Here is a 260,000-nt window from a genome sequence, read left to right on the forward strand (position 1 = left end):
GCATGGGGGGTGGGGGGTGGCATGGGCGTGGGGGTGGCATGGGGGGGGGTGACTGGACGGAGCTGATGAGAAGAACCCACACAGAACAAAAGGGTTGAGGATGGTGGAGGGGTCCCCATGGAATAGCGTGGGGAGGGGGAGACCTTCAGGGGGAGAGGAGGTGTGACAGTGGGGAAGACCATGCACGACTGGGAAGCAGGACAAAACAGATTGGACAAAACTGGGGGCTGGGGGGGGGGGGAGACAGGGTGCTGTTATTTATTTTTTTGGAGGGGGTGGGGAGCTCTAGGAACATCAGGAGACCGTTATTCCACCCCCGAAGGTGCAGGGGCTTCGGGTCTTGGCGGGTTCTTCTGAGTTGGGAGGTTGGGGAGGGCGCTCACCTGGGGGGCGCGCAGGCTGCTGGTGGGGGTCCCGAGGGGATCTGAGGTGCCCGGAGCGGCCTGTGCTTGCTGTCGGGTCCCGGAGCGGTCTGAGTCGGGTGGGGCCCCAGGGCGGGGAGGAGGGAAGGAGGGAAGGGAGGGGCGGGGGGGGGGGCGGGACGAGCCCCCCCCAACCAGCTCCGGCCTCTAGCGCCCCCTGGTGGGCAGCGAGAGCGCGCCGTCGCAGGCGGCGTCCAGCGGGGTCTGGAGGTGGAAGAGTGGGATCATCCTAGATTCATCCGCCCAGCCGCCGCACACCCCAAAGTCAAATTTTCTGGAGCATCAGGCCCTGTCTCGGTGTCTCCTAAGAACATGCAGTAATGGTAGCGGCCTGGGAGGTGGTGAAGTGGATAAAGCATTGGACTCTCAAGCATGAGGTCTTGAGTTCAACTCTGGTTCCTCCCTTCCTTTAAAAAAAGTGTGTAGGAGGTGTGTAGGGGTAGATAGCATAATGGTTCTGCAAACAGGCTTTCAGGCCTGAGGTTTCAAGGACCTAGATTCAATCCTTGCGCCACCATAAACCAGAGCTGAGCAGGGGCGGGGGGGGGGGGGGACGGCAAAACCTGCAGCCCAGGAGGTAGCATATAGCATTGATATCGCTTCCCCCCCAGCCTCCCAGCCCCCCCCCCCCCCGCCCCAACTCAGGCTGTTCTTATGGTGGTGGATGGGCATTGAACCTGGGACTTTGGAGCCTCCAGGCAGGAAAGTCTTTTGTACAAACATCATGCTATCTCCCCAGCCCTAAAGCATTCATCCCCTAAGTGTGAGATCCTGAGTTCCATCTCTGGCAGGGTATGTTCCCGAGTGATATTCTGGTTCTCTCTTTCTCCAAAATAAATTAATTAATCTTTAAAAATAAATAGTGGGGCAGAAGAAGTAGCATACGGTTCTGCAAAATGACTTTCATGCCTGAGGCTCCAAAGTCCTAGGTCCAGTCCCCTGCACCATCATAAGCCAGAGCTGAGCAGTCCTCTGCTTTCATTCTTTCTCCTCTTCTCCTCCTCTGTATCTCTCACATGAAAAAAAAATAAAATATGACAATAAAACAACAAGGGCAACAAAAGGGAATAAATAAATTAAACTTTTAAAAAAGAAATAAAACATATTTGAAATAGATCTTTAGAAAATACTGAGTAAATTAGGGCTGGGGATTGCATGTGGTACCATGTGCAAGGACACCAAGGTTCATCAAGCACGCAGTCCCCACCTGAAGTGGGGGAGCTTCACGGAGTTAAAGCCGTGCTTCAGGTGTTTCTCTCTACCTCCCCCTCTCCTCTCAACTTCTCTTAGTCTTTATCCAATAAAAATGTTTAATAAGTAAATTAGTATCTGCTACTTTATATATATGCATATATTTATGTGCAGCTTATAGATTTATATTGCATGAATAATATACATTATACATTATTATAGCATTGCTAAATTAATATATATTTTAATTTATTAAATATATCTATAGATTTCTTTTTTTTAATTTGTAAATGTATTCATTTTGAATTATTTATTTTTAGCAGAGCACCTGTTCAGCTCTGGCCTGTAGTGTGCTGGGGACTGAACCTGGGAACTCAGAGTCCCAGGCATGGTACTTTTTTTTTTTTCTTCCTTCAGAGTTATTGCTGGGGCTCAATGCACTACAAATCCACTACTTATGGTGGCCATTTCATCCATTTTATTGGCTAGGACAGAAAGAAAGGAGATAGAGAGGGAGCTAGACACCTGCAGACCTGTCTCAACGCTTCTGAAGCATCCCCCCTGTAGGTGGGGTGCCAGGGACTCAAACGTGGATCCTTGAGCAGGTGCTTAGTACTAAGCATAGTACTAAGCTTAGTACTATACTATGTGTGTTTAAACAGGTGCACCACCACTCGCCCCCCTGGTACTTGTTTGTATAACCACTATGCTGTCTCTCTAGCTTGGTCATTATTCTTTTATATTTATTTACTTGTGTGTGTTTATTTATTTATTTAGGAGAGATAAGGGAGAGAGGGAATGAGGAGAGAAGGGAGTGAGAGAACCAAAAAAAATCATTCTGCCATATGTGATACTGGGGCTCAAACTATTGAATTCAGTATTAGAATTCATATTCTAATAATATAGCATTATTAGAATATTATTAGTAGGGAATAAAACACTGGATTCTCCAGCATGAGGTCCTGAGTTCAGTCCCTGGCATTATATATGTGCCGGAGGAATGTTCTGGTTCTCTCTCTGTATATACATACATTTAAAATGGGAATGGGTCTGGGAGAGAGCTTGCCCACTAGAGCGTAGACTTTACCATGTGCAAGGGCCAAGGTTTAAGGCCCCAGCACCACCTAGGAGCACCCTGCAATGGGGAAGCTTCACAAGCAGTGATGCAGTGCTGGGGTGTCTCTCCCTTTCTCTGTCTCTCTCACCCTCTATGTGAAAAGTAAAATGTCCACTGGAAGGGGCAGAATGGTGCAGGTGTGAAGCCACACTGAAGCCCTGGTGGCAAGAAAGACACAAACATCTGCCCCCAGGGAGGTGAGTCGGCAGGCAGTACTCGTGGAGGCCCTGGGATTACACCCCAGCATTGCAACAAGCAAGAGTGCCTGGGAGATAGCTCAGCCAGTAGAGTACCTCCCCTGTTGTGTGGGAGTCCTAGCAAACCAGAGGAGCACCTGGAGAGAATCCAGGGACTGTTTTGCTGTCTTTTTTTTTTTTTTTTTAATATTTATTTATTCCCTTTTGGTGCCCTTGTAGTTATATTTATTTATTCCCTTTTGGTGCCCTTGTAGTTAATGTTGTTGGATAGGACAGAGAAAAATGGAGAGAGGAAGGGAAGACAGAGAGGGAGAGAGAAAGATAGACACCTACAGACCTGCTTCACCACTTGTGAAGCGATTCCCCTGCAGGTGGGGAGCCAGGGGCTCGAACAGGGATCCTTATGGCAGTCCTTGCACTTTGCGCCACATGTGCTTAAGCCGCTGTGCTACCGCCCGACTCCAGTGTTTTGCTGTCTTTTTCTTCCTGTCACCTCACCCTTGGGGGCAAAAAAAAATCATGACAAACAGGAGTGGGGAAATCTATTGACAAAACGACAGAGAAGGCACCTGTCGTCGGATGAATTTAGGGGCTCTGGTCCTGCTCGGTGTGCTGGTGATTGAGGGCCCTGCTCTGAGGCCCCTTCAATAGCTCAGCAGGGGAAGAAGGGACCTCACAGATGCCCACTCGGCTCCTTCTAGAATCTGGGCTTGGGCAACTCAAAAGTGGAATGGGAGACCCATGGAAGTCTGGGGGCTCCTCCTCCAGGGGCAAGGGAAGGGGAGGGGGCATGTCTCAGCTTCTGCAGGTGACTTGAAGTGCTGGAAATTGACACTCAGCCCCACCCCCTCCTCAAGCTGGGTGTCTGGAGCTGAAGGTCATAGGGGGGAAGTCAGCCACACACATCCCCTCCCCTGTGCAGTCCCCCCTCCATCACTTACATAGGTGAGGGCGGGCTTGCTTCCTTACTTGGAAGTTCATACAAGGGGAGGGGCTTTCTTGAGGGGGAGTGTTGGATCCAGATGAAAGGTTTGCACCCCAGGGTCCCAGCACAAGGGCTAAGCTCTGGCCACCACACACACACACACACACACACACACACACTCCCCAAGGGTGCGATAAGCCTTCACTAGACTCTAACTCCATACCCAGGCCCCACACCACAACTGCCAACAACTCATTCCACCCCCCCCAAAAAAAAAGTAAGGGGGTCGAGAAGGCACAGGTACAGTTTTAAAAAAAAGGATCGCCTTTTAATTTACAAGAGTTCTAAATGTACAGAATTCTCCGTTTCTTAAAAAAATCGTTATACACAATAAATACAGTACAAAAAATTTTTTATCTTACAGTACTAGTTTTGTCTCCAAGATTTCAAAATCTGGCGCGGGGTGGCTGGCGGTAGGAAGGAACTGGAGGGAAGACTGGCTTAGGGGTGCAGGGGGTGGGTGGGAGTAAGACCCCCGCCCCCAGGCCCTGGGTTGGAAGGATGCTGAGTTTCCTGTGGCAGGGTGGGAGGATCCGATTTTTTCTCTCTCTCTCTCTCTCTCTCTTGCTGGCTTGCTCGCTGGAGCAGGCACAAGGGGTCACAGGATACATACACAGGTGACGGGGCCCCCAGGTGGGGGACCCCACTTGGCCGCCTCCCTGCACTTCCTTTCACAGCCTATAGTGGGCGATGGTGGGGCGGCGGGCTCCAGGGGACCCTGGCAGCTCAGGTGATGCCACACAGACAGGACAACGGGTATCCCCAAACTCTGGCCGTCACACACTGGGGCCCCCCACGAGCAGAGGGGTGGTGTGTATGTGTGTGTGTGTGTGTACGGGGGGGGAGGCGAGGCAGGGAGCAGAAAGTAGTAGAAAATAACACACCAGGATGGATCCCCTCAACCCCAACTTGGGCAAGGGGTCATTTTACACGATAGTCACCCCCTTCACCAAATCCATGGCCCCTCACCCCCCACACTCCCTAACCAGTCGCCCCTTCCAAGAGGAAGAGGAGGAGGAGGAGGGGGAGGGGGATGAGGGGGGAGAAGGAGGGGGAGGGGGGAGGAGGAGGAGGGGGAGGAGGAGGAGGCGGAGGCCTTTGTGACTGAAATAACTTAGGCAAGAATTGTCAAGGGCTCCCCGGCTTGTGTCCCCCCAGGAGGCTGAGGCCCAGTGCACCCTGTGCCCCCCACCCCCCGAGTCTGCCCGGAGGAGGGGACCGGCCCGGTGTTATCTGTTCAACGTCCTGGTGCCCAGGCCTCCGTTGTGGCTGGAGCGGGGGAAAGCCTCGGGCCTGTGCAGGGGCGTCGGGGACGGGGGTCCGGGGGCGCTGTGGGGGTACGGGGGTGCCGGGGGCCGGCCGGGGGCCTGCTGCAGGTTCAGGATGCTGTCGATGGCACTCTGCAGGTGCTCGGTCAGCGCGTCGTCCTGCGGGCTGTCGCTGGAGAAGCTGGCCTGGTCCACGTCGGGGGAGTCGGACTTGCGGCGCTTGGGGGGAGGCAGCGGGGCCACCTCCCAGCTGGGGTCCCTGCTGCCCTGCCCCCCGCCGCCCGCCGCGGGGTCCGGGGGCGCCCCCTTGAGCATGCGCTGGTACAGCTCGTCCTCCACGGCAGCCAGCTCGCGGATGAGGCCGCTGGTGGCTTCGTCCACCTTGGTGGGCAGGGCCTGGGGGCTGGCGGCGCGGGTTCTGGGGGCGCCGTCGCCCCCCACGTTCTCGCGGTAGGTCTTGCGCAGCGGCAGGCGCGGGCAGTGCAGCGCGGGCGCCCCCTTGCGGTCGGCGGGCGGCGGGTGGTCCAGGGTGCCGTTCATCTGCGCGGGTGGGGGCGCGGGGGGCCTGGGCGGGGGCTCCGGGGACTTGTGGGCGGCGGGGGGCGGCGGCTGGTGCACGGGGTCCAGCGCCGTGTTGTGCACCACCTTGCTGAGCCCCGCCTCCTGCTTGATCTTCAGCTTCAGGCCGATGCGGCTGCGCGCCTCGTACGTCTTGATGGGCGGCCGGTTGCGGGAGGGCATCGGGCCATCCTCGTCGGCGTCCAGGGAGCAGGAGGAGGCGGCGGACGAGGTCGACGACGACAGGGACGAGGATGAGGACGACAGCGATGAGGACGCCCGGGCCCAGGTCACGGAGGGGGAGCCGCCCGCCCCGCCGTGTCGGATCACCAACTTGGTGGGCAGGTGCAGGGGCGGCTGGACGGGGGCCCCTGACGGCGTGGAGGACGGAGCTGGGCCCTGGAGCCGGTGGCCCTCGGAAGAGGTGGCAACAGGGAGGCCGAGAGAGCGCGAGGAAGACACATACTCATCTGCAGAATTGGGGGGGGGGGGGGGCGATGCGGGTAGGGGGTGAGTTGGGGGGGAAAAAGAGGCACTGGTCTGCTCTACAGCCTGCCCTGAGATTGTCACAGCCCTCCGTACACCCCCACTTAACAGATGCTCAGCACACACTGGGCCCTAGGGCCACCTGCGCCTCCCCAAGGTGCCCCCTCCTCCAGCGGGCAGAACTTTAAATAAGACAGGGCCCGCACGCCGCCTGGTGCCGGACTCAGATAAAGCATCGCCTCCCTTTGCATGACCCTGAGACCTGTCCCCCAAGTGGAATTGGGGGGTGGGGTGGCCACCCCTTACCGGGCTTCTCCTTGGCTAGCTGTTTGTCCAAGGCAAGGGTGGTCTTCTCCTCCTGGATGAACATTCGGTCGATCATAACCATCTCGGCAGAGGGGCTCACCCGCTGGTGGGGTGTGAGCGGTGGTGAGAGAAAAAAGGGACAAGTGAAGGGGTGGTGGTGGTGGGGTGTTCCCAGCCTCCCTCCTTGGCGGGACCCCCAGCCTCCCGAACTACCCAGGGCCCCTTCCTGGAGGCCCTACCCGGGACTCCTCCAGGAGCAAGAGGCGGGTACTTGTTGAGCATGGCCTGTGTGCGCTTCAGCAGGTGCGTGGATACCGTCTCGAACTCCTCATCCACTGCAGAGAAAGGGGACAGGGGCAGGAGACTGCTCAGGCACTGGGTCCCGGGCACTGACAGCGGCCGCCTCCCTCTACAATGATGGGCAGAGTCAGGCTATTTTTTTTCCCTTTTTTTTGGGGGGGGGGCTGGGGGAGTGCTGACCTTTGTGGTAGTCGTTGGGGGAGGGGAGGGCACCCTGGTAGACATGGTAGGGCAGAAGGCGGCATAAGGCGTCCTCAAAAGACGGGAAGGCTGTCTTGTAGTCGGGGTGCAGGACGGAGCCCTGATGTTTGTGCAAATGCTCCAGGAAACTGGGGGTGAGAGAAGAGATCATACATATGCAGTATAGACACACGTGCACACACACAGCCTGAGGGAGCCCCATCCTGGGCCCCTAACCATGGGACAGCCTGAAGGTGCTTGAGTGTGAATGCATCTCTCTGACTGCCTGGTCTCAACTGGAAGCAGGTGTCACCATTGTCCCTATGGCACAGATGAGGAGAACAAGGCTCAGAGGAGAGGGGAAGAGAGAGGAGGGGAAGGCCCCATCCAAGCAGAGATGGTACCTCCAGGCACTTCTCCCCTGCAGCTCCTCTCAAAAGGCAAACTTTACTGGGAAGGTCATTCAGCAATATCATACACGAGCAAAGTATAGGGTTTATTTCCTGGCACCATATTAAAAACAAAAAAACAGGGAGTCGGGTGGTAGTGCAGCGGGTTAAATGCACATAGTGTAAAGCACAAGGACCAGCATTAGGATCCCGGTTCAAGCCCCTGGCTCCCTGCCTGCAGGGGGGGGGGTTGCATCACAGGTGGTCCTTGCATCACAGGTCTGCAGGTGTCTTTCTCCCCCCATCTTCCCCTCCTCTCTCCATTTCATCTGTCCTACCCAACAATGATGACATCAATAACAACAATAATAATTACATCAACAATGAAAAACAAGGGCAACAAAAATGAAAAGTAAATAAGTATAAAAAAAAAGGGTTCAGGGAGGCAGAGCACATTTTTCACTGTGTGCCAGGACCTGAATTCGAGACCTACCACCACCACATGGGGAGTACCATACACAGGAGAAGCTTCATGCATAGTGGTGCAGTGCTGTGGTGTCTTTCCTGTCTATCTCTTACCCTCTCATTAAAACAAAAAAAACAGGGAGTCGGGAGGTAGCACAGCGGGTTAAGCGCACATGACGCAAAGCACAAGGACCGGTGTTAGGATCCTGGTTCGAGCCCCTGGCTCCCCACTTGCGGGTGTGTGGGGGGTCTGCTTCACAGGCAGTGAAGCAGGTCTCTCCCCCCCTCTGTCTTCCCCTCCTCTCTCCATTTCTCTCTGTCCTATCTAACAATAATAACAACAACCAGGGCAACAAAAGTGTTTTTTTTTTTTTCTTTTAAAAAGGCCTCTAGGAGCAGTGGATTCGTAGTGCAGACACCAAGCCCCAGTGATAACCCTGGTGGCAAAAAAGAAGAAAAAAAGAAAACAGTTCTCTGTGAGTGGAGGAGTCATACCGGCATATAGCCTGATGGAAGGGGAAAAAAAGGGGGTGATGTGTTGGGGGAATAGCATGATGGTTCTGCAAAGAAACCTTTCATGCCTGAGGCTCTGAGGTCCCAGGTTCAAACCCCAACACCATCATCATCCAGAGCTGAGCAGTGTTCTATCTTTCCATATCTCTCTCATTATTAAAGTAAAACACAGTGGTTTTTGTGGTGTTGTTTTTAAAGAAAACGAAAAAGCTAGGAAGAGACTGAGCTGGGAGCCTCCAGGCACTCATGTTCCTCGCAATACCACCTGCCGCCACTAGGGGTCAGCACAGCCCCACTCTGCACGCCGATGCCTCTCCCTCACCTACGAACACGCGGAGAGCCCTGCCACACACCTCTACCCACCCATCCTTTTCAAAGGCCTGGGGGTACAGTGGGGACCAGGCCCATGGGGGTTCTAATGGTTATGAGGAATCGCCTCCCCAAGCCCATCTTTCCACCACCAAACCATTTTTTCTTTCTTTCTTCCTTCCTTCCTTTTTTTTTTTAATTTTTTAATATTTATTTTATTTTTATTTATTCCCTTTTGTTGCCCTTGTTGTTTTATTGTTGTAGTTATTATTGTTGTTGTTGTTGGATAGGACAGAGAGAAATGGAGAGAGGGAGGGGAAGACAGAGAGGAGGAGAGAAAGATAGACACCTGCAGACCTGCTTCACCGCCTGTGAAGCGACTCCCCTGCAGGTGGGGAGCCGGGGTTCGAACCGGGATCCTTATGCCGGTCCTTGTGCTTTGCGCCACCTGCGCTTAGCCCGCTGCACTACAGCCCGACTCCCCCTTCCTTTCTTTTTTAAGATTACTTTATTTATTAGAAAGATAGGAGGAGAGAAAGAACCAGACATCACTCTGACACATGTGCTGCCGGGGACCAAACTCAGTACCTCATGCTCATGCTGAAAGTCTAAAGCCTTAGTCATCACACCCTCCCGGACCACAGCCACCCCATTTTCTAAGAGGGGAAAACCAAAGGTCCTTGGCATCACCCCAAACCACCCAGCTAGCAAGAAGTGAAACGCACCCCACTTTGGAAGGCTAGTTCCCATCGTCCACCCCCTGTCCCTGACCCCAGGGCTGGACTTACCAGGCCTCCTTGCTGGGCTGCAGGGAAAGCGGCTTCTTCAGGCTCCCCAGCCGGCTCTCGTACTGGGGGAGACAGTGGGGTGAGGGGGGCCCAGGCCCTACCTCCCCCAGTCTGGGAAGGAGGGGGCTCACCCTCCCCAGCTGGATGGAGCCCTGGCCTGCTCTGGCCCCTTCTCCAGAGGAGGTCTCAGACCTGGGCCCTCCTATATTCCCTCCTTGCACCCAGTCCCCCAGACCCACACGCCTCCATTCCCCTGTCCGGTCAGATTCCTTCACCTGATGGCCTTCTTGTCACCTGTTTCCCTGCCTCAGTTTCCCTTCTCCCCCTCCTGTCTCAGTATGCCTCATTCCCCCAAGATTCCTCATCTCCTCCTGGGTCTCTTGGAGACACACACACACTTTCTCTCATGTCTTTCGCCATCTCCTTCCATCTGTCCTGTGCTGAAGTCACAGTCCCTTCTGCCATCTTATTTGTTGTTATTTCATGCGACTCTGTATGTGATCTTAAAAACACTTTTACTTATTTATGATAGACAGAAATTGAGAGGGGAGGGGGAGAAAGAGGGACACAGACAACTGCACATCTGTGTCACCTCTCACCACTTGTGAAGCCCCCCCCCCCACATACACAGGTGGAAAGCAATGGATGGCTTGACCCCAGGCCCTCGCTCATGGTGATGTGTGTGCTCAACTGGGTGTGGTGTGCCAACTGCCTGGCTCTGGCTCTTACTTATTTATTTATTTTTTCTAGGTAGAGTGACAGAGAGGGAAAGAGAGAGGAGACACCCCAGCATGGCCCCACTGTTCGTGAAACTTTCCCTGTGCTCTGAAGTAGTGGCTGAGGGCTGGAACCAGACCCTAGTGCCTGGTAAACAGGGTACTCTACAAGGTGAGCTATTTCTCAGTCCCTTCCAGATAGGATAGAGGGTGAGGGACAGAGAGGGAAACAGAGGCAGAGAGATAAGGAAGAGAGACACCATACATAGCACGTGAAGCTTTCCCTGTGCAAAGTGCTCCCGTGTGGGCAAGGGCTAAAACCTGGATCATCTTCCAGCCAGTGATTTTTTTTTTTTTTTGCCTCCAGGGTTATTGCTGGAGCTCGGTACCTGCACCACAAATCCACTGCTCCTGGAGGCCATTTTTTCCCTTTTGTTACCCTGGCTATGTTTATCATTGTTGTGGTTATTATTATCATTGCTATTGATGGCACTGTTGTTGGATAGGACAGAGAGAAATGGAGAGAGGAGGGGAAGGGAGAGGGGAAAAGAAAGACAGACACCTGCAGACCTGCTTCACCGCTTGTGAAGCAACTAACTCCCTCTCCCCCCCCCCCCCCCCCCGTAGGTGAGGAGCCAGGGGCTCGAACTGGATCCTTACGCTGGTCTTTGAGCTTTGCGCCATGTGTGCTTAACCCGCTGCGCTACCGCCTGACAGCCCCCCCCTCCCAGCCAGTGATCTTAAGCTCTCATCCAACACAGTGGTTGTTTCTAGGTCCTGCCCAGGTCTGTCCTCATATGTCACCCTGTCACCTGGCAGCAACAGCCCTCCCCGACTACTGTACCCGCCCTTGGCTCTGTCACATCACACTCAACCCACGTCCTTCAAGCCCAGCCATGAGCAGGCCTCTTACCTGCATCCCCGAGGGCTTCCCGGGGGCGGAGGCCTTGGCCACACTCAGTGAGGGGAGGTTACCAGCAAAGGCTTTGCTCTCGGCAGGAAGTAGAGGTGGGAGGCCTGGAGGGTGGGGCAGATAGGTCTCCAGGATCACTGACCAGAAGACCTCCTCCAGGATGGCCCCCAGATCTGTACCCTACTCTCCGACGCCAAAGGTGAGGAGACCCCTCCCTCTGCCCCCACCACCCTATCCTTGAGGTGTTGACCCCCTTCACCCTGCCTCGGGTTCCCCCTTTCTGTGGGGGCTGCCTCCCCCTACCTGTGGAGGCCATGGGTGCTGGGGCAGGGGGGTGGCTGGGGTTGGCAGGGGTCCCAGCTGGGGGCTGCCCGCTGACCAACACTGAGGCTACAGGGGTGGCCAGGGAGCCCAGGCTGGCGGTCTGTGGGGCGGCGGGCCCCCCCCCGGCTTTGTTCTGGAGAACGATTCCCGTTGGCACCTGAGAAGGGAGGCGAGTGTTTGAGGAGTGTGGATGGCAGGTCCCCAGGCTGGAGAACCAGGGCTGAGGGCCAGGTGAATGGGGTGGGGGGGTGAGGCAGCTGGCTCCCCGTTACCTGGTGAAATCGGTCCAGAAGTGCCTTCTGCTGGGGCAGCGCTGGGAAGGGGGCAGCCACCATCTGGAAGCTCCGGGCAGGCAGTGAGGGTGCTGCTGTGGACTCGGGGACCAGGTGGAGGGTCGGAGGGGATGTGGGGGACTTGTGGGGCCCTTGGCCAGGCTGGAACTGGAGTTGGAAGTCAGCTGGTGTGGGGGCAGGCAGCCTGGTGGGCTGCTCGGAAGAGGTGGCGGAGGATGAAGAGGGGGTGGAAGTGGTGGCCACAGTGGAAGAAGTGGAGGCCGGGGGCAGTGGCCCCTCTGGGGGCTGGGAAGGGGGTCGAAGAGGAGGCTGAGGGGGGCCTGCAGTGGTGGAGACAGGCGTGCTGGCAGTGGGGGGCACTCCTAGCTGGTTCTGAATGACAAAGATGCCAGGCAGGGCTGGGGGTGCCTGGGGGGGCGGGCAGGGGTGCAAGGTGGGCTCCGAGGGTGGGCGGGACAGGCTCTGGGGCTGGGATGGGGGGCGTGAGTGGGGGCGCGAGGGGGGCCGGGAGGGGGGCCGGGCGGGGTGTGGGGAGGGCAGGTGGGGGCTGTCCCCCAGGGGGGCCTGGTGAGGTAGTGACGGGGATGAGGAGGGCCCAGGGCCTTTCAGCGGAGCTGTAGCTGGGATCTGCGTGGGAGGGTGGAGATGGGGGGGCAGGTGTCAGAATCCACCTGGAACTGCCATGGCCCCCCAGCACCCCCAGCCCTTCCGACCAGACACCCCTTATCCCAAGAGCAGGATTCCATCGCGGATATCCTCTCCTGCCTCCCTCCCACGCACGCCCTTCCCACTTCATCACCCCCTCCCCTCGTGCCCCAACCCGGGACCCCCAGATGGAGGCAAGTCTTGCAGGGTTTGGGGGGGGAGCAGCAGAGGAAGGCGGGAAGGGGTCACACCAGCTGCCCAGCAGGAAGCAGGGACACAATGGCAAAGGGGGAAGAGGAGGGCAGCAACCCAACACCAAGCCAGGGAATAGCGGTGGAAAGACACAGGCCTGTAGCTCAGAGGGCGACAAAAGGAGACTGAAGCTGAGGGGCAGGGCCAGCACTGCCCCCCCCCCCCAACTGTGGACCTGCTACTCAAATGAGTAGGGAGACTGGGGCTCAAGCAAGGGGACCTCGCCTCACACAAGAGACACCGTCCAGGTGCCAGGTGCTCACAGCGAGCATGGCGAGCGTGGCTTGGTGTTAAGTCTCCCAGCCTGTGGAAGCTTCCAGCACCCCTTCCCAGCTCAGCCCGTAACCACCCCAGAGCACACAGATAGCACTGGGGAATCCCCACAGACGGTGGAGCAGTGCTATGGTGTCTCTCTTCTTTCTCAAAAAGTTGAGAGTGGGGCTGGAGAGATAGCAAAATAGTTCTGCATAAAGACTTTCATGCCTGAGGCTCCTAGGTCCCAGGTTCAAATTCCAGCACCACCATAAGCCAGAGCTGAGCAGTGCTCTGGTGAAGAAAAAAAAAAAGTATTAATAAAAATGAAAATAATAATAATAAAGTTAAGAATGAAAACTCAGCAGTTGTGGTCGAGGAGGTAGTGTAGTAGATAAGGCATTAGATTCTCAAGCCTGAATCCTTGTGCTTAATCACCGGCACACATATGTCAGAGTGAGTCTCTCTCTCTCTCTCTCTCTCTCTCTCATAAGTAAATAAATTTAAAAGAAGAAAAAAATGGTATCAGATGGTGGTGCACTTGGTTGTGTGCACAAATTTCCATGCACAAGGACCAAGGTTTAAGCCCCTGGTCCCCAATATTTGAGAGGAAGCTTCACAAGCAGTGAAGCAGGGCTGCAAGTCTCTCCCTCTCTCTTTCTCCCTCCCCCTTTCCTCTTCATTTTTCTCCATCTCTATCCAAAATAAAAAAAAAAAAAAATTGTTGTCACAAAAGTCATGTGCACAGAAAAACCCATCATGACTTTTTCAGCATCTCAATAAAGAAATTTAAAAAAAATAACAAAACAAACTATTTATAAAAATGTATCTATAAGGTGTGTCTGGAGTGGCAGACGGCCCCCCACCTCCGACCTGGGCTCAGGGCCAGGCCCCGTGACCCACAGAATTAAGCTGACGTGAAGGTATCATTTCTGAGCTTGTGCTACAGAAAAGACTGCAGGGCTCCTTGCTGGGTGCCCTCGCCTGCCTTTTGGAGAAATGGGCAATCCCCCTCTCTCTGAGAAGAAGACACTATAGAGCTCGGTAGGAGCTATACTATGGGGAGACTCAGGTAGGGTGGGTGAGTGGTCCCCTGCCAACAGCCACTCCAGCATGCCACCCCAGAAGGTCATTCTCCCGCCCTGCCCAACCCCAGTAACGGCAGCCTCGCTGAACCCTCCCTCACGAGAGACCAGGAGCCACAGACTTCCAGCTTCCTGGTCTTTAGAGAGCATGGCTGTGTCTGTTAAGACACTAGGATTTGGGTAGAGGGATCTTTTTGTTCCATAGCTATAGCTACCTAACGCGTCTTGCGTAAGAGTAAAGAGCTCTCATAAGTTCACAGCCTGGGAGGTGGTGCTGTGGCCAGTGAGGCTCAGTTTCTCTCCCTCTTCTTCCTTCTTGTTCTCTTTAAGTATATCTTAGACATTACCATGGTTAAAGCTCCAGCTCCTCACCTGCAGGGGGAGTTTCACAATTGGTAAAGCTGGTCTGCATGTGTCTCTCTTTCTCTCACCCTCTCTATCTTCCTCTCCCCTCTCAATTTCTATCTGTCCTGTCTATTATAATGAAAGAAAGAAAGAGTGAAAGAAAGAAAGAAAGGAGGGGAGGAGAGGCGGAAGGAAGGAAGGATATAAGTAGCTGCCAGGAGGGGTGGATTCATCATACAGGCACTGAGCTCTCGTGATAGCCCTGGTGACAAGAAATACATAAAGTAAAATTTAAAGACAATAAGTGCATCTTAGGGAACTTTTATGAGCTCTTTGTTCTGTACAAAAATGCTATATGTCTGGAATGACTTCAAAGTGAGATTTTTAAAATAGCCCAGAACTGGGGGAGATTAACATAATGGCTCTGCAAAAAGATATTCCTGCTTGAGGGTCCAAGCCCCCAGGTTTAATTTCAGGCACTCTCATAAGCCAAAGCAGGGCATTGCTCTGGCAAAAAATAATGATAAATAAAAAGCAAATACAAGTGTGGAGGAGACAGCATAAAAGTTACACAAATAGACTCTCATGCCCGAGGCTCCAAGGTCTTAGGTTCAACCCCCCCCAGCACCACCATCAGCCAGAGCTGAGCAGTACTTTAAAAATATAAACCCTCCAATTAAACAAACAAAAACTGTCAATTCTCACTAATTATATAGATCCCAGCTCCAAAGGTTCAATCCCCAGCACAACCTTAAGTCAGAGCTGAGCAGGGCTCTGATAAAAATAAATTAAGTCATTTTAAAAATAAAAATACAGAGATCAAGGGGCCAGGCAGTGGCACATCTGCTTAAGTGCACATACCACAGTGCACAAGGACCTGGGTTCAAGCCCCCAGTCCCCAACTGCAGAGGGAAAGTTCTGTGAGTGGTGAAGCAGCGCTGCAGTGTCTCTCTCCTTCTCTTTCTCAATTTCCCCTGTCTCTATCCAATAATAAATAAATATATAAAATTTTTAAAATCTTTAAAAAATATAGAGATCAACAAAAATACACACAGAAGTCAAAGAACATAGTAGGGGGAATACATGTGACTTCCTAGCAGAATCTCTTTTTCATATACATATATATATGGAGAGGGAGAGAGAGGGAGAGAGAGAGAGAGAGAGCCTCTAGAAACCACTAATGACAACATCCAGTGAGAGGCAAAGGGAGGAAAAGAGTTTTAAAAGCTTCACAGTGGGAGTTGGGCGATAGCGCAGTGGGTTAAGTACATGTGGTGCAAAGCACAAGGACTGGTGTAAGGATCCCGGTTCGAGCCCCCCGGTTCCCCACCTGCAGGAGTGTCGCTTCACAGGCGGTGAAGCAGGTCTGTAGGTATCTATCTTTCTCTCCCCCTCTCTGTCTTCCTCTCCCCTCTCCATTTCTCTCTGTCCTATCTAACAACAGCATCAATAACAACAACCATAACTACAACAATAAAAAACAAGGGCAATAGAAGGGAAAATAAATTAAAAAAAAAAAAAAGCTTCAGTTTCTATAGCTCACATCCACTTACTGGACATGCAAATCAGAAGCAGCAAAAATCACTTCTCATGATAGTGGGAGCTTCTGATCCAACCCAAGATGGGTAGAGCAACACAGCTCACTATTCTTCAGTGTGTCCGCCCCCCACCGCAAAGGTTGGCCCTGGTCATAGGGGTCCACAGCTCTCAGGAGACCCTCAGGGGGGTGAAGAAAAGCCCTGGTTCCCAAGCCAGTGACACAGAGAGGCAGGAGGGCAGGCAGAGAGCAGGGAAGGCCAGCGGGGAAGGGACTGAGCTGGGAAGAGGACTGCTGGGCAGGTCTACCTGGGGGGCTGGTGCCGCGGGGGAGGCCTGGCCGTCGGGGACCTGGCCAGCTCCTTGGGCGACAGGGGTGGCCGGGGCTGGGTCTTGGGCGGGAGGTGGGGCGCTGACTATGACCGAGGCGGGCACGGAGATGTGGGCACCCTCTGCGGAGAGGGGCTGGCTCCTCTCCTGCAACAGGGCAGCCCGCACAGGGTCAGACGGCTGCCTCCCCACCCCACCTTTGAGACCCACCACCACCACCACCAGTGCTCCAGGGCTGGGCGTCCCCAAGGATGGGGGGGTGGACAGGCTGGGAGCTCAGAGGCCTGGAGTCCATAGCTGGGCAGCTGAAACCACCAGTCAGCCTCCAGCCCTTCTGGCCTAGCTGCCTGTCTGTCTGTCCCTGGCTCGGTGTCTCTGAGGTTCCTGTCAACCCACCCACAGAAGTGACAGTCCCTCAGTCAACTGCTTATTTCCTCGTTGGTCTGTCAGCTGGTGGGTCCTATGTCTGTCTGCCAGTGGGTCCCTCTCCTTTCATGTCCATCAGTCAGTCCCTCTTCTTGTGTATCAGTCTGTCCCTCTCCTTGTCTGTCAATGGGTTCACCTTGTCTGTCAGTGAGTCCCTCTCTTTTTGTGTTCAGCCTTCCCTCTCCTTGTCTGTCAGTCAGTCTGTCATTTGAGTTCTCCTTTTCTGTTTGTCTATCAGTGAGTCCCTCTCCTTGTCTAAGTCCTGTGTGCCAATGGGTCCTGCTCCGTCTATCTGAATGGGTCCGTGTATTTTATCTGTGCCCCATTACTGGGTCCCCAGCACCCGTGGGTGTCCTCTGGAGGGAGATGGAGTAGGATGTTACCTCTTGTGTGGACCTCCTCCAGCCCCCTCCCAGTGGCCATGAAAGCCACAATTCCCCCCTTACCTGGGGGAGGAAGAGCTGCAGTGAGTCCTGAGTGAGGATGGCTGTAGCGGCGGTGGGTGGCTGCCCCAGGACAATCTTCTCAGGGCTGGACGCCAGACCCGGGCTGGGCTGTGGGGTGCTGGCCTGGGGAGGGGCAGCAGCCTGCGGTGTGGGGGCCTGTGGTGGCGGCTGAAGGCCCACGGGAAGGGGCGTGCTGGCAGCAGGGGGTGCAGGGGGTACGGCCTGCACAGCCAGGACAGGTGCAGCATCCCCAGAAGTGGCTGCTGGCTGTACCAGCGTGTCGGGTGCGTTGAGCATGGCCACAGCACTGGGGGGCAGCGTGACACCCTGTAGGACGGTGCCGGCAGGCGTGGGCTGGCTCTGTGTGGGCAGGCTGCCGGCAGCCAGTGACACGGGCATCTGGAAGAGCGCCGGCTGACCCACCTGGATGGGGGCAGCCGACAGGATGTGGGCAGCGCCAGGGGCCCCTGAGTGGGGGGCCAGCACAGGGCCCAGGCTTAGTGAGCCTGCCAGGTTCTGGTTGGTGAGGATTGGGTTAGCAATGAGTTGTCCACCGGCATGGGGGGCTGCAGCAGCGGCCAGGATCTGCCCCCCAACGTTGGCCAGCGGCTGGGGCAGCTGCACGGCTGAGGCCCCAGGCAGCAGGAACTGGTTCTGACCGGGCAGCATGTGGGGGGCGGGGATGACGATGCTGCTGCCCTGGTTCAGCAGGTGGACGCTCATGGGCTTGCTCAGGGCCCCGGGAGGTTGGGGGGGCACTGCCCCTGGGGTGCTGGCTGGGGGTGGCTTGAACACGTTGGCCTGCAGGGCTGGTGCGGGGAAGCCGGACAGCACCACGTTCTGGCCGCCTTTGCCAGCTGCCATGAAAGTCAGGTTCTGGGGGGCCTTAGGCTGTGGGGGGAGGGCCCCCGCCTCGCCCTGGATGGTCAGTGTAGTCCCGGTGGCAGCCGTGGCCGCGGCTGCTGTAGGCGCAAAGGGCTTGGGCGTGAGCTGGTAGAGCTTGGAGGGAAGCACGCCGGCCGGCTTGGGCTGGATGGGAGTGGGCGTGCGATGCAGGATGACGTTGGGGGCCAGCGGCTGTCCTGGGGGCGCCCCGCCGCCACCAGCCACCGTGGCAGCTCCCCCGGCCCCTGCAAACACCGAGTTCCCATTGAGTGTGGTGGCCACGGCGGCTGCAGATGGCAGGTTCTTCTGGATAACCAGTCCGGCACCCTGGGGCGACACACCGGCTGAGGCCAAGGTCACGGGTTCTGAGGGGCCGGCTGCTGAGGCTAGGTAGCCGCTGACTGGCACCTGCTTGGCCAGGAGCTGTGAGGCAGGTGGGTTAAGTGCCATGACCGGCTGGCCCACCACCTGGATGGGTGCCAGGCCTAGCGTTGCTGCTGCTGGGCCCCCCGGACTGCCGTTGGGCAGGCCCTGTAGGCCGGGGATGGGCTGCAGGGTGACGTTGCCCAGGCCCACAGGCTGCAGGAAGGGCTGGACGCTCAGGGCCTTATTGACCACATCCTGGGGTGGCACCAGGGCCTGATGGGTCAGCACAGCGGATGAGGCCTGCAGCCCCAGCAGGTCGGCAGCACCCCCGGGAAACAGAGCCTGGGCCCCCGCGGCCACTCCCCCGGCCCCCGCTGGTCCCCCAGAGCCAGCTTCAGCAGGCTGCAGGGTGGGCAGCTGGAAGGGCCCCAGGTCCAGCTCAGCCTCAGCCTCCAGAGTCTGCTCTGTGATGTTGGCCTCTTGAAGGCTCTGCTGGAGGATGTCGCAGGGCTGCTCTGGGGGGCCCCCAGCCCCACTGCCACCCCCGCCACCACCCCCTGCTGCAGGGGAGCCCAGGATGTCATCTTCCAGGAAGTCAAGGTCCACGCTGGGGGCTGGCTGACTGGGCTCCGGGTTCAGGTGGTTGCCGGAGGCTTCCTGCACGTGGAGCTTGGGAAGGAGAGAGGTGATGTCAACAAGGGGTAGGGGGTCAGAGATCACCCATAAGGCACAGTCTGTAGGTGCAAGACTCACCAGCATGGAGTCTCCACTTAAGGTAGGAGAGAAAGTATAGTGATTATTAGGCAAAAGGCCTTCATACCAGAGGCTTCAAGGTCTCAGGTTCAATCCCCAGTACCACCCAGACCTCTGGTTAAAAAATAAGTGGAAAAAAAATAATAATAAGTGGTCCAGACAGTGGCACAGTGGCTAAACATTTGACTCTCAAGCACAAGGTCCTGAGTTCAATCCCTGGCAACACATGTACCAGAATGACATCTGGTTCTTTCTCCCTATCCTCCTATCTTTCTCATTAATAAATAAAATCTTTAAAATAATAATAATAATAATAGTAATGATGATGATGATGATGATGATGTCAGGCGGGGGCACACCTGGTTAAGGGCATACTACAGTGTTCAAGGTCCCAGATTCAAAATCCCGTCCTCATCTGCAGGGGAAAGCTTCACAAGTGGTGACTCAGGGTTGCAGGTGTCTCCGCCTCTCTCCTTCTCTATCTCCCACGCCCCTCTCAATTTCTGTTTCTAGTCAATAATAAATAAATAAAACTATATTAAATATATAATAATTAAATAAAATAAATAAATGCTTTTCAAAATGATAGTTATCTGGCTTAGGAGGTAGCTCAGTGTATAAACACTGGCCTCTCACACGTGAGGTCCTGAATTTGATCCCTGGCATTGCATGTGCCAAAGCGATGGTCCAGTCACTCACTCTTCCTTTGCTTTCTCATTAATACCAAAAAAAAAAAAAAAAAAAAAAGTGATAGCTAAGCTACAAATGATGATCACAAGATGGTAATACAGCCTCCTCCTAAAGAAACAGGCCCTCAGATGTGACATCCTGGAGCCGATACTTGTGTGTTGGGTACTGGAGCAAATAATTTAACCCCTACTCCCCCACCAAGGAGAGACCATTCGGAATGGGTTATTATCGCTGTAAGAATAAAATGAGGGGATCTGGGTTCAAGTCCCCGGCGACTACATGGGAGCATTGTGCAAAGGGGAAGAAGCTTCACAAGACAGAAGAACAAGGTTGTGGGTGTTTCTCCTCTCTCACCTGGGAGCAGTGGAATTGTGCAGGCATGAAATCCCAGTGGCAAAAGTAAATAAATCAACAAATAACTAAAACAAAATGAAGATTGCTCACAAAAGGTTGGCATGTGCTAAGTGTTCAAAAGTAACCATTACTGATGAAGGAGAGGGAGACAAGAGGAGTAGGAGGAGAGAGGAGATGGATAAGAAGGAGTGAAGCGTGACAGAGGGAGGAGGGACAGGGTCACCTCCCAGCTAGAGTAGGGGCATAGTAGCTGTTCAATAAAAGTCCCTGGCATTGCACACTGCCCACCTTCATTTCTTAAGTGGAGACCTGGGTCTCCAGTGAGGAGAGTGTCCCTGCTCACGCTGAGCTGGGACAGGAGCTCCCCTCAGGACTCTCCCAGGCAGGGAGGTTCCCACCAGTCCCATGGCTCACTGAGCCCATCTTCCTCTTGGCTAAGACTTGGGGGGACAGCAGAACCCCTTTCCTCTAGCCTTTGCGGGGTGGGGGAGAGTCTCCCTTTTCTTTGGCTGCCTCTTGGGGGCACAGGGGTAATGACAGAGGGCCACTTACCCCGGGCCCTTCGTAGAAGGCACTCTGGGGCTCCCCGGGGGTGTCCAGGAGGTCGTCACTGTCGAGCTGCAACAAGACCCGCCCCCGGGGTGGAAGGTCAGCTGGGTGGAGGGCAGTCCTCACTCAAGGACAAAAATCAAGGATGAGATGATGGGGAGGGAAGGTCACTGGCAATGCTACCAGAAAAATTAGTCCCCAAGGGTTGGAGAGATGGTGCATTGGAGAGGGAGGGAATGGGGCCCAGGTTCAAACCCCAGCACCACATGGGGGATGCCATGGCACTGGGCTGAACTCAAATGCTGTGCTTTCTTCTCTCATTCTTTCTCTCCCTCTCTTTATCTGGATGGGAAAGCTGCCCAGAGCAGTGACAACATATACACACAGAGGTCCAGCTCTGCAAAAATAAGAAGAAATTAAAGAAAAGATATGGCTTTGTGAGCCGGGGAGACAGCATGATGGTTCTGTAAAAGACTTTCATGTCTGGGGTTCTGAAGTCCCAGGTTCTATCTGTCCCCAGCACCACCACCACCATAAACCAGAGTTGAGCTGGTCTTTCTGTATCTCTCTAACATAAAATAGTAAAAGAAATGGCTTTGCAACTTGGCCCCTGGAGCCCCCTATGCTAAATCTATGCACCCCCAACACTCCTGCACCCCCCACCACGCCAGCCTTGAACGCTAGAATCCTGCTTGCTTCCCACCATCCATTCACCTGTAGTCCACCCCATACGCCACCTCCTCTGAACAACCACACTCTCCTCTTAAGATGTCACTTCCTTGTGCAGTCCAAGTACCCAGTTTCCCTCCATCTATGTGCTTAAGGCACTGTATCGTGCCTGCTGGGGGTGGGGGACATGACCCAGGAGCCCATCTGATCCCTAAGGGCCTTCCAGTAGCCAGGTAGGCACCCCACGAACACCCACCCACTCATAGTCAGCGACTCCCTAGCTCCTCTCTCTAGCTGGTTCCCTAGGTAGATCCCCTCATGGATTTATGGAATCTGCGGCCCTGCCCCATATTCCCAGTCGCAGAAAAAATGGCCCTGCGACATTCTCAGGTGGTCAGACTAAAAAAGCCCAGAAGGTACTTTTACTGTGCTTGAGGACCTGGGTTTGAGGCCCTGGCCAATGCCTAGGAGAACCACACAAAAGGGAAGCTTCACAAACGGTGAAGCAGTACTGTGGGGTCTCTCCTCTCTGTGTCTCTCACCCTTTATCTAAAAAAGGAGAGAGGAGTTCACAGGGGTAAGCAGGAGGGGGAAAAAACATACCAACCAGGAGGCCACTGAATGCTCTCTCCTTCAACATGGAACCCACTAGCTGATCTAGTTTACTCATGTCCCAGAAGTGGGTGTCTAGCACCTTCTGCATCCACCTGGCCACCGTCACCCATCTATCCATCCACACCATCTGCACTCCATCTCCACTCCAAATGCTACTTGAAAGCAACAAGGCTCCAAGGCTCCACTGCCTTCCACCTGCTGGCGCCAACTCACCAGATCACAAAAGGCCCTGACCTTCCTCCTGCACCCGTCTCCCTCTCCCTCTCCCTCTCCCTCTCTCTCACAGCTGCAACATACCAAGGACCCAGAAACATCCGGTGGAGAGACCCCCATGGCCAGATGCAGCAGCTTCTAGCCAAAAGGACAAGAATGAAACACTGTGGAAGTATGGCCTCGGCTCCAGACAATCCATCAGATGAGCCTGTAGCCCCGCCAGTCCTGACAATATGTCTGCAACAGAATCCCCCGGGCCGGCACTGCCCCGGAGACTGGGAGTGCCCTAACAGCGGCTCCAGGGAGTCACAAAGTGTTGAGATGATTTGTGACACAGCCCTGCTAATAGACACAGCTCCTCCTGGTTCCACAGACTACACCCAGGGTGCAAATCAAATATGAAGTTCTACCTGGGGAAAAATCTAGACTAAGTGACCAGGCCTTTCCGCTCCCTAGGACCTGGGCGTTTTTATCGATGCCAATCGCATCAACCACTGGTTTCCCCTATGTCCTGCCCTGCCAGTCTCTGTTCCTGAGTTCTCCAAGCTTCCTGGCCTCCATATCTGCCCTTCCTTCTGCCTGTGGGCACTCCCTCTGCCTGTGAGCACAGTGGGCATCTCCCTTAGGGCTGCATGTCTCACTTCCCATTCCGTCACCTCCTTATGGAATCACAGACCCACTCTCATTTATTGCCCCCCTCCCTTTTTTGAGATGCTACAGTTTTGCACAGACATGATGCCACAGCTCCTGGATCACTTTTTCACTCAAATTGAGAAGAGAGACGTCACCCCACTGGAGTTTCCCCTGGTGTAATAGTACCTCCTGTGTGGTACTTAGGCTTTAACCTGGGCTTTGCATGGTAAGGGCTGTGTCCTGCCCTGTAAGCTGCCTCTTCAACACCATTCATGATCATTTTTAAAATTAAAAAATATATATATTTTGGACTGCTACATCTTTGTGCCTGTACAATTCCACAGCTCCCAGCAGATTTATTTATTTATTTTCATTTCAGACAGAGACAGAAAAGCTGAGACACAAGACAACAAAATGATTACACAAAAAGACTTTCATGGCTGAGGTTCACATGCCCCAAGTTCAATTCCCAGCTCCACCATAAGCCAGAGCTAAGCAGTATTCTAATTAAAATGAAGCAAAAAAAAAGAAGAAGAAGAGAAGAGAGAAAAAGAAGAAAAGGAGAGATACCACAGCACCACTCCGCAGTTCATGGAGCTTGCCCCTGGTACGGTGTTGGTACTGCCATATAACGCCAGGGGCTGGAAGCCAGGGTCGTCACATCTGGTAACGTGTGTGCTCTAGCAGGTGAGTGTTTTTGTCTTTGAAACTTCTCTTGCTGCACAAATTATGTGACGCTCATTCTATCAGTGCCTGCAGTTGCTGGCTGCATGTTTACCGAGGAGTCTATGGTGTGAGGGTGCCCAGCTCAGAGGAGGCACAGGGTGGGGTGGCTGGCTATGGATTATGGGTGGAGTGTGGTACAGCCACTCCAGGGATGTCTGTTCAGAACACTGGCACTCACCTTCTCGGATCCATGTAAGAAGTCATTGAGGGCCTGAGGGTCACTGCAAAGAAAGGAGAGAGACACTGAGGAGGGGGCAGGGCAGGGCAGGGGACTGGGAGGGTACATGGGGGCGGGGGACAGCTATTACTCACCAAATCACGTCTAGTAAGCATCTCCCATCCTCATCATCCATCGCCACTGGACGGGGCAGGGCAGGAAGGGGGCAAGGGAGACAAGGTTAGAGTCCACAGCCTGCCAGGCCCCGCCCTCCAAGGACTGGCCCCTGGAGGGATCAGGGGCCCTGCTGCCTGGGGCCGATGGGCAGAGGTAGGGGTGGGAGGGGGGAGCACCAGGGGGCTACCCTCCCTGCAGAAACAAACAAGGCATGGACCCTCATCCCCTTCCTCTCCCCTGCTGTCTTACTCTCTCCCCAGCATCGGATGAATCAGTTAAGACTCACCCCCAATTCACACATCTTTCCTGCTTCCCCCACAAGGCAGGTGTTAAGTAAATGGGAGTGTGGCCAGGCCCTGAACTCCCAGCCCTTGACCTCACTGTGCATAGAATGTGGTTGTGATGGTAGGTCTTGTCTGCTAAGTGGACGGTGGGGGGCAGGAGGCAGGAACTAGCCAGCCCAACAGCTCTTCCTTTCTGCCTGCAAAGCCCTACCTAGCTGGACTCCAGTTCCGGCACCCCCGGGAGCACCATGGATGGTAGAGCCATGTTGTAGTGTCTCTCCCTTTGCTTTGAGTAAAAAGGAAGGAGTGGGAAGCTCGTGACGTGGAAAAGCCTTGTTTACCAGGTTCAATTCCGACACTAAGTACGCCAGGTAGGTAACTCTGGGTCCCTCATAAATCAATACACACTTTTAAAAAATAGATGATTTATTTATGAGAGAGAGAGAACCAGAGCATCTCTCTGGCACCTGTGATGCTGGAAATTGAACTCTGGACCTTGGATTTGCAAGCCTGGTGCTCTAGTCACTGTGACAATTTCTGGGCTGCTAAATCAGTAAATCTCTATTTCTAAAATTTATTTACTTAAATGAGAAAGAGAGAGACTAGAGAACTGCTCAATTCTGACTTGTGGTGGTACCAGGGGCTGATCTTGACACCTCTGAGCTTCAAGCATGAGTTTTGTGTATTGCCACTGTACAATGTCCCTGGCCCCTCATCCTCCACCCCCTTCAAGAAACTGAGTCATGATTTATTATTTATTTTTTAACTTTATCTTTATTTATTGGATAGACACAGGCAGAAATTGAGAAGGAAGGGGGAGACAGAGAGACACCTGAAGCCTTGCTTCACCACTTGCAAAGCTTTCCCCCTGCAGGTGGGGACTGAGGGCTTGAACCCAGGTCCTTACACACTGTGATTTATTTTTGAGAGGAAGTAAGGAAGAGAGAGAGAGATCAGACTAAGCTCTGTCTTATAGCCATACTGAAGCTGGGACCTCTAAGTCTCAAATCAATACATTTTTTTTTTTTTTAAAGAGGTTAAGCATACATTATACACCCAAGGACAGGGTTCAAGCCCACAGTCCCCACCTACAGAGGGGACAATTCAGGAATGGTGAAGCAAGTCTGCAAGTATCTTTCTCTCTCCCTCTCTCTCTCTCCCCTCCCTTCTCAATATCTTTCTGTCCTGTCCAGTAAAATAAGACTTGGGGTGGGGGTGGGAGGGTGGATTCATAGTGCTGCCACTGAGCCCCAGCAATAACCCTGGTCAACAAAAGAAAAAAAAAGTATATTAAAAATCAAGAAGAAAGGTGCCTAGAAGGTGGTGCACTGGATAAAGCATTGGAATCTCAAGCCTGAGGCCCTAAGTTTGATCCCTGGCACCTCATGTGCCAGAATGATGCTTTGGTTTGTTCTCTCTCTCTCTCTCCCTCTCCCTCTCTCCCCATCTCTGTCTCTTTCCACTTCTTTCTTTCTCATAAATAAATAAAACTTTAAAGGAAAAACAAAAGCCTGTACTAATGCATTATCCATACACTGAATTCACCCAAGTTGCCATAAAAAAATAAAATAAAAGGAACAGAGTGGGAAAGGGAGGGAGATCAGTGTGGGGGTCTCCCCTGAAGGTGTGCAGTGTAGATCTCAAGGGGGTACAGATGGATGGACAGACAGGGTAGGGGGCCATGGTGGCAGAGAGGGAGGACAAGGCAGGAGGGGCTGCTGCAGTGGCCGATGAGGATGAGGATGAGGACGGCTAACATTTGCCCAGTGCTGACCCTGTGCTCTGGGGTCTGAGCGAAGCACGAATGTTAGCGCGGCCGCCTCAGGAGAAGGAAGCTCCTCACACCTGCTGTCCACCCTGCACCCAGCCCATGCTCCCCATGCACAGCACCAGGCCCTCCTCAGCCCCATCAGCCCCACCTCCAGGCCACAGGGGTGGGGGGGAGGCTTGTTAGCTTTGGGGGAGACCCTAAAGCCTGCTGTGTATGTGACTATCACAGGATCCTCTCCCCCCGGAACACACACATCTAAAAGCTCACGCATACCCCAGGGGTACCCCCTGAATCCTACTACTGGCAGTCAACTCCCAGCACCACCAGTTGCTTTGTGAGCTGAAGAACTATGGTGGGTGGTGGAGACTGTTTTAAATTGGTTTGGTGTCTTAAATGGTGCACTGGCGTGGCAGATAGAAATGAAAGACCAGTTCAAGCTCCCCTGAAGCTTCACAAGTGGTGAAGCAGGTCTTCAGGTGTCTGTCTGTCTATCTATCTATACTAAAAAGTAAAAAAGATAAAGGGCAGGAAAGATAGCATAATGGTCATGCAAAGAGACTCTCATGCCCGAAGTTCTAAAGACTCAGGTTCATTTCCCACACCACCATGAGCCAGAGTTGAGCAGTGCTCTGATAAAAAAAAATCAATAAAAAAAAATAATAATTCAAAACATTAAAAAAATAAGCAGAAAAAAGAAAGAGATGAAAGGCTCAGGGTCAACACATCTGGTCGGTGTGTATGTGTGTGCATGACCCATATTTGAGCCCGGCTCCTGCCACAAGAGGAGAAGCTTCAAGCTGTGGTGTCTTTTCCTCTTTCCCCTTGTCTCTCTTTCTGGCCCAAACAGCCCTCAGCGATGACAATAAATAAGTAAATGAATAAGAATAGGGGTGGAATTGGTGTATCGCACCAAAGTAAAAGACTCTGGGATGGGTGGGTGGGGAGAATACAGATCCAAGAAGGATGACAGAGGACCTAGCGGGGGTTGTATTGTTATATGGAAAACTGGGAAATGTTATGCATGTACAAACTATTATATTTATTGTTGAATGTAAAACATTAATTACCCAATAAAGAAATAAAAATAAATAAGTAATAATAATAAAAAAGTAATGCAAAATAAAACCACACACACACAAAAAGAATGGGGTGGGAGGGCCAGGCAGTGGCGCGCCTGGTTAAGCACTCATACTACAGTGCGCAAGGACCAGGGTTCAAGCCCCTGGTCCCCATCTGCAGGGGGAAAGCATCACAAATGGTGAAACAGGGCTGCAGGTGTCTCTCTGTCTATCTCCATCTCTAGCTCCCCCCTCAATTTCTATCTCTCTACAATAATACATAAAATTAAAAATTAAAATATATATAAAAGAATAGGGGTGGGGAGACAGCTCAGGGGTTATGCAAATGACTTTCATACCAGAGGTCCTGAGGTTCCAGGTTTAAGCCCCTGCACCACCATAAGCCAGAGCTGAGCAGTGCTCTGGTAAATAAATAAAACAAAAGTAAAAGATCTAGGAAAGTGGCTCAGCTGAGAAGTATGCATCGTCCATGCTGATATATATATATATATATATATCTTACATATATATGTGTGATTGTATTATAACATATATACACAATGGAAAAAACTGGGCTGGGATGGACTCATTAGAGGAGCACATGCATGACGCCCTGGTTTCCCTTCCTGGCACACCATTAAATAATTAGATAAATAAACGAATCAATTAATACATAAGGCTGGGGACATGCAAAAAGACATTCAGGCTTGAGGCTCCAAAGTCCCAGGTTCAAGCCCTCACGCCAACATAAGCCAGAGCTGGTAAAAATAAAATAATAAGTTTAATTTAATTAATAAAAAACGAAAGAGTAGCTGAGGAGATATTTCAGCTAGTAGTAATGGACTTGGATGTCTGAGGCTCCAGGTTCAATCCAAGGCATAATATGTCCCTGAGTAGTGCTCTGACTTCTTTTTTTTTTTCTCTCTCTCAATCCCTCTCTCCTTCCTTTACTCCCTTCTTCTATTCTCTATCTTATGTGGAACTCTTTCTCTCATATGTAATAAATAAATATTGGGGGGGGGGAGTAAAAACAAACAAAAACTCCCGAAAGACTTCTTGCCAAAAACTCTAGTTGACAACAAGCCCCACACATGCTTGGAGCCTACCTGTGTCTAGAAGATGCACGATTCAGACAAAAACACACACCCTGGAGTGACAGCTTCCCTCAGCACTGGGCACAAGTGACAACGTGCCCCATGTCAAGCCCCTACCCTCCCCTAACAGCCTCCAGGGAGCAGAGCCTGGCCAAGGCTGGGTAGAGGCCAGGGATGGTCCAGGTGACCCAGGAGTCAGGAGAAGGGGCAGATGGGAAGAAGAGACAGGAAAGCCATGCTCTCCCCAGAAGGACTGTCACCCCTCCCCCTTCAACCCATGGGTCAAGAGGGGCCGGGACACTCCTGGTTACCTGCGCTACAAACGAATCATGAAGGGAAGGGGGGGGTGTCCACTCCAGGTCTACGCGAGGCCCCCAGCTGGGGACTGGGGCAGGGTCCTTTCAGGGGCCAGCTGTGAAGAGAGAATGGGAGAAAGGCTGTGAGTGAGAATGACAGCTACAAAGAAAGGGAGGGAGGGAAGGAAAGATGGAAGGTGGCGGGAAGAGTGAGAAGGATGGAGAAGACAGAGATGAAAGGAAAGTGAGAGTGTACTTGGGAGACAGCAGAATGGTTCTGCAAGAGATTTTCAAGCCTGAGTCTCTGAGGTCCCAAGTTCATCCCGGCATCACAATCAGCCAGAGCTGAGTTGTGCTCGGGTTAAAAATGTTAGGGGCAACAGTCTGAGAGGCGGCGCAGTGGAGGATACAGTGTTGAACTTTGAAGCATCAGGTCCTGGGTTTGACCCCTGGCATCACCATGTGCTAGAGGGATGCTCTGCTTCTCTCTCTCTCTCTTCTCTCTCTCTCCTCTATTAATAAAGAATAGGGACTGGAGGGCCAGAAGATAGCTCACCTGGGAGGGGGCCTTCTTTACCATGTGTACAACTCAGGTTAGAGCCACTGGCACACAGGTACTACAGCACAGTACACAGGGGTACTACAGCACAGTACATGGGGTACTATAGCACAGTACATGGGGTACTACAGCACTGAAGGAAACTTTAGTGCTGTGCTGTGTGTGTAGCTTTACAAGCAGTGGAACAGTGCTGTGGTTTCTCTTCTCTCTTTAATATTTTATTTCTTTTAGTAAAAGAGACACCAGAGCACAGCTCAGCTCTAGCTAATGGTGGTGCTGGGGATTGAACCTGGAACCTCAGAGCTTCAAGCAGGCATGAAGTATTTTGCAGAACCACTATGCTGTCTACCCTGCAATCTGCTTTTTTTTTTTTTTCCAATAAGAGTCTACTATGAGGGGTGTAATCATTTAGGTGCAAAAGCTGCAGTGAAAGCGCAATAAAATAAAATAATGTCTCTATATGTAGATAGAAATAAATGACTTAGGGAGGTCTTATCACACCCCCTCCCCCCAAAATGTACAATAGGTAACAGAACTAATGGGTCAAAAGACAGCAACTCAAGTTTGACAGGAGCCCCCAAAGCAGGTCCTGGAGTGAGGGCACTTTCCCCCCCAAAACTCAGCAATCCCAGTCCACGTCCCACAGCAGAGACATCTCAAGTGCTCACTGACTCAGAGGAGCTGGGGGTGAGTAGAATGCATCCCTCAAGTGTAGAAACTTTAAGAGGAAGAGGCAAGGCCACCCCTTGAGGGGCATCCCCCAGGCAAGCAGGGAGCCTACAGCCATCACAGCTGCTGAGGCTCAGTTGTCACTGTGACTCACTGAGCCTGTGCTGACTGATCCAGCCCCAGGGGTGGGGGTGGGGGGGTTCGGGGCTAGGGGGAGGGGGGCTGAGGCTCAGGCCTTGTGCTGACTGTGAATCCTGTCCACCAGCACAGGGGCAGCCTGGGGGGGGGGGTCTGGTCTCTCCCTCCAAACCACAGTCCATGGCCAATACTCACTCCTCTACCCCCACCCCCACCCATGTGCTATAAAAAGCAGGAGGCCAGGCCTGAGAACCACAAAGGATGGGTGTGATGCAACAGCGCCAGGGCGTCCTCCCTGGAGAGCCTGTGGGCTCCTCCCACACTTGGAATGTGCTGGGGGGAAGTTCTGGGGTGAGGATGCCAGGCTAGCCAGGGTTGGGGAGCATAGTGACAAGTCTCCCTTCTAACCCCCCCCCCCCCCAGCTCTGTTTGAATGCTCTGACTATAATTGCAGGTGATAAAGACAGCAGCCTGCAGAAGCAGCTCCTTGGGAAGAGTGGTGTGGCCAATTCTGGTTGTCAGCTGTCCACACACTACCTCCCCACCTTCCGCCCACTAGCATCACCTGCCAGCTCCCAGACGTGTACATACAGAGTCGGATCTGAATCAGGCTCTGTCAGGCTTGGGGGTCCCGCCTGGGAGGGTTGTGAAACCCAGTTAGCAGGTTGAGGGTAGGGTGGGTGTTTTGTCTTATTTGCCCCCTGTTAAATGCTACAAAGAAAGGAGCCCAGCAGCGGCACACCTGGTAAAGCATCCATGCTACAGCGCACAAGGACCTAGGTTCAAGACCGCCCCCCCCCCCCCCCCGTTTGCTACCTGCTACAGGAGCAGTGAAGCACTGCTGCGGGTGTCTCTCTTGTTCTCTCTCCTTCCCCCTCTCAGTTTCTTTATCCAAAACAAACAAACAAACAAATAAACAAATACAATAGAGCAGAAGGGCAGGTAGGATCTCAGATGCTGGTCAGGGGCCTCAGGTGTGAGAAGTGTTTGTAACTGGCCTCAGCAATGTGTGTCTGTTCGGGTTCACATGCCTCACTGTGGGTTGTGGTCAAAATAGCTTTGATGAGGGACAAGTGCACAAGTGAGAAGTCAGGTTCAAGCCCCCGCCAAGGGGAAGCTCAAACTATCAAATAAAGAGCCTGTAGCCTATAAGGAACAGTGGAACTGCATATACCCATCTGGATTAAGTCAGAGCTGCTTCCAGTCTTTCTTTTTTTAAACCACTTATTTATTTAGGGGCTGAGTGGTGGTACACCTGGTTGAGTACACATGTAACCATATGCAAGGGACCGGGTTCAAGCCCCCAGTCCCCACCTGCAGGGGGAAGCTTTATGAGTGGTGAAGCAGGGCTGCAGATGTCTCCCTCTCTACCTTCCCCTTCCTCTAGATTTCTGGCTGTCTCTATCCAATAAAGAAATAAAGATAATAAAAAAATACTTTAAAATTTTTTGAATTTATTTATTAGAGACTGAGAGAAAGAAAGGAATGGGAAAGGGGAGATAGAGAAGAAGAGATACCTATAGCACCTTGGGGATGGAAGACTTTGGGAAAGTTGTTCCTCCAGACTGTAAACACAGAATGTCTCTAGAGGGAAAGTCTTTGAGCATGCTCCCTACTTCCAGTTTTGAATATCGGTGAGAGGACAGGAGCTAGGGCAGTTCTTTTGCAACCATGAGGAATCCAACCTGGGATGCAACCTAACGTGATTAAGTTTACATTTTGAGATGTCTCCACAACCCACCCCAAGGATTCTCAGAGCAGTCAAGGACTGTATTCTGTCGAGCACTGGGTGAGAAGAGAGGTCTGGAAGAACAGGCGAGGTGAGTGACATCACCAGTGGTCCATTGCAAAAATGGTCAGAAATTCAACAGATGTAATGGAAGGAAGGACCCAGTAAAACACACATCAAATGGTGCCTGAGACCCTTGGTCAGAGTCCCAGCACCACAGGTCAGCGCCTTGGACAAATCCTGGGTGCTCCATGGCTGATGGAGCTGTGCTGTAATATCTCTCCCCTCTGTAGCTCCCTCCCCTTTTTCTAAGAATGGAAAAAAAAATGAATAAGGGCTGTGAGGGAGTAGAGAACTACTGTCAACTGTCAATGTCAAGTTCTTGATCAATGAAAAACTGACCCTGAGGTATTTTGCATAATGGTTCTGCAAAAGGCTTCTCTGCCTGAGGCTCTGAGTTCCCAGGTTCAATCCCCAGCCAGGACTGAGCAGTGCTGTGGTCTCCCTCTTGCATAATAAATTTATAAATCTTAGATGTTAATAACAGAGAGGGGATGGATGTTAGGTAACAGCCAGGCTTCTGCTTGGTGGAGAGCACCCCCCCCCGACACACACACACACACACACACAAACCATAGGAGTCAGACCTCCTCCTAGACACATCGGGGGACACTGGTGTCCACAGGGTGGGGTACACATGCCAGCAAAGAGGACAAAGATTCTCACTGACATGGCCACCTGGCTAGCTGCCCAGAGACCCCTGAGTCCAGCTCAACCTCCCTCTAGAATTTTTCTCTGGGGTATAGGAGACACACCCTAGCATGCACGAAGACCAAATTCAAGCCCCCAATACCACATGTGAGACCCAAGCCCAGCACCAAGGGAAGATCCCTGAATGATGGAACCTTGGTATCTCTTCTTCTTTCTTTCTGAAAAAAAGGAAAAAAAAGAACAGAGTTCACGAGGAGAGAGAGAAAGGCCTGGTATCAATAAAAACAAAAGTGAAAAAGCAGAACTAACTCCCCTCCCATCTTCAGCTTGGAGAAGTGTCTCACTTGTCAACTGTGCAAGAATGACTATCCTCAGTAGGTGGGTGGGTGGGGACACACTAATCCACTGGGAAGAAACAAGTCAAAACACGAATGGAGCTGGTGGTGACCCAGTGATAGAACCACAAGCCACTTTTTTTTTTCCACAAGCCACTCTGTATTCCCAGCATGCCTAGAACTTTCCATAGTGCAACCCCCCCCACTTTTGTTCCTTGTAATGATCTTATATTACTTTTTTTTTCATGTTCAGAGTCTGTTTTCTTTAACTACTTAAAATTTTATGTTTTAATTATCAATTATGAGGGAGGAAATATGGGAGACAAAGAGGACCAGAGCTCTGGCACAAAGTGGTGCTGGGGATTTCTTTAATTTTTTAAAAAAATATTTATTCATTCCCTTTTGTTGCACTTGTTTTATTGTTGTAGTTATTATTGTTGTTAGGTAGAACAGAGAGAAATGGAGAGAGGAGGGGAAGACAGAGGGGGGGAGAGAAAGATAGATACCTGCAGACCTGCTTCACCGCCTGTGAAGTGACTCCCCTGCAGGTGGGGAGCCGGTTCTTTAACTTTTTAAATTGAAACCACCACAAGCTCTCCCAGGCAGGACAGAGGCTCACTAGTTAGTGTACGTGCTCTGCCAGGCATAGTGTGAACACAGGCACCACAGGAAGAGCACCAGAGCACCAGGGGCAGCTCCAGGGTTGTGGTCTCTCTCTCTCTCTCCCTATTTGTCCCTCAGTGATAAAAATGGCTTGGAGTGTTGAACTGCACATGAACAAAGTAAAAAAAAATTAAAAAGTGTTTTAAATTACTAAATGATAAGGGGACCAGGCGATAGCATACCCGGCTGAGCACATTACAATGCGCAAGGACCCTGGTTCAGGCCTCTGCTCCCACTTGCAGGGGGGACGCTTCATGAGCGATGAAGCAGGTCTGCAGCTATCTCTTTCCCTCTCTACCTCTCCCTGCCTTCTCAATTTCTCTCTGTCCTACCCAATAAAATAGAAAGAAAAAAGATACGGGAGTGGTGGAGCTACTACAGTGCCAGCACCAAGCCCCAGCAATAACCCTGTTGGCAACAAAACAAACTGATGCAGTGTATTGCACCAGTGAAAGACTCTGGGGTGGGGGAGTGCTCAGGTCCCGGAACATGATGGTGGAGGACCTAGGTGGGCAGTTAGAGTGTTATGCAGAAAACTGAGAGATGTTACACATGTACCAACTACTGCATCTTATTGTTGACTGTAAATGATTAATCTCCCCAATAAAGAAAAAAAAAGATCCAAAAACAAACAACAACAAAATCACAGCCCATGCCCCTAACACACACCTGAGAAGGACGACTAATTGTCACAAAACAAACATGGCCACTGCTGCAGCAGGAGTAAGACTGGCTCTCAGAGAGAGGCTTCCAACCTACATCCTCCATCCTACAAAGTGACTGGCCCAGAAGTTTCCAAATGACCTGTGTCAAGAAGCACAAATAAATTGCTGAGCAAGCCTTCTGGAATGAGGAGGAAAAAAAGAGAGAAGCAGCGGAATATGAAGTAAGGTGCAGAAACAAGTTCTATTGGCGTGGGGGGGGGTTAAGGCTGGGGTGTCGAGCTATAAAAACATCATGGGAGGCAGGGAAAGCTGGGTGATGGTGCACCTGGTAGAGCGCACATGCTACCGTGTATGCTGACCAGGATTTGAGGCTCCTGCAACTACAGTGAAGCACTTCATGAACACTTCATCAACAGGGCTGTGGTCACTCTCCTTTTCTGTCTGTTTCTTCCTCTGATTTCACTCCTCGGCTTGGAGGAGTGAAATCACAGAAGTATGAGGCCCTGGCAGAATAAACAGAAAGTTATTTCCCCCCTTCCTTTCTTCCTCTTCTTCCTTTCTTTTACCAAATCACTATTCACCAAATCACTCTGGCTTATGGTGGTGTTGGGGATTGAACCTGGGACCTTTGGTGCCTTGGGCATGAAAGTATTTTTTTAAATATTTATTTATTTATTCCCTTATATTGCCCTTGTTGTTTTATTGTTGTAGTTCTTATTTTTGTTGCTGTTGTTGGATAGGACAGAGAGAAGTAGAGAGAGGAGGGGAAGACAGAGAGGGGGAGAGAAAGATAGATACCTGCAGACCTGCTTCACTGCTTGTGAAGAGACTCCCCTGCAGGTGGGGAGCCAGGGGCTCAAACTAGGATCCTTACGCCGGTCCTTGAGTTTAACCCGCTGTGTTACTGCCCGACTCCCATTAAAGTATTTTTGCATCACCTTTATACAGTCCCCTCAAGCTCAGAAAATTATTTCTTTATTACTAGTTTTAGTAAGCTTATTTACTTGTTTTGCTTTGCTTGTTTGTTTTGCCACTAGGGCTTCACAACTGCACTTCCACCGCCAGTGGCCAGGATGTAGCACAGTGGATGAAGCACTGGACACTTAAGCATGCAGTACTGAGTTTGATCCCTGGCATCTCATGTGTCAGAGTGATGCTCTGTTCCTCTCTCTCTCTCTCTCTTTCTCTCTCTGACTAATAAATAAATAAAACGAAAGGAAGGAAGGAAGGAAGGAAGGAAGGAAGGAAGGCAGAAAAAGGGTCCACTAGGAGCAGTAGATTCATAAAGGTACACAACCCTAGCACTGCAAAAAATAAGTAAATAAACAAATACTTTTTTAAAGTGGCAAATAAAGTCTGTTTCTTAAGTGTGGCCCTCTCCCCACACACCTCCCTGGGGGCTGGATTAGAAGGATCAGACTGTCCCTTCCCCAGAGAGGAGGCCAGGGCCTGGGCAGGGAGCCAGCACCACCCCACCCCCAGCCCCCTACACACATCCCCAAATCCCAAGGCTCCTGGAAATGACATCCAGACTCAGCTTCCAGGGCTGAGGCTGGGGGAGGGGAGGCGCCACACAGAGCAGAATGAGGGGGATGGGGGAGGAGGGAGCAGGACAAAGAGGAGAGGAGGAAGGGGAGGAGGGAGAGGAAGACAGGGAGGAGGTGATTGAGAAGGAGGGGAAGGAGGAGAAGGATAAGGATAAGGAGGAGGAGGACAGGAAGGAGGAGAGCCCAGGCAACAGGACACCAGCCTCCACCTGGGCTGCTGGAGAAGAAGCAAGTGGGTTTTTTTTCTTCATAATGGATAGAAAGCAGAAACAGGGAGCGGTGATGAACCACCCTCCTGAAATTCCACAGCACTGTAGACCAATGGTGAATCAGCACCACAGAATTCTGGACATTTCATCAAAACATTGGACACCCCCTCCCCCCCAAGCAAGAGGTACTGTTCTGTCCTGGGCGTCCCTTGTGCGAGGGTGATGCTCTGGTTAGCTCTCCTCTCTCATTAATAAATCTGGCTGATGGTGCTGGGGATTGAACCTGAGACCTCAAAGCCTCAGTGGCTGAAGGCTCTTTGCATAACCATTATGCTATCTCCCCAACCTAATACATCTTTTTCTTAATGTGGAGTGTGGGAGATAGCTCAACCAGTAGAGCACACACCTTACAAAGCACAAGGCTTTGAATTCTCTTTATATATATATATATATATATTTTTTTTTTTTGGCTTCCAGGGTTATTGTTGGGGCTTGGTGCCTGCACCACAAATCTACTGCTCCTGGAGGCTATTTTTTCCCTTTTGTTGCCCTTGTTGTTTTATTGTTGTTATGGTTATTATTAATGTTGTTATTGATGTTGTTGTTGGCTAGGACAGAGAGAAATGGAGAGAGGAGGGGAATATGGGGGTAGGGAAGATAGACACCTGCAGACCTGCTTCACTGCCTGTGAAGTGACTCCCCTGAAGGTGGGGAGCTGCGATCCTTACACTGGTCCTTGCACTTTGCGCCATGTACACTTAACCTGCTGTGCTACTGCCCAAGCCCTATATATATACTTTTTAAAAAATATATTTTATTTATTTATTAACGAGAAAGACAGGAGAGAGAGAGAAAGAACCAGACATCACTCTGGTACATGTGCTGCCGGGGACTGAACTCAGGACCTCATGCTTGAGAGTCTAGTGCCTTAGCCACTGCACCACCTCCTGGATCACCATATATATATATTTTTAAGTATATTTTTAATTTTATTTTTACCAGAGCAGTACTGAGGATTGAACCTAGAACATTTGCTGCTTCAAGCATGAAAGTATTTTTGCATAACCACTGTTTTCTCCTCAGCTGCAGTTCTCTCTCTCTCCTTAGTAAACAAACCAATAAAAAAAAAAAAACTGCATGGCTTGTTGGGAGATACCACAGTACTGCTCCACTGCTTGTGAAGCTTCCCTTTGCTATGCATCTGCCACAGGCTGTGGCTGGGGACTTGAGCCCAGGTCCTCTGAGTGTGGTAATGTGTGCACTCTACCAATGAGCCATCTCTGGGCCTCCGACTCTCTAGGCTTGAGATATTTGCTAGACAACAGAGCTCAGCAGACCCTAGCTGGGGTGGGGGACATGCAAATGGCCCTGGGGGACATCTCCCACCCACTCCTTCTGAGTTTCGAAATAGGTCTTTCCCCTGGTACTCATGACAGAGCAAAAGTGGCCTTCCTGCTTCTGCCTTTTGTTTTCCAGGCCCTCACCACTACAGTCTGGCTTCTCTTCAGAGACTGAAAGGAGAGACAGCACAGCTCAGAAGCTTCCCTCAGTGACAGGGGTGGGGGGGTGGGAAAGAAGGGGTGGAGGCAGGCTGGGACCTGGGTAGTGTACATCACAGAGCTGGGCCCAGGAAGCTTAGAGCAGCCTATCACCACACTCTCCTCTCCCATCTCTCACAGAACAGGCTTCCAGAAGCCACACTGTCCACTCGGCCGCCCACCCTACCTCACTCCACCTCACTCCCCCACCTGGCTATCAGATCTAACTACAGCCTGGAGCTGGTGCTCCCTCAGAGGCGTCCAGCAGGGAGTGGGCTTCCTGGGTACATGCAATAATGTGGGGTAATATGTGCAAGAAATGGGGGACAAGGCCGGGGAGGCAGAACAGCAATAGGCAGTACATGGGACTCGCATGCCAAGGGTCTAGGGTTTGATCCTAGCACCACCAGTGGTAAGAACTAAGTGGTGCTCTGGTCTAAATAAATAAAAGAGATGAAGAAAATTTAGAGCATCAAACTTGCATGTCTGAGGCCCCAGGAGTCCCAGGTTCAATCCCTGACATCACCATAAACCAGAGTTGAGTGACGCTCCAGTGTATACCAGAGCTAGACTTCAAGCAGAGGGAATGTTCCACAAATGGTGAAGCAGGTCAACAGATGTCTCTCTCCTTTATCTCCCCTCCCCTTTCAATTTCTGCCTCTATCCAATAAATAAAATTAAAGAGAAGAGGATTATAAAAAATAATTGTTGGGTGGGGGAGATAGGATAATTGCTATGCAAACAGACTCTCATGCCTCAGGCTCAGAGGCCCCAGGTTCAATCCCCTTCACCAACATCCGCCACAGCTGAACAGTGCACTGGAAAAACAAATAAATGTGATATAATATATATATATATATATATATACATATATATATATATATTTTTTTAAGTAGGGGGTGGAGGAAAAAAGAGAAAGGATGGTGGTCTACTGGGAGTGTAGGAGCCATGCTGGCGTGGAGTCCCAGAGATAACCCCCGTGGCAAAATAATGGTAATAATCACCACAGTTCTCCTTTAGCAAGACTCACTACGGTTCTCTGAGGGGTACTGAGCTCTGGGACACCATCGTCTCACACTCCCAGGAGGTAGCTTCTGCTGCAATTTATTCTTTTTGGTTATTCCTTTACTTTGTATGGACCAGAGCCCTGCTCAGCTCTGACTGATGGTGGTGCTGGGGACTGAACCTGGGATCCCAGAGCCTTAGGCAGGAGCCTTTTTCATAACCATCATTTTATTTCCTTGGCCTGCTTTAAAGGGTTATTTATCGGCACTCAGCATATGCTGTGCCGGGGATGGTACCTAAGACCTTGCCCCTGCAAGTCCTGTGCTCTGCCCACAGAGCCACCCTGCCTGCTGCTATTTCCTCTTTTAACAAAGGCCCAATTGTAGGGGAAGCAAGAAACTGAGAGGATCCCCCCCCCCCAAGCTAAATTCATGAGACACAAGGCTTCCATGATGTTCAGAATCAGGGTCAAGTTTGCTCCTGGAGCAAGTCCCCCTATTCCTGCCCCTGAACCCTTCCAAAAAGGTGCTATGACTTAATGCCCCAACTATACCCCAACATGGCCCTTTGTTTGTTTGTGGGGGCTTCCAGCCCAAAGCAGTTTCCAGTTCCCTTGCAAATCAGTTCTTCCTCATACTTCCAGGCAAACATGATTCTACCACTCCTGGGGCAAGAGTCTTGATCTTTCTATTTATTTTTTTTAAAGTATTTTATTTATTTTATTTTTGAGAGAGATACAGAGAGAGAAAGACAGAGAGAAACATCAGAGCCCTGTTCAGCTCTGGCTTATAGTGGTGCGGGGGGTGGGGAATTGAACCTGGGACATCAGAGCTTCTTTGCATAACCATTATGCTATCTACCCCTGCCTTCAATCTTTTTATTTCTGATATATGTGGTAGAGGGAGACCACAGCACTGCTCCAACATGCGTGGAGGCTTCCTATGAGCCTGCTCTGCTCCACTGCAGTACCAACACTTGAATCTGGGATCTCGGACATGGTAAGATGCACACAGTACCTAGTAAGCTGTCTCCCAGGCTCACCTTCCCTGGTTCTTGATGGCAAGAGTCTGACTTTGTTCCTTCCTCCCTTTCTCTCTTTGTTACTTTTTTCTCTCTTCTTTTTCTTTTGCCTCTGGGGTTATCGCTGGGGCTCGGTGCCTACACTACGAATCCACTGCTCCTGGAGGCCATCCATTTCTTTTTTCCATTTTGTTGCACTTGTTGTTAATGTTATTGTTGCCATTGATGTTGTTGGATAGAACAGAGGGAAATCGAGAGAGGAGGAGGAAGACAGAGAGAGGGAGACAAAGATAGACACCTGCAGACCTGCTTCACTGCCTGTGAAGTGACTTTCCTGCAGGTAGGAGGCCAGGGGCTCAAACCAGGATCTTTATGCCAGTCCTTGCACTTCGGGCCACACATGCTTAACCCGCTATGCTACCACCGAACCAGGGGCTCTTCTTCTTCCAGAGCACTTCTTGGCTCTGGCTTATGGTGGTGCTGAGGATTGAACCTAGGACCACAGAGCAGAGGCTCAGGAATGAGAGTTTGTTTGCATAACCACTATGCTATTTCCCTTGCCCATTGCTTTGTTTTTGCCACCAGGGCTTCACTGTGTGACTCTAACACTGGTGAACTCTTCCCTTTTCCCAGATAGAAGCTGAGAGGGAGACAGAGAGAGAGGGGAGACACCATAGCACTACTCCAATGCTCATGAAGCTTCCCTTTTGTGTGATGCTCCCATGTAGTATCTGGGTCCTCACACCTGGGTCCTCACACATGTCAAAATGTGCACTCTACTAGATAAACTCACTCCCGGTTCTCAGTTATTATTTTTTCCAACCCATTATTTATTAATGAGGGAGAGAACCAGAGCCTCACTCTGGCACATGGAATGCCAGGGATCAAACTCGAGACTTCACACTTGAGAGTCTATCTACTGTGTCACCTCCCAGGCTGTAGGTTATTATTATTTTATTTAACTTATTTGATAAGACCAAAAAAAAATTGCAAAGAGAAGGAGAGACAGAGAGGGAAAGAGAAAAACACCTGCTGCGCTTCTTCCCTGCAGGTAGGACCTGGGGGCTGGAACCCCAATCCTTGTGCATGGCAGCGTGTGCTCAACCAAGTGTGCCATCGCCCAACCCCTATTATTATTATTATTATTATTATTATTATTATTTAACATTTATTTAAATGAGAGAGAAAGACAAGCAGAGCACCACTTGGCTCTGACCACGGGAGCAGGGATCAGAGCTGAGCCTGGGGGGTGGGGGCAGGCTGTCCCAGTTAGGGTCAAAGTGACCTGAGCAGCAGGAAGGAGCTGGGCTGCTTCTTGCCAGCCCCTCTCTGAAACCAGAAGGCCACTGTCAATCCCGGCTGCACTCTGGTGGGACCCACCATAAACCAGAGCTTAGAGGGAGAGGAAAGAGTCACAGTGCCACTCCACCATCCACACTGCACCCTTGGTGCTGTCCACGGTGCAGAGAGGACGGACGGACGGACACACACACACACACACACACACACACACTCATTCTCTCTCTCTCTCTCACTTCTCCACCATCCATGGTGCATCATGCATGACAAGGTATGCACTCTACCGGCTAAGCCTCCTCTTGGCCCTCAGAACCCTCAGTTTAACAAGCTCCCAGGAGAATTCGTATGTACAGCAAGGCTGGAGAAACTGTGGCTCCCCAGCCCAGCCAACCCCTCTATGCCAGCAGGGACTGTCTAATGGCTGGCTTTCGACAATAATAGCCACAACAGCCTTTGTAACAGCAACTGCCACTTCCAGAGTGCTTATTAGGCACCAGTCACTGGAGAGGAGGCCACATTATCTCAATTAAACTCCACCGTGACCCTGTGAGGGAGGGGCTACCATCTAGGACACCAAAGCTGCAAGGCCAATCTCCCAAAAGCTCTATAGAGCACAATTTCTCCCACCCCATGTCACTCAGGGACAAAGTTGGCCTGCTTGGATCACCCTGGTGGATCCCTCTCTCTGGGTTAACAGTCTCATGCATTAGCAGCAGAAAGGGAACTCCGGTTGCAAGAGCCCAATGATAGTGCAATGGTCTGTGCAATAGACTTTCATGGCCGAGGTTTAGAAGATCCATGTTCTGGGAGTCAGGCGGTAGCACAGCAGGTTAAGCGCAGGTGGCACAAAGTGCAAGCACTGGCGTAAGGATCCTAGTTCCAGTCCCTGGTTCCCCACCTGCAGGGGAGTCACTTTACAGGCAGTGAAGCAGGTCTGCAGGTATCTATCTTTCTCTCCTCCTGTCTTCCCCTCCCCTCTCCATTTCTCTCTGTCCTATCCAACAACAACATCAATAACAACAACAATAATAACTACAACAATGAAACAACAAGGGCAACAAAAGGAAATAAATAAATATTGAAAAAAAAATCCATGTTCTAATTCCCCTGCACCACCATAAGCCAAAGCTGAGCAGTGTTCTGGTCTCTCTGTATATCCTTCACTCTATATTGAAAAGAGAGGTGGGGGGAGAAGGAGAGAGAGAGAGAGAATGAAAGGGGGGAGACAGAGAGAAAGGGAGAAAGAGAGAACAAGAAAGAAGGAGCCAGACAGTGGCGAACCTGGTTAAGTGCAAACATTACAGCGCTCAAGGACTGGGGTTCAAGCCCCTGGTCCCCACCTGCAGTGGGGAAGTTTCATGATCAGTGAAGCAGGGCTGCAGGTCTCTCTCTCTCTTTCTCTCCTTTCTCTCTCTCTCTCTGTCCCTCTCTCTCTCTCTCTCTCTGTCTCTCCTTCCCCTCTCAATTCCTCTGTCTCTATCCAATAAAAAATATTTTTAAAAAAAAGGAAGAAGAGAGAGAGAGAAATCTTCCTGACTAAACAGCCAGAATTCTGGAGGGGTCTGGCCACCAGGAAGAAGCAAAGGGAATTCCCACTCTGATACTTTTTTTGTAAATTGTCATTGTTGCAGCTTCTGGGCCAACATTTTTCCAAAAGAAAGAGAATAACAGAACCTGAGAGAGGTTACATGCACATGGAGCAAAGCACAAGGATGGGCGTAAGGATCCCGGTTCCTGCCCCCGGCTCCCCACCTGCAGGGTAGTCGCTTCACAGGAGGTGAAGCAGGTCTGCAGGTATCTATCTCCCCCCTCTGTCTTCCCCTCCTCTCTCCAACCTGTCCAACAAGGTAGACATCAGTAACAACCACAATAATAACTACAACAATAAAAGAACAGGGGCAACAAAAGGGAATAAATAAATAATAAAAAAAATTAAATAAGTAAAAAAAAAGAGAGAGAGAGAGGGAGAGACACCACAGCACTGAAGCTTCCTCCTGGTGCAGTGGGGGCCACCGGGCTTGAACCTGGGCCAAGTGCATGAGGAAGCGAGCGGGCGCACTGTCTAGGTTGAGCTATCCTGTGCTTGGACGTACTATTAGCGGCTCTGGGAGCTAAGGAGTCAGTTTTAAGAGTCTATCCCAGTGCCTGGGGCGCTGCTGGCTGTTGCTATGGTTACAATCTGTGTCAAGCTCTCAAGAGGATCCACAACCCCCCAGAAAGCCTTTCTCCCAAATCCACCCCATAGCCCCAGGCCTAGTGTATACTTCTCAGGAGAAGCAGTCTGAGCAGTTTCCTCAAAGGACAAGGAAAGAGACCTCACTGTCCCTAACTTGAGCCACCACAGGCCCTCAAGACCTTTGAGAGAGATAAAAGATAAGGAGTATTGTGAAAGCCCCCTCCCCCACCAGCTGGTGGCACGCATAGCTCCCAGCCTTCCCTCCCTCTCCCTCTCATCTCCAGAACTCAGGCCCAACTGCATCAATACTTTCTGCCTCCACAACCCCTCTTCCAGGCCTCCTGGTTCTGTGAGCCAAGCGGGTACCACCAGCCCCTCCCCTGCCCAATGCAGGTCTCTTCTAGAACATTCTCAAATCTTCTCAGTTTCTGACTTCGGGCAGGTCCTAAAAACATCAACCCAGTGTGCTTTCCTTTCCTCACACTCAGTGGAGAGGTGGTCTGGCCTTTCATTCCCAGAAACAATCCCCAGGATGAGTCAATCAATCAATCAATCTATCAATCAATCCCTGGGATAAATTCCAGATGGGAAACGCAAAGTGAAGTGAAGAAAGGGGGATAGGATAGTCAAAGGTTTCCCTGAGGAGGGAGCCTAGGGTGGAGAGCAGGTTTGCACTTGTGAGGGCCCAAGTTTAATGCCTAGCACTGTGTAAGCCAGAGCAGTGCTCTAGTTCTCTCTCTTTTTTTTTTTCTTTTCTTTTCTTTCTTTCTTTTTTTGTTTGCCACCAGGGTTATCACTGGGGCTCAGTGCTGGCACTATGAATCCCCTGCTCCCTGTGGCCATGTTTCTTCTTCCTTTTCTTCTCCCTTTCTTTTTATTAGATTATTATTAGTTATGTCAGAGAGAAATTGAAAGGGGTTGGGTGAGACACAGACACCTGCCAAAGGGACACCTGCAATACTTGTGAAGCTTCTCTATGGCTGGGGGCAGGGGGAGGAGCAGGGGCTCAGACCTTGGTCCCTGTCATGGTAATGAGTACACTACACCAGGTGCACCACAACCTGCCTCCCCCTCCCCACCCCACCCTCCTTGTTAATTAATTTATTTTCCCTTTTGTTGCCATTGTTTTTCATTGTTGTTGTAGTTATTGATGTCATCGTTGTTAGATAGGACAGAAAGAAATGGAGAGAGGAGGGGAAGACAAGGAGGGGGAGAGGGAGATAGACACCTGCAGACCTGCTTCACTACCTGTGAAGTAACACCCCTGCAGGTGGGGAGCCAGGGGCTCGAACCAGTATCCTTACACCAGTCCTTATGCTTAACCCACTGCGCTACCACCTGACACCCCCCACACACTTTTTTTTTTTATCAATACAGCTAAAAAAAAAATGCCAGGAGCATAGACAGGAGGCTGGAGAGTGGGAGTAACGTGGGGTGGTCACTAGAGGTAAAGGTCAGGGCAAAGGCAAAGGGATAAAGTCAGGGAGATAAGGGGGGGGGGCTGGAAGGGGGAGGAGAGAGTTACTCTTACGAGGGTACTATGTAGGCATAAGGGCAGATTTAAAAAAAAAAAACAGAACAAAACATCTCTAGCTGTCTCTACCTTGTTTGCCTGACTGCTTGCCTACCTGCCTGCCTGCCTTCCTCTTTCCCCCCAATTCATGAGCTCGCATCTGCTCCCCTCCCTCCTTCTATCCTTCAAGCCACCTCTCCCAAGGCCTCACCTAGTCCAGGCTAGTTCCCACCCCTAAGTATCCATCAAACCCACCCTTGTATCAACTCCCCAATGCTCATTTTTTGTTCCCACTTTCTCATTTCTGAAAAGAAGCTTTACCATCTTGGGGCCAGGAGATAACTCACCCAGTAGGGCGCACACTTCACCACATATATGAGGAATCTGGCTCAGCACCCCCCCCCCCATGGAGACCCATGCCTGGGAATAAGGGGAGCTTCATGAGTGGTGGAGCAATGCTGTGGCACTTCCCCCCTTCTCGGTCTTTACCTGATATTGAAAGAAAAAAGGAAAGAAAGAAAGGGAGGGAGGAGGAGAAATGGAGAGAAAGAGAGGGAAAAGAAACCAAGTCTGCCTGGAGCAATGAAATTGCACAAGCACAAAGGCCCTGACAGCCAAAAAAAAAAAAAAAAAAATCTATCACTTGAAAACATTTCTTACAATGACAGCCATGTAGGCCTGGCACAATACAGTATGTCTGTTCTTCCAAGAAGCACAGAAAGCCCCTCTCTCCAAAGGGCTTTCTGTGCTTCTTAAGGCACCCTTAAATGGTAAAGATCAAAGGTAAAGAGAGAATTCTGAAAGGCAGCCAGAGGAAAGTGAAGAGTCTCCCATAAGGGAGCACTCATAACCTATCAGAATTCAAAGTCTCCGATGGAGAAGGTCTCTACTCAAGAACACTCTATCCTTCTAGGTTATCAATCAGGTTTGAACGAGGGATGAAGAGTTTTTCAGACAAACAAGAACTAAGCCAGCCCTGCCAGAAATACTACAGGGACTCACAGATGAAATGCAGAATGATTTCACCCACGAGGAGAGAGGGGACAGGACGGGAGCAGGACACAAAGCAAGGGAAACAGCATGACTCTTCTTCCATTCTAACTAAACTCTGGGAAGAGGAGGCACCTGAACCCCACTGAGCCTCAGGTTTCCCACTAAGCAGACCTGCATGTCCATACAAACTCAAATTCATTAATTCACCCATTCTCTCTCTGAAGAGCACATGGGGTGTACAGACAGGGCACTGGGAAAATGCCAGAGCAAGAACAGGATGGGCAAGTCCACAGAGCAAGGGTCAAGTTCAAGGGTCAAGTGCAGTGGGAAGAGCCATTGCTATGATTGCTGGGCCAGGAGCCTAGAGACAGAGCATTCCTGCTATTGCTACTGCAGGAACTTTGGGGGTGAGCTCCCTGATATAAATGCTAGGGGTGAGCCCAAAGAAGCCAAGGTAGGGTGCTGAGCTCTTGTGGAGGCCTCTAGGGCCCCACTCCCCCGAGTTTCCAGATAATAAATTAGGGTCAGGCTCTGGGCTTGGCATTTTAAACAAGCACCTCTGGTGATCTGAAAGCTGATCTATCTCTATCTCCCTCTCCCTCTCCCTCTCTCTCCCTCCCTCTCCAGAGTATGGCTCAACCCTGGCTTATGGTGATGTCAGAATTCGAAATCGGGACTTCCAAGCCTCGGGCACAGAAAGGTTTGTTGCTTAAACAGCTGTGTCATCTCCCCCAGCCCAGATGGATCAGTCCTGCGGAACAGAAAAGAGGGGCACCAAGCCCAGGTTCTCTGTTCCCCTTTCTCCACCTTGTAACATGTCCCTCAGTAAATCAAGCATCAGCTGCTCCTCCAGAGCTGAGAACACGGGGTGTGTGGTGATTTCTTGCCATCTGCAGTTTAAAATTTGTTAAGAGAGTTGAACTGCAGCAGTGTAACCAACCCAAAGGGCTGCAGGTCTGGAGTCCTGGTCTGTGACATTCCCAAAGAGGCAACAGCTGAGCCCCAACTGAAGGCAGAATGGCATCTGGGAGGGACAGGAAATATCTACCCAGGGCATGAACCTTTCTGGACTACAAAAGGGAGTGTGGGCTTTACCCACCTTTGTCAAACCTCACATCACAGACACAGCTGAACTCTTCTTATTTGGCTGCATGTGGCTGCACTTCAGTGAAAAAGGGTCGGGGAGATGCTGCCACACAGAAACCTGCAGAGACCACTAGGCATGTTCTGGGGACAAGAGCCCCCTTGGGTGTGCAAAACCCACAGGAGTTGGTATTAGCGGCAGGGGTGGAGTAGGGTTTCAGCTCCCCCTCTTCCTCTCGCTGCTCCCAGGAAAGGCTGTGTTTGAGGACAGATGGCTGGGGCACCTTGTATGCCAGTCAAGGGCAACAGGGAGGTGACTGAGGCAGTCCAGTGGATGGTTACCACCCTCCTGGGAGGGGGGGTTGGGGGACAGCAGGAACTGTGGAGATCTGCCTGGCCAGTACCACAGAGTGGACAAAGCACCTCTGGAAAGGGGCTATAGGAACTTTCTCTGCAGGCGTCCAGGGGAGCAACCCATACTTTGTCCCCAGGCTATGGAGGTCACTAAGAGCTCCACCAGGGTCTCAGGGGTCACACAACAGACAGACAAGCAGGCAGACAGACAGACATCTTCCCTCCTTCTGCTCAGGAGACACAGGAGGCTGAGAGGAGTGGGGGTGGGGGTGCTCAAGCTGGCAGCTCCCCTCCAGCTACTCTAAGTACAACGCCCTCTTGAAGCGCAAGGGGAGAATGAGGGAGCAGAGGGACCCCAGACCCCCAAAAAGTCCACCCTGTCATGTGATCTTGTGCTCATGTGACCCTGGGATGGGATGACCAGAGACAAACAACAAGTCTGCTGACTGGAGCTTTTGCAAAGGAGAGTTCACAGGCCCAAACTGAACTTGGAAACAGAAGGGCAGCCTCTGGGGTCCCCCCTGCTTAGCCTACCCCCACCCCCCTTGCTGCAGGCCCTGCCCTCTTGAAATAATGAAGAAGAGATTTACAGAATGTGGGTTTTGTTCTGAAGGGAGGTTTGAGGAGCCAAGGTTCTGGGGAGAGGGGAGGTCTGGGAGGGGGGGCTCTGACCCCATCCCTCACTGCCCCCCCCACCAAGTCCAGCTGTTGACTCTCCAGCCCACCTCCACTTCGGCCTGCAGCAAAAACTAGTGCTCTTTGGGGGTTAGGGAAGGTTTGAGTTCAGACTCGGCAGCCTCTGAATGTGGGTCTAAAAAGCAATACAGCAATTTTCCATCCGTGCAAAAGCTGGTTTGACATTTTGGCTTTCTGGGGCTCTTGGCAGCAGAGGGGTACTTCAAGAGCATCTGGTGACACTCCCCCACCCCCACCCCCCCAGAAGTACACAGAGAAGTAACAGCTGATAGTGCTTCTGCAGAGCCAGGGAATGTGTCATTTTTCCACACAGGACCTTATGAGTTTACCTTTTTTTTTTTTTTTTTTTTTTTTTTTTGCAGTACCAGGGCATCACACAAGTGCAACTGTACTCCTCCCATGCTAACTTTTCCATTCTTATTTCAGATACAGAGATGGGGAGAGAGGACTGTGGAAATAGTATAATGGTGCAAAAAGGCCTTCATGTCCAAGGCTCTGAGGTCCCAGGTTCAATCCCCAGCACCAACATGACTCAGAACTAAGCAGTACTCTGCTCTCTTTCTCTCTCTTGTTAAAATAAATATTATAAAAAGGAGAGACAGAAGAGAAGACCCAGCACCATCCCCACCACCAGCAGAGCTACTCCTAGTTCGCATGTGGAATTGGGGCAGGAACCTGGGTCCTTGGGCATGTCATGTGCTCTACCAGATGAGCTATCTACCTTCTAAAGGTACTATCTCTACACAGGACATTAGAACCTGTACCTGCAGTGACTCCCTGAGGCTGAGGGTGACCAAGTCAGGGAACCCCACCCCCACCCCAGGTTCTGAGGAAGAGCCTACAGAGAAAATACAGCCTGACCCAAAGCCATTCACTGCTGCCTGTATTCAAATTGCCATGATTAAAAAAAAAAAAGGCTGGAACCTTCACTGTGTCTCCTTACTCCATCCCAAATCTTCATCTTTTTCAGCCAAGCAATAAGCCTGGGAGGGGAGGGAAGTCTGACACCTGGCTCAACTCAGAGGCACCTGCCAAAGTGGACCGGAACTCATGACTCCCATCCCATCTCAAGCGTAGGGGTAGGTAGGGAAGGGGCTTCAGTGCAGGCTCCCTCTTCTGTGGGACCTTGTCCTCTGTTAAAGAATGACAGCTATGGCTCACCTGGAATAGCACCCGCCTTGCTATGCCCAAGGCCCTGGCACCACCTGGGAGCACCATGGACACCATCAGGGGAGATGCCACAGATAGTGGACCAGTGATGTGATGCCTCTCCTCTGGCTCTGCCTCTCCCCATTCTCTTTCCCTCTCAAATCAATAAAAAATGGGGGGCTGGGGGGGTGCGGCAGTGGTGTACCTGGTTTAAGCACACTAAGTACTAAGCACAAGGACCTGATCAAGGACCCTGGTTCAAGCACAGGCTCCAGGTCTGCAGGTGCCTATCTTTCTCACTCCTTCTCTATCTCCCCCATCTCTTTCAATTTCTCTTTATCCTATCCAATAAAATGGAAAAGATGCTATGGTCTCGGAGGTGGTACAGCGGATAAAGCATTGGATTATCAAGCATGAAGTCCCAGAGTTCAATCCCCAGCAGCACATGTACCAGAGTGATATCTGGTTCCTTCTCTCTCTCCTCCTATTGTTTTCATTAATAAATAAATACTTGGGCGGGGGAGATAGCATAATGGTTATGCAAACAGACTCTCCTGCCTGTGGTTCCAAAGTCCCAGGTTCAATCCCCCCGCACCACCATAAGTCAGAGCTGAGCAGTGCTCTGTTGTTTAAAAAAAAAAATTAGCAACTTAAAAAAAAAAACCACAAAATAAATAAATACTTAAAAAAAAAGAAAGGAGAGAAAGAAAGAAAGAAAGAAAGGATGGCTGCCAGAAACAGGGGATTAGTAATGCCAGCACCGAGCACCAAAGATAACCCTGGAGGAAAAAAAAAAATAGGGAGGGTCTTGGAGATAACGTAATGATGAAGCAAAAAGACTTTCATGCCTGAAGCTTTGAGTTTCCAGCATCATCTCCCACAACACTATAGGCAGAGCTGAAGTAAAACCAAACATACATAAATAATATTTTTCAAAAAAAAAAAAGATAAGGGGATCAAGAGATAGCTCAGCCCGTATACTGCACACCTTTACCATGTTCAAGTCTCCAACCACCACAGCACTGGGGGAAGCTCCACTTATGGTGGAACTACTTTGTGACCTTTTAGTGTCTCTCTCCATCTGAAACATTTTAGCAGTCCAGGAGGTGGCACTGGATTCAAAGCATTGTACTATTCTCAAGCATGAGGTCCTGAGTTCAATCCCCAGCAGCACATGTACCAGTGATGTCTGGTTCCTCCTCTCTCCCTCTCCCTTTCTCCTCCTACCCCCTCATAAATAAATAAATATAAAGTACTAGACTTCAAGTCATGAACTCCCCGAGTTCAATCCCTGGCATCTTACATGCTACAGTGTGATGTTCAGTTCTTTCTCGTAAAAAAGAAATAAATCTCTGGCTGGGGAGACAGCGTGATATGTTACCTAAAAGACTTTCCGTCTGAGGCTCTGAGCTCCCAGGTTCAACCCCTGCACCACCATCAGCCAGAGCTGTCTCTGTCTCTCTTTTTCTGTATCTCTCTATTCAAATAAATTTTTAAAAAATTAAAGAAATCTGTAAACAAGTTTTTAACAAGAATGAAATAAAATGACAAAATAGATGGTCTAGACTTTGGAAGGGGGGGGGTGACAATAAGGACACGGAAGATCCTAGGGGAAGACTTTATCTCTTTACCTCCACCATCCTCAGTGTGAACCAAGACATCTGTGACCACACCCAACCCTCCCATAGAAGAAACTGAGGTCGAGAGCAGGGAAGCCCTGCCTGTTCCCAGGGCGGGTGGCAGTGCCCATGGCCAGAGCCGTCAGCTCCATGCCCTCCGCTGCTGGCAGCTCAGAATGCCAGCATTGTTCCCGTGTGCCTCTCAGGCAAACAATGGGGACCTTTCAGTGTGGCCGGGTGGCCCGGGTCCCCCCGGGAGAAGTGTAATCCTGGTGAAAATTGCACACCCTAGCCCCATAATTCCTGGGGAGCATGGGTGGTCTCACTGGGCCCCACAAGGAGCAACTGCAACCATTTTACAGATGAGGAAACTGAGACCCAGAGAAGGACTCAGCACCCAGGGTCCTGAGGCAACGCAGTTCAGGTCTCAGGACAGAGAAGTGCTGGTTTGGGGAGACAGCATAATAGTTTTGCAAAACAGGGCAGGGGTAGATAGCATAATGGTTATGCAAAGAGGCTCTCATGCCTGAGGCTCCAAAGTCCCAGGTTCAATCCCCCATACCACCATAAACCAGAGCTGAGCAGTGCTCTGGTCTCTCTGTGTCCTTCTCTCACTAAAACCACTAAAATAAGATAAAAGGAAAGAGAATTGCTGACAGATAATACACTGGAGTTAACCAGTACCCCCAGTCAGGGAGAAAGTGCCTGCCAGGATGGCACAAGGGTCACTGTCTCAGCCAACAGAAGCCAGGGCTCAGTAGCGCTCTGGCTTTTCTTTGTCTCTCATGGAAACAAATACAGCGGGAGCTGGGCGGTGGTTCCCCGGGTAAGCACAAATAGTACGAAGAGTAAGGATCCCAGTTCAAGCCCTGGCTCAGCACCTGCAGGGTAGTCATCTCATAAGCAGTGAAGCAGGTCTGCAGGTGTCTATCTTTCTCCCCTTCTCTCTCAATTTCTCTACTCCTATCCAAAAAAAAAAAAGGCCACAGGAGCAGTAGATTCTTAGTGCAGGCACTGAGCCTCAGCAATAGCCCTGGAGGCAAAAAGAAATAAAGCACCTCCCAACAAGCTCCCCAAAGGAGGCAGACCAGCCTGGGAGGTGGTACAGTAGAGAGACCACTGGACTTACAGATATGAGGTCCCAAGTTCGATCCCTGACATCACATGTGCTAGAGTGATGCTCTGGTTTTGTCTAATAATATCTATCTAATATCTAATAAATAAGTGCTGCCAGGGAGATGGAATAATGGTTCTGCAAAGGACTCTCATGCCTGAGGCTCTGAGGCCCCAACACCAACCATCAGCCAGAGTTGAGCATGGCTCTGGGAAAATAAATCAATGCATCAATAAACAGTGCCCTGGAAGTGGCACAGTGGATAGAGTTGGATTCTCGGGCATAAGATCCCAAAGTTTGATTCCTGGCACAGCATATACCCAAGTGATCTTCTGGTTTTCTCTCCACTAGCCAATAAATAAATGTTTAAAATAAGCAAACAAATCTTTAAACCAGAGAGAGAGAGAGAGAGAGAGCGAGAGAGGGAGAGAAGGGCCAGGGAAGTGGTTCAGCAGCAGAATACAGGACTAGTTTGTGTGAGGTCCTGGGTTCAATCTCCAATACCACACATGCCAGAGCTAAGAGCTCTCTGTTTTTCTTTCATTAAAATAGTTCTGTTTATTTTATTTTAATGAGAGACAGAGAGAGACACCAGAGCACTGCTTAGTGTTGCTGGGGATTAAACCTAGGACCTTGGAGTCTCAGGAATGAAAGTCTTTTTGTAGAAACACTATGCAAAAATCTTCCCAGTTCTCTAATAGCTCTTTCTTAAGTTGTTGTTGCTAAAGTAGGTGATAAAACAAATCCATTTATCAGAGGGGGAAAATGAGGCCCAGTCCAGGGAAGGGCCATGCAGGATTTCCATGTGTGAGGACCTGAATTTGAGATTCCCCAATACTGTACATGCCAGAGTGATGCTCTGGTTCTCTCTCTCCCTCTCTCTCTCATATGAAATAAAACAATCAACTACTTATAAAGCAGCAAAAACAAAACCCAGGCCCAGGGTGCGTAAGCAAGAGCTGGGCCTCAAACCAGCAGCCAATGCTCCTGACATCATGCCAGGGGTAGGCAGACCTGACAAGGCAACACAGAGACTAGAGAACAGGGTTGAGGGGCTGGGTGGATGGGGCAGGCTGGCCCAGGGCTTCCCTCAGGACACAGAAGCAGCTGAGAAGAGTTCATGTTAGGCCCTAGGTTCAAGTCCCAGCACCACATATGCCTCAACTGTGCTCTGTCATGAAACAAATCAATAAATCCTTAAAAATAAAGAAAGGGGACCTGGTGGTGGTGCACCTACTTAAGCACACGTTATAATGTACAAGGACCAGGGTTCAAGCCCCCAGTCCCCACCTGCAAGGAGAAAGCTTTGCAAGTGGTGAAGTGGTACTAGAGGTGTCTCTCCTCCTCTCTCCCTTCCCTTCTCAATTTCTTCACCCTTCCCTCTCAATTTTATGCTGTCTCTATCCAATAAATAAATAAAATTTAAGAATTTAATAAAAAATATAGACATGAGAGTAAAATAAAGACATAGTAGAGTGTGAGACTCATATGCCCCAAGGCTACTGTGCCTTCTCTCTCTCTCTCTCTCTCTCTCCTTCTCTCTCTGATGCATGTGAAAGTCTCTTACATACAATAAACAAAATAAATCTGGAGGGAAAGCAAACAAGGGAGGGAGGGAGGGGGAAAAGGGAGAGAAACCTGGGAGGTGGTACAGTGGATAAAACGTTGAATTCTCAAACAGGAAGTCTTCAGTTTGATCCCCAGCATCACATGTGCCAGAGTGATACTCTGGTGTGTGTATCCTCGTCCCATCCCCCGCCCCCCCCCCCCCCGCCTTATTAAAAAGTAAACAGATTTAAAAAGAAAAAAAAAAAGCAAGATACAGCCAGGAAAATAGCTTAGCTGGTAGAGTGCAGGAGCTGCTTGTCTGAGGCTCCTGGTTCAGTCCCCAATGCTGCATGTTCTGGAGTGATGCTCTGGCTTCTCTACCTCATATGAAATGAATAAAATAATAAGTCTTTGCTTTTTACTGTTTTTGAAACATGTATTGCATTTTTTTTTTTTTTACACATGAGAGAGACATATTCACACCAGAGAGAGAAAGTCAGAGAGTGAGAGTATACTCTGGTACCTGCAGCACCAGGCAATGAACCAGGAACCTTAGGCCTACAAGCCCCATGTTCTACCAGTTGAGCGATTTCCTCAGCCAATAACTTAAAAATGAAAGGAAGGGAGGGAGGGGAGGAGGAAGGGAGATAGATAGGTAGGCAGGCAGGCAGGCAGGCACAGTTGCAAAGTATCTCCCAATATCAACTGGGAAAAATCAACTACAAGTCCCTGAGCCCCCAATTCCCACTTTTATGAGTAGAGCGCACAGGTGGAATACCACACAGCCAGGAACAAAATGAGGAGAAAGTCCTGCAGTGAAGGACTTTGGATGAATCCTGGGAGAAAACAGGGAAAGGGAACAGAACAATGGGTACAGCATGTGGCCACCAGTGACAGATAACAATTTTCAAAGACATATACATGTACACAGACTCTCCAGGATTGAGGACCTGGGAGAATCAGGGATGTCTGAGAGTGGGGCTCCAGGTTTGATCTTTAGTTAGTTTGGAGTGTAGGATTTGTCATTTAGCAAAGAAAGGCAAAGAGGTGGGGAGAAAGAAGCCACTTCCTCCGGATGCCTTCCAGCACCCGGGAAGGCCCTCTCTCCAGCTTCAGTCAGAACTCTTGGGGCCCAGCCCGGTCCCCAACATCATCATCATCACAGGAGTCCCCAGGCCCTGGTCTGCAGAAGCAGTACAGGAAGTTGAACCGGGAACAATTAAAGGAACAAAGGCACCATCTCCTACCACCAGGAAGACACAGGAACTCACTCACAGGCACACAAATCTAACTGTCCCCCAACTCCACAGGCCTCAAAAGAGGCTCCCTGGTGGGGGGGGTCATGCATGTCACAGACAGCATGTCACAAAGGCAGCAGGATGGACGGATGAAGTCTGTCTCTCTCCTCCAGGAAGGGAGATGAGGGACGGCTCCAGGGACAGCATGGGGGGGGGGGTAAGGCTTGGGGACAATTCCAACATGTCCCATGTGTCTCTCTAATATGACAAGCCCTAGAGGTGCCCCCTCAGGCAGGTCCTCTGCCCCCCCAAACCCTGGGGAGAGGGAACAGACTCAGATGGATAGGGGGAAAGTGGAGGGAACTCATTCTGTTGCTTGGGGGGAGGGTGCAGTTTTCATCAGCACAAGTTAACTCCAGTAAGAAAGGGTGCCATGGGGGGGGGACCCTAAAAGTTAACCAGTGGCCCCCCTCCCAGCCCCAGAGGGGGGGGAAAGAACAAGAGCCCCTGGAGGCTGGAGAGGAATGCCATGTTTTCCTGTTTCCAATTAACTCCCCCACCAGCAGCCTTCTGCATTCTTGAGACCAGGAGTCAGGACAGCGGGATTGCTGGGAAGGCTGGCGGGAACTCCGCTGGTGGCTGGACCTGGGGCTCCCCGCCCCCCCCCTCCAACCTGGAGTGCAAGCCTGTGTGTGTGTGTGTGTGTGTGTGTGTGCAGGGAACAGACTCAAATCCTTGCCCCAGGGCACTTGTCCCCAAGGAGGCCAAACCCTTGGGCTGGAAGCTGACCCTTTGGCCTTGCCGGTGTGTTAGAGGAGAGGAGCTGACCCCCCACATCCTGAGAGGGAGCCCCCCTACCTCAGGGAAGGAAGTCTGGGCAGGGATGGAGGTGGGGCCTAGGCCCTACTTCTCCAGGCCCTTACTCACTGCTTCCCCCTTCAAACAAATCAGTTCTGACTTTCCGGGAAACTCTCAGTGAAGGAAAACTTGCATCTTCCCTATAGTTCTCAACCCCTGAACTTCCCTATGCCCCCCCTCAATAAAATAAAATAAAACAAAACAAAACAAGAGCTTAGGCGTTATTATCACTGAGACCCGTCATCTCAACACAGCTGTGTCAGACAACTATGGGGGGGTAGGAGAACAGGCGGGTAGATCATCCCTCAGAAAGCATTTGGCCCCCAAGTCTGTGGACAAACATACAAGAGCCCTCAGCCACAAGCTCCCTTTAATCCCACCCCCAGTCTTGGGGGCAGCCCCACCTCAGCCATGGCAGGGATCTTCCTGGCCTCAGTTTCTACCTTCTGTCAGATAGCAAGATAACCACCACCACCCCCAGGATCTCTCTGTTCTTTGGAGTGAACTGTTTGTTTACACTGGGACCCACCCCTGATTATGAGGGGTTCCCCACTGCTGGGTGAGCTGTGCTCCTCCCCTAGAAACACCCAGTTGCCCAGCACCCAGTATTCCTTCCCAGCCCTGACTGAGGAATCAAAAGAAGGCAACCACGAACCCATTTTGTGGATGATGAGACTGAGAGACCTCCACAAGTTGGGGTGGCAGGTGGACACCTCAGTGGGGGCGGGGGTAAGGGCTGAACAAGCAGGAAAGGTCTCCCCCAAAAGTAGGGTGTGAGAGGAGGGAGACACAATGTCAAGAATGACAAAATGCCCTACAGCTCAGCTTCTAAGTCGAGACAGCCCTCTACCTTCTCAGGTAGAGAAGGAAGAGGCTGACAGTGGGGCTGGCACCTAGGGCCCCCCCAACTCTCCACGCAGACATACCTGCCCTTAGCTCAGCTTCCAGGCCCAAGTGTGTGTGTGTGTGTGTGTGTGTGTGTGTGTGTGTATTTCTCCCACACACTATCTATTTGAATAAAGTCAAATAAAACGGCGTGCCAAAGAGTGGTACAGGAAAACCTAACCATTTTGAGCAAAACTGAAGAATTCAAAGTAGGTTCCCAAGCGGGGCTGTGTGACCTTGGGCAAGTCAATGAACCTCTCTGTGCCTCTGAGAACCTGTTCTGCACAACAACCAGCATGGCTGTGCAGGGACTTCCTCCCCAGCTGTGGCCGGTGGGTAGAGCTCCCCAGCCAGGCAGGGAGCTGCTACTTCCGGCTCCAGGAGTTGGGGAGTCAGGAGGCAGGGCGGGGAAGGTACACACATTCTCTGCAGTCCCACTGGCTGGCGGTGCAGTGAATGGGGGTGGCTCCTGGCTAAGCCTTGTCCATCTCCCTCCCACCCCCTTTTCCTCCAGCCCAGAAAGGTCAGAGTGGCCTAGGCACCCACAGGCACACATGTCCCCTACAAAGGGAGCGCTGCACAGCCTGTGTTAAACCTTAGGCCTGGGAGTTTGGGGATGTCCTATCCATATACAGGCAGCAGTGAGGAAAGGAGGTGTGAAAGGAGCATCCATCCATCCTGCCATCCTGGTTTTCCGGATGACAAAAGGGGCTGTTGACCCAGAAAGAAGCCCAAGCCCAGGGACACCCGAGGGCCTGGAGCTGTCACTGGGGTCTCCCCAGGGAAGAGCTGACACAGCGAGGGGTGACCCCACCTCCCAGGGAAGTTCGGCCGACTCAGAACCACAAAGCAAAACAAAGAGGCTCCCGGGAGGAAGGAGCCTGTGGGGTCCTCCCAGCATCCCCCCACCCCCCCCCCGGGCCTGGGTCGCCGGTGGGGGGGTGTCCCTGCACCGTGACAGCAGCCAGCCAGATGGCCCGGCCCCCGCGGCCTGGGCACCCGGCTCCGCTCAGCTCCGCCAGGGAAGGGCCTTTGTCTAAAGGTCACCACCGGGCGGGCGGCAGGCCTGCGGCCTCCCCTCCCCGGGCCCCGGGTGCCTGCGGGGGGCCTCCGGGACCGGGAGGTGACAGGACTCCGCCTGGGGCCCCCCTCGGGGCGGGGAGGGGGGGAACACGGCCGCCGGCGGGGGCGGAGCAGGGTGTAGGGGGGAGTCACCCCATTCTCTGCTGGGGGGGAGGCGGAGGAGATGCGGGAGATCCGAGTCAACTCCTTTCATTGTTTAGGGGCTGTGAGGAGGGGGCGCCCCAGTGGCCTCCTTCTGCATCCTGCCTCCTCAGCTCGGGGGTACGGGGGGGGGGGTTCCCGATTTTCTCCCCCACCCCCACCCAGCCGGGAGGGATTTGGGGAAGGGGGCGCAGCAGATGGGAGAGAGAGAGGCCGCCCACCCATCCCGGGAAATCACCGCCGGGCGCGGAGAAGGGAGGGACCCCCCCCGAGGCCGGGGCGGGGGTCCCGGTGCCCCTCCCCCCGCGGGGCGCCCCGTCTCCCTTCCCCGCCGCCCCCCCCCTTTGTATCCCCGGCGGCGGCAGGCGGGCCGGGGGCGCACAGGGCGCCGGGTCTGGGCAGGGGGAGCCCTGCGGGGGTGGGGGGTCCCCTCGAAAGCTCGGGGCGGCGGTGCTGGTGGGGAAAAGTCACGGGGGGTGGGGGGGTTCGACGGGACTGGGGTGGAGGGGGGGCGCCGAGCACAAAAATAAAAATGAAAAGAGGTAGAGAGAGGCAGCGAGCGCTGCGCCCCGGTTGGGGGGCTGAGTGCGAGTGTCGGTGTGGGGGGGGCTCGGCCCCCGCCGCGGCTCCCCCCGCACACACCCTCGCCGCCGAGCCCCCACTCCCCCCCTCGCTTTGGCGCCCTGTCACAGCCCCGACTCGCAGGTAGAGAGAGTTAAGAGATTTAAAGAGAAATTGCTACATTGTGAGAAAACTCACCCTGATGTTTGAGCAGCCGTCGGCGCGGGGTCTCCGGGACGGCCCCGCACGGGCTGCACGGGGAGGACCCAGAAGGGGCCGAGCGGCCGGGCCGGTCAGCGCACTGCCTGATCGCATGGCGCCCGCCGCGGCCTCCGCCGCCCCGCGCCGCCGCCCGGGCGCCCCGGACCCGCGCCCGCGCCGGGGGACGGCCCCTCGGGTCAACCAGGGGGTAAAAAAAAAAATTTTTTAATTAAATGCAAAAGGAAAAAAAAAACCTCCCAAGGTTTTGTGTTCCGCCCCCCTCCTCCTCCTCCTCCTCCTCCTCCTCCTCCTCCTCCCGCTTCCTCCCTCGCTCCCTCCGCCCTCGCCGGGGGACGGGCTTCGGGGACGCCCCGCCCCGCGCCCCGGGAGCCAGCCCGGGGCCGGGCGGCACCGAGCGGCGGGCGAATGGAGGCTGCGGGCGCCCCGGGTGCCCCCGCCCTGTGCCGCCCTCGGGGCGCGCCCGCCCCGGCTACGCGCTGGATGGAGACGCCGGCGAGCGGGAATCCGGGAAGCTGCGGGGCTCGGGGCGCACCCCCGCCGCGGGGGCCGCGGGGGTCTGGAGCAGGTAGCGGGAGGCGCGGGTGGAGAAGGCGGGGAGAGCCTGCCGGCTGCACCGGGCACCGCGGAGGATAGAGCCAAGAGTTTGGAAGGTGCAAGGCAGCGGAAAGGTGCAAGGTTTAGGGGAGACTGGGCTGCTCCCCACCACTACCGTCACCCCGGGTGTGGTGTGGTCTGGTCGTTCGGGCGAGCCGCCTCGGCTGAGCCGGGTGTAGAGCCAGTTTCCGTCCCGCCTGGCGGGTGGAGACGCTTAGATCCCCGAGCTCTTTCGGGAAATGCTTGGCCGGTGCTTACGGTGAGCCCTGCAGAAGGCCCAGGCCAGAGGAACGTCTGTCCTGGTTTGTCGGTCTCTCTCTCTCTCTCTCTCTCTCTCCCTTTATTCTAAGGAGAAAGACCAGAGCACCGCTTAGCTCTGGCTGATGACAGCACTGGGGAAATAGAACCTGAGACCTCAGAGCCTCAGGCATGAAAACCCTTTGCATAACCATTAGGTTGTCTCCCCAGTCCTATCGTGAATTCACTACTTTCTGTCAACCCCCCTCCCGGGGGGCCCTGTTAGAGCCCCATGCAAAACAGCAGGTGCTCAATAAATGTTGACTAAATGAGTGATTGTGACTATTATTATTATTATTTGCATCACACAAGAGAGATGGAACAGAAGAGAAACCAGAGCACCACTCAGGGCACTTGGAGCAATGGTGCTGGAATCCTGAGCTTCAGACCAGCAAATCTACCCCCCCACACACACACCGGCTGAACAATTCCCCTGACCGATTTATGAATTTATTTTTCTTTTTAACCTCCCCTCCCCACCATTTTGGGAGAAGACAGGTTCAGGACCCTGACTCAGAACAGGTAACCCGGCCACATCTTGCTGTGTGCCGTTGAACAAATTGATTCCTCTTTCTGTTTCCATTTCCCTCACCTCTGAGGAGCAGAGGAGCAGAGGTGAGGAATAGGCGTCATTAAATAGAAAGGAGTTGTCAAATCAGAGCAGACCAGCGGTGCCAGATCAGTAGTAACTGTTGCTATGATGCTATGATTGTAATTATTATTATTATTTTCTTTTTTAGAAAGAAAGCAGAGAAAGAAACCCTTCCAGAGCTTTCTTCCATAGTTATGGCCAGGATGGAACCTGAGTCGTACATATGTCGAAGCAGCCAAGTGAGCTATTTTGCTGGCCTGTAATCATAACTACTCTTTGAAAAGGAAACTTGATTAATTCCAGAATGTTGCGGGTTGCCCCAAAGATATTAATACTTTGGTAACTCTAGAACTCTTATGGTGACTAGAGCTCCTACACTTGTCTTCCCTACCCCAGCAGAGAACCTTGAGAGGACTGCAATATATACACTCAACATTTTATTTTTGTGTGGCGCGCTCTTTCATACTCTAGTGTTGAGTCCCACCTTGAGTGTACTCATCCACAGGGCAGGAGAAAGGACAATGATGGGAATCACCAGATCTGTCCTCCCCTCCCTCCAAAAGAAAAAAAGGCCTAGTCACCCACACCTAGAGATATCCACTTAACTTTCATTGCCAGTGTGCAAGATTCAGTTGCCCCACTAAGAGAAATTGTTTGGTGTAAGATCATATGGCCAGGAAATGAGACTTGATTTAAGTTCAGTGGCACTTGTGTCGCTATCATAGTTGGAGGATTTAGGGACCAACTGCCTCAGAGCTGACAGGCTCATTGCATTGGGGTGGGAGGATGACTGTCCCAAGTTGATTCATTCTGGCTGGAAATACTGGTTGGTTGAGTCTGTGGTGTATAGTCATGAAGGAGAGCCTCACACCACACCCCACTTGGCTCACCGACTGCTATGGGACAGAGATAAGCAAAGAAGTTAATGAGTCCTTCCCTAAGCCTTAGTACCCCCACCTCCCCCCACACACACACACAAGCACACCCCACACACAAGCACACCCCACGCACACGTACATCCCCAGTGTTGCTTGGCACTTAGCAAGAAAAATTTACTGGAAGAAGATAGCTAATAGGCATACCTGACACTTGGGGAGATGTTCTTGAGAACTTAGAATACGGCTGGCTTGATGTGAGAAACTGAACAAAAGCAGCCCAGGAAGTGGTGTAGTGGATGACATGTTTGTCTCCTTTAAGTGTGAGGTCCTGACTTCAATACCTTGCAGTACCTATGCTAGAGTGGTGCTCTCATTTTCTTTCTCTTCTCTTTCTCATTAATAAATAAATACATCTAGTAAATAAACCATTTTATGAGTTGGGCCTGGGTATATAGCTCTGTAGTAGATCAAGCACATGTTTCACAGGTACAGGTTTGATCTCATCCTAGCATCCAAAGAAATAAAAGTTGAAACCCAGTTAGGTTCTAAGACTTGCCACAGGGCAGGCTGGCCAGGGTGTGGTCTAAGCCAGCACACCCTTCCGTGCTGTCACCAAGGAGTCACCAGATGAACCTGGAGCAAGTCACTTGGTCAGCTCATTCATTTTTCTTTTCCTCTGCCCAGTGAGAGTGTATAGTCAGACACACAGGCACATGGTGAAAATGTACAAACAGAACAACCATCAAAATAATCTAACACACACATACCCACCACCTAGCACTGTTGTTGCTGTTGCCCATAGGGACAGAGACTGAAAGGCCACAACACTGAAGCTTCCTTCAATGCCATATGGCTAAGCATGGCACTATCCAAATGAGCTATTTTGCCGGTGGTCATCTACCACCTATCTTTGACTTACACCTCGAAATCCTGCAAGAAAGAGGTCCAGACCACCCCACAAACACACACACCCACGCGCACACACAAGTATATGCAGTCAGAGAGGTGGCACGGCTATGGACTCATACATAGGGCTTGCTTATGTGAGCTCATCCCTGCACGAATTAAGCCAGAGTGGATGCTCGTGTTTTCTGTTACTCATTTCTATTTTTTAAAAAGTTATTATACCCGTGCAGCTGGAAAGCAATGACAGGAACTCCTAACTGGTTCTGAAGGCTGTAGCGCCTTGGAAAACTAACCTGCTCTTTTTCCACCGACTTGAGGTCTTTTTCCACTAATAGCTCCAAATCCTTCTCCCAACCCTTAAGCCCTCCTCCCCAAGCAGCATTGACGGGCTCAGATCTACTCACACATTTCCCTCCAGCTCTCTTAACTAGACCCTAATCCCTGTGCAACGGAGTCCCTGCACCCTGTAGGTTCCAGACCAACTTCTAGTCAGATCGTCAACTCTCTTCGGAGGGGGACTGGTTTTTCTTCTAATAAGTGATTGTGTGTCTTTGAGTGGCAAAACAATGCACACAGCAGCTTGGGAGGAATTTTTTGTTGTTGTTTTTCCCCTTTTCCGTAGAGCATTCCCATCTTCTGATCAGTGCATTTGTCGGCGTACATATGTCAAATAAACAAGGGGATATATATATATCCTTGATCAATCCAATTCAACCCGGGTAAATTTCGTTCTACCAGGGGAAAGAGGAGAAAGTTTTTCAAAGACTGCAGAACCCGAGTGGTATCCCTAAGGGGAGATGATGTCAGATGGCTCTGGTTCCGCAGTGACCTCCGCCCTCTGACCGCGCCCTCTAAACGAGGCACGTCCGGCCGGGCGAGCGTGCAGCCCGGGCTCCCGGCCCAGCCATCGCGCCGCGAGCTCAAAGACCGTGAGCAGCCTCCAAATCAGGCAGCAGCGAGCCCAGCCCGACCTCGGGTCCTCAGAGCTGCAAGTGCGGGGGGCGGGGTCTGGACGCCCATTGGCTTAGGGATGTGGGCGGGGCCATGAATCATCTCCGCCCCCGAGCACCCTCTGAGTTAAATAGGCCTCCCGCCGACCAGGGGAATTATTCATCGGGGAGGCGGGGCTGCGGTTTGTTTATACGCTGCTATTGGCTGGATTTGAATCGGCCGGACTGCCGGCCGGCCGTGGGGCGGGGCTCCACAGGGCTTGAGCCCGCGCCTGACAGCTTCACCCCGGCTGGGCTGGGCGTGTTGGGGCGCCCGACCTGGGAGACCCAGGGGTACCCTTGGCGGATGCAGGGCGCGAGGGCGGAAGGGATGAGGTTTCCGCGGGTTTTAGCAAAACGCCGGCTCAAGAAGGGAAGGGGATGGCGAGTTTTGTTTTTGTTTTCGTAAAAATACGCACGAAAAAGCAAACCCGGAAGCAACCTGACTGCCAGTGCACAGCGGATCCTTTAAATGAAGTTGTGAGCTCTTTAAGAAATGCTGTGGTATCCACCACGGCGGGACACGAAGTAACCGTTAAGTAGGAAAATGAAGAAGCATTTCAAAAGCGACACGGACTCAGTTATGTGTCGAGCTGTAAAGAAGTAGTGTATCATCGTTTTTAATTTTTGTTTTTGTTTTGCCCAGATTACTGCTTAGCTCTAGTATGTGATGGTGCTGGGTATTGAACCGGAGATCCTTGGTGCCTCTGGCATGAAAGTCTTTTTGCATAATGATTATGTTATTTCCCCCAGCCCAAATTATTTTTCTTTGCCTTTTTTTTACCCTTTTTGTTGCCCTTGTTTTTATTGTTGTTGTTATTATTGTTGTTATTGGGTAGGACAGAGGGAAATGCAGAGAGGAGGGGAAGACAGAGAGTGGGTGAGAAAGATAGACACCTGCAGACCTGCTTCACCTTTGGTGAAGCGACTCCCCTGCAGGTGGGGAGCCAGGGGCTCGAACCGGGATCCTTATGCTGGTTCTTGCACTTTCTGCCATGTGCGCTTAACCTGCTGCGCTACTGCCCGACCCCTTCTTTTCCTTATTTTATTTTATTTTATTTATTTACTGAACAGAGACAGCCAGAAAAATCGAGAGGGCGGAGGAAGAAAGAGGAGGAGAAAGAGAGACACTGTAGTCTGGGAGGTAGATAAAGCATTAGATTCACAAGCATGAGGTCCTGAGTTCGATCCCCGGCAGCACATGTACCAGAGTAATGTCTGGTTCCTTCTCTACTCCTACGTTTCTAATAATCTTTTGAGAGAGGGAGAGAGAGTGAGAGTCCTGTAGCATTGCTGCAGTAATGCTCCACCACTCGCAAAGGTTTCCCCCAAGTGGGGACTGGGAGCTCAAACCCGAGTTTTTTTTTTTCTTTTTCTTTTTCTTTTTAATGTGAGGAGGGACAAAAGCGTTTTCTTGTTAAGTGAACAGAGTATCTTCAAAAAATCAAAAACATTGCTAAAAACTTGGCCTGGGAAGGGAAACTGGGAAAGCACAAAGGAGGTCTTTTTGTGCCTTCTTAAAAAGTTTGAATCTTTTATCATCCATTCAGAGGGGAAAATGAGCATTTTTTTAAAAAATTATTTTCTGGGAGCAGGCAGTGGTGCACTAGATAGAGCACACACATCAGAACTAAATCTCACAAGCAGTGGTACAGTGCTGCAGATGTCTATCTCCAGTGTGACCCAAATAAATAAATAAATATGTAATGATGCTCTGAGAACGCTTCCTTTGTATCCACACAACTCTGCCACTCGCACCTAGGAAAATTCCAGAATTAGATACAGAGGTCCTGGTTGCACTACTACCACCACATTGCATTCTACAATAACTTTGGGAGTTAGAATCACTGAGAATAAATTTCTTTTCCTAGAAAAGAAACATTTTTTTTCTTTGTTGCTTTTAGTGATTTCGCTTTTTTTTTTTTTTTTTTTTTTTTGCCAGAGCACTGCTCAGCTCTAGCTTATGGTGGTGCAGGGGATAGAACCTGGGACTTTGGAGAGCCTCTTTGCATAACCATTATGCTAGTTACCCTCTGTCCTCCATGATTTAGTAACCAGCACATAGGGACTGGGTGGTGACACTAGTTGAGGGCACATGCTACAATGTGAAAGGTTCCAGGGTCAAAACCCCTGGTTCCCACCTGCAGGGGGGAAGCTGTGCCACAAGTATCTCTCCCTACCTTCCCTTTCCTCTCAATTTTTCTCTGTTTATATCCAATAAATAATTTCTTTTACTAATGGTTGAATAATGAGTGACAAGATGGTTGGATAAGAGAGGTACAACTCCATACAATTTCCACCGCCAGAGCTTTGCATCCCATTCTCTCTATTGGAAGGTTCTCTATCCTTCATCCCACTGGGAGTATGGACCAAAATTCTTTATGGGGTGCAGAATAAAATATTTTTAAAAAGATTAAAAAAGGAAACAGTAATGATTAACATTCCCAATTGTAAGGGAAAGTCTAGTTGCTTCCTGGGCAAGTTTGGGGAGAGGAAGAGGAGAGAAGCAAGAGATGAAGAAAAGAAGGGGCTGAGCAAAAGAAACCACTACCCAAACCAAGAGACCCCTCACAGAATGGGAGAAGATCTTTACATGCCATACATCAGACAAGAGTTTAATAACCAACATATATAAAGAGCTTGCCAGACTCAACAACAAGACAACAAATAACCCCATCCAAAAATGGGGGGAGGACTTGGACAGAATATTCACCACAGAAGAGATCCAAAAGGCCGAGAAACACATGAAAAAATGCTCCAAGTCTCTGATTGTCAGAGAAATGCAAATCAAGACAACAATGAGATATCACTTCACTCCTGTGAGAATGTCATACATCAGCAAAGGTAACAGCAGCAAATGCTGGAGAGCGTGTGGGGTCAAAGGAACCCTCCTGCACTGCTGGTGGGAATGTCAATTGGTCCAACCTCTGTGGAGAACAGTCTGGAGAACTCTCAGAAGGCTAGAAATGGACCTACCCTATGACCCTGCAATTCCTCTCCTGGGGATATATCCTAAGGAACTCAACACATCCATCCAAAAAGATCTGTGTGACATATGTTCTTGGCAGCACAATTTGTAATAGCCAAAACCTGGAAGCAACGCAGGTGTCCAACAACAGATGAGTGGCTGAGCAAGTTGTGGTCTAGATACACAATGGAATACTACTCAGCTGTAAAAAATGGTGACTTCACCGTTTTCAGCCGATCTTGGATGGACCTTGAAAAAATCATGTTGAGTGAAATAAGTCAGAAACAGAAGGATGAATATGGGATGATCTCACTCTCAGGCAGAAGTTGAAAAACAAGATTAGAAAAGAAAACACAAGTAGAACCTGAAATGGAATTGGCATATTGCACCCAAGTAAAAGACTCTGGGGTGAGTGGGTGGGGAGAATACAGGTCCATGAAGGATGATAAATGACATAGTGGGGGTTGTATTGTTAAATGGGAAACTGGGGAATGTTATGCATGTACAAACTATTGTATTTACTGTTGAATGTAAAACATTAATTCCCCAATAAAGAAATAAATTAAAAAAAAAGAAGAAGGGGCTGAGGAGTCGGGTGATAGCACAGCGGGTTAAGTGCACGTGGTGCAAAGTACAAGGACCTGTGTAAGGATCCCGGTTCGAGCCCCTGGCTCCCCACCTGCAGGGGAGTCACTTCACAGGCAGTGAAGCAGGTCTGCAGGTGTCTATCTTTCTCATCCACTCTCTGTCTCCCCTCCTCTCGCGATTTCTCTCTGGCCTATCCAACGACTGCAACAACAATGATAAAACAACAAGGGCAACAAAAGGGGGAAAATGGTCTCCAGGAGCAGTGGGTTCGTGTGGTGCAGGCACTGAGCCCCGGCAATAACTCTGGAGGCAAAAAAAAAAAAAAGAAAGAAAAGAAAAGAAGAGGCTGGGTGCTGGTGCACCTGGTTGAGTGCACATGTTACAATGCACAAGGACCTGGGTTCAAGCCCCTGATTCCCACCTGCTGAGGGAAAGTTTCACAAATGTTGAAGCAGGGCTGCAGATCTCTGTTTCTCTTCCTCATTATCTTCCCTAGTTCTCTCGACTTCTCTCTCTCTATCTAATAGTAAATAAAATTGAGTAAATAAAGAGATAAAGAAAAGAGAAAGTCAACATTAGGAGAAAGGCTCTTTCTTTCTTTTCTTTTCAGAAGAAAAGGCTGCCTGTTTCAGGAAAACAACAGGAGGCTGGCAGAATGGATGGGCAGAGGGAAGCTTTGTCAGAGTTTTAACTTCTTGTGCTATTTCTTTTAGTTCCTGGAGATCTGGAGAAGATAAGTACTTCCTGCAGATAAAGAGCCTTGGCCTGTTTCTACTTTCCTTGTATAGACATCTACCTTATAAACTCCAGGATGTGTGAAACATTATTTATTTATTTATTTTGGTATACCATGTTGCATTTTTATTTTTACTTATTTATTTTTGGTAGACCATGTTTATTTTGTTTTTATGGGTTATACCGTGTGTGTGTGTGTGTGTGTGTGTGTGTGTGTGTGTGTGTGTATACACGTACATAACATGGTTTAAATGGTTATGAAGTTCATCCACGCCTGGAGTGAGAACTGTTGTCTAGTGGAGCTGTTCCTGTCTTCCCAGATACAAAAAGCAAACTCAGTGAGTACTCCAGGTGTTTAGCTGTAGCTGCTTCTAGTAACATCAAGTTACTAATTAAAGTTACTAAAACCGAGTCACATAGAGGTTACAGAGTTGCCAAAATTAGATGCCACCACAGGGATCCTTTTTTTTTTTTCTTTTAATTGCCACGAGGGTTATCACTGGGACTCAGTGCCCACATTATGAATCCACAGTTCCTGGCAGCCATTTTTTCCTCCCCCCCCTTCTATTTTATTTTGAAAGGACAGATAAATCAAGAGAGGAGGAGAATATAGAGAGGGAGAAAGAAAGATAGACACCTAAAGATCCACTTCAAGGCTTGTAAAACGTCCCCCCTGCAATTGAGAAGCAGGGCTCAAATTCTAGTCCTTGCACATGGTAATACGTGCACTCAATCTGATGCACCACTACCAGGTCCCCATCATAGCGATTCTAACCCAGGCAGTTCTGCTCCAAAGTAGGACAAAGTCCCTATCTATCTATCTATCTATCTATCTCCCTCTCCATCTCAATTTATCTGTCCTATCAAATAAAGTAAAAAATAAAGTTAAGGGGCAGAGTTGTGGCGCACCTGGTTGAGTGCACATGTTACAATGTGCAAGGACCCAGGTTTGAGCCCCCAGTCCCCACTTGAAGGGGGAAAGCTTCACAAGTGGTGAAGCAGTGCTGCAGGTGTCTCTCTGTCTCTCACTCTCTCTATCCCTCCCTTCCATCTCAATTTCTGACTGTCTCTATCCAGTAAATAAATAAATGTAATAAAAAATTAAAAAAATAAAGTTAAAATTAAAAATAAATAAAACAGTTTTAAAAACTATTAACAAGAAAGAGAACCCAACTATCAGTGCTGGGGATCAAACTCAGGACCTCAAACCCTGCTGTCTGCCATTGTTCCACCTCCTAGAGGGCTTAATGCAGAGTCCTTCTTTCTTAGAGTATGCTGAGAAATGTTGTCAAGGAATCGGGACAAGATGAATGAAGCTGGTGGTGATTATGCTTAGTGAAGGATGACCATGGGATGATTTCACTCATGTGGAATATAGAAAACTGAAACACATAAACTTGAAAAAAACATATCTATGACTTTGGGAGAACTATAGTGATTACTATTGGAGGGGGCACACACAGAACTTTAGTGGTGGGAGTGATATAGAATTATACCCCTCAGGGAGCCGGGCGGTAGTGCAGCAGGTTAAGCACATGTAGCCCAAAGTGTGAGGATCTGAGTAAGGATCCTGGTTCAAGCCCTGGTTCCCCACCTGCAGGGGAGTCACTTCACAAGCAGTAAATCAGGTCTGCGGTGTCTAACTTTCTCTCCCCTTCTCTGTCTTCCCCTCCACTCTCCATTTCTCTGTCCTATCCAACAACAACAACAACAATAATAACTACAACAATGAAACGACATGGGCAACAAAAGGGAATAAATAAACATTTTTAAAAAAGAGTTAACTATAGTTTCCGGAGGCGGAGCTACGAGCAGCAGATCACTTTCTCTCCTCTCCTCTCCTCTTCCGGATCAACTAGGAATACCAACGGAGACCACACGGACCGAAACAAGACAGGACTAGAATGACCACAGGAACCCAGTAAGTCACCCGTGAGTACAAACACGCGTGGCTGGTGACAGAGAGGAGAGAGGGGCCTAAGGAGAGATTAAGTGACTGCTAACAGTTCAACAGTTTATCAGTGGAGACACCACCTCCAGTCTGCTCCACAACAAGGGGACAGCTGAAGGGAGGAAAGGACTCCCCAGAGACTCACCAAGTGCAACTCTGAGTTTCCATTGCTACTACCCTCAGAATCTGGAGCAGCAACAGGGAGGGACACCAGGGGACAGAGATCTAACCGGGACACTCAGGAGAAGACCTATACCTCGGTGGCATAGCTGAGGGGCTGTGAAAGTCTCTTTGCATAACCACTGGATTATCTCTGCCACACTCTGCTTTATCTCTTGGTCAGGAGTCAGTGATTAAGCTAAGAAGCCTATTGATAGTTTAAAAGCCCTCAGGCTCCCATAGCCTACAGGGAAGAAAAAAAAAAGAGGCTTTTACACCACTGAGCTCCAACTCAGGGATTGAAAAAATTGTTAACTTCCACCACGGTAAACCCTTTAATTAAATTACTTAGACACAAGTCAATCCAGGCAATAGTAATCAATAATTTGAAAAGTACTGATAAAGGTAACTCATAACATAATATATAAAATGGTTAAAACAATAAGAAAAAATATTGGAGACTCAAACCAGGACAAGAGTCCAGCTAAAAGTCTTCCAGAGGGTGAAGCACAAAACAAGGAGTTCAACATCCAAACATTAGCTAAGGAAATAATAACAGGAGTGAGTAAATGATTTGAAAAAATTGTAATCAGAAATGCAGGAACAACAAATGAGAATATGGAAGAAAATTCTAATTATCTCATGGTTATTAAAGAGCTGAAAGCTGAAATCGCTGAGCTAAGAATGCAACTAGCTGAACAAGCTAAAACAGTATCAGAGCAGGGCAACAAAATAAATGAACTCCAGAAAGCAGTAGAGGGCAGAGAGAATAGAATCTATGAGGCTGAAAACAGAATTAGCAAGACTGAGGATGAATTAGAGACAACTAAAAAAGAAGTAAGAGATCTCAAAAGAGATTAAGAGATGCTGAAAACAACAACAGAGTCCTATGGGATGACTTCAAAAGAAACAATATACGCATTATTGGCTTACCAGAGGAAGAAAGAGAAGGAGAGGAAGAAAGCATTCTCCAGGCCATAATAGCTGAAAATTTCTCTAGTCTAGACAACACCAAAGACATAAAGATTCAAGAAGCCCAGAGGGTCCCAAACAGAATTAACCCAGACCTAAAGACACCAAGACATGTCATACTTAGAATGGAAAGGAATAAGGATAAAGAAAGGATCCTCAAGGCTGCAAGAGAAAAACAAAGAGTCACCTACAAAGGAAAACCCATAAGATTAGCAGCAGACTTCTCCATACAAACACTACAGGCCAGAAGAGAATGGCAAGATATCTATCAAGTGCTCAATGAGAAAGGCTTTCAGCCAAGAATACTATATCCTGCTAGACTGTCATTCAGACTAGATGGAAACATCAAAACCTTCTCAGACAAGCAACAGTTGAAGGAAGCAACCATCACCAAGCCTGCCCTGAAAGAAGTTCTGAAAGGTCTCCTATAAACAACCAGACCACCACAAATAGGACATATATCAAAACACTCTAAAACTCTACAAGAGTGGCGTTAAAATATCTTCAATCTTTGATATCAATAAATGTCAATGGCCTGAATTCACCTATTAAAAGACACAGAGTAGGAAGATGGATCAGAAAACACAACCCAACAATATGTTGTCTACAGGAAACTCACCAACAAGACAAACACAGACTTAAAGTGAAAGGATGGAAAACTATCATACAAGCCAATGGCCCACAAAAAAGGGCAGGAACAGCTATTCTCATATCTGACATGATAGACTTTAAAATAGGTAAGATTAAAAAAGATAGGAATGGACACTACTTAATGCTCAGAGGATCAGTCAATCAAGAGGACTTAACAATTATTAATATCTATGCACCCAATGAGAAGCCATCTAAATACATCAAACTTCTACTGAAAGAGCTACAGCAATATATTAACAGTAACACAATCATAGTAGGGGACTTCAACACCCCACTATCTCAACTTGACAGATCATCCAGGAAGAAAATCAGTAAAGACATAAGGGAGCTAAATTAAGAGATAGATAAACTAGAACTATTGGACATTTTCAGAGTCATTCATCCCAAGAAACTGGAATACACATTTTACTCAAATCCACATGGATCATTCTCAAGGATAGACCATATGTTAGGCCACAAAGACAGCATCAGCCAATTCAAGAGCACTGAAATCATCCCAAGCATCTTCTCAGACCACAGTGGAATTAAACTAACACTTAACAATCAACAAAAGATTAATAACAGTCCCAAAATGTGGAAGCTCAACAGTACACTTCTTAACAACTTCTGGGTCAAAGAGGAAATCAAGGAAGAAATCAAAATGTTTCGAGAGTTCAATGAAAATGAAGACACAAGCTATCAAAATATTTGGGACACAGCTAAAGCAGTCCTAAGAGGGAAGTTCATAGCTATACAAGCACACATTAGGAAACAAGAAAAGGCACAAATAAACAGCCTGATTGCACATCTTAAAGACCTAGAAGAAGAACAACAAAGGAATCCTAAAGCAACCAGAAGGACAGAAATCACTAAAGTTAGGGCAGAAATAAATAACATTGAGAATAGGAAAACCATACAAAAGATCAATGAAAGTAAATGTTGGTTCTTCGAAAGAGTAAACAAAATCGACAAACCTTTAGCCAGACTCACAAAACAAAAAAGGGAGAAGACCCAAATAAATCGGATAGTAAATGAAAGAGGAGATATCACAACAGACACTGCAGAAATTCAACATATCATGTGAGGCTTCTATGAACAACTATATGCCACCAAGCTAGAGAACCTGGAAGAAATGAATGATTTCCTAGATACCTACCAACTTCCAAAACTAAGTCAAGAGGAAGTGGATAACATGAACAGGCCCATCACAGCTAATGAAATTGAAACAGTTATCAAAAATCTTCCCAAAAATAAAAGCCCTGGACCAGATGGTTTTACAAATGAATTCTACAAAACTTTCAAAGAAGAACTAATACCTCTACTTTTAAAAGTCTTCCAGAAGATTGAAGACACTGGGATACTCCCTGCCAGCTTCTATGAAGCCAACATCACCCTGATACCAAAAGCAGACAGGGACACAACCAAAAAAGAAAACTACAGACCAATATCTCTGATGAACATAGATGCGAAAATATTGAACAAAATTCTAGCCAACTGGATACAGCAGTATATCAAAAAGATTGTTCATCATGACCAAGTGGGGTTTATCCCAGGCATGCAAGGTTGGTTTAATATACATAAATCAATCAGTGTGATCCACCACATCAACAAAAGCAAGACCAAAAATCACATGGTCATATCAATAGATGCAGAGAAAGCCTTTGACAAAATACAACATCCCTTTATGATCAAAACACTACAAAAAATGGGAATAGATGGAAAATTCCTGAAGATAGTGGAGTCTATATATAGCAAACCTACAGCCAACATCATACTCAATGGTGAAAAACTGGAAGCATTTCCTCTCAGATCAGGTACTAGACAGGGTTGCCCACTATCACCATTACTATTCAACATAGTGTTGGAAGTTCTTGCCATAGCAATCAGGCAGGAGCAAGGAATTAAAGGCATACAGATTGGAAGAGAAGAAGTCAAACTCTCCTTATTTGCAGATGACATGATAGTATACATGGAAAAACCTAAGGAATCCAGCAAGAAGCTTTTGGAAATCATCAGGCAATACAGTAATGTGTCAGGCTATAAAATTAACATTCTAAAGTCAGTGGCATTCCTCTATGCAAACACTAAGTTAGAAGAAATTGAAATCCAGAAATCATTTCCTTTTTCTATAGCAACAAAAACAATAAAATATCTAGGAGTAAACCTAACCAAAGAAGTGAAAGACTTGTATATTGAAAATTATGAGTCACTACTCAAAGAAATTGAAAAAGACACAAAGAAGTGGAAAGATATTCCATGTTCATGGGTTGGAAGAATTAACATCATCAAAATGAATATATTACCCAGAGCCATCTACAAATTTAATGCTATCCCCATCAAGATCCCAAGCACATTTTTTAGGAGAATAGAAAAAACGCTACCAATGTTTATCTGGAACCAGAAAAGACCTAGAATTGCCAAAACAATCTTGAGAAAAAAGAACAGAACCGGAGGCATCACACTCCCAGATCTCAAACTGTATTATAGGGCCATTGTCATCAAAACTGCTTGGTACTGGAACATGAACAGACACACTGACCAGTGTAATAGAATTGAGAGCCCAGAAATGAGGCCCCACACGTATGGACATCTAATCTTTGACAAAGGGGCCCAGACTATTACATGGGGAAAGCAGAGTCTCTTCAAAAAATGGTGTTGGAAACAATGGGCTGAAACATGCAGAAGAATGAAACTGAATTACTGTATTTCACCAAATACAAAAGTAAATTCCAAGTGGATCAAGGACTTGGATGTTAGACCAGAAACTATCAGATACTTAGAGGAAAATATTGGCAGAACTTTTTTCCGCATAAATTTTAAAGACATTTTCAATGAAACGAATCCAATTACAAGGAAGACTAAGGCAAGTATAAACTTATGGGACTACATCAAATTAAAAAGCTTCTTCATAGCAAAAGAAACCACTACCCAAGCCAAGAGACCCCTCACAGAATGGGAGAAGATCTTTACATGTCATACATCAGATAAGAGTTTAATAACCAACATTTATAAAGAGCTTGCCAGACTCAACAACAAGACAACAAATAATCCCATCCAAAAATGGGGGGAGGACTTGGACAGAATATTCACCACAGAAGAGATCCAAAAGGCCGAGAAACACATGAAAAAATGCTCCAAGTCTCTGATTGTCAGAGAGATGCAAATCAAGACAACAATGAGATATCACTTCACTCCTGTGAGAATGTCATACATCAGCAAAGGTAACAGCAGCAAATGCTGGAGAGGGTGTGGGGTCAACGGAACCCTCCTGCACTGCTGGTGGGAATGTCAATTGGTCCAACCTCTGTGGAGAACAGTCTGGAGAACTCTCAGAAGGCTAGAAATGGACCTACCCTATGACCCTGCAATTCCTCTCCTGGGGATATGTCCTAAGGAACTCAACACATCCATCCAAAAACATCTGTGTACACATATGTTCTTGGCAGCACAATTTGTAATAGCCAAAACCTGGAAGCAACCCAGGTGTCCAACAACAGATGAGTGGCTGAGCAAGTTGTGGTCTAGATACACAATGGAATACTACTCAGCTGTAAAAAATGGTGACTTCACCGTTTTCAGCCGATCTTGGATGGACCTTGAAAAAATCATGTTGAGTGAAATAAGTCAGAAACAGAAGGATGAATATGGGATGATCTCACTCTCAGGCCGAAGTTGAAAAACAAGATTAGAAAAGAAAACACAAGTCAAACCTGAAATGAAATTGGAGTATTACACCAAAGTAAAAGACTCTGGGGAGAATATAGGTCCATGAAAGATGATGAATGACATAGTGGGGGTTGTATTGTTAAATGGGAAACTGGGGAATGTTATGCATGTACAAACTATTGTATTTACTGTTGAATGTAAAGCATTAATTCCCCAATAAAGAAATAAATTATTTTTTTAAAAAAGAGTTAACTATAAAAAAGAATTATACCCCTTTAGGGGCCAGGTGGTGGCACACTTGGTTGAGTGCACATGTTACAATGTGCAAGCACCTGGGTTTGAGCCTCTGGTTCCCACCTGCAGGAGGAAAGCTTCACAAGTGGTGAAGCAGTGCTGCAAGTGTCTCTCTGTCTCTCTCCCTCTCTATCCCCCCTCCCCTCTTGATTTCTGGCTGTCTCTATCCAATAAATAAAGATAATTTTAAAAAAGAATTATACCCCTTTATCATATAATCATGTATATCACTATCAAATCACTAATAAAATTATGTACATATTTATATATATGAGAAAAGTAAATGGATACCATCTCACATGTCCCCAGAGTAGGTACCAACACAACTCACCTACCACCAACTTGTCTTGATGATGATGACGGTGGTGGTGGTGGTGGTGGTGATTTTACCAGATCACTGCTCAGCTCTGATTTAAGGTGGTATGGGAGCAGGGGGGTATGAGTCTCTTTGTCTAACTATTATGCTATTGACCCCCCACACACACTTCCTACCACCAAATTGTCACCTCCCTCTGCGATAGGGCACTGAAACTTCCTTCCCCATCCTCTTTTATTTTCTTTTGCCATCAAGGTTATCACTGGAGCTCCATGCCTGCGTGATGAATCCATTACTCCTGGTGGCTGTTTTTTCATTTCTTTCTTCGCTCTCTCTCTTACTATTTAATAGGACAGAGAGAAACTGAGAGGGGAGGGGGAGATAGAGAGGAAGAGAGAGAGACACCTGCAGCACTGCTTCACAGGTTGTGGGGAATGGGGCTTCAAACCCCAGCCCCTATGCATGGTAGTGTGTGAGCTTAACCAGATGCACTACTGCCTGGCCCCTTGAAACTTCTATCCTCTTTCAAGCCTTCCCACCCTTTTAAATCCTTAGATGGATTTCATATCAAGACATTTGTTTGCCATGATTTGGTTAGAGACCTAGGAGTACGGAATTGCCACTGTAGTTGTAATTTAGGGAGGAGACCTAGGAGCTCAGAGCCTCAGGCATGAGAGTCTTTTGCATAATCATTGTGCTGTCTCCGCCCCCCATCACACACACACACACACACACACACACACACACACACACACACACACACACACACACACACACACCTTGCTTTGTTCCTTAAATCACACCTGGGAGTGAGAGTGTAATGCAGATGCTGAAGCAAGGTGAACAGTGAGCAGGACTCTCCTACTCTTCTGGTGGATGGCATGGTACAACTGATATGGAAACCAGCTTTGGGTTTCCTCTGTAAGTTACAGCTACAGTGACAATCAGACCACTCCTAGGTCTCTGACCAAATCATTGCAAACAACTATCTTGTTAGGAAATCCTACACAGATTTTCATAGTAGCACTAGTCCCAACAGCCAGAAGGTGGAAACAACCCCAAATGGCCACCAGCTGAGGAATGGATTCAACAAAACATGGTCTGTACAACAATGTACTGTGTGATGACATCAAGTCGAGGACAGACAGATCATATAGAGGCTGGCATTCCCAGATTCCTATAGCCTAGTGATGTTACTGGGTCTCTTGATAGAATTATTTCTCCTTATGCTTGATTTCCTCTCATGTGCAAACTGAGAGAAACCCACTGCTGGATCGTGGAGATATTGCCATTTTAGCACAATAGAATTCATGCCTGAGGTTCCAGGTTCAATCCTAGGCACTGCCATAAGCCAAAACTGAACACTGCTCTGGTCAAACACAAATACTGGCAAGGTGGTGGGACACCCGGTTGGGTACATATGTTACCATGTGCAGGTTTCAAGCCCCCATGTCCCAACTGCAGGGGGGAGGGAAGCTTCATGAGTGGTGAAGCAGGGCTGGAGGTATATCTCTTTCTCTATCTCCATCAGCCCTCTCAGTCTCTCTGTCCTGTTAAAAATAAATACATGCATATTGAAAACAAACAACACACATCACTGATAATGTGGTGTTCATACAATGAAGTAGCCTAATGGCATATTCATTCACTTAATTTTATGAGAGAGAGTACATGCACACACAATGCTCAGCTCTGGTCTGGCCTATGGTGGTGTATGGGATCAAACCCAGGATCCCTGGGGTTTTAGGCAAGTCCTGTGTTCTAATCTGTGATATCTCCTTGGACCTCTTTTTAAAAAATATTTTAGGGAGTCAGGCTGTAGTGCAGCAGGCTAAGCGCAGGTGGCGCAAAGCACAAAGACCGGCAAAAGGATCCCGGTTCGAACCCCGGCTCCCCACCTGCAGGGGAGTCGCTTCACAGGCGGTGAAGCAGGTCTGCAGGTGTCTGTCTTTCTCTCCTCCTCTCTGTCTTCCCCTCCCTCTCTCCATTTCTCTCTGTCCTATCCAACAACGACAACAACAATAATAACTACAACAATAAAACAACAAGGGCAACAAAAGGGAATAAATAAATAAAATAAATATTAAAAAAATAAAATAATAAAAAAATATATTTTAGTTATTCTATTTTCATGAGAGGGAGAGAAAGAGGTAGGGGGAGGGAGAAAAAAGAGGAAGGGAGTGGGAGGGGGAGAGGGAGAGGGAGAGGGAGAGGGAGAGAGAGAGGGAGATGCCAGAGCACTGCTCAACTCTGGCTTATGGTGGTGCTAGGGACTGAACCAGGGACCGCAGAGCTTCAGGCATGGAAATATTTTGCAGAACCATTATACTGCCTCACCAACCCTCCTTGGACCTTTTATTTTTAATCGTGTGTGCTGTCAGAAATGAACCAAGAGTCTTGCACATGTACAATATCACTGCTGAACAGCCTCCCCAGACCAGTCTTCCTTCCTTCCTTTTAAAAAAATTTTTTATTATATTTATTTATTAATTGGATAGAGGCAGCCAGAAATAGAGAGGGGTGGGTGAGAGAGGAAGACAGACAGAGAAACACCTGCAGTCCTGCTTCACCACTTGCAAAGCATTCTTCCTGCAGATGGGGACCAGGGTCTCGAACCCGGATCCTTACACATTGTAACATGTGCACTCAATCAGGTGCACCACTACCCTTCCTTCCTTCCTTCCTTCCTTCCTTCCTTCCTTCCTTCCTTTTTTCTTTCTTTCATTTTTTTCCAGGGCTTCACCACTCTGGGATGACTTTTTCAGATAGAAAGAGCAAATCAGAGAGATATTGGGGAAAAGAAACTACACAGCACAGAAGCTTCCTTAGGGGCTGGGCCATGGCGCACCTGGTTAATTGCACATAGTACTAAGCACAAGGACACACACAAGGATCTGGGTTTGAGCCCCTGGCTCCCCACCTTTAGGAGGGACATTTCACAAATGGCAAAGCAGGTCTTCAGGTGTCTATCTTTCCTTCTCCCCCTCTGTCTCCTCTTTCTCTCTCAATTTCTCTCTGTCCTATCCAATAAAATGGGGGAAAAATGGCCTCAGGGAATGGTGGATTTGTAGTGCTGCACCAAGCCTAAGGGATACCCTGGAGATGGAGGAGGTGGAGGAGTAGCAGTAGTACAAGCTTCCTTCAATGCAGTGGTGGCCAGGTTCAAACATCGAACTGCACGTGGAAAATCAGTAAAACTATCCAAGTGAGCTATTTTGCTGGCCCTGTGCACCTGATGTTCATGCTTGAGGTCTCAGAGATCCCAAGTTCTATCCCCAGTGCTATAAGCCACAAAGGAGCAGTGCTCTGTTCTACACACGCTCTCTCTTTCTCTCCCTCTCTCTTTCATTAAAAAAATTTAATAAACAAAGTATAAAAATTGGACCAGGGATGTTGCTTGGCAGTATCCTGCAGGCACAAGGTCCTGAGTTCATTCTCATGCACTGGGGTGGGGGTGGGGGTGGGGAAGCAAACAATAATAGTAAAAACCCAGACCATTTAATTTATTTTTTAAAATGTCTTTATTATCTTTATTTATTGGATAGAGACAGTCAGAAATCAAGAGAGCAGAGGGAGATAGAGAGGAAGAGAGACAGACAGATACCTGCAGCCCTGCTTCACTGCTCATGAAACTTCGCCCCTGCAGGTGGGTACCAGGGGCTCAAACCTGGGTCCTTGTGCAAAACCCAGACCATTTTCTATGTGTAATTACCAGCCTAGTGGCTTCTAAAGTCAGGTGGAGTTGACCCTGTCTCCAGTGAATTCCTAATGTCTATTATACCTCAAGGACTATTTCATGATTCAGGAAGAACATGGCCTCAATGGTTGACACTTTAATTTTGTTTTTCTAATCAACTTACTATTGAATATTTTTTGTTCCCAAAGTAGCATCCCATGTGGCTAACTCTGACTCCCCATAGGCATCAGTAGAATGAAATCTCACCTGATGGGGAAAAGTTATTTTTTTCAAAGAAATATGAAAAACTAATTTATGTATGGCCATTCAAAATAATGATACTTAAAATATTTTATTAGTGTTTTACCAGATTATAAAACTGGAGGTATAGTATCATACACCAACAAAGTTCTGTGCCAGTACCCCTAATAATATAATCACTATAGTTCCCGAAAAATCTTAGAGCTAGTCTAGCTACTTTTAAAACAGATGTATTTAAGGGCCAAGTGGTGGTGTACCTGGTAGAATCCATACATTACCATGAGCAAGGACATTGGTTCAAGCTCCTAGTCCCCACCTGCACGGAGGGAAGCTTAAGGAGCAGGACTTAGTGCTGCAGGTGTTGCTCCTTCTTTCTATCTCTCCTCCTCCCTCTCTCTCCTCCTCTTCTTCCTCTTCTTTTCCTCTATTATTTTACTTAATTATTTTGCCTCCAGGTTTATTGCTGGGGCTCGGTGCCTGCACCATGAAGCCACTGCTCCCAGAGGCTTTTTTTAAAAAAAAAAAAACTATTTATTTATTCCCTTTTGTTGCCCTTGTTGTTTTATTGTAGTTATTATTGTTGTTATCATTGTTGTTGGATAGGACGCTTGTGAAGCGACTCCCCTACAGGTGGGGAGCTGGGGGCTTGAATGGGGATCCTTATGCCAATCCTTATGCTTTGCCCCATGTGTGCTTAACCCATTGTGCTACTGCCCAACCCCCTCCTTTATTATTTCTTACCAAAACACTGCTAAACCCTGACTTCTGTTGGTGCTAGGGACTGAACTTGGAATATTTAGTGCCTCAGACATTAAAGTTTTTCTGCTTAACTACTATGTTATTCCCTCAGTTTCTTCTTTTTCTCTGGAGACAGAGAGTAAGAGAGACAGAGAAAGGAGAGACACCACAGCACTGACCCCCCCCCCAGCTCAAGAAGCTTCCCTTTGCATGGTGCTCTTTTGTGGTGGCCAGGGGCTTGAATCTGGGTTCCTGAGCATGGTAAAGCGTGCATTCTCCTGGATGAGCTATCTCCTAGCCCAGCTCTGTCTCTCTGTAATAGCAAAAATGAAAAATGTTGCCCTTAGAACAGTAAAACTGTTCATACGAAAAGCTTTGTCACTAACAGCAACAACAAAAAGTGTGTGTGTGTGTGTGTGTGTGTGTGTGTGTGTTTATCCATTTTCCTATCACCTGGACTCAAAACTTGCAACTTGCTGTGGCCAGTGGAATGCAGCAGAAATGACAATGTACAGGTTTCAAGGTCGGGTCTTAGGAAACTCTTGAGTGTTTTTCCTCTCCTGCCTCGTGCTGTCTGCACCAGGAGAACATGTCTGGGCCAGTCTGCTGAGAGCTGTCTGTCTAAAGAAGAATGGAGCCCTCCCAACAGAGGTCATTCTATACCAGCCAGCTGCTAGTTAACCTGCCAGCAGCCAACAGATTCATGAGTGAGTCCAGCCAAGGTCACCTGACCCTGGCGGGCAGATCCTTCCACAGGACCCAGACAGGAGAGAGAAAAAACAAATGGCTGTTGTTTTAAGCTCCTAAGTGTCTTCCTTTCTTTTTAGAAAAGATTTTCTTAATTTGGGCAGAAGTGAGTGCTCATTGAGTAAGGCATGTATGTGCCTTGCCAGCTACTCAACGTTCAAACCCTGGCAACACACAGGAGGTGCTGTGGCACTAGAAGCAGCTCTGGTACCCTGATCTCTATCTCTGTATCTTCATCTCTCTCTGAATGAAAAAGGGATCTGGAGCAGAGGGCTATGAATATGTGAGGCCCCAACTCAAAAACAAACAAAAGAGAGCTTTTTTTTTTTTTTTTTTTTACCTTTTGTTATCTTTATTTACTTACTAGATATAAAGCCAGAAATCAAGAGGGAAGGGGTGACAGAGAGGGAGAGAGACAGAGAGACACCTGCAGCATTGCTTCACCACTCGCAAAATTTAACCCCTGCAGGTGGGGACTAGGGGCTTGAACCTGGGTCCTTGAGTACTGTAACATGTGCGCTCAACCAGGTGCATCACCACCAGGCCCCCAAAAAGAGAGTTCTCTTTGAGAGAGATACCAGAGCACTGCTCATCTTTGGCATATGGTGATGGATACTGCTGGGCATCAAATCTGGGACCTCTGGGGTTCCAGGCATGAAAGCCTCTGCTCTGACACTGAACTATTTACTAGGCCCTAAGTCTTTTTTTTTTTTTTTTTAATATTAGAGAGAGAAATACAGAGGGGCTGGGGGAGGTAGAGAGGGAGAGAGACACCTGCAGCCCTGCTTCACTGCGCAAAGCTTCTGTCTCTGCAGGTGGGGACTGGAGGCTTGAACCCAGATCCTTATGCACTTAACCAGGTGCACCACTGCCCATCTCCAAATTTGTCTTCCTTTCCTTCACTCATAGTTTTTTCCTGGATCAGGACTCATACACATACAATCTCACTGTTCCAGGCCACTTTTTCTTAAATATTAATTTATTGAATGGGAGAAAGAGAGGGAAAGAGCTGGCAGAGAAATCTGCCATATGTGGTATTGGGGGCTGGACTCAGGGCCTCAAGCCCCCCTGTTCCGAGTTCTCCTACTGCTGGGTACGTCCTGTGCTGCTCCAGGCCATGTTATGCACCCCCCTACCCCAGCCCCAGCACTGCTCAGCGCTGGTTTATGTTGGTAATGGGGATCAAACCTGGGACTTCAGAGCGTCAAGGCACGAGAGTCTCTTTTCATAACCATTTTGTTATCTATCCCTATCGATATTATTTTGTCATCAGGGTTATTGCTGGGGCTTCATGCCTGCCTGACAGCTCCACCATCACAGTCTCCCTCCCCCCCCCATATTTTTTCTGATACAGAGACAGCAATAGAGAGAGAGGAGAGGGACACCTGCAGCACCCTTGTAGGCGGGGCCCGGGGGCTTGAGCCCGAGTCCTTATGCATCATGGTGACCTGTACACTCTGCAGAAGCCCAGTCTCATTCATTCATTTTTAATTTTTATTGCCTCCAGGGTTATCGCTGAGGCTCGTTGCCTACACTATGAATCCACTGCTCCTGCGTTCCCCCCGCCCCCAATTTTTTTCTTCTTCTGGATAGAGCAAAGAGAAATTGAGAGGAGGGGAAGCCAGAGAGGGGGAGAGAAAGATAGACACACCTGCAGACCTGCTTCACCGCCTGTGAAGCGACTCCCCTGCAGGTGGGGAGCTGGGTCCTCGCGGGTCCTTAGCTTCGCCTGCTGCACCAGCGCCCGGCCCCCCATCTTTTCTTTCCATCCACCCCATTTGCACCCCCAGGAAGCCCTCGCTGTGGCTAGAGGTTCTCCATGTTCACTCCCTAAGAAACGAACCCGCAGGCTCAGGGCTCCGGGCCCCTCCTGCAGCGAGCACCCCCAGGCCCGTTAGAGAAGGTGGAGAGAGCAACCTCCATTCTGCTGGGGCACCCGCACATTCTAGGCTGCCCTCTAGGAACAATGGGGGCAACCACAGGCTCCTGGATCTCCAGGACGGACCCGATGCCGATCTTGAGAGCACAGCCCCTCCCCCTGAGGGCCTTTCCCCGCCACTCCCTTCACACCTTGCACCCCTAACCGCCCTCCTCCCAAAATGGCCACCAACCGCCTCCTTTCCCTCCTGCGGCCGGTCACCTGACTGCTGCCGGCCACGCCCCTCGAGAGGCCACGCCCCCTGCGGCAGAATGGTTGATTAGACAGAGTGGCCGCGTGGCACGCGGCCAGAGCCCGGGCGGTGCGAGGCGCCCGCGCGCGCACGAGGCCTCTCCGGGCGCCGCCACGCACGCGCGCCCGTGCAGCCACTGAGGCACGCGCTCCGGGGGCCGGGCTGCGCGTGCGCGTGCGCGCCGGGGCCGGCAGCCGGCGCGGGGAGGCGGGGGACCGCTGGGAGGCCCGCGAGGCGCGAGGCCGGGCGCGCGAGCCCCCGGGGGCGGGTAAAACCCGGTTGCTGCTACCCCGACTCCCCTTCTTCCCATCTTTCCTGCCCCCCCCTTTGCCTCCCCACCCCTTTCTTCACTTTTCAACCCCTACCCCCTTCAAAAAATCCGGATTCGTTGATTGATTTCTGTTTTTTCGGAGGGCGGGGGGTCCAGCGCTCTGTCGAGGGGCGCAGCAGGCACCGCTGGCCTCCGCCCTGCGTCACGCACGCACCGTCTGCACCCCAACAGCTCCAGGCCCGCTGCACCCCGCAGCCCCTGCCCGCGTGGAGAAGACTCTCCTGGCGGGGCTCTGGGCCCGCTGCACCCCCTTTCCTTTCCTCCCCCGCCCCCAGGCCCCAACTGCCCCCTGGCAGCTCCCCAGCTCGCGGCGGGCCCTACCCGACCCCCCGCATTTTCTGCACCCCGGCCTTGCATTCGCGCCCGCCTTCCAGGCCCCTTTCGGATCGAAGACATTTTTCATCCCAATTTGTCCCACTTTGGAGACCCTGGATTTGTTTCCTAATAGTATCTTCCAGCAAACCCCCTCCCCCTTTCCCCCCCCCTCCACGCAGTTTTTGCCTTCTTTCTGGATTACATCCCTCTCCCTCTTCTTGGCCACTTCCTCTAACAAAAATGTAAAAAAAAAAAAAAAAAAATTCTTGTCCAAGTTTTTCCCACTCCATTTGAGATCGCTTTCCAGCAAAAGACCTTTTTGTCCACCTATAGCACCCCCACCGCCACCACCACCCCCCTCCTTTTTTTTTTTTAATGTCTTTCCACTGATAGCCCAATCCTTCCACTTTCCTGGTCATCTATTGCTTGGTTTTCCAACCCTAGTCCTCCACCTTCCAACAGAAATCGGTTTTATCGCTTGTTCCATGACATTAGGCGTCTCCTTTACAAGGGGTAGGAGTGTGGATAATAAGCATAATTTTTTTTCCCTTTAAAACCAGATATTTTCTGTAACTAAAGCCCCTCTACTCCTCCCCCTTCTAAAAATTGCTCGCCTTCTACAATTTTTCACCCTTGTCCCTGCTTCTTTGAGGACCCACATTCTGACCCTCCTTTCGAATACCTGCTTTTAGGGCAAAAAGAAGTTGGTTGAGTGTCCTGAATTTTCCAGCCAGCAGTTCCAGGAAGACATACTCAATGCTGTGACTGTCACCTGAACCCCCTCCCAGAGGGGCCTAAACCAGGTCCTCCTGTTCCCTGGAGACTCACTTACTCTTCTCCTGGTGAGTTTCCAGCCTTTGCACTTGTGGAAAGACACGATGTATGATCACATGGGTTCTTTTTTCTGCTCAGGAGGGTTCCTCATGGACCCTAGAGTCTCTTTCTCAATGGTGAGACCATTACCAGTTTCTTCTTTGGAAAGTCAGATTTTAAAAATAGGTATATATGTTCATCTATCTATCTATCTATGTATCTCTGTGTCAGAACACCAAAGCATTACTCTGGCACATGTAGTGCCAGGGATGGAACTGGGAACCTCATGCTTGAGAGCCCAGTGTTTTATCCAGTATGCCACTTCTGGGATGCAAGGAAGTCAGATGTTAAGAAAATGGTTGTTTGTGTTGCAAGTGACCTCTCTGGAGGAATGCAGGTATTTATTAGCTTGATGTCTGTTTTACAAGATTGTTTTCCCCATCCAGGTGAGACCAGGAGACCCGGCAGGGAGAATGACAGGATCAGGTTGCCAGAACTCTCCTTCATTCCTTTTCTTTTCCGAGACTACAACAGTACTTTTTATAGTCCAGATATTTTACTAAGTTTTTTTTATTGATCATGCCATGAATTCATAGGGAATGGGTTCCAGCACTTCTGGTTCCTTCCTATTGATTTTCACAAAGTGTACTTCTCTGGGTGGTGCAGGCTGGCACTTCAGTTGAACCCAAGTCCCCTTCTTTTTGGCTTCCTTTTTTTTCTGATAATTTTCCTTCACACATTTCAAGAAGCTGTCTCTGCTCTTAGAATGTTTAATATGTTCAATACAAACATTAATACCCTTGGCAAGAATATTGCCCTTGTTTGTTTATAATGCCAACAGCATGCTGGGTAATGTAGACTCTTCCAGTTTTGCCCTGGTAACATTTGTGGGGCATTCCTTTTAGAATAGTGCCCATTCCCTTAATGTCTACCATATCACCTTTCTTATAGATCTGAATATATGTGGCCACAGGAACAACTCCATGTTTTCTAAAAGAACTAGAGAACATATACTGGGGTCCTCTCCTCTTTCTCTTTGTGTTAAGTCATTTTGGCGATTTACTGGAAGATAACTTTTCCAGCCAAAAGCTCCAACAATATCTTATGTAAAAATCTCTTTTTTTTTTTTTTTTGGCCTCCAGTCCTTTGGTCTCAGGCTCTATGAATCCACTGCTCCTGGTGGCCATTTTTTTCCTTTTTTTTTTTTCCCCTTTCCATTCTTATTTGATAGGACAGAGAGGAGATCTGCTTCACTGCTCATGAAGCGTCCCGTCCACTGCAAGTGGAGTGGAGGCTTGAACTTGGGTCCTTGCACTAGCCCTTGCTCTTAGTACTATGTGTGCTAACCAGGTGTGCCACCACCCAGTCCCCTAAAATCTTTCCATTTCTTAATTTTCTTTATAAATAATAAAGACAGGATGAAGGAGAGAGAACCAGAGCACCACTCTGGCATGTACAATGCCAGGTATTAAACTTGGGACCTCATGCTTTAGGGTCTAATGCTTTATCCACAGCCTAGACCACAAAAATCATTTGATTTTTAAAAAATATTTATTCCCTTTTGTTGCCCTTGCTTTTTATTGTTGTAGTATTATTGTTGTTGTCTTCATCATTGTTGAATAGGACAGAGAGAAATGGAGAGAGATGGGGAAGACAGAGAGGGGGAGAGAAAGATAGACACCTGAAGACCTGCTTCACCACATGTGAAGCTACTCCCCTGCAGATGGGGAGCCGGGGGCTTAAACCAAGATCCTTACACCGGTCCTTGGGCTTTGTGCCACCCGCACTTAACCGGCTGCACTACCGCCCAAATCCCAAATCTTTTGATTTTTAATCTGATTTAATAAATGTTTAAAGACATTGTCCTGGATGGCGGTACAGGAGGTAGAATATCTGACCTATAAGCATGAGGTCCCAAATTCAACTTTGAGCTTATCATGTCTTAGAGTGATGCTCTGGTTCTGTCTTTCTTCCTCTTCAATAAATAAATTACAGGGCCAGGTGGTGGCATGCCTGGTGGGGTTCAAGCCCCTGGTCCCCACCTGCAGGGAGAAAGCTTCACAGCAGTAAAGTAAATCTGTGGGTATTCCCCTCCTCTTTTTTTTTAGTCTCCAGGGTTAACATTGGGGCTTGGTGCCTGCACTACAAATCCACTGCTCCTAGTGGACATTTCCCCCATTTTGTATTGGATAGGACAGAGAGAAATTGAGGGGGGAGGGGAGAAAGTCAGACACCTGCAGACCCTCTTCACTGCTTGTGAAGTGACCCCCCTGCAGGTGGAACCAGGGGTTTGAACTGGAATCCTTGTGTGAGTCCTTGCGCTTAACCCAGTGTGCTACCACCCAGCCCCCTGCCTTCTTAATTTTTCTGTATCTTTATCCAATAAATAAATAATAAAAATGTAATAAAATAAAGTAACTTAAAAATCTGTCTTCCTGGGAGTCGGGTGGTAGCGCAGTGGGTTAAGCGCACATGGCACAAAGCGCAAGGACCAGTGTAAGGATCCCAGTTCCAGCCCCCTGCTCCCCACCTGCAGGGGAGTCGCTTCACAGGCAGTGAAGTAAGTCTGCAGGTGTCTTTCTCTCCCCTCCATCTTCCCCACCTCTCTCTTCCCTCTCAGCTCCCAACAACCTGATCCTAGTCTAAGGGAATCATCTGTCCCCAGTAACACTGACAGAGAGGAGAGAAGAAAGCAGTGACTACAACCAATAAAGAGCAAAACCAAAACAGAGGAAGCAGCTGGCAGAACAGCAGGTTGGGGGTTTTCAAATAGGGGAAGTGGTGGCCCAATCCTGTCACACATCTGTGATTGGGGTGCAGAGAGTCCTCCTTTGCTGCAATTCTGTGCCAGGAGATGAAAGATGGCTCAGTGGGTAGAGACTCGTATGTGAGCCCCTGGGCTTGAGCCCTAGAATCAGTTGGGAACACCGGGAAAGGTCTGTGGATAGGGTTGTGGTGTTTTGCTGTGTCTCCCTCTCAGTAAGGATATAAAACAAAACACTGGGCTAGAGAGGTATCGCGGTGGTTTAATTCTCAGTATGTAAGGCCTTCAGTTCATCCCCCAAAGAAGAAAAAAAAGTTTTAAAAAAATCTGGACTGGGTAGATGATTCTGCAAGTCTTTCATGCCTGAGGTTCTTGAGGCCGCAGGTTCAACCCCTAGCACCACCATAAACTAGATAAGCACTCTCATAAGGGAAAAAAAAAATACATGTGTTATGAGATGCCAAAGCAGAGTCATAACTGTTTTAGGGCTTACAGTCTGCTGAAAATAGAAAAACTTGAAAGATAATTAAATTCTGAGGCCACTAGGGACAAGTCTTCCACGTGTGTTGTCAGATGAGAGCTCACTGGAGTTGAGAGGAGAAGGAGATAAGCTCAGCCTTCTTATCCTAGAAATGTTCTTTATAGGAGATGGGTATTGAGGCCTGACTTAGAAGGACTGTGTTTGGTAAACATGAGAAGAGAGTTTGATCGACGGAAACTGCACAAATAATATAGAATAAATAAGAGTAAATTTTAAAAAAATGTATTCTCAAGAGAGAACTTTTTTCAAAGATGTATTTATGAGGGAGTCGGGTGGTAGCACAGCAGGTTAAGCGCATGTGGTACAAAGCGCAAGGACTGGCATAAGGATCCCATTTCCAGCCCCCCGCTCCCCACCTGCAGGGGAGTTGCTTCACAAGCGGTGAAGCAGGTCTGCAGGTGTCTCTCTGTCTCTTTCCCTCTCTATCCCCCTCCCTTCTCAGATTCTCTCTGTCTCTATCCAGAATAAGTTTAAAATTTTTTTTAAAGATGTATTTATGAGAAAAGGAGCAAAAGCCAGAGCATCATTCGCACACATGTGATGCCAGGGCACTAACTCAGGACCTCATGCTTGAGAGTACAGCACTTTAGCCACTGAACTACCCACTTGAAACATTAAACAAATTTTTTATGGATCAGGCAGTGGCTCATTCAGTAGAGTGCACGTTACAGTGCACAAATATCCTGGCCCAAGTCTGCAGTTCCTGGCTGGGGGGGGAGGGAGGGAGCTTTGAAAATAGTGAAGCAGTGCTAAAAGTATTTCTTTTTCTCTCTTCTCATTCTGCCTCCCCCTTCCCTCTCAATTTCTCTGTCTCTATCCAAAATAAATAAATAAACATTTTAAAAATTAAAATCTTAAGAAAACCAACCACAACAACAACAAAAAAAAATTGTGGGTCCTGGTGACAGTGCACCTAGTTGAGTGCATACTACCATGCAAGGACTGGGGCTGGATCCCTTAGTCCCACCTGCCCACCTGCAGGGGAGAAGCTTCACAAGTGGCAAAGCAGATCTACCTGTTAACCTCTCCCTCTCTCTCCCTCTCCCCCCCCCTCTTTCTCTCTCTCTCTGCCTCCCCCACCGCTCTCAATTTCTCTAAAAGCAAACAAGCAAAACTTTTGTAGGCTAGGTAGACATTTGGCTTACTTCCTCCCTTCCCCTAAACTGAATGTCACCATAAATATCGTTAGTCCAGTGGTGGACTTAGTGCTGTGGTATAGAGCCAGAGGGTAGGCTCTTTTCCCTGAACATTACTGTAGCATCTCACAGGAGAAACCATTTCTCCTCCTCCTCTCACCAATCATGAAACATTGGACCTTTATTAAACATTTTATTTATTAAAAAAGATATTCATGCCTGAGGCACTGCGGTCCCAGGCTCAACACTCAGCACCATGTAAACCAAAACTGGTAAAAAAAATATTAAAAATTTTTTATTTCTTTATTTGTGTGTGTGTGTGGGGGGGAGGATATCCCATCATCACTGTGTAGCACTTGGAATACCAAGGATCAAACTCAGGACCTCACATTAAAAATCCAACGCTGTATCCAGTGCGCCACCTCCTGGGCTATAGGTGAGTGTGCATGCACACTTGCCAAGGATCCAACTCTGGGCTTCATACATGCAAAGCACATACACTCTTGCCTCTGAGCTCTAGCCCCAGCCAAGATGGACCTTTCTTGAAAGGAAAAAAAAAACTAAATTAAAATTTCGTTGGATCCCCAGTGTTGCATTAAATTATTCTTTGAACTATTAAACGAGGCGTAGGCGATGATGCTACAACCAGACATAATGCTTCTATGGCTTCACACTCTTGTGCTGCTAATAAAGCCAGAATCAATTTGCAGATTAAATACTAACAAAGCTGCGAGACCTGTGTAATTCATACTACAAACATGACTTTAATAAGAAGGATGCTATCTTGTTGAAACTAAAGATCACCTTGAAACCCTCTGCTGGCTGTGTCACTGGGCCCTTTTGAGTTTAGCTGGCCCTGTGATGGCTCCATCTTCTCTCTCCCCCCTTCTCCCTCTCCCTCTCCCTCTCAGTGTAGACTGCAGCAACCTCCCCTACTTGTACTCTGTACTCTAGTGTGTGGCCCACTGAGTTGATCCCATTGGCACACAGATGAGCTAAACCCAGCCCTCTCCTCTCCTCATTATCCTGTGGACTCATTGTCATTACTCATTGTCCATGCAGTAGAGTTGGTTGCCTTTTTTTTTTTTTTTTTTGTCACTAATACACTTAGGAACCTCCCCCAGGTAAGCCAAATGATGGTGCAGGTTACAGGGGTGGTATCTGTTAACCTGAATATACTTTTTTTTCTTTCTATTTTATTTGACAGGACAGAGAGAAATTAAGAGGGGAGAGGGACACAGAGTAAGAGAGAAAGACAGACACCTACAGAACTACTGTGCCACTCACTCATGTAGCTCCCCCGACCCCCCAGCAAGTGGGAAGCAGGGACTCAAACCCGGGTCCTTGTATAGGGTGTTGTATGTGCTTAACTGGGTACACTGTCACTCAGCCCCCTTGTTTTCTTCCTTTCTTTTAAGCTTCTATTGCCAGTAGGATTATCACTAGTGCTAGATGCCTGCATGATTCATCCACCGCTCCTGGTGGTCATCTTTTCCCTTGGTTTCTTTATTTTCTTATTTTGTTTTGCTTTGTTTTTTTCCAGAGGACTGCCCAGCTCTGGCTTATGATGGTGGTGCTGGGTATTGACCCTGGGACTTTTGGTACCTCAGACATGAAAATCTTTGCATAACCATTATGTTGTCTTCCCAGCCCAGATTTTGTTTTCTTACAGGTGATTCGCAGAATGAAAACTCAAAATTGGGCGGGGGTAGATAGCATAATGGTTATACAAAGAGTCTCTCATGCCTGAGGTTCCAAAGTCCCAGGTTCAATCCCCTGCTCCACCATAAGCTGAGCAATGGTCTGGTGTTTCTCTGTGTCTTTCTCTCTCTGCATCTCTCTCAAAAATAAAATAAACAAAATACTTTTTTAAAAAAAGAACCCTACATGTAAAAAAACCTCAAAATTATAAAATACTTTATATCTTTATATTTTTATTGAATAGAGACAGAAATCTAGAGGGAAAGAGGGAGATAGAAAAATAGAGAGGGAGCCAGGCAGTGGTGCACCTGGTTAGGTGTATATATTAACAAGAACAAAGACCTGGCTTTGAGACCCTGCTCCCCTCTTGCAGGGGGTCCATTTCATGAGTAGTAAAGCAGGTCTGCAGGTGTACATCTTTCTCCCTTTCTATCTCCTTCTCCCTCTCAATTTCTCTCAATCTCATCTAATAAAAAATGAAGGAAGGAAGGAAGGAAGGAAGAAGGATGGATGGATGGCCACTGGGAGCCATGGATTAGTAACACTGAGCCTCAGTAGTAATCCTGTAGGAAAAAAAAAAAGAGAGAAATAGAAAGAGGGGACACCTGTGGGCGGCAATGCTTCACTGCTCATGAAGCTTCCCCCTGCAAGTGGGGGCCTGAGGCTTGAACCTGGGTCCTTGAACATGGTAATGTATGCTCAACTAGATGCCCCACTGCCTGGCCCCAATATAATTTATTTATTTGTTATTTATTATTTTAGAAGTTGTTTTCAGTATTTATAAGCTAAGCTGTGGTTGGTGGTCACTGTGTACCCAAGCCGCTCTTCACCATCTGGGAAAAGAACAGAGGGCCAGGAGAAGTTGAGTGGATCGAGTTCAGATCCTCCCAGAAAATGTGCCTTCTACTCCAGTGGTTGTCCCAGGTTGGAAACGCAGCACATGGCACAGAGGGATGAGTACACTAGTGCCACTGGGGCACCCCCATTAGCTGTTACTGTCTTCTCACTGCCATGAAAATCAAAGTACTCATAGTTGCACTAGCACTTCCTGAAAGGAGAAGCAGCTGTCAGAAAGTGTCATCTGGTAGTTCTTGATTTTGGTCTTGGTGTCTTCTGTCATGGTGCTGACGAAAGCCCGGTATGCCTCACAGCTCAGTGTGACCTTTAAGCAAGGTTTATTCTTTTTTTTTTTTTTTCTTGCTTCCAGGATTATTGCTGGGGCTCAGTTCCTGCACTATGAATCCACTGCTCCTGGAGGTTATTTTTCCCCTTTTGTTGCTCTTGTTGTTTATTGTTGTTGTTGTTATTGCTGTCGTTGTTGGAAAGGACAGAGAGAAGTTAAGAGAGGAGGGGAAGACAAGGGAGAGAAAGATAAACACCTGCAGACCTGCTTTACCGCCTATGAAGTGACCCTCCTATAGGTGGGGAGTCAGGGGCTCGAACCAGGATTGTTGAGCCAGTCCTTGCACTTTGCGCCATGAATGCTTAACCTGCTACACTACTGCCTGGCCCCCAAGGTTTATTCTTTTGAGACACTGTTCAGCTCTAGTATGTGCAGAGCTGGGGGTCAAACCTGGGATTTCAGGCATCCAAGTTTTGTGCTGTACGTCTAAGGGAACTTCCTAACTTTTTGTCTGGATTTATTTATTTATTTAATTTATTTATTTTTACCAGAGCCCTGCTCATCTCTGGCTAATGGTGGCACAGAGGGTTGAACAAGGGACCTCAGAGCCTCAAACATGAGAGTCTTTTTGCCATAAAAATTATGTTGTCTTCTCCACCCAATATTATTTATTTATTTATTTATTTTTAGTAGAAACAGAAATTGAGAGAGAAAGAGGATGCAGGGAGAGGGAGAGGAGGCGGAGGAGGAGAGAGAGAGAGAGAGAGACCTGCAACACTGCTTCATGTACTGTGGTACATACAGTGCTAGGGATTTAACTTGGGACCCTATTCTTGGAAGTCCAGCACCTTACTCACTGTGCCACCTCCCAGGCCACCTTGTAAAGAGTATTTGAACTCTTAGGAATGTCCACAAGGTCCTGGGGTGGGGCACTTGAAGCCGTGTGCAGAGGAGGGGCTAGAAGCTGTTGGTTTGAGTTTATTTATCAACACAACAGCAAGGTTTGCTTTACTGCATGAAGAAGGATATGGTGTTTGGACTTCTTTCTGTCTTGGCTGCCTGAGGTTATAACCAGGCCACCTTTTCTTTTCTTTTTTTATCTTTATTTATTTATTGGATACAGTCAGAAATCAAGAGGGAAGGGAGATAGGAAGAGGACAGAAAGATCCCTGTAGCACTGCTTCACCACTTGCAAAGCTTTCCCCCTGCAGGTGGGGACTGGGGTCTCAAACCCCAGTCCTTGTGCATTGTAACATGTACACTCAACCAGGTATGCCACTCCCTGTCCTTTTTTTTTTTCATTTCCTCCTCCCTTTCCTCCCTTCTCTTCCTTCTAAATGAGGCTCAATAAAGTGACTCTGGGCCTTGTGCGTGTGTAGTAACCACAAAGTGACCTCCCAGACCCAACCTTTCCACTTTTCATTGGAGATAAGACTCCTGCTCTCCATTTCCTATGAATTCAAGACCCTGTTTCCATTTGCCATGTGTCTTTCAGGACCCCAGTCCCAGCCTCCAGGACAATGTCTTCTGATACAAACAATAAGAACCATATATTAAAATTCCTATATATAACAAAAAACAAACACAACTAAATTTTTGATAGGTTTTTATTTTTTTAACTATTTTTTAAATTTGCTATTGCATAGAGATAGAGAGAAATTGAGAGGTGAGGGGGAGATAGAGAGGGAGAGAGACAGACACCTGCAGCTGTACTTCACCACTTTCTTTCACCACTTCACCACCAGCTTTCCTTCTGCAGGTGAGCACCAAGGGCTTGAACCTGGGACCTTGTGCACTGTACTGTGTACACTTATCCAGGTGCACCACTGCCTAGCCCCATGAGTATTTATTAATGAAAGCAATAGAAGCAGGGAAAGAGAGCCAGATATTGTTCTCATACATATGCTGCCAGGGATTAAACTCAGGACCTCATGCTTGAAAGTCCAGCATTTGTGGCCAGGCAATAGTACAGACCATAAAGCACAGATAATACTTTTCTTCTTCTAGCGTTTGCCCTTCTTCCGCAGCCAGTCAACAGGTCAGGTTGAAAGCTGTCAGGAGCTGCTTGTTGCTGGCTTTGAAAGTGACTGGGATCCATGTGGATTCAGTGGGCTAGGAAGGATCGTCAGTTTCCCCAATGAATGGGTACTCACGGGATGCACCATGAGAAGGTCGATCCTAAGCACAAAGATCAGGGTTCGAGTCCCTGCTCCCCACCTGTAGGGGGCACTCTTCGCAAGCAGTGAAGCAGATCTGCAGGTATCTTATCTCTCTCTCTGTCTCCCTCTCCTCTCAATCTCTCTGTCCTATCCAATAAAATGGAAAAAAAATGGCCTCCAGGAGCAGTGGGGTCATAGTGCTGCCACTGAGCCCCAGCGAAGAAAGTCCAACACTTTTATCTACTGCACCCCTGCCCCCAGAACAAAAAACGGAATCTTGACATTTTTAATCCACAAGGACCAGGAGGGGGCACAGAATGGGATTCTCCAGCATGAGGTCCTGAGTTCCATCCCCAGCACCACATGTGCCAGAGTAATGCTCTGGTTCAACATCTTTCTCTTATCTCTCTCTCTTGTAAATATATAATTTTTAAAACATAATCTACTATAACTGAAACATTGCCATTTCTAGATGTAAGCAGCAGTGCCAAGGCCTTTAATTGAAATAGAAATAAAAGAAAAAGGGAAAGAGCCACAATCCAGGTGAGCTGTCTTACTGGTCTGCCAGCTTGTAACATTGACACCTCCTCCGTTTTCAGGAAGCAGACACCATCCAGAGCCCTCTCCCGACTCCCTGCCGGGCCTCCTTGGCTATGGAGCAGTACGGAATGGGGGATGAGGGTGCCCTGCCTTCAGAGGTGCACCTGCCTTCATTTCCTGAGGGCCAGAGTCTCCACTGCGGCGGTGACACTCTGGGCCGGGACCTGGGGCCTGGCACTCGGGAGCTGCTCTACACTGGCCTAGGCAGCTTGGACCTAGACCCCAGCTTGCCGGCACCTGATGTGCCTGGGGAGGTGCTAGAGGACAATCTGGACACGCTGTCCCTGTACTCGGGGAAGGACGCCGACTCCGTGAAGCTGCTGGAGGAGTACGGTGACCCTGAGTCTCAGGCCGTCCTGCAAGGTGAGGCTGCCCAGTGGGCTCCGGGACCCTGGGTGGGGGGGGCACCCTAGCCCTGCCTTCTGAGTGCTCCTCCCTCCATGTGTGCAGACCTGGGGCTCAGTGCACTCAAGGTGCCCAAGGAGGCCGAAGAAGGTGGCAGGACCATGTTGGGGAGTGCCCGGAAGGGCAAGCGGCAGCACAGCTCCCCTCAGAACCCACTGCTGGACTGCAGCCTGTGCGGGAAGGTGTTCAGCAGCGCCAGCTCGCTGAGTAAGCACTACCTGACGCACAGCCAGGAGCGCAAGCACGTCTGCAAGATCTGCAGCAAGGCCTTCAAACGGCAGGACCACCTGTACGTCACAGGCATTGGCCTGGAACGTGGGGGGCTGGCAGGGTGGGTTGTATGTGCTGTGTCTGTCCCCCCACTTGCTGCTTTCCCACTGCCTACACCCTGAGCCCGGGGACAGGCCCTTCTCTACAGTCTCCACACCCCCACCCAGCAGGACCACCTCTGACCCCCTCCTTGTGTGTGCCCCCAGGACCGGGCACATGCTCACCCACCAGAAGACCAAGCCGTTTGTGTGCATTGAGCAGGGCTGCAGCAAGAGCTACTGCGACTACCGTTCTCTGCGTCGCCACTATGAGGTCCAGCACGGCCTCTGCATCCTGAAGGAGGCCCCCCCAGAAGAAGAAGCCCTGGGGGACTCTCCCCACACCCACGAGGCCTCTGGGCAGCCTGTTCCTTCGGGCTTGCGTTCCCTGGGGCCCCCAGAAGCCCGCTCTCCCGGCTCCCTCCTGCCCAACCGAGACCTCCTGCGTTGTATTGTCAGCAGCATCGTGCATCAGAAGATCCCGGCCCCTGGCCCGGCCTTGGCAGGACCCGCTGACAATGGTGAAGGGAGGGGTGCGGCCTGCCCCTGCCCGCCCCCCTCGGTGGGCTCCTGTACCCCCATAAGCACCCCATCAGTCCCGGGCACCCTAGGCACTGAGGATGAGCCCCGGCCCCCCAAGAAGGAGCCAGCCTCCGAGGTGTTCTCAACTGGCCACAGCCGGGCAGTGGACAACAGCAGTGAGGCTGAGTCAGAGAGCTCGATGCTCCAGCTGCCACCCACAGTGGACGGCTGGCCTGAAGGCAGCTCCCTGCCTACCTGCCTGCCCCTGTTCCGGGGCCAGACGCTCCCCACTGGGGCCCCACCGGCTAGTCACAACTTCCAATGGCTGCGGAATCTGCCCAGTGGCCCCAAAAGCAAGGGCAACAACGTGTTTGTGGTGCATAAGCCCCATTCGGCTGCCATCGTGCAGTCCCGGGAGAGCTCCCAGGCTGGCCCTGGGCTCAGCAGTGCCATCCCAGATGGGGAGCCCCCGGCCAGCCCGGGCCCTGCACCGGAGGATGCACTGCCCTTCCCTGCCACGCTCCTGAAGGCATCATGTGAAGGCTCCGGGGACCCCCGGTTTGCTGGCAGTGGTGGGGAGGATGACTCCTGGGCTTCCAAGAAGAGCAGGTTTGACAGCGACACCTTCCAGTGGTCAAACCCCACTGAGCCGGACCCCCAGGACACCTCGAAGCCCACGGAGGCCACCCCACTCTTCCGCCAGCTGTTCCTCAAGTCGCAGGAATCGCTGGTGAGCCACGAGCAGATGCAGGTATTCCAGATGATCACCAAGTCCCAGCGCCTCTTCTCCCACGCGCAGGTGGCCGCCGCTACCACCACCTCCTCCCAGCTCCCCACGGCTGATGGCAAGCAGGCCAAGTCGATCCAGGGGCCCTGGCCACCAGCCCCTGCCACTGACTCCCTCCATGCCGGTGCCAGCAACCCCGAGCCTGAGGGCTCCCCGGCCCGAAGGAGGAGGTCCACGCCCTCCTTCCCCCGAGAGGCTTCCCCCAGTAGCGGAGGTGGCAGACGGGACACCAAGGGGGGACCCAAAGTGGCCACGGCCCCACCGTCCTTGGCCGCCGCGCCCATGGACTCAGCTGGGAACTCAGACCTCCACTCTCTGGCCAAGCAGCTGCGATCTTCCAAAGCCTCCTGGGAGCTGGGGGACATCTATCCCTCTGGGGGCCACCGCCAGACCCAGTTAGGTGGAGATGAGCCGCCTATAGCCCCACACCCTGGGAAGCAGGCCCAGCTAGAGAATGGCCCAGCCGCCCCCAAGGGGGAGAAGGGCCCAACTTGCTCGCGGGGTGGTAGCTACCGCCTCTTCCCTGGCAACACCCGGGCGCAGCGTTTCTCCGGCTTCCGAAAAGAGAAAGTGAAGACGGATCTGTGCTGCGCAGCGTCCCCCAGCCAGGTGGCTATGGCCTCCTTCTCTGCTGGGCCGCCTGCAGAGGCCCCCCGGGACCCCAAGTCCAAGCTGACCATATTCAACAGAATCCAGGTACCCCGCCGGCCCTAGTCTCCAAGGTTCCAGGTTCTCCTGGCACCTAGTTCACCACAGTGACCCCACTACTGCTGCAGACCAGAGCACAACTCCACTCTAGTTGTGGGAATGCCAGGGATGGAATGGACCTGAGGCTGCTTACATGCAGTCCCTGTCTCCCTAGCCTCAGATGTACCCTGCCAGAGAAGGGTCCTCCCACCCTGTCCCTCCTCCACTTCCCCCCCCCCAAAAAAAAACAAACAGAAAAAGCAAGTTCTTTGCAGAGCTATTCAGACCTCTGTGTCTGTTCCCACACTAAGCATTTCCTACTGCTATCTCTGTCTCTGCTTTCCTTCTCCCCAAAGGATGTAAAGGTAGTGATCTCTTTGGTTGTGTGTTCCTGTGGAAAACACATGTCTTCTCTGGTTGGAAGTCTCCAGTCCACTGGTCGAGTGCATGCCTAAGTGTCAGTCTTCTTTAAATTTTTATTTTATTTTATTTTTTATTACCAGAGCATTGCTCATCTCTGGCGTATGGTAGTGCAGGAAATTGAACCTGTGACTTTGGAGCCTCAGACATAAGAGTCTGTTTGCATAACAATTATGCTATCTACCCTTTGCCCTCAATTTTTTTTAAAAAAATTATCTCTATTTATTGAATAGAGACAGCCAGAAATTGAGAGGGGTAGGTGTGTTAGAGACGGAGAGACAGACACCTGCAACCCTGCTTCACCACTTGCAGAGCTTTCCCTCTGAAGGTGGGGACTGGGGGATTGAACCTGGGTCCTTGCACATTGTAAAATGTGCAGTCAACCAAATGCATTACCACCCGGCCCCTCAATTCCTTTTTTTTTTTTTAAATTAATTTAATTTAATGTGAGCAAGAAACTAGGGCATTGCTCAGCTCTGGCTTACGGTGGTGCAGGGCACTGAATCTGGGACCTCAGAGCCTCAGGCATGGTTCTCATTGTGCTGTCTCCCCTGCCTTTTTTTTTTTTTTTTTTTTTGCCTCCAGGGTTATTGCTGGGGCTCAGTGCTTGCACTACCAATCCACTGCTCCTGGAGGCCATTTTTTTCCCATTTTGTTGTTACCCTTGCTGTTGTTATTGTTGCCATTGATGTTGTCGTTAGACAGGACAGAGAGAAATAGAGGAGGGGAAGACAGAGAGGGAGAGAGATAGACAGACCCCTGAAGACCTGCTTCACAGTTTGTGAAGCGAGCCCCCTACAGGTGTGGAGCCGGAGGCTGAACCGGGATCCTTACACCGTTCCCTTGGGTCCTTGCACTTTGTGCCATGTGTGTTTAACCTGCTGCACTACCGCCCCGCCCCACCCCCATTTTTTTCATTTCATACATATGAGAGAAAGGAGCCATCTTGCCAGCCCTTACTCTCTCTTCCTTAACCACAAGGGCTGGCAAAATAGCTCACTTGGATAGTGCACTGCTTTGCCATGTGCACAACCCATATTCAAGCCCACCCCTCACCATACTGAAGGAAGATTCAGTGCTGTGGTCTCTCTCACACTCTCTGCCTGTCTCTACAAAACAAAACCCTACCTCTTGGAAAAGACCTGGAGTGCAATTTCGGGTCATGTGATAACCGTGTGTAACTGTTTAAGGGACAACCAGACTTTTCTAAAGTTGCACCATTTTACCTTCCCACCCAAAGAGTCTGAGGGCTCCAATATATAGCCACAGTCTCCTCTATACTTGTTTCTTTTTTTTAACTTTTTAATTATCTTTATTTATTTATGGGATAGAGACAGCCAGAAATTGAGTGGAAGGGGTAGATAGAGAGGGAGAGACAGAGAGACACCTGCAGTCCTGCTTCACCACTCACAAAGCTGTCCCCCTACAGGTGGGACGGGGGCTCGAACCCCGGTCCTTGCACATTGTAATGTGTGCTTAACCAGGTGTGCCACCACCCGGCCCCTTCTATACTTGTTTCTATACCCACACCGTTTTTAAAGTTAGAGAGGGAAAGAGAAGGCGACGGGAGGGAGGGAGGGAGGCAGGGGAAGAGAGGGACCCCATATCACCAAAGCTTCCTTCAATGCAGTGGGGACCAGGCTGGAACCTGGGTCATCCACATGGCAGAGCAGTGCACTATCCAGGTGAGCTATTTTGCTGTCCCCTTCCCTTAAATATAACCATCATAGATGGTGTGATGTGGTATTAATTGTGGCTTGATTTGCATTTTTCTGATGGCTAAAGAAATTGTCATCTTCTCCCCCCCCCCCCCCGCCCCATGCTGTTTACCTGCTTTGCATAAATGCCTGTTCAGATCCATTGCCCATTTTCAAAATGTTTATTTATTGCCAGTAGGGTTACTGCTGGAGCTCTGTGCCTACAAAATTTCTCTGCTTCCAGCAGACTTTAAAAAATCCTTTACTAGACAGAAAGTAAGAAAGGGAGAGAAACCACAGCCCTGCTCCACTGCTTGTGAAACTTTGCTTTGTAATGATACTCCCAGGTGGTTGCTGGGGGCTGAACTCTGGTCTTTTCATATGGTAAACTGTGCTCTCCTGGGTGAGCTATCTTCAAACTTTTTTTTGTTTGTTTTCTGTTAAGATTTTTCTTCCACTTCCTCTTCCTCTTTTTATCCTGTGGCTTATGGTGGTGCCTTGGGTTGAACCCGGGACCTCTGGTGTGCCTAGTATAAAAGGCCACTGCACTCCTGATGGGTATATTTCTTCTCCTTTGCCCATATAAAAATTTGACTGCCTTCTTGTGGACTTCCCAGAATTCTTTGTTATAGTTACATCCCTTATTAGAGGTAAAACTTAACAGCTGTTTTCTCCCACGTGTAGATTTATCTTTTCATTCTTGACGGTATCCTTTGAAACACACAGGTTATGAGTTTAAACAAAGTCCAATCCGTCTTTTCCCTTGTGTTCTGTTTTATCATCCCTGAAACCATTGCTTCATCCAGTATCACAAAGAATGAACACCTGTGTGTTTTTCCCCACGAGTCTTATAGTTGTAGCTTTGGCACACCTTGCTTCTGCAGTGCTCTTCACTCAGGTTCACTCTCATCTTCAGGGAGGAAATATCTACAGACTCCCCCATTCAATAAAGGAGGACAATGTGCCAGGTGGATGGTGAGTTGGGAAATCCCACCCCTCCCTGAAGCTCCGCCCCTAGACTTCCGGCCCACTCTTGGCCTTTCAGTGCGGGCTCTGAGTGAGCCCCGGGGCCCTGGATGAGAGGCTGGGGTGCCATCTCTGTGTCTTAGTGCTCATCTGGTACTGTCAATGGGTCAGACCTAAAAACAGGAGCCCAGGAAGTGGCTCAGTGGCTATAGCACAGCCCTTAGCACACCTGAGGTTCCGGGTTCGAGCCTCATGAATGGCACCATGGACAGTGGAGGGGTGTTGTGGTGTGTCTCTCCTCCCATTTTCCCTTTCCCGCCTGCCCTGTGTCTCCCCACAGTAGCCAGCCCAATGGGGGCGCTCCCGACTGGGCAGAGCCGAGGAGCACCTACGTCTGCAAGAACTGCAGCCAGATGTTTTACACGGAGAAGGGGCTGAGCAGCCACATGTGTTTTCACAACGACCAGTGGCCATCCCCCCGGGGGAAGCAGGAGCAGCAGGTGAAGGGTGCAGCGGGAGGTTCTGCGCATGCGTAAGACCTGGCCGGCTTTTGGGGGAAGGAGGTGGATGGCGTTCATCCCAAGGGGCTCGCCGGGGGAGGACTGCACCGCTGCCCGACCCTCAAGAGCCGAGCCGCGCCTTCCCTGCCTTCAGGCTTTCGGGTCGGAGTTTTGTAAGCCGCCGAGACAGGCGCCAAGGCCAGAGGGGAGCCGGCAGAGCCCCCCGGGAGCCAGGAAGGCCTCAGACAGCACAGCCACCGCCTCCCACATGATCCCCATGTCGGTACCTGTGACCCCGGCTCACCGGCCCCTGGGGAGCACGGCCAAGGTGGGTGCCCGTTAGTCACTTAATAGTGACTTGCAAGATTCTATGATGACCGGGGTATATAATTCCACACCTCTCCCACCACCAAAGCCTTGTGCCCCAAACCCCTTCCAACAGTGACCACCATAGTTCTCCCAAGATCATCTCTCAGTTCTCTATTCCACTTGTGAGTAAAATCATCACATAGCTGTCCTTCACTTCCTTCCTTCCTTCACTAATCATAATCAGTGCCAGTCCCATCCACTTAGTCGCAAAGAACATTATAGTTTAACTTCTGAGTACTCCATTATGTCTCATAACTTTCTCTTTGTATTTACAAGACTCAGGTTAGTGACTTTTATTTCATTGTTAAAAGCGTTTTTCCCTCCTAACTCTTAAGTGTTCTTCATAGAGTTTCTCCCCCTCCATGATAGTTTGCACTTTAAATCAGGAAAACAAGGCACACACCAGAGAAGCATGTGGGACATTTGAGCAAAGATGACTAACTGTGTGTGGAAGCTGATACCCATTTTTACTCACTTCTAAGACCCTGCTTTCACTTCCTTTCTAAGCTACACAATACACCTGATACAACTTCCAGGTGTCCTTCCTTTCTCCTCTTTTCTCTCAGGTAAGGGAAATAGCACCTGACTTCTCTAGGTGTTCTCCAGATTCTCTTACTGCTTAGTGATGGGGCAAAAACAAAGGTTCCTGTTCACAAAAGTTCCAGGTCCTGGTGGAACTTGGGTTCAGAACCCTCTGGTTATATTCCGCTAACATTTCCTTCTCTGGAATTACGGACTAAATTTTTTTAAGTTGTAGAAGGAAGGAGTTCTGGCTTTTGTAATAGTTTCTCCACTGGGTGTGGGGAGTTGGCCAGTCAATTCAAACTCCCAGTCTGTCTCTGTCTTTCCCTAGTAATGTAGGGATCTGGAGAGTTGAAGTTCCAGGACATCTGCCCAGGGAGGCCGGGATGGAATCATAGTAGTATCTGGAACTTGGTGGCCCACTACTCCCTCCACTGCCTGTGGAAACCACACATAGAACCCTGGCCATACACTGAAACAAACCCCCACTCCACAAGAACACGAGTACCATGCCCTGGTGGCATTCATTGAGCTTCCCTCATGCTGTGCAGTGCTGTGGACTGCCCTAACCCCGTCTCCTGCGCCTCACAGTCATGGGGGCTGAGAGGGGGAGGGACTGTCCCCAGATAGGGGTGAGGCAAAGTAAGCAAGGTTAAGGGCCAGTAGAAAGGGCTGTGAAAGCCCCCAAAACTCAGCCTGAGGAGACCATGGAGGACTCCCCTGGAGGAGAGATATTGGAGGTGGAGGAGGAAGACTGGCAGGGAGATGGAGAGAGCGTGTGGAGGTGATAAAGGGGAGTATTGTAAGTTTAAGGCATCTGTCTCTTTTTTTTTTCTAAAGATTTATTAATGAGAGAGAGAGTGGGAGGGGGCATTTCAGAGCATCACTCTGGCAAATGCAGCTTTGGGGACTGAACCCAGGATCCAAAGCTTTGAAGACAAAGCTTTAGCAACTGAACCACCTTCTGTCTCTTCAGCCTGTGCTAGGGGCCCCTTCAGAGAGGCCTGTGCAGGCCTTGAGTCAGAGCACGTGGATACAAAGGTCCCACACTACTCCACTGATGGAACCCAATGTTTGTCTCTCAGCATTTGTCTTAATGTTGAAGAGAATTTTTTTTTTAATTTTTATATTTATTTTCCCTTTTGTTGCCCTTGTTTTTATTGTTGTAGTTATTGATGTCATCGTTGTTAGTTGGACAGAGAGAAATGGAGAGAGGAGGGGAAGACAGAGAGGGGGAGAGAAAGATAGACACCTGCAGACCTGCTTCACCGCTTGTGAAGCGACTCCCCTGCAGGTGGGGATCCGGGGGCTCAAACTAGGCTCCTTATGCTGGTCCTTGCACTTCGTGCCACGTGCACTTAACCTGCTGCGCTACCGCCAACTTCCTGAAGAGAATGTTTTTAAACAGAGCCTTGTTTATTTTCACAACAGAGCGAGACACCAGAGCACCACTTAGCTCTAGCATATGATTGTACCCAGTATGGAACCTAGGGCCTCAGATGTGAAAGCTACTGCACTGATCTCCCTGGTGCTGATGGGAACATATCTTCATTTTGTCACCCTGTGTCTTAGGCCTCACTTCCAAGGGATGGGCAGTCTAGCAGTTGAGGCTGGCCTCTCCAGAGTAAAAAAAAAAAAATCATGTCCCAGGGCCTCTCCCTATGGATGTGGGTGCTGAGAGAGCTCTAGCTCAGGACGGATCTGGCTGAGCCTCACACACCATTCGTACCATGCCTCCCTGGGCCCGTTTCCTGGTTCATCCAGGAGATGCGCCTTGTGAAGGCAGCCTCCAGTGACCCTCCATCTTGCTGTGAATGCTCTCCTTCCACAGGGACAGGAGAAGGACAGGGAGGAGAGAGACAACAAGGAGAGCCAGCACAGAAAGCGGAAGAAACGTCCCCCGACCAGGTCCATGCTCATCCCCCCGCCACCATCCACCACGTTCCAGGAGCCAGGTCCTGGGGGCCACCAGAGCTGCCTAAGGTCCCCTGTGTTCCTAGTGGACTGCCTCCTCCAGGGCTTGTTCCAGTGCTCTCCTTACACGCCGCCTCCCATGCTCAGCCCCATCCGAGAAGGCTCGGGGCTCTATTTCAACACTCTCTGCTCCACATCCATGCAGGCTGGGCCTGACAAGCTGCTCAGCGCTGTGCTGGGTGAGTGAGGCCAGGGTTGGGTGCTGCCTCTGGGGGCTGCTCACTTCATCTGGGAGTACTTGGTCCAGCCAGGTTGCCTGTCCTGGGGCTGTGCCTGGCCTGCAGGTCCTGTGATTCAGGAGTGTCCCAGGGCCAACTGGGATCACAGTTGACACCACTATACAGATAGACACCACTTAACCTGACTGTCCTTCTTCTTGCCATATATGTATTTTATATTTGTTACTTATTTTTTAAATTTCTTTATTGGGGGATTAATGTTTTACATTCAACAGTAAATACAATAGTTTGTATATGCATAACATTTCTCAGTTTTCAACACAACAGTACAACCCCCGCTAGGTCCTCTGTCATCTGTTTTGGACCTGTACTCTCCCTCCCCCCTCCCCAGAGTCTTTTACTTTGGTGCAATACCCATGTTACTTATTTTTTGATAGAACAGAGAGAAATTGAGAGGGGGATGGGAGATAGGGAGAGAGAAAGAGACACACCTGCAGCCCTGCCTTCCCCCCTGCAGATGGAGAGCAGGGACTTGAATCCAGGTCCTTGTTCATAGTAACGTGTGTTCATAGTATAGCCAGCTGCACCACTGCCTGGTTCCCTGCCTTATAAATCTTTTTTTTTTTTTTATGCCAAGGAATGAACCTAGGGCTGTGCACATGCATGAGGTCCCTGAGCTGCTTCCCTAGCCCAATACTGAGTCTTTCGATTTTAAAAAGGATTTATTGTGCTTATTTCATTTCTGAGAGACTGAGAAGGAAGGCAGATCACTTTTCTGGGCCGTGCAGTGTCAGAATGGAACCAGGAGCCACAAGTGTGCAAGTTCTGCACTCTCACACCCCACCCTCTTAAAACACCCACCTGTGGCTGCTCTGTGAAACCAGGCAGAAGGGCCCAACTTCAGTCCGAGTGTCACTACTGCTCAGTCTTCCCATGACTTGTGTCCTGTGTGTTCTAGACCAAGTGGAAGGCTCCTTTGGCATCTGCATGGTGAAGGATGACACCAAGATCAGCATTGAGCCGTGAGTCAGGATGGGCTTAGGACCCTGGGGGACTATCTAAGGCCAGTTGTATGCAGGGGCTCCCTCCTCAGCAGAGGGTGAGGCCAAGTTCCAGATTCTCTTGGAACAGAAGCATGGGTCTCATCGAGTGAATATGACAGATCCCCCCAATATTCCTCCTGTCCAGGTGAACCACAATTGGCCAAGTGGCACAGAATGCCCAGGACCCCAGGGTTCTAGGTGGAATGGGTGACTCAGTGTGGCTATAGAATGCGGGTCCACATTGGTGGCCTGAGCTTGCCTGGCCTCACACCTCCAGACAGCCACCAGAGACCAGAATCCTGGAGACAGAAAGCCAGGGGTGGGGGGGGGGGGCTCTTGGGGGGGGGATTCCTAAGTTGCATATACATGTGGTGGGGTGGAGGAGCATCTGAAAGGGCTCAGAGCCCCCCCCCCCATCTCACTTCCATGCTCACCCCATCTGCGTGTCTCTGCTCATCTATGTGTTGGTGGCCTGTTCTAGACATATCAATATTGGGAGTCGGTTCCAGGCGGAGATCCCCGAGCTGCAGGAGCGCGGGCTGGCGGGCTGCGAGCCGCACGTGGCCTCACTGGTCTGGAAGCCGTGGGGGGACATGATGACCAACCCAGAGACACAGGACCGAGGTGGTTAGGGCGTGGGGCATTTCTCCTCTCAGTTCTCAGCTGAGCCAAGAATTAGGTCTTCCTGGGGCAGCTGGCTCTTAGCCTGTGTGGTGGGGAGGCACCTCTCTCCCCATTTCTGTTCTTGCCCTACACCCACTAGGCTACCCAGAGCAGGTGCCCTTCCTCCTTGTCCTTGGCTTCCCTCATCCAGCCTGTAACTGAGGTGGTGCAGGGTGGGGGAGCACCACTTCTGCACTGGAGGGAGCCTCCTCCTGGCCCTCGCTGACACCCTGTGTCTCCTCTTTCACCCTTGCTGACTATAGTGACCGAGCTCTGCAATGTGGCATGTTCCAGCGTCATGCCAGGAGGTGGCACCAATCTGGAGCTTGCCCTGCACTGCCTGCACGAGGCCCAGGGTAGTGTTCAGGTGAGGTGCCTGGATGCCCGCCTGGGGTTATGGATACAGGTCCTGGGCCTGGGCCTGGGCCTTGGCTGCACAGCTGAGCTGCCCAGCCTTACCCCCCCAATGACCTGTGGGCTTAGACCATTAGTTATTTATCCAGGCCAGGAACTAAGGGTCAGGGTTCCTCCAAGTAGTCTTGGGGTTCTGGGGAGTGGGACCCCCAGAAGTCCTGCTGAGTCCTGTTTTAACCTGATTGATTTGTGGAGCTTGATCTTTCTGACCAAATTCCCACATGTGAAAACCTCTGATGCAGCTGAAATGCCTCCACCTACCACAGGGAGTCTCCTCACACTTCTGAGGTTTAGAGAATCACTTAGGATGTTGGATGTGGCTCAGTGGGCAGAGTGCATGCCTTACCATGTGTAAGGTCTTGGGTTGGGGCCCCAGCAGTACATGGCAGCACCATGGGTAGCACCAGAGAAGCTTCATGGATGGTGGAACAGTGGTGGAGTGTCTCTCTAAAAACTAGCATAAAAACTGGCTTGGGGAGACACAATGAGACAAATGAGCCCTTGTGTTCATTCCCTTGCACCACTTAAGAATAAATAAATCAGTACATAAACAAGAGGCTGGGGTGGTGGTGCACCCATTGAGAACATGTTACCATGTGCAAGAACCTAGGTTCAAGTCCCTGTCCCTATCAAGCTTCACAAGGGGTGAAGCAGTTCTGCAGGTGTCTCTTGCTCTCTCCCTCTCTGGCTCCTTTCCTCTCTCAATTTCCCTCTGTCCTGTCAAATAATTTTTTTAAAAAGTAAACAAAACTTAAGTACTGAGTCTTGCTATGCAGTAAGTACAATGGGACCATGGGCAAGGGCTTTCGAGAATGCCGGGGCTTGTCCCACAACTGATTCACATTCTGTTCCTTCAAGAAAATCCTGGGACAAGGGACTAGCTCAGCCTGTTAGAGTGTAGCCCTTACATGTGTGAGGCCTGAGGTTCCACCCCTGGCACCACAGAGCTGAGCATTGTCTCTAGACTCTCTCCTAAAAATAAATGAATATATTGTTTTCAAGAAGAAAGGAAAAAGGGCCTGGTGGTTATGCACCTGGTTAAGTGCTCATGTTGCCATGTTCAAGGACCTGTGTTCAAGCCCCAGTCCCCACCTGCAGGGGGAAAGCTTCACTGCTGAAGCAGTATTACAGCTGTCTCTCCCTCTCTCTCCTTCTCTATCCCCCCTCCCTCTTCAATTTCTCTGTTCCATTAACTTTAATAAATAATTTTTAAAAGAATCACTCTGAAGGGAAGGCTGGTAGGATTTCTAGAGGGTGTGAAGGAGTGAAGATTGGCATCTTCCTGTCAGTGTCCACTTTGTTGTTTATTTGTTTATGAGAGAGGGGGCCAGGAAGAGGAAAGAGAACCAGGGCATCATGCTGGCACATTCGATGCCAGGGATTAAACTTAGGACCTCATGCTTGTGAGTCTAATGCCTAACCCACCATACTACCTCCTGAGCAGCAGTATCCACTGTCCACCTTTTTTTCCCTCTAGGGTTGTTATCACTGGGGCTTGGTGCTGTCACTACCCACTGCTCCTGGCAGCTATTTTTTCCATGTTATTGGACAGGACAGTGAGAAATTAAGAGAGGAGGGGAGATAGAGAGAAAAAAAGATAGACACCTGTAGACCTGCTTCACTGCTTTCGAATCGTCCCCCTGCAGGTGGGGCGCCAGGGACTTGAACCCAGATCCTTGTGCAGGTCTGTGCATTTAGTACTATGTGTGCTTAACCAGGTGCACCACTGCCCGGCCCCCTCCACTCTTATTCTAGGTTGCCCTGGAGACCCTCTTACTCCAAGGACCCCAGAAGCCTCGGACTCACCCCCTCGCTGATTATCGGTATACAGGTGACTGGAGTGAGGTGCCAGGATAGAGGGCTGTTGGCTGGGCAGAGATCCCCAGGGACCCATCAGCTCCCATGACCGGCTCCACCATGCCTATGGGTGCTGTGTTAGAGGCTTTGCCCACCATGCTAGAAGGGCCTATCTTATCCCTTATTCCTCCTTTCACAGCAGTTTCCTTCTGGCCTCTATCCAGCCAGAAAAGGGAGGTCACAGAGGTCTTGAAAGAGACATGTGTTAACTGGTGGTAACCTCGGTTGGGTAGTGGGGGCTAAAGCCTGAAGGGGCCTAGCAGGCTGCTGTGCTCAGAAAAGGCTGCACCCCAACCCTACTAGGGCCCCAGAAAGACTGGGAGACACCCCTCTTGGCTGTTTCCTCTCCCTGTTAGGTTCGGACATCTGGACTCCCCTGGAGAAGCGGCTGTTTAAGAAGGCATTCTGTGCCCACAAGAAGGACTTTTACTTGATCCAGAAAACGGTAAGGTGGGCAGGCTGGTTAGACAAGACTTCACCCTACATAGCTGAGCTAGAGCCAAATGCTCCACGCTGTCCACAGTCAACAGCTTATGATTCTGTGTTTTTTTTTTTTTTTTAATTTCCTCCAGGGTTATCACAGGGGCTTGGTGTCTGCACGGCAAATTCACTGTTCCTGGTGGCCATTTTTCCTTTTTTATTTGTTTTTTTAATTAGTACAGAGAGAAATTTAGAGGAGTGGGAGGAGATAGAGAAGGAGAGACGGAGACCTGCTTCTGTGCAGACCTGCTTCACCACAAATGAAGCTTCCCCACCCCCCTGCAAGTGTGAAGCAGGGGTTTAAACTCAGGTCCTTGCAGCTAGCTAGCTAGAACTGAGACCAGGTTGATTTTTTTTTTTTATTCAGAGAGAGAGATAGAGTTGAAAAGAGATCATAGCACCTCCCATGTGAGGCTGAGGCTTGGCCCTGGCTTGTGTGCTGGGCAGTGCAGTGGGCTGACTCTATAGCATAGTAGTTTGAGTGTTAAAATCCTTTGCTGCTGGCAGGATAGAATAATGGCTATGCAAAAAAGACTTTTCTACTTGAGGCTGCAAATCTAAGCCAGAGCTGAGAAATACTCTGGTAAAAGTAGTAGTAGTAGTAATAGTAATAGTAGTAGTAGTAGTAATAATAATAATCAAACCTTGGGAGAATCACTTCAGTTTCCAATAGAGGGAATGAGGACACAGAACTCTTGTGGTAGGAATGGTGTGGAATTATACTCCTGTTATTTTAAATTTTGTAAATCAATATTAAATTACTAATAAAAAACTGAAAACTGAAAAAAGGGAAATGAAGTATAACAATTGTTGACTAGTTTGAAAGAATTGTTGGTTCAATGGAAAAAATGATGACACTAATAATAAGCTTCTGCTATGAAAAGTTCCCAGCAGAGAAATGAGTTCCATGCTCAAAGCAGAGCCTCCGGCGTTCCTTGAAGCTCATAGTCCCACTTTATTCCTCTAATGCAGGGGGATTATCATAAGTGCTTCATGGATGATTGATACCAGTGAGTGGCCTCCCTAGCCCAGACCATTTCCCTTCTCAGTACAGGGCTGGGGTGGGGATGGGAACCTTAGCACCTGTCCATCCTTCATAAAGTTTTCTTGGTTCTTGCTGTCCTTGGTGCTCCCATGTGGTGCTGGGGCTTAAACCCAGGCTCCTGCTTTCTAGGCCATGTGCTCTGCTGGGTGAGCTAACTTCCAGCCCTTTAAAACTTAACTTGTTTGTTTATTTATGAGACAGAGGAGAAGGAGGGGGAGAGAGAACCAGATCCAAAGCATCACTGACACATGTGATGCTACGGTTTGAACTTGGGACATCAAGCTTTAGAGAAAGATCCAATGCTTTACACTTGCGTCATTTCCTGGGCTATTCCTTCTCTCTCCCTCTCTCCATCTCTGTCTCTGTCTCTGTCTCTCTCTCAATGGGTATACAGAGGCAGTGAAAGAAACCATAGCCTTAAACCTTTCTTCAGTGTGGTGGGGGCCAGACTTGAACCTGGGTTAGGTACATGGCAAAGCTACACACTATCCAAATGAATTAATTCACCACCAGCCCCTACTTTTAAAAATTCAACACCAGGGAATGAATTTAGGACCTATGTGTAGGTGATAACAACGCTGGGTGGCCTCCTAGGCCCAATCTTTATTTATTTATTTATTTATTTATTTATTTATTTGCTTGTTTGTTTATTTTTGCCTTCAGGGTTATTGCTGGGGCTTGGTGCCTGCACTACAAATCCACTGCTCCTGGAGGCCATTTTCCCCCTTTTGTTGCCCTTGTTGTTTATCATTGTTGTTACTGTTATTGTTATTGTTGTCATTGTTGTTGGATAAGACAGTGAGAAATCAAGAGAGAAGGGGAAGACAGAAAGGGAGAGAAAGGTAGACACCTGCAGACCTGTTTTACCACTCGTGAGGTGACCCCCCTGCAAGTGGGGAGCCAGGGGCTCGAACTGGTATCCTTATGCTGGTCCTTGCACTTTGCACCATGTGCACTTAACCCGCTGCGCTACCGCCTGGCCCCGAGCACAATCCTTTTATTTAAGTTTTTTCTGAGAGGGAGATACAGGAGAGATACTATAGGAGTGTTACACCATTCATAGAGTTCCCTGGGTGCCCTCCATGGTGCTTCCATGTGGTTTTGGGGCTCAAACTCAGGGCCCCCCCAATGGCAAGGTGCTTGATCTCACTGAGCCACTTCCCAGACCCCCTACCTGATATCATTTTACAGAAGGAGGGAATGTTAATCATTTTAACATTTCACTGTGCCACTTTGCTAGCAACAAATCTTTTCACCTACTCTACAAGAATATTTCTGGACATTCCTTTTGCTAAGTATAGAATCCCAGCTCAACAGATCTCCTGCCTCCGGCAATTTACAGATGTCCTACTCTCTTCTTGCTCTTTCTATTTCAGTTGCTAGACTTACTGAGGCTCTTGTCTTTGCTCCTCTGTTTATAACTTCCCTTCTCTTCCCCCTGTGTGGCTGATTGATTTTCTTTTCATTGAGGATTTTGAGCAACTCATTGGAATGCACTCTGGTGTGATTTTCTTTCTTTTTTTTTCTAGTGCTTGGGCTTTTTGTTTTTGTTTTTTTGATTCTTGATTTATAGTGTTTGTTAAACTTGGGACATTTGAGGTCTACCTTCCTCATTATTCCTTCTGTCCCTCTTACCCCCACTCTAAGCCTCCCCTTCCTAATGTAATTAGTTACTCTAAAAGTTGCCCCACAGCTCAGTGCTGTGCTTTCTTTCTGATTGATCTCTCTCCTCTGTGTGTTTCATTCTGGGTGGTTCCTGGTGCCCTATCTTCCAAGTCACTAATCTTTTCTTCTGCAGTGTCGAACCCACCATCTATCCCATGTGGTGAATTTTCATCCCACTTCAGTTGCTACCTCCAAAAGTTGTACCTGAGTCTTTCACATGCCTTCTGTGTTGCTGATTGTTTAGCAGGCATTATGCAGTGGCACCAGCTTTGAATGTCTCCCTGTAGATGTTAACATCCATGTCTGCTCTGGGTTTATTTGGACAGATTTATTTAAATATTTTTATTTATTATTGGATAGAAATTGAGGTGGGGGAGATAAAGAGGGAGAGAGCCAGAGAGACACCTGCTTCAGCACTCACGAAGCTTTCCCCCTAGGTCCTTGAACCTGGGTCCTGGCCCTCTGTATTGTGAGCACTTAACCAGATGCACCACCACTTGTCCCTGTTTTGGACAGACTGATCAGCCTCATTACAGGCCATCTGTCCTGCTTCTTGCATACCTGCTCATTATTAGTTGGATTCTGAGCATGGTGAATTTGAGCTTGTGGGATGCTGGATTCTTTTAGCCTCATGAATACAGCTAACTTACTTCCTAGAGTGATGTTACTTGGGAATAACATTCCTTTGGGGTATTTCTTTAAGAATATTTTAAGGATTTATTTTATTGATAAGACAGAGAAATGAGAGAAGGGAGATAGAATGAGAAAGAAAAAGATACCTGCAGACCTGCTTCACGGCTTGTGAAGTAGCCCCCTTGCAAGGGGGGACTAGGGGCCTGAACCTGGATCCTTGCACATGGGAATATGTGTGTTCAATTAGTGTCCCATACCCCACCCCAGCTCCTAGAATATTTCAGATGGGTGAAAACAGCTTTTCTGGCTCAACCATACTTGATAGTGAAGGAAAGACTCTTCTCATTGCTTTGCCCATGCGCTGGGTCCTGAGGTTTCCCACCTTGGCTCACAGAAGCAGACAGATACAATTCCCTCTGATGCTTCTAGAAAGTTCTTTGCCAGCATTGGGTCATCTGATGTGCATGCGCTGGCCAGCACTTTGTAAATGCTTGAGGCGCATTCTTTCTAGGTCTTGGGGTTTTGTTCTATGAAGCTCCTTCCTCTGAACTTGGTCCTATAGACTCAAGCCACCTGCTCTCCTCTAGTGCTCAGCTCCATTTCAACTCAGACAGTCTGCCTGGATCCCTCTCCTGGGGCTGTGGCCTGGAAACTCTTGTAGGTTAGTAAGTTGGAACAGTGGTAACTTATTTTCTGTTTCTCAGAAAGGCATTAAGTGATGCCAAGAATTGTTACACATATTTAAAGATTTTATTTATTCATTTCATTCTTTTTATTGCTATGCATTTATTTTTAAAATATTTTTTCAGATTAACACTTTAAAAATATTTTATTTACTTAATCCTTTTGTTGCCCTTGTTGCTTTATTGTTGTAGTAATTACTGATGTCATTGTTGTTGGATAGGACAGAAATGGAGAGAGGAGGGGAAGACAGAGGGGGAGAGAAAGATAGACACCAACAGACCTGCTTTACAGCTTGTGAAGCGACTCCCCCGCAGGTGGGGAGCCGGGGGCTCCAACCGGGATCCTTCTGCGGGTCCTTGTGCTTTGTGCAACATGCGCTTAACCTGCTGTGCTACTGCCCAACTCTCTAACACTTTTTTTTTTTTTAACCAGGGCACTACATAGCTCTGGTTTATGGTGGTGCTGAGGATTGAACCTGCAACTTTAGAGCCTCAGACATGAAAATCTTTTTGTATAACCATTATGCTATTTTCCCTGCCCTCATTCATCTATGGGGGGGGGGTGCAAGGAGAGATGGAACCAAAGGAAGTGCCAGGAATTAACCTTGGGACCTCACACACTCAAGCCCTGTGACCCAGCTCTGTGCCATCTCCCCCAGCCACTTTTGACTCTCTTTTCCTTGTTGGTTCAGAAGGTGAGTAGATTCCTGCTATTCCACCTCATTTGGGAGCAGAAGTCTTAACTTTCTACATTTTTTTCACCTTGTAATTGTTCTTAGAGGATATTCTGTTTTGATTCTTCTTTTGTGGATACATACCAAGGTGAGGAGAAAACTTGGAGAAAGTGATTTCTGGAGGAAGCACCTCCAGATATTAAATAGACAGTTTCACTTCTGGAGGAATTCTCTTGCTAGAGGGACTAAACCAACCTTTCGTGGTTCCCAAAAGTGATAGCTGATGGGATCGAGTCTCAGTGGAAAGAGGAGCCAGTAGAAGGGTCCAGTTGCTGTGCCATCAGACTGAGTCCTCAAAGCCTTCTTTGAGGTCCTTCCCTTCACACAGATGGTCCTGCCTGGCTCTTGGGTTGGCTGTGTTCTCTAACGTGTGAAGCCATTCTGCCTTCCCTAGCCCAAGGGGGATAAATACATGGCTGCCAGGTGTGGCCTTTTGCTGGGTTTTCTTCCTGTGCCTCTACTTGGGAAGGTCCCAGGATGGGCTCGCCAATCAGTGTGGCATTTAGATGTTGCTGCTTGTGATGGCTTTACTGAGACCCTTTATGGCCAGAAGAAGAGACCTCTAAGGAGCACGAGAGTGGAGGAGACCTTTGGAAGACTTTTAAACAAGCAGAGGCAAAGTCTGTCCCCTTGGGGGACAGGAGTCAAGACTCACCACCCCTTCTGTTTCCTTACACTAGATCCAGACAAAGACTGTGGCCCAGTGTGTTGAGTATTATTACATCTGGAAAAAAATGATCAAGTTTGACTGTGGCAGAGCCCCTGGGCTAGAGAAGAAGGTCAGAAGAGAGTCAGATGAGGCAGACAGAACAGAAGCAAAGGTAATGGCCTAGATTCTTACTGCCCATCCACAGGAGGGTGTGGGGGGAAGGCATGTGAAGGGGAAGGCCCAGTGGCATGGGGTCCCTGTGTCTCCCTTAGAAAGGAAGGGGATGACTGGTGCCATGAAGTCATCTTTGTCTCCTCTACAGGTCACTTGTAGCCCTCGGGAGAGACCCAGCCACCGCCCAACCCCTCCTGAGTTAAAGATCAAGACCAAGAGTTACAGGAGGGAGTCCATCCTTAACTCCAGCCCCACCTCTGGCCCCAAGCGGACCCCTGAGCCACAGGGGAGCATGGAGGGCCAGGGTGTCTTCCCCTGCAGGGAATGTGAGAGGTACCAATAAAGAGACTCCAGGGCTGGGGCAGCAGAGTTTATTGGTGCACCTTTGGGGTCTTTGTTTTCTATTATAACTACCAGCTACTTCTACATAAATGACGGAGCATGTAGGGAGACTTTTTTTTTTTTTTTTTTTTTTTTGGCTAAGTACTTAAGCACACTAAATCAGTTTAGGGCTGGGTAATATTTTACAGCCTAAGGCCATATATACTGACAGCCAACATGAGGATGGGGGATAGTAAATATTTCACAGCTCTAGTCTATGCAAACATCAAGCGGAAAGGAGAGAGACAGAGAGACATCGGTATTTGTAAATGTCTTAAGCCCTGTATTAATGCCTTTCCCTGGCCATGCTACTGCCTGCTCTCTCCCCTCCCTGGTATCCCCTCCTTTTCATTGACTGCCCCCCACACTGTGTCCTGTGCTGCCTCCCCAGGGTGTTCGACAAGATCAAGAGCCGGAACGCTCACATGAAGCGGCACCGGCTCCAAGACCACGTGGAGCCCATCGTTAGGGTCAAGTGGCCCGTGAAGCCCTTCCAGCTGAAGGAGGATGAAGAGGAGGAGGATGAGGAGATTGGAGTGGACATCGGCCCCCTTCAGTGGTGATGGGAGAAGGGGAGCAGCAGGAGGCAGGCAACCCACAGGGATGGAGACCTCCAGTTCTGTCCTGGCCCTCTCCCAGCCCTCCCAAGGCTTGGGGGCCCCCTCCTCTGTTTTCCACTCACTGTCCCCCATGGGATGGCCCCATTTGCAAGCACAGCAGCCTCTGGTCATATCAGCAGGAGGTGCACAAGTCCCTGGACCACTGTGAATGCTAGAGGCCCCATCCTCTTAGGTTAACAGTTTCTTTCCCCTTCCAGTGCCACCCTCCTGGAGCAGGTGGGCCAGGGACGGGACAAGTCTTATCTGGATAGCTCTTAGCCACAAGTTTGGGGTTCAGTTCCATTTGTTAGAGAAGGCAGGATGTTGAGAATCAGTGGCAAAAGACCTTCAGACCTCTATCTGGGGGCTCCCCTCACTCACTGGGGGGCCTCTCTTCATTCCAGATTCAGTCCCTAGTCTTGCAAATGACTTGTACATTGTTAGGTTATTTTTGTATGTGTCTACTTATAAATCTTATTAAATTCAGTTCTTGGAGCAGCTGTCCCTTGGCTCCTCTGGCCTGTTGATTCCACACAGGTATTTGAGCCCATGCTGCTCACTGGAGGCCTGGAGATGAGTGAGCCAAGCCCTCCACCCTGGAGATACCAGGGGACAGCAGTATCAGTCATTCAGCATCTGTTAAGTACTTCCTGGAACAGTACCCAGTCTGACCCACGGAGGCCAGTGATGCAGGAGGGGCAAGGCCACTGTCCTCAGGGAGCTTACACCCCAGATGCAGGAAGACAGCAGGAATAAATGAGCAGAAGGTGATGTCAGCTAATGACTGTGGCTTTTTTTTTTTTTTTTTTTTACTGTAACAGAAGGTTCAGTGTGGCTTCATGCATAGGGTGTGTGATCAGGTTTTACCTTGCATCAACATCCGTACCTTCCTGGAGTACAGGGGAGAGTGTGATGCTCTCATCCATGGGTCTTGATTTGTTTTCAGCAGCTCCAGTGATAAACCTGCATGCATGGTACCACCCAGCCATCTCCCTGGATCAGTTTTTATTCGAATTTTATTTAAAGAAGGAGAGACACCAAGACACTGCTCCACAATCCATGAACTGTGATATAGGGATTTGAGCACTGGGCTTCACACAGGGAGTACATGTACTCTATTACTAAGCTACCTCCCAGACTCTATTTATTTATTGTAAATAATAGGTTTATGAGAAAGAGGGGGAGAGAGCTAGAGCATCACTCTGGCAAACTCAGATCCTCGTGTTTGTGAGCCCATTGTGAATTCAATGCACTGTGCCACCTCCCAGACTGTTTAATTTTCTGAGCCCTGGGAGGTGGTGCAGTAGAAAGGACTCTCAGATATTAGGTCCTGAGTTCCATCTCTAGCATTGTGTGTGCCAAAGTAATGCTTTGGTTCATTCTCTCTCTCATATTTATTTATTCCCTTTTGTTGCCCTTGTTGTTTTACAGTTGTAGTTATTATTGATGTTGTTCTTGTTGGATAGGACAGAGAGAAATGGAGAGAGGAGGAGGAGACAGAGACAGAGACAGGGACAGAAAGATAGACACCTGCAGACCTGCTTCACCGCTTGTGAAGCGATGCCCCTGCAGGTGGGGAGCCAGGAGCTCGAACCGGGATCCTTATGCTGGTCCTTGCGCTTTGTGCAATGTGCACTTAACCCGCCTGACTCCCTGTGGTTCTCTCTTTATCTCCTTCTTCATCATTCCTTGATCATGAATCATAAAAATGATTTTTAGTGCTCACTGGGTCTCAGTTTCTTCCATGTGGTCCTGATCTGCCTTCCATGACTGAAAGAAATTGAACTGTTTTGGGGGGGTCTCCTGTCTAAATAGACTGGGAGATTATGGTTTTCAGTGAAACATTGAAAAAAAATATTTATTTATTTATTTTTTTTTTTTTGCGTCCAGGGTTATCGCAGGTGCTCGGTGCCTGCACTACAAATTCACTGCTCCTGGAGTCCATTTTCCCTATTTTGTTGCCCTTGTTATAGTTGTTATTGTTGTGATTGGATAGGACAGAGAGAAATTAAGAGAGGAGGGGAAGACAGAGGGGGAGCGCAAGAAAGACACCTGCTGGGGACTCAAACCAGGATCTTTAAGCTGGCCCTTGCACTTTGTGCCATGTACACTTAACCCACTGCGCTACTGCCCAGCTCCTGAAAATAAAAGATTTTTATGTGGTGTTTGGTAATAAGCCTAGGATCTTGTGCTAAACCACTTTAATGTATTTTTTCCAACTCCAGTATCACTTGATTGAAGAAATGTTGATTTGCAAGATTTTTACTGTCAGAAAGCTACATTTCCACATCTCCTGATGAAGCACTTTTTTAAAAGTGAGGAGAACCTACAGCAGTCTCCCCACCCCCCGCACCCCAATGTTCCTCATGCTCATGATACATCTGCAACCTGGGCTCATTTCTATACTGAACCCTGGGAATGGGCCACCACTATTCTAATAACTAAAGACTTTCTTATCAGGGCTCAGTAAAACCAGTTTCTCCCAAGTTTGCTGCCCCTTGATAAAAGCAAGAAGTCTGTGCCAGGAAAGAAAAAGGAAGTAGAAATGACTACTGAATCCTGTGCCAGACACAAAGTGCCATGAGGAAAAAGGGCCAAGTACTGGGGGCCAAGGTGTGATAAATGGTGGTAGGTGGACAGCCAAGGAAGGCTGTCCTGAGTAGGCTGTTGAGGTCAAGATCTGCACTCTGGCTAGTATGAGGGCCCCAATAGTGCAAGTCCTGTGCTTGTGTTCTACCACTGAGCCCCCTCCCTGGTTGGTGTAATCTGATATATGTATTAACTCTTGTTAGAGAATGTATGTAGGATCTCCTGACTGCATGATACCGCTAAGCAGCTTGCTGAGCTCAAGGTTATTCTTTAAAAATTTAAGAAAGCGAAGACACCCCAATACTACTACATTATCTAGGAGTGCCCCCAGTGCTATCCATGATGCTCCTTCCTGTACAGTGCAAAAGAGCCTCATTCACAATTAGCTGTCTCTCCAACCCTGTAACCTGAATTTTAAAATATTATATATACATAGCGAAGCCAGATGTTCACTCTGGTACATGTGAGGCCATGGCTACAACTCAGGACCTCATACTTAGCAATCCTTTGCTGTGCCACCTCCCGGGATGCTGCAATCTGTATTATTATTACTTTCTTTAGCCCTTGATTATTTTTTTTAATGAAACCAGAGTCCGGGAACCACAACTCAAAGTTTTGTTTCTAGTCTCCCAAACAAGCGTTCTCAAGATCTTCCCAAAGCAGTTTCACCGTCGACCGGCAGAGGGCGCAAAAAAGGGCTTCCTTCTCAATTCCCAGGTCTTTCCCAGTGGAGAACTGCGCACCACACGGTGCGGAGGCGGGGCCTGAGCTGCGCTTGGGAAGCTGTCAAATCCAGGGGTGAACGGAGACGCCTCTTCCGTCACGGCCTGGGAGCTGTCACGTGAGGGTCAGCTGACCAGTGCCCAAGTTCCGCAGGGAGAGAGTGAGGCACCGGGGCTCCCGCTGATTGGTGGATGAGGCCCCCCAGAAAGGCGGGGCTTTAGGGGGGCGGTCCTTTTAGTAGGCACTATGAATGGTCAGTGCTCAGTCACGTGGGATACAGGCGCCCTCACCCGGAAGACTGGCTCATGGGACGCTGATATGTGCGCCTGCGTAGAAGCACCCGGTCGTCGATTGGAAACCAGGAGTCACGAGGTGACGCGTTGCAGCGAACGGGGGCGTGGCCGGAGGGGCGCGCGCCGTTGTCTAAGACCGCTGGTTGGCCGGCTCGCGTCACGTGGCATTGGGCAGCGGGGCGGGGCGGCGCGCTCAGGGGCGAAGTCAAGGCAGCCGGCTGAACTCTGCCGACTTGTGTCCGCAGCCGCTGGCGGCGGAGTTTTGCGAGGCCCCGGGCGGGCGCGGCATTGATCCCCCTTCGCGGCCGCCATGGACAACTCGGGCAAGGAAGCGGAGGCCATGGCGCTGCTGGCCGAGGCGGAGCGCAAAGTGAAGAACTCGCAGTCCTTCTTCGCGGGCCTGTTCGGGTGAGAGCCGCGCGGCTAGGTCGCCGGGCCCCCGGCGGCTGTGGGGACACAGGCGAGGCGTCGCCGTCCGTCCTGGGGGACCGAGGGCTTGGGGACGCCTGCTCGGGGGCGGGTCCGGGCTTCCCGAGGCCTGCAGCCGCGTGCAGGACCTGGTGGTCAGAGGTCAGGCCTCCCCTGACCCCGGGAGCGAGGCCAAGCCCGAGGCGGAGTCGGCCGGGGTCGCTGGGGGCTTGTGCCAGGGGCGCTGTTGCTCCAGTGAAGTCGGAGCGGAGGGCTCGCAGGGGCGATGCCGACCGGCCGGTGTGTGTGTGTGCGCGCGGGAGGCATAAAAGCGGAAGATGAGGAAGCCGCGAAGGGGCGGGACGCTGTGCTGTGTGATCCCGGAGAGGTGACCGACCGGCCCCCGGTGGAAGCCCCGGAGCTGAGTGACAGCTGATGGGGCAGCTGCCCCAGAGGTGGCTCAGTAGGTGGAGCAAACGCCCTGCAAACCCGGGGCGAGGGCCCCTCCTCGGCTCGCCCCCCAGACATCGCGTCTGCTCAGGGAGGCGTGCTGGTCTCTCTTCACTCGTTAAGTAAATAAAACAATCTTTAAAAGCAACGAACAAAGGGAGTTGGGTTATGCGCAGGCGGCGCAAAGCACAAGGACCGGCGTAGGGATCCCGGTTCGAGCCCCCAGCTCCCCACCTGCGGCGGAGTCGCTTCACAGGCGGTGAAGCAGGTCTGCAGGTGTCTATTTTTCTCTTCCCCTCTCTTGTCTTCCCCTCCTCTCTCCATTTCTCTCTGTCCTATCCAACAATGACGACAATAACAACAGCAATAATTACTACAACAATAAAACAACAAGGGCAACGAAAGGGGATAAATAAATATAAATAATAATTTTAAAAAAGCAACGAACAAACGAATCAAGACAGAGCAGCTGACAGTTTACATAAAAAAAAAGAAAGTCCGTGGTCCGGGAGGTGTCGCAGTGGATAAGGCTTTTTTGGACTCTTAAAACATGAGGTCCCGAGTTCAGTCCCCGGCAACACATGCACCAGAGTGATGTCTGGTTCTTTCTCTCCTATCATTTTTCATGAATAAATAAGTAAATTCTTTTTTTTTTTTTTTTAAGTTTTAAAAAGAAAAGCCCTGTCGACTCAGAAAAGTAGCCTGTGACAGCCCATCCTTTGGAAATTCCCGTGGCTTGGCTGTGTCAGGAACACCCCGCCACTCCCTGTCCTCGGTGCTGTTGGTGGGGTCAGTGCTCCTGTGGCGGCCGCTTGCAGGAAGGACACGGGGCTGGCTCCACAGGAGCCTGAGGGTAGAGACACGGGATGGTCAAGACCTGAAAGGGAGTGAGGAAGGGGGGGGGACCTTGGCTGGGTGGGAGCGGTGGGAGGCTATCCACGGGAGAAGTGGAAGGACGTTGAGGAGGATTGTATGGTGCTGGATGCTGAAGGAAGGGCTGAAGAAAGGCTGCCAGTGTGTGGAGAGTGAGGAACTGGGCCTGTGGGGAGAACCCGGGAGTCCCCTGGCCTGGAAGCTGGGGAAGGGGTGGGGAGGACGGCCTGGGGAGCTGGACACTGAAGGAAACCCAGCAGAAGTTGGCAAGACTTGGAGAGGGTCCCCTCCCAGCAAGGGAGATGGACTTGGTTGATCTGGGTTTGGACGACGTATAGAAAAAGAACTTGAATAAAGTGAGTTACCTGGTGGCAAGAAACTTCCAGGGCTGATGGGCTGTATTGATTTGGTGAAGAATGCTTTGTTTCTGAGGCTGAAATGAGAGAGAGAGAGAGAGAATGTGAGAATGTGTGTGTGTGTGTGTATGTGTGTGTTGCTTCTCACATCGCAGGGGGATAAGTTCAAGGACTGCATTTCATGTTGGGGGGGGGGCAGCAGGGGGTGAAGAGCTCTGTTTTTGGTCAAAGTTTCCGTGGGCAGCTCTGGTGTCTGGGCCCTTTGGACTGGGGATGAATATCCTGCAGGACTGTGCTGGGGGAGCAGCTGAGTCGCCCCCCCCCCCCCAGGACACTTGGCGCCTGTGTGGGAACCCAAACAGCACTTGCCAAACGCCAGGAGGGCAGAACAGTGGCCCATGGAGCTGAGGTCTAGGTGGTGTTTTCTGGGCTCCTTCCCAACCCAGTTCTCTCTCCCCACCACTGCCCAGCTCCAGCTTACGGTGGTGCTGGGGATTGAACCTGGGACCTAGGAGCTTCAGGCAACCTCTGTTACACAAACCACTTTTGCCGTTTCCCCAGGCCAGCCAGCCCAGTGTCTTTATTTTGTTGTTCAGACAGAAGAGAAGAGAAGAAGCTGCTTGAAGGAAGGAGTGAGCTGGGCCCCAGGCAGCCCCAGGCCTCGCTGAGGGACTGGGCAAGGGCCAGGAGCTCTCGGCAGCAGGAATTATGTGGAAAAGTCCAGCCTCACTACTGGGGCCATGCTCAGGGGTAGAGCACAGGCTTCCCCGTGTGAGGTCCTGCTGGTGATCTCCAGTGCTACATGCACCTGACCAATGCTCCAGGCTTTTTTTTTTTTTTTTTTGCCTCCAGGGTTATTGCTGGGGCTTGGTGCCTGCACTACGAATCCACTGCTCCTGGAGACTATTTTTCCCATTTTGTTGCCCTTGTAGTTGTTATTGTTGTCATAGCTGTGTTGTTGGATAGGACAGAGAGAAATGAAGAGAGGAGGGGAAGACGGGGAGAGAAAGTTAGACACCTGCAGACTTTCTGTGAAGACTGCCTGTGAAGCGACCTCCTGTAGGTGGGGAGCCAGGGGCTTGAACCGGGATCCTTATGCCATCCTTTGTGCTTTGCGCCATGTGTACTTAACCCACTGCACTACCACCCGACTCCCCCCAGGTTTTGTTTTTTGCCACCAGAGTTCCCTCTGGGGCTCAGTCTGTTCACAGGGGCTTTTCCTCCTTTTTTCTTTTTCTTCATTTCCCCCCCACTTTTATAAGGAGAGGGGTGCAATAGAGTGCAAAGACCCAAGTTAGAGCCTTCAGTCCCCACCTGCAGGGGGGGAGTTTTACTTGTGGTGAAGTGTTGCCGCAGATGTTTTTTTCTCCTTCCCTATCTCCCCAATTCATTTTAGTTCCTTTTCCTTTTTTCTTTTTTGCCTCCAGGGTTATCACAGGGGCTTAGTGCCAGTGCTACGAATCCACTGCTCCTGGCGGCCATAGTTTCTACTTTATTGGGTAGAACAGAGAAATTGAGAGAGGAAGGGGAGACAGAGAGACACCCGCAGACCTGCTTTACCACTTATGAAGCGTCTCCACTGCAGGTGGGGAGCTGGGGGGCTTGAACCTGGATCCTTGCACTTAGTACTGTGTTTGCTTAACCAGGTACACCACTGCCCAGCCTGCCTTCCATTTCAGTTTCTATATTAAAAAAAAAAAAAGCTGCTGGGATCACTGAGCAGTGGATCTTCCTCTCAGCTACTAAATGCCAGTGATAACCCTGGTGGCAGAAAAGGGGAGAGATGGCTAGAGAGAGGGAGAGAGAAAGAGAAACTGCTACTGCACTGCTCTACTGCTTGTAAAGCTTCCCCCTGCAGGTGGTGTGTGTGTGTTTGTGTTTTCTTCTTTTAGTCTAATATCAAGACATTCTGCCCAGAGTGTTGGGAGACAAAGGGACCAGGGATGGCGCCCTGCAGTAGAAGCCTTGGTCCGGTGGGAGGAAGAGCAGGAGTTTGGGGTGGGGTGGGTGATGAGCTCTGGTGGGAAGCACTGCCTTCAGGTATGTGCCAAGCACTGGTGTAACTTTAACTTAAAAAGGGAAAGGGGCTTAGGGCTGTGGTGCACAAAGGATTGACTTTGGGACGCTGTGACAGGTTTAACCAGTACAAGGTTTTATTAGGGTGAAATGGGTAAAAGGCAAAATAAGCAATTGTCATCAGGGGTTAAGAATACGCTAAGTCGGGAGTCAAGCGGTAGCACAGCGGGTTAAGCGCACGTATCGCAAAGCGCAAGGACTGGTGCAAGGATCCCGGTTTGAGCCCCCGGCTCTCCACCTGCTTCACAGGCGGTGAAGCAGGTCTGCATATGTCTCTCTTTCTCTCCCCTTCTGTCTTCCCCTCCTCTCTCCATTTTTCTCTGTCCTATCTACCAATGACGACATTAATAACTACAACAACAAAAAACGGGTAACAAAAAGGGGAAAATAAATATAAATATAATTTTTTTAAATATTTATTTTATTTATTCCCTTTTGTTGCCCTTGTTGTTTTATTGTTGTAGTTATTATTGTTGTTGTCGTTGTTGGATAGGACAGAGAGAAATGGAGAGAGGAGGGGAAGACTGAGAGGAGGAGAGAAAGATAGACACCTGCAGACCTGCTTCACCGCCTGTGAAGCGACTCCCCTGCAGGTGGGGAGCCGGGGTTCGAACCGGGATCCTTTTGCCGGTCCTTGTGCTTTGCGCCACCTGCGCTTAACCCGCTGCGCTACAGCCCGACTCCCCTATAAAAAATTTTTTAAAAAGAATATGCTAAGTCTGTAAAGTCTATGAATAGTTATCAAAAGTTCAGTCCCATGAGATAAACAATTATCAGCCGACATGGCTGTAGGGGAGTCTTAAGAGTTTACCTGCTAGCTGAGTCACACATGTTCAGTTCCCGGAGAAGCAGCAGCAGGCAAAAAAGGTGGGCCGCTCCAAGTCCGTGCTTTTATACACTCCCTTCTCTGTGTCCCCGCCTCAGGCTGTGTGCTAATAGTCCCAAACTCCTGTTGGGGTTACTACAAAGGACCTTCCTGGGCTTCTCACAGGCCATTTCTGCCTTCTGCCCTTTGTGGTGGACAGGCCCCAGAGAGTGTTCTGGAGCCTCATTCCTCAGGGTGCCCACCGTCCTGAGGCTCTGTCCTGGGCATCCCTCCCATAGGATCTCTGTGCATGGACCAGTCCTTCAGCTGAGCAGGGCCAGTCCTGGGGGGCTCCTGCCTGCTATGTAAAAGTCTGCAGCAGCTGGTGTGGGGGAGAGGGAAGGCAGTGACAGCAGCAATATCAGGTAGTGTTTCCTGAAGCCTCTCCTGAGCTTGCACTAGCCCCCCCACCCCCTCATTCAGCCCTTACAGAATCCCCATGGGGGTGGGCAGATGGTGAAAGTCAGGTAGGGGTGGCTCATCTAGTAGACTGTCTTCTCTGCTCTGGACAAGGCCCTGGGTTTGAGCCCTAGTATCACATGGGAGCACTGTGGATGGTGAGTGGTGCTGTGCTGGCACTCACGTGGAGTGGATCCAGCCAGGGGGTAAGTCTCCGATCCTCCCTCACCAGTTCTAGTGACTGCGTGGTACAGAAAGGAGGACTTGGGGAGTACTCTGGTACCAACACTCATTTATTTGGAGATGGGTACAGGTTTTTATAGTTAAAGAACATTTTTCACATAGTTAGAAATTACAGGTTTCTTAAAGGTCAGCTTGCCCCCTATGGTAGGGGGCTGGTATGACAAGAATTGATGAGATACATAAAGGTCAAGACAATTAGTTTCCATGATGCAGGCAAGTTAATTATCCAGAGGCATTTGAGAGAAGCATAGGGGTTAAACCAGTAAGGTGAGGTAGAGAAAAAGAAAAACAAAACTTGATGTAAATCACAGATATCAAAGGACACAAGGAAATAGGATTTGGAGCTTTTCACTGTCTGGTGTTGGGGGTGCATGATAGAGTGTGTTCTCCTTTATGATCAAAAGGTGAAGTGGGGGAGTCGGGCTGTAGCTCAGCGAGTTAAGTGCAGGTGGCACAAAGCACAAGGACTGGCATAAGGATCCCGGTTCGAGCCCTGGCTCCCCACCTGCAAGGGAGTCACTTCACAGGCGGTGAAGCAGGTCTGCAGGTGTCTTTCTCTCCCCCTCTCTCTCTTCCCCTCCTCTCTCCATTTCTCTCTGTCCTATCCAACAACAACGACATCAATAACTACAACAATAAAACAACAAGGGCAACAAAAGGGAATAAATAAATAAATATAAAATTTAAAATAAAAGGTGAAGTGGATGTGTGAACTTTGAACCTAAAGCAGGCAACCATTTGGCCTGCTGTTAGAAGGGAAACTAAGTGTGAGAGACTTGTAGGCTTTCTGTGAGCTTGAGAGACTAACAAGGAGAAACTGAGTCTGGGAGACTTTTCCCTCTTGGCTCATCTCTATAAGGAGAGAAGCTAATAAGTGGGGTGTCTTTCCAGACCTCCATCCAAGGATGGGAGAGCTCCCCTAAGCTCTACTAAGCTTTCACACAGTCCCACAGTGCTGTTAAGTTTCTCCTCTCTTCCTTTCTCCTCCCTCCCCCTTTCTTATTTTTAATCAGAGCACTGATCAACTGTAGCTTATGGTAGTTCAGGGGATTGAACCTGGGATTTTAGAACCTCAGGAATGAGTCTCTTTGCATAACTATTATGCTCTCTCTCCCCTGCCCTGTCCTGGGGTGGGGGGATTTCCACTCCAGAGGAAGAAGATGAGAGGTTACTGAGCCCAGCGAACCTGTGGGAAAGCAAAGGGCAGAGGGGACACATGGCTCCTTCCTCCCTCCACACTGCTTAGTCTTGTGCTGTCCCCTGTCACCAGATACTCCTAAGTTTACTCCTATGTCTCCCCCCTCCCCACCAGGGTGAGGCGGTGCCGGGGAACTGTGCAGACACTCAGCCTTTCCAAGTTGCTTCTGTTGGCGGTGGGAGATTGATGTTCATTTATTTGTTTTTGCCAGAGCCCTGCTTAGGTCTTCCAGAAGGTGGTGCTGGGGATTGAACCTGGGACCTTTGATGCCTCATGCAGGAAAGGCTCTTTGCAGAACCACTATGCTATCCCCCCAGCCCCTTGTTTGGAGTTTACTGTCTGCATGATTCTACTACTCCCAGCAGATCATCAATATTATTATTACTTGTAAGGTAGACGGTCACCACAGCATGGCCCCTGAAGCTTCCCCTTATCCCCATGTGGTGGCTGGCGGCTAGAACCCTGTCCCCACACAGGGACAGGGTAAAGCGTGCTCTGTAGGGAAGCTATTCACACCATCTCCCCAGTCTCTGAGACAAGAAAAAAAAAATTTTTTTTTTTTTTTTGCCTGTAGGGTTATTGCTGGGGCTTGGTGCCTACACTATGAATCCACTACTCCTGTGGCTATTTTTTTAATTTTTAATTTTTTTCTATAAGAGAGAAGTTGAGAGAGGAGGGGAAGATAGGGTGAGAAAGATAGACACCTGCAGACCTGCCTCACCACTTGTGACACGACCCTCCTGCAGGTGGGGAGCCTGGGGCTCAAACCAGGATCCTTGTACTGGTCCTTGTGCTTCATACTGTGTGTGTTTAACCTGGTGTGCTACTGCCCAGCCCCTGGAAAAACTTCTTTGCAGCAGCACATACTAGTACTAGAAGCTTTCTCCTGTCTGTGAAATGCAAACCCACAGGATCGCCTGCCTTCCTTGGGGCTGCTGTGTGCCAGCCCCGCCTGCCACTTCTCAGGCCCCGCCAGGTGCCGTCATCCTGTAGCCTCGCAGTGTCTCCTCAGCCCGCTGTGTTTCTGCCTTGTAACACAGGGTGCAGAAGACACTGGACTTGGGCACCAAGTCGTCAGAGATCACACCTGTCTCGCAATTTTCCCACCTCTCCATTCAGACTAGTCTTGTCTTGGGAGCCTATGGTGTGTGTGTGTGTGTGTGTGTGTGTGTGTGTGTGTGTGTGTGTGTGTGTGTGTGTGTGTGTGTGTTCGTTCTCCCATATGTCTTTTTGTTATTAGGTGTCACTGAGAAAAACAGGCAGCAGGGAGCTCTGTTTGCAAGCAGCAGCCTCCCCAAAGAGCACATATTGACACATCCATTCCTGTTGGAGCCACCTGGAGGCTTTCCAGTGGGGAGACTTGCTGCCCCTGTTGGGGAGGGACACTCCCTCCTCCTGCCTCCCTCTCTGAAGGACTCCCAGGGGCCCCTTACCTGAGCCAGGTGTGGGGTCAGCAGAGTGCCCCTCCACCTGCAGAAATCCCTGTTCCATCTCCCTTGGGTGCCAAGATGAGCCCCAGCAGCTCCTGAGATCCACCGCCCAGCACAGGGCATCCATACCCGGCCCAGCGGCAGGGCCTCAGCTCCATTCCCCTGGGTGCTGTGTGGCTCCCAGATATACCTGCTCAGCCCACCTGCCAACTCCTAGGGCCAAGGCCTGGCAGGGCAGTTGGACTAGCTCCATTCCTTCCTGTCCCACCCCAGGCACACTTTACACCAACAGCCTCCAGGATATGGTGGAATGAACTTGGGACCACACCACTAGATCTTCCTCTGGTGCCATGGTGCTCACATGCGGTGCAAGGGTTGGAACCTGGGCTCCATGCACAGTAAACCATCTGTCCTACCTTCCACTTGTTCCCTTCCTTCCTTCCTTTCCTTCTTTCTTTCCTTTCCTTTCCTTTTCTTTTTTCTTTTCTTTCCTTTCTTTCTTTCTTTCAAGATAGAGACTGAAGCAGAGAGATGGTGGAAGAGACCACAGCACTGGGGGGCCAGGTGGTGGTGTACCCTGCTGAGTGAACCCATTACCATGTGCAAGGACCCAGGTTTGAGTCCCGGCTCCCCACCTGCAGGGGGACGCTTCAGAAATGGTGAAGCAGTGCTGCAGGTGTCTCTCTTTCCCCTCTCCTCTCAATTTGTCTCTGTCCTATCTAATAAGATAAGAGGGGGAAATGGCCTCTTACTGAGAGTGGTAGATTCATAGTGCTGGCACTGAGCCCTAGAGATCACGCTGGAGGGATAAGGAACAGACACAGCACTGAAGCTCCCTCCACTTTGGCAGGGGCTAAGTAGCGCACTATCCAGGTGAGCTAGCTCACCAGCCCTCTTCCAGTTCCTTCACCTGTGAAGCGGAGCTGATGAAGGCCCCCAGTGGGGAGCCCCATAGCTCAGGGGAAGATGTGCCCTGCCTGCCTGGCCCGAAGGCTCAGTCAGAGCAGGTGCTCCAGAAGCTGTTTGCTTTGAGGAGGAGGAGGAGGAGGAAAATGAGGACTGGGAGGAGAGGAAGAATAGGTTCCCAAGGCAGCAGCTGGAGGTCAGCTCAGCCCCGACAACTCACATTGGGAGGGGAAGGGGAAGTTGTGGCTGGTGAGGGTGTGTGCCACCCAGTGGAGCCTGGCCAGCCTGGGAAGGCACTCCTCAGGCGCTGTGCATTCCTGGCACCGCTTACCTCCTTCCACATGGCTGTTTGGTGGCTGTATGGGGAGACCTGAGACTGTTTCCTCCACCTTGGGGAGGGGTATCCGAGGGAGCAGGGTAATTATAGCAGCCCTGCACCAGGCTGGCCCAATCCAGTTCCCTGTATTCCAGGCCTGGCTCCCCACCACCTGGGGCTGGGAAGTGCTCAGTTGAAGCAGCTGGGGGAAGGACAGTCCAGGTGTGTGTGTGTGTGTGTGTGTGTGTGTGTGTGTGTGTGTACACACACACACTCTTAAAACAGGCCAGGCTCACTTTTTTTGCTCATGGAGTCGGGGGTGACTTCATCCTGCTGGTCTCTCTCTTCCTGGCCTGGGGGACTCCCTATTCTAGCCTCCAGGCTTCCCTGCCCACTGCTCTTCTTTAAAGTGGCCTTACTGCCTAGAGTCTGGTCACCTCTCTGTGGGGGCACTCCTCCAGCCTCATCTCTCACACATTCAAGAGCAGTACCCCCCCTCACCAACATACATACACACACCCAGTCCCTCTAAGTGCTTTAGCCACTCAGAACTCTGACTTCCTGTTGACTGAGGGTCTAGGCCAGCCTTGTTTACTGCTTTCTCCTAGCCCATAATAAAGCTATTTCATAAGAGGCTTTTGCCACTCAAATGGATGAACGGTTTCTTCCTGCCAGAACTGGGCAAGCCACTTCCCCACTTAGGGACCTGCTTCCAGCTTCTTGGGGAAGAGCTAAGTCCTGTGGGGGAAGGTGCTAAGTTGCCCAGCTTCCCACCTGGCAGCTAGGATCACCATCCAGCGCCCTTTGGCCGGGAGTGGGGGTGGGACTGGTAGGCCTATGCTCCATGCCACACTTCCACCAAGCTGACCCAGACCAGCAGGGATCAGTACTCTCCCTGGAGGCCTGCCATGGAGGGATAGTGCACTGTTGCCACTCTGGGGTCTGTCTAGGTGAACTCGGTGGCCCACAGAGAAGGGGAGCTGGGGCACCAGCTGTGATGCCATCGACCCATTCCCCTGACCCAACTTTAGAGAAGGTGGAAGGGACACCACAGCACGGCTCCACCATCCAGAGTCCTCCTTGCTGCTGTCCACTGTGCTCCCATATGGTGTTGGGAATGGAACCCAGGGCCTTACAAGTGGTAAAACTGTGCTGTACACACTGAACCCCCTCATGGGCTGACTGCTTTCTTTGATATTTATTTATTTTAAGGAAAAGTTCTAAACCAGTAATGACTTTTATTGCATCTTTTCTTTTTTAATTTTTTAAATATTTACTTATTCCCTTTTGTTGCCCTTGTTTTATTGTTATAGTTATTATTGTTATTTGATATCGTTGTTGTTGGATAGAGCAAAGAGAAATGGAGAGATGAGGGGAAGACAGAGGGGTAGAGAAAGATAGACACCTGCAGACCTGCTTCACTGCTTGCAAAGCAACCCCCTTTTTATTGCATCTTTTAAGACATCACAAGTAGGTGTGATGAATCATCCCATTATTTTGCTGCTCATGTGGCTTGACAATTAATTGAAGGATTATTCATCATCCTGCTGAACTGTCCCTTTTTCAGAAACACAGAAACCATCCAAAAGTTTCTAGATATCTTTGTTTTTAACAGTTGTAGCTTGCTGAATCAATGCAACTGAATTTGATATAAGTTCGATGTCATTTCCTTCAAGAATTAATTCATCTTTCTGGGCTTGAGATACTGAGCAAGCAACACTTGACCTCATTCAAACCATGCGTACGTATTTTTCTCCCAAATCAGACATGTCTGATTTCAACAAGAGACTCATTCTCTTGAATAACAACGCTGATAGGAAGTGAGCACACACAGGCCTCATTTTGTAGCAGAAACCCAGCGTAACACCCTTGATCATGTTCTGTGCTTGGCTGCAGATAGTGCGAACAGTAGCCAGTGCCTTTCTGTTTCCCCACCTTTTGTCACCTCGGAGCCTCTTCTTCTTTCTGAGGAGACTGAGCTCTACATTCATCTGGTTGACTTCCTTATACAGGGTGCCTCTGGGGCTCTTCACCATGACCGTGTGCCCCTTCAGAAAATGTTGACAGTCTGGTTGCTGTGAATGGTCTTCATTCTTGCAGTAGATATGGCAAAGAGGGGAACGTCTTTCATCATTTTCATCATTATTATTTTTTTTAACCAGAGCACTGATTAGCCTTGGCTTATGATGGTGTGGTGTGGTGTGGGGGGAATTGAACTTCTTTGGTATTTATCTATGAAAGACAGAAATTGAGAGGGAAAGAGGGAGGGAGAGAGACACCTGCAGCCCTGCTTCACTGCTTGTGAAGCTTCCCCCTGTAGGTGAGGACCGGGCTTGAAGCCAGGTCCTTGTGCAGAATGATGTGTACTCTACCGGGTGCTCTACCACCCGGCTCTGTGAGGTGCTTGCTTTCTTTTTTTAATTTTTTTTATTGGCTAGAGACAGCCAGTTGAGAGGGTAGGCGAGAGAGAGAGAGAGAGAGAGAGAGACACCTACAGCACTGCTTCACTACTTGCAAAGCTTTCTCCCTGCAGGTGGGGATTGGGGGCTCAAACCCGAGTCCTTGAGCACTGTAACATGTGTTCAACCAGGTGCTCCACCACCCAGCCCGGTGATTGTTTTATAAGCAGTGGGTCTAGGCCTGATTTTCCTTCCCCAAACTTACCTGGTTTTCTAAACCACCTGAGACCTCCCCTACCCCAGTCCTGAGCCTCGCTGGGCAGTGGCCACAAGACTCTGGCGTGTCAGGAGGAGTCACGTGTGTGTGTGTGTGTGTGTGTGTGTGTGTGTGTGTGTGTGTGTGTGTGTGTGTATAGCGGGGGTGGACCCACAGCCCTGGGCTACAGAGTGAACTTGTTCAGAACCGTGCTCCCAGAATGGCTGGGGCCCTTGCCAGCTGGGACAGCCATGGGTACTTCTCAAGGTCCCTGTGTGTTTGTGGTAGGGTGGGGGATAGCAGTGCTGGGTGTGGCAGGGGAGACAGAGCAGTGGTGGCGCTCAGGGGGATTGCATGTGAAAGGTCCCAGGTTCAGTTCCCAGTACCACCAGTAGCTAGAGCTGAGCGGTACCATTTGCTTAGACCATGCCGGAGTCTATTAAGTAGACAGCAGTAGCAGGCCTGCAGTCCATCATGGCAAGGTGGACATGTGCTGTTGGAAAATCAGGGTCTGTAGACTTGTTTGATGTGGGGCAGCTTCCCAAGAGGTACAGTCTGTAAAGCGCAATGAAGTGGTGTCTGCGTCTTCCCACTCCTGGGCACAGTTTTATTTGGGGGTGGGGGCTGGGGAGGAGGGCTTTGCAGAATCGTTGCTGTGGCCAAGGCACAGGTATGAGGCACCAGGAACATCAACCACTCCCCAGAATGCTTTGCAGATGCTGGGCAAGGAAGGCCACCAGACAGGAAGTGGAAGAGCCAGGTGGCCTTTCTGGATGCTTCCAGAGCTGGAAGCAGAGTCCAGGGCTGCAGCAGGCCTGGAGGTCTTTAGAGGCTGATCCACAGGGAGATAGCGGGGGCAGGGCTGGGGACACACCTCCACCTGTCTCTGTGATACCAGCCTAGGTCTGCTGCTCATCTGCCTGTTTTATCTCCCCTCACCCCCACCCCAGAGGCTCATCCAAAGTAGAAGAAGCATGCGAAATCTACGCCAGAGCCGCAAACATGTTCAAGATGGCCAAGAACTGGAGTGGTACGTGGGCCCTGAACAAGCTGATTGCTCCCCCTCTCTCCCCTCTGCTTCCTGGCTCCGTAAACCCCTATTTCCTGTCTGTCTCTGGCTTCAGACACCCAGGGGCCTTCCCTTTGGGCCCTCGGAACCCACTGGGCTGTTGGACAACTTGCATGGTCAGGGCCTTGGAGAAAAGGTGTGGGGGTGAGGATAAGCAGATCACCAAGCGCAGCCAGACCTTTGAGGTGTTTCTCCTTTAATGCTGAATTCCACGTTTCCCCAGAGCCAGCCCCTAGCGTGTCCACCAGAGTCTGACTTCTGGGCAGAAGAGGGTCCAGTCGGTGTAGCACCATCAATCATAGCTGCCATGTATTGAGCACTAATCTGAACACCAAGCAGGCATTTTGCCTGTTGTTTTCTTTTGAATTTTATTATCGTTGTTACTACTTTTGGCATTAAGGTTATTGCTTTGGGCTCTTGGGTTATTGATTGGGTTCCTACATGATTTCACCACTCTCAGCAGCCTTTTTTGTTTGTTTGTTTGTTTGTTTGATAGAGGATGAAAGACAGAGAGGGAAGGAGAGACACCACAACACCACTCCCATGCCCACAAAGCTTCCTCATCATGGTGCTCCCTTTTGGTGGCCAGGACTTGAACTCAGTCCTCAAGAATGGTGCAAAAAGCCTTGAGCTCTACTGGGTGAGCCACCTCTCCCCCAAGCATGAAACACACGATCAGATCATTGTAGTCATCCCAGACACGACGGTGCCACTGCCACCCCTGTTTTTACAGATGTGGAAGCTGAGTCTTGACTCAGCCACTTGCTCAGAGTGACTCAGCAACTCCACCTGCAGAACCGGACTTTAGAAAGCAGGACTCAGGGGCCAGGCAGTGGCACATCCGATTAAGTGCACATATCACCAAGCACGAGGATCCGGGTTAGAGCTCCTACTCCCAACTGCAGGGGGGATACTTCATGAGCCGTGAAGCAGATCTGCAGGTGTCTTGTCTTTTCCCCCTCCCTCTCTGTCTCCCCCTCCTCTCAATTTTCTGTCCTATCAAATAAAAAAAAATAGAAAGGAAAACAAAAAAGGGGAAAAAATGGCCACCAGAAGCAGTGGATTTGTAGTGCCAACACCAAGCCCCAGTGATATAACCCTGGTGGCAATAAAAAAGTAAAAAAAAGAAAGCAGAGCTCTGACTCCAGGCCCAGGTGCTTGCCCTGTCCCTGGGTGCTCCAGGCCAGAGGGACCTGGGTATGTGTCACTGCTTAGAGCCACCTGGTGACTCTGGAGCAGTCAGTGATGCCAGCAAATGTCGCCTCCCTCAGGGATCAGCAGTCCTGACCCCTGTGGACCTCAAGCTTGGGCTTGAAGCCAGGCGTCACCGCCGGTGACGAGCTCACCCAATAACGTGGTGGTTTCTGCAGTGCCACTTCCCAGCATAGAGTGGGAGGGAGAGCTCCCAGAGGCCTCCGGACAGCACATCAGTGAGCCTGGACTTCTCTCAGTTCTCAGAGCCCAAGTTTGAGGACAAGGGGTAGGGGTGACAGACAGAAGCCTCACACAGTTCACAGCCCCTGGGCGGTGGGTGGTGGCTCACCCTCACACAGATTACCATGCACCACGACCCAGTTTAAACCCCCGACCTGTGGGGGTGGGGAAACTTCACAAGCAGTGGATCAGTGCTGTAGTGCCCCTCCCTCTCCTCCCCCCTTCCCCCTCCCTTCCCCCTCCCTCTCCTCCCCTCTCCCTCTACAAGAAGGGGAGGTTGGTGGAAGTGCTGGAGCTGTGCAGGCAGCAAGTCCTAGTGACGACCCTGGTGGCAAAAGACAACGCAGACCCAGCGTCAGGCAGGGGAGCAGCAGGTTAAACTCACATGGTATCATGCTCAGGAATTCAGGTTTGAGCCCCTACTCCCCACCTGCCAGGGGGATGCTTCATGAGTGGTGAAGCAGGTCTGCAGGTATCTCTTCTCTCTTGCTGTCTCCCCCTTCCCTCTCAAGTTTTCTCTGTCCTATCAAATAAAATAGGAAGAAGAAGAAGGAAAAAGGAGAAAATGGCCTTCAGGAGCAGTGGATGTATAGTACCGGCAGTGAGCCCCAGTGATAACTCTGGAGGCAAAAAAAAAACACACACACAAAAAACAGAGCCGCCTGTGTTGATGGGTGGCTGGTGACTGACTGGGCCGGGAAAGGTGCAGTAAGGACCTGGCAAGGCACCAGGAGAGGTGTGACACCAGGTCAGGCGCAGGTGCATCTGGGAGCTCCCAGAGGAGGGGGGGTGGGTAGAGAGGCACACAGAGCTAGGCTGCTGAGCCCCTGGAGGACCATCCTCACAGCACAGCTCCAGGCGCCAGCAGACCTGAATGAAGGACAGTGCACACAGACACACACTTTGGAGCCCAGGGACCTGGAGTAGGCCCCAGGCGGCAGGGCGAGATGGCACCAGGCAGGATGGGATTGTGTCCTCTGCTGAGAATGTCTGTATGTCTGCAAAACCAGTGTGGGTTTCTGTGCTCCCAAGCCATTAAACTATCTTCTGGAAAAGAACATTCTTTCCCCATCACTCAGATGTTGCTCTCCCCCAAAATTTATTTATCTCTTTCCTCCCGTTGTTTGAGCAGAAGTTCTAGGCCCTGCTTTCATTCCCTCCCTCCACCCCCCCCCCCCACCATGAGGCCTCTAAGACTCCTGGAAAGCCTGGACTCAGGTTTTATAAACCACAGGGGGTTGAGATAGCTCAGTCGACAGAGTGCACACGTTACCGTGTATGAGGACCCAGGCTCCAGACCCCAGCTGCCACTTGGGAGCACAGAGCACAGGGGAAGCCTTAGACAAGGAGTAGAGTGGTGCTGTGGTGTCTCTCATCTCTCTGTCTCTGCCTCACCCTCTAGATGGAAAAGAGAAAAGAAAAGCTGGGCAGGGGCCAAGCTCTAGCGACACCCTGGTGGTTAGAAAGCAAGCACTTGCTCCAGGGTGACAATCTAGGTGACTCCATCGTGCCTAAAGTCAGGGCTGGGGAAGGGGACCCCTCTCTCCTTCCAGCTTAGGCAGAGTTCTGTTGGGGATCTGGCCTAAGCCTGAGCCCCAGGGAGGAGGGAAGTGACCCCAGCTGCCTTGTGGCCGCTTGTCCCCACAGACTCCAACTCACAGTGTCCCCTTCTGGTTTCCCTTTCTGAATGTGATGCCCAGGAGGGAGGGGACTCTTGAGTTGATCCCACCTCCCAGCCCAGTCCCCCCTCACTACCACACCGGAAGTGCCCTAGGGCCCACAGAGACAGGAACTGGGAGTGGGAGATGGGGTGAGCAGTGAAATGTGTTGTCTCTGAGGCATCATCATTTGTCTGCTCCCCGGCATCCCCTCCTGCCCTCACCCTGGGGTTCAGCCTTTGACCACACTCTGCCCTCTAGAGGCAGCTCTGAGCCTTATGGTTCTAGGCTCCCCCTGCGGAGCCTGTTTGGGTCCCCCTCACCCACGGTGCAGCTTTGGTCCTTGGGTCTTTGTCTTGTTAGCAGAGGTAGTGACACAGGAACGGTGAGGACAACCCCAGAACACTTGGGCTGTAGCCTCTCCTGAGCCCCTTCTGAGACCACCACTCACCCCCCAGTGACCTGAGAGGTTCAGGCATTGGCTTCTGCTCCCCTCCAAGTCCTTTCCTCGCCCTGGGCTATGTCTAGGTTCACAGCTCAGCGTTCTCTCCCCTTCTCCTCCCAGCGGCCGGCAACGCCTTCTGCCAGGCGGCCCAGCTTCACCTGCAGCTCCAGAGCAAGCACGACGCAGCCACCTGCTTTGTGGACGCCGGCAATGCCTTCAAGAAAGCCGACCCCCAAGGTGAGGGCTGGGGGTGCTCACTTTAGCATGGGCTCCTTTCCCCACTGGCAGTTATTTGCGCGCGCGCACACACACACACACACACCCAGCTGATGGCTCCCCTTCCCGGCCTGGCCCGCAGCATTTGGGAGTGGGAGTCGCAGTCCTGCCAGAGAGAGAGAGAGAGTCTGCTCTGTCGGAATGAACAGGCGGGAGGGGGTGGGAGGGGGCTGGTAGACCAGCCAGGTAGGAGTTGCTGCTGCTGTTGCCACCAAAAAAGGATCTAAGATTGTCCTAACCTGCCCCCCTTCCTCCACCACCCTACTCCCCCAGGAACCAGGAGAGAGAGCAGGGTCTGAGGGCACTTGCCAGAGAATGAGTCCCTGAAAATGGAAGCGAGAAGCCCGCTTTTGGGATGACTCATACCCCCTCCCCCCTCCCAAGGTTCATCCCAAAATGGAAGCGCCCACCCATTCAGACTCTGGCGTCCATCCGAGGGGCCGGAATTCTAATTTATGGCTTTAATCTCTGCGCCAGACGGGTTGCCAGCTCTCAGCTCTGGCAGGGAGGGACAGCTGCTAAAAATGACCGCCCGCTGTCACTGGCCCCGGAAATGTGTGCGTGTTAATTTTAAAGAGGAGAGGAGGCCCGCCTGGCTGCCTCCAGAGAGGAAGGCTTGTCACGGGGTGGGGTGGGGTGGGGGGCGTCACTGGCATATCTGAGCCAGGAATGAGTCCCAATTCAATTTGAGGTTTTTGTGTTGCTTTTTAATTATGACAAGGGGTCTGCAGGAGAAAACTTGGACAATGTGCTGCTTTGCCACATGCGCACAGGCCCAGGTTCCAGCCTGGCCCCACCACAGTGAAGGAAGCTTCAGTGCTGTGGTTCTTTCTTTTCGTCTCTCACTCTTGTCTCTGTTTCTATCTTTAAAAAAAATAAATAAGGAGCAGGGCTAGATAGCATAATGGTTATGCAAACAGACTCTCATGCCTGAGGCTCTGAGGTCCCAGATTCAATACCACCACCACCATCATAAACTGGAGCTGAGCAGTATTGGGGGGAATAAAAGAAGGAAACCACTATGAAAGGGACCAGCGAAATAGCTCACTTGGATAGTGCAGGACCCAGGTTGGAGCCTGGCCTCACCACAGTAGAGGAAGCTTTAGTATTTTGATACCCCCCCCCCGCCCTTCCCCCCAATCAAAAAAAAAAAAAAGTTATCCTGGAGCAGTGAAGCCCAGGCAAGAAGGAGAATGAGATGAGAGGGGATGGAAGGAAGGGGAGAGAGAGAGAGAGAGATAGAGGGAAGTCAGAGTACTGCTCAGCTGTAATTTAGGTGATGGTAGGACTTGAACCTGCAGCAGGCCCTCTGGGGTGAAAGTGCTCCCTGCCCCTGCTCCCCGGGAAGCAAGCCACACTGCTCGGGATCAGTGGCATCTAGGACTTTTCTGGAGTAACTGGAAAGATGTGTCCCTTCCTGAGCGAGGGCCAGGCGCCAGGCAGTGTGGCTGGTGGCTTTAAACAGGCCTGAGGCATCCATGGGCAGGCCTCACCCGGCATCCGGATGTGGTGCTGTCCCTCACACTTTTGACCTGGGGTCTGGGGCTGGGGGCAACCAGCAAGCAGGTGGGGAGCAGAAGTCCTTGTGCCCACCCACCACTGTGGGGTACAGCGCCCCCTCAGGCCCACAGGGTTTCTCCTGGCCTTGGGGCAGGGAGGGGAGGGGTGGTGTTAGGTGTGGGTATCCTTGCGGGGAGCAGGAGGGGTAGTCATGCGGAGGAGAGCGTCATCCAAGCCAAGCCTGGTACCAGGGTGGTGCTGAGTCTCAGTACTGTCTGCCCCAGTGGCCTGGCTCGGGGGAGGGGGGAGGGGGGAGGGGCTCCTTGGCAGTGTGGTGATAACTGCTTTGTGTCCGGCACTGGTGTCACCAGGGCCTGAGGCAGCTGTGTATGGCTCCCTCTGGCCACCAAGATCCTCAGACAGGCCTCAGTCTCTTTTAATAAATACTTTTCTTCCTTTTTCTTTTCAATTTTTTATTAATGGGTACAAGACTGCAAGATTACAGGGTATATAGTTCCAGACTCCACTCACCACCTCCCAGATATAACCACCGTAGTTCTCACAGGTCTTAGAAATAGTTTGCTTGTTTCTGTTTTCCTCTCTGCAAGTTCATGTGTGTCAGTTCTCCAGATTCCACATCTGAGTGAAACCATCTGGTAGTTGTCTTTTATCTCTTTAGTTATTTCACTAAGCATAATCACCTCCAGTTCCATCCATTTTGTCCCAAAGGACACGATATCTTTTTTTTTTTTTTTTTTAACTGCTGAGTGGCACTGCATGGGACATATATCCCATGACTTCTTTGGTCAGTCATCTGATGAAGAGCACTTAGGCTGCTTCCACTCTTTGGCTAAATGTGTACTTTTCTTTCTTTCTTTTTTTTTTTTTATTTTAATGAGAGAGAGAGAGAGAGATGCAGACAGACAGACAGAAAGACACACATAAATACCAGAGCACTGCTCAGCTCTGGTTTATGGTGGTGCTGGGGATTGAACTCTGGGCTTTGGAGCCTTAGGCATGAGAGTCTTTTTATATCACTATGCTATCTCCCCAGCCCACTTAATTGTATTGTGGGGGATAGGGGCTGGGCTTGAGTGCTCCCAGGATGGTTATTTTTTCACTTTTATTCTTTGAGACAGGGGTGGGGGGTGGTGGTAGGGGAGAAAGACAGAGAGAGAGGAAGGGAGAGAAAGCCACCACAGCACTGTTCCATCACTATTGGAGCTCTCCCAGTGCCGCAGTGTTCTCATGTGGTGCCTGGGGCTATGTGCACAATTAAACACCTGCGCCACCATATGAACTGCCTCTTTGGCCCAGTCACTACAGCCACTGCCTCCTCCTGGTCCAGCAGAGCAGTGGCCACAGAGATAAAGGGCTGGCCTGTGGCTTCTATCAAACAGGTCTGGCCCCTGGTACTGCCCCATCTTTGGCCATATGCCTGGTAGAGCAGCCTGGGGGGCAGTTGGGAGCCCTACCCAGCTCCCTGAAGCAGGTGGCTATTCTGTCCTGTGGGCCCAGGGGCTCCCCTCTGGGGCTTTTGTGCCAGCCAGACTCTGGCTGCCAGTGCCCACTGTGCCGGAAGGGAAGGATTTGGCTGCTGTACCACCTTACAGAGTCCCCCTGTGGAGGGTGGGGCTGTCCTGAGCTGCTAGGGTCCCCATGGAGCTCAGGCCAGGCCCCCTAGGCACCCTCCCCCTTGGGCCACACCTCACTGCCATTTCCTGCATGCCCAAGAGTACCAGCCTGAGTGAACTTCTTCCACTGGGGCCGCTGCTTTGTGAGGCCCTGCCACCTGCTCCCTTTTATGGAGGTGTGGGAGAGTGGGGGGTCAAGTCTGGGGTATGATGGGGACAGGAAGCAGCAGGTATCGGGGAACTTTCCCTGCTTTGGGTCTCTCAGAAGCCCCACTTCCTGGGCCAGGGCTTTCCCAAGACCCCTCCCTGGTTCCTGCTGGGGTGAGTGAAGTGGGCAGGCGCTTCAGGGGTTCCCCTCAACTGGACCTGGGCTACCCCAGAGCTGCTGGACACTGGGGAAGAGTCCAGCTGGAATCATCGTGTCAGCAGCTTCTACCCTCACCGCTGGCTGCCTGCAGCTCTTAGGGATGCCTGTGAAGAGCACCCCCTGCCCCTCCCCCTCCCCCCCCCCACCCCCCCCCCCCCGCTCCTGCCTGGCTGCCCCCCTCACCTGCAGGGCTGGGCTGGGCAGCCATCAGAAGAAGCTAGATAGAGGCTGGGTGTTCTCTGGGTGGGGGGTGGGGGTGGCTGGGTGCTCTCTGGGTGGGGGGTGGGGGAGGAGCAGCCTGTAGCCTGGGCCCCCCTTTACCAGCACTCTTATCGCCCTGCCGCAGCCCTGCTCGCTCAGCACTCCCAGAATCCCTCGTGTGTGTGTGTGTGTGTGTGTGTGTGTGTGTGTGTGTGTGTGTGTGTGTGTGTGTGTGTGTGTTTCTCTTTCTCGTTACCCATTCACACACACACACCCTTTTTGGCCTTCCCATTCTCTTCTCTGCTGCCTCAGCCTCCACCTCCCAAGGCCCACCTTGGAGCCTTGGCTACATGGTACAGAGTCTGGGGACCTTGGGGGGCTGCCCAGAGGCCTTTCAGACTCTGCACCCCCAGAGCAGCACTGCCCACTCTGCATGCGAACTTAGGGGTGTGGGGGTCTTGTGGGTTCCCTGACGCCCAGTCACAGGTCAGAGGCTGATTTGGGGTTGACGCGCTCTAGGCGGCCTTGGCTTCACCCCAGCTCTGGAGCCCGTGCTGCCATCTGCCTGGGCCCCTCTCCCTGTGCCTTCCCCTCCACCGCCCCCAACACCCTTCCCTCCTGAGATGCATTAAAACAGTGTCAAGAAAAATCCCGCCCCAGGAGCTCATCTCTAGCTGCTGGAAAATGCCTCCCACTCATGCTTCTCTCTTCTCCAAATAACTTGTCAAAAAAAAAAAAAAAATACCACCCGCCATCCCCAAATCTAAGGATGATAGAATACTAAAATGGTAGCCCAGCTCCCCTCTGGGTGCTGTCCATTGTGTGTGTGTGTGTGGGGGGGCATTGGCAGCCTATGGTCATAGTGCCAGCTTGAGGGGGCTCTGCCCACTGCTGAGATGTGCCCAGGATGGAACTGTGGGCATTCCAGCCCAAAAGGGTCCCATTCTGCGGGAGACAGGCCAGGCCAGTGCAGGGGTGACTAGCTTGAGGCCCCCATCCCCCTACCCCCCAGAGAGGAAGCAGCAGCATCCCTGTGGTACCATGAGGGGTCTGGGAAGGGCTGGCCGCCTCTGTGGGGCCAACGACAGCCTGGGGTCCTGTTTCTGGTGTCAGGCTTGTCAGCCCTGCTGGGGGAAGCCCTTCCACCCCCAGACTTAGGGGAGCCCAGGGCCACCTCCCTGCACCTGTTGATGTCAGCTCTGCCGCCCCCCAGACTTAGGGGAGCCCAGGGCTTACTCCCTACACCTGTTGATGTCAGCTCTGCTGCATCTTCCCTCCTCCTGCTTCTGAAATGACCTCACTCTCTCCTCTCCTCCTGTCTCCTCTCTCCCCAGAGGCCATTAACTGTTTGATGCGAGCCATCGAGATCTACACGGACATGGTGAGGGCCACGGCAAGCCTCTCTGAGCTCCCGCAGCCAGTGTGTGTGTGTGTGGGGCTCCTAGGGACCCTGGGCAGCTGTCTGGGTCTGGCCTCCAGCCCCCCACCTCTCACAGGCTGCCATCACTTTCATTTACAAAAGTCATTGTTATTGAGGCCAGTTCCGGGGGGGGGGGGGAGGGGATCCCCACCTTACTATGTGTGAAGCTTCGGGTTCGAGCCCCAACTCCACATGGGAACATCATGGCAACAGGGAAAGCTCCATAGATGGAGTGGTGCTGTGGTATCTCTCCCCTTTCATCTGGGGAATGGCTCACAGGCAAAGAAAGCCCACACTTCACCACAGACACGGTCCTGTGTTCAAGCCCCCAGCCACCACATGGGAGCACCTGCACAGGGGAAGCCCCACAAATGGTGGAGCGGTGCTGTGGTGTCTCCCCCTCTCTCGTCTCTATCTTAAAAAAATAAATAAAAGTCTACCCAGAGCAGTGAAATCATATGGGTAAAAGCCCCAGTGAGTGCACACATCACCATGCCCAAAGACCAAGGTTTAAGCGCCCAGTTCCTACTGGGGGGGGGGGGGGGAGTTTCACGAATGGTGAAGCGGTGTTGCAGGTGTAGTTCTTTCTCCCTACTTCCCCATCCCCTCATAATGTCTCTTTATCAAATTAAATAAATAAATCTAAACAACAGCAGCAACAAAACGTCCCAGCTAAAATCCTAGCAGCAAAAAAAGAAAGAAAGAAAAAAAACTGTACATCATTTCTGGGCCCTGAGCTGCCAGATTCCACCACCAGCCACCACCATGTACCCCACAGTGGGCTGGACAAGAGAAGCCGAGGGACTCGCCCAGAGGCCCCATAGCTGGGGCAGCTCTCCAGCCCAGGGCTCTGCTTTCAGTCCTGGCTGCCTCTGCATGCCTGGAGTGGGCGTCCTCCAGCCAGATGGCCTGGTGGGAGGGGACAGTCAGGCCAGCTCTGGTCACCAGATTCCCTCCCATGTCCACCAGGGCCGCTTTACCATTGCAGCCAAGCACCACATCTCCATCGCTGAGATCTACGAGACGGAGCTGGTGGACATTGAGAAGGTGAGGCTGGCCAGTGGGGCCCTGTCCCCCCAGAAGGAGGGGGAGGGGTGTCCAGAGCCTGATCATGGTCAGCTCCCCTAAACCTCCCCTGCCCCCAGGCCATCGCCCACTATGAGCAGTCCGCAGACTACTACAAGGGGGAGGAGTCCAACAGGTAAGGGGGGGGCTCCTTCCTCCCTCCCTCCCATGCCCCACCCCATCCCTAATCCACCATCTCCCCTGCCTCTGCCCCCCTGCAGCTCAGCTAACAAGTGTCTGCTGAAAGTGGCGGGCTACGCGGCGCAGCTGGAGCAGTACCAGAAGGCCATCGACATCTACGAGCAGGTGGGGGCACTCCCAGCCCTCCCACACACAGATACATACCCTACTTGGACATCATGGCATCCTGGCCTCAGGAACTGGGGAGGCCGACAAATGGCAGGAGGTGGCTGAACTGTCCCCACAGCAGGAGGGAGTGTGAGGCCCCCCAGGAGATCGGGCATCCCCCTCTATATGTTCCCACAGCCTTCCGCCCCTCTGCCCACTCATGTGCCAGCCTCCCGTTGGGACTGACAGCGGGCCGCCCCCACCCTCTGTGACAGTCTCCTGGGGGGACCCACAGCCACCTGGTTCCAGCCCTCCTCCCCCACCACACCCTGGTCCTTCTGTCTTCATGTGGCTGCAAGCCCCCCTCGGAACTGGGGTCTCTGGCAAGCATCTCATCTCCCAGGCACACGAGACTTCCCCCCTACCCCAGCCTCAGGGCCTGGCCAGCCCCCAGTCTTCTGGCTGCCTGCTGCCCCCAATTCAGGGCACTGCCTCCTTGTGCCCACAGGTGGGGACCAATGCCATGGACAGCCCCCTCCTCAAGTATAGCGCTAAGGACTACTTCTTCAAGGCGGCCCTCTGTCACTTCTGCATTGACATGCTCAATGCCAAGGTCAGTGCTCCCCTCCCAGCTGCCATCCCCAGTCCCTGCTCTTCTGCAGAAAAGGGGCTTGTCCCCCCCACACACACACACACATATACTGGCAGTGGTGTTTCCCCCTGCCCAGCCCTGGCTTGCAGGCTGCAGGCTCTGTGTAGGAGTCCTGGAATCCCAGCTTCTCCCCGTGGGTCTGACACCACAGTCTCCTCTTCCACACCCAGCCTGGGGTGAAGGATGGGTGTCTTTTGTCCAAGGTCACTGGGCTGCTCAGCCACAGCCTTCCCACCCTGGAATTCCAGAACCTTCTGACACCAGTGTCATCCACACGATCTACCTGCCTACCCACCTCCAGCTGCTAGGAAGTACAGAGCCCTGCTGGGTGGGCGCTGGGGCCCCAGCAGGCAGGTGGAGAGTTGACGTTTCGAGTGCTCCAGGTTCTGCTGGAGTCGGGGTCTCCCACTGCAGCCCCTGGTGTCAGTCTGTGGTGCCTGGCTGTGTGGGCGGCAGGCAGAGCAGGCAAGAGCCAGGTTGGCCTCATTCCCCCAGTGCTTGCCCCAGAGCCTCGAGGTCTTGTGTCCCCACTTTTCTTCTTTAAAAATTTCTTTACTGGGGGATTAATGGTTTACAGTTGAGCATATAATACGATAGTTTGTGCTTGCATAATTTTGCCCGTGTCTCCCCTTCTAAATGAGATGTGTCCCTACTCCAGAGAGCTCCCCTGGCTGGGCTAGGCATGTGCCTAGCTGTGCCTAAGGGCCCAGGTTCAAGCCCCAGCACAGCACTCCCTCTTTGCCTCTGAAAGAGTGGCCCAGAGAGATAACATGCATTTGTGAGACCCTCCAAAAAAGACCAGTGGGGATCTCTAGGTCTCTGAAGGCCCATGGGTCTGTAAGGTGTGCTCATTGGGGCAGTTGTCACTTTGTCCTCTGCCCCTGCTGAGTCAGGTGTGGAGTGGCACTGGATACCAGCCTTGGGAAACCATTCCCCTTCCTGCATCCCCCAGCCAGCTCTGCAGTCAGGCAGGGAACCAGGGCCATGGAGGTGTGGGGCCAGGGGAAGAGCATAGAGCTGCCTGGGGCCTGTCTCAGCCCGCCCTCCCTCGCACCTCCCTTGCCCAGCTTGCTGTCCAGAAGTATGAAGAGCTGTTTCCTGCCTTCTCCGACTCACGGGAGTGCAAGCTCGTGAAGGTGAGTGCAGACACCTGCCTGCGGGGACAGGGTTCTGGGAGCTCCAGTGATCACCGCATCTTTCCATGATGCCTATCAGGGCCACTGTGTCTGTGGTGTTTCTTCTCTCTTTTGCCATTAGGATTTCCATTTTTCTAAATGAGGAGAGTCAAGAGTTAGACATGATGGAGGCGGGCAGAGCTGGGACACACACACACATACACACGGACACGTGCCTGTCACCTTGCCAGCCCCTTCTTTGCTATCAGCACAGGAGTCATGTGTCACCATACCCCCCCCACTAGTGTCTCCTACCTGACCCCTGGCCCTGCCTGCCTGCCGTTCTCTTATAGAAATTGTTAGAAGCCCATGAGGAGCAGAACGTGGACAGCTACACAGAGGCGGTGAGTTTCTGGCACCCAGACACCGACCCCTGGGGACGTATTTGTCTTCTCCATCTCTCCCCCTCACCCCTGGCCCAGCTCCTTGGAGGGCAGTCCTCCCTCCAGCCACCCGAGTCTCACGGGCAGCCCCAAGAGGTATGTCCCCATCTTAGAGATGATGGCCCTGCAGGTGACAGGGGCAAGTTGCCCTTGGTATCTGGGAGCAGACCCATGCCTGTTGCCTTCAAAGCCGAGGTTGTACCCCTCTACTGTCCCCCCAGAGCATCAGGGGCTAGAGAAGCACACAGAGAGGCCCCCTCCTAGCACCCTCGTTCTGACAGAACTGTCCCCACCACCACCCCTTTTCCTTGAAGCTACAAAATCTGTGTATTTGGACTGGGGCAACAGCATAATAGTTCTGCAAAAAGACCTTCATGCCTGAGTCTCCAAAGTCCCAGATTCAGTCCCTGGCCCCATCATCAAGCCAGAGCTGAGCAGCGCTCTGATTACAAAACACAAATCTTTTGTTTCCCCCGTGGAAGCTTTACACTCAGGCTAGTAAAGTCACAACAGGCTGGAGGGGAACTCACGGGTACAAGCCCTGGCATCACATGCACTGTGATATCTGTCCTCCTCTCTGCAATAAACAAGAACGACAACCCTAGTCTTGGAGCAGTGGAGCCACACAGACACGTGGCCCAGGCCTCAAACCACCCCCACCCCACCCCACCCCCCCGCCAATGGGGGCCAAGTAGTGCTGCTCCTGATTGAGTGCATACGTTATTATACGCAAGGTTCAAGCCCCATCTCCACCTGCAGGGAGGAAGCAGGGCCACAGGAGTCTCCCTGTCTGATTTCTTTCTGTCCTGTCAAATAAAAACCAATAGAAAAAAAAATACACAAGTGGCCCACTGGAGCTCCAGCACCGAGTCTGGGAGCCAGCCAGGTCTGGTGGACATCAGTTCCAGGGAGGCGGGGGCCAGGTGGGTAGAGGCACCACTTCATCTCATCACCACACCCACGCGCCACAGGTGAAGGAGTATGACACCATTTCCCGGCTGGACCAGTGGCTCACCACCATGCTGCTGCGCATCAAGAAGACCATCCAGGGTGACGAGGAGGACCTGCGCTAAGGCCACCCACCCAGCCGGGACCATGGGGTCCACCCGGACAAGGCCAGGCAAGGGCCCTCCCTTCTGCCCCACCCCGGGAGGCTCAGCACTTGCTCCTTCAGGGACACCTGAGGCCGGACAGCCACCACCCTCTCTCCCCCTACACCCCTCAACCGCCCATTTATTTAAGCCCCCACAGTGGCCCTTCTCCACCCCTGAAGCCAGATGTTTGTCCCACACCTGATTGCCAGGGGCTGAGGTGGGGATCTGTGCCCCCCCCCCCCGCACCCACATCTCCAAATATATATGTGGGGGGCTGGTTTCTCTCTCCCACTTTTGTCCCCCCAGCTCTGAGCATAAATACATAGCCACCAAGATTTGCTCTCTCCCCACTGGAGTGAGGATACCCCTTTTTCCCCTTCCCTCCTGCAGCCCTGACCTCTCAGGAGAGACCCCAAGCTCTGGAACTCAGGGGACTGTCCTCATACAGACACCCCTGACATCTGCTCCTGCCCTAGCTTTGAGGTTTGTCAGTCAGAAGCTGAAACTAACTCAAGGAAGAATAAAAAACCAACACTTTTGCATGAGTCTCTTTTTCCTCGCCTCTGCTACACCTGCCACTTTGCAGGGCCAGGGTCACCTCCTGGGCCCTTCTTTGGGCTCAGGCTACACCTCAGGAAAGTGGGTGGCATCTATCCCCTGTAGGGCAAGCTTATTCTCCTGGACACTTGGGTCAGAGGTGCTGGGGGCGGGGACCCTTGGAACACCTAGGTTCTCTTGGGCACCCCTCCAAGCCAAGACGGCTAGAGGGGCACTGGCATCAGTGACAGCAATAACAGGTTAAAGGCCAAGGAGGTAAAGTGGTAGCATACAAAACTTGCATATTGCAGGCTGACACCCCAAGTTCAATCCCCATCACCACCATAAGCCAGAGCTGAGCAGTGCTCTGGGCTCAGTATCTAGACACAAAGTCCTGAGTTCAGTCCCCAGCATCACATGTACCAGACTGATGCTCTGCTTCTCTCTCTCTGAAGAAGGTGTGGAAAGCAGCCCATGACTGCTGTGTCCATGTGTCCCTGGGAAAACCTTAGTGGTGTGTGGTACACCTGCCACAGCAGGAAAGGGGGCATCCCTGGCAGCAGTGGATGGATGGAGCAACGGAGAGATGCCAGTCCTGCCTATCCTGATCAACTGTGATTTCATGGAGTTAGCCCCACCCTTTTGGGTTACTTATTCCTGAAAGATCCTTTACTGATTCAAACATACAGCCATGGCAGAAAACCACTGTACAGAACAGTTCTTTCCCTCAACCCGTAGCTTTCCACCTATTCATTCACTCAAATGTTTCTTCTGAAGATTTCATTTATTTATTACTGATAGGTGCGAGACAGCAAATCATTACTCTGGTACATGCACTACTAGTGATTGGGCTCAGGACCTTATGCTTGAGAGTCCAACACTTTATCCACTGTGCTACTCCCCAGACCAGTCACTCAACAAATATTAAGTGAATGTGGTAGAGTGATTGTCATAGGAGGTAGAAGCCTGAAGAACACATTAGCTCACTGGCAGGCCAGACCCAAATTCACTCACTCACGAAGCACCTACTGTGTGTCATGTCCTGGACTAGACTCTTAGGACTCGACACTGAACAGCACAGTCTGGTCCATCCTATGAGCCACCTTAGGAAGAAAAAAACAAAAGGGAAGAACTAGAGCATCACTGCCACGTGTGATGCCAGGGATCAAACTGGGGACCTCACTCACGCTTGAGAGTCCAACGCTTTATGCAGTGCGGTGTGGCTGGTGTTAAGTTTTAGATTTCTATTGGCATTGTGCTTGCCACCTGCTCCCACCTTCACGACACCCAGCAGCGGCGGGAGAGCCTGCCAGACAGCTGAAAAGGACCGGGGAGGGGCGCGCAGGCGCACTGGGGCTGACAAGCTCCTAGGAAGCCCGGGTGGCCCGACAGGCTGCCATCTTGGTATAGGGCAGCGCCGGCGGCTTCGCGACGTCATCAGTCTGCGCGACAGCTCCCCGCCCCAGTTCTCCAGGTCGCTTCCTAGGGAGTCGTGGTGGGGTAAGGGGTGAAGTTGGTGATGGGGGAGGCAGCTGTGGCCGCTGGGCCTTGCCCGCTGCGCGAGGACAGCTTCACACGCTTCTCCTCGCAGAGCAACGTGTACGGGTTGGCGGGCGGCGCGGGCGGGCGCGGGGAGCTGCTGGCAGCCACCCTTAAAGGCAAGGTGCTGGGCTTCCGCTACCAAGACCTCCGACAGAAAATCCGGCCGGTGGCCAAGGAGCTGCAGTTCAACTACATTCCCGGTGCGGGGCGCTGGGGGCCGGGGGTGGTGTGGAGACTTCGGAGGCTCTGTGGTGATGGATGGAAGGGGTTAAGGCTGGTCATCTGGGAAGCAGCGTGGGTCAGAGTGCAGGAATAAGAAGTGGGGTTCAGAACCACATTCACTGGGACCTAGAGGTCAGAGGTCCTAGAGGTCAAGGGTGATTGGAGATGTTTGGTGGGCGGGGAGGGTGTCACTGGAAGGTGGAACCCACACGTGTCCCTGAAACTTGAACTTTGGAAACTGTCACCCGCCCCCAGTGGATGCTGAAATTGTCTCCATCGACACCTTCAACAAGTCGCCCCCAAAGAGGGGTCTGGTTGTGGGGATCACTTTCATTAAGGTACATACACCTACCTGGCTGATCTCCCCCTTCCCTCCTCCTCCCCCCCCCCCCCCCCCCCCGTCTCCGACCACATCCCTATTGCTGCCCCTCCTCCCCCCTGAGGCCAGTTTCTCCCCACCCCCAGGACTCAGGGGACAAGGGCAGCCCCTTCCTCAACATTTACTGTGACTACGAGCCCGGCTCTGAGTACAACCTCGACTCCATTGCCCGTAAGCGGAGTCTGGGTGGGCGGGGGGAGGGCCAGGAGGGTGGGCATGGGACCCCTTGGCTCCCCAGGGCCCATCTGCCTGTGTGCTCCCTGCAGAGAGCTGCCTGAACCTGGAGCTCCAGTTCACACCTTTCCAGCTGTGCCACGCAGAGTAAGTACCTCTCCTTGTGTGGGGGGCAGCTGTGCCTGTTGGGATGGGGAGAGGGGGCCGTGATGCTGTAGCAAACAGGTTCCAGTTTTGATCCTCAGCTTCATGCTTTTGTGGAGACTCGGCTGACAGGCTGCTTTCTTTGTCGGCCTTTTAGATTTATTTATAGATCAGGAGGTAGCTTAGTGGCTTTGCAAAAAGACTTTCATGCCTGAGGCTCTGAAGTCCCAGATACAGTCCCTGGCACCACCATAAGCCAGAGCTGAGCAGTGCTCTGGTAGAAAAGAAATAGGGGCGGGCAGTGGTGCACCCAGTTAAGTGCACACAGTACTACATGAAAGGATACACAAGGGCCTGGGTTTGAGCCCCGTCTGCAGCAGGGAGGATTCACGAGTTCTTTCCTTTTCTCTATCACCCCCCCCCTCCCCTCTCAGTTTCTCTCTGTCCTGTCAAATGAAAAGGGGGGAAAAAAAAAAAAAGAAGAAGGCCACCACCAGAAACAGTGGATTTGTAATACCGGCACTGAGCCTCAGTGACTGGAAGCAAAAATAAATAAATAAATAAAAATAAGAAAAAATACTGGTTCAGGAGGCAACTGAGTGGATAAAAGTGTTGGACTCTGAAGCATGAGGTCCCGAGTTCAGTCTCCAGCAGCACATGTACCAGAGTGATGTCTGGCTTTCTTTCTCTTCTCTGACCTCTCTCATCAATAAATTAATAAAATCTTAAAATAAGGTAAAAAAATTTATTTCTGTATTTCATGAGAGAGAGAGAGAGAGCTGAGGCAACAGTAATCACTCTAGCATATATATGCCCAGGGTCAAACTCAGGACCTCATGCTTATAAGTCCAGAGCACAACCGCTGTACCCCTTCTCCCAAGGCACAAGGAACTGCTCTTTTGTTTGGCCTTAGAGTTCATTTGGCTCTTAAACTCTCAGGTTTGAATGCTTTTGATTCTAACATATCAAGATCCAGAAATACTAGGGGTTTTTTTGTTTGTTTGTTTGTTTGGTTGGTTTTTTAAGTTGGAACCTCAGAGAGTCCCAAGATTTGAAAGCCTGACAATAACTAAAACGTCTTCTAACATTTTTTCATGTTTCAAGGAGACAAGATCACTACTCATATATATGGAGAGAGAGAGAGAGAGAGAGAGAATATTGCTGTGAGCTCTTTCATTCTTTCTCTGCCTGTCAATATCTAAATAATAATAATAATAATAACTAAGGAGTTAGATTGTAGACTGTCTAGAATGCTCAAGTATGTGAACTTTGTTCTAGAGCTCCAGGTTCTATCGTGGAACACTGGTGGTCAAGCTCAGGAATAGGCCCATTTTTTCTCCAAAGGCCTAGATAGTTAAATCTTTGTGCAGCAGACAGTCTCTGACACAATGACTCAAATCCGCAATTATAGCAAGAAGGCAGTGGTTGACGCTGTGTAAGTGACACGAATGTGGATGTGTGGCAACAAAACTTGATTTCCAAAAACAAGCTATGGGTTGAATTTCACCTCTGGGTCATAGCTTGCCAGTCTCTGGTTGCATACGGAGTTGAAGATTCTAGAAACTGGTCCTCTGGATCCTTGGAAGTGCATCTTTACCATCCTAAGTCTCAATATTCATGTGGTAATTCCTGAACCTTCTGGCAGAGGAGGTACACAATGAAATCCTAGTCTTTGGGGCTCTTTAACCATTTAAGAGTCTGCATCCAGAATAAAGATTCTAACAGGGCTGAGGGCTGTAGAAATGGAAATTTCTTACATGCTCAATTTCTGCAGTTGGGAGATTGGAGAGTTCCATGATTCTGAGTTTCAGCAAGGCCTAGCTTCTGCAGATTTGTTCTCTGAAATTCTAGCCCTAGGTTCAGTGTCTGGACCGCAGAACTTTAGGGATTTCAGGGCAGGTTTTACAGCAGGAGGATTTTAAAAACACATGAAGAAAAAAAATAAATAAACATGAGTTAGAGAAATGGCATAAGGACTGTGCAAAAGACTCTGATACTCGAGACTCTTGAGATTGCAGGTTCAAGCCCTAGCTCCACCATCAGCCAGAACTGAGCAGGACTCTGGTCTCTTTCTGTCCTTTTTCTCTGGGACCTCAGAGCCTCAGGCAGGAAAGTCTTTTTCAGAACCATTATGCCTGACCCATTGGGGTCCTGCTATGGCAAGTTCTGGATTTCTCTGTTGTTAGGGTCCAGGTTGGCGGTCAGCTGGAGACTGTGTTTCTCTTGAGCGGGAATGACCCAGCCATTCATCTCTACAAGGAGGTAGGCAGGGTGAAGATGGTGGGGGTTCTGGCCCTGCTGAGGGCCCTACAGGCTGACTGCCAACTCCACATTATGGGGTGGTGTCTTGTCTCCCCCCAGAATGAGGGGCTGCATCAGTTTGAGGAGCAGCCGGTGGAAAACCTCTTCCCGGAACTCACGGACCTGACCAGCAGGTAGAGGTAGTCCCTGAGGGTGGGAGTGGAGTGGTGGAGAAAGAGGGAGGTAGCCATGAGAAATCACATGTTAGCAGTGACCTCCAGGCCAGCAAGAGGCAGAGATGAGCAGAGGGAAATGGGGGGGGGGGGGGCTGCCAGGAGCACAGAGAATGGACCCAGAAAACTGAAGGAACTGACCCCAAGATCAGTAGAGTGGGGGGATTAGAGAAATCAGACCCTTGGGAGTTTGCACCACCAAGATCAGGGTGCCCTCTCCTGAAGGGACCAGATACCCATCACCTTCCTGAGCCCCCACCCCCACCCCCCAGCGTCCTCTGGCTGGATGTACACAACCTTCCCGGCACATCCAGAAGGCTGTCAGCGCTCGGCTGCCAGAGTGGGTACGTCCGCGTGGCTCACGTGGACCAGCGGAGTCGAGGTGATGTCAGGGGCGGCAGAGGGCAGGGGGCAAAGGTCAGCAGCATCCTGACCCTCTTCCCCTTGGAACAGAGGTGCTGCAGATGTGGTCGGTCCAGCAGGATGGCCCCATCTCCCGGGTGATCGTCTTCAACCTGGAGGCTCCTGAGGGTGAGCTCCCCCACACTCCCCAAGGCCCAGACATGCACCCCAATTCCCCCTGCCCCTGCAGCTCTTAATCACCACCTGCCTGTGTGGTCTAACCTCAGACCTTTAACACTAGGGCCAAGCTTCTGCTTTTGCCCTTGGCTGTCACTCTGGCTTCCTCTCTTCTTCTCTCTGGCTCTGATCTGACCTGGGGACTCAGGACCTAAGGCCACCCCAACCCTCAGGGCCACCCCCCACATACACACACACACACCCTCCCCCCTTACTCCCCTTGTTAGTCTCTGCCTCCCTGGCATCAGTCGTGACTTGACCTCTGCCCTTCTGGCTGGCGTTTTCCCCTTACGCTGTGTCACTGTGTCTGACCTTGGTTCTTCTGCTGCCCCCAAACCTTTGTCACTTCCACCTGTTTTCGTGATTTGTCACATAAAATCATTTGTGATGCTATCCCTCCCAGATTGGCTTTTACATTCTTTTTTTTTTTTCCAGGTAGACAAAGACAGAAAGACAGAGACAGACAGAGAGCAAAGGAGAGACACCAGGGCACCACTCCATTACTTGTGGCACTTCCCCCACTCCACTCTGCTCTTCCCCAAGACATGGGACTCCCACACTTGAACCCAGGGCTTCGTATATAGCAAGGTGTGCACCCTACTGGATGTGCTGTCTTCCATCAGAGAGAAATTGAGAGAGGAGGGGGAGATAGAGAAGGAGAAGGAAAGAGAGACACCTGCAGACCTGCTTCACTGCTTGTGAAGCTTCTGCAGGTGGAGAACGGGCTTGAACCAGGTCCTTACGGATGGTATTGTGAGAGCTCAACTGGATGCCCAGTCCCTTCTTTTTATCTTCTGATCTGGTCCCCAGCTTTATGAGCTCCTACTCAGCCCCTGCACCTCCTCCCTGTATCTTCTCTCCACTGTTGTCTAACCTCTAACTCTCCCTACAACCTTAGGTTTCTCTCTTTGAAGGGGGTGCCTGAAGCAGTCCCCTCATACCTTTTCCCATCTGTGTTCCCTCTCCAGAGACACAGGACAGGCCCCAGCAGGAAGAGTACAGCGTGCTGGTGGCCAGCATGTTGGAGCCAGCAGTGGTGTACCGGTGAGGGGCATGGGGCCCAGGACTGTGGGCTAGCCTGGTCCCTCTGAGAGGAAAGTCCCTTTGGGTGAGGCTGTCCAGGGCTGGGCAAGTCTAGGCCTTCCTGTCCTAGAGCTGGGGGCGGGGGTGGGATAAGGAAGAGAGTGGTCAAGTCTAGAACCTACAGAGATGAAAGGACCTAGGTTCAAACCCCAGGGTCCCCACCTGCGGGGGGGGGGGAGCTTTATAAGCAGTGAAGTGGGTCTGCAGATGCCTTTCTCTCCCTATCTTCCTCTCCCCTATCAATTTCTCTCTGTCCTAAGAAAAAAAGGGGGGGGGGAGAGATGAGGAGAGGAGAGGTTGCTAGGAGCAGCAGATTCACAGTGCTGGCACTTGAGTCCCAGCGATGACCCTGGTGGAAAGGAAAGAGGGAAAAGGAGAAGAAGGGGGAGGAGGAAGAAAAGGGAAGGAAGGAAGGAAGAGAAAAAAGATACATGGACTGTGGATATATTGGCATGTCCACTCTTCCTAGAGCAGCGAGCAAAACGCACTGACTGGCTCTGGGTGTAAGAGAACCCTAACAGGCAGCGTTTGCCAAGTCTCATGCTGTAAATACTGAAAATATGGTTAAGCCCCCTCCCTCATCACTAGTACCACAAACAAAAATGCTCAGTTGGGAGAAGCAAGTGTCCAGGTTGGGGCCGAGCTGGGAAAGCCTCCATGCATGCTAGGGCAGTTCTCACCTGTCTCCCCACTCCCCGCGGGGAACCCCAGGGACTTGCTGAACCGGGGCCTCGGGGATCAGCTGCTCCTGCCAGGCAGTGACCAGTTTGACAGCGTCCTCTGCGGCCTGGTGACTGACATCGACCTGGACGGGCGGCCAGAGGTCCTAGTGGCCACCTACGGACAGGTGAGGGTGAGGGAGGGGTGAATGGGGGCGCCCGCCTGCCTCATACCTGCCCTGGGTGACCCCCCAGGCATCATCCTGCCCCCATACAGGAGCTGCTGTGTTACAAGTTCAGGGACACAGAGCGTGGCTTCCAGCTACTGTGGCGTCGCAGTTTCTCCAGCCCGCTACTGGCCATGGCACACGTGGACCTGACCCAGGATGGGCTGCGTGAACTGGCAGTGGTCTCTCTCAAGGGCATGCACATCCTGCAGGTAGGAGGGCTGCCCATACCATGAAGCTCAGGGCAGGGGATGGGACAGGGAGCCAAGCCTCAGCCCAACTCCAGACCCTGCATCCTCCTTCAGTTTGGGGGTCCCAGGGATGGGGTTACCTGGTTCTGGGGGGCAGTCCCTATGTCCAGGGGTGACTCTCAGGAGAAGGGACAGCTGGGAGCACCCTCCCCCAATCTCTGGGCAGGAGCACCATCACTCCTGGACAACTGACCCAGACTCATGCCCATCCCTACTTCACCCCAAATTCAGTTCTTGGTTCCTTGGGTGACACTGGCTTTCCCTGGGGTCTGACCAAGCCAGTTGCTGGGCTCTGCCCTTCACCTCCACACCAGAGGCTCAGGCTCCTGCCGTGTGTGTGTGTGTGTGTGTGTGTGTGTGTTTCTTTCTTTAGAGTTCCATTCAAAAAACATTTTCTTTATTTTAATGAGAGACTGAGAGAAAGATAGACACCAGAGCACTAGCTCAGTTCTGGCAGATGGTGGTGCTGGGGATTGAGCCTAGGACCTCAGAGCCTCAGGCAGAAGAGTGTTTTGCAGAACCATTATGCTCTCTACCTAGCCCTCCTCCTCCTCCTCCTCCACTTTCTCCTCTTCTTTCTCTTCCTCCTTCTCTTCTTCTTTTTTCTTCTAAAGATTACATGTAAGAGTTTCACAGGAGACAGAGAGGAGAGAGAAGCCTGAGCACACTCTGGTCATGTGGTGTTCTGGATGGAACTGGAAATCTCAAGCATGAGAGTCCAACACTCTCCCAGTTGAGCCATTTCTGTCTAGTCTCTCTTTGACTTTTAATTTTTCTTCTTTCTCTCTCTCTCTCTTTCTTCTTCCTACCAGCACCAGCTTCAGCTTCATGCTTTACACAATTTTCACTGCATCCCCCCCAGATAGAGGGTGGGAAGTGGGAGTAGGGAAGCCTGAAGACAGCTCAGCAGGTAGGGTATATGCCTTGCCCTACCTGGAGACTGGGTTTGGGCCCCAGCACCATATGGGAGGTGCTGTGGTACTAGAGGAAGCTCTGGTGCTGCAGTGTCTCTCTTTGTCTCTAGCTCTTTCACTCTGTCTGCTTCTCTATCTAAGTGGAAAGGTCGACCCAGGTGTGGTGACCATACTCACACAGGAGACCTTGGCTCATTAAAAAAAAAAAATGTGGTGGGAGGAACAAGGGTCTCCCCCAGCCTGAAAGGAGGGTCAGAGTCATGGAGGAAAGGGTCAGAGATCAGAGGACAGCAGATGGAGGGCTGGACCTTGGGTCCCCACGCTGACTGTCAATCAGGCAATAACAGGGTTTGACTGGCTGCTCTGGGGAGGTCAGGGGTCAACATGCAAGAGAAAGCTGGACCTCAGACTGCCCACCAAGTGTGTGTGGGGGGGGGGCTCAGGGTCAGAGCACATGCCTGATAAGCACGAGGCCCCGGCTTCCATCCCAGCACAAATAAATGAATACATACATAAATATGGGCTGGGAGAGCTTGATGGGAAGCACATATGCTTACTGTGTATGAGGCCCTGGGTTCAAACCCTAACACCTTGTGGGAACGTTGTGGGCAGCTCCAGGGGGATGTCATGAAGAGTGGAGCAGTGCTGTGTTGTTTACGCCTCACTGCCCACCCCCCTCCCCACCCCCCCACAAAAGGGAAAAAAATAAAAAACCAGGCCAGGGGCCTTGCATTGACTTCCTGGCACCCTGTAAGGAAGAAGAAAGAGGGAGCGGGCACACCTGGTTGAGCACACATGTTATTGTCTGCAAGGATGTGGGTTCAAGCCCCCAGTTCTCACCTACAGGGAAGGGAAGCTTCAGAAGAGATGAAGCAGTGCTGCAAGTGTCTCTCTGCATGTCTCTCTCTCTCTCTCCCCTTTCCATCTCATTTTTTCTGCCTCTACTCAATAAACGACTATTTTTAAAAAGAGAGGAAAGAAGACATGGAAGTCAAAAATGCATTATGGGTGGGGGCAGGGTTGTCAGAGGGGGTGGGAGAGATCACCTGACAGAGCTCGAGGACCCCAGTTCAGTCCCCTGACCATCATGTGAAGGGGAAACAATGCCAGGAATCAAACCCAGGGCCTCATGTTTGAGAGCCTAAGGTTTGGTGCTCCACACTACCTCCCAGACTGCAAAATATTTATTAGTGAGAGGTAGAAATTGAATCAGAATGTTACACTGGCACATGTACTGAGAACTGAACTCAGAACCTTGCACCGGCAGGTCCTGCGCTCTACCCGGAGCCACCCTGCTTGCTCCTTCACCTGGGACTTGCCCAGCAGAGTTGACACTTCTTGCGGCCTCAGCAGACCTGCCTCTGGGTCCTTTTCCTGCTGTCTCCTCCTCAGAGGAGGCGATGAGCTGGAGGGAGAGGGTCTCCAGCGGGGAGATGTGAGGGTAATCCACAGTGAACAGGACAAAGGCTAAACCCAGATAAAGTGGGGTGAGGCCAGGCTTAACGGACACCATCAGTTATCTCAGCCACACTGGAAGGAACGAGGGCAGGACCTGACAGGGGTCTGAGGTTCTTCCATCCTGACAGAAAGGCCACAGACTTGCTCCCAGCAGAAAGCGCTGAGGCTGGACCACAGTGAGGAGAATGTGGTTTGGCCACTGGATGGAGGGCACCCTTCTTCTGTGATCTGATTTCACATCTTCCTCCCTTCAGACAGAATTCCCACCGTCCTGGGCCAGGGCCTTGAACCCAGAGTCTTGCACACAGTAATGTGTGTACTCAACACAGTGCACCACTGCCCTGCCCTTCAGCCTATTTTGTTTGTTTGTTTGTTTGTTTGTTTCACCAGCACTGCTCAGCTCTGGCTTACGGTAATGCGAGGGACTGAACCTGGGACCTCAGAGCCTCAGGCATGAGAGTCTCTTTGCAGAACCACTATGCTATCTCTCCCACCAAGCCTTTTTATTGTAGGTGCCAGGGGTCTCACCTCATCTCTCCCAGCTAGGGGGCCACTTCTCTCCCTAGGGTGCCAGGTTCCTCCTCTGCCCTCTGGGCCTATCCTTACCCATCTGGGTCTCTCCACTTGTCTCTCTCTATCCTTACCCACTTGTCACTCTCTACTTGTCTCTCTCCACTTGTCTCTCACCTCAGCCTCACCTCCCCAGTAATCAGACCTTACTCCTGTGTCACATCATCACCCCCTTGCTTAGCTCTGGTTGTAGGTGGTGCTAGGGCTTGAACCTGGGACTTCTCGCTGACTCCCAGCTTGGACTCCTATTTGGATCCATGCCTTGATCCTGTCCCTGAGACCCTTCCCAGCTCCCCCACTAGGGCCTGCTCCCTAACTCCCACCATGGTCTCTGAGGTGGGCTAACCATGCCCCTGGCTCTGTCTCCTCTCACCCCCACAGCACAGCCTCACACAGGCCTCAGCACTGGTCCTCACCCGTCTCCGCCAGCTAGTGGAGCAGAGATGTCAGCTCTCGAGGTTGGGGGACAGGGGCATTTCCAGGGCTGCCGAACCCCCGAGCTCCTGAGACCTGCTTGGGCCCTGGGCTGTTCCTGGGGTGCTCGTCTGAAGCTGGTGACGTGGTGGGAGACATCTGAAAGACTGGGTGCTCTCCCCAGGCCTCCCAGACTGTGGGGCTGTGGTGTCCTACTCTGGCTTTGCCCCAAGATGCCCCAGGATCCTGGATGACCCCTTCTTTGTGCCTCAGTGACCCCTTGAACACCCGGGTGGCCTCTCCTGATTGCACCCTCACATCCACCGAGCTCCACCAGGGCAGCAGTAACTTCTTTGTTCCGTGTGATGAGCACCTGCTAGGAGCTGGACTTGGGGGATGGGCTGGGGGGAGTGTTGGATGCCAGGTTGGCCCAGAAGAACGGATGGAGGGGCATTTGGGGGAAAGGGGCCCAGGCTGGACCCAGCAAGTGAACCCAGGGGGAGAGCTCAGTCCAGCCCCTGGAAGGAGAGAAACCAAGCCCATCCCAGCTAAGGCTGAAGAAGTCAAACCTCTGAGGAAAAGGACTGGAGTGCGGGGGTGTCCGAGGCCAGGAGGCCCCCCCCCCACCGTGTGGAGAATTCCTCTGTGGGGAATTCTCAGGTTAGCTTTCCCACCCCACCTGTGTTTTTGGGGAGGCAAAACCACAGCCTCAGAAGAGAGGCTTTGGACACAAAGCACTGCTGGGGATGAAAGGGGTGGGATGGTGGGAAGAGTCCCGGCTGAAACCCCCTGCTTCCCCCACCCTGCTTCTGGCCATAATGCTAGGCTCCTTCCCTAATAAAAGTCATTGTGTTTTGATCTGAGCGCCAAGGCTAGACCTCCACAGAAAGTCACAGCCCCTTGGCCAAAACCAGGAATACAGCACTTATTCTGGAGAGAAGTGAGGTGAGCCCACTTCTGAAGAGCCCAGGGTTGGGGGTGGGGGTTCAGGGAACCAAAGACAAGGCTACCCTGCCCTCCCCCCCCCCCCAACACACACACAAACAACACAGTCAGTGAGGCCTCCAGGGCCTTTGGAGAGGAACCAGAACCCCTCCCTCCCACCACTGCCCGCCAGGAATAGAATCCAGGTCAGGAGGGCTCGAGAAATTCCTGAGCCTGATCCAGGACTTAGAGGGGAGAGGGATGCCAGTGTCTCTCCTTCCCTGGGTCTGCCTCTGTCTGGTCTGATGAGGTCTCCTTCATTCACCCTCATGCCCCCTCCCAAATCCCAGGCCTCCATGTTGAGAAATCTCAAGCCTCCTGGCTGACTCCCCTCCTGGCGTCGGGCCTAAGGGACACTTCGCCCACACACACACAGTGGGCACAGACCCCGGGCACCAGCAGGGCCCCCTTCTGCTGCCCACCTGCCCACCAAGTGGGGTCTTCATCACCTCCTGGAGCTGGGGGTAGGGAGTTAAGACTTCAGGGTGACATAATTTCTTTTTGAATATTTTATTTATCTCAAATAGAGACAGAAACTGAGAGGGAAGGGGGAGACAGAGAGGAAAAGAGAAAGACATCTATAGCCCTGCTTCACCACTTGTAAAAGCTTCCCCTCTGCAGGTTTGAACTGGAGGCTTGAACCTAGGTTCTCGTTCTCTCAATGTTTTACAGTCGACAGTAAATACAATAGTTTGTACTTGCATAACACTTCTCATTTTTCCACACAACAATGCAACCCCCACTAGGTCCTCTGCCATCCTGTTCTAGGAAAACCTGGGTTCTTGTGTGTGGAAACGTGTACTCAGCCAGGTGCACCACAATCTACCCCCTTGATTTCTTTTTTTCTTTTTTTTTCTACTAAGGTTTAAAAAAAGAAAAAGTTAGGTGAATTTTTTTTTTTTTTGATAGAGGAGTTAGGAGAAAGGGGGCCACAGCACTTCATTGCTCACGAAGCTTTCCCTTTGAATGGTACTCTCATGTGGCTAAGGGCTCGAACCCAGGTCCTTATGCCTGGTAAAATGTGTGCTGTACTGGATGAACTATCATCCCGTCCCTGTTTTATCCTACTTTTATTATTTTTTAATATTTCCTTTTGTTGCCCTTGTTTTATTATTGTAGTTATTATTGATGTCACTGTTGGATAGGACAGAGAGAAATGGAAAGAGGAGGGGATAGACAGAGAGGGGGGAGAGGAAGACGCCTGCAGACCTGCTTCACCGCCTGTAAAGCGACTCCCCTGCAGGTGGGGAGCCGGGGGCTCAAACCGGGATCCTTACACCGGTCCTTGCGCTTTGCACCACGTGCGCTTAACCCGCTGCACCTACTTTTATTTTTAATAAGTTTTTAAAATATATATTTGTTATTGGGTAGAGACAGAAATTGAGAGACAGGGGAGATAGAGAAGGAGAGAGACACCTGTATCCCTGTTTCAATCGTGAAACTTTCCTCCTACAGCTGGAGACCAGGGGCTTGAACCTGGAGGTCCTTGCACACTATAACGTGTGCACTTAACCAGGTGTGCCACCTGGCCCTGCTTTATTTTTTTAAGATGGATTTAGTGAACAAGTAAAATATCTCACTTGGATAGTGTGCTGCTTTGCCATGTACACAACCCCACTGCACTGAAGGAAGCTTCAGTGCTATGACCCCCCTACACACACACACACACACACACACACACACTCTATCTCACTCTATTTCAAATAGGCAGTCTGGAGCAGTGCTAAAGATGACAAATAATAAAGATGTATTTATTAATGAGAGAGAACCAGTGTATCCCTTTGGCACTTGTGATGTTGGAGATCAAACTCAGGACCTCAGTTTTGAGAGGCCAACAATTTTTATCCACTGCACTGCCTCTCAGGCTCTCCTATTTTGTCTGCTTAAGATTTACTTCAGATGAGGGAGAGAGATAAGTCCACCCCTCCAATACATGATGTGCTGGGGATCCAACCTGGAGTCTCAGATATGCAAGTCCTGTACTCCACCAGCTGAGCTATATTCTCTTAACTCCAAGGAGGGCTCTGAGCCCAGGGAGAGAGTGATGCTGGAGGGGAACCCCGGAAGGGGATGAGTGAAGGAGAGGAGAGCACCTGATGACTATTTAAAGATTGAATGTTCTGTTTGTGCTGCCTATGTAAGAGACACCCAGAGCCCTGCTCAGCTTTGGCTGGTGGAACTGCTGGGCATCAGGCAGGAACGTCTGGTGCATAACCACTATGCTGTCTCCCTGTGGGGATCCTGGGCCTGAAAGTCTAGTGAGCAATCTCTGCACTATCTACTCGGCCCTAGAGTGAGTTGGGTCTATGATGTGTGTGTGTACCCTGGAGAAGTGTGAGTGTGTGCACATATATATTTACACCCCAACTCTCCAGCCTGTGCCTTCAGGAGCCTGCGACACCAGCCCGGGACCTGGGCTCCCCAATCCTAGGCAGCATGTCACCCAAACCTACTCACCCCATGCTTCAATTTCCCATCTGTAAGATAAAGCCAATGCCGCCCCCCCTCAAGGTTTGTAAGGAGGCTGACTTGTGTCAACACGTGTCAAGCACTCATTATTATTTTCTTTTTAAAGAAAAAGACTGAACCGGACATGTGCCAGAGCCTGGCGCCCAGGATGGCCTCGTGAATGGTGGCTGTTGTTATTATTATTAATGGACGCCTTTGTGGTTGTTTCTGGCCTCTTCTGCCAGGCCAGGGCCATGCCCCCCACCCCCACCCTGGTTTGTGAATTGGGATCTAGCTCCAGCTTAATATTCCCTCCTGACCCGTGCCACCCACTCTGCTATCCTGTGAGCCTGTAACTATTTGTGGCTAGTGTGTGTGTGTGTGTGTGTGTGTGTGTGTGTGTGTGTGTGTGTGAGAGAGAGAGAGAGAGAGAGAGAGTTGGGAATATGTGGATGGGGGATTCAGAAACAAAAGCATCCATCCACCTTCCATCACACAGACACACACACACAGTCGCTGTCCAGGGTTTGTGGTGCTGAATCGAGGGTGGGTGGGTGGGTATTTTAGACCACCTCCTCTACCTCTGGCCGCCTCCCCCGCCAGCCAGCCTACCTTCTCCCCGCCTCCTCCTCCTCCCCTCTCGCTCTGGCTCCTCCTTCCTCCCAGGCTCGGCACTCCCTCCTCCCCCTCTCCCTTCTCCCCCTCCCCGTGTGTCCCTCCCCCCTTCCTCTCCTCCCTCGATCCCCTCTCCTTCCCCTCCTCCCTGGCTCTCCCTCTCAGTCTCCGGCTTCTCTCCCTCCTCTCTGTCTGTCTGTCTCTCTCTCTCTCTGCTGGGTGGAGTCGCCCACCACCACCGCCAGCCCTCTTCTGGGGGGACCTGCTCTAGGCTGCAGCTGCAGGTAAGAGACCCCTCCCAGTTACGGGGGGGGGGGGCGCTGCTTTTCCCTGAGCTTGTTTATGGGGGTGGGAGTCTGCATATGAGAAGGGGGCGCCACCAGCCCCTTCTGTGTTCCTGAGAGAGAGAGAGAGAGAGCACTGGGCGGGCTGGGGGGCTGGCTGGAGAGTGGGTTCTGAGGGGTAGAGGACACCCCACCCCATATGGGCCAGCCCCCCTCCCTCCTTACCTCCCTACCGCTCTCCACCTCCACCCTGCCTTCCTGTGTCTGGGTCTCTCCGTCTCTGTGCACCTCTCAGGGTCTCTGTCCTGCAGAGTCTAGCTGCTTCCTGTTTCCCCACCTCTTACTCATATTTCCCTGTCTCTCTCCGCTTCAGTATCTCTGAATCAATCGCTGGTTGCTGCCTACCTGCTCCTCTCACCCTCTCTCGGCTTCCCTATGTCCCTGTCTCCCATCTCTCATCTCTGAGTATCTGGTATCCATCTCCCCCCCACCCCCCCACACACACTCTTTCTCTCTCTCCTCTTCTCCCTGGTTCACTGTCCTCCTACACACCTTTGTCTCCACCCCTGGCAGGGGGAGATCTGAAGGAAAAAGATCCCCTTCCCTGTTTCCCACAATGTGGGGTCTTCCACCCCACCAAGGTGTGGAATCCCCCAAACCACTCTTCCTATTCCAAGCCAAGCTCCCTCCCTCCTTCCTTTCCTCCCTTCCCAGAGCTGGGTACCTCCTCCAGGTTTCTGCCTGGGTTTCCCTTGGCTGGAGCCATCCCTCCAGCTCTCCGGTCATCTCCCCATCCTCTTCTCAGTGCTGGACCCTAACTTCTGAGGACCCTCTGCCTGTTGTCCCTTCCTGCACTCATTCATCTATTCATCTATTCATTCATTCATTCATTCACTCATTCATTCATGCACCTGATTCTGCCTGGCTCTGCACCAGATGCCCATCAGAACCTGTCCCTCCCCACCCCACCTCTGCCTATCACCTGTCTCTCAGTGTCTTTTGGGGGGGGAGGGACTAGGGCCCCCCAGCTTGACCAGCCCCTTGGCCAGGGGTCTGAGAGAGTCCCCTGCCCAGTGCCTCCACTTCCTCCCTGGAGGAGGCCCAAGCCCCCCCCCCCCAAGGTGGGCAGGGGTGAGTGACAAGGGAAATGGGAGCCAGGCCTACATCTGCAGGGATGAGGGCTGTGCACCTCCATGTGGAGCTCCAGATGGGCTGGGAGAGGAGCTGGGGCAGGGAGTCCCTTGTCCATGGTGCCCTTTCCCTGGAGCCCTTCCTCACAGCTTCCCAGCCTCAGTTTACCCACTGGTACAATACAGCTCTGAACTCTGAGCTCAGCAGGCTGTGGCTCACCCTGGGCTAGTTAAGCACCCCCCAAGTCCCGCCACAGTCAAACCATCCTGCAGACAGACATGCGTCACACACACACACACACACACACACACACACACACACACACACCGCCTTGCATGCCAGACTGGACCACCGCTACCCCCACCCAAGTTTGTGTGGAAGGTCTCAGGACTCACCTGGCAGAAATGGGGTCTGCTAACCCAGCTGACCCCCAGCCTGTGGGGTGGGGAGGGGCCTCCACCCGATCCCTAGGATTCCAGACTCAGGTTGGGTTTCAGGGCCTCAGAGGGGCCTGGCTGTCTGCTGTGACAGTGTTCAGACCTCCCTGACAGCTCTAGTCACAAATATTTATCTAGCTCTCTCCACCTCCCTCTTTCCTGGACTCCCCCCTTCTCACTGCCCTCAGGGATCTGGGAGGGGGAAGCAAACTTCCTGAGAGAGGGCAGGGTGGTCAGTCATGAAGCTCTGGTCCCCTTTGGGGACTGCCAGGGCTGGGGTGGGGGGAGAAGGCCAGACTCCAAGGAGGACTCCAGGGAGAGAGAGTGGTACTGGAGAGGAACCCCAGGAGGGGAGGAGAGGCGAGTGCCAGAGTCTTGGCTGTGGTTCCTGGTGGGTTTGTAATTATGGCTGAGTTGCTGCTAATTAGGGAGCTGCTAATTAGATGTGTCACTGCCCCCCCCCCAGCACACACTGATTGTGTGCTGGCCCTTTAAGGACCACCCTCCCCCCCCACCTCCTTGGGGAAGTTTTATCAACATTCTGCCCCTTAGGGTGAGTGTGTGTGTGTGTGTGTGTGTGTGTGTGTGTGTGTGTGTGTGTGTGACTTCCCACCCCTTCCCCCCATGTATAAAGGGAACCCCAGGGAGGAGCCTGGGAGGAAAGATACTTGGGGGCACCCCCTTCCTTTCTCCAACCTCTTTTTTTCCTTTTAAATATTTATTAATGAGAGAGTGAGAGAGAGCATCACTCTGGCACATGTGATGCCAAGGATCAGCCTGAGGGCCCACTGCTGTGCCCACTGTACCCCCTCTCCTGAGTCACCCCACTCCCCTGTATAAGCTCCTAGTTACCACGGTAATGCCTGGGCACGGGGTGAGGAGAAGCAGGGGTCTACTCGGCAGACTTTTGTTTACGCTTATTTTATTGGGTAGAGACAAATCAAGATGCAAATGGAACATGGGGAGGGAAAGAAACAGTGAGACTCCTGCAGCCTTGTTTCACTTGCTTGTGAAGCTTCCACCCTGCAGGTGGGGACCACGGGCTTGAACCCCCCAGTCCTTGTGCACTGTGATGTGTGTGCTCAACCGGGTGGGGTTTTCCCCAAAGCAGGGTGGGGTGTCCTTTTAAATCCAGGGGATCAGGGAAGGTGTTGGAAGAAAGGGAGATGTGTAGAGAAATAGTGCCTGAAGGGGGAAAGGGGTAGTAGCTACAAAGGCCCCGAGGTGTCCACAAAGAGGAAGGAGTGGATGGGGTGGATCATGGGGTAGGGTTTCTGAGCAGAGGGGAAATGCAGACTCATATACATTTTTAAAGTGATAAGATGGATATGGCCACCCAAATCCAGAGCCAGTGATAGGAAGAATGTCTTGAAATGGTAGAGACCCCGCACCCACAAACCAGTTCAAACGCCCAATACCAGGGCCTCTGGTACCATAGCTGTTCTAGAACCCAGCAGCCACTTCTCAGGTAGACATACAGGCAACCACCACAGCCTAAACCCACAGAGGGATGCCTCTGAAGGCCAGATTGGAAGCCAACAGAATCACCTAATGAATCCCAGACCCCTCACCCCCTTGCCCCACAGACTAGATCACTAGGTCTGCGTTCTTTGGAGCCCAGTTTCACCCAAGGCATTGTATGCCTGTGAGACTCAACTGTGCTACTGGGCAAGTCAGTCAGTCAGCCACTCTGCTTTGGGGCTATGTGATATTTCACTGCGAATGTACCTTGGCCCACTTCTCCACTTGATTACTGATGACTATATGGGTCATTGCTTGATCGAAGTTGTGTTTAATGTGGTTTAAAGATTTACACAGGGGCCAGGAAATAGTTGAGCCACTAGAGGGCTTTTTGTTGCTTGCCATGCGTGAACCCAGATTTGAACCCTTGCACCACATGGGAGCCCTGTGGGTGGCACTATGAGACCCCCATGGATGGTTGGAGCAGTTTTGTGGAGCCTCTCCTTCACTCCTTTTCTGTCTGGAGTAAGAAGGAATGAATTATGGTTACACAAGGCTCTGACTGCCCAATTTTTTTTAAAAGTTATTTATTTAAAAAAAAAAAATTTTAAGCAGAGCACTGCTCAGCACTGGCTTATTGTGGTGCTGGGGACTGAACATGGGAGCTAGCTCAGTCAGAGCCTCCAGCATGAAAATTTCTTGGCAGAATCACTATGCTGTCTCCCCAGCCCTATTATTTACTTATTTATTTAATGAGAAAGAGAGAAACAGACCAGAACTCTGGCCTGTGAGGTGCTGTGTCTTAAAGCCAGGGTCGCACACAGACGAGCCTGCCCCCCCTCCATCACCACTTTGCCATGCCCCGCCACAGCTGGGGCTGCTCTGAGGAAGCTTCTGGGCCCATCCTGGGTGCAGAGTGGCTGAGCACAGTGCCCTCTGCCTCCACTTCTCTGTGTCCTATGTGCTTTCAGGGGCTCCCTTTGCCTCCACTGCCTCTATTTCCTGGGTGTCCAAGCTGGAACTTGGGAACTTAGTGTCCATGCAAAGCCTGTGCCCTGGAGGGGCTGGGCAGTGGCTCACCCAGTTGCGTTCACACATTACCATGTGCAAAGCCCCAGTTCAAGCCCCTGCTCCCAGGGGTATGTGTGTGTGTGTGTGTGGGGGGAGTTTCATGAGTGGGGAAGAAGTCCCCCCCACTGACTATATGTCCTATCTAATTAAAAACGGGGCAGGGCGGGCAGAGCTGGGTCATGGGGCATCCGGCAGAGTGCACACAATACCATCATGCTCAAGGACCCAGGTTCAAGCCTTTGCTCCCCACCTGCAGGTGGTAAGCTTCATGAATAGTGAAGCAATACTGCAGGTGTATCTGTTGTTTTTTTTTTAATTTCTTTATTGGGGAATTAATGTTTTACATTCAACAGTAAATACAATAGTTTGTACATGCATTATAGTTCCCGGTTTTCCATATAACAATACAACCCCCACTAGGTCCTCTGTCATTCTGTTTCTGAATTTTATCTATTTATTTATTTATCTTATTGGATAGAGACTAAGAGAAATCAGGAGGGAAGGGGAAGATGGACAGACACACCTGCAGCACTGTGTCACTATTCATGAAGCTCCCCATCCACCCCCGCAGGTGAAATGAGAAGGCCTGAACCTGGGTTCTTGCGCATAGTAACATGTCCGCTCAGTTGGGGACACCAACAGCTGCCCCCCCCCCAGGTGTCTCTTTCTCTCTAACTCCCTCTCCTCTCTCAACGTATCTGTTTCTATCCAAAATGAATAAGTACATACATAAAATAAAAATTAGGGAGAAAGTGGTATCCAGGAGTGGTGAACTAGATGTGCAGGCACTGTGCCTCAGCGATAACCCTGGAGGGAAAAAATCTCTCCCTTTCTCTGTATCTCTCTCATTAAAATAAATAAGGGGGGCAGGCGGTGGCGCACCGGGTTAAGCACACATGGCTCAAAGCACAAGGACCACAAAAGGTTCCCGGTTCCAGCCCTCGGCTCCCCACTTACAGGGGGGGGGTCGCTTCACAAGCCGTGAAGCAGGTCTGCAGGTGTCTGTCTTTCTCTGTCTTCCCTCCTCTCTCAATTTCTGTCCTATCCAACAACAGCAGCAGCAGCAACAATGGAAAAAAGATGACCTCCAGGTGCAGTGGATTCATAGTGCAGGCACCAAACCCCAGCGATAACTCTGGCGGCAAATAAATAAATACAATTTTAAAAATAGTGATAACAATAAATTTAATAAATCAATAAAATTAAAAGCATGTATCTTTTTGCCACGTTCCACCCCCCTTCCCCTGTCTCTGAGTCTCTGTCTCCTGCACCGTCCCCTCTACAGCAGGGCTGCTGTACCCCCTTGTAATTTCGAGGGGGGGGTACTGAGTGTCTGGTCCTCCCCTGACCCTGCCTTCCTTTCCGCCCCCATCCCCGCTTCCCGCCCACCCCCAGCAGGCCCCCGCCGCCCTCCATGGCGCCCTTTGCCCTGGTGGGGCTCCTGCTGGTCCTGGGGCCACCCCCGGGCTGCGGGGAGGCCACGCCCACGCCGTCACTGCCGCCCCCGCCGCCAGCCAATGAGAGCGCGCCCACCGCTGCCCCGGGCGGCTGCCAGGGCTCGAACCGCTGCCAGCCCGGGGTGCTGCTGCCCGTGTGGGAGCCCGACGACCCGTCGCTGGGGGACAAGGCGGCGCGGGCCGTGGTGTACTTCGTAGCCATGGTGTACATGTTCCTGGGCGTGTCCATTATCGCCGACCGCTTCATGGCGTCCATCGAGGTGATCACGTCCAAGGAGAAGGAGATCACCATCACCAAGGGCAACGGCGAGACCAGCGTGGGCACCGTGCGCATCTGGAACGAGACGGTGTCCAACCTCACGCTCATGGCCCTGGGCTCGTCGGCGCCCGAGATCCTGCTGTCGGTCATCGAGGTGTGCGGACACAACTTCCAGGCCGGCGAGCTGGGGCCCGGCACCATCGTGGGCAGCGCCGCCTTCAACATGTTCGTCGTCATCGCCGTCTGCGTCTACGTCATCCCGGCCGGCGAGAGCCGCAAGATCAAGCACCTGCGCGTCTTCTTCGTCACCGCCTCCTGGAGCATCTTCGCCTACGTCTGGCTCTACCTCATCCTGGCCGTCTTCTCCCCGGGCGTGGTCCAGGTGAGCAGGAGCCCGGCTGGGGGTAGGGGTGGGAGGGGTGAAGAGAACTCCTCCCTTGGCAGGGTAGACGTGGGGGGCACCTTGCTTTTGCAGATTGCACCTTTGGGGCATGTGGCGGGGGTAGGGGATGCCCTGCTTTTGCAGAATGCACCTTTGGGACGTGTGTGGGGCGCCCTGATTTCACAGACTACACCTTTGTGTGGGGGCCACTTTGATTTCGAAGAATGCACCTTTGGGGCATGTGGCGGGGGTCAGGGGGCGCCCTGCTTCTGAAGAGTGCACCTTTGGGGTGTATGTGGGGCACCCTGATTTTGCAGAATGCACCTTTGGGGCGTGTAAGGGGCTCTGATTTTGCAGGATGTAAAAACGTCCACCCCCACGTCCTGGTGTGGCATGGGGTCCATGCAGGGATCTGCACTGCACAAGAGCATTGAGTCAGGGGCAAGAAGATATCTCTTTTTTTTTTTTTAAGAAGATATCTTAATGGTGATGCAAAGAGACTCTCATGCCTGAGGCTCCCAAGTCCCAGGTTCAATTCCCCACACCATCATAGTTGAGCAGTGCTCTAGTAAAATAATAATAACAGAAACAACAACAACATGTCAAAAAGAGTATTGAGTCAGAGACTGGCAAGACAGGGCTGAAGACCCTTGTATGTAGGCCCTAGGAAGATGTCCTTGGCCCTGGGAGAGAGAGAGAGAAAGAATTTCAGGACTCGGATGGTAGCATAACAATAATGTAAAAAAAAAACTTTCATGCCTGAGGCACCAAAGGTTCCAAATTCAATCCCTAGCATCCACCAGAAGACAGAGCAGAGCAAGGCTCCGGTAAAAAAAAAAAAAAATGGAGATAGCATAATAGTTATGCAAACAAACTACTCTCTGTGGCTCCTAGGTCCCAGGTTTAATCTTCAGAACTACCCTAAAATCAAAACTGAGCAGTGCTCTGGTAATAATAATAATAATAATAATGTGTGTGTTGCAATATATGTTTGAATTCTCACTAGGGTGCTCTCTGAGCTAACTACTCCTAGTAGCCGAGTGACTCACATAGTCCAGCCAGGTATGGCTATATGTTACTTCGTTCCAAGCCTTGTGCATAATGGATTCCTCGATTTTGTAAATGAGACAGACCTCCCTCTCTAGAATTCCTGCAATGCTGGCATAATCCAGGGATAACTGGGTGCTATTTCCATCATCACCTCCACCACCACCCCAGGGCCTGAGGCCCAAGTCCGCCTGATCCAGTTCTGTATCTGCCAGCCAGACACAGGGGGCTCTGCAGCTCAAACCTTCATTATTCGTAGCTGAGGTCTGATGTTAGGAACCTTCATGCCACTTCAGGGTGACTTCTGCTCCCATCCAACTGGACCTGCTGGACCTGCTGGGGGGAGTGTGGAGCTGCATAATTTATTCTGTTCTGGAGAGGAAAATAGAGACCCAGGGCTGTAGAACCCACAACCGCAACCTCCACACCATCCTGGGGCCCCTCACCTGCCTCCCCCCTCCTCCTGTCAGGCATCGGTCTGATTGAGTGTGTGCAGCTCCAGGCGCAGCCACTTGATATTAGCATAATTCATTTATGGGGCCGGGAACATTCATCCACGCAATGCATAATTTATTTGAGGCTGCCCAGGATTCATTCACACATGTGCGCTGTCTGCTCATGCATCGCTGCCACGTTTTGCCAGTTTTAGTTTCCTTCCATGGATCTGATGAGAGAGCCATGATAGACAGACAGGAGGTCAGAAAACCATACCGAGAGAGGGGGGAGGAGGGGACCACCAGAAGATGAGACGGGAGCTGCAGAGATTAGGACTGACTGATGGGGGCCAGGTGGGGGCGCACCTGGTCGAGCGCACACATTATAGTGCTCAAGGACACGGGTTCAAGCCCCTGGTCCCCACCTGCAGGGGGAAAGCTTCACGATTGGTGAAGCAGGGCTGCAGGTGACTCTGTCTCTCTCCCTGTCTGTCTCTACCCACTCAATTTCTCTCTGTCTCTATCCAATAATAAATTAATAAATCTTTAAAAAAAGAAAAAAGTGGGAGTCGGGCGGTAGCGCAGCGGGTTAAGTGCACGTGGCGCAAAGTGCAAGGACCAGCCTAAGGATCCCGGTTTGAGCCCCTGGCTAGCCACCTGCAGGGGAGTCCCTTTATAGGCGATAAAGCAAGGTGTACAGGTGTCTTTCTCTCCCCCTCTCTGTCTTCCCCACCTGTCTCCATTTCTCTCTGTCCTATCCAACAATGATGACATCAAGAAGAACAATAATAACTAGAACAATAAAACAAGGGCAACAAAAGGGGAAAAAAGATAAAAAAAAAAAAAAAAAAAGTTTGGGACTGATGCAAGACAGAACGCTGAGCTTCCTAGCTGCAAGGGCAAAAAGTGCTGCATGTCCTGGTTTTCTCAAGGAGCTGTTAAAAAGGATGGTACTGGGGCTAGGGAAACAGCCTAGGCTTTGCAAATGCCACTCATGCCTGAGGCTTAAGATCCCTGGTTCAGTCCCCAGCACCACCAGAAGTCTCCCCCCCTTCTCTGTATCAATCTCATTAAAATAACATATATATATATATATTTATGGATGATACAAGATATGCAGGAAATAGAGGGCATGAAACCCCCTCAGCTCTTAGTGCAGAGGTCATCATGAGGCTTCCTCTCAGGAATAACACAGGGACTAGAACGGCATGTTCTCATGAGAGAACTACTATGAAACTGATAAAAGCAAAGTAAACGGGGGCAGGTGGGTGGAAGGGTGGTCTGGCTCTGGGTTTTCTGTGACCTCAGGCTGAATAGCTTCTCTGAGCCTCAGTTTTCACATATGAACCATGGGCAGAGTTCAGTTAGACAACTGGGTTTGTCTTTTTGTTTGGCTTATGAGAACACTGCTCAGCTCTGTCTGATGGTGGTGCTAGGGGTTGAACCTGGGACCTCAAAGCCTCAGAAATAAAAGTCTTTTTTGTATAGCCATTATGCTATTTCACCAGGTTCTTGAACTATCCTGCCCAAGACTCTGTCTCTTATTTATTTATGACCAGAGAGAGAGACACCAGAGAATTTCTTAGTGATTTGCAGGTGATGCTGGGGATTGAACCTGTGGCCTTGGTCTTTAATGGGCTGAGCTCTGTACCTACCTACCCCCCCCCCAACACACCTCCATTTCTTCGTTTTGTAATCTCTGCTTGGCTCTGTTGTTGTGACGTTCTTGGCTGACAGGAGAGAGTCTTCTACCCTCCACCTCTGCTGCTTCCCTAGCCATGGATGTGTCTCTCACCTGCTCTGTACCTCAGTTTCCCCACCTGTATAGTGGAGGTTGTCCATCATATTTATGAAATACAGCTCAATTCTGGCACATGGTGCTGCAAGGGATTGAATCTGGGACCTCTAAGTCTCAGACATGAAAGTGTATTGTGTTACCAATCTTCTTACCTGTCTCCTTCCTTCCTTATACTTACTGTATTTAGTGCGCACAAGAGAGGGTTCCTCTGAGACGGAGAGAGAGAGACAGGTGGATGGTTGGACAGACACTAGAGCACCACTCTGGAACATGTTCTGCCAGGGATTAAATTGGACACCTCAGGCTTGCAAGTCTGACGCTTTGCAAGTTGAACTACTTCCCTGTTCTCGAACTAACATGTTTCAACAGCCAACTTCAGACATTTAAAAAAAAATTTAATATTTATTTATTTTCCTTTTTTGTTGTCCTTGTTTTTTTAATGTTGTTGCAATTATTATTGTAGTTATTGACGTTGTCGTTGTTGGATAAGACAGAGATAAATGGAGAGAGGAGGGGAAGACAGAGAGGGGGAGAGAAAGATAGACACCTGCAGACCTGCTTCACCGCCTGTGAAGCGACTCCCCTGCAGGTGATGAGCCAGGGGCTTGAACCGGGATCCTTATACCGGTCCCTGCGCTTTGCGCCACCTGCGCTTAACCCGCTGCGCTACTGCCTGCCTCCCCAACTCCAGACATTTAAAGACTTTTTTTTTCTTTTTAACTGGAGCACACTGTTCAGCTCTGGTCGATGGTGGTGCTGGGGACTGAACCTGGGACCTCAGAGCCTCAGGCATGAAGTCTTTTTGCAGAACCATGATGCTGTCTCCCCAGCCCTATAGTGCCACTTTCACAGGCAGCCTTGAGGATCAGCTGGCTCCCTCTCTGTAGAAGGGCCCTGAGCAGCGCTCCTGGAAGGGGGTGTTAGCTTCCCTTCCCTCTAGTGCCCTTGCCCATGCAGCTGGCTTCCTGGAGGCTCTGTCTCCTGCCCTGGCTCTGCACAAAGGGAGGCCGCCTACAACAGCACGCAGCCCGAGTTTGTACCTGCCAGGCCCACCGCAGGATGACGTTAAAGATCAGGGGACCCAGCGGGGCACCTCACTATCAATGAGCAAGCTTGGGGTTTAGGAGAAAGGAAAGGATCAGAAGCCTGTCCAATTGCTAGAGATGAGAAGAGTTGGGTGGATACTATAGCAAATGCTTCACCCAGACACAAGACAGCGCTTGACAGAGAGGAGAGACACCTGCAACACTGCTCCACCACTCAGGAAGATCCCCCCCCTTGCCTCCACACTTGGAGACTGGGGGCTTGAACCTAGATCTTTGCACAAGGTGACATGTGTGCTCTATTAAGTGTGCCATTGCTGGGATCCTTGGAACTGCCTTTTCTTTACCTGCAGGTGGGGACATATATGCTGGGGTTTTGAAATTGTCTTCTGATAAATGGGACACACTGCCCCCAACACACACACACACACAGAGCACATGGCGGGGGCTCAGTGACTACAGGTGGCATGGAGAGGGCTCATTTTACAGCTTCTGCTGAAGATCAGCCTTCTTTCCACCTGCCAGCTCTGCCAGGTGGCTTGGGGCCAGTTTACTGTTTCCAAGTTCTGCCTTTTCTTCAAGCCATCAGCAAACACGGTCACGGGCACACGTGGCTGTGGGATGGCATCATCCCAGAGAACTTCTTACAGGGCCCACTTTACTTATTACAAAAAGTTACTTATATTCTTTCAAAAAATATTTATTTATTCCCTTTTTGTTGTCCTTGTTGTTTTTTATTGTTGTATTATTATTGTCATTGTTCGATAGGGCAGAGAGAAATTGATAGAGATGGGGAAGACACGAGAGCGAGACACCTGCAGACCTGCTTCACCGCCTGTGAAGCAACTCCTCTGCAGGTGGGGAATCGGGGGCTGGAACCGGAGTCCTTACACCGGTCCTTGAGCTTTGTGCCACATGCACTTAACCTGCTGTGCTACTGCCTGACTCCCAAAGTTCCTTATATTCTTATGGAGACAGAGAGAAATCAAGAGGGAAGGGGAAGATATATAGAAAGAGATAGCTGGAACACTGCTTCGCTGCTTGTGAAGCTTCTGCCCTGCAGGTGGGGACCAGGGGCTTGAATCTGGGTCCTTGTGCCTTCAACCAGGTGCACCACCACCTGGCCCTTTCCAGGCTCGTTTTAAAGTTGCCTCTGGAGCCATCTAACTGTGAATGCTCTTTGTAATCTCTTTTTCGATGGGGGGGGGGGCACCAAGAAAAAAAGAGAAAAGGGTTGGGGTGATAACATAATGGTTATGCAAAAAGACTTTCATGCCTGAGGTTCTGAGTTCCCAGGTTCAATCCCCAGCACCTCCATAAACCAGAGCTGAGCAGTGAGTGCTCTAGTGGAGGGAGGGAGGGAGGGAGGGAGGGAGAGAGAGAAAGAGAGAGAGAGAGAGAGAGAGAAAGATTGGAAGGAGGAGGAGGAGGAAAGATGAAGAACCAATGGACAGACAGAAAAAGCCAGAGGCAGGGGAGATAGCTCACCGGGTAGCGCGAATGCTTTACCATGTGTGCAAGACCCTGGCCACCACTTGGAAGCAGCTGCAAAGAGGAAGCTTCAGTGGTGGAGCAATGCTGTGGTGTCTCTCCTGTCTGTCTCCCTGAGCAGTGGAGTAGTGAAAATAGGGATTTCAAGCGGTAATTCTAGCAGCAAAAAGAGAGATGGAGATGGGGGACGAGACAGAGACGTGGAGAAAGGCAGCAATGAGCAGAGACAAAAATGAAAAATACAGAAAGGTGCAGCTGGAGAGGGAGCCAGGATGCAGGAGGATGGGGACTCTGATGGGGGGTGGGCAGGACGGGGAGCAGGCGGCTGCAAGCTGGCCTGATTGGCGCCCCCTAGCTGTGTAGAGGTCCCGACTTGGACCTGCGCCCCTAGTGGAGTGGCGGGCTGGCACTCCCTGGTGAAGCGGAGTTCCTAGTGGGCGTGTGCCCCCTAGTGGTGTAGTGGGCCCAGCACTGTTGGGTGCCCCCTAGTGGAGTGGAGAACCTGGCTCAGATGGCTGTTCCCTGGTGGAGTGGAGGTCCCAAGTCACACGCCCTCCCCTATCTTGTGCTGCAGGCACCCCCTGGTGGAAAGGAGGCCCTTTGGGCTGGAGCCCCCTACTGGAATGGAGGTCCTGGTTCAGATGGGGCACCCCATGGTGGAGTGAAGGCACAGTGGGTGGGCGCCCTCTGGTGGAGTGGAGGCCCTGGCTCAGCCGGGCGCCCTCTGGCGGAGTGGAGGCCCTGGCTCAGCCGGGCGCCCTCTGGCGGAGTGGAGGTCCTGGCTCAGCCGGGCGCCCTCTGGCGGAGTGGAGGTCCTGGCTCAGCCGGGCGCCCTCTGGCGGAGTGGAGGCCCTGGCTCAGACGGGCGCCCTCTGGCGGAGTGGAGGCCCTGGCTCAGCCGGGCGCCCTCTGGCGGAGTGGAGGCCCTGGCTCAGACTGGCGCCCTCTGGCGGAGTGGAGGCCCTGGCTCAGCCGGGCGCCCTCTGGCGGAGTGGAGGCCCTGGCTCCGACGGGCGCCCTCTGGCGGAGTGGAGGCCCTGGCTCAGACGGACGCCCTCTGGCGGAGTGGAGGTCCTGGCTCAGCCGGGCGCCCTCTGGCGGAGTGGAGGTCCTGGCTCAGCCGGGCGCCCTCTGGCGGAGTGGAGGCCCTGGCTCAGCCGGGCGCCCTCTGGCGGAGTGGAGGCCCTGGCTCAGACGGGCGCCCTCTGGCGGAGGTCTGTCCTGAGTGGCGGGCACCCCCTGGCGGCGGGCACCCCCAGGCGGCCGGGCGATCCTGACACCACCTGGCTGCCCCGCAGGTGTGGGAGGCACTGCTGACCCTCGTCTTCTTCCCGGTGTGCGTGGTGTTCGCCTGGATGGCCGACAAGCGGCTGCTCTTCTACAAATACGTGTACAAGCGCTACCGCACCGACCCGCGCAGCGGCATCATCATTGGCGCCGAGGGCGACCCCCCGAAGAGTATCGAGCTGGACGGCACATTCGTGGGCGCCGAGCTGCCGGCGGGGGGCTGCGGGGAGGTGGGCGCGCTGGGCCCGAGCCCCGCAGAGGCCCGCGAGCTAGACGCCAGCCGGCGCGAAGTCATCCAGATCCTCAAGGACCTGAAGCAGAAGCACCCAGACAAGGACCTGGAGCAGCTGGTGGGCATCGCCAACTACTACGCGCTGCTGCACCAGCAGAAGAGCCGCGCCTTCTACCGCATCCAGGCCACGCGGCTCATGACGGGCGCGGGCAATGTGCTGCGCAGACACGCGGCCGATGCCTCCCGCCGCTCGGGGCCCGCCGACGGGGCCCCCGACGACGAGGACGACGGCGCCAGCCGCATCTTCTTCGAGCCCAGCCTCTACCACTGCCTGGAGAACTGCGGCTCCGTGCTGCTCTCCGTCGCCTGCCAGGGCGGGGAGGGCAACAGCACCTTCTATGTGGACTACCGCACCGAAGACGGCTCGGCCAAGGCGGGCTCCGACTATGAGTACAGGTGCGCACCCCGGGGTGGCTGGCCCGCGACCGGAGGGTGGTTCCAGGCTGCGGCTTCTGCAACCCAGCAGCCTCGGGGTTCATGCTCTCCATGCTTATATACACTGTGCATGCGTTCACTCATTCCAGAGCAGCCCCTACCCCCAGGGAGTGGGAGACGGGGGTGGGGGTGGGGGGTGGAGGGCTGCTCCAAACTGTGGGTTCATGCCCCTCCATGCTTATCTGCAACGTACATGCGTTCATTCCAGAGCAAACCTGTGCCCCAGGGGGTGAGAGATGAGAGATTTTTAGACTGTGGGTTCTTCAGCCCAGCAGCCTCCCAGCTCGTGCTACTTGTAACTTACATGCACGTACTCATGCATTCCTTCACTCATTCGTTGGTTCACTCCAGAGCAAAACCCCCTCCCCGCCAGGGGATGGGATATGGGAGGGCTGCTCCAGGCTGCGGGTTCTGCAGCCCAGCTGCTTCCAGGCTCATGCCCCTTTATGCTTACCTGCAGCTTCCATGCACTCACTCACTCACTCATTCATTCCAGAGCCTTCTTGGCCCCAGAGGCTGTTGCAGCCATCTAGGAATGGAACCCAGGGCCTCATGCAGGTGCAATATGCTTCCCCAATTCAATTCTGTTCTTAAATTTTAAAAAATATTTATTAATGAAAAAGGAGAGAGAGAGAGAACAATAGACACCACTTGGTACATGCACTGCCAGGGGATTGAATTTAGGACTGCATATTTGAGAATCTAACACTTCATCCACTATATCACCTCTCAGACTTTTTTTCTCTACCTCTCTACACCTCTACCTCTCTCTCTCTCTCTGCTGCTGCTGTCTTGCTTTTACTATCTGAAAAAGTCAGAGCAGTGAAGCTCCAGAAGTGAAAATAATTATGTATTCATTTATTATAAATGTTATTTATTAAAATTATAATTGGGGACAGGCAGTGGTGCACCTTGTTAAGCATACACATTACAGTGAGCAAGGCCCAGTTTCAAGCCCCTGGTCCCTACCAGCAGGAGAAAAGCTTCATGAGTGGTGAAGCAGGGCTGCAGGTGTCTGTTTCTCTCCCTCTCTATCTACCCCTCCCCTCTCAATTTCTCATCGTCTCTATCCAATAATAAATCATACACACACACACACACACACACACATCTATACATATATACACACACATATCTATACATACGATGTAGAGAAATATTCCTTTCTCGTGGGTTGGAGAAATGAACACTGTCACATGTATATGTATGTGTATATATATATTTAGATTTAGATAGCTGCTCTAAATATTTATATTTAGAGAGTGTGCCTTGTTGTCATGCATACAATCCAAGTTCGAGCTCAGACCCCACAGCACGGGGTGAAGCTTCAATATTGGGGTGTCTTCCCTTGTTTCTCTTTCTAAAAAAAGGGGGGCTGGAGTTTTTAGGGCCAAGGAGGCTTCTGAGTGTTATCACACGTACATGACGCCCTGACTGCATTCCCTGCTCCCCATTAAAAAAAAGAATCACAGCTTCACAGTTTTTTTTTTTTTAAGCTGATGTGTTAGTCTTGCTCAGTTTCCTGATGACACCTCCCCATGTGTCTGGGGTGTGTCAGAAACGGCCTCGTGCACAAGAGGATGGATAGACACACACACACACCTGTACTGGAGTGGGGTTGGTCCTGCCCCAGGAAGGGTGGGCTTGGAGAACATATACACTGAGTATCAGACTTCTCTTGGAGCCCAGGGAGGCGACTCCTCTGCAGAGCCCACGCCTTTCATGCCTGAGACCTTGGGCTCCATCCCTGGCACCAAAAATAATCCCCTTCACCAGGGAGTGGAGTGCTGATGGCCCAGCTCTTCCCAGGTTCCAGGCTAAGCCCCTGGAAGCACCCCCTCTTCAGCTGCTCCCTGGGGCAAAGCTTTTCCCAGATCCCTGGTCCTCCCCTTGGGCAGCATCCTCTAAAGCCTCCAAGTTCCTCTGAGACTCCCACACCATTTTCTCCCTTCTCTCTAGGGCTGGGCTCTGGGAAACAGAGTGGTACTTGTGACCCTGCCCTCCCCATGATAGTGCCCACAGCTCTGGGTCTCTCCCTCCACCCTGTCAGTTCAGAGACCTCTTGTCAGCCCCTCCTCGGAGTGGACAGCAACCGCCCACGGGAATGAGCCCAGCCTGCTCACATGTGTGAAACTGCTAACTCACTTGCTGGCCCACTGTTTTCCTTATTTTCTTTTTTTTTATTATTATCTTTATTTATAGGGTAGAGACAGTCAGAAATCAAGAGGGAAGGGAGGGATAGAGAAGGTGAGAGACCGAGAGACACATGCAGCTGTCGGGCTGCGACGTGGAGGCGAGAGAGAGGAGATCCAGGGCCGAGAGGGAACACAATCCTTTATTCATGCGGGCACCTCAAAGTTGGGTGACAGCGTAGCAGTTCGGGCCACGTGGAGCTAGCAAAATGGCCACCTCCCGCTACGTGCAGCACCCTTCCCTGCGCCCATTCACCAAGGTGAAAAGCAGAGAAGAAAGAGAGAGGCGGAAGCAGGAGGGATTTATAGGGCAAAAACCAGGAGTGACGAATCAGGACAGGATTGGTTGGGAAAGGCAATCCGAGAATATCGTATTAACTCTCGTGAGAACCGGCAATAACCTGAGGGGACAACATGGAGGCTGTGACTGCATCTGCACAATTTCCCAGCATGTAGCCTTGCTTCACCACTTGCTTGAGAGTCCAGTGCTTGGGTGAGGCTCTAAAGTCCCTGGTTCAATCCCCTATACTATTATCAGCCTGAACTGAACAGTGCTCTGGTTAAAAAAAAAAAAAAAAACGAAAGGAAGAAAGAAAGAGAGGAAGGAAGAAAAAGGGGGGAGTCCAATGCTTTAGCCACAGCACCAGCTCCTCCTCAGTCACTCTTCTCGTTCCTTCCTTTTCAAAAATATTTATTGTTGTTATTTTGCCTGGGCACTGTTCAGCTCTGGCTAATGGTAGTGCTGGAGATTGAACTTGGGACCTCAGAGCCTCAAGCATGAAAATCTGTTTGCATCAGCACTACACTATCTCATTTGAGTTAATTTATTTATTTTGAGTTCAGTTATTTATAGAGGAGGAAGAGAGAAAGTGAGAGAGATAGAGGGAGAGAGAAAGAGAGAGAGGGAGAGAGTGAGAGAGAGAGAGAACATGCAAGCATCATTCTAGCATAGGATGCTAAGGATTGAACCTGAGACCCTATCCTTGAGAGTCCAACTCCCCTTCCACTGTGCCACCTCCTGGGCTGCTCTTTCTCTTTATAAAAGATTTACTTATTCATTTATAAATGAGAAAGACAGAGAGAAGCAGAGCATCACTCTGGTACATGTGATGCCGAGACCTCGTGCTTTTGAGGCAATTAACCTCCTGAGCTCCCTTGTCTCTTCTCTTTCCCTCCCCACTTTTTTTTTTTTTTTTTTTTTTGTCTTCAGGGGTTATCGCTGGGGCTTGGTGCCTGCACTATGAATCCACTGCGCCTGGAGGCTATTTTCCCCCTTTTGTTGCCCTTGTTGTTGTTGGATAGGACAGAGAGAAATCGAGAAAGGAGGGGAAGATGGGGGGAGTGGAGAGAAAGATAGACACCTGTAGACCTACTTCACCACCTGTGAGGCCACTCCTCTGTAGGTGGGGAGCTGGGGATCGAACCTGGATTCTTGAGCTGGTTCTTATGCTTTGTGCCATGTGTGATTAACCTGGTGCACTACCGCCTGACCCCCCCCCCCCTTTTTTTCTTTTTAACCAGAGCACTGCCCAGCTCAAACTGGGGACCTCTCACATTAAAGTCCTGTGCACCACTGTTGTGATCCTACCCCAGCCTACTCCTTATTTCTCAGAGAAAGAGTCAAAGGAGGGAGAGACATCACAGCACTGCCCCACCATCCACAGAGCTCCCTCTGGTGCTGCTGTGGGACTCCCATGTGGGCTTCATGCACAGAAAGCATGTGTTCCACTGGGTGCCCTGTCCCCTAGCTTCTACTCACAGAGCTTTGTTGCACCACCCTGCAGCACCCTTTGGTCACCTGGGACCCCCTCCCCACATCCAGCCACCTTCGTGGGAGAATTGGCATTCATTCCCCACGTTGAGAGGGTGTCCTTCCCTTTCCTCTCCTCTCTCTCTCACACTCTCTCTCTCTCACACACACACACACACACACACACACTCTCTCTCACACACACATACTCTCTCATACACACACACTCTCTCACACACACACATACTCTCTCTCACACACACACACTCTCTCACACACACACTTTCTATCTCACATACACACACACACTTTCTCACACACACACACATACTCTCTCACACACACTCTCTCTCACACAAATACATACTCTCTCTCACACACTCTCACACATACACTCTTTCTCACATACACACACACACTTTCTCACATACACACTCTCTCTCTCACACACACACTCTCACATACACACACAGTTTCTCTCTCTCTCTCACACACACACTCTCACACACACACATACTCTCACACACACTCTCTCACACACACACTCTTTCTCTCTCACATACACACACACATTTTCTCACATACACACACACACTCACACACACACTTTCTCGCATACACACACAGTTTCTCTCTCTCTCACACACACACACTTTCTCTCTCACATACACACACACTTTCTCTCTCACATACACACACACTCTCTCTCACACACACACACACACACACACACACACACACACACACTATCTCTCTCTCTCTCACACACACACACATACACACCTTCCACATCAACCCCTCCAGTGCCCTAGGCATTTGCAGAACGGGGTTCAGTGTCACGAGCCAGATCAGAGGCCACCTCCTCACCCAAGAGTGAGCTCGGAGCTGAGGTATCTGCAGCAAGAAGGTGGAACAGAGTGGCCTGGGAGGTGGCGCAGTGATTAGGCTTTGGACTCTCAAACACGAGGTCCTGAGTTCGATCCTCAGCAGCACATGTGCCAGAGTGATGTCTGGTTCTTTCTTTCTCCTCTTATCTTTCTCATTAATAAATAAATAAAGTCTTTAAAAAAAAGTGGAACAGAGGGCTGGGAAGCCCAGGCACCCTCCTTCCTGTCCTGGCACTCCTGTCGCCATGACGGCCATAGGCCGTCTTCTCTTCTTAGGGCAGGATGTCCAGGTTCTAGCCCAGGCTTAGCCCCAGACCCTGTTCTTTGGGCATGTTTCTGCCTGAGTCTGGGCAGGCAGGGCTGTCCTGTCAGCTGTTGAAGCTTGTACCCTGTTCCAGGCTCAGCTCATGTACTGGGCAATGTAGATTTTTAAAATTTTTATTTATTTATTATTGTATAGTGACAGGAAGGAATTGAGGGGAGGGGAAAATAGGGAGAGAACCAGAGAGACACTTGGCAGCTCTACTTCACCACTCGTGGTGCCGGTGGGGACCTGGAGCTCGAACCCAGGTCCTTGCACACTATAGTTTATGCACTCAACCAGGTGCACCACCACCTGGCCCCTGGACAATGTAGATTTATGTGCCTTTTTTAAAAAAGAAGATTGTAGTACTTTTTAAAAAAAATTTCTTTATTTATTTATAGGGTAGAGACAGCCAGAAATCCAAAGGGAAGGGAATGACAGAGAGGGAGAGAGACACAGAGACACCTGCAGCACTGTTTTACCACTCGCAAAGCTTCCCCTCTGCAGGTGGGGACTGAGGGTTTGAACCCTAGTCCTTGCACATTGTAACACGTGTGCTCAACCAGGTGCGCCACCACCTGGCCCCCCGATTGTAGTACTTTTTAAACTTCATTTATTTTTTTGCCACTGGGGTTACTGCTGGGGCTTGGTGCCTGCACAATGAATTCACTCTAGCAGCCATTGTTTCCTTTTCATAATTCAGTAAAACAGACAGAAAATGAGAGGGTAGGGGGAGTTAGAGAGACAGAGAGACACCTGCAGACCCTGTTTCACTACTCATGAAGCCTCCCCCAAGGTTGGGGAGCAGGGGCTCAAACCCAGGCCCTTTCACAAGGTATTATGTGTGATCAGTTGGGTGCACCACCACCCAGCTCTCCCTTTTAGAGAGAGAGGGAGAGAGGCATCATGGCACCACTTCACCATCCACGGTGCTCCCCCATATGGTGCAAGGCATGAGCTCTGCCAGATGGCCCCAGTACGCATGTGCGTTATAACACTCTCCTGATGTGTGGAAGTAAAGTAACTTAAGGAAGGGAAGAAAGCTTTAAAAAATAATTTATTTATGATAGGGAGAGAGAAAGAGATGGGAAGAGGAAGGGAGGGGAGGGGAGGAGAGGCGAAAGGAGGGGAGAGGAAGGGAGGGGGTGCAGAGCATCTCTCTGGCTCATATGATGCCGGGCATCAAACTCTGCTTAGTGTTTTCCCTTCTGGTCTTGTTTTTCAACTTCTGTCTATGAGTGAGATCATCCCATATTCATCCTTTTGCTTCTGAGTTATCTCACTTAACAAGATTCCTTCAAGCTCCATCCAAGATGGGGTAAAGAGGGTAAATTCACTATTGTTAATAGCTGAGTAGTATTCCATTGCATATACAGACCACAACTTACTCAGACACTTATCTGTTATTGACTTTTTTTTTGTATTTTTAAAATATTTATTATTTATTCCCTTTTGTTGCCCTTGTTGTTTTATTGTTGTAGTTATGATTGATGTCATTGTTGTTGGATAGGACAGAGAGAATTGGAGACAGGAGAGGAAGACAGAGGGGGGGAGAAAGATAGACACCTGCAGACCTGCTTCACCGCCTGTGAAGCGACTCCCCTGCAGGTGGGGAGCCGGGGGCTCGAACCGGGATCCTTATGCCGGTCCCTGCGCTTTGCACCACCTGCGCTTAACCCACTGCGCTACTGCCCAACTCCTGACTTTTTTTTTTTTATGTGGCACCAGGGAGTGGACCTTCTGTCCTCCCTCCTAAAGGACCGGGAGGGGGAGTACAGGCTTCCCAGAGTCATGAACATTGTGCCATTTAGGTCTCAGCTGCCCTGCCAGGCACATTCTAGTCCTTCCCTGTCCCCTTCCAGATTCTCCCTGGCTGAGCCAATGTCCCCGCTTCCACCATTCCCTGCCTCACCAGAGCCAGCCCCTGCCTGGGGACCTACCAGCAAATGCTCTTTGAAACCCTCTGCTGAGGCCTCACCTCCATGGTTCCTGTCTGATTCAGTAGCTACCACAGTCCTCGCCAGGGTCCTCAAGATCCAGTTTTCTGTGATATTTGCACTGGCTGCTCCCTTTCCCTGGCAGGAATACAGTTCATTTAACAATGCCTGGGTCAAGGCTGGGTGAATGGCAGACAGGATGGCAGGGCCAGTCGGCTGTACCACGTGGCCTATGTGCACAGGAGGCATTTCTCAGAACGAGTCTCCATTCGTGACTTGCTGGGGTGCACGACTGCTCCTCCTTGCCTGTGACCTCCATGGCTTCCTCCCCCCCGGCCGCCACAGCTCCCCTCCTCCTGGCCACCCTAATCCTGCTCCCTGTCCTCCTCCTCCCCTTCACACTCCTTCCTCTGCATCTCTCCACTCTACCGTCACCACCAGACAATGTGTCATATGGGGTTTAAAAAAAAACAAAGATTCATTTGCGGCCCAGGAGGTGACTCTCAAGCATGAGGTCCTGAGTCTGATCTCTGGCATCATATGTGCCAGAGTGATGCTCTGGCTCTCTCCTTCCTCCATTCTATCACAAATAAATATAAGTAAATAAGTCAGGTGCTGGGCAGTGGCTCACCCAGTTGAGTTTTCACATTACTATGTGCAAGGACCCAGATTCAAGCCCCTGGTCCCCATCTGCTGGTCCATCATGAGCAGTGGAGCAGTGCTGTAGTTCTCTCACTCTCTTCCCTCCCTCTCTCTCAGTCTCCTCCTTTCCCTAACAATCTCTCTGTCTCTTTAAAAAAAATGGTCACGTGGCGCAAAGTGCAAGGGCCGGTATAAGGATCCCGGTTCGAGCCACCGGCTCCCTACCTGCAGGGGAGTCAGTCGCTTCACAGGCAGTGAAGCAGGTCTGTAGGTGTCTATCTTTCTCTCCCCCCTCTGTCTTCCCCTCCTCTCTCCATTTCTCTCTGTCCTACCCAACAATGACAACAATAAAAACAACTAGGGCAACAAAAGGGAATAAATAAGTATTTTTTAAAAAATGGTCATCAAGAGCAGTGCAAGGACTAAGCCCCAGCCATAACCCTGGTGGAAAAAAAATTAAGGGTCAGGGGTAGACAGCATAATGGTTATGCTAAGAGACTCTCATGCCTGAGGTCCCAAAGTCCCAGGTTCAATCTTCCATACTACCATAAGCCAGAGCTAAGCAGTGCTCCGGTAGAAAAAAAGAAATAAACTCAGTGACTTAAAGATAAATTTGTTGGGGGGGGGGCGGAATATGGATCCAGAGCTCCACTCTGACCCATTCAATGCAAGGATTGAACCCAGGGCCTCATATGCATGCACGTCTTGTGCTCTCTCTCTCAGCTATCTTCTGGCTGCTGCAGAAGTGCCACTCAGCTAGGCCTGCTTCCTGAGCTGGTTTTGCTGCTGTTTTCCCAACACTAAGAGCAGTGCTGGCACGCAGCAGGCATAAACATTTGTGGGATGAATGAACTGCAATTACATCACTAATTGGGTGACTGTCGCTGTGATCTGACTCTCTCCCCTGGGGCTGTGAGCTCCGCCAGGCCAGGGCTTGGTTACGTTATGTTCCCAGAGCCCAGAATGGGCAGTCGGCATCTGCTGAGTGGATGAAGCATGCAAGCTAACAAGTGTGAGCTTTCCTCTGTGGCTTACCTAGGAGCTCAGAGAGGTATTCATTCATTTATTTATGAGAAAGATAGGAGGAGAGAAAGAGCCAGACATCACTCTGCACATGTGCTGCCAGGGGATTGAATTCGGGACCTCATGCTTGAGAGTCCAGTGCTTTATCCACTGCACCACCTCCCGGACCACACAGAGAGGTTTTTATCAGAAGCCTGACAAGGGCATTCTGGGAGGTGGCACAATGGACAAAGAGCTGGACTTACAAGCCTGAGGCCCTGAGTTCGATCCCCAGTATTGTATGTGCCAGAGTAATGCTCTGGTTTTCTTCTCTCTCACCAATCAACAGATCTTTAGAAAATGGAGTGTCGGGGTCAGGTGGTAGCGTAGCGGGTTAAGCGCACATAGTGCAAAGTGCAAGGACCGGCTCAAGGATCTGGGTTCGAGCCCCCAGTTCCCCACCTACAGGAAGGTCACTTCACAGGTGGTGAAGCAGGTCTGCAGGTGTCTTTCTCTCCCCCTCTCTGTCTTCCCCTCCTCTCTGGATTTCTCTCTGTCCTATCCAACAATGACAGCAATAACAACAACAATAATAATGGCAATAATGAACAACAGGGCAACAAAAGAGGGAAAAATGGCCTCCAGGAGCAGTGAATTCGTATTAGTGCAGGCACGGAGCCCCAGCGATAACCTTGGAGGCAAGAAAACAAGAAAAGAAAAAGGAGTGTAGCCGGGGAGTTCTGTCCTAGGTACTTACTCAGAATTAGGGGTCCCCGTCCCAGAATTAGGAGCTTGGAAGCTGGCCAAGCATGCAGTCTCCGGTGAGCCAGAGCCTCCTCCAGGAAACCTGGGCTTGTGCTGCATCAGTTTCAGTTGATACGTTTTTTTTTTTTGGGGGGGGTTGTTTGTTTGTTTTGTTTTTGCCACGAGGGTTATTGCTGGAGCTTGGTGACAGCATTACAAATCCACCGCTCCCAGCAGCCAATGTTTTCCTTTTTTCCTTCTACTTTATTGATCGGTAAAGAGAAATTGGGAGGGGAGGAAAGAGGGAGATAGGGACAGAGGGACACCTGCAGCCTTGCCTGCTTCACCATCTGTGCAGCTTTCCCCCTGCAGGTGGGGAGTGGGGACTCGAACCAGGGTCCTTGAGCGCTGAGTTTGCTTAATTGGATGCCATCACCGCCCATCATTTGCTGTCAGATGAAGGCTCGGCTCATCTTCACGGGTTCTTGGCAGGATGGGGGAGGCAGCTGTGCACCCCCTCCCAGCGGGCAGAGGCGCCCTCAACATATTTACTTCTTTATTAATTTATTATTACTATTTTTTCTGCCCAGCCCTGGTTTATGGTGGTGCGGGGGGTTGAACCTGGGACTTTGGAGCCTCAGACACAAGTCTCTTCGCATAACCGTGATGCTATCTACCCCCGCCCGCTGCATATTTATTTAATGCGCGTCCACCCTCCTGCCGGGCCCGCTCCTCCGGGAAGCCCACCCCGTCCAGCGCGCCTTCCCGCAGCCTCACCGCCTCTCTCCCCTCCCCCGCTGCAGCGAGGGTACGCTGGTGTTCAAGCCCGGCGAGACGCAGAAGGAGCTGCGGATCGGCATCATCGACGACGACATCTTCGAGGAGGACGAGCACTTCTTCGTGCGGCTGCTGAACCTGCGCGTGGGTGATGCGCAGGGCATGTTCGAGCCCGACGGCGGCGGGCGGCCCAAGGGACGGCTGGTGGCGCCGCTGCTGGCCACCGTCACCATCCTGGACGACGACCACGCGGGAATCTTCTCCTTCCAGGACCGCCTGTTGCACGTGAGCGAGTGCATGGGCACCGTGGACGTGCGTGTGGTGCGCAGCTCGGGCGCGCGCGGCACCGTGCGGCTGCCCTACCGCACCGTGGACGGCACGGCGCGCGGCGGCGGGGTGCACTACGAGGACGCGTGCGGGGAGCTAGAGTTCGGAGACGACGAGACCATGTGAGTGGCTTGGAGGGGCGGGGCCGGGGTGGGCGTAGTCGGTACCAACAGGGCCAATTGTATGCGTGAGATTCAGTTGTGGGCGTGGCCTGGAACGGGGCGATCTGGGGTTGGGGCCAGAGAGAGGCGTGGTCTGAGTGGTCGGGACCAATTGTGTGGGTCAGAACAGGTGGTGGGCGTGGTCTAGATGGGAGCGATTAATCTGAGAATGGGCGTGGTCGTATGGGGCCAGGGAGGGCGTGGTCTTGGTGAAACAACCAATTGGGTGGGTGGGAATTGTGGTGGGCGTGGCGTAGGGCGGGCGTAAAGCAGGCAGGGTCTTGGAAGGGCGTGGTCTGGGTGCGAACAGGTCCACGGTGGCGGGCGTGGTCCAGGCGGGGCCTATATCGGGTGGGGCCAGAGAGGGACGTGGTCTAGACCAGAATAAGTGGAACCGTGTAGGTGGGCCAGTAAGTGGGCGGTAGATCAAGCCTATAATAGATAAGGGTGGGGTCAGAGGGTGGGCATGACCAAACAGGCGTGGACTGGACGGGAATAGACATTGTATAGGCAGTGAGTCTGTGTCAGCGTTGTCCTGTGAAATAGGCAAGGTCTCTGAAGTGGGCGGGGCTTTCTCATACTTTGTGGGACATGTGGGAGACCTTGCCTTTTTTTTTTTTTTTAATTTGTGCTTACTAGTGGGTTACAAGATTGTAAAATTACAGGGTATAGTTCCACACTGCGCCCACCACCAAGGTTCTGTGTCCCTACCCTCCCACCTCCCAATGATAACAGGTAACCACTGTACTTCTTACTGTCTTAAGAATAGTTTGTCTGCTTTTCTTTTTTAATTTCTTTTTAAGAATTATCGGTATTTATTGGACAGAGTCAGCCAGAAACCGAACGGAAAGGGGGAGAGAGAGAGAGCCCTACAGCACTGCAAAGCTCCCCCTGCAGGTGGCAGAGGGGCTCAAACCCGGGTCCTTGCACTTGGTAATATGTGCACTTAACCAGGTATGTCACCACCCGGCCCCCTTTTTTTTAAATTTCTTTTGCAGGTTTGTGTATTTCTTCCCTAGATGTCACGAATGAGTGAAACCATCTGGTAGCTGTTTTTCCTCTCTACTTATTTCTCTAAGCATAGTCACCTCCAGTTCCATCCATTTTTGTCCCAAAGGACACAATATCATTTTTTTTATTGCAGAGTAGTATTCCATGGAGTGTGTATCCCATAACTTCTTTAGCCAGTAACCATCAGTTGGTGGGCATTTTGACTCTTTCCACTCTTTGACTAATGTGAATGATGCAGCTATAAACATAGGAGTACATAAGTCCCTGTGAATGAGTGACTGTGTGTCCCTTTGGGTACCCCCTACTTAGGATCATGCCTCTGAAATGCAGAGTCCTGGAGAGGCAGGGCAGGGCAGGGTCCAGAGAGGGGTCAGGACAGAGGAGAGCAGGGAAAAGATAGGAATGAGATGGTGTAGCCATGACGATGGGAATGGAGTGTGGGTGGGATCTGGGAGAATCAGATTGCTGTGGGGAGTGAAGGGTGTGAAGGAAGGAGGAAGGGCCAGGTGAAGGGGGAGAGCCAAGTTAGGACAAACAGGAGGGGAGAAAGGTAGCGGCTTAAAGGGCTTCACTTTATTTTTTTAAAATGTTTATTAACACGAGAGAGAGAACTAGAGCATCACTGGCTCACACAATGCCAGGGACCAGATACAGGACCTTAGGTTCCTAGGCCCAATACTATACCCACAGTACTACCTCCCAGACCGCTGAAGCGATAGTGGAAATGGTGTATGGCTTGAAGCGGGGGTCCCCTTGCGGATGAGAGGAGTGTCCTGTGGTTGTAAATTGGTGTTAGAGAAGCCACACCGCCTCTGGAAGCCCGGTGAGATCCGGGTAGAAACACCGGAAATGAATGTGAGAGGCTGAAGAAGACGGGGTCTCGGGATGGGACAGGGTTCAGTGATAGGTAGGAAATTAACTTGAAGAAAAACCTGGGGAAAATAACAGGAGACCTTACCTGCAATGTGGGCATGGCTTGTGTGTGGGGGGAGGTCTTGTCAGGAACCAGGGGGCTGGGAAACTGGGAGCAGAACCCAGAGAGGCTAAGGAAACTGGGGGGCTGGGGTCTGAAAAGATGAGGTGGGATTTGGGTGGAGAGGGTGGGTTGCATATAGGGTGTGCATATGTAAGCACACGCTTAGCCTCACCGATGTGCTCCCTCAAAATAATGCTGTTCTCCTGCCCAGACGCCAGGCCACCCCCTTCCACAGATGCCCCAGTCTCCCTGTGCGTGCCTGTAACCTCACATCCCCCACCTGCCTGCCAAGGACACAGAAGGCGCCTCCCCACGCTATGCCTGCTCCCTGCCGCCCCCGCAGGCCCGTCTGTCTCCCTCCTTCTGCCGCCCACGTTCCTCCCACCCAGCAGAGCCCCCACCGCACTCCCCTCCTCTTCCACCTCCTCCCTTTTCCAGCCTCTGCCAGCTCCGGGCTGCTCTCCCTGTCTCTCCGTCTCTCCCTTCTGAATCTCTGTGTTTCCCCCTGCAGGCAGCCTCCCTCTGGGTCTGGACTAAGCTCCACAGCCCACACTCAGCACACCTTCCCATCTCTCTGTGCCTGCCTTGGGTTGACAGTCAGGGCTGGGGACAGGCGCAGGGGACGCCAACCCAGGGGACTCCCACCCCTCCTCTCATTCCCGGAGGCAGAGGCAAGGAGTAAAGTGCTTTTCCTGCTTGCTTCAGTCCTTTCTGTAGTCTAGCCGGCTTCCCTCTTGCTGCTGCTGCTGTTGCTGCAACCCCACAGACCCTCTCCTCCTCCCACGTGGCTTCCCCTGCCTGGGACACCCCCCCCTCGCCTCCACCCCCAACTTCCAGCTGTGACTTAAGGAGACAGAGCAGGAGGCTAATTAGCGTTTGGGGAAACACATCCGTCCTCTGACGGGCAGGCGCTAATTAGAGGTGCAGCCAGGAAGAAGGGGGGTGCAAAGACAGGATCAACACAGAGATAGAGGAGAGACTCTGGGGGTGGGGAAAGAATGAGAGAGAGGGAAATTGGCACCCAAAGGCAAAAGAGACCTACCTAGAGATAGAGACAGGGAGAAACAGTAGCAGAGAATCAAAGAGAGAAAAAGACACAAGAGGGAGGGAGAGAAGAAAGAGAGAGAGAGAATGAGAGACAGGATAGAAACCTGGAACTAAAAAGAGTGAATCAGGAGGTGGAGAAAGTGTTAGACTCTCAAGCATGAGGTCCTGAGTTCAATGCCTGGCATCTCATGTGCCAGAGTGATGCTCTGGTTCTCACTGTCTCTCCTTCTCCATCTCATAAATAAATAAATAAGTAAATAAATAAATTTTAAAAGAAGGAAGGGGCCCAGGAGGCAGCATAATGATTATGCAAAAAGGTTTTCTTCTCTGAGGCTCTGAGGTCCTAGGTTCAGTCCCCAGCACCATCATAAACCATAACTGAGCAGTGTTCTGTGTACACACACACACACACACACACACACACACACACACACGGTAGGGGGTGGTGGTGAGAAACAGAATGAGATACATCAGGAGAGGAAGTGAGAGAACCACAGAGAAGTGGTACATTAGTAGAATGGAAGATTTAAAAGTGTAAAGTTCAGGAGTCGGGCGGTAGCATAGCAGGTTAAGCACACATGGTGCAAAGCACAGGGACCAGCTTAACGATCCCGGTTTGAGCCCTGAATCCCCACCTGTAGGGGAGTCGCTTCACAAGCAGTGAAGCAGGTCTGCAGGTGTCTGTCTTTCTCTCCCCCTCTCTGTCTTCCACTCCTCTCTCCATTTCTTTCTATCCTATCCAACAACAACAACTTCAATAATAACTACAACAATCAAAAAAACAAGGGCAACAAAAGGGAATAAATAAATATTTTTAAAGGTGTAATGTCCAGGGGACCAGGAGGTAGCGTAGCAGACTAAGCACACATGGTATAAAGTGCAAGGACCGGCAAAAGGATCCCAGTTTGAGCCCCAGGCTCCTAACCTGTGTGTGGGGGGGTCGCTTCACAAACGATGAAGTAGGTCTGCAGGTGCCTATCTTTCTTTTCCCCTCTGTCTTACCCTCCTCTCTCGATTTCTCTCTGTCCTATGCAACACCAACAACAATGATAAACAACAAAGGCAACAAAGGGGGAAAAGATAGCCTCCAGGAGCACTGGATTCGTGATGCAGGCACTGAGCCCCAGCGATAACCCTGGAGGCAAAAGAAAAAAAAAGTGTAAGGTCCAGAGTTCAGTCTTCAGCCCCGTATATGGTAGTGTGATGATCTGGTTTCCTTTTTCTCTTTTATTAATAAAGGTAAATAAGTCTTAAATAGAGAGAGAGAGGGAGAAAGGCCACGGAGATTATGCAGTGGGAGCACACAGAACTTGCATGTGAGAAGTCCTAGGTTCAGCACCTTCCCCCATCATATCCCAGAACTAATAAATGCTGGGTGGGGGTGGAGCTGGCGAGGTGGTACAGTAAATCGGGCACTGAATTTGAATACACAAGGTCTCAGGTTCCATCCCCAGCATCCTATGTGCTAGAGTGAGGTTCTGGCTCTCTGTCTCTGTCTCCCTCTTTATGCTATGTTTTTTTTTTTAATTTATTTTTTATTTAAGAAAGGATAAACTAACAAAACCATAGGGTAGGAGGGGTACAACTCCACACAATTCCCACCACCCAATCTCCATGTCCCATCCCCTCCCCTGATAGCTTTCCCACTCTCTATCTCTCTGAGAGCATGGACCCAGGGTCGTTGTGGGTTGCAGAAGGTGGAAGGTCTGGCTTCTGTAATTGCTTCCCCGCTGAACATGGGCGTTGACTGGCCGGTCCATACTCCCAGTCTGCCTCTCTCTTTCCCTAGTAGGGTGGTTCTCTGGGGAAGCGGTGCTCCAGGACACATTGGTGGGGTTTTACGCTATGTTAAAGAAGAACAGATACAATCTAATGAGAGAGAGAGAGAAATCTCAGAGTCTGAAATTAAGGAAGAATGAAAAGATGATAAAGAGAGACTTTCTCATTGAATGAGAATCAGGAAAGAAAGATTCTCCAGATGCTCAGAAAGAACAGGACAGACCAGAAGAAACCCATCTGACGCAAGGGTGTGTGTGTGTGGAGGCGGTGGACAGAAGACTGGAGCTTCCAAAAAATGAGGGTTGGTTGACAGAGGTGAGCATGAGGGTAATGGAACATCAGGCAGGGGGCTGCTTCCGGGGGCTGCTTCCTTAGAACTCAGGAAACCCTGCCCTCCTTTTTCTTGTAATTTTATTTATTATTTTAATATTAATTTATTTATTAATGAGAGAAAGAGAGAAATTTTGATTCTGGGAATTGAACTTGGAACCTCACACTTGAGAATCCAACACTTACAAAATAAGTTATTTATTTATATATTTATTTATTTTCAGGTAGAGACTGAGAAACAGAAAGAGGAGAGGAGAACCCCCACAGCATTGGAGCTTCCTTCAGTGCAGTGGGGGGCCAGGCTTCAATCTGAATTGTGCATACAGGAGAACCCAATACTTTCCCATTGCACCACCTCCTGGGCCATCGTGCCCTCCTTGCATGACTCCCTCTTTTTATGGATATTTACTTTTATTTTTAGCTGTTTATTTATTAATGAGAGAGTTACTTGCTTTTATTTTATTAGTTTATTGGATAGAGCTTGAGAAAAATTCAGAGCGAAGGGGAGATAGGGAGAAGACAGACACCTGCAGCTCTGCTTCACCACTCTTGAAGCTTCCCCCCTGCAGGTGGGGACCGCCGGGTCCTTGCACATGGTAACACACCAGCATTGCCAGGTGCACCACCTCCCAGGCTCTATGTTATTTGCTTATCATCACTCTTATGGGGAAGAGTAATGGTTTACAGTGCAGTCATTGGTGCTGGGTATAATTTCTCATCTCCTTGTGCTAGTTCTCTGCAGAACACTGTCACCCACAACCTAGGTCCTTTGCAGCATTGTGCACCAGGACCTCAAGGTTCTCTTCTGCCCCTCCCTACTTCCCTCTTTTGTGTGGGTGTGTGTGTTTATAAGAGAGACTGAATCTAGAACCTTTGGGGACACAGGCGTGCAGCTCCTGTGCTCTAGCATACTGAACTATTTCCCCAGTCCTCATCCCTCTTGCTGTCCCCTGATGATGATGAGGAGGAGGGCGGTTTCTCCTCTTTCTGGGTCCCCTGAGGGCACTCGCCTGTAAGAGCGTCAGTTGGTCCTCTGAGTGTCAGTCATACAGCGTCAGCGAAAGAGAGACAGAGACTCTGGTAGCATGTCATAGCTGTCAGCATGTATCAGCGTGTGGTCTAGAGGCGGGCTGCTCTTCAGCCCTCAGCTGGGTGTATCAGCACCACGGACAGCTCCTCGGGCTGTTCTTCCCGCCCATGGGATATTTAAAACACCCAGAGACCTGGGGGGGGGGGGGGAGTGAGGAAGATTGTCCCCATGCCACCCTCTTGCAGTGTGAGTGTCTCAGCGTAGGCGTCCCCAGGTCCTGTGTGCATTTGTTATTGCAATGCTGCCCCTGGGAGGACTGTTTGACTGATAGCCTTGTACGTGGAAGGTGTTGACCTCAGTCACTCCATTTTTTTTTTAAGCCTCCAGGGTTATCCAGGGGGTTCAGAGCCTGCATTACAAATCCACTGCTCCTGGAAGCCATTTTTTCCTCTTTTTCTTCTCCCATATTTTATTTAATAGGACTGAGAAGTTGAAAGGCGCAGAGGAGATAAAGAGAGACACCTGTAGACTTGCTTCACCACTCATGAAGCTTCTCCCCTGGAAGTGAGGAGCAGAGGCTTGAACCCTGGTCCTTGCTCATGATAATATGTGCACTTAATCAAGTATGCCCCTGCTCGGCCCCCTCACTCCATTCTTTTTAGTATTTTATCTATTTATTTTAATGAGAGAGATACAGAGCAAAAGACACACAACACACACACACAGAGACACACACAGACACACAGACACACACACACACACACACACACAGAGTAAGTACTCAGAGCACTGCTTAGCTCTGGTTGAAGGTGGTGTAAGCAAGGGATTGAAGTGGTGACCTCAGAGCCTCAGGCATGAAAAGCTTTTTGTAGAACCATTATGCTATCTTCCCAGCTCAGTCATTCCATTCCTTGGACACTGAAAAGCTGGGGAAAAGGAAAACCCAGAGTGAGAGGAAAACTTAGGAAGGACAGGAAGAGAGATTGAGCCAGAGAGATGGAGAGATGGATACACAGAAGTAGATACAGAAGAGTTAGAAATGGGCCAAGAGGGCGCTGGGCGGTAGCACAAAGCACAAGGACTGGGAGAAGGATCCCAGTTTGAGCCCCCGGCTCCCCACCTGCAGGGCAGTCGCTTCACAGGCAGTGAAGCAGGTCTGCAGGTGTCTATCTCTCTCTTGCCCTCTCTGTCTTCCCCTCCTCTCTCCATTTCTCTCTGTCCTATCCAACAACAACTACAACAATAATAACAACACCACCGATAAACAACAAGTGCAACAAAAGGGAAAAAAAATGGCCTCCAGGAGCAGTGAATTCGTAGTGCAGGCACTGAAACCCAGCAATAACCTTGGAGGCAAAAAAATAATAATGGCCCAAGAGACAAAGTTAGATCCAAGAGAGGCTGGATAGCTGGAAGGGAGACATGGAACCAAGTCTGTCAGGAGCAGTGGAACCAAAATGGAAGGGAAGGGGTGTGAGGGTCTGCATGGGGCTCTGGGGAGCCTAGAAGTGTCGCCCAGGCTTGGGGGTGAGAGGGCTGTGTCATGCTCACAGGCATCTGGTCTGCACTGAGCTTCCCACTGCAGAGGGAATGACTCCAGGGTGTGATGGTGTGTGGGTGTAGGTGGTGTGATTGGCTGCGCTTCCTCTGCTGGGGGACTGTGTGGGCTGGGTGTTTGTGTTTTGGGGTGCTGGGACTGGGCCTTGTGCTTCCCACAGCTGAAGGGGTGGCAAGTGGCAGAGCCGTGAGCTTTCTGGGGTTAAGAGTCTCCTGTTGGTGGGAGGTGGGGTGCCTGCTGGGGAAGGACAGATAACTTCTGTCTGTTCCTCTCCTGCCTACAACACCACCTCCTGTTACCATGGCAGCAGGGATGCTGAGGGAATCAATTAGCCCAATTAGACAGAGGCCAGGAAGCTGAGGGTCTCTTGGGCTCAAGGATCTGAGTTAACAAATGGGTGTGGAGGGCGTGCTATTGCAGGGTGCAGTGGGAGGTGTCAGGAAGACAGCAGAGAATCCTAGCTAAAGATCACTGCCCAGTGGAACTTGCATTTCAAGCAAGAAGACAAAAGAAATGCACACAGGGCCAGCGGTCCTTGTGCAAGGACGCAGGTTCGAGCCACCGGTCCCCACCTGCAAAAAAGGTTCACAAGTGATGGAACAGTTCTGCAGGTGTCTGTCTGTCTCCCTTTCTGTCTTCACCTCCCCTCTCAATTTCTGTCTCTTATCAAAAATTTTAAAAGGGGGGGTTCACTGGGAGTTGTGGATTTGTAGTGCAGGCACTGAGCTCCAGCAATAACCCTGGTGGCTAGAACACACACACATTATGTGGTGACTACATGGTGCCATGGAAGATTGGGGAGACAGCATAGGGGTTCTGAAAAACTCCTTCATGCCTGAGACTCTGAGACTCAGAGGTCCTGGGTTCAATTCTCAGCACCACCATAAACCAGAGCTAAGCAATACTCTGGTCTCTCTCTCCCTCTCTCTCTCTCTCTCTCTCTCTCTCTCTCTCTCTCTCCCTCCCTCCCCCTCCCTCTCTCCCTCTCTCTCTCTCTTTCCCTCTCTCTTTCCCTCTCTCCCTCTCTCTCTTTCCCTCTCTCCCTCTCTCCCTCTCTCTCTCTTTCCCTCTCTCTTTCCCTCTCTCCCTCTCTCTTTCCCTCTCTCTTTCCCTCTCTCTTTCCCTCTCTCCCTCTCTCTTTCCCTCTCTCTCTCCACCTCTCTGTATCTCTCCTACTAAAATTAAAAAATAGAAGGTGCTATGGAGAAAAAGAAGGCATTGAGTGGAGTGAGAGGACCATGTGTACTGGATTAGGGACAGGAGGCAGGATTAGAATAGAAACATTCTTCCCGGGGCTGGGTGGTGGCACACCTAGTTGAGCGCACATGTTACAGTGTGCAAGGTCCCAGGTTCAAGCCCCCTGTTCCCCATCTGCAGGGGGAAAGCTTCATGAGCAGCGAAGCAGGGCTGCAGGTATCTCTCTGTCTCTCTCCCTCTCTGTCTTCCCCTCCCCTCTCAATTTCTGGCTGTCTCTATCCAATAAATAAATAAATAAAGATAATAAGAAAAAAAATTTAAAATATATTCTTCCCCTTTTCACCTATATCATTCCTCTACCCCTGATGGACCATCCCCCCACCCGTTTTACAGAATGAGAGACAGAGGGAGAAAAACGAAGAGGCACTACCACAGCACTGCTTCACCACTCATGAAGCACCTTTGCAAGGTGTGTTTGTGAGGAACTCAGGTCCCCACACATGATAATCATGCATGCTCTACCCTAGTTCAATCCTCAACACCATCATAAGTTGGAGCTTAACTGTGCTCTGCTTAAAAAAAAAAAAATAGGGAGGAGTCGGGTGGTAGCGCAGCGGGTTAAGGGCAGGTGGCGCAAAGCGCCAAGGACCGGCATAAGGATCCCATTTCGAGCCCCCGGCTCCCCACCTGCAGGGGAGTCGCTTCACAGGCGGTGAAGCAGGTCTGCGGGTGTCTCTCCCCCTCTCTGTCTTCCTCTCCCGTCTCCATTTCTCTCTGTTCTATCCAACAACAACAACATCAGTAACAACAACAATAATAACTACAACAACAGTTAAAAAAAAACAAGGGCAACAAAAGGGAAAATAAATATATATTAAAACTTTTATATATATTATATATATTAAATATATATTAATATATATTAAAATGTATATATTTATATATATAATATATTATATATATAATATATATAATATATTAAATATATATTAAAACTTTTTTAAATGAATGCTTTACCAGGCAAACTATCTCCCCAACAGCATTCAGATTTTAAGAGGTTTATTTACTTAATGAGAGTGAGAGAGAGAGAGAGAGAGAGAAAGAGAAGAGAGAGAAGAGAGAAGAGAGAGAGACTAATGAACTATTCTGGTCATATTCAGCGCTGGGAATTGAACCTGGGGCCTCAGGTTCACAAAGCATGAGCTATAGCATGGACCATCCCCCTGGCTGTAGATTCCAGTGTTGAACGTGGTGGTAGTGGGCCTTGTTGAGGAAGAATGTGCAGTCTGATCAGAAAGCTGGAGGGAAGGAATGAAGAAGGGAGGTGGGTTGTGGGGAAGAGCTTTCCACAGCCGCCACAAAGCCCTGAGGCCTGGCTGGGTCAGAGAAGAGTGAAGGAAGAGGGAGATGAGAGGTCACATTGCTGAGGTCTTGGGGCCCCTCTCAGGACCTGGGCTTTTATTCTGGGTGAGGTAGGTGCCAGGTGGGGTGGGTTGAGCAGAGGAGGGACCCCATCTGTGCTAGGTCTCACTAGAACCCTTCTGGTTGCTGTTAGGAAAGATTTCAGATGGTGGAACTGAAATGGGAGATTCTTGGGCAGTGGCTGTAGGCCAAGTGGAGGGAGGCCCTGGAGGTTGGGGCTGGTGGAGGCAGAAGGATGGTACTCACTGCAGGTTCAAAGTTCAATCTCTGCTTCATGCCTAAGCTCCTATTGCTTTTTTTTTTTTTTTTTTTTTCTGAGAGCACTCATCAGTTCTGAGTTTATGTTGTTGTGGGGAATGAACATGCAACTTTGGAGCCTCAGGAGTGAGATTCTCTTTGCATAGCCATTATGCTGTGTAACCCCCACCCTATTGCTTCTCTCTAACAAACCTCAGCTTCCTCAGCCATTTGGAGCTGGCTTCAGAATTCAGCAATAAGGGCGCCTTCCTCCCTGGGGTGGTGGCAGGATTAAACGAGGTCACAGAGAGTCAGAGGAGCTTGCTCAGTGGGTGGAGCACAAGACTAGGTAAGTCTGAGGCCCCAGGTTCGATCCCCAGAACCACATATACCAGAGCAGTGCTCTGGTCTCAGTCTCTCTCCATCCATCTCCTCTCTCTCTCTCTCTCTCTGTGTGTGTGTGTGTGTGTGTGTGTGTGTGTGTGTGTGTGTGTGTGTGTGTGTGTGTGTGTGTGTGTGTGAAATAAGTCAGTCTTCGGGCCAGGTGGTGGTGCGTTTGGTTGAGCACACATGTTATAATGGTGTGAGCCTGCAGGGGTAAAACTTTGTGAGTTGTGAAGCAGTGTCACAGATGTGTGTGTGTGTGTGTGTGTGTGTGTGTGTGTGTGTGTGTGTGTGTCTTTCTCCTGCTTCCATCTTAATTTCTGGTTGTCTCTATCCAATATGTAAAGATAATAATTTTTTCTTTTGCCTCCAGGGTTATTGCTGGGGCTCTGTGCCTACACTACGAATGCACTGGAAAATGGAAGCCATTTTTCCCTTTTGTTGCCCTTGTTGTTGCCCTTGCTGTTGTTGTTATTACTGCTGTTGTTGCCAGATAAAACAGAGAGAAATTGAGAAAGGACGGGAAGACAGAGGGGGAGAGAAAGACAGACACCTGCAGACCTGCTTCACCGCTCTTGAAGCCACCTCCCTGCAGGTTGGAAGCCGGGTGCTCGAACCAGGATCCTTGAGCTTCGGACCATGTGTGCTTAACCCGCTGTACTAACACCTGACCCCCAGATAATAATTTTTTTTAATTATTTTAAAAAATAAGTCAGGCTTTAAAAACTAACAGTAGTAGAAAGAAAAAAGAATTGAAAAATATCTCACATGGATAGTGAACTTGCTTTGTTATTCTCACAACCCAAGTTCGAGCCCAACTCCCACCATAGTAGAGGAAGCTTTGGTGCTGTGGTGTTTTTCCCTTCCTCTCTCTATCTCTGTCTCTATCCGGGAAAGAGTTGTGAAGTCAACAGTAAAGACAACAACAACAACAACAAAAAAAAAAAAGAATCTGGGGTCAGGAGCTTGCTTACCCCCATAGGCTGTGTGCCTTAACATAGGTGAAGCCCCAAGTTTGAGCCCTAGCTCACATGAAAGCCACATGAAAGCACATGAAAACACTGCGGCACAGGGAGAAACTCCGCAGATGCTGGAGTGGTACCATGATGTCTTCTCTATCTAATTTTTTTTTTTTAGCCCAGGAGCAGTACACATGAAACCTCAGTAGCCCCATCTCAAGGAATCTGGGAGTGTGCTGCTTCCATGTGTGTGTTCTAGGTTCAAGCCCAGCCCCCAGTACATAGAAAGAAGCTTCAATGCTATGCCCTTTCTCTCTCTCTGTCTCTCTCTCTGTTTCTCTCTTTATTTTTTTTAAATCTTAAAAAAATTATTATCTTTATTTATTGGATAGAGACAGACAGAAACCGAGAGGGAAGGGGGAGTTAGAGAGGGAGTGAGACAGAGACACCTGCAACACTGCTTCACCACTTGCGAAGCTTTCCCTCTGCAGGTGGGGACTGGGGGCTCGAACCCAGGTCCTTGTGCACTGTAACCAGTGCGCTCAACCAGGTGCGCCACCACCCGGCCCCAGTTTCCCTCTTTCTCTGCCTCTCTTTCTCTTTTTCCCCCTCAGAACAAAAAAAAATTTTAACTAAAAAATTTTATTAACTTAATATTGATTTGAAAAAATTATAAGGTAACAGGTATGATTCTATGCCATACCCACCACCAGAATTCTGTGTCCCCATTCCCTCCATTGGAAGTTACAGTAGTTCTCCCAAGGTTGTAGATACGGGTTAACTGTTATTTATATAACTATCTGCCTATATTTGTATATATTTGTCCATTTTTTTATAGACCTGCCTTCTCTTCCTTTCTCAGTCACACCTATACCTATTACTACTTCCAAATGTCCTTCCTGTTTTCTTCTCTCTCTTGATGGAGTTGGAGTTCAGAGCCCTCTAGTCATCTTCCCCTATCATTTTTCTCCTGTTGGGAGTATGAACCCAAACTTTTGGGGGATTACAGAAGGTCAGAGTTCTGGCTTCTGTAGTTGCTTCTTTATTGAACATGGATGTTGGCAGGTTGATTCATACCTGCAGCCCATTTCTGTCTTCCCTGGTTGGGTAGAGCTCTGGAGAGGTGAGGTTCTGGGACATATTAGTGAAGTTGTCTGCCCAGGGAAGTCAGGATGGAATCATAGTAATAGCTGCAGCTTGGTGGCTGAAAGGTAAGCTATAAAACAAGACAAAATGATTAATGAACAGGAACCAAAATGTAGGATTAGAGCAGATGAGAATAAAAATCTTAGGGTGGAAAGAATCAAGGGAGTCTAATTTAGGTATGTTCTTAGGGGCCTGACTTGGGTAGTTTTTGCTTGAGTTGATAGCTAACAGAGTTGGGCCAAAATATTGTCTAGAAAGATGGTGTCAAAGTTGAGAATAGGGCTAGAAATTTGGGTTAGGGCAGAGAATAGCTCCCAATTTTGAAGAAACTCTATGAATAAAATTAACTGTTCACCCCATCTGCCTGACCCAGGGCCCATATATATTCATATTTAGTACAGGAACCTGCATTCTTTCTCACTCTTCTTACCTTAAAAAGTTGACCTGGAGCAGTGAAGTACCATAGATGACTTAAAAAAAAAAAAAAAAAAAAAAGAAGAAGTGAAGAGAAGGAATAAGAACAATTAGCAGGTGAGTTCTGTGAGGGCTTCAGGGAGGGACCTTCAGTCCAGTAACTCACCTCCCCCACCTCCAGGAAAACTCTGCAGGTGAAGATAGTTGATGATGAGGAATACGAGAAAAAGGACAATTTCTTCATCGAGCTGGGCCAGCCACAGTGGCTTAAGCGAGGGATTTCAGGTGAGGAGTGGTGGTTGGACTGTGGGAAAGGGAAGGGGTTCAGGGGTTCAGGGGTTCAGGGTTGGGGGTGGGAGGATATGTGAGACCAGGTATGGATGCTCCTTCAGGCTCATGCCAGGGAAGCCATCTCACTCTCTGTTTCTGTCTGTCTCTTCCCAGCCCTGCTTCTCAATCAAGGTAAGTGGTACCACCTCTTAGTTTTGATTAGGAAGGCACAGGGGAGGGGGGCCACGATCTAAAGAGGGATTCTGGGCAGGGTCAGAGCTCCAGCTTCCCTTCTGGGTCAAGTTCAAGTCAGGTTGGAGATGAGATAGAGTCAGGACCAGAGCTGGTCTTACAGGTGGTGGGGGTGGGGGGCATACTAGTTTAGGTTACAGTTAGGGGCTTAAAAGGTCAATATTATGTTTCATCTGTAGGTGTGTGTGTGTGTGTGTGTGTGTGTGTGTGTGTGTGTGTGTGTGTGTTTTAAGCCTTGAATCTGATCCGGGTCTGTGATGGGGTCAGAGAGAGGGTCAGGTATGGGGGTGATGATCATGGACTGGGGTGCGGTTGCGATTTGGGATCGCAGTGGGGTTAGGACTGAAGCAGGGGTAGAGTCAGGATGGAAGTCGGTTTCTGGACTTGGGCTGGGCTCAACTAATGTTTTCTTGGGGTCAGATTCACATCAAAGTTGAGGCTGGGATTTAAAGTGAGCTTGAGTAGTTTGTGGTCAGAGTCAGGGATTGGGACTTGGGACTCGGAGCAGTTTTTTCTAATTTCTTTATTGGGGGATTAATGTTTTACGTTTGACAGTAAATACAATAGTTTGTACATGCATAACATTTCTCAGTTTTCCACATAACAATACAACCCTCACTAGGTCCTCACTGAGCAGTTTTAAAGTCACGGTTGGAATTGGGATGTAGGGTTAGTCTTAGCGCTGAACTAAAGGTGATATTCGTTAGGGTGAGTAGCACAGGCTCCTGTAAAAGTCCCTGTTGTTTCCTACAATTCCTTTCTTGCTCAGGCAAAGCTCTGAGACTATTCCCCTTCTGAGAATGAAGATTTGATTGATGCCCATTTGGAGCGAAAAGTCAACTGATTTCAGGAAGTGCAAGAAATGGACTCAAGTCAAAGTCCAGGAGGTGGTGCGGTGAACAGGGCACTAGACTCTCAAGTGTGAGGTTCTGCGTTTGATCCCCAGCAGTGCATGTGCTAGAGTGATGCTCTGCTGGGTTCGAGCCCTCCCTCTCCACCTGCAGTGGGGACACTTCACAAGTGGTGAAGAGAGTCTACAGGTGTCTGACTTTCTTTCTCCCTCTCTATCTCCCCTTCCCCTCTCAATTTCTCTCTGTTTCATCAAATGAAACTGGGGGGGGAGGAAAAATTACCATCAGAAGCAGTGGATTTCTTGTGCTGGCACCAACCTCCCCTCACTCCCCACAAAGAGAGAGAGAGAGAGAGAAAGAGAAGGGGGGAGAGGGAGAGAGAGGGAGAGAGAGAGAGAGAGAGAGAGAGAGAGAGAGAGAAATTAGCTCAGGCCAATTATAAGTGGGTCTGGGTCCTAGGATTGCACCCAAAGTAGGCATTTCCTCTTTCGATACCTCAAGTGCACTGTGTGATGCTTTCTGGACTTGGGGGTTGGGAACAGAACAGCAGGCCTTCTCTCCAAAGTATGTGGCAGTGGTAGTGGTGGTAATAATAGTGGTAATAATAAAGTAGAGGGGCTGGGCGGTGGTGCACCTGGTTAAGCACACACAGTATGAAGCACAAGGACCCATGCAAAGATCTGGGTTCAAGCTCCTGCTCCCCACCTGCAAGGGGGACACTTCACAAGCAGTGAAGCAGGTCTACAGGTGTGTGTCTTTCTCTCTCCCTCTAGATCTTCCCCTGCTCTCTCAATTTCTCTCTTTTGTATCTAATTTTTTTAAATAATTTATTTCTTTATTGGGGAATTAATGTTTTACATTCAAGAGTAAATACAATAGTTTGTACATGCATAACATTCCCCAGATTCCCATTTAACAGTACAACCCCCACTGTATCTAATTTTTAAAATGGCCGCCAAACAGGAGTTGGGCGGTAGTACAGTGGGTTAAGCGCACGTGGCGTGAAGTTCAAGGACCGGATAACGATCCCAGTTCAAGCCCCCGGTTCCCCACCTGCAGGGGAGTCGCTTCACAGGTGATGAAGCAGGGCTGCAGGTGTCTATCTTTCACTTTCCTCTCTGTCTTCCCCTCCTCTCTCTATTTCTTGTCTAACAACGACGACATCAATAACAACAACAATAATAACTACAACAAAATTAAAAAACAAGTGTAATAAAAGGGAAAATTAATAAATATTTAAAAAAATTTTTTAAACTGCTGCCAGGAGTAGTGGATTCATAGTGCCGGTACCAAGCCCCAGCAATAACCCTGGAGGCAATAAATAAATAAATGTAGAGGGCTGGGAATATAGCATAATGGTGATATAAAAAGGCTTTCATGCCTGAGGCACCAAAGATTTAAAGTTCAACTCCAGCACCACCATCAGCCAGAGCTGAGCAAGGCTCTGGTGAAAAAAATTAATAATAATGATTCTGCAAAAGACTTTTATGCCTAAAAGCTCTGAGGTCCCTGGTTTGATCCCCAGCACCACCATAAGCTAGAGCTCAGCAGTATTCTGGTCTCTCTCTATATATACCATTTTTTCCATACCTTTCATTAAATAAATAAATAATAAGTTTTTTAAAATTAATTGAAACAACAAAAATTGCCCTATAAATACAGGATCTAAAAACAAACAAACAGTGGTCGGGGAGGTGGCGCAGTGGCTAAGGCACTAGACTCTCAAGCATGAGGTACTGAGTTCAGTCCCTGGCAGCAAATGAACCAGAGTGATGCCTGATTCTTTCTCTCTCTCTTCTCTCCTATCTTTCTCATTAATAAATAAATAAAATTTAAACAACAAACAAACAGGGAGTCTGGTGGAAGTGCAGCGGGTTAAGTGCACTGCAAGGACCAGCGTAAGGATCCTGGTTCGAGCCCCCATCTCCCTGCCTGCAGAACAGTCATTTCACAGGCGGTGAAGCAGGTCTTCAGGTGTCTGTCTTTCTCCCCCATCTTTGTCTTCCCCTCCTCTCTCCATTTCTCTCTGTCCTATCCAACAATGATGACATCAATAACAACAATAACAACTACAACAGCAATAAAAAACAACAAGGGCAACAAAAGGGAAAATAAATAAAGTATTTAAAAATTTTTTTAAAACATCATGTGCTGGGTCCAGCTCTACTGTACTTTTACATGAATGAACTCTTGGAAACCCTCACAACTACACAGAGAGGAGTGGTTATTGTGTACGTTTGGCAGACAGGAATGCCAAACACAGAGAGCTTAAGGCACTTTCCAGAGTCACACTGCCCCCGGCATAGAAACCTTAGAACCCACCAACTCAGCTTCAGGGACTTGCTTACCCAGAAGCTTTGGGATTCTGGTTGGAGAAATTGCTGGTCAGATGGGAAGCTGGAGTGTCATCAAGGAGGCCCCTGAGAAGAGCAGACGGGTGTTTATGGGAACAGGCAGGGAAGGCATCATGGGTCTGGCTGGAATTTTTAACTCCCACCCCTCACTGTGCAGCAGACGGGGACCGGAAGCTGACAGCCGAGGAGGAGGAGGCACGGAGGATAGCAGAGATGGGCAAGCCAGTTCTTGGGGAAAATTGCCGGCTAGAGGTCATCATTGAGGAATCGTATGATTTTAAGGTGGTTGTCTGGGACCTTGCATTCTGGGAGTCTTATCTGAGATGTTTCCTTGGGGGACAGTCTGGAAGGGAACTGATTCTAAAGTTCCCATGGAAGGGGGAGACCAGAGGTCCAAGGCCATCTTTTCCAAACTTGTTCAGCACCAAGGACAGTGTCAGCCTCCCTTTCCCTTCTCACTGGTAGGTAGAGCTGTGGAAGGTTCAGGACCCTTGACCCTGGGCAATGACCCCCGCCCCCCACCCCATCCTCAAGACTCCTTGTAGAGCTGTTCTGGTCCCATGCAGTGATCTCTTTTCTCTTCCGTTGTCTCATCCCCAGAACACAGTGGACAAACTAATCAAGAAAACAAACTTGGCTTTGGTGATTGGGACCCACTCATGGAGGGAGCAGTTCTTAGAGGCAATTACGGTGAGCGCAGGTAAGGAGGAGAATGGGACAGAGAGACAGGAAAACAACCAGAGAGAGGCAGGGCAAGGAGAAGGAACATGTGGGAGGACAGAGAGCAATAGAGAAGTGAAAAGGGACTGGGAAGACAGAAGAAGAAAACAAGGGAAATTGACACAGGGCATCATAGAGGCAGAGAGAAAAAGACAGGGAGAATGAGCAGACAAGAAGATCAGAAAGGGGGTAGGGCGGTAGCACAGCAGGTTAAGAGCACATGATGCAAAGTGCAAGGACCAGCATAAGGATCCCGGTTCAAGCCCCTGGATCCCCATCTGCAGGGGGCTGGCTTCACAAGCGGTGGAGCAGGTCTGCAGGTGTCTGTCTTTCTCTCCCCCTCTCTGTCTTCTTGTCCTCTCTCGATTTCTCTCTGTCCTATCTAACAACAATGACAGCAGTAACAACAACAATAATAACAACAGTGATAAACAGCAGAGGTAACAAAAGGGAAAAGTAGCCTCCAGGAGCAGTGGATTCATACTGCAGGCACCGAGTCCCAGTGATAACCCTAGAGGCAAAAAAAAAAAAGACCAGAGAGTGATGGACAGAAAGGTGGACAGAGACAGGCTGAGACTGAGAGCCATAGGGAGGAAGGTTTTCTACTGGGTGGATATTGGAAGGTGCGAACAGGTGAGATGGCAGGGTCTCCCCGACAGAGCTTGGGCTTGTCTGTTGCTATGGAAACAGTCATCAGGCCATCCAGTTCTCCCACCTGAGCCACTTCTCACCCCCTCCGGCCTCAGATGGGCACACACCGTCTCCCTGTGGCCAGAGACACAATGACTCACGGAATCACAGGCTCAGTCTGGAAGAGCAACACTGGCTTCTATGGGGCCGCTCAAGGGAGACTGGGGATCAGAGACAGAAGGCCCAAGGGAAACTCTGGAAGGGCCAATATGGAACTTCTGCCCCTTACACAGTATCAGGCTCCCACATGCAGAGCTGTGGTTACAAAGAAGCTGGTCAGTGGGATGGAAAAGAGCCAGTTTTCCAGGATAGAAAAGGTGGTAGCCCCAAAGATGCACAATTGTGGGCCCAATGGAAATGAATTGGTGGTCTGGGGAGACAGCATAATGGTTCTTCAAAAAAAAAACTTTCGTGTCTGAGGCACAAAAGGTCCTAGGTTCAGTCCTCAGCACCATGAAAAGCCAGAACTGAAAAGTGCTCTGGTGAAGACAGAGAGAGAGAGAGAGAGAGAGAGAGAGAGAGAGAGAAAAGAAATAAAAGGAAGATGGGTGGGAGTTGGGTGGTAGCGCAGTGGGTTAAGTGCAGGTGGTGCAAAGCGCAAGGACCAGCATAAGGATCCCGTTCGAGCCCCTGGCTCCCCACCTGCAGGGGAGTCGCTTCACAGGTGGTGAGGCAGGTCTGTAAGTGTCTGTCATTCTCTCCCCCTCTCTGTCTTCCTCTCCTCTCCATTTCTCTCTGTCCTATCCAACATCAATAACAACATCAATAACAACATCAATAACAACAACAATAATAACATACAACAATAAAACAACAAGAGCAACAAAAGGAAATAAATATTTAAAAAAAAATAAAAGGAAGATGGGTTAAGTGCCGGGCATCTTTGAAATCCACTTCCTGTCCAAATTCTTAGTTGGCTGTTTGATAATATTTGTACTTGGTTCAGCAACCCCCTTTTTGGTTATGTTTTTAACCAAGCTCACCTCTGGCTTATGGTGGTGCTGGGGATTAAACCTGGGACCTCAGAGCCTCAGGCATGAAAACCCCTTTGCATTAGCACTATGCTGTCTCCTCAGCTCACCTGTTTGATTCTCTGTGTGAGCACCAGAAAGGCAGTCCTTTCTCCCATAGGGCATGAATAACATCATCTTGTACTTAGGGCTGCTTTGGGGTTTCCTTTACCTTCCTGCCTGGACTGGAAACACTTTGCAGACTGAACTTGGGTTGGAAATATCTTTGCAAATGCAAGGTGCCTGCAGAGGTCTTCAGGACTAAGTCATCCTGGAGACAAGTTCAGCACCATGGAGAGCACCTCACTTGTGGTCATTCCCAGCTTTCTCTGCAGGCTGACCCTATTATTATTCCCATTTTCCAGATCGGCATCCGGAGAGGCTCAGAGAAGTTAGAATCCCAATTCAAAAGATCACATAGTGGATCAAACAGACTTAGACTCAGGAGCCGTGACCCCCCACCCACAGGAATAACCTGCAGGCTCTGAAATGCCAAGCCCAGAAGAGGAGATGTGCCTGAGGGCAGTGGGGTGCCAAGGAAGGATTTGGATCAGGGAAGGAGGAAGCCCCAAGAAATACAGTGACATAAAATGGTCCTTTCCCAGGAGTGGATCATCTGTGCCCTGATCGTGGTTGAGTTTCACTGTGGTCAGTTAGGGACGCATCCAGTGGATCAGTGGTGGCAGTACACCAGAATTTATTTCTCCTATGGAGTAAAATTAAGGTAATGAAGAGTTAGCAGCAGCAGCTCGGTCCTGTCATTCAAGGTTCAAGCTCTTTCTTCATTTCTTCTTCCCCCCACCCTTTTTTCTTTTACCTCATGGTTACAAAGTAGCTGCTAAACCTCCAGATGTCAAGTCTGAATTGCAGACAGGAAAAAAGTGGGGGGGAGGGGGACAGTGAGCCTAATGTTTTTGAGTTTCTGGTTCCATTTTACTTGGAGTAGCAGCAAAAGCCTGACTTTTGTGCAGAATGAAGCACCAAGAAACCACTAAAGCCACTTAGTTCGTTTTTGACAGATTCAAATCTTTCTTCCTTCACTGTTTTTTCTTCCAGAACACTGTTCAGATCTGGCTCATGGTAGTGGCAGGGGTGGGTGGGGGGAGGTGATGGATTAAACTTGGGATTTTGAAGCCTCAGGCATGAATATCTTTTTCAGAACCATTGTGCTTTCTCCTATATCCCAAATATTTCTTTAACAAACCAAGTAGCTATGTGAGCTCAAAAATTACTGACCCAAATCCCCCAATCTGTCAGTCTCTCTTCTCTGTCGCCGGGTGTGTTCTGCTTGGCGACACCAAAGAGCCTTTGGATGGCACCAGGGGGAGTAGCTCCATGATTTGTTGGCTGATCTGGCTTATATCCCCTGCTGTACTCTGACTGCTGGTCTGAGGGGAGCCTGCCCACAGGGTTTCTTATCATTGCCTTTCCATATGTAATGCCTGGCACACACCAGTGTGCACACTGCTTCTCATTTGTTGTTTTCTGCTTATCAGTTGAGCACCAGGTCAATAGAATATCCCATTTATTTCCCACTTCACTGCAGCTCAAATTCAGCCCTGATAGGTTCACAGTGCTCGGAGTGAGGGAGGCAGCCTTTCAAAGCTTGCAAAACACACCCCAGCTGGAAGCCGTGCCCATGTTAGGAAAGCCAGTGCTTTCCAGAAGCCTTTGTTTATGTCTCATTTGCCTGACTGGGTTACATGGCCACTGCTGCAAAGGATTCTGGGAAATGATTTAGCCAGGACCTGACTGCCACTTGCTGCAAGGGATTCTGGGAAAGTGCATATCTACCTGAGCGCATAACTGTTGCTAGCCTCTAGGGATTCTGGAAATGTGGCTAGACTTAGCTGGATATATGGCTCTCTCCCGCTGCAGGGGATTCTGAGAAACTGCGTACCTTTACCCAAGTATATATTACCCTCTTGCACTGCACAGAATTCTAGGAAAGCAGGCACCTGTTACCCAGAGTGAATCAGAAGCTATTTCTAGTCACAGACATGGCTGTTGGTAGCTAGAAAGGCTTCTGGGAAAACGTATTTTTAGCTAGGAATATGTTAAAATATTTTTAGCAAGAGACACTGGGAACCTTGATTTTTTTCCATTAAAGACTTATTTATTTCATATGAGAGTGATAGTTTCATGTGAGAGTAAGAGAAAAGCCAGAGAAAGAACCTGGTAGAGGTTGTGCCTAAATCATGCAAGTCCCACACTTGTTCTACAAGCCAGTTCCCCAGAGAAGAACCTTGTTGTTTTTTGGTTGGGTAAATGGCCTCCTGTAGCTGCAAAGGACTCTGGGAAAGTGAATTTTTGTTACCCAATTCTATGCATTCTCTTAGCTGCATGGGTTTCTGGGAAAGTGAATTCTTGTCACCCAGTTCTCTGCATTCTCATAGCTGCAAGGGATTCTGGGAGGGCAATCAGTGTCATGGGCTTCATTATCTGGAAGTTGAAGGGAGTTGGGGGCTGTGTAGGCCAGTGTGCCCCAGCTGGGTCGTGTGCCCACAGGGGACGAGGAGGAGGAGGAGGACGGGTCCCGGGAGGAGCGGCTGCCGTCGTGCTTTGACTACGTCATGCACTTCCTGACGGTGTTCTGGAAGGTGCTGTTCGCCTGCGTGCCCCCCACTGAGTACTGCCACGGCTGGGCCTGCTTCGGTGTCTGCATCCTAGTCATCGGCCTGCTCACCGCCCTCATCGGGGACCTCGCCTCCCACTTTGGCTGCACTGTGGGCCTCAAGGATTCTGTCAACGCTGTGGTCTTTGTGGCCCTGGGCACCTCCATCCCTGGTAAATCCCCCCCCCCCACCTCAGGGAGACTTCTAGTTGGCATAGAGTCTCAGAAAATTCAGATAGGTGGAGCCAAAGGGAGGGGGGGGGCAGGGAAGGCAGGGAAGATATCATAATAGTTATGCAAACAGACTCTCATACCTGAGGCTCTGAAGTTCCAGATTTAATTCCCTGCCCTACCACAAACAAGAGATAAAAAGGGCTCTGGTAAAGGGGTGACGGGGGTGGGTGGGAGGGGTCTGGGAGGTGGCGGTGCAGTGGATAAAACATTGGACTCTCAAGCATGAGGGCCTGAGTTCAGTCCCAGGTGGCAGCACATATACCAGAGTGTTGTTTGGTTCTTTCTCTCTCTCCTCCTATCTTTCTCAGGAATAAATAAATAAGTAATCTTTCTTTTTTTAAAATTTTAAAATTTTTTTAAAATTATCTTTTCCCCTCCCTCATAAGTAATCTTTTTAAAAAGAGAGAAAGATGAGGGTGGCACAGCGGGTTATGTGCACATGGCGCAAAGTGCAAGGACCAGCGGAAGGGTCCCGGTTCTAGCCCCCGGCTCCCCACCTGCAAGGGAATCGCTTCATAGGCAGTGAAGCAGGTCTGCAGGTTTCTGTCTTTCTATCACCCTCTCTGTCTTCCCCTCCTCTCTCGATTTCTCTCTGTCCCATCCAGCAGCAACAACAATAATGGGAAAAAGACGGCCACCAGGAGCAGTGGACTCCTAGGGCAGGCACCGAGCCCCAGTGATAACCCTGGAGGCAAAAAAAAAGAAAAAAGAAAAACTATTAAAAAGAGAGAAAGAGCAAAAATAGTGATAAGGGGGTGGGGTCGTGCAGAACCCATATGGTGGCTGCTTACAGATGGGGAGTTCTCTAGAATCCATGTGTGCCCTGAATCCTCCCCAGAAGCAACCAGGCAGAAATGTCCCTGCAGAAAGAAGAACATGGTAGAAAACAGAGCATGGATTCCACAGAAAGAAAGTGGCTGGGCATTGCAGAGACAAGTGTGGGGAAAGAAACCCCCTCGCCCCCAACACACACACACACACACACACACACACACACACACGCACGCACGCACGCGCGATAGAAAGCTTCCTAGAAACCATTCAGTGGGTTCCACAGAAACAAGATACTAAGATGTCCTTCTCCAAAAAGCACACATTATCTGTCTCTGATGAGCGTGGCATGGGCATGGCATGGGCATGGCATGATAGAACCAGGGCAGTAAATCCAAGCCCTAATCAAAGTTGGGGACTGGGAGGAATAGAAACCAGGACTGGGAAGAGAGGTTCCATAGAAACCAGAGTCCCCCACATGCACAGTGCACAAGAATCCAGGTTTGAGCCCCCCGGGGGAAACTTTGCAAGTGGTGAAGCAGGGCTGCAGGTATCTCTCTGTCTCTCTCCCCTCTCTATCTCGCCCTTCTCTCTCCATTTCTGTCTTTATCCAATAAAGATAATAAAAAATTAACAACAAAGAAATCAGAGGCCCCAGAGCCTATAACTTCTGTCCTACCTCAGCACCTTAACCGGGAGTCACTCTTGCTTAGTAAACTTGTCCCTTGGAGACCAGGCAGAAGTGGGGAGAACCAGTGTGACAAGAACCCAGCATTTTGGCTTTCTTATCAATGCGCCCACTGGCCAGTTGGTGGCGATGTAGGCCAGAAAGTAGGCGTCGCAACCCAGGGTTTTTCTGATAAGGGAGGCAGTGTTTTTTTGGCGGCAAAACTCTGGGTTGGGGGAGGAAATGGCTATAGAAGCCAACTCAGACGCTGGGGTTAGCAGGAAAGGGGCTGCATATGGACAGAGGCCTGGCGCTTCTTTTATTCAGCCAGGAGGCAATGGCTGGACCCGTAGTAAAACAGGTGGCAGGTTTAGGAGGAGTAAATATTGATTCCCATAGAAAGCAGGTAGCTGGGGCAGGGAAATGTCCTGCTTTGCATGTGTCCTACTTGGAAAGTGTCCTGCTTTGCCATGTGCTTGACCCAGGTTCAAACCCAGCCCCTACCTCCTTGAAGGAAGTTTCAGTGCTATGGTTTCTTTTCCCACCTCTCTCTGCCTCTTATAGATCTTCCTACCTGAACAAGTAAAATTTTAACGGGCCAGGCTGTGGTACACCTGGTGTATAGATGTTACCATGTGCAAGGACTCAGGTTCAAGCCCCTGGTCCTCACCTGCAGGGGGAAGCTTCACAAGCAGTGAAGCAGTGCTGCAGGTGTCTCTCTCTCTGTCTCTATCTCTCCCTCTCCTCTCAATTTCTCTCTGTCCAATCAATCAATGAAATGCTATAATAAAATAAAATAAGAAAAAAAAAGAGAAAAGAGGTGCTGGCTGGTGGCTCACTTGTTTGAACACACATATTACAATGGCAAGGACCTGGATTCAAGCCCCTGGTGTCCACCTACAAGGGTAAAGCTTTGTAAGCGGTGAAGCAGTGCTGCAGGTATCTCTCTCTGTCTCTCTCCCTCTCTTTTTAAAAAATATTTTTATTTATTTATTTATTTTTCCTTTTTTGTTGCCCTTGTTTTTGTCATTGTGTGGTTATTATTGTTGTTCTTATTGATGTCGTTGTTGCTGGATAGGACAGAGAGAAATTGAGAGAGGAAGGGAGGATAGAGAGGGGGAGAGAAAGACAGACAAGTGCAGACCTGCTTCACCGCTTGTGAAGCGAACCCCCTGCAGGTGGGGAGCCGGGGGCTTGAGCTGGGATCCTGACACCAGTCCTCGAGTTTCATGCCACGTACACTTAACCCACTGTGCCACCGCCCAAACCCCTCTCTCTTCCTCTGTCTACCCCTTTCCCTCTCAATTTCTGGCTGTCTCTCTCCAATAAATAAAGACAATAAAGAATGAAATAAGGGGAGTCGGGTACTAGCGCAGCAGGTTAATCGCACGTGGCATGAAGTGCAAGGACCAGGTAAGGATCCTGTTCGAGTCCCAGCTCCCCACCTGCAGAGGAGTCGCTTCACAAGTGCTTCACATGTCTGCAGGTGTCTATCTTTCTCTCCCCCTCTCTGTCTTCCCCTCCTCTCTCCATTTCTCTCTGTCCTATCTAACAACAACAACATCAGTAACAACAACAATAATAACTACAACAACAAAAAACAAGGGCAACAAAGGGGAAAATAAATAAAAATATATTAAAAAAATAAAAAAGAAATAAGAAATAAGGCAGTGGGTCCCCCACCCTCCTGAGAATACAGTGTGTCCTATAAAAACCAGGCCTGGAGTCCCATCAAAAGAAGCAGAAGGTCCTAAAGGTAGTGGATCCCCCTGTGTGCAGACACATCCCATAGAAAGCAAGCATTGGGTCCTACAGAAAGCAGGGATGGGGTGGGGGGTTGGGTTCAGGTGGTGGTGCACTCAATTGAGCGCACACACTACTATGCACAAGGACCCAAGTTCGAGCCTCCTGCTCCTTACCTGCAAGGGGGATGTTTAACAAGCGATGAAGCATATATGCAGCGCTCTCTCTCTCTCTCTCTCTCTCTCCCTCCCTGTCTTCCCCCTCCTCTCTCAATTTATCTCTGTCCTATCAAATAAAATAAGGGGCTTATGCATGTACAAACTATTGTATTTACTGTCAAATGTAAAACATTAATCCCCCAATAAGAAAAAAGAAAGAAGTTAGAAAAAAAAAAAAAAAGGGGGGGAGGATAAAAATGGCCGCTGGGAGCAGTGGACTCATAGTTCTGGCACCAAGCCCCAGTGATAACCCTGGAGGCAAGAAACCAATCAGGCATCGAGTCCCACAGCAAGCAGACAGCAGGTGCAGTGGGATAGGGGTGAACTTGGTCTCTGGGCTGGGGTGCTAGGCCTCCAGTCCTTGCAGGGTGCACCCCCTGACGGCCTGTCTCTGTCTCCCCACTGCAGACACCTTCGCTAGCAAGGTGGCGGCGCTGCAGGACCAGTGTGCAGATGCTTCCATCGGCAATGTGACGGGCTCCAACGCAGTGAACGTGTTCCTGGGCTTGGGTGTGGCCTGGTCCGTGGCCGCGGTGTACTGGGCCGTGCAGGGCCGCCCGTTCGAGGTGCGCACTGGCACGCTGGCCTTCTCGGTCACGCTCTTCACGGTCTTCGCCTTTGTGGGCATTGCGGTGCTGCTGTACCGCCGGAGGCCACACATCGGTGGTGAACTGGGTGGCCCACGTGGACCCAAGCTGGCCACCACTGCGCTCTTCCTGGGTCTCTGGTTCCTCTACATCCTCTTCGCCAGCCTTGAGGCCTACTGCCACATCAGGGGCTTCTAAGGGGGTCTCCCTCACCCCCATACCCACTTCTTGGATGGCTGCACCCAAGAGTCCCACTTCCTCTGCTGGGACCCAGCCTCCCTTCCTTCTGGAAACTGACCCCCTTCCCCAATTTCTACCCCTGTAGTAGTATCCTCCCTGACCTTCCAGAACCTCCCCAGTTCCTTCTGCCACCCCCCCCCAACTCAACCCACCCCTGTGAGTTCTCTGGGAACATTTCCACCCCAGACCCCTCCCTGACAATGAACTTCCAGAGAATCTACCATCTCTCTCCTAGCCTCCAAACCTTGTTCTGCTCCCTAAGATACTGTCTTCCTCTAGACCCCCCCCCCACTTCTCCCCTCTCTTCCCTATGGGACCTGTGCCCCAAGGCTTCAGAAGGGTCCCTGGGATCATCCCAACTGTCACAGATCTGAGCCCTTCTCCCATCCCTCAGGGAGCATTGTTCAGACTCTGGGGGGTGGGGGGAGATGGGAAGGGGAGGAATAGGTGGGTGCCTGCATAAGGTGTGGGCACCCCTTCCCTGATTTCTCCACTCAGGCCCTTGGGAGAACGCTTATTCTCCAGGCTGGGAGAAGGGAGGGATTTCAGAGCTGGAAAACATACATTTTGAACCTGCAAATTCTCACATTCCAGCTCCCCCTCCCGCCTCCACTACCTCTGAGAGGCCAGCCGCACTTTGGACGAGGGGGGAATGTGTGTATATATAGTGTGTTTGTGGGAGGGGACATGGGAGGGTGCATGTCTTGGGGAAAGGGGGTGACCGACTTTCCTTTTGGGAGGGCAGCAGACTCCCCCAGCCATGAGAACTGACTTTGGGGATGGAGGCCAGGGGGCCAACCAATCTTCCCCCTCTGACAATCCAGAAGATTCATTATGCCCTCAGTGCCAGCCAATCCGGGCAAGACCCTCGAAGAGTAGACCGAGGGTCCCCGAGGACCAATGCTACCAGCCAGCAAATGCTGCCACATCTCTGCCTGATGGGGAGCAGGGGTGGATAGGAGGGTGGGACTGGGGCCAAGGGGTCTGGGATGGCATTTTTAACTTTGGTGACCACCTGTCTGTTGGTAGGCCATCTGCATTTTCTTACTGTTGATGTTTCCTACCCACTGGACACACTTGGGGTGTAGGAAATGCTGTCCACTTCAGACCCCAAGGATGACCCTGCAACCCCCTCCCACCCCGTAACACTGCTTCCTGCAGGTTTTTATCCTCCTTTTCTTGTCCTTTTGTGCATCAGCCCTGCCATCCCAGACCTGTCCCTCCCTTTCTCCACTCCTTTCTCGACTCCCAGCTCATCAGCACCAGTCACTGTCTCCTTCCTCTGTGATTTCTGTAAAAGTTGCCATAAAACTTTGGAATTCTGCCTGAAAAAAAAAAAAAAAAGCCTTCCCGTGAGACGTTGGGATTCAGGAAGAGGGAGCTAATAATGAAGCCCCTGGCTGACACTTGTACTCCTGGGAAGCAGGCCAGGTTATCTCGGTTTTGCCAGGCTTGACCTACCACCTACCGGTGCACCCATCACAAGAACAGTTCCTGAGACCTACCCAGAAGCCGGCTTAGCCATAGCGCTCACCGGCTCAGTAGTTTCCCTGGCCACGCCCCCATCCCTCACCCAGGCGCTTGATTGACCGTGTTTCGCCAATCCAGTTGAAATTTCCATAGCCACGCCCCTTTCCCAGAAGCCAGGAATTCTAGCTATGCCCCACCCATCAGCCGGTAACTCCTTAGCCACGCCCCACCGTCACTTGGAGCTCCCTAGCCGCGGCTCCATCAGTTACTCTGGAGCTTGATTGGCCACATCTCCGCCAATACAGTTGGAGCTTCTCTAACCACGCCTCTCTCCACCCACAAGGAACTTAGTCACGCCCAGCCTTCCACCCATGAGTTCTTTAGCCACGCCCTCATTCCATTCTTCTCTAGGCTGCAAGTGTTTAACTGGGAGAGAGGGTGGAGGGCGCAGGGTGAGGCTTCTTTGGAGCTTGGGGAACTAGATGGGGGTTGGGGTAAGGGGCTGTAAGTAATGAAGACAGGTGCGGAGGATCTGGTGGGTTTAGAGTCAGAGTAGGTGCCGAGGGAACACCCAGGAGAATTAGGAGGGTGCTGACCCTAAGGAAGACGTGGGATTTGCTGGCCATGAGTTGTCACCGCGCCACCTCCCCTGAGTGTGCGGGTTTTTTTGGGGTTTTCTTTTTTTTGAGCCTGAGGGCACTAGAAAGGGGGGATGTGGGACTTGTGGGCGGAGGAGAAGCCAGGAGAGGCAATGAGAAAGCCATAGAAGTTTCCAGAATGAGGACGTGGTTAACAGGACCAAAGGCAACACAGGACTGGAGGAGAATAAGAACCTCTTGGCTTTGGGCCAGAAGAGCCTGGGACAGGAGTCAGGCCAATCAGGATTGAGGACGGAGTGGAAGTGGGGAAACTGAGTCACAGCTTGTCTACCACTCTTTGAAGAACCTTTTTTTTTTTTTTTAATTATTCAGGCTGCCAAAATAGCTCAAGTGGCTAATGCACTAGTTTGCCATGTGCGCCACCCAGGATTTGACAACCCCCCCCCCCACACACACACACACTGCATCGAAGGAAGCTTTGCTGCTGTGGAGAAAATCATAGCAGGCACAGAGCCCCCCCCCCCCCCACTGCTGTAGTGTTGCCATGTGGTGTGCCAGGGGTTCGAACCTGGGCTCAGCCCGACAGGCTGTAAGCATAGCAAAGTAGGCACCCTCCCAGGTGAGCTCTCTCGCCAGCCCTGGCCACTCACTTTCATAATTCATCCCCTTTCATTCTGCTCAGTCGCCGTCTTGGATCAGCTTCAGGAGCACAGAGAAACACAGACTCCTCAGCCTTGCTGAGTCACCAAACACGGGAAAAGACCGGGAAAAGACGTGAAGGAGAGGGACTTCCCTACCCCCCTCTCTTTTTACCTGCTCAGCTCTGGCTTGTGGTGGTGGTGGGGATTGAATCTGAGATCTAGGAGCCTCAGATAGGAAAATCTCTCTTTTTTTTCCTTCAGGGTTATTGCTGAGACTTGGTGCCTGCACCATGAATTCATTGCTCCTGGAGGCTGTTTTTTTTTTTCCCTTTTGTTGCCCTTGCTGTATTTTTTTTTATCGTTGTTGTAGTCATTATTGTTACTGTTATTGATATCGTTGTTGGATAGGACAGAGAGAATTGGAGAGAGGAGGGGAAGACAGAGTTGGGGAGAGAAAGATAGACACCTGCGACCTGCTTCACTGCCTGTGAAGCACCCTCCCTGCAGGTGGGGAGCCGGTGGCTGGAACCGGGATCCTTCCACTGGTCCTTGCACTTTGCACCATGTGTGCTTAACCCACTATGCTGCCGCCTGACCCCCAGATAGGAAAATCTTTTGCAGAACCACTATATTATCTATCTACCCATCCCATGATTGGCCTTGCTGTGCTTGGTGCTTTGCTGGGGGTGTGAGAGGAAACACTGCAGTGGCCAACATGTCCCTGGACGCTACTCTGTCACAGGGCAGGGGAGACAAGAGCTGGTGGTGAGTTTGGGACATGTGAGAGCAAGGACTCTATCGAGACCTGGCAGGACATGGGTGGCCCTGAGTTCACTGACTTGGAAGAATCTGAGAAGGACATATTAGCCCAGTAGGTGGCTAGACTTATAAGCACAAGGTTCTGAGTTCAACCCCTGGCAACACATGTGCCAAAGTGATGTTCTTATGCTCTCTCTCCCTCTCCCCTATCTCCTTCTCTCCCTCCCTCTCCATAGATAAATAAATAAATATTAGGGGTAAAGCTATTAACGAAGGTATGTAGATGGAGAGGAACACACCTAGGGCTCCAGATGGAGGCTGTTAGCACTCTCAAGTGGAGGGGACAGAAGAGAGAGTGCTTTCCAGAGCCTGGTAAAGGTGGCTGTGTGCAGGGAATCCCCGCCCCCCAACTGTCAACCTGATCTCACACACTGGTATCTTTAGTGGCCAAGCACTTCAGGGAAGCCCACAGGACAAAGGGGGCCAGGTGATGATGCACCCTGCAGACAGCACATGTTACCATGCACAAGGACCTAGGCTCAAACCCCCCCCCCCCCCGTGTCCCCAACTGCAGGTGGGGAAGCTGCACAGTCGGTGAAGCAGTGCTACAGGCCTCTCTCTTTCTTTTTCCATCTCTTCTCCTCTCAATTTCCATCTCTATCCAAAAATTAAATACTTAAAATGTTTCTTAAGGGGCTAGGTGGTGGCGCACCAGGTTGACAGCACATGTCACAGTGTGCAAGGACCTAGGTTTGAGCCCCTAGTCCCCACCTGCAGAAGGAAAGCTTTGTGAGTGGGGAAGCAGGTCTGCAGGTGTCTCTCTGTCTCTCTTCCTCTCTGTCTCCCCCTGCCCTCTCAATATCTGGCTGTCTCTATCAAATAAATATATAATGAAAACTAAAGGAAGTCGGGTGGTAGTGCAGCAGGTTAAGTGCACGTGGCGCAAAACGCAAGGATCGGCATAAGGATCCTGGTTCGAGCCCCCGGCTCCCCACCTGTAGGAGAGTAGCTTCACAGGCGGTGAAGCAGGTCTGCAGGTGTCTGTCTTTCTCTCCCCCTCTCTGTCTTCCCCTCCTCTCTCCATTTCTCTCTGTCCTATACAACAACGACATCAATAATAACTACAACAATAGTGAACAACAACAAGGGCAACAAAAGGGAAAATAAGTATTTTAAAAAATTAAAATAACTAACAATTAAATTAAATGTCTTTTTAAAAAGAGACAAAGATCCAAAGAGATGTGACTGTAGTCCCAGATGTGACAAAGGGAGCAAGAGGTTGGAGGAACTGTGGAAGGGGCTAAGAGCTGAGATCAGGCAGTTCTGGGAGTTGGAGAAGCAGAGAGACAGATTTCTCCTTGGAGTTCCTACTGGGGATGCAGCCTTTTTGTCACCTAGATCTTAGACATCTAGCCTTCAGAACGGTCATGGAAGAACTGTGTGTTATTCTAAGGCCTGGAGAATGGTGATTTGTTATAACAGCAACAGGAAAGGAATACAGTGAGTTGCTAAAGAATCTAGTTTTAGTTCAACTCTCTCTAGGCCCCAGACCATCTGTCTTTCTTCTGCTTTTGAAGAAAGGATTATTTATTAACATGGGAGTAAGGGCAATGGAAACAGCTTAATGATTATGCAAAAGAAAATTTTCATGCCTGAGACTCCACAGTCCCAGGTTCAATCTCTCATCCCATCAAAGCTGGTGGACCGGGAGGTAGTGCAGTGAGTAAAGCACTGGGCTCTCAAGCATGAGGTCCTGAGTTCAATCTCCGGCAGCATATGTACCAGAGTGATGTCTGGTTCTTTCTCTTTCTCCTCATTTCTCATTAATAAATAAATCTTTTTAAAAATGGTAAAAGCTAAGCAGTGATCTTATTTAAAAAAAAAAAAGCATGTGAGAGAGAGGAGATGGAATGAGAACAAACCAGAGCATCACTGTGACATATTCAATGTTGAGGATTGAGCTTAAGACCTCTAGCTTGCAAACTGGAAGCGCTATCACTGCACCCTCTCTCTCTCTCTCTCTCTCTCTCTTTGCCTCCAGGTGTATTGCTGAGGCTCGGTGCCTGCACCATAAATCCACTGCTCCTGGAGGCCACTTTCCCCCCTTTTTTGTTGCCCTTATTGTTATATATATTTTTTATCCTTGTGGTTATTTTTATTATTGTTGTTATTGATGTCATTGTTGTTGGATAGGTTAGAGAGAAACGGAGAGAAGAGGGGAAGACAGAGGGGGAGAGAAAGATAGACACCTGCAGACCTGCTTCACCACCTGTGAAGTGACTTCCCTGCAGGTTGGGAGCCAGGGTCTTGAACTGGGCTCCTTACGCAGGTCCTTGCACTTTGTGCCATGTGTGCTTAAACTGCTGCGCTACCACCCGACCCCTACTACACCATCTCTTAAGCCACATTGGCAGGTCAACCCACATTCCCAGCCTATCTCTCTCTTTCCCTAATGGGAAAGGGCTCTGGGGAGGTGGAGCTCCAGGACACATAGTGGGGTCGTCTGCCCAGGGGAGTCAGGTTGGCATCATGGTAGCATCTGGAACCTGGTCGCTGAAAAAGAACTAAGATATAAACGAGAACAATTTGTTGACTAATCATGAACCTAAAGGAAAGAATGCTGCAGATGAGAATGGGGGGGGGGGTGTCTCCATTTTCAAAAAAGCTAGTAGGTCTATTTTGGGTCTATTCCAATTTTGTTGTGCCATTCATTAGCCACGGGGAGCTTTGTCTTGAAACACTTTTTCTTTGTTGTTCATCACCACATTATACATTCTCACAGCATTTTCAGCTAGGGAGGTATATGTATACGTAAAGGTTCTTGAGGCTGGAGAAGTTGCTTAACTGGTAGAACATTGGATTTTGATGTCTGAGGTTCTGGGTTTGATCTCTAGCATTGAGCGCTCTTGACTCTCCCTACCTTCTCCCACCCTCTCTCTCTCCTTTCCTCCCTCCCTCTCTTTCTCTATCTCTCACTTTTCTCTCTTTTGAAAACAATATTTATTTATTATTAGATAGAGACAGAGAGAAATACCTGCAGTCCTACTTTACCACTTGGGAAGTTTTCTCCCTACAGGTGGGGACCAGGGGCTTGAACCTGGGTTCTTGCACCTGTAGTGTGAGCACTTAACCAGGTGTGCCACCTGGCCTCTAACTCCCCTCCCCTTCTAAAAATGAGTCTCTTTTGGTCGGGGTAGATAACATAATGGTTATGCAAACAGACTCTCATGCCTGAGGCTCCAGAGTCCTGGGTTCAGTCCCCTGTACCACCATATGTCAGGGCTGAGCAGTGCTCTGGTAAAAAATAAAATTAAATTAATCTTTTATTTTTCTGTTGAGAGGTTAATGATTTACAGTCCAGTTGTTGGCACATAGGTACAGTTCCCCCATCTCGCCATAAGAATGAAACTTTTAAAAGTGCATTTAAAAAGGAAGGCTAGGTGGTGACTCACCCAGTAGAGGGCACACATTATCATCGGGATTCAAGTCCCGGGTCCTCACCTACAAGGGGGGAAGCTTCATGAGCTTTGAAGAAGTGCTACAGATGTCTTTCCTTTCCCTCTCCTCTCGCTCATTCTCTGTCCCTTCTTCTCTCCCTCCCTGTCTCTTATCCTCTATCAAAAAATTACTTAAAAACTAAAGATCATTCAGGCTGAGGAGATAGCAGAATGGATATGCAAAAGGCTTTTATTCCTAGGGCTCTGAATTGTTCTTCCCCAAGATGAGCTTGACTCTTAGCCAGAGTCAAGTGGAAAAACTAAAAAAAGGGAAGAACAAACAAAAATCCAGTGACCATCATCCCAGGAGGTGGTAAAGTGGATAAAGCACTGAGCTGTCAAGAATGAGGGTCCAAGTTTGATTCCTGGCACTGCATGTGCCAGAGTGATGGTCTGATTCTCTCCTTCCTCCTCTCATGCTTAAGTAAATAAATAAGTAGTTTTTAAAAACCCAGTGAACAGACTAATATGGAAAGAGGCTGAGGAAACACAGTAGAATAATATAGAAAATCCCAACAGATCTGAAAGACCAATGGACTTATTATGAAGATATAATGGAGGGTGGATAGCATAATGGCTATGCAAAAAGACTCTTATTCCTGAGGTTCCAGAATCCCTGGTTCAATCTCCTAATCACCATAAACCAGAGCTGAGCAATGCTCTGGTAAAATAAATAGATAAATAAATAAAATAGATAATAAAAAATAAATTGAACGTGGGAAAGGTGGCCAGGGAGGTGGTGCAGAGGATTAGACTGAACTTTCAAGCATGAAGTCTTGCGTTCAATCCGCAGCATCATATGTGCCAGAGTGAAACTCTGGTTCTCTTTCTTACACACACACACACACACACACACACACACACACACACACACACACATACACTATTTATTTATTTATTTTTGCCACCAAAGTTATTGCTGGGGCTCAGTGTCTGCACTATGAATCCACCATTCCTGTTGGCCATTACCCCCTCTTTTTTTCTTTATTCAATAGAGACAGAGAAATTGAGACGGGATAGGGAAATTGAGAGGGTGGGAGGGAGGGAGGGAGAGAGAGAGAGAGAAAGAGAGAGTGAGTGAGAGAGAGAGAGAGAGAGAGAGAGAGAGAGAACTACTTTACTACTTGTGAAGCTTCCCCCTTGCAGGAGCGGAGCAGACTCTCAAACCCAGGTCCTCATGCATGGTTCTTTCTTCTAGCGTTTGCCCTTCTTCCGTAGCCAGTCAACAGGTCAAGTTGAAAGCTGTCAGGAGCTGCTTGTTGCTGGCTTTGAAAGTGACTGGGATCCATGTGGATTCAGTCGGCTAGGAAGGATCGTCAGTTTCCCCAATGAATGGGTACTCACGGGATGTACCACGAGAAGGTCGATCCAATGCATCCCAATCATGCATGGTAATGTGTGCACACAGCCAAGTGTGCCATCATCCAACTTTGCTCTCACTATTTTCTTGAGGAAGAATAAGCTTTCTCAACTGGCTTTTAGAGGCTTGCTTTTCACATTCTTATTTGTCAACTTAACATGTAAAATTTGGGTTCAATGTATCTGAGCTGCTTTACAATTTTGTGTGTGTTTGTTCTAGAAATCTTGGCCTGTATCTTTTTTTATTATTTTCTTTATTGGGGAATTAATGTTTTACATTCAACAGTAAATACAATAGTTTGTACATGCATAACAGCTTTACAATTTTTTAAAATATTTTATTTATTTCATGAGGAGGTGGGAGAAGTGTCACATGACACAGGGATGGGTGGGGGAAAGAAGCTGGGCTACCACTCTGGTACATGCAACATACTAGGAATGAAACTGGCAACCCTCTCCCCTCCAGTGCTGTAGTACTGTCTCAGGATTTAAATTCAGGCAGCACTAGAGTGACGGCATCCTTAGACTTGCAAGCTTGAGGCCTACAGCATTGGTGTATATGCCAGGATAATGGTCTAATTCTTTCTTACACCCCCACCTCTCTGCCATAAATAAATAACTCTTTTTTAAAAAAAATCTAAGTTGGAATGCAGAGTACTTTGTCATTCTGATACACAGGTAAGAAGAGAGGTCAGTGTGTGTGTGTGTGTGTGTGTGTGCTTAAACTACTTTTAAATTATTTTTAAATTTTTTTCTTATTTTTATTTATTTGTTTATTACTGGATAGAGACTGAGAGAAACCAAGAGAGGAGGGAGAGATAGAGAGGGAGAGAGAGACACCTGCAGCCCTGCTTCACCACTTGTGAAGCTTTCTTCCTGCAGGTGGGGATCAGGGGCTTGAACCTGGTCCTTGTGCACTGCAATGTGAGCATTTAACCAGATGCACCACAACCTGGCCGTGTGTGTGTGTGTGTGTGTGTGTGTGTGTGTGTGTGTGTGTGTGTGTGTATGTGTGTGTGTCCCAGAGCCCTGCTCAGTTCTGGCTGATAGTGGTGCTAGAGCCTGAACCCAGGACTTCAGAGCCTCAGGCTTCTAAGTCTCTTTGCATAACCATTATGCTATCTCCATGGGCTGAGAAGTCAGTGCTAAAAGGGCAATTCTGGTACAAAAAAATTAAAATAAAGGATTGATGAGGCAGCGCTAGAAGAAGGTGAGGCAGCATAGTGATTGTGCATGAAGGCTCCTACCTGAGGCTCTGAGGTTCCAGGTTCAATCCCTAGCACCACCATCAACCAGAGCTGAGCAGGGCTCTGGTAAAAACAACAAACAAACAACAACAACAACAAAAACCCAAAATTAAAATAAACCTTGGAGTGTTGTTCTGGTCTCTCTCTCAATAAAATAAGCAAATAAGTCATTCATGAACCCCACAGAAAGCATCCTATGGAAAAGCGGTGCTCCAGCAAGGGGGCTGATATATTCACAGGGAGGGGGCTCCACCACAACACCTGCTGCCTCCAGGTAACACAGGCTTCCTCGCCTCCCCTTCTCTACCCACCCCCCACTGCCAGGGTAGAAATCAGATGCCTAGGAGGGTTTTCTGGTTGGGGTTTGAGGGCTGGGTTTCCCAGGTCCGGTCCTGGGCCTCTTTCTCCCTGCCCCCTCCCACCCCTGGCCCCCTGCTCAGTTGGGGTGGGTGTCAGGGATGATGGATAGGAGGGGCCACTGGGTCAGTGAGAGCACTGCTGTCGCGGCATGGGGAGGGGGTGACAGAGAAGAACAGGGGGGTCTACTGATTGGGGAGATGGGTATTGGGGTGGGGAAGCCTTTACACAGGCCAGGTATAGACAGACAGAGAGACCGACAGATAGACAAGCAGACAGAGGTTAAAGTAATCCTCCAGCCCCCAAAGCATATACATAGCAGAGTGAGACAGCCACCAGCCTGGAGAGAACAGGAGAGGAACAGGCAGACAATCATCACACAGGAGAGGAACAGGCAGACAATCAACACACAGGGGAGGAACAGGCAGACAATCATCACACAGGAGAGGAACAGGCAGACAATCAACACACAGGGGAGGAACAGGCAGACAATCATCACACAGGAGGGGAACAGGCAGACAATCAACACACAGGAGAGGAACAGGCAGACAATCACCACACAGGGGAGGAACAGGCAGACAAACATCACACAGGAGGGGAACAGGCAGACAATCAACACACAGGGGAGAAACAAGCAGACAATCACCACACAGGGGAGGAACAGGCAGACAATCAACACACAGGGGAGGAACAGGCAGACAATCATCACACAGGAGGGGAACAGGCAGACAATCATCACACAGGAGGGGAACAGGCAGACAATCAACACACAGGGGAGGAACAGGCAGACAATCACCACACAGGGGAGGAACAGGCAGACAATCATCACACAGGAGAGGAACAGGCAGACAATCACCACACAGGGGAGGAACAGGCAGACAATCATCACACAGGAGGGGAACAGGCAGACAATCAACACACAGGGGAGGAACAGGCAGACAATCAACACACAGGGGAGGAACAGGCAGACAATCATCACACAGGAGGGGAACAGGCAGACAATCATCACACAGGAGGGGAACAGGCAGACAATCAACACACAGGGGAGGAACAGGCAGACAATCAACACACAGGGGAGGAACAGGCAGACAATCATCACACAGGAGAGGAACAGGCAGACAATCAACACACAGGGGAGGAACAGGCAGACAATCATCACACAGGAGAGGAACAGGCAGACAATCAACACACAGGGGAGGAACAGGCAGACAATCATCACACAGGAGGGGAACAGGCAGACAATCAACACACAGGGGAGGAACAGGCAGACAATCACCACACAGGGGAGGAACAGGCAGACAAACATCACAGGGGGGCGGGGGCAGCGGCTGCATACACAGGGACAGCAACATAAAGAGTCCTGAGATTCTGAGACAGAGAGAGACAGGGAGGGAGAGGACAGATGGGAGAGGGTAGGGACAGAGACAGAAAGGCGAGTGGAAGGCATCCACAGAGAGACAGAGATATAAAATATGGAGAGGGAGAGATGTAAGAGATAGGTGGATGGAGAGACAGGCAGGCATCTGAGGCTGGAAGAGGTGGATTCAGTGAACAAGAAATAGAGGGAGAGGGGGCTGAGGGGTGGCACAGCAGGTTAAGCGTACATGGTGTGAAGCGCCAGGACCCCAGTAAGGATCCCAGTAAGGTGTAAGGATCCCAGTTTGAGTCCCCGGCTCCCCGCCTGCAGAGGAGTCGCTTCACAGGTAGTGAAGCAGGTCTGCTGGTGTCTTTCTCTCCCCCTGTGTCTTCCCCTCCTCTCTCCATTTCTCTCTGTCCTATCCAACAATAATGGCAGCAATAACAATAACAACAACAACAACAATGATAAACAAGGGTAACAAAAATGGGGAAAATAGCCTCAAGGAGCAGTGGATTTGTAGTGCAGGCACTGAGCCCCAGTGATAACCCTGGAGGCAGGAAGAAAGAAAGAAAGAAAGAAAGAAAGAAAGAAAGAAAGAAAGAAAGAAAGAGAGAGAGAGAGAAAGAAAGAGAGAGAGAGAAATAGAGGGAGAGAAATGGAGAGAGGAGGGGAGAAGGAGGAAGCAGAAAGAGGAGGAGGAGGGGTGAGGAATAAGGAGAAGAGAAGGAGGAGAAGATGAGAGGAGGGAGAGGAGAGGAGGGGGAGGAGGAAGAAGAAGAAGGAGAGGAGGAGAAGAGATGATGAGGAAGGAGAGGAGGATGAAAGCCTGGGAGAGACGATTGGGGTAGGGAGGAGAGAGGCCTGGAATAAAGCAGGGGAAAAAGCTAGCAGGGGAAGCAGATTCAGGGGAGGACTGAGACCCCCCCCCCTCCAGCTGAGACGGGAAAGGGAGAAGGTCTGCTCCACCTCCACCCATCTAGCCCCTCACAATATGGCTGCTTGGTGGGGCCAGTGACACATGAGCCGCCAGAGTGGCCCCACGATGGATGGCCAGGGAGGGCAGCAGGATAGACGCTTCCTTCCCTGGAGCACGGCCAGGTGGGGGCAGGAGCACTGGACAGCGTGCCTGAGAAGGGGTGGGTAGTAAGCAGAGGAAAGGGAGACCCAGAGACAGAGAGGAGGAAGGGAGAGGCAGACAGAGAGACACAGAGAGAAAGGGAGATAGATGGAGAAGGCTGGAGGGTCCTCAGGTCTGTGATACCCACTATAGGCTCAGCCTCTGGGGTCAGTGCTTGTCCAAACTAGGGAAGACCCAGGTGGCCTTCATATCCTAGAGAGTGCAAGGGGTGAGCAAGCCCTGGGGGTAGGGTGGGGATAGAGAGTAGTGAGACCCCTCGGGGGGGGGGGGGGGCTTCAGGGTTCACCCCACGCTGAAATGAACTCCTAAACACATACTCAGTGAAGGTCAGTGAGGAAGAGGTAGGCCAGGTCCCCAAACTCGACGGTGTAGCTGCAAGGCGGGGGGCAGCCAGATTGTGTGTGTGTGTGTGTGTGTGTGTGTGTGCGTGCGTGCGCACGGGGGTGGGGGTGGGGGCTACCTCTCCCTTGCAATGAAAAGGTTCCAGATCACAGCTATTCGGGGGAGACATTTTGGCAGGGAAGGCCTGAAATCAGAGGCAGAGATGGGATAGGGGAGAGTGAGAAAGAGACATAGCTAGGGACAAGGCAGGGGAGAGAGAGTGCTAGCAGACGCCTCCCCCATCAAATTCTCTCAACCAATGCTCCTGTTTTTCTCATTCTCACCATCTCCTGCCTTTGCTTAATTAAAAATATTTATCTTCCCAAAAGCCCAACCCCTCCTCTTTGGTTTGGAAGCTGGTGGGGTGGGTCCTCCTAGGCTCACAGACATGGAAGAAAAAGCTTCTCTCTCTCTCTGTCTACTGTCTTCTCTCCTCTTTCTCCCTCCCTCTCTGCCTACTGCCTCCTCTCCCTTCTGTCTTTCTCTCCTTCCTCTCTTCCTCCTCTTCCTCCCTCTCCTGTCTCTTCCACTCCCCGCTCTCTCATTCACCACTTTGTCTCTCAGTGTCTCTTTAGTCTCTACCCCTCTCCCTCAATAACCCCTTTACCTCTATTTCTCTCCCCCCTCTCTTCTCTTCTTTCCTCTTCCTCTCTCACAACGTGTTTTACTTTGCCAAGTCACATTCCCTCAATGACTGACTGGGACTTTCACATCTGGTCACACTTCTTGTTTTCATAGTCAGTTAGGTCAAGGGGACCTCAGCACCCACCCTGGCCCACTGGCCTCCCAGATGCAAAGCCAGCCAAGGGGCACGGAACACCCCCCCTCCCCCAATCTGAGCCTCTCCACAGAGGGCAGCAGAGGGACACAGAAGAGCTTGGTGTCTTTAATTAAAAAAAGTGATTTAAATTAATTTTCTGCTCCAAAACCCCTATCTGGAGGGCAGGGAGGGAGTATGGCAGTGATTAAAGACTAGGGGCCCCCTTCCCCTCTGTCTTCCTTAAAGGGCCAGTGTCCCTCACTGGGAGAGAGATACTCAGGGGGTACTCAACCAAGCCCCCCTCCCCCAGGTGGCTCACCTTTCCTTCCCAAGCACACTGCCCACACAGCAGATGGAGAAACTGAGGCTTGGAAGGCAGGACCCCAGATTCTTGGGGGTGATGACCTGGAGATGGCCAGGGAAGAGGACTAGATGCTAGGTGAGACAGAAACTGGGGGAGACAGAGACTGGGGGCAGGTGGAGGCCTGGGGGCAGGAAGGACATTCCAGGCGCTGAGCTGGGCCAGGGTGGGGTGGGAGAGGAGCCTCCATCCTGACTGATCCTTGGTGGTGGTGGTGGTGGGGGGCCTTAGCTACCTTCACCCCAGCTGTCGGCTCTGCTGGGGCTCAGGCAGGGCCCTGGCTCTTGTCCACAGCTGGGGGTGGGGGGCAGGGGACAAGGAGCAGCCACAGAGCAGCAGAGGTGTTTATGAGGGTCTAAATGCCTCCTTGTAAACTTCACCTCAGGGCAGCAGGGTGGGGCTCTCTGCTCCTCTCTGGGCCTCTCTCACTGGGTCTCTGTCTCCCCTCTTTCTCTGGGACTCTCTCTCTCTTTGGATTTTGTTCCACCTTTCCCTCTTTGGGTCTCTGTCTCCCTGTCTCTCTGGGTCTCTGTCCCCCTTCTCTGGGTCTCTGTCTCCCCCTTTCTCTTTGAGTCTCTCTTTCTCTCTCCCTGTCTTTCTGTCCCCAATTCTCTCTCTGAGTCTCTGACCCTCTCTCTCTAGGTCTCTCTGTCCCTTTCCCCAAGTTTCTGTCCCCTTCTCTCTTTGATCCATCTCCTTTCTCTTTGGTGGCTTGCCTCTGGCAGGATGGTTTCTGACCAGGGGTGTATAATTGGGGAGCTGTAACCAGTGGTCACATACCCCGATAGGAGGATGGTGAGTGACGGGCCAGCTCCATGAAGAGAACACCTGCGCGGTCAGCCCACACTGCCATGCAAACTCCCTTCCTCTTCCTTCCTTCCTTCCTTCCTCACTCCCTCCCTCCTCTCCTTCTCCCCCACCCCCACCACCAGGGTTTTTGCTAGGCCTTTGTGCCTGCACAATTCCACTACACATGACAGACTTGTTTTTCTTTTTAATTTAATTTTTATTGACTACATATGAGCAGAAGTTTCACAGGAGACAAAGAGAGGAGAGAAAGCAGCAAGCAGCCAGAGTGCACTCTGGTCCAAGCAGGGCTGGGGATTGACCTGGGGACCTCAGGCATGTAAGCCTCGTGGTCAGCTAGTGGAACCATTTCTCCAAAGTCTAATTTTAAGTTTGTTATAGAAGTTCAGAGACTAAGAGAGACAGAGACACCTGCTACACTACTCCACTGTTTATGAAGCTTCACACCCCACCCCACCCCACTCCACCCCTGTGAACCTTCTGCCCTCCTGCCATGAAATCTTAAGGTGCTCCCTGGTCCCCTGACAGCTTTCACCTTTCCCTTGAGACCAGAGCCCACTAGTAGATAAAGAGTCCTGATATAGATGAAGCTGGGAAGAGGGGCCCCCATCCCTGTCTCTGCCAGAGCCCTCTCTGCCTGCGTTGACCTCCTCAGACTCCTCCAGCGTGCAGGCCCATTCCTGCCCCAGGGCCTTTGCACCTGTGATTTCCTGTCTGATCTCCTGCAGGTTCCTGTTCGGCTCCCTCCTCTGCCTCCTTCAGGGTTGTGCTCTGAGGCACCACCCCCTTCTCCTTGGAGGGCAATGGGCCCCTCTGCTTTGATCCTGTCTCCTCCAGGATTTCCTCTATTTAAATTTTTTTTAGATTTTATTTATTATTAGATAGAGACAGAAATTGAGAAGGGAGGGAGAGACAGAGGGAGAGAGAGACAGAGAAACATCTGCAGCCCTGCTTCACCTCTCGTAAAGCTTTCCCCCTGCACATGGGGACCAGGGGCTTGAACCTACATTTTTGTGCACTGTAATGTGAGCACTTAACCAGGTGCTTTACCACTGCCTGGCCTCTCAGGCCTTCCTCTATACTCACAGTTATTTCTTTGACTGCTCTCTCCTCCACCCCACCCACCCCCATAGAACATGAGCCCCACACTTTGTCTTAGTTCTAATCCATTTTCAGAACCACCACCTCCACCACCCAGCAGAGTGGGTGCACAGATGTGTTTTCAGTGCACATATTTTAACAGGCAGGTGGACTCCCTACAGCCATCTCCAAACCCCACACATGTCACCCCATTCAGGGCTGGAGGTGCTGCAGGGTGGCTGAAAAGTCAGACTGGGAAGGCCCTCAAAAGGAGACCCAATGGACAGAGGAAGAGATGAAGAGACAGCTCCAGGGGTGTGTACTGCAGATACTGACACACATCTGTCCTGACCTCCCAGGAGAGGAGAGAAAGAGGGGTCCTCTGGGGTGGCGGGGATGGGGTGGGTAGGTGGAGGGAGCGACAGGGGGCAACAAGGAGAAAAGACACAGAAAGATAGACTAGCCAGAGAAATAGCTCACGTGTGCAGTGCGCTGCTTGGCCAGGTATACAGTCCAGGTTCAAGCCTGCACTGAAGGAAGCTTCAGTGCTGTGTTCCTTCTCTCTCTGTTGTGTCTCTGTTTAAATTAAATTTAAAAAAGAAAGAGAGATTAAGACACAAAGAGGGGAAGAAATGAAGAGGGACTGGGAGATAAAGAGGGAGCCAAGGAGGAGAGAGAGAGAAAGGGAGAGAGAGAGAAGTGGCAGTGGGGGGGGCAGAGATGGGGGGACACTAGGCAGCCCCAGAGGTGGGATGGGGGAGATGTAGGGGAGGGGATGAGGAGGAAAGGGTGCTGGAAGGCGAGACGTGGGGGGAGGGTTTGGGGGGTCCTCTAGAGCAGCCACCCCCAAGGCAGGCGGTGGGTCGCGGAGGGGGCGCTCGCCCCGCCCCCGCGCCGGCGGACAGCGGGTTAAGCATCTCCGAGGTGGAACTTCCGGATGTGACCACATTGGAGGGGAGAGCGGAGCGGGGGCGCCGCAGAGGAGCGGCCAGCACCCCGGGACCCGCACCCTATTCTCCCCACTCCCCACCCCTGCTCCGCCCATCCGGGGGCTGGTTGGACCCTCCCAGACCTACCCGGGGCGGGGATAGGGGGATAGGGGCCCCGGGTAGGGGCCTCCCCCCGGCCTGCTCATGCACCCCCGGCCGTGACCCCCGCGGGGGGGGGGCCCGCCCGGGGCCGGGGTCGAGGTCCCAGCTCCGAGCCCCGCCGCTGAAGGTGGGGGTGGGGGGCCTGGCACCCGGCCTCCTGCCCCACCCCCCTCGGCCCTTTGGGGGGGGGCCAGGCCCTGGAAGGACCAGGGAGCTGCGGCCACCATCAGCCCATGGCCCGGAGGGTAGGTCTCCCCGGCCGCCACCCACTCCCCAGCCCTTTCTCTGCTCCTTTCTGTCCCTAAGTGTCCCCTTCTGCCCCTCCTTGCCCCCCTCTCTATCCCCAGCTGTTCCCCCTCTGCCCCCTCTCTCTGAGTCCTTGCTGCTCCTCCTCCCCCCATCTCTTTCTCTCTGTCCCTAGCTGTCTCCCTTCTGCCCCCCTCCTTGTCCCCTTTCTATTCCTGCTCCCTCACTCTCTTCCTAACTGTCCACCCTCAGCCCCTCATGTCCCCTTTCTCTGTCCCTGCTTCTCCTCTTTCTCTGTCCCTAACTGCCCCCTTCTGTCCCTCCTTGTCCCCTCTCTGCCCCTCCTCCTCCTCCCCTGTCTCTTAAGTGTCCCTCCTCCTCTTCCCTTCTGTCCCTGAGTGTCTCCCCTCCTCCCCTCTGTCTGTCCCTCAGCCTGTTCTGTCTCCTCCACCTCTGGGCCCCTTCCTCCTCTCCCCTGCCCTGTCCCTGCTCTACTTTTGTTCCCAGTTCTGCCGAGGGGATAGGTGGGGACAGTGGTGGGTGCTGGCCCAGGGCTCCTGTGCTCCAGGGGCCAGGGAATGGAGAGGTGCCAAGGCCAGGAGGTGGGTATCCCCCAGGGAGGTTGGGAGGAGGTCATGGAGGGGATGTTCATGGGCACCCACTGAGTCAACTTCAGGGAGAAGTTAGAGAAGAAAACACATACACACACACACACACACACACACACACACACACAATCTTCCAGGACCAGGGGCCCCAGCCCCAGACCAGAGGCTCTGCCAGCCTCAGCTTCTCTCCACCCAGTGATCACAGGCTGCCCAGGGGTTGTTTCTGTGACCCTGGACACTGGACCCCCACCCCCAATTCTCAGGCTCTCAGTTCTCTTTGGGGCTGTTTAACCCAAGTGGGGGTTGGGTGTGAGGTCTGGGGCTTCTCTTCAACAAGTGTGTGTGACTGAATGAGTGTCAGTGCCGGGTCTATTTTTCGATGTGCATGCTAAATGACTTATCCGTTCTTGGATTCACTCATGCTCTCATTCATTCATTCACTCACTCACTCACTCATTCATTGCTGTGGCCGACTTTTGGCCGTGTGTGTGTGTGTGTGTGTGTGTGTGTGTGTGTGTGTGTGTGTGTGTTTCTGGTATGAGTCACCAGAGTGGGGCTGGGACGTAGCGGGTCGGTGAGACACAATCAGACTTGTACATCATGAAGCTGAAATCGGGAGAGACGGAGTGTGGAGTGTTTGTGTACAAGGTGTTTTATGGGAGTGTCCTTAGGCCACTCTATCTCCTTTCCTTTCCCTTTCTCCTTCTCTCTCTCTCTTTCTCCTTCTCTGTCTTCCTCACCTCTCCCCTCTTCCTTTCTCTGTCTCCTCTCCCCCCTTCTTTTCTCACCTACCTCCCCTAGCTCTGTCTCCCTGTCTTCATAACCCACTGTCTCTGCATCTCCCCATCTCCTTCTTGCCTTTTTCTTCTCATCCCTCCCCCCCATCATTCCGTCTGTGTCTCTCTGAATTTCTCTCCATGGCTCACTCTCCTCCTAGCCTCACCCTGTAAGGATCTGGGAATTATCAGTCAGTGATCCTTGTCCCCCTACCCCCTGCCAACCCCTCCTCCAAACCTGAGACCTGGGGTAGCCTCTCCTGGACTCTCCTGCCAACATATTGGGACATCTGGGACCTCTGATGAGACAGTGTCACCATCCAGGCCATAAGAGAAGGCCATGGGGTGTGTGGGTAGAAGGGAGGTGTGCAGAGTCCAGACAATGAGCTCTAGAACCTGAAGGGGTCAGATTCAGGTTCCTGGAATGGGGGGGTCCCTGGGCCCCAGACTGGGGGAATCATCGCTGGTCTTCTGAGCCAGGCTGGCCCCCACACCAAGGGTATCTCCCCAGTACGATGAGCTGCCCCACTACCCCGGCGTCGTGGACGGCACCCCAGCCCTGGCCGGATTCCCGGAAGCAGTGCCCCCCACTTCCAGAGCCTCTGGGCCCTACGGCCCACAGCGGCCACCCCAGCCCCCCGCCCCTGGCTTGGACAGCGACATCCTGAAGAGGGAGAAGGATGAGATCTACGGGTGAGCCAAGGGCCGCCACGGGCTCTGGGGTTCTCTCCCTCTGCCTCTCTCCCTCTCCATCTCTGTCTTCACCTCTTCTCCCAGGTCTCCTGCCTCCCTCCTTCCGACCCACTTCCCTCAGGAACTGTCTCCTCTCTGATCCCCCTCAGACATCCCCTCTTCCCGCTGCTGGCCCTGGTCTTTGAGAAGTGTGAGCTGGCCACCTGCTCCCCTCGAGATGGGGTGGGCATCCCCGCACCCCTGGGCGCTGATGTCTGCTCCTCCGACTCCTTCAATGAGGACATTGCCGCCTTCGCCAAGCAGGTGGGTGCCCTGATACACCAAACCCCAGGAGTTCACGGAAGGGGGGGGGGCTGGAGTCATGGTGCACCCTTCCTGGCTTCTCTATACCCCCCAGGTCCGCTCCGAGAGGCCCCTCTTCTCCTCCAACCCGGAACTGGACAACCTGGTGAGACTCAGCACCCCCTCCCCTGCACCCCACATCCTGGAATCACCTGTCTGTAGCTCTGGGGTGCTTGAGATGACCAAGAGAGATGACCAGATCCACATTCTTAATTCAGACATACCCCTGAAATGTTGGGGGTGCTGTCCTGACCACTGCAGTAAGGCCAGTATCAAAATACAGAATATCGTCAGGGGGCTGAAATAGTGCACCCATTAGAATGTGTGCCTCACCGTTCTTGATGCCCAGGGTTCGAACCCTGGTACCAAATGGAAGTACCACAGACAGCACTGGAAGAGCTCCATAGGTGTCAAGGGATGCTTGGTATTTCTCCTCTCTGCTCTTTTTTAATATTTATTTATTTATTTATTTTTGTTGCCCTTGTTTTTATTGTCGTAGTTATTATCGTTGCTGTTGTTGTTGGATAGGACAGAGAGAAATGGAAAGAGGAGGGGAAGACAGAGAGGGGAAGAGAAAGATAGACACCTGCAGACCTGCTTCATTGCTTGTGAAGTGACTTCCCTGCAGGTGAGGAGCCGGGGCTCAAACCGGAATCCTTATGCCGGTCCTTGTGCTTTGTGCCATGTGCACTTAACCCGCTACACTACTGCCCAACTCCCCTCTCTGCTCTTTTTTTATAATTGCCACCAGGGTGATTGCTGGGGCTTGGTGCCAGCACTATGACTCCACAGCGGCCATTTTTTCCAATTTTTTATTAGGACAGAGAGAAATTGAGAGAAGATGGGGAGTAGAGAGAGAGAAAGATAGTTATGTGCAGACCTGTTTCATCACCTGGGAAATGAAACCCTTGCAGGTGTGCAGCGGGGCTCGAACCCAGGTCCTTAAGCTTATATGTGCACTTGACTGGGTATGGCACCTCTCAGCCCCTCTCTCTGCTCTTATTTTCACTAGATTTTTTTAAAAAATGAGAAAATTGGGCCTGGGAGGCCACTCAGCAGTGTCATACATGTGTGAGGCCTTGAGTTATTTCCCCTGTGCTGGAGATGGGAGAAGGGAGAGGGAGAGGGAGAGGGAGAGGGAGAGGGAGAGGGAGAGGGAGAGGGAGAGGGAGAGGGAGAGGGAGAGGGAGGGGTGCGTGTGCTGGGAGAGTGCACACAGCCCCTGGCTTCACATGGCAGCATTATATACAGTAGCATCATGAATGGTGAGGTGGTGCTGTGGTGTCTCTGAGCCTCTCTTTCTCTCCCCTTCTCAATCTCTACCTCCCTCTCTGTTTCTCTCTGAACTTAGAAGGAAAAAAAAAAAAGTCTGCCAGTTGATAGACGTGCACAGGCAAGAAGCTCTGGTGAATAGAAAAAGACAAAAAGAAGAAAAGAGAGAGAGGGGTGGGGGACAGGGAGAAAGCATAATGGTCATACAAGGAGATTTTTCATGCTCTGAGGCTCCAGGTTCAATCCCTAGCACTCCCATAAGCCAGAGCTGAGCAGGACTCTGGTAATAAACAGCACAGGGGCTGAGGTTTGAGTACCAGCACCACATGGGAGATCACAGCGGATGGCGCTATTGGTTTCTTCTCTCAGTTTCAAATGGAGACAGAGAAGAGAGACACTTTGGCACCCCACCACCATCCATGGGACCCCCTTGTGGTGCTGGGCTGCTGCGAGGGTTTTACTACAGTGAGGCCCAGGATGAGGGTTAGGGGAGCAATTGCTGCTCTGGCAGTCAGGAGAGCCACCGTGACAGAACTAGTGCAGGGGAGAGAGGACAGAGAGAAAGGCCAAAGAGAGAGGAAGCCAGGGCTTCTTCCTTCTGCAGCTTGAGCTCCCCTCCTGGTTTCCCACTGGCCCAGCTCTTTGGCAAAGGCCTCTGGGAAATGTAGTTCTGATCAAAGGGCGGGATCTGTTATTGTTCCAGTCCAGACACCTTATTTAGCTCAACCTCTTCTGTCTTTCGCTTCTTTTGCTTCTCTTTCTTTGCCTCTGGCTCTCCATGAAATACACTGTGCCTTTATTTCTGGGTCTCCCTCTCTATTCTGTCTCCCTCCCTGTCTCTTTACTCTTTTCTCACGCTTGCTTTTTCTGTTTCTTCTCTTATTTCTCCTCCTTTCCTTCTTTTCTTTTGTTCTCTTGTTTTTCCTCTTCCTCCATCTCGTCCTCCTCTCTCTGCTTCTCCCTCCTCCTCCTGCTATTCCTCTGTCTCTTCCTAGTCTTTCATCTTCTTTATTTCTTCCTCCCTCTCCTTTTCCCTCCTCTTGGTCCTTTTTTCCCTTTTTTTTTCTTTATAATATATTTTAGGGGCCAGGCAGTGATGCATCAGTTAAGTGCACATGGTACCAAGCACAAGGACCCATGCAAGTATCCAGGCTCAAGCCCCTGGTTCCCTGCATACAGGGGGGAAAGCTTTGCAAGTGGCGAAGCAGGTCTGCACTTGTCTATCTTTCTCCCTCTATAACTTTATCTCCTCTCTCAGTTTTTCTCTGTCTTATCCACTAAAATGGGAAAAATAGCCACCAGGAGCAGTGGGTTTGTAGTGCTGGCACCAAGTGTCAGCAATAACCCTGGGGGCAAAAATATATATATATATATATCATGCTTTATTTTAATGAGAGTGATACAGAGACAGGGACCAGTGAACTGTTCAACCCTCGTTTACAGTGGTGCTGAGGGATTGAACCTGGGACCTCAGAACCTCAAGCATGAAAGCCTTTTGCAGAACCATTATGGTGTCTCCTCCTCATCCTTTCCCTCTGTCCCTGCCCCCCACTTTCCTCCCTGCTCCTCCTCTGTGTCCCTTCCTCCTCCCATTCCAGATGATCCAGGCCATCCAGGTGCTCCGCTTCCACCTGCTGGAGCTGGAGAAGGTGAGTCGCCGCCCCTGTCCTCATCCCACACCACCCCAGCCTCCACCCTTGCCCACCTTCCCCCAGGACTCCCCCCCCGGCCCTGTACACTCCAGCCCTGGCCCCTGGGTGGCCCCCCCAGTACCCCGGTGCCCCCTCAGGTCCACGACCTGTGCGACAACTTCTGTCACCGCTACATCACCTGCCTCAAGGGAAAGATGCCCATCGACCTGGTGATTGAGGACCGGGACGGCGGCTGCAGGGAGGACCTGGAGGACTACCCGGCCTCCTGCCCCAGCCTCCCAGACCAGGTGGGAGCACCCCTCATGGCCTGGAAGACATGCTGGCACCTAGGCACGAATCAGCTCTGCCCTGGGATTGGACTGCAGTCAGGTGGTAGCAGACACACACTCATGCGCTCACACACACCTGCATCTGTGTGCAGAAATGTGTGTATGCATGGGACACACATATGCAGAACACACCTGTGCAGAGACATGCACATGGCACATGGATGCACATGCCCTTCTGGGAAATTGTGCCGATGCAGTCACATCTGCCACGTTGCCCCCTCAGGCTACTGCTAGTTCCCGGAGAGTTGGGACATTCTCAGAGCGCCTGTTCTGCCATGTTGTGCCCTCAGGGCATTGTCTGTCCCCCCCCCCCCCCATGGTTACTCCCCCTTCCCATTCTCACGAGAGTTATTATCCTACCCTGGAGTGCTATGGTTACTCCTCCCCCTTCCCATTCTCACGAGAGCTGCTCCCATAAAAGCCCTTCTCCTTCCGCACCTCTCTCTTGCCGGTTCTTCACTTCGGTGTTTAGATGCAGGACACACACATATGCAGAACACACCTGTGCAGAGACATGCACATGGCGCATGGATGCACATACCCCACACAAATACATGTGTGCATGTCCATACACACAGCAGCTGCTTCAACCACTACAACCCAGGTTACACACACAGCCACACAGACTCAGCCATTGCTGCTGTCACTCACAGCCAAGCAAACTGAAATCATCACTTCCTAGGACCGGTGCTTTGCCATGTGCACGACCCAGGTTCAAGCCTGGCCCCCACTGCACTGAAGGAAGCTTCAGTGCTGTGAGGTCTGTCTGTCTGTGTCTCTCTCTCTCTCCCTCCCTTCCCTCCTCCCTCCCCTTCTTCCTCACTCCTCCTTTCCCTCCTCTCTTCCATCTTTCTGTCTCTGTCTAAAATGTTTTTAAAGATTCTGTATATTCATTTGTTTATTTTTCCCAGAGCACTGTTTAGCTCTGGTTTATGGTGGTGCTGGGAATTAAACCTAGGACCTTAGAGTTTCAAGCATGAGAATCTTGCAGACCCATTGGGCTGTCTTCCCAGCCTCCCTCCCCCACCTTGTTTTGCCACCTGCCTGGTGTGACAACAAGAAAGGCAAAAGCTAACAACACCCTCAGTGGAAGCACTGTGCTCCACCCTTATAGGGCTAGCTAGGGGCCAGCATATTTTGCTCACTTGGATGGCACATTGCTTTGCCATGTGCTCCACTCAGGTTCTGTTATTTGGTGTGTGTGTTTTGGGGTGTTTTTTTGTTTGTTTTTTATCTTTTTAAAGTATTACTCATTTAATTATTGGATAGAAACAGAAATCAAGAAGGAAGGGGGAGATAGAGAGGGAGAGAGAGATACCTGTGGCACTGTGTCACTGCTTTTGAAACTTTCCCCCCTATAGGTGGGGACGAGGGACTTGAACCTGGTCCCTTGAGCATGGTATATGTGTGCTCTACCAGGAGTGCTGCCACCTGGCCCTCGTGCTTGAGAGCCCAGTGTTTTAACCAGGCTGACAAAGCAACTTAAAAAAATCTTTTTTTTTTAATTCCATTAGAGGTTTTTTCACACACCTGCAGGATTCTATCACTCCTGGAAGACTCTTCCTCCTCTCCCTCTTCCTCCTCCTCTTCCTCCTTTTTGATTAGAGGATGGAACACAGAGAGGAGAGACACCACAGCACCAGCCCCATCACCTATAAAACCTTCCCTGTGTACGGGACTACCATGGAGTGGCCAGAGCTTTGAACCCAGCTCCATGTGCATGGTAAAATGTGCACTCTACCGAGTGAGCTATCTCCCAACCCCCAAAACAGCCTTGATACTGTTTGGTGTTGCTTTTAGATTTATTGTTGCTGGGGCAACTAGTTAAGAGGGTAGAGTGAAGGACTTGCAGGCCTGGGAATCCAGGTTTGTTCCCTGATGCTACAATGTGAGTGGTATTCTGGCTCCTTTTGACTTTCTCATATGAAGTAAATTTTGAACTCTTACATTTTGAACTCTCTTATAAACTTAGGAGAGAGTGAGATCAGCGCATGGCTCAGCTCTGGCATATGGTGTTGCCGGGGATTGAACCTGGGACCCTGGGGCTTCAGGCATGCAAGTCCTGTGCCTTAACACTGAGCTGTCTTCCCCAACTCTTTACTGAGTTTTGTGGGTAACATCACCCCCAGGCAACACTACTTGCCAGAGCTGAGCCGTGCTCTGATCTCACTCCCTCCTAAGTTTATAAGAGAGTTAAAAATTTAAGAGTGAAAAATTGGCCCCAGGGTCACAGAATTTAGGCAGAGGCTGAACTCATAATCAGGTTTCTCAGTGGTTGTACCCTGCCCTCCCAGATAACACAGTGATTCTACAAATGACTTTCATGCCTGAGACTCTGAAACTCCAGGTTCAATCCCCAGCACTGCCATAAAACAGAGCTGAGCAGGGCTCTGAGAAAATAAACAGACAAACAAACAGACAAAACCTGTTGTAGGAGATGGCACAGCAGTTAGAGAGTCGGACTTGCAACCATGAGGTCCTGAGTTTGATTCCCTAGCACTGGCACTGTATTTGTTGGAGTGATGCTTTGGTGTGTTTCCATCTCTCTCTTTCTGTCATTAATAAATAAATCTTCTTTTCTTTTTAATTTAAAAAATTTTATTTTTTTAATATTTATTCCTTTTTGTTGCCCTTGTTGTTTTATTGTTGTTGTTATTATTGCCATTGTTATTGATGTCGCTATTATTGGATAGGACAGAGAGAAATGGAGAGAGGAGGGGAAGACAGGGGGAGAGAAAGATAGACACCTGCAGACCTGCTTCACCACCTGTGAAGCGACTCCCTTCTACGTGGGGAGCCGGGGGCTCGAACCGGGATCCTTATGTCGGTCCCTGGGCTTTGCGCCACGTGCCCTTAACCCGCTGTGCTACCGCCCAACTCCCATAAATAAATGTTTTTTTTTAATTTTATTTATTTTTTATTTTATTTTCCCTTGTGTTGCCTTTGTTGTCTTTTTATTGTTGTAGTTGTTGTTGTTCCTGATGTCATTGATAGATAGGACAGAGAGAAATGGAAAGAGGAGGGGAAGACAGATGGGGGAGAGAAATATAGACACCTGCAGACCTGCTTCACTGCCTGTGAAGCGACTTCCCTGCAGGTGGGGAGTCAGGGGCTTGAACCAGGATCCCTACATCAGTCCTTGCGCTTTGCACCATGTGCACTTAATCCGCTGTGCTACCGCCCAACTTCCATATAAATGTTTTTAAAAAAATACTTTATTTTCTGCGGGCCCAATATTTATTTATGTATGTATGTATTTATTTATTTATTGCCTCCAGGGTTATCGCTGGGGCTCGGTGCCTGCACTATGAATCCACTAATCCTGGAGGCCATTTTTCCCATTTTGTTGCCCTTGTTATTTCTGTTATTGTTGTTGGATAGGACAGAGAGAAATTGAGGGGGTGAGACAGAGAGGGAGAAAAAGAGATACCCGCAGACCTGCTTCACCACCTGTGAAGTGACCCCCCCCCCCGCAGGTGGGGAGCTGGGGTTCTAACCGTGATCCTTCTACTTTGCGCCATGTGTGCTTACCCGCTGCACTACTGCCCAGCCCTCTAAAATGTTTTTTTTTTTTTTTTAATAGGGAGAGGCACCAGAGCACTGCTTAGCTGGCATATGGTGGTGCTGGAGATTGCACCTGGAACTTTATAACCTCAGGCGTGAAAGTCTTTTTGCAGAACCATTATGTTGTCTTCCCACCACAATACATCAGTCTTTAAACCCCTCCCCACTCCCTAGTCTGCAGTTCTGAGACTCGCCCCGACTCTGAAGAGTTTTTTTCCTCCCATGTGTTTAGTGCAAACTCATTTGGCAGCTAAGTCTGACCTGAACTAATGAGTGGCTATTTATAGTCTTGATTTCTTCTAGTGAGTTAACTTGTTCATCCAGTGGTGGCAGAAACGCTGATGAGCTTGATGAGGAGGTCGTGCCCCGACCCTGTGTGTGTGTGGTGGTGGTGGTGGGTTTGATACACACAGTGCAAGCATTGGTTTACTGTGGAAACCTGAGAAAACTGGGAGCCGGGGAATAGCTTCCCCGGTAGAGCACACAATTCCCTGAGCACTCAGCACCCTGCCGTCTAGCCCCCGGCCCCCATGCAAAGGAGAAGCTTCTGTGCCGCAATGTCTTTGCTTCTTCTCTCAGTCTCTTTCTTCCTCCTCTGTCTCTGTCTCTCACCCACTCTCAGCTTCAACACTGCCCACAGCCACACAAACTTAGTCATTGCCAGTGTCACTCCCAGCCAGGTGACACACTGAAACCATCACTTCCCAGTCTGATGGTAGTGTGCTGCTTTGCCATGTGTGTGGCCCAGGTTTGAATCAGCCCCCTGACCCGGCACTGAAGGAGGCTTTGGTGCTGTGTCTTTTCTGTGTCTGTCTGTCTCCCCCCCCCCTTTATTTTTTTCCCACTAGGTTTATCACTGGGGCTTAGTGCCTACACTAAGAATCCACCGCTTCCAGTGGTCTTTTTCATTATTATTGTTGTTGTTTTGTTGTGGTTGTAGTTGTTATTAAATAGGACAGAGAGAAATTGAGAAGGAGAGGGAGATAGAGAGGGAGAGAGAAAGATAGACACCTGCAGACCTGCTTCACCAGTCCTGAAGTGGATTCCCTGTAGGTGGGGAGCGGGACCTCGAACCCAGGTCCTTGCTCTTGACAATATATGTGCCACCACCCAGCCCCCTCTTCCCTATCGCTCTCTCTCTTCTGGTCTTTCTATTTTTTTTTTCAATTTTACTTATTTATTTTCACTAAAGCACTGCTCAGCTCTGACATATGGTGGTACTGGGGATTGAACCTGGGATCTTGGAGTCTCAGATACAAGATTTTTTACAGAGCCATTATGCTATGTTCCCTAGACCCACCCCCAACATCACATAATATGTATTATTATGTATATCTGTATATATGTACATACATATATATGTATATGCCACCATTGTTATTACTGAGTTTTGGTGCCTGCATGATCAATCCACCACTCATTCCTGGTGGCCATTTTCTTCTCCTTCATCCCTTCTTCTTTCTCTTTTTACTTGATAGGACAAAGAGAAATTGAGAGAAAAGGGGAAGATAAAGAGGGAGAGAAAAAGAGATACCTGCATCACGACTTCACCACTTGTGAAGCTTCCCACCTACAGGTGGGGACCAGGGGCTTGAACCTGGATTCGTATGCATTGTGCATGATAACATATACACTCAATTGGGTGTACCACCACCACCAACAACAGCAACAGCAACAACAGCAACAACACCCCTCAAAAATATTTTGAAGGAGTTTGCCAGGAGCAATGGAACTATGCAAGTGCAACATCTCTATAATAACCATGGTATTGGAAGGAAGGAAGGAAGGAAAGAAGGAGAGGAAGAAAGGAAAAAGAAAGGGAGGGAGAGGAGGGGGAAAAAGAAAGAAAAGGACCTGAGGAATGTGACTGACCCTCAGGGATGCAGAGAAGGCACTGTAGATCTGTGAATTCTGCTCTGTTGGGTAGTTACATTTATGTAAACTAATCCCACAAACCATCCCCTCTCCTCTCTGGGAGCTGGGACCTCCTCGCCTTGGCCTCTGTTTCTCAGTTGAGATAGGAGGCCATTTGACCAAGATCACACAGCAGGAGAGAAGCAGGGCCAAGCCACTTTGTGCCTCCAGCATCCCCAGCCACGAACTCCCATGTCTTGTTTTCCAGACCCACACGTGGATCCGGGACCAGGAGGAGAGTGGGTCTGTACGCCTGGGCACCCCAGGCCCCTCCAGTGTGGGCCTCGCCTCCCAGAGCGGAGACAACTCCAGTGAACATGGTGAGCTAGGGTGGCAGGGGATGAGACCACAAGTGGGGCTTCCAGAGGGCCAGGGTGACAGGTGCAGGGGTATCTCTGGTCCCCCCCATCCTACGCTGATTCCCAGCTCCGTGTGCCTGCCCCCTCACCCCCACCTCCAGGAGACGGGCTGGACACAAGTGTGGCTTCCCCCAGTTCTGGTGGAGAGGACGAAGAGCTGGACCAGGAGAGACGGCGGAACAAGAAGAGAGGCATCTTCCCCAAGGTGGCTACCAACATCATGCGGGCCTGGCTGTTCCAACACCTCTCGGTGAGCCCCCCACCCCTGCGTCTAGGGGCAGGACAGGAAGGGAGAGGGAGGGAAGGGCACCCACGAAGAGCCGGAGGTGGCAGGGTAGGATGTCAAGAACCTGGAGGCCAGTTGGCATGAGCATCTGTAACACCCGTTTGGCACTCCCCTCTAGCCTGCTCCCCACCCCTAGCCCATCACCCCCTCCCTGTCCCCATCCAAGCCCTCCGAGGGCTTCTGTCTCCATCTGGTAGATGAAGAGCCAGAGGTCTCGGAGCCAGAAATGCCATCCAAGACAGAGGGGCTGGCTTTAACCATGGCACCACACTGCCTCTTACAGAGATTGAAAGAAAGATAGCGAGGGGATAGGACAAGGACAGGGGCCCCAGGAGGTGGCTCAGAGATAAAGCACATGCATGGTCCAGTGTAAAATGGCTGAGAGCACGCTGGCCTCTTTCCCACGAAAGCACCACTGGAGCCCAGCAGACCAAGGGGAGCTCCATGGATGATGGAGTGGTGCTGTGAGCTTGCTGGCGTGTCCCCCCAACATTATAGAACAGGGCCAGGGAGATGGCATATGATTATAAAAATGGTTTTTATGCCGGAGACTCTGAAATCCCAGGTTCAGTTCTGGGCACCATTATACACCAGAGCTGAGCAGTGCTTTTAAAAATGATAAATTGAGGGAGTTGGACGGTAGCACAGCAGGTTAAACACACATGGTGCAAAGCGCAAGGACTGGGAGAAGGATCCCGGTTTGAGCCCCCGGATCCCCACCTGCAGGGGAGTTGCTTCACAGGCGGTGAAGCAGGTCTGCAGGTGTCTGTCTTTCTCCCCCCCCCTCTGTCTTCCCCTCCTCTCTCCATTTCTTTCGGTCCTATCCACCAATGAACGACATCAACAACAATAATAACCACAACAAGGCTACAACAGCAAGGGCAACAAAAGGGAATAAATAAATAAAATAATTTTTTAAAAAAAGATAAATTGGGAGTCGGGTGGTAAGAGCAGTGGGTTAAGCATACGTGGTGCAAAGCCCAAGGACTGACGTAAGGATCCCGGTTCGAGCCCCCGGCTTCCCACCTGCAAGGGAGTCACTTCACAAGCAGTGAAATCCGCAGGTGTCTATCTTTCTCTCCCTCTCTCTGTCTTCCCCTCCTCTCTCCATTTCTCTCTGTCCTATCTAACAACAATGATGTCAATAACAACAACAAGGGCAACAAAAGGGGAATAAGTAAATAAATTTAAAAAGAAACCTAAAAAATGATAAATTAATTAACTAACTAATAAACCAAACAAGCAATCAGAGATTGAATCTGGAAGTAGTTCAGTGGTATCGTGTTTACACCCTAGATTTCTTTCTTTTTTCTTTGCTGGGGAGATTAATGATTTATAGTTGACAATAAAATATAGTAGTTTGTATATGTGTGACATTTCTCAGTTTTCCACATAACAATCTAACAACTCCCCCCCCCATCCTCCTCTGCCATCATGTCATCATGTTCCAGGACCGGAACCCTCCCCCACCCACTCCAGAGTCTTTTCTTTGGTGCAATACATCAACTCCTGGCTTTATTTTTAAGTATTGCTTTAAAATAACAACAACAATAATAATAACAATAATAATAATGGTGGGATGGAGAGAAAATTCATTTGTGCCTAAGGCACCAGAGGTCCCATGTTCAATTCCCCAGTCACCGTAAGCCAGAGCTGAGCAGTGTTTTTGTCATAAATAAATAAAATAAAATAGTAATAAGTAAATAAAAGTAATAATAAATAATAAATAAATAATATATAATAAATATATAATAATAAATAAATAAAATAGGGGCTAGACAGTGGTGCATCTGGCTAAATGCACACATTACAGTGCACAAGGACCTAGGTTCAAGCCCCTGGTCCCCACCTGCAGGGGGAAAGCTTCGTGAGTGGTGAAGCAGGGCTGCAGGTGTCTCTCTGTCTCTCTCCCTTTCTATCTCCTCCCTCCCCTCTCAGTTTCTTCCTGTCTCTATCCAATAATGAATAAATAGATAAAATATATCTTAAAAATAAATACAATAATGATAAGGCCAGGGAAAGAGCTCACTTGGGTGTGTGCTGTTTTGTCATGTATGTGATCCAGATTCAAGCCTGGCTCCCACCACGTTAGAGGAAGTTTCAGTGCTGTGGTTGCTTTCACTCTCTGTCTGTTCTCTACTTTTCTCCCCTCTGTCTTTATCTAAAATAACAACAGTAGCCAGGGAGGTATCACAGCTTGTAAATACCAGGACTTGCATGTGTGAGGTCTTGGGTTCAAAACCCTAGCACTGCCTATGCCAGAGTGGGACTTTTCTCTCTCTCTAGTAAGAAAATCTTTTCCAAAAATGTTTCATTTATTTACTGGCTAGAGACAGAGAAATCAAGAAGGAAGGGGGGATAGTGAGGAAGAGAGACAGAAACACACCTGCATCGCTGCTACACCAACTGCAAAGCTTTTCTCCTGCAGGTGGGGAGGGGGAATGTGAACCTTGGTCCTTGCATATTGTAACATGTGCACTCAACCAAGTGCGACACCACCTGGCCCCCAGAAAAATCTTTAAAATAAAGAACCATGTATTAAAGCAAATGAAAGAGATGGTAACACAGAATCTCAAGCAAGATTTAGGCAGAAATGAGCATCCCACATACTCAGAAAGGAAGAGAGATGCCACCAGAGAGGGAGCCACAGAGGAATAAATTGGGAGTGGGAGAGAGAGAGAAGAGAGAGAGATGGATGTATGCACTGGCCCTGATAGAAAGGCAGATGAGGGGAATCAGGCTGTAGTGCAGCAGGTTAAGCGCAGGTGGCACTAAGCCCAAGGACCCACATAAGGATCCTGGTTCGAGGCCCAGCTCCACACCTGCAGGGGGGTCGCTTCACAAGCGGTGAAGCAGGTCTGCAGGTGTCTGTCTTTCTCTCCCTCTCTCTGTCTTCCCCATCCCCTCTCCATTTCTCTCTGTCCTACCCAACAATGACAACAATAATAACTACAACAATAAAACAACAAGAGCAACAAAAGGGAATAAATAAATAAATAAATAAAAATAAAAGAAAGTTAAAAAAAAAAAAGCAGATGAGGGGGGAGGGTGGGGACGTGAGCTGGGTTTTGCCTCTTTTCCCAGGTGGAGGAGCGGCTAATTAGCTCCTAATTGTTGTAAGAGGCGGGTGTAAAGCCCAGGTCTGCTTGGTGCTCAGAGGGGCCCTGGGGAAGCCAGAAGCTCCAGCCCCACTGCCCACTCTCTAGGTTGCGGGCCTCCCAAAGAGGGGAGTCAGGGGAGCCCTGGGCGGGCAGGCAGGTTGATTCTTGCTGATCTCCACAGCACCCCTATCCATCAGAGGACCAAAAGAAGCAGCTGGCCCAGGACACGGGGCTCACCATCCTGCAGGTCAACAACTGGTGAGCGGCACTGGGGCCGGGCGCTGTCTGTGGTGCTGAAGCAACCAGGCTGCCCCTGGAGGAGGGGGATCCCCCTGCGGAGCGGCCCTGCTGTTTCTTTCCAGCTCCCACCCTTCCAGCCAGGTTCCCTGTGGCTCTCAGCCCCCTCCCCCTCCCTCTGCCCCCCTCTTCTCTTTGCTCACCTCCCCCTCCCCCCAGGTTCATCAATGCTCGGAGACGCATCGTGCAGCCCATGATCGATCAGTCCAACCGCACAGGTAGAAGCAGGGAAACCGGGCCAGGGTGTCCCCCATGGGAGGAGTGTCAGAGAGGGGACCCCGGCACTCCAGGGCCTCAGCCCACACCCCTTAATATGCCTCACAGGGCAGGGTACCACTTTCGGCCAAGAGGGCCCCACCATGGGGAGCTACACAGAATCTCAGCCTCACGTGAGCGTCAGGCCGCCAGGTAAGGGACTCAGACGCCCCTCAGCACCTGCAGCGGTTCCCAGGGCTGCATCTGTGCAGCTCTGAAAAAAAAAAATCTTAATTATGAGAAAGAGAGAAAGAACCATTCAGAGTGTCACTCTGGCAGGTGCAGTGCTGGGGATTGAACTCAGGACTGGTTCCTGGAAGCCCTGTGCTCTGTCTTTCCTCCTCCTCTTCCATTTTTTAAAATACATTCTTAAAGAATTTTAGTGGTCCGGGAGGTGGCGCAGTGGATAAAGCACTGGATTCTCCAGCATGAGGTCCTACGTTCAATCCCCGGCAGCACATGTACCAGACGGATATCTGGTTCTTTCTCTCTTCCCATCTTTCTCATAAATAAATATTTTTAAAAAAAAAAAGAATTTTAAAAACATATTGGATAGGGACAGAGAGAAATCAAGGAGTGGGAGATAGAAAGGGAGAGAGACAGAGAGAGAGAGACAGACACCTACAAAACTCTTTTGGCGCTTATGAAGCTCCCCCATAGGTGGGGGGTAGGGGCTTGAGCCTGGGTTCTAGAGCATGGAAATCTATGTGTTTAACCAGGTGCACCACCACCTAGCACCCTTTACTCCATGTCCTCCTACTTATCTGCTTATTTTCAGTATTTTTATAAAGATTTCTTGGGGCCAGGTGGTGGCGCACCTGGTTAAGCACACACATTAAAGTGCTCAAGAACCCAGGTTCAAGTCCCTGGTCCCCACCTTCAGGGGGAAGCTTCATGAGTGGTGAAGCAGAGCTGCAGCTATTTCTCTCTCCCTCGCTATCTCTCATCTATTTTCAATTTCTCTCTGTCTCTGCCTAAATAATAAATAAATAGGGGGTCGGGCGGTGGCGCAGTGGGTTAAGCGCACGTGGCGCAAAGCGCAAGGACCGGTGTAAGGATCCCGGTTTGAGCCCCCGGCTCCCCACCTGCAGGGGAGTCGCTTTACAGGCAGTGAAGCAGGTCTGCAGGTGTCTGTCTTTCTCTCCCCCTCTCTGTCTTCCCCTCCTCTCTCCATTTCTCTGTCCTATCCAACAACGAACAGCATCAACAATGGTAATAATAACCACAACGAGGCTGCAACAATAAGGGCAACAAAAAGGGGGGGAAATGGCCTCCAGGAGCGGTGGATTCATGGTGCAGGCACCAAGCCCAGCAATAACCCTGGAGGAAAAAAATTAATAATTATTATCTTGAAGAAAAAAATCTTTCTTTGTTGATGCTATTGAGATAGCTCAGATGGTAAGGCATCTTTCTTGGCATGGGCCATGACCTGGCATCAAGCTCCAGCATCATATGGGAGTACTATGGCCATGGAGAAGGTTTTGGTGTTATGGTATTCCTTCCTCTCTGCCTCTCTCTCTCTCTCTCTCTCTCTGAAGAAGTCAATCCAGAGCACTGAAGTAGCACACATAAGTGAGGACCCAGCAACACACACAATTTATTTTGAGAGCAGGGTACTGCTCAGCTCTGGTTTCTGGTGGTGCCAGGGACCAAACCTGGGATCTCTGGCATGAAAGTCTGGTGCTCTACTGCTGTACTGTCTCCCTGACCTCAGTGCCAAAGATGACTCACTCTGTTCTGAAGGAGGGATCCCCTGGTGAAGAAAGGGAAGGGAGATGCCCAGGGGTGCATGGGGATGCCTGGTGGAGAGACCCTAGCCCCTGTCTTTTGTGCTCAGGATCCATGGGGATGAGTGTGAATTTGGAAGGCGAATGGCATTACCTGTAGAGGCGAATTCAGGACAAATGTGAGTGTCACAGAGGGCGGGATTGGGAGGGGGGGGTAGGGGGATGGGGGAGCCTCTCTCAGTAGGTGCCCCAGGGCAGGGCAGCCTGGTCCTGGAACTGAGAATTCTCCAAGGCTCATTGAGCAGACATTTCATTCAGAAGCACATCTGTCTGTCCATCTCTCTGTTCACCCTTCACTGCCTTCCTGCCTTACATCAGACCACGCATATGTGCCTACCAGTCCTGCTTCTACCACCTGTCACCTGCCAAGCAGTATATCAATCACCTTTCTTTTCTTCTTTACTTTCCCACTTTTTCTCTTTCTTTCCTTTTTTCTACCAGAGCACAGCTCTGGTTTATGGTGCTGCTGGAGATTGAATTTGGGATTTTCTTTCTTTTTTTTTTTTCTATATTGGGGCGGTTAATGGTTTACAGTCAACAGTAAAATACAATAGTTTGCACATGTGTAACATTTCCACATAACAATATAGCCCCATTAGGTCCTCCTCTGCCATCATGTTCCAGACTGAACTCTCCCCCCAACTCACCCCAGAGTCTTTTACTTGGGTGCAATACACCAACAAACGAACCTAGGACTTTCATGCCTTAGGCATGAGAGACTTTTTAAAAATAATAATAATAATAAATTTATTAAATGTAGGATGAAAGACTTCTTTCTTTTTGCCTCCAGGGTTATTGCTAGGGCTTGGTGCCAACATTACGAATCCACTGCTCCTAGAGGCTATTTTTCCCATTTTTGTTGCCCTTGTTGTGGTTGTTATTGTTGTTATAGCTGTTGTTGTTGGATAGGACAGACAGAAATCAAGAGAGGAGAGGAAGAGAGATGGGGAGAGAAAGATAAATACCTACAGACCTGCTTCACCACTTGTGAAGCAACACCCCTGCAGGTGGGGAGCTGGGGGCTCGAACTAGGATCCTTACACTGGTCCTTGCACTTCAGGCTATGTGCGCTTAACCCACTGCACTACCTCCCAGCCCCTGCATGAGAGACTTCTTTAAGCTTTCTTTATATATATTTATTTATTTATTTATTCCCTTTTGTTGCTCTTGTTGTTGTAGCCTCGTTGTGGTTATTATTATTACCATTGTTGATGTTGTTCGTTGGATAGGACAGAGAGAAATGGAGAGAGGAGGGGAAGACAGGGGGAGAGAAAGACAGACACCTGCAGACCTGCTTCACCGCCTGTGAAGCGACTCCCCTGCAGGTGGGGAGACAGGGGCTTGAACCAGGATCCTTATGCCGGTCCCTGCGCTTAATACCACCTGCGCTTAACCTGCTGTGCTACAGCCTGACTCCCGAGAGACTTCTTGCATAACAAATCTTCTATCCTCCTAACCTTACCTGTGACCTTTATTTATTTTATTGCCACCAGGGTTACCTCTGGGGCTTGGTGCTGGCACTACAAATCCCCTGCTCCTGGTGGCCATCCCCTCCCCTTTTTTTCTATTATACTTGATAGGACAGAGAGAAATTGAGAGGGGAGGATAACTAGAGAGAGAGAGAGAGAGAGAGACCTGCAGATATACTTCACCACTCATGAAGCTTCCTGAAGGTTGTTGTTTTTTTTTAAGGTTTTACTACTTTTTTTTTTTACCAGAGCACTGCTCAGCTCTGGCTTTTGGTGGTTCAGGGCATTGAACCTGGGACTTCGGAGCCTCAGGTATGAAAGTCTGTTTGCATAACCATTATGCTATCTACCCTCTGCCCGGTTTTACTACTTCTTAATGGCTGTATGGAGATGTAGTTGGTATATAGTAAACCACACAGATACTTTGTTTGTTTGTTTTGTTTTACCAGAGCACTGGCTTATGCTGGTACCCTCTATTTCACTTTAATTAATTAAATTTTTCCCTAGAGTACTGGTTCAGCCTTGGCTGATGGTGGTGCTGGGGATTGAACCAGGGACCTCAGGGCCTCAGTCTTGACAGCCTTTTGCATAAACCACTATGCTATTTCCCCTGCTCCACCTTTCCACCCTTTCTCACTTCGGGTTTGGTGGGGGGTGTACCCCCACACCTCCTGATGGCACCTCTTTTCCCCTCTCCACAGCCCCCCGCCTCCAGACTGTGAGCTCCAGGCTCCCACCTGTCTCCAGTCCCCGTTGACCCTCTGGCTTCAGGACCTCCATCCTGCACCCCCCTACTCAACGCCTACCTCCCTGGGGCCCTGCTGGGACACTGGGGGCCTGAACCCCACCCAAGGGTCTCTCAAGGACAAAGACAAGGCCTCCAGGCCTTGCACCCCACTTCTGCCCTCACCTCTTCCCAGAACCCCAGCGAACCCCTGGGTTTGGGTCTTCAGAAAGTGGTGGATGGGTCCTTTCCTCCCTCTAGGGACCAAGAAGAGACAGGGTGGGCCGGGGACATGAGGGAAGGAAGGTCCCCCGGACCCGATGTTTGGGAGATATTCCCTTCATGCTCCCAGTCCTCCCTCTCCCTCCTCCTCCTCTGATGTCTTCTACTTTTTTTTAAATGATAAAAATCTTAAAACCAGAATGTGACCAATCTGAGTTTGTGTGTCTCTTGTAAGATTCAAGAAGTCATCAAGATGAAGCTGATAAAACACTCATCATAGCAGTCATCTAGGGGCTGGGGATGTGGCTCCGTAGAAGGCATCCGCCTTCCATGTGTGAGAGACCGGGGTTTGAGTACCCCCACCACATGGGAGCATGAACGGGACCCAGGGAGCTCCATAGATGGTGAAGTGGGACTTCTCTTTCTCTCCCTCTTTCAAAATTATACTGGGGGGGGGGGAGCGGGGGAGGTGGAGGCGGTGGTATAATTCGATAAGCACACACATTATCATGAACAAAGTCCCTGTTCAAGTCCTTGCTCCCCACCTGCACAGGGGAAGCTTCACGAGTGGCGAAGCAGGTCTGCAGGTGTCTGTCATCTGTCTCTCTCCTTCTCTATCTCCCTCTTTCCTCTCAATTTCTCTCTGTCTTACTGAATAAAATGGAGAAAGAAAAAAAAAAAAGGAAGAAAATGGCCATCGGGAGTGGTGGATTCATAGCGCTGGCTCCAAGTCCCAGAAATAATCCTGGACAAAAAAAATATTAAAGAAATAAAGTAGGAAGGAAAAAAAAAAAGCCTCCAGGAGTGGTGGATTCATAGTGCTGGCACAGAGCCCCAGTGATACCCTGGTGGCAATTTTAAAAAGTTGCACAATAGGGGCTAGGAGATAGATTTTTCTGGTGGAGTACACACCCGACCACAGCACGTACAGGGACCCAGATTCAAACCCTGGCACCACATGGGAACACCCTGGGCAAATGGGAAATTCAGGAAGGGGGAGCAGTTCTGTGGTGTCTATCCTTCTAGAGCCTGTCTGTCTGCCTCACTCTGAAATTAAAAGAGAAAAGGTAGCTCTGTGGGATCATATATATTCAAGCTCCCAACACTGCAAAAAATAACAAAATAAAGGATTGTGATTCAGGGTACATAGACCCAGGCAGAAAACCTCAAATGTACCCCAAGGAGGGACCCCCCCCGGTTCCATGGCTGCCAGTTCTTAGCAACATCGCCCCGCCAGATATTCGTCGGGATGCGGCATCATCTAAGTTCATTTCCCATGTCTACGCTCGACCGGTCCTGCCAATATACGCGGATATCTTTGCCCACCCTGTCCAACGCTTGACGTCTCGTCATCCAATCTGGTCCCCTACGCCTACACTGAACTTCTCTGTTCCAGAATCTTGGAAACAGAGCTGGCAGTCAGCTGAGGTCAAGAACAAACACCTCATCACAGACCCCTGCAAGCGTCAACCCGGCTTTGACCTAGCACGTTATGATTGGGCCCCTCCTCAATCGCTATCGAACAGGCCATGTCCGGTGCACCGCTATGTTCCATCGCTGGGGAGCCAGAGACGACCCGAACTGCCCCTGCGGCTCCAGACAGACTATGACCCACATAGTCAACGACTGCCACCTCTCCAGATTCAAAGGAGGTCTCGAAACTTGACATCAGGCTCAACCTGACGCTGTTGACTGGCTACGGAAGAAGGGCAAACGCTAGAAGAAGAAGGAGGGACAAAGCTGGATTTTTTTTATGAGAGGAAAGCAAAAGATAAATGATTGATGGTGTTGACAAGTTTAATTTGTCCTCTCTCTCTCTCTCTCTCTCTGTGTATATTTCTGGGGCTCAGTGCCTACAATATGAATCTACCACTCTTGGTGGCCATCCCCCCCTTTTTTATTAGACAGGACAGAGAGACATTGAAAGGGGAGGGGGAAATAGGGTAAGAGAAAGAGAAACACCTGCAGATCTGCTCCACAGCTTGTGAAGGTCCCCCCCCCCCCAGCCGTAGGTAGGGACCAGGGGCTTTAACCCTCACCCTTGCACATGGTGACAGCTACGCTCTACCAGGTGCACTAACCCTGATTCTCTAGAAAGGAAGGGAATGGAGCTAGCTCTGGGCTCCAGTTGAAAGTTCAGACAGACAAGAGACGTTGAGGTCAGACTTTAGTGCCAGCTGCTGGGTTCAGGCATCTGGACACTTACTTGGATAACAAAGATTCTTGTGCAATCAGGGAAACAGGCCTGCCTGCCACCACCCCTCCATATGTTCTGCTTGAGGTTGACGTTGGCCTGGCTCCACAGCCCGAGGGACTTGGTGATCCCCGCACCACCCCTCACCACCCCCAACTCCAGGTTGCTGGGACTAGGTGTCAGCTCCTGGCGACCATTTTTTCCTTTTCTTTTTTTTCTAAGCTACTTATTAATGAGAAACATAGGAGGAGAGAGAGAAAGAACCAAACATCACTCTGCTACATGTGCTGCTGGAGACTAATCTAGGGACCTCATGCTTGAGAGTTCAGTGCTTTATCCACTGGGCCAACTCCCTGACCACCATTCTTTCCTTTTCATTTATTTTTCTATTTTATCAAATAGGACAGAGAGAAATTGAGAAGGGGGGAGGGGAAAGGGAGAGGGAGAAGGAAAGATAAGACACCTACAGACCTGCTTCATCGTCTTTGAAGCAACCCCCCTGAAGGTGGGAAGCAGGGGGCTCGAACCAAGATCCTTACTCCAGACCTTGTGTTTGGCTCCATGTGTCCTTAACCTGCTGTGCTACAGCCTGGCCCTCATAACTTTTTCAATATAAATTTTTTTATTATCTTTATGTATTTATTGGATAAAGACAGTCAGAAATCAAGAGGGGAGGGGGTAATGGAGAGGGTGAGAGACAGGGAAATAACTGTAGCCCTGCTTCATCACTTGTAAAGCTTTCCCCCTGCAGGTGGAGACCAGGGGCTCAGACCCGGGTCCTTGTGCATTGTAACATGTGCACTTAACCAGGTGTGCCACCATCTGGCCCCCAAAATAGGTATGGTTTCTTTCTTTCTTTTTTTTTTTTTTAACCAGAGCACTGATAAGCTCTGGCTTATGGTGGTGTGGGGGAACTGAACCTGGGACTCTGGAGCCTCAGGCATGAGAGTCTCTTTGCATAGCCATTATGCTATTTAACCCACTCACCCTCTTTGTTATTTGTTTTTCAGGAGTCTGTTTTCTACTAGGATCCTCTTTCTTTTTTCTATATATATATAATGGTTTTTTTCTCTCTATTTTATTTTATATTAATGAGACATCCAGAAGGAAAGACCAGAGCCCTACTCAGCTCTGGCTTATGGTGCTGCTGGGGGACCTGGGACCTTAAAGGCCTCAGGCATACGAGCCTTTTGCAGCACTACTATGCTATCTGCACAGCCGGATTGTCTTTCTTTTAATTCTTTATTTTATTTTGCCACCAGGATTATCACCAGCATGATAATTACATTGCTTCTGATGGGCATTTGTTCCCCCTCTTTCTCTTTTCCTTTTTTTTTAATAGAGACATAACTTGAGAGGAAAGGGGAAGACAGGAAGATAGACACCTGCAGCACTGTTCCACCACTCCTGAAGCTTCCCCCCCCTCCCCACACACAGGTGGGAACTGGGGATTTGAACCCAGGAACTTGTACAAAGTAATGTGTGTGCTCTACCGGGTGCACCACTGCCCAGCCCCATGTTATGATTTATTTTTTTAATTTATTTTTTGTTATCTTTATTTATTTACTGGATAGGGACAGCCAGAAATCAAGAGAGAACGGGGAGCTAGAGGGAGAGAGACATGCAACACTGTTACACCACTCCTGACGCTTTCCCCGTGAAGGTGGGGACCAGGGGCTTGAACTCAGGTCCTTGCACATTGTAACGTGTGCTCAGGTAGGTGCGCCACCCCAACCCACCCCACACTACCATGCTATGATTTTTTTTTTTTATTTAAGAAAGAAGACATTAACAAAACCATAGAATAAGAGGGGTACAATTCCGCACAATTCCCACAACCCGATCTCCATATCCCATCCCCTCCCTGATAGCTTTCCCATTCTATGATTTTAAGTGAGGATTTCACACCTCCAGGATTGCACTACTTCTAAGTCTGGCGTTCACTGTGCCTTAGCTCCCTCCAGAGGGCACTGCAGTGCCTCAGAAGGAGTTTTAGTTCCTGGTTCATTGAGATCCAATTTTCATTCCAGCCATTTCAAGCATGCTGAGAGAAAGAAAGAAAGAAAGAAAGAAAGAAAGAAAGAAAGAAAGAAAGAAAGAAAGAAAGAAAGAAAGAAAGGAAGAAAGGAAGAAAGAAAGAAAGGAAGAAAGAAAGGGAAAGGAGGGAGGGAGGGAGGAAGGAAGGAAGGAAGGAAAGAAAGATAGAAAGAAAGAAAGAGAGAGAGAAAGAAAGAAAGAAAGAGAAAGGAGGGAGGGAGGGAGGGAGGGAGGAAGGAAGGAAAGAAAGATAGAAAGAAAGAAAGAGAGAGAAAGAAAGAAAGAAATGAAGGAAAGGAAGGAAAGGAAGGAAGGAAGAAAGAGAGGGAAACAAACAAGGGTGGGGGAGCTGGATGGTCTGGGAAGTGTCACAGTGCATAAAGCACTGGACTCTCAATCAGGAGGCTCTGAGTTCGATTCTGCATTGTACGTGCCAGAATGATGCAGCTCTGGAACACCTAGTTGAGCACACGCATTGCCATGCATAAAGACTTGGGTTCGAGCCCCTTCTCCCCACCTGCACAGAGAAGTGAGGGGAAGTGAAGGGGGGGGCAGGCGGTGGTGCACCTGGTTAAGCACTCACATTACAATGAGCAAGGACCCAGGTTCAAGCCCCTGGTCCCCACCTGCAGGGAAGCTTCGCAAGTGGTGAAGCAGGGCTGATTCTCTGTCTGTATGTCTCCCTCTCCCTCCTCCTCAATTTCTCTCTCTGTATCCAATAATAAAAAACCAAAATAAAAAATAAATTTAAAAAAATAAATAAGTGAAGCAGGTGTGCAAGGTGTCTATTTCCCTTTCCCTCTCAATTCCCTCCCTGTGCTATCAAGAAAAAAAAGAGAGAGAGAGAGAGAGAAGGTGGAAATGGAGAGAGACACCTGCAGACCTACTTCACCACTCATGAGGCTTCCCCCTGCAGGCGGGGACCAGAGGGGTTGAACGCGGGGACCAGAGGGGTTGAACCCGGGTCCCTGGGGGATCGTAACGTGTGCTCAACAGAGTGAGCAGCTGCCCGCCCCAGCCTTTATTTATGTACAGATTCATGACATATGAGACTGTGCTTCACATGAACGGAGAGACAAGCCAGGGCACGTCTCCAGGATGGAATCAGGCACTTCAGGTTTAAAATCCAGGTGCTCTACCAGCTGAGCCATTTCCCCAGCTGCCAATCCAGTGAGGTTTTTTGTTTTTTGTTTTTGTTTTTTTTGTTTGTTTGTTTGTTTTGTTTGTTTGCATCCCCCTTCCCCTTGGTGTGGAGGTTTGAACCTAGGATCTTGTTTTGCATAGCCATTATTTTGTCTCCCCTGCCCCATTCTGTGGCTTTCAAATGGCCCACGACCAGTGATTTGCTGGGCTGTATCTCATTTTGGAGAGCAGAATGAATATTTTTTCTTCTCCAAAGTCCCAGGATGAAAGAAGGGGGATGAAGAAGCACAGAGGTGGGCCTCCCAGCCCCCCCCCCCCCCCCCCCCCCCCCCCCCCCGCACTTGAAGGCAGATGGGGGAAGGACAATGGGAGGGGATGGCTGAGCCAAGGCTCAACCTGACAGGATTCCTGCCAGAGGCCCCGCCTCCACCCCGTCCCCTTCCATTAAACCAGTCTCTTAATGCAATGGGAGTGAAGTGCAGCTCTGGAGGAGGAAATGGGGTAGGAGGTTAATTGTAACTACAATGACCTTCCCCACTTCCTGGGGTTGAGGAACCAGAGGAGGTGGGTGTTGAAAAGGGGTGGGGGTGGGGGGCTCCATAAGGGGTCTGTGTGGGTGTGGGCAGGCTGGGTGGCTTGGAGGTCAGAGTGGACATGGATGTATGCATGTGGGGTGTGTGTGTGTGTGTGTGTGTGTGTGTGTGTGTGTGTGTAATGGCTGCTGGGCTGTGGAAGTAGAACACTGGAGTGGGTGTGCTCATGAGGATAGTTTTGAATTAATTTATGGTATTTTTGTACCAGAGCACGGCTCAGCTCTGGCTTCCGGTGGTCACTCTTGAGACTCACTGGACACAGCACTTGGAGGGTTGTGTGGCGCAGCTGTAGTGCGCGGGGCTCCCTCTAGAGGGTGCCGCAGAGCCCCGGAGTGGTGGAGTCTGACTTAGCTGAGATGCGATTCGCATCTGTCCATCGTCAGAACCGACTCTAGCACGTTTCCACAGGACCCGAAGAGAAACCTCTCAGGAATCACCCCACCCTTAATTGATCAGTTTCTGGCTCTATGGACCTCTCTGTCTCCCTCCATCCCTTCTTTCTCTCTCTTTTCCCTCCTTTTCTTACTTCCCTTCTTTCTTTACCTCTCTCTCCTCCCTACCTTTTTTTTTTTTTTTTTTTCTGCCTCCAGGGTTATCTTTGGGGCTTAGTGCCATAAATCCACTGTTTCTCCCGGCCATTGGTTGCATTTTTACTGGACAGGTCAGTCAAATTGAGAAGAGAAGGAGAATAGAGAGGAAGAGAGAAATATACCTGCAGACCTGATTCGCCACTTATGAAGCATCCCCCACTGCAGGTGGAAAGCTGGGGGCTAGAACCCGGATCTTTATGCTTAGTACTGTGTGTGCTTAACCAGGTGTGCCAGCATCCACCCCCCTCCAGTCTGACTTCCAGATAGATAGAAACAGGGATTAAAAGTATTAAAGCTTCTTCCCCCAGTGCCGGGCTCAAATCTGAGTCACCTGCATAGCACAGCAGTGCACTAGCCAGGTGAGCTGTCTTTTTTCTTCATTTATTGGATAGACACAGAAAGAAATCAAGAGGGAAGGAAATGGCAGAGAGGGAGAGGGAAGAAGAGACATCTTGCAGTGCTGCCTCACCACTTGTGAAGCTTTCCCTCTTGCATGTGGGGACCAAGGCCTTGAACCCAGGCCCTTGGGCATTAAAATGTGTGAGCTCAAGTGAGCTATCTTTCCAGTTTGGGGATTTTTTTTAAAAAAGATTTTATGTATTTATCAGAGGAGGATAGATAGAGAACCAGACATCACTGTGGCACATGTGATGCCAGAGATCAAACTGGGGGCCTTGTGTTTGAGAGTCTAACACTTTATCCACTGTGTCACCATGTCGTGGGGTGCTGGGGAAGGGGGACTGAATCTAGGGCCTCACGCATGCTCAGTACCAATACTGAGCAGCCTCCCCAGATGGCATTTTTTTCCTTCAGTTTACTTAGAGATGAAAAAAGGAAAAGAAGCAGAGAGAGGGGAAACACTCCAGCACCATTCCACTATCCCCTAAGGATGGAGTTCTCTCTGTGCCAACCATGGCACTCCTATGAGGTGCTAGGGCTTGAACCCAGGGCTCCACACACAGCAGGACATATGCTCTACCAGGTGAGTTAACTCCTGACCCCTTAATTTTATTATTATCATCATCATTATTTTTTTTAACAGAGCACTGCTCAGCTCTGGCTTATGGTAGTGCTGGGGATTGAACCCAGGACTTTGGAACTTCAGGCATGAGAGTCTCTTTGCAGAACCATTATTCTGTTTCCTCACTCCTTGAAATTCTTTTCTTTTTTTCAAATAATTTTTTAAAAATTTCCTTTTGTTGCCCTTGTTGTTTTATTGTTGTTATTATTATTGTTGTTGTTATTGGTGTCGTTGTTGTTGGATAGGACAGAGAGAAATGGAGAGGAGGGGAAGACAGAGAGGAGGAGAGAAAGATAGACACCTGCAGACCTGCTTCACCGCCTGTGAAGCGACTCCCCTGCAGGTGGGGAGTTGGGGGCTCAAACCGGGATCCTTATGCCGGTCCCTGCGCTTTGCACCACCTGTGCTTAAGAAATTCTTTTGTCTTTCTTTTCTAATCACCAGGGTTATTGCTGGGGCTCAGTGTCTACAAAACTCCATTGCTCCTGATGGCCATTTCTTCTTTTCTTTTTTTTAAAAATTTTTTCCATATTTATTTATTTATTTTTCTTTTGTTGCCCTTGTTGGCTTTTATTGTGCTTGTAGTCATTATTGTCGTTGTCATTGATGTCATCGTTGTTGGATAGGACAGAGAGAAATGGAGAGAGGAGGGGAAGACAGAGAGGGGGAGAGAAAGACAGACACCTGCAGACCTGCTTCACCGTCTGTGAAGCGACGCCCCTGCAGGTGGGGAGCCAGGGACTCGAACCGGGATCCTTATGCCGGTCCTTGCGCTTTGCACCACCTGCGCTTAACCCGCTGCGCTACCGCCTGACTCCCCATTTCTTCTTTTCTTTTTTTTTTTTTTAATTTATTCCCTTTTGTTGCCCTTGTTGTTTTATTGTTGTAGTTATTATTGTTGTTGTCGTTGTTGGATAGGACAGAGAGAAATGGAGAGAGGAGGGGAAGACAGAGAGGGGGAGAGAAAGATAGACACCTGCAGACCTGCTTTACAGCCTGTGAAGCGACTCCCCTGCAGGTGGGGAGCCGGGGTTCGAACCGGGATCCTTATGCCGGTCCTTGTGCTTTGCGCCACCTGCGCTTAACCCGCTGCGCTACCGCCCGACTCCCCCATTTCTTCTTTTCTTTACATAAAAGGTGAGAGACAGAGAAAGGAGAGATGCTGCAGCACGACCCCACCTCTCATGAAGTTTTCCCCTTGTGGGGGCTCCCACAGGGCAGCCTGGGACACTTGTGGGGAAGAGTGTGAAGGCACAGGGAATAGAATCTGCGGGTCCTGAGGCAGAACTTTCTGGAGCCGTGTAAGGAGCAGAAAGGAGTCAGGGGCTGCAGCCAGCAGACAGGGGAGATGTGTGGAAATGAGGTCACCCCCTGGGAGGACCAACAAGAGGACAGGAGCAGGCTCAGGTCAGGAAGTGAGACTTTATTCACATGTCCACTGGGCTGGACCACACAGACCTCTGGCAGGCAGCCCTGTGCTGGGCTTACATGTGCTGCCTCCGGTGTCGCAGCAGCTCCGTGGGCGTGAAGATGAAGTCCTTCCCACAGGCCTCACAGTGGTAGGGCCTCTGCAGGGCGGATGTCTTCTGGGGGACCTCAGGGGTGGCATCCTCAGCTCCTAAGGGAACAACAAAGGGGAGCTGTGATGCTGGCCCTCCACTACATGCTCCCTCTCACCCCTACCCGACTCCCAGGTGCTACAGGAGCCCATGCTCCCACTCTTTGGGGGAAACCCCACTGCTTCCTCCAAGAAGTCTTCCTTGATTGATACATACTCACAGGCACATCTTTGCTCCTGGGGTTAGAGAAAGCTAGAGTCCACAAGGAGACAGACAAGCAGTTCTGGGATGTGGGTCATGTGGCCCTCATCATGTGGCCATCATCCCCACATATACATACACACACACCCCAAGTCCTGGGTGGGTTGTGTGGGGCAATGGGAAGTCTTCCCATTGTAGCATCCCTGAGAGACAGCCAGAGACATAGACAGACAGAGAGAGAGGCACTGATAGGGAGGAGGTGCTCCGGGCCGGGACACTGTGGCAAAACCTAGGTGTGGTCCCGTCAGCACCAGACGGCTGAGCTCAGTCCTCAGAGTGTCCAGCGTGGGGAGGAGGCAGGGCCAGGCAGCAGTGCTCAAGCCCCGGAGTCCACTCTCACCTGGGGGGCCATCAGGTGGGGCCTCGGGGCAGGTGTTCTCATGGGCCATGCGCTCCAGGGGCGTGAAGGGCATGTGCAGGCCACAGTGGGGGCAGGTCCAGAAGGTGCGAAGGCAGTCGCTATACAGATCTGAGTCGCTCTATAGCAGACAGGGCAAGGGTATCACTTTTGCCTCCCCAGAAGCTTCCCAGAAGCCCTCGGGGCTGGAAGCCCAGGGCCCCTTCCAGAAGCCCTCGGGGATGGCAGCCCAGGGTCCTTCCCAGAAGCTCTTGGGGGAGGCAGACTCCGTCCCTGGATAAGGCTGGTACATGGTGGGTGGGTTCCCTAAAACCCCATGTGCAGAGGTCTGGGCTCACCGTGAGGCAGTTGTAGGTGAGGAAGTCAGTGACGATGTAGCCCCCTTTGGTGGGGTGTGGGCTCAGGGAAGAGCTGCCAAAGAGGCCAGGGAGACTGGGGGCCGTTGTGATGGTCTGAGGTCCCACGTATAGGTTCTGGGTTTCCAGCCCTGTGAGCCGCCGGAGGCTGTAGGAAACCTGAGGAAAGAGAGGAAGGAGATACCACATGGGAAGACACTGCCATAGCATCTGGATCCAGCTGTGCCTGAAAACAACCTCCTGTGCTATTCGGTTAGTTATGAGGCTAATTGTTTCCACCAATCGTGACATGGTTTGGGGTGCTTGTTGATAACACCTGCCGCCTCCTCAACAAAGTCAACATGGCAGCCGGGCTTCACCTTTCCCCCAGACTCACTCAGTCCCCTCCACGCCCCCAGAGAGTCATCCTGGATTGCACCCTTCTCTCCCACTTCTGCAGCACATAGAATCAGGAGCTCAACTACTCCCCAGTTAAGAAGTGGGGAATTAGCTTCAAAACTGCTCTCTCTAGTAATATTTATTTTATTTTACTTTATTAATAGAGAGACACAGAGTGAAATCGAGAGGGAAGGGGGAGATAGGGTGAAAGACCTGCTTCACCTGCAGACCAGCTTCAACACTCATTAAGTGTCTCCCCTACAAATATGGACCAGGGGATTGAACCCAGGTCCCTGTGCTTGATAACATGTGTGCTCCACTGGGTGCAGCACTGCTGAACCCTGAAACCGCTCTTTCTAATCTCTGTGAGCAGACACCCTTTGTGACTAGAAGCTTCCCCAGAGGGAGCTGGGCTTCTCTGAGCCCCTGAGCCTGTGGTGGGCGCCCTCTGGACTTGGGATGGTGGGGACAGGTACCTTGGAGGCCATAAACTGCAGCAGCTCCCCGCTCAAGGCCACCACATCCTTGCAGTGGGCTAGGGACTCTGCCACCTCCTCCTCCTCCTCCTCATCCCGGTGGTCCCGCCTCCGCCAGGCCTGGCGGGCCAGCTGCCGGTCCAGGGCATTCTCCCAGCGGGCCCGAAGCCGCAGGGCTGCCGCCAGCAGCCTCACAGCACTCTCACTGTCCACCAGCTGCAGCTGCAGCCAGCCATCAGCCACCAGGCGGGAGCAGTCGCCGTTGGTGTCCAGGGAGCGGCTGAACAGCAGGAGGGACTAGGGGTGGGGGATAGGCAGTGGGTGTGAGAGGCCGGAGGCCAGCAGGGACAGGCCCCAGTCCAGCCCAGCTCCTGCCCATTCACCTAGTCAGTCACCTAGTGGTCAATCCAGCCATCTGTCCATCCATTCACCCATCATCCGACTGACTGCCCATCCAACTGCTCGCCCACCCACCCATCCATCCATCTATCCATCCATCCTTCCATCCATCCATCCATTTGACCATCAATCCACCTGTCCATCATCTCGCCATCCATTTCTCCATCCAGCCATCATCCACTTATTTGTCATTCATCCATCCATCTACTCTTCCACATGTCTATCCATCCATCTGCTCACTCATCCACCTGCCCATTCACCCACCTATATATCCATCCATTCATCCATCTTTTTTTTAAAACTTTATTTTTTTATTATCTTTATTTGTTGGATAGACAGCCAGAAATCAAGAGAGTGGGA

General features: G+C 50.6%; 7 protein-coding genes and 1 non-coding gene across 17 annotated transcripts in view; 6 read left to right on the forward strand and 2 right to left on the reverse strand.

Moving 5' to 3' along the window:
• Window positions 1-4,153: 4,153 nt before the first annotated feature.
• BICRA (BRD4 interacting chromatin remodeling complex associated protein) lies at window positions 4,154-57,799 on the reverse strand. Its single transcript, XM_060176540.1, is given in 15 exon segments — window positions 4,154-6,208; window positions 6,531-6,633; window positions 6,770-6,796; window positions 6,798-6,865; window positions 7,011-7,159; window positions 9,475-9,536; window positions 11,104-11,207; window positions 11,407-11,584; window positions 11,700-12,347; window positions 16,145-16,312; window positions 17,038-18,957; window positions 20,638-20,703; window positions 23,669-23,711; window positions 23,803-23,848; window positions 57,624-57,799. Coding segments are annotated over 14 exon segments (4,644 nt in total). The 5' UTR covers window positions 23,844-23,848; window positions 57,624-57,799; the 3' UTR covers window positions 4,154-5,141.
• Window positions 57,800-82,780: 24,981 nt separating this feature from the next.
• On the forward strand, window positions 82,781-114,118 carry ZNF541 (zinc finger protein 541). Of its 3 annotated transcripts, XM_060176556.1 has the most exons (17): window positions 82,781-82,934; window positions 83,114-83,263; window positions 93,258-93,621; window positions 93,709-93,952; window positions 94,140-95,976; window positions 99,001-99,059; window positions 99,391-99,550; window positions 99,705-99,878; window positions 102,273-102,594; window positions 103,553-103,616; window positions 104,119-104,261; window positions 104,564-104,667; window positions 106,470-106,545; window positions 106,928-107,016; window positions 112,492-112,632; window positions 112,783-112,967; window positions 113,407-114,118. In XM_060176556.1, the coding sequence occupies exons 3-17, from the start codon at window positions 93,312-93,314 to the stop codon at window positions 113,576-113,578; spliced, it is 4,080 nt and encodes a 1,359-aa protein (XP_060032539.1). In that variant the 5' UTR covers window positions 82,781-82,934; window positions 83,114-83,263; window positions 93,258-93,311; the 3' UTR covers window positions 113,579-114,118. The 3 variants fall into 3 exon arrangements, with proteins under 3 accessions (XP_060032539.1, XP_007535706.1, XP_060032548.1); XM_007535644.2 differs by having other exon boundaries at window positions 82,781-83,263; XM_060176565.1 differs by lacking the exons at window positions 112,783-112,967; window positions 113,407-114,118 and having other exon boundaries at window positions 82,781-83,263; window positions 106,470-106,537; window positions 112,492-112,629.
• A 1,214-nt stretch (window positions 114,119-115,332) lies between these two features.
• On the forward strand, window positions 115,333-115,458 carry LOC132537389 (small Cajal body-specific RNA 23). Its single transcript, XR_009548826.1, has one exon. It is a non-coding gene; the product is annotated as a small Cajal body-specific RNA 23 (non-coding RNA).
• Window positions 115,459-117,380: 1,922 nt separating this feature from the next.
• On the forward strand, window positions 117,381-144,595 carry NAPA (NSF attachment protein alpha). 2 transcript variants are annotated; one of them, XM_060176574.1, is made up of 12 exons: window positions 117,381-117,627; window positions 130,345-130,424; window positions 134,121-134,237; window positions 139,313-139,359; window positions 140,368-140,445; window positions 140,544-140,599; window positions 140,685-140,769; window positions 141,260-141,364; window positions 142,471-142,539; window positions 142,872-142,922; window positions 143,933-144,081; window positions 144,446-144,595. In XM_060176574.1, the coding sequence occupies exons 1-11, from the start codon at window positions 117,530-117,532 to the stop codon at window positions 144,032-144,034; spliced, it is 888 nt and encodes a 295-aa protein (XP_060032557.1). In that variant the 5' UTR covers window positions 117,381-117,529; the 3' UTR covers window positions 144,035-144,081; window positions 144,446-144,595. The 2 variants fall into 2 exon arrangements, with proteins under 2 accessions (XP_060032557.1, XP_060032553.1); XM_060176570.1 differs by having other exon boundaries at window positions 143,933-144,595.
• Window positions 144,596-146,071: 1,476 nt separating this feature from the next.
• Window positions 146,072-156,540, forward strand: KPTN (kaptin, actin binding protein). Its single transcript, XM_016193670.2, has 12 exons — window positions 146,072-146,334; window positions 146,612-146,694; window positions 146,822-146,906; window positions 147,002-147,056; window positions 149,240-149,315; window positions 149,415-149,488; window positions 149,800-149,909; window positions 149,981-150,058; window positions 151,075-151,150; window positions 151,901-152,036; window positions 152,126-152,287; window positions 155,650-156,540. Exons 1-12 carry the CDS (start codon window positions 146,112-146,114, stop codon window positions 155,773-155,775), a joined length of 1,284 nt encoding a protein of 427 aa, XP_016049156.1. The 5' UTR covers window positions 146,072-146,111; the 3' UTR covers window positions 155,776-156,540.
• A 3,186-nt stretch (window positions 156,541-159,726) lies between these two features.
• On the forward strand, window positions 159,727-211,694 carry SLC8A2 (solute carrier family 8 member A2). Of its 5 annotated transcripts, none has more exons than XM_060176623.1 (10): window positions 159,727-160,013; window positions 165,512-166,211; window positions 173,323-173,999; window positions 184,300-184,722; window positions 198,433-198,536; window positions 198,696-198,713; window positions 202,136-202,260; window positions 202,579-202,678; window positions 206,907-207,185; window positions 211,054-211,694. In XM_060176623.1, exons 2-10 carry the CDS (start codon window positions 165,528-165,530, stop codon window positions 211,428-211,430), a joined length of 2,787 nt encoding a protein of 928 aa, XP_060032606.1. In that variant the 5' UTR covers window positions 159,727-160,013; window positions 165,512-165,527; the 3' UTR covers window positions 211,431-211,694. The 5 variants fall into 5 exon arrangements, with proteins under 5 accessions (XP_060032606.1, XP_016049148.1, XP_060032626.1 ...); XM_016193662.2 differs by having other exon boundaries at window positions 159,804-160,013; window positions 165,509-166,211; XM_016193663.2 differs by having other exon boundaries at window positions 159,929-160,013; window positions 165,509-166,211; window positions 202,139-202,260.
• Window positions 211,695-228,229: 16,535 nt separating this feature from the next.
• On the forward strand, window positions 228,230-248,453 carry MEIS3 (Meis homeobox 3). Of its 3 annotated transcripts, none has more exons than XM_007535649.3 (13): window positions 228,230-228,624; window positions 230,521-230,702; window positions 230,852-231,005; window positions 231,100-231,150; window positions 233,915-233,965; window positions 234,106-234,255; window positions 239,984-240,095; window positions 240,236-240,384; window positions 243,703-243,779; window positions 243,978-244,036; window positions 244,143-244,226; window positions 245,911-245,979; window positions 248,031-248,450. In XM_007535649.3, exons 1-12 carry the CDS (start codon window positions 228,613-228,615, stop codon window positions 245,958-245,960), a joined length of 1,131 nt encoding a protein of 376 aa, XP_007535711.1. In that variant the 5' UTR covers window positions 228,230-228,612; the 3' UTR covers window positions 245,961-245,979; window positions 248,031-248,450. The 3 variants fall into 3 exon arrangements, with proteins under 3 accessions (XP_007535711.1, XP_007535712.1, XP_060032592.1); XM_007535650.3 differs by having other exon boundaries at window positions 234,157-234,255; XM_060176609.1 differs by lacking the exon at window positions 230,521-230,702 and having other exon boundaries at window positions 228,446-228,624; window positions 248,031-248,453.
• An 8,803-nt stretch (window positions 248,454-257,256) lies between these two features.
• DHX34 (DExH-box helicase 34) overlaps window positions 257,257-260,000 on the reverse strand; it is a 27,440-nt gene continuing 24,696 nt past the window's right edge. Inside the window, exons 14-17 of the mRNA XM_007535651.3 lie at window positions 259,242-259,538; window positions 258,370-258,546; window positions 258,014-258,152; window positions 257,257-257,471 (exon numbers count right to left, since the gene is read on the reverse strand). Of these exons, the coding sequence (XP_007535713.1) occupies window positions 257,338-257,471; window positions 258,014-258,152; window positions 258,370-258,546; window positions 259,242-259,538 (747 nt within the window). The 3' untranslated portion in view covers window positions 257,257-257,337. The remainder of the gene's footprint in view (window positions 257,472-258,013; window positions 258,153-258,369; window positions 258,547-259,241; window positions 259,539-260,000) is intronic.

Source organism: Erinaceus europaeus, chromosome 2 (assembly GCF_950295315.1).
Source record: "Erinaceus europaeus chromosome 2, mEriEur2.1, whole genome shotgun sequence".
Taxonomy (NCBI): Eukaryota; Metazoa; Chordata; class Mammalia; order Eulipotyphla; family Erinaceidae; genus Erinaceus; species Erinaceus europaeus.

What these genes read in the sequence shown, in the direction of transcription:
- NAPA (XM_060176570.1), top strand. Translation starts at nt 117,530, where the DNA reads ATGGACAACTCGGGCAAGGAAGCGGAGGCCATGGCGCTGCTGGCCGAG. An exon ending in CCATCGACATCTACGAGCAG is followed by an intron (nt 140,770 to 141,259) that starts GTGGGGGCACTC and finishes TTGTGCCCACAG; the next exon opens with GTGGGGACCAATGCCATGGA. An exon ending in GGGAGTGCAAGCTCGTGAAG is followed by an intron (nt 142,540 to 142,871) that starts GTGAGTGCAGAC and finishes GTTCTCTTATAG; the next exon opens with AAATTGTTAGAAGCCCATGA.
- SLC8A2 (XM_060176623.1), top strand. Translation starts at nt 165,528, where the DNA reads ATGGCGCCCTTTGCCCTGGTGGGGCTCCTGCTGGTCCTGGGGCCACCC. An exon ending in GGCTCCGACTATGAGTACAG is followed by an intron (nt 174,000 to 184,299) that starts GTGCGCACCCCG and finishes CCCCCGCTGCAG; the next exon opens with CGAGGGTACGCTGGTGTTCA. An exon ending in CCTGGGCACCTCCATCCCTG is followed by an intron (nt 207,186 to 211,053) that starts GTAAATCCCCCC and finishes TCCCCACTGCAG; the next exon opens with ACACCTTCGCTAGCAAGGTG.
- MEIS3 (XM_007535649.3), top strand. An exon ending in ACCCGGAACTGGACAACCTG is followed by an intron (nt 231,151 to 233,914) that starts GTGAGACTCAGC and finishes CTCCCATTCCAG; the next exon opens with ATGATCCAGGCCATCCAGGT. An exon ending in ATCCTGCAGGTCAACAACTG is followed by an intron (nt 243,780 to 243,977) that starts GTGAGCGGCACT and finishes CCCTCCCCCCAG; the next exon opens with GTTCATCAATGCTCGGAGAC.
- KPTN (XM_016193670.2), top strand. Translation starts at nt 146,112, where the DNA reads ATGGGGGAGGCAGCTGTGGCCGCTGGGCCTTGCCCGCTGCGCGAGGAC. An exon ending in CTCACGGACCTGACCAGCAG is followed by an intron (nt 149,489 to 149,799) that starts GTAGAGGTAGTC and finishes CCCACCCCCCAG; the next exon opens with CGTCCTCTGGCTGGATGTAC. An exon ending in TAGTGGCCACCTACGGACAG is followed by an intron (nt 152,037 to 152,125) that starts GTGAGGGTGAGG and finishes GCCCCCATACAG; the next exon opens with GAGCTGCTGTGTTACAAGTT.
- ZNF541 (XM_007535644.2), top strand. Translation starts at nt 93,312, where the DNA reads ATGGAGCAGTACGGAATGGGGGATGAGGGTGCCCTGCCTTCAGAGGTG. An exon ending in GACAATGTGCCAGGTGGATG is followed by an intron (nt 99,060 to 99,390) that starts GTGAGTTGGGAA and finishes GTCTCCCCACAG; the next exon opens with TAGCCAGCCCAATGGGGGCG. An exon ending in CGCTGATTATCGGTATACAG is followed by an intron (nt 106,546 to 106,927) that starts GTGACTGGAGTG and finishes TCTCCCTGTTAG; the next exon opens with GTTCGGACATCTGGACTCCC.